We start from the raw sequence: 244,888 nt of genomic DNA, 5'->3' as shown, positions 1-244,888 counted from the left end.
TTCAGTCTCAGTTCGCGATTCTAAAAAATGTCTTGGCAGTCAATCAGGTCAGTTCACTACCTCCAGACTGACAGTTTGAACCGCAAAGATGAACTGACAACTGACTGATTGACTGATAGCAACTCTGATCCTGATATGGGGCGCTGGGACGCGAACATGCGTTGGTAGGCCTGTAAGTTGTCCGTGATCACACACTGAAGATTTACTGACGATTCATAGCTTGCTTTGACGCAAATTTACAAAGTGACTGCAGAGGTTTTGCACCGTTTTGACTTTGAGATGGCGCATGATCGGCCGTGGAAGACGCACAATGCTTCTTTCAACGTCCAGACTGGTGTCGAATGTAAGTTCAAGCGACGAAGTTCAATGGTAGTGTAGTCTGCTAGTTATTCTCGATCGCTATCATATCCGATAGGGCCAGAAGATTGCATCTCAAGAAAGATGTGTATTCATTCGCCACGATCCAACCAGAGCTCGTAAGCTTCTATATACTAGTCAAATCTATACATCGAGTGCTTTCAGAGATCTCTATTAGCAGTGCTGAATGCCTCAATACTCTCATTAGATCTGTCGCTACTGTTCCGCTTGATTCAAGGAGAACTGCAGGGTCCGCTGTTTTGCCCAATCGTAGATCATGATGACGTCAACCTATGTTCATGATCCGATGTGCGCCCTGGGAACTTCGTCATTCGAGATGCCGAAAACTATTTCTGACCAGCGGTTATAATCAGCGACTTTGGCGGGCTACTCTATCAAAGATACTCCCAGCAACGAAAGTTCAACCCCGCAACCAACTAGGAATTGAAGTCTCAAGTGCAGATCACCATCACCAAGACAACGACAACAAGACAAGATGGACTCGCTTCCCGTAAATAACAAGACAGCTGGTGAGCCAGAAAGTACATATAACAATACACTTGAAGCTGGTGCTGCCATGACTCAGGTAAGTCCATCAGCTCTTTCTGACAATAACTCTATTGATTCAACCAGAATTTCGCTCCAGTCAAGAGGATATGTGCGCATCTCAACGCGTTCCATGCATATGCCCATGACCCAAAGCGGGATGCAGTCGAAGCAAACCACTACTGTGCTCACCTGAACGATGAAGTCCGCCAATGTATCCTCTACGACTCCCCTGAAAAAGTCGCACGAATCATTGGTATCGGTAAGTCATCCACCTCTCGGACCGCGCAACTCACTTCTAAACCAGCTTGCAGAATACATGATCTCCCCCAAGCTTTACGAGACACTCGATGCCGAAGAGCAAAAGCTCTGGCATTCGCACGTCTTCGAAGTGAAATCCGGAATGCTAATCATGCCGCGACCAACAGGCGTCCCAGAGGCCGCGTGGGAAGTAGCTGAGAACAAAGAGATGGAAGAGGTTGTCGAGCTGTACGGCAAAATCTACCATCTCTGGCAGACTGACCGGGGCGACAAACTGCCATTGGGCCCACCCCAGTTGATGACGAGTTATACGGCGGCAGATCAGATGCCGGATTTCGAAAAGCGGGTAAAGGAAAGGGATCAGAGATTTGGCAGTGATTACCAGAGGAAGAAGGGAGTCAGAGAGTATATCGAGGTGCCCAAGATCCACGAGAATGCTGACGCGACGTGGGCAAAGGGGGGTATCGGACACTAAGTAGGGTGGTGGGAGAAGACAGTAGAGCGCGCGACAGCAGAGTATGGGCTGCTCTTGAATATCATCTCTTTATGACCCGGTCGTGTTCTGCACCACCTCAATACCCGCTGGATCTTTCTTCTCACGTCCCATTAATCTACCCAGCACATCCTTCTCCTTGTCGCCATCTTCGGCATCGCTCGCGCTGTCGTCGTCGCTGTTCGCATTCGGGTCTTTCTCCTCGAGCACGCCTAATCCAAGGTCCTAGACACTGTTAGAAGCGCCCCGCGACACGGCAGAAACAAGTACTCACCATCTCAATGTATGGCTCACCCTCCTCATGCGCCTCGACAGAGTCTAAACTCTTCAGTGTTCCAGCCTTCTTCTGCGCCTCCAACTCTTCATTTGCAGCCTTCAACTGCGGTAAAAAGTCTTTGAGGAAACCACGAATGTCGGGTCCAAGGTCTTCATCGCCCAGCTTCATGATGGGCTTCTTCCCCCTGTTCGCGCGTAGATTTACAATGCCGTCTTGTGATTTTGGCTCCTCAAGCTCCATCTCTGTGTCCTCGCCGTCGTCGTCCTCTTCTTCGTCGCTTGAAGTCTCGTCGCTGCTGGGTTCTTCGCTCGATTCGGACAGCTCGCTGTCGCTGTCTGAGGTACCCAAGTCGCTTGCGTTGGTCGTAGAGTCCTCTGCGGCGTTGGTGGACGCAAGGGCCGAGTCGGAGGACATCGAAGGCGGCGAAGATTCGGGTTCGTTGGAGAAGCGCACGCGTTTGCTGCGGTGCGCGACAGCCTCGTGAATGTATGGCGACGACATGTTGTCCGGTATTCTCCGATATTAGCACTCCTAGTAGGGACTGCTGGAGTTTGTCTACGCGTTTTGGAGTGGGTTACAAAAGTCTGGGGAAAAAGTTGGGTAAGATTCAGTTTGTGCAGATCTCTCGCGGAATGGTACCGACTGGGCGAAGACCATAGGGCTACGTCACCGCCGCCGCCAGCACATATGGCCTCAAGGCCAATACCGGGCCAGATATTCACATGCTACATGCTGAGGTGTGTAAACAAATATCGTGTACCCCGTAGGATGCTCCACAGACAACGCATGCGGCTCTAGATTGGCCTGAGGCCGAAGCGACTCGTTGGTGTCAACAGGGGTCGTGAAACGGCGTCTTGAAACGTAGTTAGAGCGGGCGCCTGCATGGCTGACTTGTGGTCTCCGAGGGGTTAAGCCTCTTAAAGGTCCAGCTGGCCTCGTACATATCTGACCTCACCTCTTCTTGTCAATCTTTACCGTCTCACTGTTGTGCTGTCCGCCTGCACCTGTTCTTCTGTCTCCTGTCTCTGTCCTTGCTAGAGTCGGTGTGTCGCTGCCCCACTTCCGACGGTCACAGGTCTTCACCAAGAGTATTGAATTAGGTGTCTTTACAAGAGATATCTAATATCGAGTTTAGGTATGTATTGATTCTCTCATAACCTCGTCTTTTCGGCGTCATTTGTTCTATGGCCTCGTATTCGTCCTGCCACTGCATCAAGATTCGTCCTTAACCTCCGACACACACCAATGTCAATACCGTCTCAATCCTGCATTCCATCACTTATGAGCTTTGCACATGAACTTGACGATCCTACGTCTCGTTTGTTTCTATGGAGCATCTATCATTATCATGGGCTTGCTGCTATCCTGTCAGCGCGCCCATGTGGTCTGATCTCGTCAAGCCCAACACTGGACGCTGGTTGGTCCATTCGCCTTCACCTTCACCACGATGCTGCTTCGCGCTCTTCGAACAGAGCTCCCAGTAGAACCGCCTGCTATTATCCGTCTTTACAAATTGGTGGCTTGGGATAGAAGCGTAAAAACTTCCCAATCGCCTGTCCTTGACTTGTTCTTGTCCATCACACTCCAGCTCTTCATCACCCTTCACAAATCTGCAAACCATCCTCTATCAGTTTTCTATACCTGTTCCAAGACTCCCAGTCATAGTCTCTTTTCTCTGCATCATTCTACTTTACACTACATTCACATCCGTCACCATGACTATGAACGAGACCATTCGTATCATCGGCATGCTCAGAGCTTCTGCCGCTCACAACGCTGACCACAACAAGATCAGCGAGCGTGAAGCGTTCTTCGCCTCAGCCAACGAATCCGGCAAAAAGCTTAGGACTGCCGCAGCTGCGCGCAAGCCCCTCTCGGTCTTACTCCTTGAAGGCCTCGTCCACGCGACCAAGCACGGTGTGCCTTACCCCAGCAATCCCCTGACATACGAGTCCAAGGTCGGAATTAATCGCATAATCGTCGCTCTCAACAGAGCCATTCCCCGTGACGCAGACATTGTCCCTCCCAACGTTCACTCCAAGGACACTACCCAGGACCTCGCCAACGACCTCGCTATCGAGAACAGCAAGCGCATTTTCACCGCGCGTTCCAACATCAAAGAACTCAAGCTCATTAGCAGCAATCTCGGCATCCCCGTCACATCTCCTACCATGGCTGGCCGCTTCCCGGTGCTCAGCACCTCGGACCTCCCCAAGGCGTCGGCTGAAGAGCAGTCCGCTACAGCATCACCTGCACGCGGCACCGCCATGCTCAACAACATCTTCAAGTCGGTGCGAGTTCCCGAGTTCCGCTTCAAGTGGATGTTTTGGGCAGAGAAGGGTCAGCAGGCCGCACCAAAGGACAAGGTGGCTTCAGAAGAGTACCTTACTCGGCCCAAGCCGCTTGGAGACCAGATTGTCTCCGTCAAGGAGTTCTACCAGCACTTCAACAACATACCGGTGGAGAACCTGAAGCTGAGAGACTCGATACACCTCTTCCACCTGGGCGTGAAGCCGGTATGGGAAGATCCACGAAACACGCGCGGCGGCGCATGGTATTTCAAGGTCAGCAAGGACCTGGCGGCCCAGTTTTGGCACGAGATGTGCCTGCTTGCCGTCGGTGACGTCTTGCAGGGGGCCGTCGAGACCAAGCGTGCTTGTGAGTCATCTTTCTTTAATCACTCTCACATGTCCTGGATACTGACTGTTCGACAGCTTTCAACGACGACATCTGCGGGATCTCGTACAGTGTTCGCTGGAATGCTGTACAGATTGCCGTGTGGAACCGGGACGCAGAGAACGAGGACGGCCGTCAGAAGCTTCTGGAGGTCATCCTCGATAAGCTGTCGGAAGAGCTCCGGCCGAAGAAGGAGGACAGCTATTGGTACAAGGCGCACAAGGAGCACAAGGGTTTCATTGAGCAGTAGTGAGTCGATCTTGTGTCTATAGTGGAGATGATGGGTGGGTGAGAGATTCGTACAAGGGCTTTGAGGCCTACACACATATATGCATAACCCGCACGGGAGTTTGTGGATGTTCCAATAGAGATATGGCAACTCGCCCACATGTTCTTGTGTATCTGTCGATGATGGTGGTGGTGTATGCGCCAATCACAGGCATGGTTCGCCGCAGAAGCACAGACCAGCCAACTTCGTAGAAGCATCATGCACTTGTCACGATTCTCCGCATCGTGCCTGCCGCCGCCTCACCACACCAACGCCTCACAACCCGCCCACCATGGCCGCGATACCTACCTCACTCTTCCGCTGGGTCGTTCCTGCTGCCATCGGCGCCAGCGTGGTGCAGAGCTCCCTCTACGACGTCAAAGGCGGAACCCGCGCCGTCATCTTCGACCGTCTGTCCGGAGTCAAGGAAAACGTCGTCAACGAGGGCACACATTTCTTGGTCCCATGGCTGCAACGGGCAATTGTCTTCGATGTCAGGACGAGGCCGAGGAATATCAGCACAACGACGGGATCCAAAGATTTGCAGATGGTCACACTTACGCTGAGGGTGTTGCATCGCCCGGAGGTCAAGCAGCTGCCTAAGATCTACCAAGTGCGTCTATCCCCTCACCCACGCGTGCAAGACAGAAGCTCCAGGGACCACGACTAACGTGTCTATAGAATCTCGGTCTCGACTACGACGAGCGTGTTCTCCCCTCCATCGGTAACGAAGTCCTGAAAGCCATCGTTGCACAGTTCGATGCCGCAGAACTCATCACTCAGCGAGAGGCCGTCTCCAACCGCATCCGGACCGATCTGCTCAAGCGCGCCAACGAGTTCAACATTGCCCTCGAAGACGTCTCCATCACACATATGACTTTCGGCAAAGAGTTTACCAAGGCCGTCGAAGAGAAGCAGATCGCACAACAAGAAGCCGAGCGCGCGCGCTTCATTGTAGAGAAGGCAGAGCAAGAGAGGCAAGCAAACGTTATCAGGGCCGAGGGTGAAGCCGAGGCTGCCGACACAATCTCAAAGGCAGTGGCAAAGAGTGGTGACGGTCTAGTGTTGATTAGGCGCATTGAGACCCAGAAGGATATTGCGCAGATGCTGGCGAGGAACCCCAACGTCAGCTATCTGCCTGGTGGTAACTCTGGTGGCAACGGTGGCGGTTCAAGTGGTGGTAGCTTCTTGTTGGGCCTGAGGTCATGATCACCCGAGGGTCGATGAGGCTGACAGAAGGGTGGATAGGAAAGAGCTGGGCAAAAGGCAAAAATGCATAACCAGCGTGGTTGCTGTACAATATACTGACATGAGCGATAACACTTCTCCACAAACCAAGGAACTGAGTCTCTTCTCATGTCTCTTTTCTCCATCTCTTCACACAACATGACTCCCCGTTACGCAGCGACCACATGTCAAAATGCTCAACCCTCATTACTCAGCATGCTTCGAGAACTGACAGCTTACACAACGCTCACGGAACAAACCATCGACAAATGGAGAGACGAGTGCGAGCTAGTTGCAGGAATTGTAATACTGCGCCCCGGCACGTGTTTGACACAATGCTCGCCTGAGGCCTCTCAGGTTTCGGTAGCTAACTCTCCGCCCAAAGATTCAAAACTTGTTCATGCAATGCCTGAAGGAAACAAGCTTCCGAAGCCGTTGAGGCCGCGCTTGGAGGTTCGCACACATGGTCTCCATTTGGACAACCGGACATCCGGACTTGAACTCGGTGCGAACATGTCGCGATGTTTCGGCATGGAGTTGTGGGAATGTTTCGTGTGACGCCGGGTTATATACTGGGATGCTGCCCGGGCGGAGTGTGTCAACTTGACCAACACCTATAGTTAGAGCTAGTAGATCACTGCATCCATCTGGGAGACGAAGCCCTGGAGGACAATGAGGGTATCGCATGTCCTATGCCTGAGCACTTTCTTCTTTCCACGCCACTATCATAACCACCCAATGCTATGATCTTTCTAGTTCCGCCCTCTCAATCCGAACATCACCCACAATCACATCCAGTGATGAGACATTACGCAGAATCCATGTTCCAGCTCGTTTCGGAAGGGTGCTGCACCATCATGGCGGGGGAGCCTCGTTACATCCTGGCCGCAGATCCCGCCGAATCGGATTACATACGTCAAGCGGTCAACGATACTTCCTAATGGTTTCTGAAAGTTCCGCATGAAGAAGACACCGGTTCTGGAAAAACACAGGCTTCTCTCAAGGCAGCGACAAAACTATGGCGGTCAAGCGACCTCAACACGGCACATTCGTAGGTGCCTACCTATAGAGCTCTCGTGCAGGACAGATAGAACGGCTGCGCCACACCACCGATACAATGCGTGACCTTGTCTTTCGCCAGGCTGAAGAAACGATAGGACGAGAGAGGTGGTCTCGGGTCTGGCGTTGATGCCCCAGACCAAGACGCGGCAGGCTGGCGTGGCTGTGCACTTCAACAAGCTGTCAACTGGCGAATCACGCAGGGTGTGGCCATACAGCGTGGCTTGACACTCCCCTTTCACGAAGGCAGGCTCACCGGCAGGCACTTTCCAGTCTGCTCCGCCCTTGGATGTTCCAAGTATACATACTAGCCATGAGCCTAAGCGGCGAAGGTTGCGTACACGTCTCTTCTTACGTCTTCGGACCGCCCGTCTCGCTTAGCAATGGCGATCCAACAACGCAGCAAGCAAACGAGCATCATCCTCACCTTTAGGATTCTACAATTTGTCAAACAGCTTCGTCGACGTGTCAAGCCGCGCGTGCTCGATGGCTCAATTGATGCGAACGCCCTTGGCAGCAGACTCTCGCCAAGCCTCCGAAGTATTGCCAACGGTCTATCGCGGATCGGCGTCCAGGATGCGAAGCAGTCGCGTCGTGTCGCCCATCGCATCTGCAAGAGTCAGCACAAGAATCCGGAGTTGAAGCGATCGTCGCGCAAGCTGCAGACGCCGGGTTCGGCTGCTCCCGCAAGTCGAAACCTAGGGGATGAGGTGCAACAGTACGTTCACGTAAACTTTTGTTTAGTTTCAACTACTAAACCTGCGGCTCTAGTATGCTTCGCTCGGTCGACGGCAAGCTCCATGCCGCAGGAAACACCTTCTCGTCTATTGCGGGTAGTAACAAACTCTTCGTCAAACACCATAATACGCCGATCTTTGAGGCTTGTTCCCTGAATGAGACGATACAGATCCTCGTGGCAGTACACGAAGCGATCAACGTGCTTGCGGAGTGTCGCCGGCAGTATGGTGACGACTGGCTCTTGGCCCAAGGGCTTGACGCTGGACTTATCCTTGACGAGAACTTCATTGCCAATTATGAACATTTGTTGCTGCGACTGCTGACAGACCTCATTGAAGCCTTGGCGCAGAAGGCGTTCAAGGAGTTGCTCGACGGCGATCATGACAAGAAGCAGCGCAAACTACTAGCATGGTTCACTGAATTCGCCGAGAAGCCGCAAGCTCTCAGCACCTTTCCATGGACCATCAAACCCTCGCTCGCTGTGCTATGGGGAGTGTGCTGGATGTTTTATGAGAAAACTCTGGACGAACAGACGAATCGCAACAAAGATCGCGTGCGATACGACGCAGTGCTACAAAACCTCAATCTTTCGTGGGATACAGGTGCATCGTCAGACTGTACGTGTTACATCTCTCCTCGCCCAATGAGGCTTCCTACTCAGGTGGACAAGTGGTTAAAGTTTGTGGCTGTCCAGTCAAGCGGTGCTAACGCATTACAGACCTCAGCCTCGGCCGTGAGCTGATTGGCGAACAACCGCAGCATGCGACGCATGCGACAAACGTGAATGTGGGCCATGATCTGTTCCAGGCACGAAACACGGAAACCTGGGAGCCCGATCTGAGTTCGGATGGTCTCACGAGCAGGCTGCCAGTCTTGAGGGTTAGTCAGGCTGGAGGAGCGGAGCCATCGCCGCGTCCAGGTAAGTGCCTAGTGTCCCGTGTTGGTTTGAGTTGAGTCACGAACGTCTACCTACCCAGGTTTCAGGCTGGAGTAATCCATACCTAGGTAGCGGCAGCTAACAGATCCAAATCCAGATACTTATTATCGCCCTGCCGCCCAAGACTATCAGGCAGTTTCGCCCGTTAATTTTTATTTGCCTCAAGATCCAGGCATTGCTGCGCCACCTCTAACGGCCTTTCCGCATCTGGGCTCCGACCACCATAATTCTTGGCACCCATATTCGTTGCCACCTCAAGACAGTCCGCGTCATCTGATCACATCTACTCAAGTTCCGAGAGTTAGAGTCACCGGAGCGGCGGAAAGCAATCTCTTTGCTCAGCCACAAACTGACTTCGCGTCTTCTGGTATATATCGACCAAATCGCCAACCTGAGGCCCAGCAACAGTGCTTTAACCCCCAATTCTTCAACATTTACGACCAGAACATCATGACTGAACTATCTCCAAATCCCACTCCTATGCAAGTTCCGCACGAGCACAAGCGGAATATCTCCATCAACTCACTTACCGACATGCCTACCCCCGTCAGCATGGTCGGCCCTCGGTCTCCTCTAACATCTCCAACTGCTGGCGAACGACCGATCATAACCACAAGCCCACCAAGAAGTCACAGCAGAGGGATTTCTGTGGATTCCTCACAAGATGGCGACGACGACGGATCACTACGGAAGAACCACAGCTACAAACGCGCCGAAGAACCGCCGCGCAATGAAGACGGCAAGATGGTATGCAAGTATCAAGAATGCCGGGGTACATCTTTCGACCGAAAATGCGAATGGAGGTGAGTAATTCCAAGTCCCACTCTAACAGCAATCTCTGACTAATTTTACCACAGCAAACACATGGACAAACATGACCGACCTTACAAGTGCAACGTCAAGGGTTGCGAGAAACTTCAAGGCTTCACTTACAGCGGCGGCCTTCTTCGCCACGAACGTGAAGTTCACAAGATGCACGGCGGTACCAAGAAGTCTCTCTTCTGCCCCTTCCACGACTGCAAACGCAGCTCAGGCGCCGGCTTCACGCGGAAGGAGAACCTGGCTGAGCATGTTCGCCGCGTACACCGGAGAACATCAATGTCAGCAGACATGCATGGCTTGATAATCCGCCGCGACATGGTCAGGCGTGAGATGGAAGGTTCACCTATCGCTGAGTCACGAGCCTCGGAGTCACCTTACAACCGACCCATGGAGTACCGCGAGGAGGAGGATCTGAGTCTCAAGCGCAAGCGAGTAGGCTCTGACTCTGGTATCTCGGACCGTGGCAACGATGAGATGCGCTCTGAAATCAAGCGTCTTCGACAGGAGAATGAGGAAAAGGACTCACGATTACGGCAACTAGAGCAAGCTGTCATGGCTCTGCAACAGAGTCACAGGCAATGATCAGCTGCTTTTGGGTCTCTTCGCACTGTTCATGTTGAGGTCATTAGGTGCATCTTTACGGCGCACTTTCGTTGCCTCATTCTCTGTTTCATAACTTGTCGCTCACTGTACATATTACTGGAGCGTTTTTCTGTATCACTCTAAACTGTAATGCTTCCTTTACTATATGCGCACTCTGAGCATGGCTGGTACATGCTCATCTACGAAAGCTATGATACCAAAGATTGCGATGGATCGGATAGGAGAAGGACATAGAGGAAGTTATGGATGATACCTCACTCAGATCGGAGAAGAGTAGATAGAATATGCCACTCATAATCAGAAAACGGACCATATACCTACTGCTTCCAGTTGTAGCATTCTACATGATCCCGTCTTTCATTGCGTGAAGTTGTTGTTGATTTTGGCTTTCCGCCCCCAATAACGATGTACACTCTAGCCTTGTTCGCAGCGCGTTCCCGTATGCCGTATCTAGTGAGGTTGCCTTAGCCGCGAACCTTGGTAACAAAAGGGCGCGTGCACTGGCTGCCTAGACAGACGTTCGCATATGCCCAGGCAACCGCGCCGCTATAATGCCCGTGATGGGCATGGTATCCGAGTACGAGATACGACTGTACATGGCGACATTATCTAGGTATAGTATGGCGTCATCGATACCCGTTGCAGACTTCTTCACCTCCTAATCCGCAGTGTCCGGCTTATTGTCTCGTCGGCATTTCTCATCATGTTGCCTTCTTCAATTGGTGATCCGACGGACTCCGAACGGAGCCAACGAAAATCACCCAATACCTGTTTGCCTTCTCGCCCACGTTCCGACCCAACAGAAATATTGTGGCCATGTCTCGCTGGAGCTTTCAGAGTCGGGAACGAAGAATGACTCCCACCCGACTGCCCAACAACGTCGTTGCCGTAGCTTGATTGGACGCCTGATGAAGCATGTGACAGCGTGTTAGCGCGTTCGGTGGGACATGTTACGCGTCTTGATGCCTGATGTGCCGTATTTTACCGCTGGTAGGCAGCTGAATGGGCGGAAGGGCGGAAGGATGGAGATGGGATGGTGTGGAAACCGGATGGAATATGACAAGAATAGCAGTGAGAGGTGTGGCGGTGCTGGCCTAGATCGTGGAAAGTGGCAAGGGTGCGATATCGTGGCGTTGGTGCCTAGCGGCGGCGATCATATGCGTTGGACCTGCATGCGCACGCGACACGCTCTGCGTGCATCGCGCCTACCCGACGTCATTGTCTTCGCATCGTCCATGGCGATGCATCTGGCATACTACGACAAAATCGCTGTGGTCCATGAAAATATGGTGTCGTGTCTAGGACGTTCGGTTTTAAGGTCCGACGTAATAATGCCAGTGGGTCGAGATGACGCCTCTCGGCTGTGCCGCAGTCGTCTTTTGCGTCGTTGACTATGGGTATACAACACGTGTCATCTTACACTGTCTCCCGTGCTCACACACTAGCTCTCAACATCAACTGTGCACTCAGACGAGTATGTCCATTCGGGTAACTGCATGGTATGACATCCACTACGTCACCAAACCAATTCGCACTCCGCACTCTACAAACCTTCGCCACACCGCGCCTACCACCACCACTTTACAGCTTTCCAAACATCGTCTTACATGACACTATGCCCGAGATCGTGAAGATAAGAGAAGGGGACATTAGTGCAAAGTGCTGGCCAAGCTCGAATATGTCCAACAGTCGCTGCTCGTTGCCAGAAACTTGCCTATACCGATTATATATCTGAAAGAACTCCCCATTCTTGCACATACGACCATAGGACACTGAAAATTAGGCTTCCCGTCCGCTCAGCCATATACAAGCAGTGTACCGGTGGATTAGTAGTTAGGTGGGTGACCACTAGCGAATCCCCGCTGTTGTATGTTTTGTTTCTTATTTTTGCACAATAAAATAAGCCAATGTCCATCTTTTTTTGCTACGTCCTCCAGCTGCTGTGGATGTAAACCTTTCCACGTCTTTCGCCGTACCGGATGTCTCCAGTCTGACGTTTCCTGACCGGATGCTAGCTTATACACAGTGAAATTAAACATACCTTGGGAACGCCAGTCAATATATCTGCAAAACAACCCAAATCACTAATTGCATCAACTCCGATTTGTCCATCTTCCACCGCCCTCTCTAGGTTTGACGCTAGCGTTCTTCTTGATACCTAAGAACCTTACCTTTTTCTCTACCTACCTCTTCTACCTTTGCTGTCTTCTTGCTGAGTAGGCGCGTAGAAACCTCTAAGCTTCTGCGTCTGCTAGGTTCTATTACTTCACAACTCTAACTACTAGTTTTATATCCTTTCTCTTGCTCTTTATAGCCTCGCGTGCCTCCTTTAACTAACCTTCTTCTTTCTTGATCTCTTTTTGTCTGTTATGTCGATACCCTCGATTGACTTGGGAGATCTTGAGTCCTGCTTGCCCGATATTGCTGTGGCTCAGTCCCAGGTGTCGTCTGAGTCGGATCATCTAGTCGTAATAGACCAATACGACGAACGTAATCAGCGTCAAGAACCAAACCTGTTCCTTCTATGCGTGAAGGGAGGAAGTCTATATTGGTGTTGTTTCTGAGTTGCAACCTGAAGTACCTGAGTGCAGGGCTGCGGCAGGGTAATACGAGAGACCTGACCCGAGGCCGAGGCAACTGCCTCTAAACATCAACGCCTTGAAATCAACACTTAATACCAAATCTCAGCATAGTTAGTACATGCATAGCGCATCAGGAAAGTTCCAAGCGCGTACGACTCCACTGTTCCGTCCGACAACTCAACTTTGTAAATAGTGAGACGTAAGATGCATATCGCATTTACTGAAATAGCTCATGAAATGAGCGTATTACGCGCCGAATTTCGTAAGCGATGATATTGAGCTAAAGAAGTGAATGTTGGTTACATGTTTTGCGTTCCGTAAGCTCTCTCAGTCACTACAGCTCTTCGTTCCGGTTGTCAGATAACCTTTAGATCATTACCTAGGTAAGCATTAGCCCGATTTCTATGGAAGGAGAAATTCTAGGTACCTCCAAAGACCGTATAGCTCGTATTAGCGTACGAAATCAATCTAGCAAGGTCCACCCTCGGCCTCTGGTGGACAGGTACAATATCCGATATCCACGTTGCAGTTCCCGCAGCGATTACCATAGCAATCAGTGTCTTTGATGCAGGTAATGTCAGTGCATGAGGCCTGCCTCTCGAAGATGCTTTTCTGTCAAGGTCTAAGATCAGCCTCGGACAATAGCAAAGCAATTAGATGGCAGCACTTACTGCGGTCTCAGCCAAGCTGGACTTTGTTGGCAGGGCGTTAATTAACGGCAGAAGGGTGACTAATGCTGTGAGAACGCTTGATACCTTCATGGTGATAGATATGTACGAAGTAGTTAAGTTGTGGCTGAAGTAGATTTTGCAATTGTAATGCTGGATAACAAGTCATAATTGAGTGCAGAGACCTCGGATTATATACCCTTCAGTGGCTCAGTATAGTTCGCCATGATGACGATTTGCTGTAAACCGGTGTCCACTACTGAAGCATCTTGGATCAATCGGCTGAATCGCGTTTGGAAGCTCATAGGATAGGAAGAACTATAACGTTGAAAGGACATGCCCAAAGGACAGGGCGTTGAGAGTGATATCATTAGTAATCTCGAAGGACATGCTGGACAATGCAGGTGAACATATGCGGTTGCACGGGAAAGGAACACCGTGTAAGGCAAAAGCGAAGTAGGGCGCAGAAGACCAAACACAGGTCATCAGACAGCGAGGGAATGCGCTAGAGCGAACAGAGCAATTCCAACATGTAGCGCGATATCTACACCCTGCTTCATATTTCTGATGACCCCAAAGCGTTACGACATTGAAAAATTGCACTGGTTGCAGGCCGAGCCGACAGTAGACGAATTGTAGATAACATGAACTAGGAGTTACTAAACAACTTATTTCTGCATCAAGTATGATAGACACCTCCATGGGACTGAAACTGAGTCAGAGTCAACTTCCATCAACAAGATGACTTAATATGTCTACCAGAAACTCCAATCGCTCACACTGGCCTAATGATGCAAACCTGCACATCACCCAAATACATCCGTTGCCCAGAACCAACGCTTACTCTATGTCAGTGGCTTTGTAGTGTCTTTGAGGCGAACACTCGTCAACTGGGTACTTGACGGCGCGTCGACTCTCTCAGATGACACCTTATTCCAGCCTTTGCACCTCCTTTTACGCACATGATTATCCCTGTTGCTTTTGCGCGTGAAGAGAGTGAAGCAGAAAGGGCATGTTGTCGCATCGGAGCGGCTGCGCTCTCGCATATGACGCCTGTAGTTTTCTGACGAAGAGAACCGTCGCCCTCCGCATCCATGTTCGTAACATCGGTAATCAACGCTGCTACTTGTCGCAGGCTTCCTGACACCAAGGGATGGCGGCCTGCTAGTCTCTATGACACTATAAGAGGGAGACGCCGGGATATCCAAGTAGTCTTCCTTGCGGCCAAGGTTCTCGCCATAAGGTACATGGTTGATCGCTGGGAATCGTGGAGATCTGAGCGAAGAATCTGTCAAATTTGGACAGTCTTGCCAAAGTTTGGTCGACCAAGAGTCCTCTATGTTCCATGGAAATTGTGCGGTTTGCGAGTCATCGTGTGCTGTGTCAAGATCCCCAAAGAGCACACTAGGTCGATAGGCCTCGAGTGCAGCTATGTCTTCAAGGCTTGATGCATCAGGTAGTAGTGTACTTGATGCCGGGATGATCTTGCAAGCACAAGAGATACATAGTTGGTCCATGCTGGATTATCCTGGAATTCGACGATCCGACCCGGTGATTCGATGATATTTCCTGTTCTAGTCTATGCAGAGAACAATCGTCTCGCTATATAGCAGAAGGGTCGGCCTACATAGGCATGTCTAGGTAGATCGTTGATAGACATTACTACGCAGAGATCTAAAAGTGATGTAGTATTGGTCGCAATATCATGAACGCAAGGCGTCCATCAGTCCGGTTGTATTATCAGCAACCTGCAGGCCCAGCAATACCCGATGCCGCCCGGGTGACATTCCGTGCTGTCCCACTTGTAGTGTATCGGATTCTGTCTAACTGGGTAGTCTTCTTCCGGTCAGGAAGTGTTGGTTCTCAGGCTCCCCGCCAAGCCTCTCTTGTCAAATGTCACGCAATATCCTTACCCGAATAGCACTCATTTTCGCCCCACAGAACGTCGAATCGTGTGAGTAGGCGAAGTGAATTAAGCGGAATAGCCTTGGCGATGCTTCGCATCAGCTTGTCCCCCTTTTGTTCTTGGTGCTGTTATACCCAAGTAAGCTGCTGTTTCTTGCAACTAGATATTACTGGTCAATGCTCCTTCTACGTCATCCTTTCTCAAGGGGCGCCCCGCTTTTCTCTAACCCATACTAGGTCTGACATTCCATCAGCAGGACAAAAGGCGTTCTGCAACATAATGTACGAGAACAGCAATCTTCACCAATACGAAGCTCCCTGTTATGCCGCTACCCGGTGCTTATGGCTATCGGCACGAGAAGACCCCCGCCCTTGCTACGGACGTTGCCGGTATCTGCAAGGCCTCCAGCGTGGTGTGCACGCCAGGGGCAGGATATTTGTACAACACCGTCACGGTCATTGGAAAGAGTAATCGCGATCAACCCGCGTGGAACTGCCACAAGCCTGTGGACGGATCGATGATCTCTGGTGTCGCTGTCGGTCGTATGAGCGCGACGTAGTTGGGCGTAAGTTCGCCTCAATCAGGATCGACCATCCTGCCATTGTTCTTCACGTTGCAACCTAGAGCACTCGCCAAGCTTAAGGCAATGATCGGGCAGCCCTCAGAGTCCGGCAAGTTCTTCTCGCCTAGTTTGAACCAGTGGGGGAAGCTCATGCCTATGGATGACGTTGTTGCCTTCGGTGTCGTTTACAAGGCTAAGGCTGTGATCAGTTGGTCGATCCGCATCTGCCATCTATCACTACCTAGATACTCACCTTTACGACGCTTTTAGACCTTCTCTACCCCATTCACGCCATCGTTCGGGTGAAGCTTTGCGACAATAATGACTGCAGAGTGGAAAGAGAGACAACTCCAGCAGCTCGCAATCTTCCACGAATTGCGTCAACGAAAGGTGGATGCCTCTGCGGAATTCGAGGAATTTCCTAAGCCTGCACCCTCCCAGCTGGCGTTGTTACAGATCTACACAGACGTATTGGACGAAAACGACACTGCAAGAACGGCAGCAAAGCGAATCAGCGACTGGGTGCTTTCAGTACCAGATCGTGATACCTGCTATGACATTTCCAGTGCCTATGGCGACGTACTCTCCGTTCTATTCGGAGCCGCACGGGAGCTTTCGTCTCAGAAGCATCTCGAGATTCTGGCAGATCTCACAGTCGAACTCGCCAATCTACCCGACGTTTATAACGATACAGGCAAACCGATGGTGTTTGAAGAGGGTTCTGTCGCTGTTCAACCTGGGGAGATAATCAAGCTGCACTCTCAACCCAGAGCAGAATTATGGTCTGGGTTGCCATATCTTACTTCTGGCATTGGGAACGATTTGCGTAGCGGGCCCCTTCAATTCCGCCAGGTCTCTGGCAATGGACACGATGATGACCAGGTACCATCTTGCCAATCCGAAGACATGTACACCAACGTCAACACATTCGCTGCTCTCATAGCGCGACGAGATCCGCCACAAACATCTCCACTGTGCAATTGTGTCGACTTTGCCTTTGCAACATTTGCTTTCCTGGAGCATGGTCCCGGTACGAACTACGATCGAGATGCACATCTTGCAGTTCGCGCAGCGGCTGCTTGGTTGGTGATCGCGGGCAAACAAGTAATAGCTGCAGGGTCGCCTTCCACCAAGTATAGTTACATTTCTGGCAGCCTATGGGAGGCTAAAGGCGGTACCAATACAGTGGATGTCAAACGGCTACAATTCTGGAGAAGCCAGTTTCAGAACTTCAGAGAAGCTGGGAGACTTTCGGACCAAAGGGCTATGGATGCTACAATCGAGGCTACAGCAGCTCTTGACGACTTGATCGCCGCGCAAGGTTGAGAAAGTTCCAACATGGACCTTTCTAGGGAGGTCTTACTAGAGTCGTGTCAAATGATGTTCTTAACGAAGTCTGTGCCTTGAAGAATCATTGATTGTCTCTTTCATCACTATTCCCTATCATTTCTCACCCAACACATGTGTATAGTCGTTCGCTCTCTCAATAATATATGGATAGGGTGTATGGTGAACCACAGACAGCAGAAGAATGAAAACGCTCAATGAATGCAAAACTTGTTCGCGCTGAAAACCACATTTCTTGGGCAGGGCGATTAAGCTCAAGGGTACCAAAATACAAACTCCGAGGACGAACATACAAGGTCCCGTTAAAATCGAAGTTACAAATGCAGAGAACTACCGTAAGACAGTTTGACTAATGCCCATCCGACGTATCGATCGGCTATGCACTTTCCGCCTGATATGGTAGGCAGTATGAAAGTCTAACACTTTCAGAGTGAAGCGATTGTAACCCATTGGTTGAGGATCGACTGAAGGACATCTGCCAAGCTCCGCGGGTAAGCTATAAGCCGAAGGACATCCATGGAATAAGAGACAGATTAAGACAAACGGAAATAGCAGTGGGTACTATTGAAGGACTGTGGGTACTATAGAAGGACATGTTGGATTGCTGTGAGCCCTGGACGACTTCACTTATTAAGGCACTGAACCGCTTGCTCGATTGAATGACCCCCAACACAAACTGAAAACATCAAGACTATCAATTGCAACCATGCAGATCATCGCTGTTCTTTTCGCTTCACTCGCCACGCTTGCGGCTGCAACCCCCCTGCCTCTGAACCCCGACGGCAACAAGGCGCTAGTTGCACGAGCGGACATTGTTTCGGTAAAGTGTCCTACGGTAAACAACGCTGCTGAAGCGACATATTCAGTGAAGGAGATCGAAGACGCTTACAATATTGCCGTCGGGCTTTTGCAACCACCACCTCACTATGCTACAGGTAAACCAAGTATGTGTCTGGATACATCATGAGATATCATGGCGCAAACACAATAGCTCACAGGAGATATATAGACAGTCAAGGAGTTCGCAAACAGTACCCGGCCTATTACGGCAACTACCAGAACATCCCGGTGCCAGCTGACTGCAACGTACCCGATCTCATAGAATGGAATGAGTTCCCCATCTTGCGTGGTAAAGTTCCATTCGGGGATGACTCCAACGCAGGACCAGATCGAGTAAGTACTACAATGCTCATCCTACCTATGTACTTCTTGGACTTATCATGCTGCAGGTCGTCTTCGCTCGTAGGAACAACAATCAGTTCACGTACTGCTTCACTGTGTACCACCAAGACAATGCAGACGGCCAAGGTGCTGGAGATTTCGCCCAGTGCACCTAGTTCTGAGTAGACTGCCTGATCCGAGGGGTTCAAACGTTTTCATTCGGGTCAGTCGAGCAAGACGTAGGAATATCTTTAGATACACTGAATACTATCGGACATGTAACATGTTTCGATGCGCCTGATCAGTAGTTGGGTGGATGACTACTATCGAACCCCTACAATTATATGTTTTTGCCATTCTTCTTGTCACTTCACCCGACGATCGCCTTTTTTCCGACGACTCAGATTTCAACATGCCTTCCAGATAAGCCTGGATGCAACAACCAAGAACGCCTTCTTCGAATAGTATCTTATTCTGAGGGTTTATTGCCATAATATACAAAGGAATCACAGCCGACGACCACATGTTCAGGCACCTTTGGCAACGGCTCTCAGCCAACCTACTAATCCTGTCTTTCCGTAAATCTTCCACCTGGTCCGTCCATCGCCTGTCCATCTACTTCATGAAGCGCATGAATTCCTGGTATCTCCCTCGTTGCACCTCCATCAAGCTCGCTTCGCGGATTTCCACCTAATTCGGGCCTTGAGCCAGCAGCTAATTCGTGCTTTGAGTACGTTTCAACCTCGGTCTCATATATCTTCACATCTTTGTTATGCAGCTCTGCAGTTCCAGACTCAGTCTCGGTGGCTTCGTCCGAAAGTGATCTCCGTTTCCTCTTAACAAGCCATACGGCGAGAGCGATGGTGGTGAGGATTCCGATAGTGATACCGACTCCGATTCCGGCTTTGCTGCCAGCCGAAAAGCCACTAGAGGACGCTCTCTGAATGCCTGAAACTGTTGCACTCGTTGAAAGAGGTGTGTATATCGTACTGTGGCTGTTCGTCGTAGCTGAGGGCACATTGAAACTACCTGTCGTAGAGCTCACCGTGGGACTCGAAATCATTCTACCGGTCTGTGCTGCTGTAGCCCGAGTGACATTGCCCGCAATACCTGTCGTCGAAAATGGATTTTCCACCGAACCAAGTTGCGCTCTTATAGTATAGCTCTCATCCTTCATCAAACAGCTTGTAACACCGTCTCGAAACCACTGCGGTAGCTGTGTCCAAACTTGGTTCGCGCATGCCGCCTGCTCGTCAAAACAAGGCAGATCGTTGGCATAGTAAGAGCATTCGCACGGCCCAGGCCAAATGGTGTTTGTGGTTACAGAATTGGTGCATTCGGTGCGGATACTATCCCAGCGCTGCGCGCATGAGCCCATCGTGGCTTCAACGGCGTTGCATGCTGCGTTGGTGTAAGTTTCTGCTACCACGATGGAGAGGCAGATAATGAAGCATAATGAGTGGAGGAGTATTGCTCGATGGCTGGAAATAACCATCGTGGGCCACTAATCATAACGTGTGCATAGAAGGATACGTTCGAAGAAGAAGGATGTGAAACGCTTTGGGGCTTCGTGAAGATATACCGACCACATCAAGATACGGTATTTGAACTTGTCATATGATAAGGGAGAAGGCTGTCATCTAGAGGCGCCTTTCGCCAATTCTTACTATCTCCGGCGAGCAACTACACTGCAGCTCTAGGTCGATCACGAATGAGAAGCCGATTCTCTAGGGCTAGCAAGCATTGGAGACCCAGAACCAATCGGCTCTACATAGGTCAGGAAGTCAGTAAGAATATTCCATTATGATACGACGAGCGATCGGAGCATGGCGTCCTTGGCGAGTTCAGCCTTGCTCGTCGATTTCGCTAGTAGCAAAAGCAATGCTACAGCCCCTATTCAGCTTTGTCGGTCTCCGTTACTATACTCACCTTTGTAGCAACGCGATGGTAAGAACGCAGAACATGCTGTCGAAAAGTTCTATCATGGCAAACATTCACATGTTTCCCATGGCGTCTTTCGGTAGTTGAGATATGACAGCTGCCCTGGCCAGAAGAACACACCATGTTGTACCTTCCGTGCCACTGTGATACCAGCATTTACCGAGAAGATATGGATTGTGAAGGTACAGTATATTAGGAGGTTGAATGGTACACTTCATTGAACTTTACATTCAACAGCTTACCCGTAGGCGCCAAAAGCGTACTTGAAAACTGCATTGAAAACAGCGTTCTGCACTGCACCTGTCTGGCTGTTTCTGCCGTACCAAAGACTTAATGAGCCTGGAGCGGCGTGTTCGCACACGATACCTATGCTTACTAGTGGAGTGTTGTCTGAAAATATAATGTTTCTGGGATTGCCTGTGAGCTGAGCCCAAAATAATGATTACAGCACTCTCACACAAACCGGTTCTCCCGATCCCACTTACGGCACTCTCACGTTGTGCCTTTGTACTCACCACAACCACTGGATCAAACCAAATCAGCTTGGTTGATGGCATAAATGCTATCTACCATTTCCCCGATATCGAAATTTGCACTTTATGCGTAGATCATCCATCGAGAAGAATCTCGTTCTTCCCATTTACTGCTTCCATGGCGGGAAGTGAGAACGTGCGGAAATACTCCATTGCGTACCGATGTCTTCGTGGAACAGGTGCGGAATAATGCCGAACTGCCGTCTCGCGTGATTTCGTCGGCATCTAATCGAGAAAGATGCCAAGTCGGCAAGTTTCGAAAAGGACATTACAAGATAACGATAGCGAACGAACAACCTAAAGCTCTAGCTCTAATGAAGCAGACAACGATTCGAAGAGGCGCAACTCCGCGGTCCGCATCTCAACATGACAAATGCTAGCAAGCCGATCGATCACAACGCTGTATTCGAGTAACTTCAAGCGTACCCCGCGCTTTGCAGCCTATCGTGGGAACCTATCTCTCCGACTATCTCGGAATCAGACCCGTCGTTACAACATTGTCCTCTCCCGAGATCTCCCCTATCGTACCTTGTTTGAGCTATTTTGAAAAGCGATCCACATGTGCATGTCTTCCCTCGTTCTTACTCTCACTATCGTCCTGATCCGCCCTTTCTTTTACCCCGCGTCAGCATGGATTCGTGTTAGTGTCTTCCATTTGACTATTTATGCAGGTCCCGATGCCGTGTAATCAGTTGCGCTGTCATATTTCTTGTGAATAACTTGAAGTCGTCCCCTCTATTCGTGTCGACTAAGCAGCTTCTAACCTCGACCGAACAGAAGAGATGTCGAAGTCTTCGATTGTCAAAGTCGCAGTCACGCAACATGAACCTGTGTGGTTCGATCTCACAGCTACGGTGGATAAGACTTGCAAATTGATCGCCGAGGCAGCAAGGGAAGATGCGAAATTAGTTGTTTTTCCTGAGGTTTGGATTCCAGGATATCCGGCCTGGATCTGGTGTGTATTCTTGTTTGCCTTCTCAGTTTTTGTCTTCTTCTGTCACATCCATGAGGTTGGATATGCTGGACAGCAGCAGCAACAGCGATGGCTCAAACACACATCAATACGTTTGCGGTTTACTAACATGAGGAAATAACACAGGCAGCGTCCCATGGATGTAGAGCTCGGGACCAAGTACGTCAAAAACTCCCTATCGTATGACTCCCCCGAGATGGCCAGGATTTGCACTGCAGCCCGCACAGCTCGTATCGCCGTAGTCCTCGGTTTCAGCGAAAACGACCACAACAGTCTATACATAGCGCAATGCATCATCAACGCCTCGGGTACCATCGTGATGAAGCGACGCAAAATCAAACCCACGCATATGGAGCGCACCGTGTATGGGGACGGCGACGGTACCAGTCTCAACAACGTGGTAGAGGTCGAGGGCATCGGACGAGTCGGTGGACTGAATTGTTGGGAGCACATGCAACCGCTTCTTAAGTATCACACGAATAGCCAGCATGAGGAGATCCATGTTGCGGCGTGGCCGCCTATGCATTTAGCGGAGAAAGGGGTTGAAAATAAGGTGGCCTGGGGTATGAGTACTGAAGGTATGTATGATAGCCTTGTTACCAACACACAAGCCGCTATTCCATTTTCTGGGTTCCAAGACTCTTTTCCCTTAGCCAATTTTTCCCTCTCTTACACCCTTCTCACTTGTCTCGTATGGAAGAACTAACCGATCTCCTCTTTCAAGGCGCTAGTGCTCTTTCTCGCGTCCACGCCATAGAAGCTTCGACTTTCGTCTTATGTTGCCATCCTACCATCTCGACTGCTGGCATTACCGCCCACCGTGTCGAAGGCAACCCGCTCTTCGGCCACATTGGCGGTGGCGATTCGGCTGTGTATGGGCCCGACGGGCGGAGGATGACGGAGCCTCTTGGTATGGATGTAGAGGGTTTCGTGTTTGCCGATTTAGACATGGATGAGTTGATTAGCATAAGACTGTTCGCGGACGCTGTGGGCCATTACTCCAGGCCCGACTTGCTTTGGCTGGGCGCGGATACTAGGGAAAAGAAGCATGTTAAGAGGGAGGGCGATGGTGGTAGTGCGGGTAGGGAGGAGAAGCTCGCGCTGGAGGAAGACAAGGGGGAAGTATGAGGTGTGGAGAAATGGGTTCGTGTGGAAAACAGGAAGATTTGAGGCAGGGTCCTGGATGGCAATGGTGAGGAAAAGTGTTTTCTCACGTTTATGCTCTATTGTCTATTAAAATTACCAGTGTTTATCTATCAGTAGCGCGCATCCCGGACTCTAATTAGACGTACAGAGGACCATACCCAGTTCCCTCGCCTCTCTCGACATCCGCCATCATCGGCTTCTCGAAAGGCACCCCATTTTCCGCCTCACCTTCTGTAATTGGTAGCGGCATCTGCCTCCAGATATCTTGAATTCTCTTCGCACTCTCCAAAAAGCGCTCTTGCAGCGCCGTGTACCCAGGTACGGTCAGCTGTCCGTCTCGCTTCTTGAACTTTCCATTGATCATGACATGCTTGATATCTCCCACGTTCGCATGTAGCATGATCGCAGCGATTGGGTCGGCCCAGCCAAGTACACTAGGAGCGCGGCCATTCCACACCAGAAGATCTGCTTTGGCTCCTGGCGCCAAAACACCAATGTCCGATCGTCGCAATGCGAGTGCTCCGTTACGAGTCGCTAGAAGGAAGGCCTGGTTGGCGGACATGGGGTTCTTGGCGGGAAGGCGGCGTCGATCAACAACTTCGCGGTAGAAGATCTTCCTAACGCTCTGGAGCCACAATCGTGCCTGCGTCAGGATATCTGATGAGAAGGTAAAATGCGTGTCGATACCCAAAGCCTCCTGGTCTAGGGTGAGATGGCTGTTGGGATGTAGGTGACCGTAATGCATCTCCGATTCTGGGGTGGTGGAGATGTAGTGGTTGTACTGACGCAGCAGTTGCGCATCTGTTGCGCTGTGATAGCTGGCATGTGCGAAGACGATGGGAATAGATTGATTGAGGAAGTCGAATCCGTCCAAGACCTCAGGAAAGTTTGGGGCGCCATAGACGCCGCCATTCGCATGGGTGGTGACTACGGAAACGTTCTTTTCACTATCACGAATCAGCCTTGTGTTTGTTTGTTATGGTCGTATACTAACATCGCCAAGTCAAGGATGGTGCGCGTTTGGTTCCTGTCAGAACTGGAGAAGCCATCGTAGGAGATGCCCAGCTCCGTAGGCGAGCTGTCGAAACGCGCGTCGTCGACTAGATCCCGGAAGAGATCAATCTGCCCATCGACTGTGAAGTTCGCATAGTCCTGGAAGTAGTATGCAAATTGAGTTCTGACACCACTTTCCAGCGTCGCATCTAGCGCGGCCATAGCGTGAGCCGCCGACCATGTGCAATGCGGGAAGTCCAGAATGGTGGTGACACCGCCGTTCAAGGCCTCATACAACCCGACGAGCTGGCCAATGTACACATCCTGGGGCGTAAGATGCGCATTAGCGGGCGAATCGGTGCCATAGCGCTCGAAGTATCGCATCAGTGTGACATTCGAGCCCAAAGTCTTAAAGGCCGTCTGCCAGCTATGGCGGTGGGTGTCGATAAAGCCCGTGGAGATGATGTCGTTGGCAGCGTCGACGACGTCCAGGTCGGCTGGTAGAGTTCCGTTGTACGATCCAGAGAAAACCGCTGTTATTGTGTCATTCTCAACTAACACAGAGCCATTCCGGATAACATCGAGGTAGTTGGCAGAGCGATCCCAGCCTATCACTGTCCCGCCTGTGAAGAGCGTTGCTGTTCTACCGAGCGAAACGCACGACGCAAGCACAAGAAGAGGAATTCGCAATGCACCGCCACAAAGCATCTTGTGTGAGATTTCCGGGACAAGATTTGCTCATCCTGTCTCAGTTGGACTGCACAACTTATACTCGATCATTTCCGCCATCTGATCCACCAAGTATTCGATCATATCGCACACGCCGACCCTTGGCCGACGTGCGAAAAACGTTTCCTGGAGACATCAGTCGTCGACAGTCGATGACGTCCGGCCAAGAACGAGCCAGGGAAAACTTTGGATGAGAATCTTCACGATAGATCCTTCGGCAGAAACGGAACAGAGTTGCTTAGGTAACCTGGACGCAGTGGAGATGCGGCCCCCTTGCAGCAATTTCCGCACCAGCCATACAACGGTCACCTACCCCTAGTGTACAAGTCACATGTACTCTGCACAGGCCCCTCTCCTATTTGCTTAAATACCGCCCTTCGCTCGAAAGTAATTCTGCATACTTACCTTCTTGCGATGACCCAGCTCAAAGATTGGGTTCATCTAACAGTCTCGTCTGCATTGCACAGCGCGGTATGGGACTGTTACGAGCTTCCTTCGGGGATCTCGGCGGGGCAATTTTTGCTGGTCTGCTTTCGAGCTTTTCATTGATTCCATCGCCCTGGCGGTGGATTGAGGAAGAGTGCATGTTGTGTTGCCGTTTCGCTTGCGGACGCAGTCAAGCTCACCAGGATTTTGAGCACAACATAAAGAGATCTTTTGTTCAATGTGTACTATCTGTGACAGCCGCATGATGCATGCTCTGTAATTCTGAGAGAGCCTCGTTCTAGCTATACGCGATTTCTGTAGTGTTTGATCACCTCGCGATTAGCAAACGCCGCGATGAGACTGCCGCAAGCCCTGAGGGGCGGCCTACACAATCCAGCCTCTTCATGTCGCGTAACTAAGGGCTTCGCTTCTCTACTGGCATCTCCAACACGAGCGCGATTCTCAGTGGCGCGCATACATTGTATAGCTTCATACCAGCGAGTTGCAGGTCGGTACAGCACCAGTGGCTACCCAAAGACGTGCGCAAATTCGTCTGGTAATGCTAGGGCGGCGCCGTTCTTCGGGGCTGCCACGTCAACATCCAAGCTTTACCATCTTCCTGTTGTCGACACAGCTTCAACGAATGCAGAAAAATCCCGCAATCACGCGTGGTGTTTGATGTTGATTGCAGTTAGGATAGACTGAGCATTCAGAACTCTATGAGAGCGACTTTCTGTGGCGCGCAGGCCCCAGTGCTCGTGGATGCCTCGGTTGAGCGCTAGTCACGCTAGTACCAAGGCGGCCGTCACGTTTTCCAAGGTTGTACAGAATACTCCACGCCTAGGCAGCCTGTACAAAGTACATCGTCATTCCTCGCCTCGTGCTTAGAACCCCCTCCAAAAAATTCAAGGCTACGGACTGATCTCAAGGTTTAGATAGAAGGCTTCGACGATCTTCCTTCGGAACATGCTGAAAACAAGGCGACAACACCATGAGGGGCAGTATCCGACATGACGCCGAATTCCAGTTATCCCCGCACGCCCGTTGGTCCATTGCACTGCCGGTGCCGCACATGATGTACCGGTATATAGGTGTACTAGAGGTACCATGTTGAGCCTTCGCTGTCGTGACATTGAACGCATAAAGCCTTTTTTCGAATTCGTACCATTGTAATAATCAATCATGCCTCTGTCCACTGAAGTCGTCCAGAATCTCAAAAAGTCCGTCGACACAGCCTGCGCGGATCCCAAGACATCTATCCCAGGAACTAGTGTTGTAGTTGTGGGAAAAGATGGCAAAGAACTCTTCGCGCACGCCGCTGGTAAGAGAGGAGCTGCAAGCAGCGAGAACATGACGCTTGACAACGTGTTCTGGATCGCATCTTGCACTAAGATGATCGCTGGGCTTGCTTGCATGCAGCTCGTTGAGCAAGGAAAGCTGCATTTAGATGATGGAGACGAGATGGAGACTTTGGTTCCGGAGTTGAAGGAAACCAAAGTGCTGCAGAAGGATGGTAGTCTGGCAGAGAAGAAAGGGAAGATTACGCTGAGGATGCTCCTGTCGCATACTGGTATGAGTGACTCCCACAAACTAGAGCGTCTTCTTGCTGACTATGGTGAACAGCTGGTTTCGGCTATACCTTCTTTAACGAACAACTGCGCGACTTTTCGTCGCCAGACAGCTTCCATAACGAATTCTCGGGCAGTGTTAAAGATATCCTCCAACCGCTGACCTTCCAACCGGGAGAGGGATGGCAATACGGTGTAAACATTGATTTCGCCGGTCTGGCTCTCGAGCGTAAGACTGGCCTGTCTCTGAACGATTACTGCCTCAAGAATATCTTCGAGCCGTTGGGATTGAAGAACATCACCATGTTTCCCACCGAAGACATGAAGAAGCGGCTAGCGCATATGCACCAGCGAAACCACGATGGCAGTCTGGTTGAGCGCGACCACCTCATGCTCAAGGTCTTGGGAGCTAAGACTGATGAGATAAGCGACATACTCAACAGTGGAGGCGCAGGTGCTTTCGCGATACCGTCGGACTATGCACGTAGGTTGCAAACATATCCCCTTAACATCACAGCGGGCTAACGGCGAATAGAAATCATCGCGACCTTGCTCAACGACGGCACATCACCAAAAACTGGCGTTCAGCTGCTGAAGAAAGAGACAGTCGACCTCATGTTCACGAATCAGATCCCACAATTCCCTGACTTCGGTCGCCAGGGAATTCCAGCAGCCAAGCCCGATCTCACAAACCCTATTTCCGACGTATATCCTGTCGAAGGAAATCCACCCCAGGGATGGGGCCTGACATTCATGTTATCTAACGGAGGTCCGACTGGCCGGTCCAAGAGTACTGGGTTCTGGGCTGGTCTGCCGAATTGCTGGTGGTGGTGTGATAGAGAGAAGGGAGTCGGCGGAATTGTATGCTGTCAGATCCTGCCGTTTGGCGATCCCAAGGTGCTTGGGTTGTGGTTCGACATTGAGACGCAGATCTACAAAGCCCTGGGAGCTTGATCAGATGTCATGTTGGGTGGCTTTGCAGCAATTGCTTATGCAATCGGCCCGTCTAGTTGTGTCGGATTCGGTCGGAGGGACATGATCGTCAGCGTTCTGATTTCCAAGCTCGCGTCAAGTTGCATGGTCATGGGCAATCGCTTTCCTTTCTCACTTGATATACTCTTGATGGAGCGTCGAAACCATAATGTTGGGTCTAGGGAAGCCTAAATTGGTTCGTGAGCATAGTGCGTATCGTACCCCCACATGTTGTTAGCGTCACTTGTCATCTACAGACTACCAGGTTGTCCGTGGGTTACAGATAAGCCACGAACGCGCACGATTAGAAAACGTGCAATGAAGCTGCAATTTGAGCTGATAATTGAATTGCTTTTTGTGGCGGTGAAAACGTTGAAACCATCCACAGCTTTGCATATGGGCCGATCCGATGCTCGTTTCACACAAGTTGCATTGGAGAAGGTTTCGGAACAGTCCGATCGTCAGACAAAGGGCCAATTATAACATGATAGGCTGCAAGCTGAGAGAAGTAGCGCCTAGGTCAGACCGAATGTCCGGTACAAACCATCCCGTGAGCTCACGGGATAACGTTACGATGGAATATTGAGGGCTGCTTTTGGTGAGAACTGTGCGGTCGTAAACAAGGAACACATGTTTGGAATGCATGCGATCGACGGAACCAGCCGTGAAGCATCCTCAATCGTCAATTGTGGGCAGGACTGAAGCTTGCGTTGAGCATCATAATTCCCTGCCACGCGTTAGCCTTCCCCGCATTTCTGTGTTGGGATGTGGGCCCTAGCCGGCAACGCGGGGTGTGCATATCAGTAACGCACTTGTCTCTTTGCATCAAGCATACCTCTCGTGTCTTTCCCTCTTTTTGCCGTACAATCCGAGCAGCAGCCATGAACTTCGTGGACGTGCAACCTAAGTCGTTCCTCGATTATGCCTGGACGTCGCCCTCTTCGGCGGCGATGGCGGCCACCAAACCTTCCAAGACAAGTCGGAAACAGAACAGGTGCTGCGATCAATGTCGTAAAGGAAAGAGGGCGTGCGATGCGGCTATCCTGGAGGACACTCTTTTAGAAACGAGTAAATCTGGAGCAACCCCTACAGTGTTCCATTATAGTGGTGAGCCACACCCCTTTTGATGGTAGCGCAGACGTCAGCTAACCTGTCAGACGTTTACGGGCCACTAGCTTCGTGCGGTAATTGTGAGAAGACGAAGAAGAGCTGCACTTTCGAGTGGCTGCGCTCACAGCGTGTATCGCAAGCTTCACAACCACCACAGACAGCTGCGCCGCCAGCAAAGAGGCGCCGTACGCGAAGCAATTCCACCAGCCGAGCACAGAAGCCAAATGTAGCTTGGCATTCTACCACAACGACCAAGTCAAAAGAGAGCCGACAGTTGAGCAACGATGAATTTCTCGCTCATACTCCACCCGTTGAACTAGGTGTAACTTTTGGAGATTTTCCGTGCGGTTCTTCTATGTTCACCGCCGATCCCACAATCGCCCTGTTTCATGAACCGTCGCAGACATTCGAGAAAGAAGGGACAAGAGATGAATCGGAGCTCGCTGGCGGGTTTGCCGAGGAAAACTGGACTCTGCTCGATTGCGACTCTGGTAGAGGCTCATCCTTGAAAACAACTTCAGAGATTAGCGATGACAAGCCCGAGCGCGACAGCCCTTCAGACTATCCAGACACGAGTAGCATAAGCATAAGCAAACCACCTTCTACCATATCGGAAGGGACTGTCGCACGTACCGGTCAAAAAAGGCGTCGCTCCAGCTCCTCGGCATCAATCTCAAACGGTGCGCATTCTTACCCAGTAATATCATATGCCAGCGATATTCTTTCATCGAGCAACAACGCGTATCTGACTGAAAGCTTGCTGAGGATCTATCATGATAGTTTCGAAAACGCACTTGCATGCTGGGTAACAGAAAGAACCTGTCCCTACAGTGCAAAATCGGATACTCTGCTAGCCACGAATGCTAGACCCGATTGGAATAGAATCTATCACCGAGTGGTTCGCCTCGATAGACTAGCATCTACCATCAGAGGACGCAAGCTTACCCAGACGGAAGACCGCGCTGCATCCAGGGCTTTGGACTTGGCGGTCTTCTCCTTCGCTTCACAGTGGGCGCAATCCAGTGCCAGAAGTAGAACGAAGTATCCGTTCCATAGCACTTCGATCGATGGTGGCAGCAGCGTGTTTGATAGCGAAGAGGACGAATGCACTCCGACCGGCTTGGACTTCGATCGTACGTTACAGATATCAGCATGGCATGAGGCCCGCAACGCACTACAAAAGGCTGGCGAGGTGGAGTCTTTCCGAGTGGTACTCGCACAAATCATCTTCGCTTTGACACAAAGACCGGTTGAGACAGTTGAAGAAACACAGGATGCGCCGAACTCTGTTTCGAAGACCGAACTGATGGAGACAGACGCTTGTGCGCAAGTATCGAGAGAAGGTACACCCTTGCTTGCAACCGATCAGGATATGGACGACTGTGCAGACTTGATGTCGAAATTGAATCTTGCAATCGAGGCTGATGGACCACCTGTCCATCTTGAATCAGGTCTCCGGCTCATTCATTCTTTGAGATCACGCATGACCATGTCTAGAGAAGCGCGACGCAGCAGCTCCGCACGGCAACGACGCTCGTCAGTTGTGCGGCTTGAAGATGCGGACCGTGCAACAGTAGACCTTCTGTTCTGGTTGGGCGTTATGTTCGACACCCTGTCAGCAGCAATGCACAAACGACCGTTGGTGGTATCGGATGAAGATAGCGATGTAGTGCTTAGCGAAAGCATGCAAATCGAGCACTCGGTCCAACAGGCAGTAACACCCTCCTCGACAGACGAAGGCGACGGACTCTGGGATGAGTATTTGTTCGCCCGACAACAACAACAGAACCCGGAGCATGTACCCATGAGATGGCCATGCTCATTCGATGAAGCGGCAACCGCGCTGTGTGATGCAGCCCCTGTCAAGGTGTTACTGTTCAGGAGGGTTTGCCGAATCCAGACGCTCCTTACAAGGAACGCGCGAGGCGCGAAGGTTGAAGAGGCTGTTAGTTCGGCGATGGACGTGTGCAACCACTGGGATGCGCTGTACGCTCCTTTCATACGGGACTGCATCCAGAACCACGACCGCCTCCCACCACGCGTCCAGTCGTGGTACGTTTGTGTTACCGGCCATTGGCACCTGGCAACGCTTCTGCTTGCAGACTTGATGGAAGTGGTAGACGAGTCAGAGCTTGGGCTTGAAGAAGCGACACAGCAACGGAATCTAACCGCTTTCATCGCAAAGTTCCGTGAGAACAACTGCCGGGTATTATCCGATCTGGCGAGCTGCGCATGCCCGCGAGAAGACGCATCGTTCCCACAGTCCCGCGAATTTCATTTTGCAGTGAACGAAGGCGCACTGTTGACGGAACCATGGACTGTAGTGTTGATTCGGGCATTCGCCAAGGCGGGTGTTTTGTTACTGGAGTCAGACACTTTATTACCGTCTGACCTGGATCGTGAGGATGCTTTCCAACGAGCTGATGCTTGTATCAAGGCGTTATGGTTTTTGGGCAGAAAATCTGACATGGCTCTTTCGGCGGCGAATATTTTGGGAGAGGCGTTGAAGCAGCGACGAAAAAGTGCGCAGGATAGGGTTAGCGATATGAGCGTCTTCTTAGAGAGTGAACTGTGGCATGATTTGGAAGGGGCGTTTGAGGTGGACTGTGAACTATAGCCAGCCACAATGTACTACTTCTGTGACATGACGCGCGATGTGACGACGTGAAGTGAAAATACTGGCGGACTACTGCCAAAAAATAAGTGAGTACTGAGATGGGTAAGGCGCTCGGACTGCAGATGCAAACCACGTGTTTTCGTGTTCGTCAGAATTCGGAAGGAGCGATAGGAGATTGTGCGACGGTCAATTGCAGCGTACCATGTTACCTCTACTGCTGTTGCGACCGGGCTAGCAAAACACATTAGTTGCGACTTGCCATATGACACAGTCCTCTTTCTTCTATTTCCAGCCGTTGGCCAACCCCCTTCCCGCGGTCACGCCAATCGCGCTAAGACGCGTGCAACGGCCGACTGTTCGAGCCTCGTCTTCCCCACACCCACGTCATGGGTCTCACAGCGTACGCGTCTAGACCGCGTCAGACCTGAGTCTCTACTGATATCAACATAGCTTGTGGGATACGATTAAGAAGCACGAAGGGAGCGTACCGGTTGCGCAGCTTGCCGAAGAGCACCACCGGCGTCATGGCAGGCCACTCCGCATTGCTGTCGACGAGGCCGATTGGCGCTTCAACAACCTCACGGTGCAGCAAGTGTATACCATACGGGAGAGTGAGTAGTACACGCAGCATCTTTTCCCCTCGCTGACACGGCTAGCCTCCAATGAGTATGCTTTCCAAGGCATCGAGAAAGCCATGTTCTACCGTATCTGCCGCCTTCTCACCCTGGATATCCAGCTCATATTCGTCTTCGATGGCCCCGGTCGACCCTGGAAGCGAGGCAAAAGAGGAGGAGGGCGGATCAACTTCGAAAAGCAGCGTCTGCTCAAGGAGATGCTTCAATACTTTGGGATCCCATACCATGAAGCGCCAGGAGAGGCAGAGGCAGAGTGCGCTCGTCTGCAGATTCTGGGCCTGGTTGACGCTGTTTGGTCACAAGACTCCGACTGCATCATGTTTGGCTGCACTCTCTGGCTACGCGACCATCGCATCGCGAAAGAAAAGGGCATCACGGACAGGTCCAAGGAGAACACCAAGAAGAATGGAAAATACGCCAACGTTGTACGAGCATCCGACTTGAAGGAGAAGTATGACCTAGACCGAGATGGACTAGTGTTGTTTGCAATGCTCGTCGGCGGCGATTACGACGTGAAAGGTTTACCCCAGTGTGTGCCATCTCTGGCTCTGCAGGCGGTCAAGCAAGGGCTTGGCCGACGACTGGTTGCATGTCGAGATCAGATGGAGTGCGGTCTTTGGGCTGTAGAGTTGGCCATGTTCCTTGAGAAAACTGCTCGCGGGCGCAGCATCGACATCCCACTAGGCTTTCCGGATTTCAGAACCTTGCAGAAGTACTACAACCCCAAGGTCACAAGCGACGAAGATCTGCTCAACAAGTCACGGCTCAGCCTTGACTGCGTTCGTCCGATCCAGGAACTGAAGTTGCTCACACTCACCAGCCAGCGCTTCAACATATGGGGACGTCTGTACATGAACTGGGTCGGACCTGTGCTGTTGACACGAAGCCTGACCACGAGAGATCCATCTTTACCTCTTGAGCCAATTCATCACATGAAATTCCCGAAACAACGAGTGAAGAAGACTGATGACGAGCCACCAATGCGTACTTTCGAACGCAAGCTGACCTTTTCCCCTTTTGGCGTCACTTCTCTGGGCCAAGCCGATTTTGAAGGCGCTCGATTGGGTCATTGGAACGGAGATAAAGAGACGTTATTCGACCCAGATTATCGTGTGGAATGTGAGTTTCCGGAGTACTGGCTGCGTAAAGTCCTTCCAGCAGACATACTATATCCGCCATCTCGAGCACAAAAGCCTACGTCTAAACGTAAGCGACCGACAGATGACACCGAGGAAGAATCCGGGGTGTCAAGCACAGCTAAGCGGAAACGTCAGAACAAAAGGGACGATATTTCCGCCGCTAGAGCCCCACGCAGTGCATCACCGAGGAAGTTAAAAGAACCAGCCTCTATTGCCAGGTCTCGCAATATGCCCCTGACGCCGACAGCGCAAAAGATTCTCGACTGCATCGAATTGTCCGAATCTGATGATGAAGATGGACTCTCCCTACCAGCCAAACCTCGCCCTCAAGAACTTGCACTGAATCAAGTGCATGTGTCTCATATCGTTGATCTTGATTCACCCGAGCCACCAGGTCAAGAGAGCAATATGTCCGTCTCCAATACACATCGAGCTCATATAGAAAACGCACAGCCGTTGGATATCTCAGACGAAGAAGATGAAGAGCTACAGCTGGCTTTGCGCCTAAGCATGCAAGACCAAGGCGTTATGATCCATCCAACAAAGAGTCCTTCTGGATTCCCATCTTCCAGTCGGGGTAAGTATGAAAGCATTTTCGCCATGAGGGAAGCAGGTAGGGATGTGTTAGGCACCTCTGTTCCGGCCTGGTCGCTCGACCAAACAGACAGCGACGCTCTACCATCTAGAGCTGCTCAAACTCTCCATAGACAATTAGAAAGCACTCCACCAGACGTTTCACGAACGGCAACAAGGGGTGTCCACGCAGGTCTTATAGGAAGAGGACCAGTTGATTTACCCGATTGGTCACGTTCTCTGCCGCCTGCTGCTCATCTACCGAAGCCTGCGACGTCGTCTTCCGGATCTGGCATCAAAGACCATGTCCAAGCAATCACGACACCTTCTGCCAATGAGATCCGCGCTGCTCGGCTTCGCCACTTCGAGACGTCGTCTCCTCGTCCCCTGCAGAACACAAACGATCAACCTCTTCTACCGCTTGCTCCAATGACAAACAAACGACCGGCAGCTGATTATCATGTACCCGTGGGCGTTGAGTGTATCGATTTGACAGATGACTGAGCGGCAGGTTATGGCTGCCGTCTAACATCGATATACACAGTATATCTACTACATCGATCGTATATCTACAAAGTTCAGTCAAAAATAGGCTCAATCCCTGACCTCTACCAAGATATTGTGGAACGCGTTCTCAACGTCGCTACACCTACGGAAGCGCTAAAAGACGAACCGATGTGCTTTGTCTGTCGTCAAGAATATCAAAGCGTCGGCTCAGGCATGGAGACTCATCTAGATTCCCTTAGCCAACTACCCGGCGCATATGGGACGACCTTTGTTGAGCAGACTTTCGAAGCCGTTCGAACACCATGTGGGCATGTGTTTTGCATCTCTTGCTTGAGCGCAGGGTTCAAGCGGACGACAGCATGTCCCTGTACTATGTGTCGTAGACCCATCGAGATTCCATTTCTCTCTGCACTAGAGAACACAGACGATGATCTACCCAAAGATGTTGCATATATGAAGCGACATAACCCGATTGGTCTCATAACCGCAGAGCCGCGGCTCAACGATGTTAAGGCTGTCGCGCGCTTCGACACACCACTTGCTAAGTACGAGGATGCTTTGAGGATGTACTAGTTCTTCTGCGACTGTATCAAAGATCTCGAGAGCAGCATGGGTGACGAACACGGTCGATGTAACAAGTGAGAGGGCCCAGTACGGACGTTGATGTGCAAGCTCGTTCAGGAAGAGATGCCTGTGGCTTACGGAGGTGTAAGCCAGAGAGAGGCGTTGGTGTGCGTATGTTGAGTGCATGATTAAGGCCGTGTTCGTGTGGCAAGCGTACTACTACCGCGCACGAGGACTGATGTTCCTGCGCATCGGGCAGATGGGCATTAGTGCAGTAGGAGTGGAGGAGGGTGTTCGGGGATACCGGACAGATTAGAGGGAGTCTGACAATGGTATTTGTGGACAATGCCAATAGACCACAGAGCTGCAATCACCGACCTGAAGAGGCTTTCACTGTGTACAGAGAAATAACATGCTCGCATCGATCCTTTGCCGGCTTCAACCACCATATACAAAATTCTTGATAGTAACACGTGATGATAGTTCTTGTAGTTACAAGTGCTCCAGACCATTAGCAAATTGCTTTACATTTTGAATCCCGGCACTATATGAATCTCGAATCTCTACGTGAACAAGTCTGGGTACCGCGCCTGTTCCGCACTAGGGTCTTCTGCGCGCAACAGCATGGCAAAAGCACCCGCGGTATTGGATGTGCGCGTACAGATGCCAATCAACGTAGCGTGGAAGAGCGATCGTTGTAGGCTGTGAAGCTAGCGCAATCGTCCAGATGTCAACGGCTATCACAGATCAGCCTGACAGCTCTAGCTAAATCACGGATACCACAGGACTCACTGCGCGTGTCCCATGTTCCCAAGCAGATGCAAAGTCCTGCGCTGATATCAACGTCCGAATCCGGTACGCTGTTTCCCCTCATCGCGGCAGTCCATTCCCAGCAGCACCGCTTCCGCCACTTCTAGAGCTCTCACTGCTCCCGTTGCCTACTCTAACACCCATCCTCGCACCCGGCTGCCTCGCCAGCGCCAGTCTAACTGGCTCTTCTCTTCCCTGTCCAACAATTCCACTACCACCAGCTGCGACCGCACTTCCGCTTCCACTCCCGCCTCCAATGCCCATGGGTCCCCGTCGCAACAGTTCTTCGAGCCCCAAGTCGCGCCATGTTGGTTCCTTCTTCGTCTGTGTTGCTCGCTGTATGCCGAATGCCGCGTGCTGGTCTGGTACAACGTCGTCCTCGTCCTCAGGGTTTACAGGTTGGAGGTGTGGGGGAACGTAAATATCTTCGGGCGTGAGTTGCGAAGAGGTGAGATTCGTGAACTGCTCGAGGAGGTCGGCGTGGTGCGACGAGTGCATGTGCAGGTAGGTTGCCGTAGAATCGCGCGTCTGCGGCCAGTTAGTCGGAATGCTGATTGCAAGGTGCGCAGATGCTCAGCTACCATTTTAGGGTATTGTGCAGTTTGATAATGCGTGCGTAGTATTGGTGTCAGGCTTTGTGGTTGTGTTGTTGTGTCATTGTGGTTGATGTTTGAGAGCGTGAACGCGGAATGACGCCGCGTTAGGACTGAATGGCGTGCTAGCTTGATGCGGATGCCATTGGGGATTAGACATCTGCTTTTTCAACCTCACTTCATCTCTTCCATATTTTCTGATCTCTGCGTCTCGCTGACTGTTGCTAGTCTCTGTATTTCCTAGAGCAGAATGTTGGGCTATGGATAGGCCGCCATATATCCCACAACCTCGTACGCCCACTGCGGATGGCTAGTGACAGCTCATTGCGCGGACCGAATCTCAACCCTTTTCAAGACCAATCACTACGAATCATGGCACGTGGAAGCCTCTTTTGCTGGACTGGCTGTGTAAGAATTCTAGTGGAGTTCCACAGGATATCGTATACCTCAAAAGGTCATTCGCCGTTAAAAGCCAGCCTCGTCGCGGGTATCGTCAACGCGTTCAAAGTCTCTCAGTGCAGAACATCACTCAAGAGACGACGAGGTGCCGGATAGCGATGGTCAATCCCACGACGCGACTTCTCGAATCAACTCGTATGATTAGTTTGCCGAGGTTCTTTAATGCTAGTCCGCTGTCTCCACAAACCCCACTGTGTATAACACGCGTCATAAATCCAGAGCAGTTTACTATTGCGGGCAGTGTAAGCTACATAGGTTCTCCTCATTTAAAGCTCCCCTCAGCAGCCTCTCATTCAAGTAAGATACCGCACCTTGCTGAACGCTTATTTCTCAACCGGAAGCCTGAGGAAGTAGAACCCTGAAGCAAACTATTCACAACCCTAAATCCATATTTTACTCATTCAGGATGACTGAGGGACGTTGCAACTGCGGAAGCATCAAGGTTTCCATTCCTGCTTTACCAGAGCAATCCGCTATCTGCTACTGGTAGGCGTCATTGTTCCAGTCTCCGCGCGTAGTCTCGGACTAACTCTCCAAGTGCCAACTGCCGGCGTGCCGGATCATGCGCTGGATCCATTATCTACATGTTCGACAAATCTGAGGTCACAGTCAATGACCCGAGCAACAATCTTAAGAATTACAAGGACAGCGACACAAAGAGTGGGAATTCGATTACCCGACAATTTTGCGGCAACTGCGGGTGGTGAGTTGCTTGTGCATATCGCATCAGGAGAGCATTGCTAACAAAACGATAGCCCCATTGCGTCTTTAGTGGGTGACGACTCGCCAAAAATGTTCTTGAAGGGTGGTCTGTTTGACAAGATTCCTGCTCCGGGCTTCAAATCATTTGAGCAGGAGGAGCCGAGCTGGCTGAAGATTGTTTAAAATGATTAAGAGGCACGTGTTGGGAAGTATCCAAGGTACAATACTACCGAATATGTGTATTGAATACATTCTGCCTCGAACCCTGCCGCCAATTCCCATTCACGTCATTCTGGATGTGCTCAGTCATGAAGTATAACATCTGATTTTGGAGAAGATAGAGTGCCGATCGTCTTTTCTCCGTTTGACCTAGGTAATGAAGAGAGGTGCAACCAAGGTGGTATTGCGTTGATCTGCCCTCGCCCCCGAGGCCGCCGTCTCTCAACACACAAGCATGGAGCCTCTCCTAAGGCGGACAATGAAGACGGCCATTGTGTCAAAGCGTCACTTCTACGCATCGCACTATCGACTCGTGCAACACGCAAGTTGTGTTGTCAGAGAGACTGCAAAGACGATGTTCTCACGTCCCACGCGCGCCATTCAACCGGCCCCGAAGCTAGCCTTCCCCACATCAACCATTCTTCCGGCTCATCGATTCATCAAATAACAGTAACAGCCCCAAACCTCACTGGCTTCCGTGCATCTCCAAGACAATCTAGATGCAGGCGCAATGCATCTGCCAAGCACCCAGCATGTTTCAGCAGCAGGGGTTTCGGAGATCCTTCCATCGTGAAACGTGGCTTCCAATTTCGCGCGAGTAATTCCTCCGACGTTGAAGATGTTGAAAGTCTGGCTTCCTCGATAGTTTCCTTTTATTCGGCATCGTCCATCATTCGAGGAGAAGGAACAATAAGATCAAGAGCTTGGAAGATGGTTACAGCAATATGGCCGCGGCGACGGCATCTACCTGCTTATGTTGCCCTCTCCACACTTCTATGCGCTTCAAATGCTAAAGCGGAATTATTCTACACAGCGCGCAGTCCGGCGATCCAAGACGGACTCATCAACAAACCTGCATCAATATGTCCGGTCGCACAGGATGGCGCCACGACTGACACATTTCCATGGACACATAATCCTACGTGTGTTGACGTCGTGATGCCAAATGAGGGAAATGAAGCCGTGGGAGCAAAGGGTCCTCAAACGTTCTGCGCGTACACTAATGCCGATTACAATAACGGTCGCGGAGTCAGCCTCGTAGTAACTCCAGAGGTCGCGGCTAGTGTTACAATGGAGACATTTGGTATGAGTATTGGTGGCATGGAGGGCGTGGTTGGTGAAAATATGGGCATGTGGGAAGTCAAATATGCGGGCGAGAAAGGAAAAGGCTTGTTTGCGAAGAAGGATATCGCTGGAATTTTCCCAGGCGAGAGTCTGATTGTGCAGACACCAGTGCTGTTTGTTGCTAGGCCGCTGGCAGAAACCGAGAACAGACCACAGCACGTGTTAAAGCAAGCAGTCGAGCAGTTGCCGGCAGAAACCAGGGAGATGGTCAAGGCGTTGGATGTCAACATAGATGGCAGCGTCGAGGACATTGTTCTGACAAACGGCGTTGGTGTAAAATGGCCGTGGGTTGATGAGCTTCCAGAGCTGTTGGCAGTCATTCCCGAGGCCGCTGTAAGTCATGACCGATAATTTGCCTGTTAGTGTTCTCTCTAACTCCAGCCCAGCGTATCAATCACGCGTGCCGGCCAAACACCTTGTGGCGCTTCGACGATTACACCCTCTCATTCGAAGTCTTCGCTCTAAGAGACATCAAGCCCGGTGAAGAGATCACACGAAGCTGTAAGTCAACACCAATTACACAATCAGCAAAGCAGTCACTAATTCTATGGCAGATGGCTACGAAAAACGTCCTCGCAGGCGCCGCGTCAAGACCCTTATGGCTAACTTTGGCTTCCAGTGCGCCTGCCCCCTATGCACCGCAGATGACGATGCAGTGATGGAATCCAACGACCGCCTCTCCGAGATCAAAGCCTTGAAATCTGTTCTTCCCACTGACGAGAAGGACTCGCCGCAGCTCCTCGGCCTCCTCCCCAAACTCATCGAGCAACTGGAACAAGAAGAACTCTTCGCTGAGCTACCACAGTATGAAGAGATTCTCGCATACACATGGAGTAGCTTCGGAATTGAAGATCGGGCGAGATACTGGGCGGAGAGGGCGCAGAAACATTGGGCTGTTGTGGCAGGCAAGGAGAGTTGGGAACAGAGGAGGTGTGGGGAGTTGGCGGAGAACGTTAGGGGACATAGTACTTGGATGACCTGGGAGGGTGATCCCTGGGAGGGCGTTGGACAGGGACATCCATGGGATGAGAAGGAGGGAGAAGGGCATGAACATGGACATGAGCATTGAGCAGGATTTGGAGCTGTTGTGAGAGAGATGAAGAAGAAGAATGGAGTATGTATATAACATTACCTACAAGTTATTCGGCGATTTTGAAACAGCCATCAGACGTAGTATACGATGATTGTCCAGCAAGCATGACCTCACTCATCGAAGAACTTTTCGTCTCCATGCGCACGATCCAGTCTCCAAACAAGCATCTCGATTTCCGTTGCGCCCCATTCCTCCTCTTCAGCAGCCTTCTTCGCACTACCGTTCAATGTCTTGATTAACTCTTCGCCAGGCAACTCTGCGAACTCGTGCATAGCGAGCCAAGTGGAAGGCTCAGGATGTGGCTCATCCGTGGTCGGTAACCCCTTTAGAGCACGAGACTGAGCATTAGTCCTCGCGTAGAGAAGTTTGAAGCGCACCGAGCGTATGTACTGTGGTGTTTGTTCGATGATACGTGTTTGCTATCGAATTATCAATTTCAATACAAGCATGTGCCAAATATGTCAACCAGAAGTAACGTTGGTGATGCATACCTTTTGAAAGAATTCGGCGATTTCTCCTTCTGCTATCTTCTTCTCTGGTCTAACTCCTAACGTGATGATAAATTTTTGTTCACCACCTGTAAACTCTCTTGTTCTCTTCGTTGCACCCATAAAACCCAGGTAACTGACATCCATATCTGCCAAATCATAAATGACGCCACTGCCCGGAAGCTTACTACTCCTGAAGCCAATCTTTTTGAACTCGTCACCCAACGTGAAAGCCAGATCCCCCATGGGGTAACAGGCTAAGAAAGGCTTCGGATTCTGTGAATCGCCAATGGGAGAAGATTTGTGAACATCGATGTAGCGCATTGCAGAATGGATGCTAGATGTAGAAACTACTTCTGGGATATGCTCGTCGTCGTACCAGGCTAGGAACACAGGTTCGGTGAGCAGGTCATTGGCCGAGGGAGAGATGCGGGAGCGGACAAACAGTATGCCTGGGCCATGAATCGTGGAAGTGGACATATTGCGGTATTTGGACGGATATAGGATAGTGAGAATATAGGAATATGAGGGGAAGCGGCCGAGTGTTTAAGATGGCGCGTTGAAAAGTGGCATGAAGTCGTGGAAGATTAGACAGAACAAGTTGGTCTTGAGTGTGAACGAGGTGAAGAAGCTTGGTATACAATGTTATGCCAACGTTGGGAAGGTCAAATGGAAAGAAAACAGTCAGGGACGTGCAGTATCGGAAATGTATTGCCGGACTGTAACTAAGCGTTACCCCGCCTGTCTTCGTTCGCTATCGTCGAATTGGTCCTGCACTGCGGGTCGCGATATCGTGTCTCGACGTTTGCTATGCTGGCAGGTAATATGGTGTTTCAAGGCTGCCGAATTTATTCCTTCACACTCGTTGCCCCCAGCAAGACTCCTATACAGTCAAACGACTGGTCCGTCTGGTCGCTCATGCAGCAGAAAACTGCTCCTATACAATTCTTCCGAAGAGCTTCTGGTATAACTACTCCAAGAATGATTGTTGCGACGTATACGCCACTAACGGCAAAGAACCTATAAGCTTCCAGATGCCTCAGAGCGAATGCGAATCTCGGCAACAGATTACGCCAAGGGCCATGATGAACATGGCTGATCAGATGCAGAGCTGGTTCTGCCCATTCCTGTCCCTTGGCCAAATGTCTTAGATAGCTATCATACCCAGTTGGCCGATGTTGTATTGCGCCACCACCGGTGACGTTGGAGTCGTGGTCGTATCTCACAGCTTCGACTTGTCCGTCAACAGTTTTTCCAGGCCAGACTTCAGCTGCTGACTCATGCCATCTTTTCCAGGCCGGCGGCTTTCACGGTCGACGAAGACGTGGATAAACTCGCCAACGGCCTTGACCTCGTCCTGGCCTTTTTCAAAGACGGCGATTTCGTATGTTACAGAACTCTTGCCAAGCTTGTTGACTCGTAGTGCGAGGTCTACGACGGCGGGAAAGCCGACTGGGGCGAGGTAATCACAATGCGAGTGTACGACGAGGCCGATCTGTGGCGAGGTAGGTGGGTGCAGTGAGCAGTGTTGGATGAGGTACGTGTTGACAACAGAGTCGAACCTAGTTGTCGTTAGGAAATGTAGCGTGGACAGGAGAGAGAGATATATATATACAGATAGTAGTAGACGCTGTTGTTCATGTGATGGTACATGTCATTGTCGCTCCTTCCTGTTGTTAGTACTGAACAGGGCGCAGAGGCAGGAGACGCACCATCTCGTCCTATACTCGAGCTGGAAGCTGTAGTCGCTTCGTCGACGCGATTTCAATGCCTGTAGTGCCATGGCGTAATTCTGGTGCCGTCGACGTCGAGGGAAGACGCGTCTCTCAAGACGGGCAACATGGCGGGCTAGGTTCCCTGCATCCCACGTCTGCCTCGGCTTGCGCAACATTTCTCCCACACGCACCCTCAACCCCTCGACCCCTCGGCCCCGCGATTCTGGCGCCCTCTCCGCGCATCCTCGCATACCTCGCCTCCAAGGGACGCTTGCCTGTGCCCAAGACACGCACAGGCTCACCCTCCATGGCCCTAGTGCCTTCACCCCCGCGCGACAAATACCCGCCCTTGCCCGACGACAAATTTCCCTGGAAAGAGCCTCCAGCCGTCGCAATCACGCCCTGCGACCCCTGGCCACCGCCATACTACCTCGAAGATGGCCTGCGCAAGGTGACGCCCTACCACTTCACATACAACACCTTCTGCAAGGAACGATGGCGGGGAAGGGAAATTCTCGACATCTTCTCTAGCGAGTTCCGCGACCGGCCCGCCGAGTACTACCAGAAAGCCATAGAAGAGGGCCGCGTCGTCCTCAATGGCCAGCCGGTGCCGAGCATCAAAACAATAGTCAAGAACGGCGACGTCATATCCCACACTCTCCACCGCCACGAGCCCCCGTGTACCGCGCAGCCCATCGGTATCGTCCACGAGGATGACAACATGATTGTCATCAACAAGCCTGCGGGCATGCCCGTACATCCTGCTGGTCGATACAACTTCAACTCCATCATCGAGATTATGAGGGCAGATCGTGGCTATGGCTGGAATCCATTGCCGTGCAACCGGCTCGACAGGTTGACTAGTGGCATCATGTTCATCGGCAAGCACAAGCAGGCGGCAGAGGAACTGAGTGCACAGATAAGAGGCAGGACGGTCAAGAAGGAGTACATCACGCGAGTTGTGGGCGAATTTCCAGAAGGAGAGATCCTCTGTGAGAAGCCCATCCTACAGATCAGCCCCAAGCTGGGCCTGAACCGCGTGCGTGCGAACGGCAAGGAGGCAAAGACGGTCTTCAAGAGGCTGGCATACTACCCACCAAAGGATGACGGAAATGCAAATCAAGCGGAACAAGGAGATGCAGGTCCCGATGGTCAGCCGTGGAAGAAGCTCCGCGGCTATTCTATTGTGCGTTGCATGCCAGTAACAGGCCGCACCCACCAACTGCGCGTCCACCTCCAATTCCTCGGCCATCCCATCTCAAACGACCCCATATACGCCAACCAGCGCGTCTTTGGCCCAGCCCTCGGCCGTGGTCAATCGGAAGACGAGGACGATGAAGATATCATGTCCCGCCTCTCACGCATGGGCAAAGAGGAAGTCGCCGATGCCGTCGCATACCACGATGAAATGGTCAATGCCTACAACAAGAAGAAAGCGGAACGCATGACAGGGGAAAAGTGCAAGGTATGCGACACCGATCTGTACAGCGACCCAGGTACACACGAATTGGGTATCTACCTGCATGCCCGGAGATACAGGTGTGAGGAAGGGAAGTGGGACTATGAGACTGGCCTGCCCGACTGGGCGTTGCCACCACCAGGATATGAAGGGCCTACTGAAAGTACAGAAGAGTCTGATCCCTTGGCTGTGGACCTGAAAAAACTGGGTTTGGAGGATGAACCGAATACAGTGGCACGAAAGAACAGCTCCAACAAGTCAAAGCCAGCAGAGCCTTCTTCAGAAGAACCGGCTGCTGCCAGTGCAACCGCTTGAGCGTCGAAGCATTGAATCTTGCTGTATAAAAGAGACTTTTAGAAGATAGAAATTTTGAGATACCCATCAATATATTCTTACTAGCAGTGTACTGGTTCTTATTACCAGTCGTGAGGGTTCGGGTGGTAACAGCCAATCTCATTACTCCCATACGAGCGGATTTCGTCTTCTGTGTCATCGCCTTCTCCCTCTTCCTCGCTCCCTTCAATTTCCCCTTCTTCGTCCTCATCATCACCATCAATACTACTCATTCCGGGTGTGCCTTCTCTCTCTCTCAATTGCGCTTTCAAGCCTTCCAGTATAGAGCTCAGCCTCGCCTTCAGGTCTGGGTTCCAAACCTTACTGATTTGACCTTCCATCTCTTGTATCTTGTTTCTCAGTTCCTCTGCCACTTCATCTTCCTCGCCGTCCTCGTCGTCGTCATCGCTGCTCGAAGCGCCGGGGCCGTCTTCGACCTGAATGCTGCCACCAAACGCTGCAGCAAAATCGCTAGCAATTTTACGATTGGGAATCGCAAAGATGACGTGTTCAATGGCCGGAAATGCCTCGATACCCACCGATGGCGACTTGCTATTCTTCTTTCCGGTGGACGCTGACGATGAAGAACCAACACCCAAAACCTTTGCAAAAGCCTTTGCGATATCTTTCACTGGATTTCCATAAGCTCCAATGCCCCAAGCTCCGAGCACCAACCCCTTCACTTCCTTCTGTTCCGCTATCCTCAGAACACCTCGTATCTTCGCTTCAACAACCTCTCTGTCCTTCTTACTTAGCCTCTTCTCTTCATCTTCTTCCCCCTCTAGTTCGGGGAAGCGCAGCATTCCCGCACTGATAACGTCAACGTACCAGCGCTCGGTGGGAGGCAGCTCACCGGCGTTGTCGCCGAGCGGAAGGGCAGATCGAAACACAAGTACGTCGTGTGTGTAGATGCCACCATATTCTGGAAGGCGGTAGAATGATTCCTTGAGTGAAGGGAGTAGTGTTGTACGCGCGCAAAGGGATTCTTCGGCGGAGGTGGCGCCCGTTAGGAGGCCGCCACCTGGGCGGAGGGGAGAGGCCATGTTTAGGATACATGTATTTGGTTGTTTCTTGGACAGCTGTTTCGGCGCGGAAGTGGCAGATTCGTTGTACAGAGATGGGTGAGAAAGCATATGTGCAGCTGTAAGGCTATCTGTGGCTACGATTCGTATACTGCGTTGTTTGCTCGGCAAAACAGGTGGTGGCGTAACAGCTGTCTTCGAGTTGAGGTATGAAATTTCTTCCTTGAGAGCATCATTCTGTTTCTTGCCTTTTGCTTTTCCCTTACCTTTACCAGCATCCTTCCCCATATCACCACTCTTTTCACCATTCCTGCCATCCGCCTCTTCTTCTTCAAGCCTCGCGCCTTTGGCCTTTCTTCTTCCTTGTCCCTTCCTCTTTACATATTCCGTCTCTTTGCCAACCTCAACACGTGCACTGTCCCTACTCCCTCTCTCCTGCCCCACTGTTCCAATCGGTCCAGGGTTCGTAATAAGCTCACTTCCGTCCGCACCTCTCCTGGCTCTTGTATTTGACGTCAAGATTGCTGGGACAACTTTGTTGACGATATGCCGCGCCTGTTTGGCTCGAATATCCTTGCGGATGGCGGGTGGCGCTAAACCCTGCGATTTTTCGGTGCGACCCATGACTTTGTGGCCACGTACGTATTTCTGATAGTCTGGCTCAAAGAGCGGAAACTCTTGTAATAAGGGATGGAGGAAATGATCAAGTGACTGAAAGAGTATTGTTGACCTCAATGTTACTGGCGAGTACTATGTTGGATGGTTTGGTCGGTTGAGACTATGACGTTTTGGGCGGGTCTGGCACGAGCAACAGCGGTTACCTTTCGCTTGGTGAGTGACTGGCTTCTTGCTTTCTCATCTACCACAATCGTCCATTATGGGTCACGTATCTTGAAATGCCACAAAACACGCTTCGCCTTGTCGCTTTGGTTGCTTCTCAAGCTGAGTGACGATATTGAACCCCGCTCGTATCGCTAGCTTGCAAGCCTTGGCTCAAGACCTTGAGTGGTTTTCGCGTATCTCCACGGTATTTGTGGTGCTGAAGGGACTCATCAGCTCTTTTGTTTGATTTATATGAGCTAACATGACACGTACATGGCCTCCATTAGGTTAAGTCAGAAGCTGTTACCACATTTGCAGCTCACTTAGAGCCATGTGCGCCTTCAATCGTCGAGTAACATCGTAAACAATCGAACGAAAGTCTCGATAGCAATGGTTCTGGGCATCTAGATCCACTTAGGGTCTCTGGAGGGTATACGATCCCCCGTCTCGAGCGTTGAGTAAGATCCAGTTTGAGCCATGGAGACCACAGTCGTTCAAGGATCCACTTGTTCCCATCCACAAAACGTTGTTCTTTGTCGCTCGACAGAGTGGTAGAGCTCAAAAGTTTGTGGATTCAGAATAATGAGGGTACAGCACTGATCTCTCTTGTTCCTTCCGAGGGAGCATCGCAACTTCGCAGTACGTATTAAGTGGGGACGGCGCAGAATGGCACTGGTAATGGAGCACAATGGCGTTGGTCTGGTACCACTTCCCGACCCCTAACAGTTTCCCCTGCCTCTCCTTCCAAACATATAAAACTATGCTACATCTCTCTTCTTTCAACATCCTTCATCGCCCACGCTAGTTCAACACCGATACATCTCGTATCGAGACAAGACGAGATGTTGTTCCTTTATATTTTCATCGAACTTGCGATGGTGTTTTCACACCTCGCAGCCTTTGGCTCAGCCCTTGCCCCGAGTCGCTCTCCTGTCCGGTCGTTTTGCGACTCTCTTCCCCTGGGACATGGTACCCCAATCTTGCCTGACACCCCAGAAGCTTTTCAAGCCTATGCTCCTTTCGCTGGCGCTGCATTGTCCGCCACTACGCCTGCTGGTTACATTCAATCGTACGCCAACCTGCTCACTACGTACGACACGGCATCACAGTTCGTTCATTACATATCGATGGACGAGTACAACGTCGAACAGTGTAAGTAGCACTTTGGGTCGAAGCTCATCATATCGACAAGCAGTATCTCCCTTGAACGGTCTTACTAACTGTCTTTAGGTGCTCATGCTTGCAATAGCGATGACAACTGCAATGCCTTCACCATCTTCTTCGAGCGTCAGCCTGTCGTTTCGCCTGCACCCGAACTGTGCCCAAATCCCCCTTCTACAACCATCATCAGTAAGTGTCCATGTACGAAGGTAATGTGAAACATGCACTGATGCTGTCTTCCCTTTCTTTGTAGAGTGTGATTTGTGGTCCAGCACCATCCTGCCCGACATCGCCATCAACCACGGGCAGCTCCGTGAGCAGTTCCACGTGGTTATGGCCGGCTCTAACGCCTATGTCAAGGACATCAACGGCACCACACCCTCGGTCTCTGATGACTACACAATCGAGAAGTATGACATGGGCGCTGCTATCGAAGCACCCCTCGACTGCAACGGTGAGGACACTTATATGGGACTGAAACACTGGTCCGATGGTCACTTCGACGCTCAAAGATGCATGGATGTATGCAAGGAGACCCACGATGCTTCGGGCCGCCAATGCCGCTTCGCCAATACGTACATGCAGCGTCGAAATAATGTCCCTACCGACCAGCACTGTGACTTGTTCTCCAAATATTGGCCAACTCAGTAAGCTAGTTCTGATCATACTAAACACATTGATTCCTCTAATGGCACTGCAGGTACGCTACCAACATTGGTCAGCGACGTGGTAGCTCCAACATCTCCATCTCCTCAACTGATTCCTACGGGTGAGCTTTCCAGCCTTCAAGCCCATTACTTTGCACGTTCAGCGATACTAAATCGCCAACAATAGTATCCGCGACATCACTGATGACTTCTCTGCCTGTCTTCCCGGTAATGACTCCGCTTCTGTCCCCTCCAGCACCCTCGGCGATCTGGAAGGCCAAAAAGCGACCACTTTGACGACCCGTACACGGCCTCAAGTCGTCTGGGCTACGCATCCTTCCTCCAAGTCCTTTACTTACCCTGTCATCGCCCCCGAGTCATTCAGCGACTGGGACCCCGTCAAGGAGACTACCACATACACCACTCCTGCCGCGTCTGCCTTCTCTTCTGATTTCACTTCCGCTGTTGTAGCTCCAGAGACCTTCTCAGACTGGGATCTCGTCCTTGAAACGGGTACTTACGTGAAGCGTCAGCTCGTTATTCCCACCGATGTCCCTGTAGTCACAGATGTACCGGATCTCTTAGAGGTGTTTTCTGATATCGCTACGAGACAATAGTAGGATCATCCATTGCAAGCACCACGGACGTTGTTGCAGAAAAAAAAACCTGTAGTTGTTTAATTCTGTACTACAGTGTAGAGTTCAATTAATTCATTTCGTAACTATCGACAAGAGTGAAAAGAAAGATGATTCCAGAGATATTATCCAAGTGTAATAATCTTCAATACTGACAGAGAGGCCCTTGAAAATCTTGATCATCTTGTCCCGTTTGAAGTGGAATTTCTATCAGTGTATCAAGTACCATTTTCCCTTCCTTCATCACTCCGCTCATCTGTCAGCCTACTAATCTGACTAATCGTGCTCATACGACCAAGCAGCTCTGGTCTCTCCTCGTCTCTCGCATTCCCAGCTGTTAATGCACTCTTATCGCGACTCGTCCAGAAAAGCCAGCTTTGACCGTTGTACACGGCGAGAGGGTTACGAGAACGCTGGGCTGCCTCGTCATCTGCTGCAGCAGTCGGTGGTTCCTTGAGAGGGGACGAGGCTTCAAAGTATGAAGTGCTTCGTAGAGATGTGGTAGTACGGTCTATAGATACGGATGTTTTTGGTGTATCAGTAGGCTTGGTGTCGAAGGTGTCGTTGGTTTTGGTAGGCTGAAGGACAGGAGACTCGTGTGGTGTTGAGTGAAAGCTCATGGCGGCTAGCGACTTTCGGGGTGAGGCGCTGCGACGAGGAAGGGAGTTAGTCGAGTCTAGACTACCGTGTGATATGCCTTGTCGCCATGTCATAATGCGGTCATTTGGTGGTTGTGTAGATACACTATCTCGCCGTGATCGACTAGTTCGCGAAATTATACTGCTGGGCCGTCCAATACCTGACGCTCTCTTCATGGAAGCAGTGTCCCATTGCTCGCTCATTCGTATGCGTTTTTGGTGAGCACAATCTTGTCTGAATACCTTGAGTGCACCCGTGTAGTCTGCTGTAACAATGATGTTGCCACCTCGATGTGCCGAGCGCTCAATATATGCTGGGCTTCCTGCAGCTTTTTTGAAATGGGTATCCGTAGGCGCAGGTGTTGGGTGTGTGGACCCCCCCTCCGTGGGTGCTCTCGACGAAATGACAGATTCAGCTTTCGATACTAGCGTGACTGGTGGTGGATTGCAGAGGTCGAAGATGGGATCTTCTGAGGCGCTAAGCAATTGCCTAGTGTGAACGGGAGCAATGACAGTGCACGTCGTGATCGAATTATGAGCTTCGAACATCTCCACCGGACGCTGGTTCCTTTTCTCGCCTTCAGCCGTGGCGGTAGTCGACCAGATGTATGTTTTCCGATCCTCGCTTCCACATATAATATGCCCACTACTATCGGCAAACGTAGCTCGAATCTGACTGCAGTTGTTTTCATGACCACGGAACTTCATTTCCAAGGCTTTGTCCTTCATGTTGTAAATGCGCAACCTCGAATCGTTGCTCGAAACCAGTAGCTTGATTTCACCACTTTCGCTGCCTGGAGGCCAATATGCTGCTTGTATTCCAGTGATTTTACTACCTTTTGCATTCTGTCCGCGGGTCGACTTTACGTGAAGTTGGGCCTGCCACTTTAATCCTTCAGTGTCGTAGAACATGCAAAGGCCCCCGAGGGTACCGGCTATACATGTTTTCCCATCAGGTGTGAACGCCACTGATGTAATCATATCCGGCACAGTGACCGAGAAAGCCACGCTCTTATCCGGAATGCTCCACAGTCGCAACTTTGCGTCAAGGGATCCTGCGAGGAAGAATCGGTCATCGGTAGGGTGAAATTGTATAGAAGGAACAAAATCGGAATGCTTGAATGTGCATAGATTCTCATCTCGGCTTACGTGCCATAGACGGACCGTCTTGTCCATGGATGAGGATAGCAAGAAATTGTTCTATGGTTGTCAGTCGATGCATGAAAATACTAAGCAATATCAACTTGCCTTGCTCCAGCTCAAATCTAAGATAGTTGAAGTATGTCCCTGGTACTCGCGAACGGGTTTCTGATGGAAGACTGGTGCACTCAGGTACTTTGCCTCTCCATTATCAGCGTTCTCATGCGCGCGGCGTCCTTCTGAGCTCTCAATCACCGCCCACACCCTGATAACCCTGTCTTGCCCACCGACAGCAAGATACCTCCCATCCTTGCTGAACTCGACCGCCCAGATAGGGTTCTGTGTAGCTGCCGACCCAGATTGAGGTGCAGGGTTTGATCCAGCCGCAGGCGGACTCTTCTTATCCGACCCAGAACGTAATTCCTGCGCCAGGAAAACACGATCGAATTCTTTCTCCTTCTTGAACTTCGTCCTCACTTTTATGTATGCTGGTGGATGAGGTACCTTCGGACTGAAGCTGAAATTGTCGACGTAAAGCTGGGCGTCCATACCCTCCAATCGAAGATCGTCTGCCTCAGAGCCATTCTCGCTTGCGCCATCGAGGGTACTGCTCTTCTTTTTGTTGCCTCCGATGAAGCGACTAAGAAATGATACCTTCCTAGATGTGAAGTCAGCCGTACTGTACTGCGCCCCAGGCTAATGTGGATATGTATGTTCAGGCCAACCAGAGGAACAAGCGCATACATGACCTCGATACGCAGGTCCGGAGGCCTTAATACGAGGTACGCGCTAATCCTTGGCTAGTAGCCCCGTGACATTCTGTATGCTCTTTGCGAAGAGCAGAGCAGAGGGACCTACTTTTTGTCTGCCTTGCCCCCGCTTGCATCGCGTGGCGTCTCTCCGCTTAGTTTCTTATCCGCATTTACATCGTTTGGCGAAGTCGGCGATTGGCTCGATAGGGGCTCGGTGTTTTGCGATCGTAGTTTCTGTACAGCCGGCGACGTATTCGTTCTCTGGAGGATTTGCTATACGGTGATGCGCGATTAGCGTCCGTCCCCGCATGTCGAACCTTATCTGTACATACTTGCGAGAGCGGGTCTATAGGCGTTTCGGACAGTCTTGTCCCATCGCCAACGTATCCGTTTTGCGAATCGGCGGTCGGTTGCGCGGAAGGTGAGGTGGGGCTTCGAAGCTTTGCGACGAGCTTCTTGTTGGACAACGGGCCTATGAACCCTGGAGTAAGCATCTTGGGGTTTTCGGTGTGACGAGCCAAAGCAATAGGTGTGATGTACGGCATACCATCTACTGTTGTTGACGATCCATTCTCCTGGATCTGAAAAGCGCCTCTGCCAGCGACGGACGGGTCTGTCACCTTAATCTTGGGAAGGGTGTCTGCCATGTTCACATGTCACGAAGCGACATGGATCTACCCCGTCGCCGCCTTGGTCGTACTTGACAGCGCTCGATGACTGTACAGATCTATATGCCGTGAATTCGTTCGGATGGTATTCACGTAATGTGCACACTGCACTCTAGCGATGAGAGTCGGATTTTGTTGCGGAGGGTCGCGGATGTTTACGAGCTAGCGTTTTGTTGTCTGGCGCACCAAGTCTGGACGTATATGCAGGGACAGTGCTATCAAGTTCCCCATATCGCGCAATTGGTCCGGGGTAAGTAACTCAGGCATGTGTAAGCTGAAAGAGGCGCACGACGGTCTGCAAGTAGCCAGCTCACTTGTCGTGATTTCGTAAGATGGCAACCTCGGATACGCCGCATGCATTGCTGACGTCATGGCTAGCGGTACCTGAAATCAATCCTTGCTCGTCTGGGCGGCGCGTAACATCTGCAGAGGGTGTCGAGCGCACGGGATTTATCCTGGGGACTGGTGCATGTTTCCTGCAGGACATAGATCATGTTAGGGTGGAAGTGGATAGGCTTCAGAAAAGCTTGATTGATCAAGCGCGCATACTGTCGCGTGGCGTGTCGGACCGAACACGCACGCGTTATGCACAAGCAGAACCATCACAAGGGCAACTTCAGAAGAGACATGTGTGTGTGAAATATGTGTATTCGTGATTATTCAAAGTGGTATGATATATAGGTCGTTGATCCCATCGCTGCCGCATGCCGTAGCTATCCTACCGCGTCACTCATCCAAGAGGCCTATCCCAGCTAACTAGCAACGCCATGACTCCAAAATGCGAAGAGTGGTTACTTCATCAATGCAAGGGGGTATGCGAACGAAGACATCCGGCACCCGTGCCAAACCCAAACGTTCAACGTGTTGTACAAAAACAAAATGGCAGATAATTTGAGAAAGAAGTGAAAGCGAAGCATCTAAAAGTCTTCATCGAAGCAGAAATCACCAGACTGGCCTTGCGGCTCAGGTGTGGGCGATGAACCCTCCTTCTGCTGCTCGTGCTTCTTTGTGCTGGCCATGACACCGGCCTTCTGGTAGTCGCCGACGCGCTTCTCGAAGAAGTTGGTCTTACCAGCCAGAGAAATGTTCTCCATGAAGTCGAAGGGGTTGGTGGCGTGGTAGACCTTGACGTTGCCGAGGGCCAACAGCAGACGGTCAGCGACGAACTCGATGTATTGGCACATGAGAGTAGCGTTCATGCCGAGCAGAGCGCATGGTAGTGCGTCGCTCAAGAACTCCTGCTCAATCTCGACGGCTTCAGTGATGATAGCTCTGACAGACTCTGGGCTGGGCTTGTTCTCGAGGAGAGAGAAGAGAAGGCAGGCGAAGTCGGTGTGCATGCCCTCGTCACGGGAGATGAGCTCGTTGGAGAATGTTAGACCGGGCATCAGACCGCGCTTCTTGAGCCAGAAGATGGAGGCGAAAGAACCGCTGAAGAAGATACCCTCAACAGCGGCGAATGCAACAAGGCGGTTGGCGAATGTGGAGTTCTTGTCGGAGATCCATCGCAGGGCCCAGTCGGCCTTCTTGCGGATGCAGGGGATGTTGTCGATGGCGTTGAAGAGGTACCTGCGCTGCTTGGGCTCGCTGATGTATGTGTCGATGAGCAGAGAGTAGGTCTCTGAGTGAACGTTCTCCATCATGATTTGGAAACCGTAGAAGCATCGTGCCTCGGGGATTTGTACTTCGCTAGAGAATCGCTCAACAAGGTTCTCGTTGACAATGCCATCGGAGGCTGCGAAGAAGGCGAGGACGTGGGAGATGAAGAAGCGCTCGTCATCGTTGAGACGCTTGTTCCAGTCGTGAAGGTCCTTGGAGAGGTCGATCTCCTCTGCGGTCCAGAAAGAAGCCTCGGCCTTCTTGTACATCTGCCAGACCTATAGTGGATATATAATTAGCAAGGGTGTTCATGAAAACGCGTTTGACGCGTCAAGCCACGCGTAAAGCACGTGAAAACATCAAAAGGGTAAGACTTACATCGTGGTACTTGATGGGGAACAGGACAAAGCGTCCAGGGTTCTCTTGGAGGATTGGCTCGATAGCCTCCTCCTCCTTGATCGTAGGCGCGACGGTAGGCTTGGCCTCCTCTAGGTCGTCCTCGAAGTCATCTGGGATACCGACGATGGGCTTGAAAGTGTTCTCCTTCTCGACCGGCGAGAAGTCAAGCTTCTTTGCGGGAGAGTCGTTCATCTTGAGTGAGTCAATGGCAGATGAAATCTATTTAACGCGTTAGTATCAACGCGTATGAGTACCGGATGTATCGCAACGTACCTGCTTGGAAGGCGTAGACTCAACGGCAGACATTGTGAGGTGAGAATTAAAATGTAGCGTTGTATGGTGTAGAGAGAGACGAGTGTGCAGTCAAGAATACTCGTGGAAACGCTGATGTGAAGATGGTGGTGGATGTGGTGTGCTGAGAGAAAGAGCAGACGCGACTTCACTATAAATCCGCGTCTCGACGCTAACACGTGACTGGGCGATCCGTTCTGCCAGCCACTAACGCGCCGTGCTCGCGAAAAGACGCTATGATCTCATCCATGCGCGCTTTGGATCATCACATCTATTCTGCTCTACGGGGACTCGATTCTATCCTCAATTTGCATGGGCTATATAATCGACTGCGCGCATTCCAACGATACCCATATCGCTGTCTTTCCATCTATTGTGTGGTGAGAATCTCCTCCAATGTCGCCCGTCGCGTTGCCCAGCCACGAGCTCTCACGAAAAAAACCGTCTGTGCCAGACGCGTCACAACGCGCTATGATTCGATTCTCCCCACCACAACACGCAAGGACCGTTTCCGTGACTAGTTAGTCCTGCATTTGTCGGCTGAACAAAGGCTTGGAAATGCATTTGAAACCCATACTGGCCCGCCTCGAGGCCAGACTCGACGCTTGCATTGGCTGCAAGCTGACCGTGCTCGTGCCGGCCTCGGATCAGATTAGATTTTCTCTGATAATGATCAGGCACTGATGGCTGGTTGGCTCCACCCAACTCGTCACACGCTGACCAGCCTATGTTTTGGCCCGAGAACGCGTCGTGAGACCGTGTTCGACGCGCCTGGAGCCGTCCTATCTCCCACTCTCGTCATCTTCCCCTGAGTTGGTCTCCTAATCCATACATACTTTGTACCGGTTTGAGATCTCGATGGCGTTACAATCCGAGTTCACCCCACTAGTTGACTGGACGACGCGTGCTCGGACGCGTCTGAGAGTAGTCGCACTAGGTGTGGGGAAGAGCATCTGGCTCACCATACTGACGAAGGTATGCATAAATCCAGGGTACACTAGATGCACACGCTGAAAGCAATTTGGGGGCGTTTCGCTAAGACCTTGAATGCACCGATCACTGATCGATATGATTGCATCATCCGCCATAGTATGCGGTAGTAACAGTAAGACGCTCGTACGTCCGCGACATATCCACCTTTGACCAGCAGGCCAGATCTAGCCCTTTCTGGAATCGCATCAAGTCAATCTATAGAATCAAACGCCGCTTTATGCCCATCTTATTCCCCCCTAACCCCCATTCCCCTCATTAATCCCACTAACTCTGGAATTCGGAACGGTTTACAGATCGCCTCATCCACGCCAGCCTCTTTCGCCATATCAATCTGTTCCTTCCTCGCATTCGCACTAACAGCGATAATCGGTACATGCCTGCTCAGTTCGCCATTCTTCTCCATGTCCCGTATCCGTCTCGTACACGTCAAGCCATCCATGACGGGCATCTCGACGTCCATTAGAACAACGGAGAGAGGCAGAGGTGGGGATTCGCTTGGGGAAGCAGAAAATACTGTGCGTGAGAGTTGGGAGAGGGCTTCGAAGCCGTGGTTTGCGACGTATGTCGTATGGCCCAATTTTTTTAGTTGGGCGGACAGGACGCGTTGGTTTATGAGGTTATCCTCTACGATGAGAATGTTGTATTTGCAGCTCTCTATTTCTTTTGCTCTTCCTTGCTCTTCCAGGGGTGTCGCAGCGAGTGGAACTACGTCGGGGTTCTTGCTGTCCTCTCCAATGATTTGAGCTTTGGTGCGAGTGGGCAGATTGCCAGTCGAATCAAGGACAGTTGCAGCGAGAGCACTTTCCGGAGCTTTTGCTCTCCTTGATTTGATATAAAACGTGAATGTTGATCCTACGTTATGGATGGAGGAAACGCCGATGCTGCCGCCTTGCATTTCGGTGAGCTCGCGCGAGATAAACAAACCTAAGCCCGAACCGCCATACTGAACATGTGTCTTTGGTGTTGCTTGCGAGAACCGTAGGAATAGTTTGGCTTTGTGCTCCGGAGAAAGACCACATCCGGTGTCTTTGACTGTGAAGTTGAGGTAAAATACCTCTCCAGCATGATCCCATTCAGCCTGTGTCAGAAAGTTTTTCCGCACGGCTTCCTGTGGCACATACTCAATATCGCGCATCTGTTCCACCTCTCGCGATGCGCCCATGACTACTTCGACTTTGCGGACTTCTTGGCTTTGAGTAAATTTGATGGCATTGGTGAGTAGGTTGATAAGGACCTGCAAGACTCGGCTCGGATCCAAAATCGCCCAGTCGATATTCAAATCCTCAATGGACGGATCGCATCTAACTTCTAGGCTGACTTTAGCTTTGTTCGCCTCGTCCTTGAACATCTTATAAGCGTCTTGCAGAAGCACCGAGGGTTGTAGTACCATGGGGCTAATGACCAAAAGCTTCGAGTCGAGCTTTGATAGTGTTAGAATATCGTCAACAATACGCTTTTGGTGTGTAGCACAAGCTTGTATCGTCTCTACCGCATCCAGACTATTGCTGATCAACTCTTTGAGCTGACTGTGAATAGTGGGTTGGAATGTCAGAGCTTCTTTACGTGCGAGAGCTTTCATATCGTTCAGCGACGAATAGATGGAGTCTGCACATTGCACCATTGCGCTCAAAGGGTTTCGCATCTCATGAGACGTCATGTCGATGAAGTTCTCCTGCTGTCTCTTTGACTCAAGAGCCTCTTCAACCCGATTCTTCTGGATAGCTTCCGCCCATGCCATCTGACTAACATCAGTCATTGTTCCCATGATGGTCCCGTCGGTGTAAGCAGTAGCGCTAACAAGAATCCAGGTCGGTGTCTGAATACCATCGGGCCCCGTCCACTTTTTCTTGAGATGTATTGTGAAAGTATGCGGCCCCTGCTTGCGTTTTGTAACCTCAACGTCATGATAGCAACGGCCTATCATATCCTCGTCGACTATGTTTCGCCAGTCCACTTGGTCTATCGGTACTTTGGGGTGGTCCGTGATGTGAAACCATTGGTCGTTGCAGTACTTCATCGTTAAATCTGGATTCAGGTGATATAGACCCACAGGCGCGAGTTCCGTAAAGCTGGCCAAACGTCGCTCTGCATCCGATCGCATTAGGACAGCTTTTGTCGCCTCCTTTTGAGCACTGATGTCTGTGTTGCATCCGAAGACACCTGTAACTGTTCCGTTTACGCCTTTGATCGGCACACAGGCTGACAATGTCCAAAGATAATTGTCGATAGTTTCTTCGCCATCACGGTGTTTTTCTGGCTGCTTCTTCCATCGAACCTCGAACGTCGCTGGTTCACCAGAGGCCAATATTTTCCATTGATTATCCATCATGGGTATATCTCCTTCGAAGACATACTCCTTGTAAGCGAACGGAGGCACTTTGAGGAGGTCTCTCTGTTGTCCGGTTTGAGTGAAGTACGTTTCCTGGTACATCGTCAGTCTTATTCGACATGATGGCTGCAATGCCCTCACATTAGCATGTAGTAGTATACCATTAATGTCGATCTCAAAGTACCCTAGACCGACTTCATCTGCGATATCGTGGAAGTTGCGAAGCTTCTCAGCTACGTGACTAGCTTCTTGTGTCAGGTTTGCAACTTCGGCATTAAGGGCCGCACGGTCTCTTTCGGCCTGAGCCTCTTGACGTTTGCGCTTCCGGATCTCTTCTTCATGAAGCGCTACTGAGGCCGCTGAAGCACCCAGCAGATTCGAGAACACTTTTATCCAAGCTTTGTATTCGTTGTCGTAGGGTCGTCGCGTATTCAAGCCGATTAGAAGGTATCCCACGATAGTTTCGTCATAAGTCCTAACTGGAGCAACAAGAAAACACCTCAATGAATCCCCAAACGCCCGCTGTTCAAGGTCATGGTATAAGGAATATGGCAACACGCCCTCCTCTTCCTGATACGACAGTGCAGTCCCACCTCTGGCGCTATCGCGCATGGCGCGAGCTAAGCCAAGATCACTGTCCAGGTCCAAATGCGGAGGTATGGCCGGATGATTAGGTTTGTAGCCTATAGACCATTCTAGCGTACATTCATTTAGTGGCCCTTTCGGTGGGGAGGCAGAGTCTATCGGATCGAGAAGCTCGCACTGAGAGTATAAAACGGCAGCTGGAAAGTCGTATTCGTAAGGCCTGATAGCGTCGGCCAAACTCTGCCAAAAGTGTTTGGTGTTTCTCGCTTTGCTAGTCATCTGACTAACTCTGAGTAGAGCATCAACGCGGCGTTCCAGCAATCTGCATACGTCATGTCAATGGTTTCACCATGTCAAATATCAGGCTCTCCTACCTTTGTTTCGTAATCTCAGTGACGATGGAATACATGCCGTCTATTTTAACACCAATAAGCGGCACAAGGCTCCATTTGAAGAACGCTTCCTCAACGAAGCCGAAACGTTCGACCATGAAATGATACTCCTCTTCGGGGGCGTCTGCAAACCGTGTGCTCTCCGAGCGAGCCATTGTAGCGTTTACAGGGTCCGCGAGTTCATGCCTGCAGCAAATTAGACGTTAAACTCCCATAGGTAGGCGTAAGAAGTTACCAGGCATCAATAATACTCTGACCGAGGATCGCAGGATGTCTCGAGCCGCTGACTGCGGCATACGCGAGATTGTATAAGATCGTGTGCTCGGGGCCAAGGAAGAGGGCTGTAGGGCGTGTCTCTAGCATTAAAGTGGTGACCAGAACATTGAGCTCATAGTTCCAAGAACTGATCGGGCCAAGCGATGTCTTAGACCAGTTGACGTTCCGTATATTCTCGACATGCTCGCGTAGCTCTGGCGACTGTATCTTGACAGTAAAGATATTGTCTCGCACTGGTTGCAGATGAGGCGACGACAATCTCCCTCGCGCCACCTGTGTAGGCTCTTGCAGACGACCAGGCTGCTCGTCGTTTGGTGCTGGTTGTTCGACGATGGTGACAATTAGCCAGCGCTTGCATGCAGTGAACTTGGCCCATCTATATCGTCCATGCAGGAACTCCTCTTGGTGGCAAGCTGCGACCCTACTTGTAGGATCCCACCAGTCTCTCAGCGACGAAGGCGAGTGCAGCGACGATGCAATATGTGGTATGGCAAGCAAGGCGGTATTGATATGACAGATAGTCGTCGTCTGAGCTTCGCAGTCGACGATGAAGGTTGGTCGTGGGTCGCTGTCGTATAGCTGTCGGATGTCCACTTCCATGGCGGATCTGCGTCGTCGATGCTGTGATTGGACGGCGCGTGGAGAAGGTAGGAATCAGCGCGGGAAAGGCGCCGAAAGCGCGCCGCGGAGAGTATAATGGTCCTGTTACATACAATAGCGGCGATGAGTCCGTACCCGTGATGATGCGCGAAGTTGCAGGCGTTGCAGCAGATGGCAGTTGCACGAGTTGGCCGGTCATGGGCAATTCGCTTTTCGCTGATTGCCACCATGGGATTCGTCGCCGAACGACTACCGTACGTACCAATGACCTAGGCCACTGGCGGCCCGCCCTGTTATCCCCACAGCACATCTGTTTGTCTAGAACTTGGGTATCCATGCCTAAATGGTCTTGCCGAGGCGAAAGAACCAAAGCGTGAAACTTAGCGAGATGCGGTCTACACTCACAACGCTAGCTTTTGCATGAATGTATGAATTTCGATCTTTGTCCTCGTGTTGTTCATTGGTAGCGGACCTGAAGACCGCTCTTGAAATATGCAACTATGAACCACGGACCTAAATTAATCCGTCTAGCGCCAATAGATGCATGTCATGAACGCCTATTTCTACCCCAATCTCAGCCGAGCATCTCGCCCCAGTTTGGCACCACGACGAATTTGCCCTTCACTCTACCAAGACTGATTGCTTCACCTGCGTCCTCCGGTGCAGCTCTCTCATTCTCGGGGCGCATATTAAGGCTAGCAACTTCCTGTAGGAAACTGGCCTTGTTGCCAGGCGTGAGTTCGTAGCTCGTACCGCCCCAGTCCAGCGTTGTGCGGCCAGATTCGTGTACCCGCAACTTTCCAACCAATCCACTCCCAAATCGAACACCTTCTTTGGGCCTAGCAGAGGGATCGGAAAAGCTGCCTTCCTCGACTTTGATCTTTGAATCCGTTTTAGCTGATGGCTGCGTAGGTAGGGACGCAGACTGAGGGTCTGGTGCTTCTTTCTTGATGGATGGTGGCTCTACTGCTGGCATAAGGGGCGGTATTTGGAACAGATAGACGTTGTTATCTCGCACTGTAGGCTTCTTCTCTGTGTTAGCTGCGTCTGTCATCGGTACATCGCCGGATCCATCGACTTGTGGTATCTCCTCTGGACCCAACTCGGCTCGGATATGGCGTAGGTTCGATTGAAAACGTGCCCATTCGGCGCGATCTTCGTCAGTCTGGAGCACTGGTTCTGCTATACTCTTCTTCTTAAGTTTTGGCTTCCGCTCGGCATTTGGTGACGACGGTTCTTGTTTTTCTGAGGACTGAGCAGGAGCATCGGACAGGCCTACCTGCTCAGCATCGACCATGTTCTCGTCTTCGCTCGTAGGCTCGGTTTTGACAACAACATCCGAGTCTTCTGAGTCGTGCCACACGCCCTTGAACTGTTTCCGCGAACCTGTGATTTCTACATCCTTTGACTTGTTCTTTGGTTTCCGGCTTGTTTGCTCAGACGCAACATTTTTTGGTGACTGGCCGCTCGATTCCGCTTGTTCCAGTATTTTTGCTGAAGTTTCCGAGCTTGCCTCTGTGTTGATACCGATAGTCCGCTCCTGGTGTTCTTTTCTGCCAATGCGAACGGGTAAAGCTGTTCGCGGCCCGCGTTGTGAAGGCGCACTTTTCGCTTTAGTCTCGTCTTCGTCTGAGGAGATTTCGATCAGATCGATATCCCTACGCGGTATGTCGGCCAGGTCTTCGTCATCAGATGACACAAGCCCACCATCTTCTCTCTTGATCGATGACCCTCCTCCGCTTCCTCCACCTCCACCTCCGCCTGACCGGGAACCAGACCCTCCGTAACTGCCGTCCTCGTTCTTGACGCGCTCTGCTCGAGAGCCAGATCCAGATCCGAAGCCAGAGAAGCCGCGATTTGAGCTGTTCTTCCTGTCTGTCGTGAAGGTCAGTACAGATAACCATAGCCAAACGAACTTGCTTACCTTCTTTAGAGCTGCCTAATGAGAAGGGTCCACTCGCGACTCCACTGAAACCACCTCTGGCATTTTTCAGCTTGCTGGCCTCTCGCCTTGCTGCCTTTGCCGCCTCCGCTTCCCTTCTCTTGTCCGCAGCAACCTGCTCTTTTGTCCTTTCTCGGTCGCGAGCTGCCAATTCTTTTGCAATAGCGTCTCGCTCTTCTTTGCTCCTTCTTCCTGTGAAGGCGGGGGTCTTGACGCCCCTCTTGCCTCGAGTTGTACCGCCGCGGCCGCGTACAGACGGTGATGCTGATCGTGAAGGAGGTACAGAGCCTTGAAGACTGCCGAGCCTTTGTACTGGAGCGCGAGCTGCTGGTTCTGCGTCAGGCTGAGGTGATGCGACAGCACTGTTGTATACGTATCAGTACCAGAGTCGAGGTAGATAGAGGAGTAAAGCATACGATACAGTCGCTGAAGGCGCCTCGGAAGCCTGTGGCTCTGCAGTCGCCAATGGGCCTTGACCAATAATGACTGGCTTCGCATCGCCATCTTCTTGCTTTGGTACTACGGGCTCAGTGGGAGCTTCCGAGGCGTCAGCGGGAGCTGTGCTTTGCGGGATCGCATCCGTGGATTCACTCGTGTCAGTGGTAGCTCGTCCTGCTGCGGCTCCTCCTCTTCCACTTCCGCGAGCGCGGGTGCTTCCCCGTCCTCTTGGTTTTGGCGGCATTGCTGTTGTTTGGATCGTGTGGAATGGTGGTGCGTGGTGACTCGCGCAAGTCGCAAATATTTTGGCTATCGATAAACTCGTTAGCTCCGACGCGACGTCACATGTCAAGGTGAGGGGTCTCGACTAAGCTCTTCCACAGATCGAGTGGGCATGGCTGTATGCTCTTGCTTCTCACTCTAGGATACATTCTGGGCAATAGTTTTAAAGACTCACTGATTAGTCAAGTACATCACTATCAAAGCGCCAATAAGATTCCGAACATCATTTGATTCATTTCCTGACCACGGAAACCTCCATCCAACTCTATCAATTACAAATTCGTCCGCGCTGAATGCTCGGAAAAGAGTAGTGGTAAGTTAAGTGCATGCCAATGTATGTGAAAGCCCGCTCCGCCAATGCTCGCTAGAGATACTGAGGATACTTGTGCCCCTGAACGCCAGCCTTCAAGATGCCCAAAAGCAGTGTAACGTAAACGCATTAACAGAAAACCGGAATATGGTGGGTACGAGCAAGAGAGTCAACACGATGAACAACCGATAAACAGGGTATAAAATGCGATCCAACGCTTTTCTATCCCTCGACGAGAGTCTTGGGGCTCTTTCCCAGCAGCTCAAGACATCTGCGTGCGAGGGTGACGACTTCGCCTTCGCCGTCCTCATTGTCTTCGTCATCTGACTCGATGTTGCGCTCAGCAATGTCGGTGACCATGTCGATGATCTCGTTCGACTTGCCAATGTGCTCCATGAGCTGTTGGTCTTCCGACTCGAGTAGCTGTAGCAGTGTCCAAATAGCGATATGCTGGAAAGTTGGGTCTCCGCTCGCCAAGAAGCGGCGGAGATAGCCGTGGATTCCGCCTGCGGGTTCTGTCCAGTTTTGGATGAATATCGAGTAATCGCCGACTAGATTCGTTAGTGAGGATGTTGAACAGACGAGCGACGAGTCAAACTTACCCTTGGACGACAGGTTTCCGAGAGCAGCCGCACTGTTACCTTGAACCTCGATGCTTTCCGACTCGGTAAGTGGGATGAGTACATCAAAGACTCCCAGGTTGAGCAGGTGAGGCTTGAGCTCTTCACTCAGAGCAAGAACGGCAATCGCAGCTGTCATCTCAGACTGCACTGGAAGTCGCACGTTGAGCACGAGCGACTTGCATTTCTGCACAGCACCCGCCTCCAAAACCAACTGCTTGTTCTTGTCTGAGCTTGCCGCAAGGTTACGCAGGGTGGAGATTGCGTGGCATTGGATTTCGTCGTTATCGGTGGAGCCGAGCAAATCGACTAACGGCTTAAGGAAGCCAGCCTCGATGATAGGCGACTCGTTGGCGGGGTGGATGGAGATGTTTCGTATACACGCGACGGCGGATAGAATCAGCGGTAGGTATGACGATTGCAGAAGGCGGAGGAGGGAAGGCAGACCACGAGCGCGTACAATCTCGAGCTGGTAGCGTTCGTCCGACGCAAGGTTACGAAGAGCAAGTGCGGCCTGGCACTGCACCTTGGGCGAGGACGACTCCATAAGGTGTACCAAAGAGCCAACCAGCCTGCCTTCAGTCTGTGCCAGCTTGGCGCGGTTGCTTGCATCGACAGCAATGTTGCTGAGGGCGGTGGTGCAGTAGTACTGGACATCGACATCAGATGAAGACAGTAGCTGAACAAGGACGGGGATAGCGCCAGCATTTACGAGCTGTTGACGGTTGTCGTCTGGTTCCATGTCAGCACAAACTATGTCGAGATAACGAACATCGTACCTGAGTGTGTCATGTTCAGCAGTGCGCCGGTTGCGTTTCTCTGCACGCGCATGTCCTTTGACTTGGCTAGCCGTGTGAGAGGCTGCAGTGCGCCGGACCGTGCAATCTTTGCCTTGTTGTCCTCGTGTGTAGCCAAGTTGGTGATGCACCCGACGGCGTTACATTGTACCTCGACATTAGGCGAGTTCATCTGCTTGATCAATGGCGCAAGACCACCGAGTGCGACGATGGCCACCTTGTTCTCGGCTGCGGGAGTCAGTGTTTGTCTCAAAGTTGTGCCGTGCGAACATACTGTTTACCGCCAAGTTGCCCAGGGCGGCGCTCGCTGCACGCTGCACTTCGATGTCGGGATTCTGGAGCAGGAACAGAATAGGCTCCAGGGTGTCTCGGTCGACCTCTCTGACATCTGTCCAAGGTTGTTAGAGGCTGCATGTGCTATGGTGTAGTGTCAGGTATGTACCTCGTTCTGTTATCTCGGCGAAGGTCAAGCTTGCCGATCGCTGCAAGTCGATGTTGTCCGAGTATACCAGAGTACTCAACGCGCGGAGGGGTTCGCCTGAGAAGAAGTCGGTTTCGGCTCGCTGCGCAAGTTAGCATGCGGGATGGCTGCGGAGAGGCGGTGGGAAGCAGTACGTTCTCGAGGAAGCCCAGCAGGTCGGCGACAGCTTCCCGTTCGCTGTCTGCCAACACTGGGTCATATATGCTGTCTCTTGAGCGGCCTGGAGATGATTCGTCAGTAAGCTCCAATGCCAGAGATTTGAGTCGACTGACCGCCGCAGCAGAAGAAACGGTAGCAGACGTCGGAGATGCCCATGGCTGGAGGCGCAGACGTTCGCGGTCCGGCCGATCAGTCTTGTTATCGGCTCTGCAGATTCAGAGTCGCAATGCAGTGGCGCAGCGAAGAATGCGGGCAGCGGGCAGAGGTTTAGGGTTGGGCCGGTGCGATGGGTGGATGAGCTTGGTGATGTTGTCACCCGCCCCAGGGTAGTGAAGAGAGCTTGGCAAAGGGAACTTGGAGGTGTGCTAGCTAGCAGTAGCGGGCGGCAGCGTCGCCCGAGCATGCAGTCAGTGCAACAAGCGCGAGGCTAGCAGCTTCACGTGAAAACGAGATTTGACATGCAGCATGCACAGCAACAAAGTACTTGGCCGCTCCACGAGCTTGGACGAGCTTGTCGCTGCATGCCGCGACGTGAACGCGACAGCAGACTTTGCGGTGCAGTATGCGCAGTCTGCCATCTCAGCCAGGTCTCAATGCTGCCGTGCCCGCAGCCTACAGAACCGCGTCACCCGTGTATCTCTGCCCCTTTCCACGCTTTCAGGCTTAGTATCGTCAAGGTTAGTATCATTAATCCACCACGCCGGAGCAACTTCAAAGGGTCCAGCTGCGAGGAACAGGGACCCTGGAACATGTCTCTTACTTGTCGCCGTCGTGAGCCAACCGCGTTGAGCTCCATCGCGGCGTCGACGTCATGTTTCGGCCGTTTGACGTGTACAACCAACAATGCGCCGGACAGCTCACAATTATGGTCCTCATGCTTCGCTATTCGCCTTTGCAACGCCCGGCGTCATGTACGGTCGAGCGGGCCGCTTTTCGGCCATGCAGCATCTGCCTGACGCGCCCCACGCCCGCTGCTGCCATCACCACGACTCTGCGAAGCCCTTCATCAGTACAATTATTATAAAGCATGCCTAGCAGTCTAGCACCTCCGCGCGGGGTAGCCCTACTCGTCTCCCTCCCTCGAGCGTCACTATCCGACGACGGCTGCTTGGCTATCTGCTTTACCATGGATCGTCCAGCACACCTACCACGTTAGACTGCCCAGAGCCTTCACCACGCACCCACTCGCTATGCTCAAAAGCAGCAGATTACCCTGGGAACGCGTCCTATAGGTGCAGACGTGTTGCATGGCTTGGTCCGGTCGCTCACGTGCCTCTGCGCCCGCGCCTCCGCTGACTGCCGCCTATTAACAAAGTGCGTGGGGGAGGCCGGAAATTGAGCAACGAGAAGCAATATTCAAACAAAGAACATTACACTCCTTCTCGCACTCGTCCCCCTCTCATCCCAATTCTTTGCACCCCAGATCCATCAAGTGATTGCCGCTGCGAGAAATCTTCCCAGGCATACCGCTGCTCGGCGCGCCTGCAATTTCAACGTTCCGCTAGCACTCCGCTGTCTCCAAGCCCGAACATAATCTTATTACTTTACTTCCCGGTTTCGCCCTTCGCCGCGCGACCCTCACCCCACGATCGCCGCACACATTAATACACCCGGTCGCCGCTGTAAGAAGAGGTTTGCACCACTGTGAACCGGTTTAATGGCCCCAATTTCAGAACCCTCACACACTTTCCAGAAGCTCAAACTCGACACTTCGACGCCCCACAAACCCGTCGCCTCGACCTTTGCATCTTTCGCGCCTCTAGCCCGTAAACAGTCCCCGCACAACCACCATGGCCAGTCCCAGCTAACCGCCGGATTTGCTGCTGCAGAACCGCTGAACATCTCGCGCGGTCCCTACAACAAACGTGACCACCATGGCGCCCACTCGCGCACTGAATCCGACGATGAGGGGTCCCTCGCAGTGGGCAGCAGCGGAAGCGACGAGGACTTCGTAGCCAAATTCAGGCAACGCAAGACGAGCATTAGTTTCAACAATGAGGTTCGGCTCGATACGGGAGAGGGCGTTGGCCTAGGGGTGCCCGTGCCCAAGTCTTCACGGCAGTCGCATTCACGCACGACCGAGAGCGGAAGCTACTCAGATGGCTCACAGCAAGACTACATGGAAATGCCCTACACCATGCGTAGAAACATGCAGTACCGCGTTGGAGAGCCCCGGTACCCCCTTGCCCAAACCACCGTCGACGACCTTGCCCACGACTCCGAGTACCGCGATCAGGTCGCATCCTTGACTTCTGATGCCACCGCTTCGCCGCCGTTAGACGAGGCCCAAACTCCCCTCGAGACGCCCTCCGAGTACATGCTTTCGCCAATGCCCGCCACGTCCCCTATGGAGTTCCCGCTATTCTCGCCCTCCCCTCGGCGCGTGGGCCCACCTCGGACCAAGAGCTGGAGATCGGAGATTGGCGAAGACGGCAGCCTCAAGAGGGCTAGTCGTCGATCCTCTGCCCGCTCTGGTCGGTCACTTTCGTCCATGTCGCCGGCTGCCTCCTTCCTGGCGCGCTACAAAGCCACCGAGGCCCCTATCAAAGCGCCTGAGCCAGATGATGAAGGCCAAGGCATCGGGTACGACAGCGAGTACATTATTGGAAAGCAGATTGGCTATGGCGGCTTTAGCGTTGTCAAGGAGGTCACAAGCATGGAGAATGGGAAGCCTGTCACCGATGCTGTAAAGATTGTGCGCAAGTTGCAACAGGACAAATCAGAACTTGAGAACGAACAGATTCAGACACAATTCGATCACGAGGTGGAGATCTGGCGCTTCCTGCGTCACCCTTATATTCTTCCTCTCCTGAGGGTTTACACCACCGACTACGCTACCTTCTGCATCACTAGATTGAACAAGGGTGGGACTCTTTTCGACTTGATCCGCGACACACGCCGCCTCAAGAAGAATGGTCTGCCAGCTCACTTGGTGAAGCGCTACGCGTACCAGCTAGCATCGGCTATGCGCTACCTGCACAACGACGTTCAGGTCGTACATCGCGACATCAAGCTCGAGAACTGCCTTCTTGATATGACGGTAGCTGATGCTGAGAGGGACGGCGGCGATCTTCTGCTTTGCGATTTCGGCATGGCAGACTTTATTGTTAGCGACCAGCGTGACGGCTCCGAGCCCCACTCGATTGGTGAGAATCAGAACATAGGCCCCGCAGAGACTAGCACGTCTATCGCCGGCAGTCTGCAATATGCGGCTCCTGAGCTGTTCAACGCACCTGGGCCAGTCTTCTCCCCTGCGGCGGACATTTGGGCGTTTGGTGTAGTTGTGTTCGCTCTACTTACCGCGACTCTACCTTTCAATGACGGTCTGGACATCAAGACGATTGAGAAGATCCGAAATTGCGAGTGGGATGCGGAGCTCGTCCGTAATGCAGAGGCAGCCCAAGTAAGCAACATCGACGACGCCCTCGCACTTGTCAGGGGCTGTCTCGAGGTCGATGTTGAAAAGCGCTGGAATGTCCATGACATTTTGGAGTGCGCGTGGCTGCGCGAATGCGAGCAACGCTTCGAGCATGTGGTTCGCCCTTGGGTCGCTGAGTCATGAAGCGATGATTATATTTTGTACGAGTAACGTTTGGTGTTGGTTGGGCCGGTTTGCGTTACATCCTTGGATACCCGGTTCACATTGCGTCTCTTTTCTTTGCTTATATTTCGCCCTTGGTTTTCTCTTATCATCGGGCATTTTGCGATTCGGTCACTTCCGTTGGCTTTTGGATACCCTACGCTGTTCTTCCACTCACGATCCTGCTTTTGCTGGCGTTCTTCTTCACGAGAGGTCAGCCAGTCTCACGATACATTGTACTCTATTTGGCCCCCTGATGCGCGTGGTCTTTACCATGGATCCTAGCATTTGTCATGCCTGTAGGCGACAACTAGCGGCTTATGCGACCTCATATTTTGATGAGCATCTACAATGAATTATCACTACTCATAAGCCATGTGTGCCCTCATGATCGTGTTGCTCACATGGGATTTGACACTTAATATAAACAACGTGGCAATGCTACCCAAAAATCTGTAGTCCTGGTTTTCGTGCTACCGATTTGCAGTGGGTGTGCTCCCAAAAACATAAGCTGCAAGCATGTCGATGGCACTTTCCGGATCTGCAAGCCTTCCCCGCAGTACGACACCCATCCGATCCGTCGTGTCCATACACTGGGCTCCAAGACAAACGGCTTTGTAGTATCTCGTCTATGTCTTCTCGGGTATCTGACGTCCACATGTGTCGCTGCGCCGCTAATGCTTTGGCTCCTTCCTCTTCCAAACAAATCCAACGCCAGCAGTGCGCTCGCGTGAGTAGCGCTTCTTCCAAGCCTGGAGTTCAACGTCACTTGTACCCTCGACTACTGGACACAAGTGCTTCGTCGCGCTTCAACACCGAGGCAGAAGCGTCACGAGGATCGTGAACTCTACCAACACCGTTCTACCTCGCCACCCATAGTTTTCGGGAAACAAACCGGCCTATAGCGCATACAGGTCCGCGCAGAGGATGCTCTGCCAAATTAGGCAAGGCTGCACCAAACGACTATGGGGTGATAGAAACGGTCGCCTGATTACGGCCGACTGATCTGCAGAAGGTTTGATATGATGTTTCGAGAGCCGGTCAGCCTCGTGCTCACGGACCTTTGCTAGTTAGTCTAGCATGGCCTCCACATGTAAGTCAGGCGTACTGCTGCAGTGACCACGATACAATACAAACGGGCAAGCCGCCTTCGATTGCGTACTAGATCAAGTTAGTGCTGATCCTAGAACTTAAGAAAGCTTCGACCTCCAGTGGTGGTAGTAACTCTTTCGATGCACTGATGCCTGCATCCGTGAAAACTAGCTGCAATGAGCACGAGGCGATAAAAACGAACGAGCAGCCATGCTTAGTGTATATAAATGATTCTTTTATCTCATGGCTCTCTAATGCTCTTCCCCACCCACTTCCCGACCATTTATTCATCCAATATGTTTCTCTTCTTTCTAGCCATACTAATCAACTTCTTCTTTACCATTGCTGCCCAGTCCGCCTCGAAGTTCACCCCGACGCGCCCACCGTCTTTGCCTCTGGCAGTAAAGAACCCATATCTGAGCGCATGGTTTCCTGCAGGCAGTAATGGCGGAAATGGAGGATATTTGCCCGGTCAATGGCCATCGTTCTGGACGTAAGTCGCCCTTGAACGGTACTTGCTTAGTACATACTAACAGAAAGCAGTGGACAGACGCTGGGGTGGACTGGTCTAGTTCGAGTCGATGGGAACACGTTCGTTTGGATGGGTGCGCCGGACGGCTACAACGATCTGGCTAATCAAACGTCATACGAGTATACGTCGGCCAGGAGTATCTTTACCCTTACTGCCGACGACAAGATTCAACTCAAGGTCACGTTCTTGTCGCCAATTACTCCCAACGACTACAAGCGTCAATCACTGATTTTCTCCTACATGGACGTCGAGGTTTCGTCCCTCGACAATTCCGAACATGATGTGCAGATCTACACTGACATCAGCGCTGGTGAGTATCTAGCTTATCCCTATGTATGTGTGTGCGCTAAACCGAGTTAGAATGGGTGTCTGGGGATCTCACTGCAGTAGCTGAATGGGGCTTTGGTACTACGTCGGATGGCGTCAACTACCACAAGGTCTGGAAGCAAGACCAACAAGTCTTCAACGAGCACAACGACCAAGCACAATGGGGTAACTGGTATTATTCCACTAAAGCAGTGGAAGGTCTTACACACAAGTCGGGCGCGGACTCTGAAGTCCGCGATGCCTTTGACAACGACGGAAGACTTGACAATGCGGAAGACCCAGAGTTCCGACCCATTAACACCGGCTGGCCTGTGTTTGGATACGCCCTAGCTATGGGTTCCGTTGGTTCAGACGTGAAGTCACAGTTATTCACGATTGGTCTATGTCAGGACGACGCCATTCAGTTTCTGGGTGCGGACGGCCTTGTGATTCTACCATCATTATGGAGGGATTATTTTGGAGATGATATCTCTGCGTTGTCTTTCTTCTACAACGATTACAACGAGTCTAGCGAACTCTCCACTGAACTCGATGATAAGATTTCGAAGGATTCCAAGACGATAGCAGGAGATGATTATGCCGTACTTACCACACTGGCTGCTCGCCAGGCATTCGGGGCTACTCAACTCGTTGGAACTGAGAAGAAGCACTACTTGTTCCTCAAGGAAATCTCGTCTAACGGCAATACTCAGACCATCGACGTCATATATCCCGCTTCTCCAATCTTCTTCTATACCAACCCCGAGTTGGTCAAGTTGATGCTCGATCCACACTTTGAGAACCAGGAAAGTGGGCACTACCCAAAGAAATCCGCTATCCACGATTTGGGAACGCACTATCCCAATGCTACTGGACATCCAGACGGTGCTGATGAGCCTATGCCACTAGAGGAATGCGGTAACAATGTGATCATGATGCTCGCGTACGTTCAGCTATCCGCCGATTCCGACTACATCAAGGAACACTACCCCATCCTCAAACAGTGGGCTCAATACCTCGTCGATGACAGTCTCTACCCAGCCCTGCAGCTGTCCACCGACGATTTCGCTGGTAATCTGCCTAATCAAACCAATCTCGCACTAAAAGGCATCATCGGACTCGAAGCTATGTCGCAACTATCGCGCATCGTCGGCGAAACCGATGACGCAGAAAATTATACCGCCGTAGCCCACGATTACATCACCAAATGGGTAGACCTGGGTATGAACAAGAACGCCACTCCTCCGCACGCCATCCTGAATTACGGCAACGAGGACACCCATGGCCTGTTGTACAACCTCTACAACGACCGCCTTCTGAATCTCACTCTCGTTCCCCAGGAGATCTACGACAGTCAATCAGCCTTCTACCCGACCATCAGCGAAAACTATGGCGTTCCCCTTGATACACGGCATGGCTACACCAAGTCTGACTGGGAGGTCTTCTGCGCTGCCATCGCGAGCCAAGAAACGCGCGACATGTTCATTGGGAAACTGGCGAAGTGGGTGCGCGAGACGACCAGTTCGCATGCTTTTAGCGATCTTTACGAGGCAGATGATGGAAAACAGCCGGATGGAATTGATTTCAAGGCTAGGCCGGTTATGGGTGGTATGTTTGCGTTGCTCTTGCTTGATTGGGAGGGGTATAGTCCAAGGCAGAAATTGTTGTAATAGTAGTGTTCTTACGACGTCAGATGACTGGCAAGTTCTATTTTGTTTGTTGTAGAACTTGCTGGTTCGGTAACAGTAATGAATTGTGCTAGTAGTTATGGTCGGCGCCATCTTCCTCTGCTTCCAATGACTACATTCTTCTCACTTCTTCCCTTTTCCCTTTCCCTTATTTCCACCATTCCCACCGCCTTCAGCCTGAGCATCATCATCTAGATCCTCCAGCGCCTTATCAGCATCGACATTGCCCTCATACTCCACATCCTCGACCCATTGTTTCGCCAAGAAAAAGTGCCATGTCGCTGCCCCCGCAAGCCCTGCTACCGCTAGAAGGGAGAGAAAAGTTCTCAATACCGACCAAAGCGTTATACCAGCAAAGTACCGCAACCAAGGCGTTATGATAGCTTGCCTTTCTTCCTGGTAGACATCAGTATCGAACGGAGTGTTACAAGCATCGTCAAGGTGTAAGCGAACCTCCAAATCTGGATTCACGCAATACAGAAGGACAACGAGCGCGATGAGGATAAGTCCCAGTAAGAAAACAGTCAAGACCTGAATAACAGCGAGTAGAATGGAGATGTCGCGTGTTGTACGAAGGACTTTGAAACCTGCGGCTACGAGGGGTGTAACTTGTTCGAAGGCGGCGTTGATTTGGCGGGAGTAGGGGATACCCATTTTATAGACTTGTAGTAGCGCGCGATGGTGTGGTTGTTGGAGCTGAATTTGGGTACTGTTCAAAAAGTAAAGAATACTGAATTACACATTAGGGTTTGAAACGGGAATATATCATGAACCAGAAAACTGGAAAATAGATGCATGACATAGCGGGGTTTCTATATGCTGCATGCGCAGACGGGAGAGGGCTGCAGATGGGGCCGCTGACGTCATTCTTACCGCCCATGGGGGACAGGGGTGAAGAGGATGAGTAGTGCGGTGGCTTTGGCGAGGAGAGATGTTGCGAGTAGAGCAACGGAGGGCTGACGCATAGGCTTACAAATTTTGTATACGCTTCTGATGTGAACAATGTGAATTCTCAAATACATGGTTGGCAGACCTTCAAGGGCGCTCCAGCAGGTTCCTTGTTGAGCTCCTTTAGGAATTCAACAACCAGCCCTACGAAATACCTAGCTACTCTTTCCTCGCTGAGCTCGTGGTCAGCGGTGGTAATAATCTGTGATTGCTCACTCGCCAAACCCTCTGGAATGGCTTTGACCCATTTCCCCAGCAACAACTCCTTATCCACCGTAAGCGGAACCATCTCATCCTTCTCAGACATCAAAATTAACATCGGTTTGTCCAGTCTGCCAAAGGTAAACTGAAGAGCTGAGGTCGGTAGATCAGACGAAAAGAAGTCGTCATCGCCGCCAACGGAGGCTAAGGAGTACCAGCGGTATGCTGTCACAGGCGAGGTGATGATAGATGGGATGAAGGAGGCTGGCATGATGGTCTTCTCCTTGCCTTTAGCAATAAGATCTCCAGCGTATTCGAGACTAGCGGAAAGCAGGTCCTGTGGCATGAGTAATCCTGCTGTTTCGCGATCTGAAGTTGGGGCTTGCATGATATAGCCGTCGACTGGAGGTGGCGCCGGCTCAGTACTGGCATAAGTCATGATAGCCTGACAGCCTTTGGGCATGTCAGCGGAGTTTGGTAATTTCAAGGGAAGAGAAAAGGAGGCTGGACATGAACCATCTTACCACTTGAGCTCCCCACCAGAACGATTTTCTCCACTCCGATTCCCTTGAGATGTCCCACCAGACTCGCAACATCTTCGCCATCCTCTTTAAGACTTCCATAGCCAAACGCGGTATAACTAGACCTCATTCTCAACTCCCACAGATTGTACTTGACGTTATCCGTGCTACTCTGACTAGCACATTCCAACATGGCATTCAAGGCGCCAAGGTAATGCGTCGTATGCGGACCACTACCTAGTCCACCGATGAAGACCACAGCATGCTTGCAGTCCGAGGAGTTGGAATGGCGGCGCTCATAGGCGCAGATTGTAGGGTGGTTTTGGGGGATGGGGTGAACGTAGACAGGGAAAGAGTGGGCTTGATCATAGTTTGACATTTTCGTAGAGGAGGAGATGTCTGTTGGTTCATGAGTGACCCAATTCCGGTTCTTGTAACAAGGTTTCTTATAGCAGTCTTGGTGTTAGGTCAGGCATACGATGGTCGCCAAGAATAGGCGACGCTTGGTGGATACGAGATGCGTACAGCGACGCGTGCCATTGGTGTGTTATTCATGTAGGATTGGATGGGGTTATTCGGACCTGGCTTGATGCGCGAGCATATTACTTGTCCTGGCTTACTTACGGTGGTGATGGCTTGGGTTGTATTATGTAAACTATGATCTGATGGTACCTCACAAAAAGGCAGCCGCAGCCGCAGCCGCCATGACGCCAAACTCAGCCGGAAGCCACTGTCCAGCAAGTGCAGTGGGCATGGCGGCTCCCTCAGAGCCCGTCGTGGAAGTAGGAGCCCTCGCGGCAATGACGCTCCTCACGATGCTGAACTGGTCGCTGACCTGCTGTTCCTTAAAGGACCTGGCCGCACTGGGCAGGGCTGTGTACCAATCTGGCCTTGAGAAGTATGTGGGCGTCTGCAGATGCAGAGATGCAAAGTCAGTCTATGTCTCACATGCATGTCGTGCCATGACAACGAACCTCGTCAGCCATGGTGACCTCGGCGGGGATGCTGTAATTTGTGGCGGTTCGGACGAAGGCGTCGATTTCGGAGCGGGCGGATGTGAGGGAGGATTGATAGGGCTCGCCGAGTGAGCCTGTGAAGCGGCCGTAAGCTATCTGCGCGTTGAGGAAGACGGAGGTTGTCCAGCTCGAGGCCTGCGTAGTTGTCAGTACGGCCGCGGTGGATGCCATGCATGGGCCCAGCATACATCGGATGGGTTCGCGAAGGTTGGAATGGCCGACGTTGGGATTGGCGGCTCTGTATAGACCATGAAGTCGCCCACGACGCCCGCCGCCGCCGTCAGCAGAAGGAGCCCAGTCTTTGCGAACATGTTTGCAGTATCGGATGCGCTGAGTAGTAGCGAAAGTACGTGCGACGAGGCTAAAGACCGGACGACACTGTTGTCGGGTTGGATAGCGAGTGCGACATGTTGAATCCAACGTCGGCCTCTGGTGGCACGCCCAAGATTTCAAACGTGGCCCAAGACTTCTTTCCTCGTATCAAACCGTTGCTGCTCCACATTTTGCTGATCGTGGTCGTAACGTCCTGGGCGTGAGAGGGCCCATTGGGCGACTGTGGCTATGCAATGCGAAGGATGACGGCGCGTGCACGCGGGTAGTCATGATGCCATGCACTGCGGAGCTCCACGGAACCTGATTGGACCCACCTTGGCTGACCACGACGAGCATCGCAGCATCTTCGCTCCTCAGAACTATGCACATGTTAGAAGACTACCATCTGCCATGTATAATGGAGACTACCGTCAGACCTGAATACAAAGCCCATAGAGACCTGTCTGGTTAGTTCCAGGTTTCTTCGTGCGAATGAAAAAGATTTCTCAATCCCTGATGAGCGCACATGGCTACAAGGCTTACAGAACGAAGGAAAAGAGTTGAGATGATAACAATTCTCGGTGCCAATGTCGGCCTATACGTATTTTTATACAAACGACATACAGCCGTACTGATAATGACGCAGCTTCTCCTTCCTACTCGAGACAGAAAGCAGGCTATCGGGCGATCTAAGGAGTACTTGGGACACATGTCAAACATCGAAAACTCCTGTGTTATAACCTGAAGTACTGGCACGGCTGTCAACTCAAGCTCAACGCTAGGAAGGCGAACGAAATGCCCGTACACGCGAAGTAGTAGCATCAGCTGATGCGCACAAAATCGCATGATACAGCCACTTGAAGCGCCTGGTACCTAAGCGTATTCCCTTGATCGACGAAGTGGAGCCACAGGACGCTGCTGACCAGCAAATCATGCTCAGGATTGTATCTATCTTGCTTTTGTCACGCGTCGACGAGAGAATACAGTAAAGGATCAGAGGGTGGCCGTTGTTGGAGTCAGATGATTCTCGCCTTGCATCTAGACTCTAGGCAAACGTCTCAGGCGCCTATTCTCAAGTCAACCAGAAGGAACACAAATGGGTGAACTATGTGAATCAGGATCGTCTACGCAGGACAACGCCATGATCAACCTGACATTTGACCAACCATAGTGTAAGCTGTTCCTGATCGCCACGACATGCGATAAACCATTACACCTTGAATAGGCGCTACCCAGCTGACTGGCTCTCTCTTTAGACGTCCTTACCAAGTGGCATAATTAGAGCAGCCACCGACTCGTGATGAGAATTCATTTAGCCTAATACCCCGGTGGCGAGGCTCAAACGCAATTGTATTGTTTCGTGGCGTGGCGCTTGTGGTGTTCAGACGGCGGCAAACGGGAAGAGGTATCGGGTAGAAGCTTCGGGGATCCTACGCTCGTGCATCCTCGAATTGTCATCCACTGACTTTTTCCCCATAAGAGAAGAAACGGCTGGACATGCCGATAATCATGACGGTCCGAGCGTGGGATCCCAATGTGTGGCTGCGACTGATCGGAGTCGGTATGCACTAAACCAGCATCCGTACAATACCTTGTCATGATTACTATAAACGGAGCTTCCAAGCTCTGGTGGCCCATCAGGTTGGATGCGAGACCGTAAAGGTCAGTGTTGGTGGTTGCTGTGGATACTCGGGCTGACTTTACGCTGTTTTGTTTGGGTCAGTCAAGCCAAAGTACCCTGCCCATCTCGCGATGCTGGTCAATCCGCAAGACGAAGCGATGCAGCTGCGCGACTATCAGGCGCCCTCAATGTAAACGACCCACAAATCTTGAGGGTGTGTTGGACGTGGCTTGCTTTGGAAGCCCTCAGACTCGACTTTTCGATAGGACAGAGTGCCAACACAGGCAAAGATTGCTTGGGTGTGGGCGGACACGGCATGCAGGAGGAGCCAGGCCTGCTGCATGCCTGTTCGGGATTGCGAACAAGCATTGGGGAAGCAATTGCCGCATCACCCGCGTATGCAGGCTTCCTGCAGGATCCAAAGGGGAGGGCACAGCGGCCAGAGCATCCAGCGTAGGAATCCATGGCATTCAGCGCTATGTTGAGCGGTTAGCATTGCACCCAACTGATTGTTACGATTTAGCCAGTGCAAAAAGGGCGACGGGATGCTTAGATCTCATCCGCCTATACATATTCCGCTGATCGAGAACTGGAGCGTGGTAGTCGAGAAATTAGCATGGGGAAAAGAACCAGCCACCCGTTGGAGGCTTGCAGACATCGACCAGGCGTCAGCGAGACCGCCCGTTTATACGGTGGCCGAATCACATCGACAGGACGCTAACCAAGGATCACCCTGCTGCAGCATATACTAACAAGCAATACGAGAGTAGGATGGGGTGGATGGATATGGTGAAGCATTTGCGACATGTTGTGTGAAGTCTCCTCGAGACGCTTGAGCTGTTGTTGATCTCTGGGGGAGATTCTCTGGGGAAATCTCTGGGGAACGGCTCAGGGCGCTGATGGCGCAACAAGAAAAGCGGGATATTGCGTTGCAGATGTGGAGTTTTCCGCGGTGGGAATAAAGCAAAATAATGGGTTAGTTTGCATGATCGATGAAGCTCTTTACCGTTAGGCGCTAGCCCATGCTTGTCTGCGTTCACGTGTTCGGGTGGCACCGAGTTAGCAAGCTGGGGAAGAGCGGCTCCTTGTTTCCGCCAACCACGCCTCATCACCTCGGCACCGCGTGCTCTGGCATATTCCCCAGACTAGCCCCAATCTTCATGGGAGACCCTGAAAAAGCGCTCGTCAGACCCACGTTCTCGGTCTCTGGAGTCGTGAGCTTTAGAGGCTGGTTAATCTATTCTACCGTAGCATGCGACGCTTTCGCAGCTGATCACAACCTTCGAGAAGGTTGTATGACCGAGCCTGAAGATAGCCAGCTTGGAAGGCTTGTCCTCGAGCCTCAGGAGGCATACCGGGCTGACGGGCCTTGTGGCACCGAATGTATGCCTCCGGGGCTGATTCAGCCAGAACCAACATTCTCATTACGAGATGGCTGTTGCTGAGAGAGCCTCAATGCTTAGACTTCTTGTTGTTCTTGACGGCTGGCCGTCCCGCACGCCGAGGCCGACTTGACACTGGTAGTAAGGCGACCCGTTCATGGTAAAGACGAAGCTTGTGGTCTGGGCATGCTACCCTTGACCCCACCGTTTTGGGCCATCTGCCGCCCACTCTACCCCATACAGCGGTTCATCCGCGTAGAGGGCCACACAATTCCCTAGACGCATTTAACCGGTCCGCTAGAACGCAGCTCTAGAGCCAAGAGCCTATGCGAGCATAGTACCTCGCAGGCTGGGAGGCATATATATGAAGCACCAACATGTTCAATCTATCCAGGCTCAGCTGCAATCAGCCCAACCCGACAAGTCAAGAGCTTATATACCCTGCTGCTCAGGACAGTGTACGGTTGTGCGTTTCAAGACCAACCTACACACACTCCTTCGTTGTTTCGATTCTACAAGCAGTCTCCGGACTAAGAGTTGGATATCATGGGTCTCTACCAGAAGTTCACACCCAAGATGGGTGCCGTTGCGAAGAGCAGGGCCGATGTCGAAGCCGCGCAGGCTGAGGCACCTCATCTGAAGCAGGTCAACTGGAGGTCCGATGCTGGTCTCCGCAAGCTCTACTTCTACGCCTTCTTCATCTGTATCGCTTCTGCGACTACCGGTTACGATGGGTAAGCCTATCTAGCAGCAACCCTCCTATAATTGAATGCTAATTCTTTTTTCAGTTCCATGTTGAACAACCTGCGTATCCTACCCCGATGGACCGACTACTTCAACGATCCGAAGGGAGACACTCTTGGTCTCTTGACTGCTCTTTATTCTATCGGTTCGATCGCTTCGCTTCCTGTCGCTCCCTTTGTTGCCGATCGTTTCGGACGTCGAGCATGCATTACTTTTGGATGTGTTATCATGATCGTTGCAGCTTGCATTCAGGCCGCTGCTAAGAACCTCGACTACTTCATGGGTGGACGCTTCCTCATGGGTTTTGGAAACTCATTGGCTCAGCTGTCTTCTCCTCTACTTCTCACCGAACTTTGCCACCCTCAACATCGTGCTCGTGTCACTGCGGTCTACAATTGCTTGTGGAACGTTGGTGCCATCGTTTGCACCTGGTTGACTTTTGGTACCAAGCGCATCGACAGTGACTGGTGCTGGCGCGTTCCCGCTCTTACTCAGGCTGCACCTTCCGTCATTCAGCTGGCCGCCATCTGGTTTATCCCCGAGTCTCCGCGTTGGTTGATCGCCAAGGAGAGGAACGAGGAGGCCCTTGCAATCCTTGCCAAGTACCACGCAAACGGTGATGCCAATAACGCTACAGTTCAGTTCGAATACGCCGAGATCAAAGAGACCCTCCGCCTCGAGTTCCAATACCAGAAAACTTCCAGCTATCTTGATTTCTTCAAGACCAAGGGTAACCGGTACAGACTTATGCTTCTCGCATCGCTTGGTCTCTTCTCTCAGTGGTCCGGCAACGGTCTTGTCTCCTACTACGCTACCGATGTTTACAACTCCATTGGTATCACAGACCCTGACACCCAGCTTGGAATCAATGGTGGACTTACTATCCTCTCTCTCATCGTCTCAGTCTCTTGTGCTCTACTCGTTGATCGTGTTGGTCGTCGCCCGCTCTTCATCTCCGCTACCGCAGCCATGTGCGTCACCTTCATCGTCTGGACGATTGCTTCGTCGCAGCAAGAGGCTACTAAGAGCAAGGCCGCTGGTCAGGCTGTCATTGCCATGATCTGGATCTTCTCTGTTGCTTACGCGTTGGCTTGGTCTGGTCTGCTTGTCGCCTACACAGTTGAGATCTTGCCCTTCAAGATCCGTGCGAAGGGTCTGATGATTATGAACTTGTTCATTCAAGTTGCTCTGACTATCAACCAATACGTCAACCCCTTGGGATTCGACCATCTTCACCCCACTTGGAAGCTCTACACTATCTACGCTGTAAGTTTTGCACCGACTGGTCTTCTAAATATCATTTACTAACAACAACTAGTGCTGGATCTTCCTCGAACTCGTCTTCGTCACTGTCTTCTACGTCGAGACCCGTGGTCCCACTCTTGAAGAGGTCGCCAAGATCTTCGATGGTGATGACGCTGAGGTTGCTCACGTCGACATTGAGGTGGTTGAGAAGAACGTCATGACTTCTGGTTACGAGAAGGATGATAACGTCCACGTTGAGCAAGTTCGCTCATCCTCTTAGATGTTTTGATCACTTGTGTCTAAATAATTAGTGCGTCCTGTTTGGGGAGTGAGAGTGGTAGTGGGTTGATTTGCGATACCCAAAGTACGCATATCCTTCGCTACTAGTAATGAACGTTATATGTTCTCTCTTTATATTGCCTCCGACTTATTACTCAACGTCACCGTCCGACAACGCCCTGTTCCATCTGACCCATCTCTCTAACCGCCTTCTTCCCCTCCTTCCTTTGCCTCCGTTTTTCCAACTTTGCCTTGATGGCAGCTTTGATTCCAGCGTAGCACATGAATGAAGAGAACAAGGCACTTCCCATCCACAGTAATGCGTTGATGAGGTCGCACCACACAGCTCTCTCCATGCGTCCTACATCCACATTCTCGTATCCTTGCTCAATATCGCTACGCAGATAAATTGTGTAGAAACGGCCGAAACAAGCGATCCATAGGATGGCCAAGATCCACTCCGGCACCCAGGTCATACGGTAGTTCCGTGCTGTTATGCTGTCTATGACCAAGACTATGAGGGTAAGACCAAACACAACTTGTGCGTATATGAAGTCTGAGCTCGCATCGCTGGTTGTATGGCGAAGTTCGATGGCATAGGATATGCCTGAGGCAAGGGCGAATACGAATTGGAAAATGCGGATGCTGAGACGGAAGAGAGATACGGCAGGCTTGTCGAGCTTTTCGTTTACGGCCGACTTGAAAGACGATGGAGAGATGAAGTGTGACTTGAAGTAGGGCGGTGGTGGCACGGATGGTATTGACTGTATCGAGGGTGGTGATGAAGATGAAACTGATGAAGATGGTTTGTTGTACACGGCTTCGATATCTTCTGGTCGACCCATGGTTTGTGTTGCGTCCGAATGGGTTTGGGGGCTTAGGGATTGAGGTCGCAAGGAGAGTGGTGTAGATGGGTTAGTGTGGATCAGAGCAGCGGGCCATGGTAGGGTTATATGTGCTCTCAAACCGCCGACGCGGCCTACCTAGGCAAGATTCGGCGCAATTCATAAATAGGAGCGCAGCATGTCATTCTCTGCAGATTTAGCCCTGCTAAGTGGAGCACGATAGGAGTGCACCAAACTTCTATACCTAGAAACTGCGTATTCTAAGAGAACACGAGCGATGCGATGGCTAGCGGCTTGGCAACACGATCGGGGAGAAGAGCCCGGGCCTATTCGCGTCGCATGAGGGGCGATCGACGCGCGACCTGAACACTCATTGCGAAGCTACAAGCGCAGAGGATGTTTGAAAAGGGAAAGAGAGTCGAGCGGGTTCGGCCAAGTTAGTGTTCGGAGAGGTCTTTCCCTGGAGATGTTTGCGATGCTGCGGCCAGCGACGCAATATGGAAGGACGCTAGAAGCGATGATGTAGGCCGCTAGCCGAAGCCTCTCTGGAGCCGTTGTCTCTCTTAAGATACGCGCTCCTCGCTCAGAATACGCCTTCCGATGCCTCAACATCTTCGACGCGACGGCACCATAAACATGCAGGAAGACTCGCCACTCACGGAGGCCACATCGGACTCGAGGGGAGCGTCCCTTCTAACTTCACGCGAGCCTTCTCCGTCCGACCACAGTGGAAGGGGCACGTCAAGACGATCGAAGATAACAAGGAAGTCTCATCGCAAGTCACGGGCTGGATGCGTAAATTGCAAGTCACGTCGCATCAAGGTACGTATATTACGTGTTGGCCGCAATCATTCGCGACACTCTTCTCGAGAAGCGAGAGAAATTCTAGAGCATGTATATAATATGGCGAACATGTATTGGATGTGGGGTTAAGTTGGACATCATGCTCAACGTGCTAACAACATGCTTAGTGCGACGAGGGCAAGCCATCTTGTGCCAACTGTAAACGAAGGCAAGTTCGCTGCGAATATCCCGCCAATCCCGCGACCTCCGCTGCCGCATCAGGACTTGTGGATCCAAGAGAGCCGGGTGACCTTCCGATATCTGAAATTGAACTCACATACCACTGGGCAACGACGACATGTCACTCATTCTCAGCATGGCCTGCTGGTGTGGCTCGTGTACAAGCTTTAACCGAAGAAGTCGCGATGAAGAACCAGCACGTATTACACCTCATATTTGCGTTTACGGCTCTTCATCTCGCCGTTTGTCGCCCAAACCGCAAAGAACACTACACCGCCACTGCAGATTACCACTACGAGCGCGCGCTCGCACTCGTTACTCCAGAGATAGCCAGCCTCAGTCCTGATAACTGTGACGCGGTCCTTCAATCTGTTCAGATGATCTGCTTTGTCAGCTGGGCAAGAGGACCGCAGGCTGGTGAGTACCTTGCTTTTGGCAAGCATGGAAGATCGGACTGGCTGGTCATGTTTCGTGGAATTCGTACAACATTGACTTCGCTCTCGAGAGACCATTTCTCTAAGACGCATGGGCCAAATACTCGTGGCAAAGGTCGACTTCTACCACCATCGGACGGGCCATTCGAGTACGAAAAGCAGTTAATGGAGCTGAAAGAGCATATTGAGTTCGTCTCCGAGCCCGCTGACCGTGATGACAACGTGGGTAGCGTTGAGGTCTTGCAGGAGATGTATTCCAATCGTTACGGTGGCAAAGATGGGGAATATCATGTCGCTTTTGGGTGGCTCTATCGCATGAGCGAGGACTTTCTCGACCGACTTCAACGATGCGACCCGCTGCCGCTCATCATCTACGCTCACTTTGTCGTCCTCATGCACGACTTGGAGAAATTCTGGTATATGAAAGGGTGGACACATCATGTTATGAGTGGCATCTACGAAGCGCTACCTATCGAACATAAAGCATACATAAGCTGGCCAATGGCGAGGGTTGGGTGGATAGCGCCTTGATTTGTTCGCTCTCTGCTCGTAGCAGGTTGCGCTAATTACCCAGGAGCCAACGCACACCTCCCTCATAAGATACGTTCTAGTCAGTTGGACCACGGATGGCCTTCGATTCCCAGCTTAGCACCAAGGAAAGCAAGCTTTAGGAGCTTCTGCTCGGTGATCTCCGACTTGTGTTTCTCCAGTTCGTCAAGATCCCAGTTCACACTGACGAAAGAGCCCTTCAAGTAATCTGCCTTAGGCTGGGCAAGATACAAGGACAATCCACCTGTCTGAATGCCCTTGTCAAGCGCGAAGGGCGTGAGCGAATCAACGATCATACCACGCTGCGTCTCTGTCGCGGCGACGATTCCTGGATGAACGGTAAAGACGCGGAGATTTGGTTTCTCTATCAGAGAGTCAGTGACGATATGATTTTCAGATCAATTGGATCTTACCAGTATCCAGATACTCAGCCAGCTTGAGCAACGCCATCTTACTTCCAGAGTACGAGCTCATACCAGCAAACGTGAACGATGCACCCAGCGTACCAACAAAGATAAGGGTACCAGCCGCTACAGCCTTGAGATAGTAGTGCGCAAGGACGTAAGAGCCTTTGACGTTGACCTCGTAGTCGCTGAACCAAGCATTGGGAGGCAAGTCGCCCACCGGTCCCCCGCCCATGCTCCCAGCGGCGTGTAGTACCACATCCACGGTACCAAATTGGCTTACAGCTTTGGTGAAAATCGCTTCGACATCAGCCTCGTTGGTCAAGTCGGCGGATAGGCAGAGCACCCGGGTAGAAGGGCTGAGCGATGCAATGGCCTCTGCCGGTTCCTTGAGGCCCTCTTGATTGCGACCTGTGAGCACGATGCCCTCTGCGCCGGCAATTGCCCAGGCTCGCGCAACTTCCTAGAGCATACTTTAGCGAGCATATGGGATAATGCTTTATGGTTTTAACATACACCACCCAGTCCACCTGTAGCACCTGTAATAAGAATGGTCTTGCCTTTGGCACTCAACTCGGGGTTCTTGGGGGCGATCGTCGGATAGATATCACGGCGAAGCGTCTTGGTGGCCTGAAAAGGTGCGGTAAAGGCGTTAGGATCCATGTCAATAATGTGCGTTGGCAGATGCGATTCAAATTGAACAAGCTTTGCAAGAAAAGATCTGAAAGGGTTGTAGTCGTTCTAGTCTTCGCTGTCTTCACAATTGGCTGATGATCAACACATCACCTGCATCCCGTCTTATATACATCGATACTTTACCCTCCCTACTCCGGTCTGCTATCGTCCAACACCAAATCCAGCATAGTCACATCTCGTACGCCACTTCTTCAGCTTTGAAGCATTGAAAAGCATTGAAAAGCAGCATTTCCAAGCATTATTTACAAACACCGAGTAGCATTTCAAAGTGCTTAGAAATAGAATATAAGGCCGCATCCCATATCGCGGGCGTCAAGGCTACAGGCGAGCTTTGTGGGGTGGTCTCTTGATTGCGCTCGTTTGGTTGGTCGAAGTCGGGTGGAGAACCGTGCGCTTGCGAGATCGAGGGGGCTAGTGCTGACAGCTACTACGAACATCAACTGGAAATTGTGGGTATATTATACTCGGTGCCGGCATGGATTGCATGCTTGTTCAGAATAAGCTTTCTTGTGGGATGTTGGTGAACCATAGTTTCATTTTGGTACGCTGATCTGATGTAATTTCTTTGTGTCACAACAATGCCATGTAGTAGTTTACTCAGGTATCGGAGCACTACATGTGTACATCACCTCTGAATTTGTAACACAAGAGAAGTATATCGAGGCATCCAAGATCAAAGACAATATTCGGTCGCAGCAGATATTCCAACGGCTGACCGAGCTATTTCAGAGGAAGGGATGTGCATCCGAGGGCAAGCTCAAGATTTTGCAGTTCTGGAACAGGATGTGTTGTCACAAAGGGAAACAACACCAGATGATGAGGCTTTACATACTGTTTGCTGCTAAGCCATCTTCAAAAATAGAGCACTCCCGCGCGTCATACATGTCAAGCTTTTCGTTTTGACTTGTCTTCTAGATGAGACATATCCAAGTGATCACTGATTTTGAAATAGCTAAAACGTGCGCATTCGTTTGAAGTGTATGATTTGAGTTGATTTTCTGAAGCTTGGCCTTGCTCGTCATCAAAAACCATGATGGGAGACCGTTTTGCATATATGCCAAAGCCATGGTAGCAGCCCGCGAGACTACAATACAGTATCCGACTCCGGACCAGAAATTATGTTCATGTTCAAATCCCTATCCATCCATCATACTGCCATCTTCAGGCATGCAAACGTCAGACTCAAGACCATTTCTTGAACGGCAAATGGGCGAAGGTTACATGTCCTCCTCATCGCACCCAATCGACGCGCATGCTCGGCCTGAAACCAAGTAAGACGGATATGGGCCTTGGTATAGTTTGACCTGGGTTCGTTAAAACGAGAGTTGCGCTTAGCAGCACCAGAGTAGCAATAGAAAAGGCTAGTATGCAGAGCGACAGGTATACCTGCCCGTGGCGCCCAGGTGGTACGACCTCTTGACGGGATACGAAATGTATGCGCCAGTTGGCAGGTTGTAGGCGATGCTATCTGCAAGCTGGGGCCGGACAAGTGCGGTCATTGCCTCTGGGATCGTGAACATAATATCTGTAGAAGTCGATGGCTCCCAAGTGTCATTGGCTGACCTTGCCGTTGTCCTCTCCTCTCTCGTCGCTTCTCTTTCTGCGTTCCAAACCCGTTGTTCAGGTTGTTCCCACTTTTGCGGGCGCTTACTAAAGCGGTGTGTAAGTACCAGTGGCTTTTGTGGTAAGGTCCATCTTTCTTCGCCTTCGTTCTGATCTATGGTTCTCTCTGGAAAGCGCTGTCCTGCCGATTTGGGATGCTCTGATTGCTCCTGCTCCAGCGTTGCCATCGTGTGAGCCAATGGCCGTGCAGATGCCATATGGGGAGGATTTAGAAAGCGTTCACGAGTGTTTCCAAGCGTCTTGCTACGCAGAGCGTACCTTGAGTGGCTTTGCTCCTCGGCTTGATGTTGAAGAGCTTTAGATCTCGATGAAAACGTAGGGAACCCCTCCTCCACCTCATCACTCAGTGTCAGATTAATGAATTGGGATATCTGGCCTGGAAAGGACTTGGCTCGCAAGGTCTCGGTAGGTTGCCGGATCTTTGGCTGGGTCCCCATGTATCGCACGTCGATCTGCGCAGTTGTGTTGTCCGCTGCTTCTTGCAACCCCGCGGTCTTGGATCGCGCTGCCCTCCTTCGCTTGGTATGGCGTCGCGATTTGGACTGAGATGCTTCTGAATCTGGTTGCGCGCGTTTTCCGTGACTTGCCATGACGGGGTGAGATGTGATACAGCTGTGAGCATTCGCGAGCGCAAAAATTGGAGAGTGTGGTACAAGAAAGTCGCAGTCAGACGAATCTGGGTATGCGGACAAAGAGGTGTTGCAGGGCGTTGGCCGCAAAGGTGAGTGAGGTGAGTCCCAAAATTGCCGCTTGGACCGCCGCATCAACAAACGCTCGTAGAAGGTGCGTCCAGGTCGTAGCTATTGTGCAGCTATTGTGCAATCAGACCCGGCCCCGTCTGCCAGTCTTTGCATTGAAATCCTCGATTGCTTGCTTGAATCCAGGCCAGGCATTTCTAACCAGCGGGTTATTCTCCAGCGTTCTTATGTAATTTTCTGGGACATCGTGGAGCCGCTTTCCTTCGTGAATGCCTTTTTTAAATCTCCACGTGTCTGACGCCGAAGGAGCTTGTGATTGAGATGGCTGTGACTGTGGCTGTGGCTGTGGCCGCGATGATTGCGCCTGGGTCCGTTGGGGTTGGATCTGCGGCTGGTCGGCCTGTGGTGGCTTAAGACGTGCTTGTCCCGGCCTGTGGTATTCGAATGCTTCCAGGAGACCCGCGTGCTTGTCCATGTACTTGTAGAGCTGACCGCCAATCGTCTTGACGTAGTTGTCAGGAACATCCGTGAAGCGCTTGCCGCTGTGCGCTCCAAATGTCCACACGTAGTCGCGTGCAGGGTTGTACTCGGGTGTTGGTGGTTCGTTCATAGAACCGTCGCTGGTGGCGCTGCTAATGCTCGATCGACGGGACAGTGGGGAGGGCGCGAAGGAGATGTATGCGCTCGAATCGGCAGAAGTGTCTTCCTGGTAGAGGAGGTAGCGCACTCGGGTCGTCGTCGTAGTCAGTGGGAAGTTGCGCAGATAGATCTGATCGTATACGGCAACGGCGGCTGCCTCGGTAAACATGATTTGTGCTCTTGGTTGTCTCCCTCTACTCGTCGTAGGCGGTGGCGCCTGTACATTGATGGCGATGTCTTGGGCGTCGTACATGTCCTCGTCAAGGAGCTCCTCCGAGTCGCTGCTGTCGCCATCCACTTCCAGATCGAAATCGTCGTCCCGCCTGCTGGACCGGTACAGCGCCTCGAAATTATTCCCACCAGAGGACAGAGGGATGAAATCTTGTTCCGAGTCGTTCCTGCCATTCTTCTGTGCAAAACGACCGCCACGACCGCCTGCTTGTCCGCCACGGCCTCGACCTCGCGCTCCGCCGCGCGCTCCGCCACGTCCTCCGCCGCGCCCGTGTCGAGCATTGTGTATCGCCTTTTGTCGTGCTTTGTGTCTGATGGGGGGAGGTCCTGTTGGCTTGGAGCCCCTGGATTTGCGATTCGCAGCCGCACTCGAGCGCCGTTGCTGGCAAGGGCGCGACATTGCAACGGCCGTGTTTGATCGTGAAGTAGGCGGGATGACGAATTGCACCTTGTTGTGTGCTCAACGTCAGAGTTCAGGACGCTCGGCCCCACGCCTACCGAATCGGCATCCCGAAATTGCCCTTTCCTGCCCCTGCGCACGTCCGGCCCAACTTCATGGACCCTTACGCTGACACCGTTGTGAAGACAACGCGCAGCCATGACACATGCAACAGCACAAACAGTCATCTTTTTTCGCTGTCAAGCTTCCTGGATATGCGCACAGATTGAACGTCTTCTGCCTTCCCTGACGATCGTGACCTCATCGCGTCGCTCCTAATTTCCCTCGCATCAACCCATACTGTACCGAGCCGACCTCACGTAAGTTTGCCCAGCACAAAGAAACCCGCGCCGCCCGCACATATCTAGTTTTGGACGTCTTCGCATTCCTTGCGGCTCAAGAATCCATCTCATTGCACAGTGTGGATGCTTGCCGCCCGGCTCCCGCTGAAGCACTCTATCCGACGCGTCTGCGCCGCAACCCCGCATCAGCCTTGCACCCAGCCGCCGCATGACCCCATCAGGTACTCAAGCGGGGCCCGCCGAGCAAGAATAGCAGTGATAAACGCGATAGACAGGGTGAAGGGCGGGTAGACCGCCGTAGTTGTTCTGAAACAATACCTCTCCACAGCCTGCAGTGAGGTACAAAGGTACCTTTGTTCAGCGCTACCACTATCTCCATTCACATTCACCTTCTGCGCATCTTACTTGAATCACACAGCTGGCCTTGGATCCGGCTATCCGTGTGTCATCTATCTCTTGACTGACTGTCATCAACTCTGCTTCTACAACTACAAACCCAATACACAACCACACAAAGCATTCGCAAGCAGGTCTTCACAATGCACGTCAATACTTTTGCCATCCTCTCATCGGTCCTCTTCCTCGCATTGTCGCCATGCGCAGCCCGCGTTGTACCTCCCCAACCTCCACGCATCCTCCCTCGCGATGACGCACAGTCATTATTATCGACATCCGCTACATCTCTAGCCGATAAATGCACCTTCACTCTTCTCCACAAGCAACTTATCACCGCTGCTAAACCAAAATCGGCAAGCAAGGGCAAGATCAACTACATCCAAATCGACAGTTTGGAGGATCATACCAATGGGCTTACCATCGACGTCGCCTCTTCAAGACCACGGGCTGAGCGCAACTCGTACACAAAAATCTCTGCGAAGCAAGTACTCACCATTGCGGGGTTGTTGGATGACACTAGCCTGACCATTCACGGTACTGATGGGGATGATGCGCTGATCTTCGAGTCTGATGGCGTGAGCTGGGCGACAGAGGGCGGAAGTAAGAGACTGAGGCCTGACGCCTGGTGCAACTCAGGCATGTGGGTCGAGAGTGGGAGGGGAAGTAGGGAAAGAACAATGGAGTGCGCGTTTCCCTGCGCCAGGATTGAAGAGGACGGAGAGGACGAGAGAGAAGAGCTGCGGTAGATGACGTAGACGTAACATCCCGGATCAAAGTGTGGGCTTCCGCGAGATTTCCTTTGTACATTATACATTCTCCAACCCCTTGATACCCATCAATAAGAACAGCAATCACAGCAGGCATCTGTGGAAAAACCGTAGGAACTTCATGACCTGAGCAAGTAATTGTTCGATTCTCTATTCAAAGCGCTCTATATTTGGACATCTACCAATAACGAAGTTACCACACAAATCACTCCACCTAAATGACCATTTCCGTGTCGCCGTCTATTCTTGACCCAACACTTTCCACCTTCTTTCTATCTGTTTCCAAAGGTCCAAGGATCTCTGGCCGCACCAAACCATGTCATGTCCCCACCCACCTTATTGCCACACTGACAACAGCCCCCTTCATTCTTTACTTCCTGCTCAATCGGCATCATCATCCTCGCCTCCAACCACCTCGCTAACCCCTCATCATCACAACCGGTAACCTTCGCAACCCCTACTCCTCTCACACCAGTGAACAGCCTCAAGTGCGAGTTATCAGCCCCGTCAAACATGCTCTGCCAAACCTTCACTTCTAAAAACTCAGCACCGGAGAATGCGGCCGTAGCTTGACTGCTAGTGAACCGGGGATCGATATCCAGACGTAGTTCAAGTTGCCAGCGATTGATCTTTGCGATGCCAGATTGAGACAAGATTGGCTTCTCTGGGCAGATCAGATGTGGCAGAGCGGTCAAGAGGGACCGGTGGGCGTGGAAGACATGTGTTGTGTAAAGAAGATCTTGGGCTTCTTCATGTACCTTGCGACATGTTTGAAGGATAGCTGGGTAAACAGCTGGTGGCTTCGATGGCGTAGAATACGTGGCTAGATTTTTGTGATGTGGTGTGTTGGGGCAGAGGAGCTCTTCGTAGATTTGATTGCGTAATTCCGCTGGAAGACGGAAAAAGATGGAAGTCGATTGGTTGTTTGTTCCATTATTTCTCATTGTTGTTGTTGTTGTTGTTCTTGTCGTTGTCGTCGCGAGTTGTGTTGACAGAGTAGGCTGGATCTGGGCTTCCGCTTGCCCGATCAGAACAGGCGATAGCGGCGACACATTGTAAAGCGTAGTGGCAGGGAACCAGGGCTCGTTCATTGCATGGTTTCCGGGCATGTTGAAGTGCGCTGCGAAGTAATATGCTGTTGCCATGTCTTTTGATTTCGCTACTTTGCGAGTCTTTTCGGAGGCTAAATCGAATGTGGTTGATTTGTAGCCGTGTTCGAGGAATTCCGTCGAGTTGATGTGTCTTTGAGTGTTGACCCTTAGCAGTGAATAACTCACGTAAGCTGATTCTTCTCGTGATTCAACTAGGGTAGATGTTTCTTGTCCTATAACGGTATGCTGTTCGCTGCTGACTGCTTGGTTCGTTGTCTTTCCTTATCGGGTGATGCACTCCGCTATCGGGTGGCTTTCGCTGATGTTAAACTGACTGATAGATTGTTGATTCGATTAGATGATGTGCAGAGACTCCATTTGAGGAATTGGATCTTTATACGAAGCAGGGCATCCGAAGTATTCAGCTCAATCACCTTATCAACAGTACTGCTGTTGACGTGCCGTCACGTTAAGCTCTCCAAAGTTCGGACCGAAACGGGACTGGATCGTCTGCAAGTAGCGTGAATGTCGCGCCACATTTCTAGGCGTCACTCCACCGCCCTTTGTTGAGCTGCGTTCCTTGCATTATCCAGACCCATCTGGATAGACATGCATTTTTCTGCACCCATGTTCCTAATGTAGCTGGCGTCTCAAGGGCTCCCTTGTAAGCAGAACACATTGCATCCTCACGTTGCTGATCTGTGTTGGCGCGCATCGGTAGGTCAATTACGCGCATCAACGGCCCGAGGCTGACATCACGTGTGCTGACCAACTCCTTTAGACCAGCGTAGAAGTAAAAGCTCTCATCTTTTCGCGCGTCACTTTTCACGATTGCAACCATCATCGGGTTGGTACTTTATAGAAAGTATGATTGCACATTGAAAGATATGGGAGATTATCTATGGTGGTGGAATTTGTTCCTACCCTACTCCTGAAACGACCCACATGCATCACCGCTCTACTTTCTATACACAGCGCACATACCATATTCTACATCTAGGAGGTGCTAGTGGAACCAACCCTTCAAAGAGTCAACAATAGGACTGCACTTGGCGTAAGGGATACTTACTCGCATGGCTCGCGGAACTGGACGTTCCAGGCGCTGACGCTGGACCATGCACCACCAGCAGCGCAAGCAGCGCCGTCCTTGTTTCGCTTAGCATTCATGCAGACATCTTCGCATCTCTCCTCGCCACCATAAGCACTCTGTAAAGGAGCAAGACTCCGGTCAGCTTTATCCTTAGTTCCTTAATGACTTCAAGTATCTTACGGTGCTGGCACAGCAGTGCGAACGGTCAGAGAACAAGCATTGGCAGGTATGAGAAGCTTGAACACCAAAGGCGAAAGCGAAGATGAACGCAGCGACGGAGGTAATGCGGACCATTATGACAGCTGAGAAGAGACGAGGGGTAGTTGAAATAGTGTTTTTAGAGTCGCGGAAGAGGTACCGATGATTTGGTTCATGTCCTTACCAGAGACGCGGAACCGCTGAGACTTTAACGTGTTGCTGTTGACTACACTCACTACGATCAACTTCGGAACTGGTGTTGTGCAATGGCCGAGAACCCGGATTGGGGTCGATGGGGCTGTTTTCGGACCTTTGGTGTACCTTTCTCGGACCTTCCAAGCCCTGCTTAACCAGGTACCAATCTCGGCATCCTTCCCTCATCGCGTTGAACACACCGCACATCGTGATCAATGGTGGTGATCCAAAGCCTCATCGGTAAGTATCTCGACGATATCTCGGTCACTCATGTGAGTACCCCTTGGAATAGCCCTCTTGTCTTAGGTGAGCTTCTCCTCTCAGCCAAGATCAAACAGACCCACCCAACACGTGGAGATGTTATACGAGGTATATTACGACTCTATGTGGTAAGCACACTGTTGATCGCATGGCTTCCTCTACTAGCGCACTCGTATTTTGCTCAACACTCGGGGTGTCAAGGAAACAATGGCGATTACCGCACTACTACACTTGGGTCGTGGAGTTTATGGACCGACATATTGACACAAGTGTCACCGAGGCTGAGCACGTTGTCATACTTTCACGTAGTCGTAACACTATAAAACACCTTGACAGCCCTGCCTCAGTGATTAGTTAAACCACAGTTCCTACATCCATTGGAACCAAGTCTATCATCATCTACCTTACTTTCTCAACCTACCGCCAACATGCGCTTCTCAGCTGTCATCGGGCTGCTTCTTACCATGGCCGTTGGTACCCAGGCCGGCTTGTACTGCCAGTGCTTGTACTCGGATGGTTCCCACTGCTGTATCGCGGTAAGCATCCTGAGACCTTTGAGGAGAAAGACAAAACTAACTAGAATTACAGGACAACAGAGGTGACTGCACTTCATCCTGCAAGGACGTTAAGCCGCTGTTCGAAGACAAGGGCTGCAACGCTGGTGGAAAGTTCTCTGACGTGAGCGCCTGGAACGCTCAGTGGCGCACTGCCTGCAACGACTAAGCTCCTTGCGAAGTCTTTGGAAACCCGAGGAGCAGTCAACAGTATCGTAAAGAATGATGGACAGAAGTGTGGGATCACGGCATGAGGCATACACAACACCAATTGCACATGGATGGTCAGAAAAACCTCTTCCATCACATTTCCGTCGACTCGACATTTCAACACAACCTCTCCCTTGGTCATTGCTCCTAGTTCTCGTTTTCATACCAAACGGTGATGTAGTGAAAGTACACTGGCAACTTCTGATATCAGCATCAGTAAAATTCTCGCAATGTTACTAAAAGTCGTCTACATTAACAATCGCCTACTTTTCTATGTTGCTTCCCATGCTCATAATCGTTATCATACTTCGTATAGTAAATATGTCTCGTTAATCGTTCGTGCTTCATATGTGACGATGCTGTATTTCCAGATCTGCGCTCCGTAGAGTAATATTGGGCTTCCACCCTTCCCCCTTAAGTGTTTGTGTTCATCCCATAATCTTATACGACTATTCCCGCCATGCCAACACCGACGACTGCAGCGAGACCCTTAGACCAACCTAATCCTGATGTAGGAGCAGAATTTACTACGACGGTTCGCGTTACACCGGTCCTACCAGTCAACGTGCCCATACCGATCACGCCTACTCCTGGGAGTGGAACATGCGTTTGTGCAGGCTCGAAGTCGAGGGATATGGTGTGTGGCCACCAGGTTGAATATGTTCCGCCGATCCATGTCTCAGCCCATACTACGGTGTAGAAGGGCACGTTGCTGAATGTACTAGTAGGTACCGCCAAGCGCGTGATATCTGCATCCGCTGTCCCAGCAACGTTGACGGACGGTACAGGAGCCGGAGGTACGGGAGCTGGCGGTGGTATAGGCTTGACAGTAGTGACAGGCTTTGCAGTTGCTGTTACAGTCACTATGATCGGGGCACGCGGTTGCTGATCAGGTGGTGTACCACGTACTTGAGCAATGCCCTGTGCCTGACGAAGTCTAAATCATGTCAGTAGCTGTTGTAGCGCATTAGTTTCTTACAGTGTGTGGTTACTCAATGCCTTTCGAATGGCCCGTGGGTGTCACAGCGGGCAGACTCGACGTAGGCAACGAAGCTGGGGTCGCGCTTGTCGTCGTGTCATCCTCAAAGTCTTGCAGGTACTCCGACTCGGCGAAGAGCCTACCGTTCACCATTACCGGTAGTATCAAAGCGAGGGGTGTCCGGAATCGCATCTTGTGGGAGGTTGGGGGATGGACGAAAGAGTGATCGACCACGAGTCGTTTCCGTTTGTGCGAGCTTGAAACCGAAATGCAGACTCGGTGTTAAGCAGACCAACAGGACGAGACAAAGTATACTAGAGGCGCAAGAGGCAGGCGGGAAAAGATCCACCGGCGGCACAGTCGCGTCGAGAATATTTGCAATGGTGGGATGTCACTTGAAAATGAAAATGTATCGTGATGTGCGGTAGAAAAAGCGATAGGTAGAAGGTAAACAAGCCAAAAGTCAAGGACCTAGAGACGCGCGAGAGCTGCTGAATCCAAAAGGAGGGTGGAACCAAACGAGTGTGTGGCTGAAAAGCTACAGTGTTGAAGTTCTGCTACGAGGATACAAACGCAACGACTGAACCCTGAGCCATGGAAGAAGGAGCGGCTCTCCTTGCGGGTAAGCAACAACTACCTCCAAATCTACCGCAACTTCTTGAAATAGCTGATGAAAAGTGTAGCTCTTGTACGATGGGCCACATTTCGATGAAGTGACACCCGAAGTCATGACTGATAGCCTGGTTACAGAGAATGAAGTGGAATAATGCCCCCTGCACCAGCTTCTGATTTCATCGCTTCTTGAGCACCAGAAGCCAAGATCAAACAAAAGTCTACCAATGGTTCAAGTACAAGATATCTGAATAGCTTACTCGCGAAGCAGCGTTCGAGCTCATGGCTGTGCATTGCACGTAGTGACCACGAAGGAGCTTCTTCGCATGTCCAGCTTCGGAGAGAGCCCCGGTCAAACAGAGTGCTAGTGTTCGTTTTGTGCTACTACATACCATAGTCTTTGAACGGATTGTAGTGTCGCCACGCAAGCTATCAATAAAGATCGTCGTGACAACACGGCCCCGTTCATAGTAGCATACCGGCAAGCTAAGAAATGCCAAATACAAACAAGCTTTTATTGCTTCCCCGGGAGAGGCAAGCCCGGCGCTAACAGAACGCTTGTTCTGCACGAAGGATGCAGGAGAACAATTGGAGGAAGGGGGTCGCGCACACACCTGAGCAGGCCTTCCCGAAGGCGCGTGGGCTTCGGGTCCCCTCCCGAACACTTGCAGACGAAGAAAGACAAAAAGACATAAGTTCCGCGGAACCACGGTCTCAGCAAGTCACATCAGAAAATAGCAAAACTCACATCGCGATTGTGTCTGCTCAGCAATATTTCAGTGGAATCAGAATATCTTCACGCCACTGCCTCCAATAGCCTCTGTACCCCACTAACACGGGAGTACCTGGACCGTCCTCAGGAACCGTCGCTCCACCAACATCAGAACTAGAAGTCAAAGCCCCGGAGTCCAACGGCGCCGACTTGCAAGGGCAGTTTTACGTCACTGGACTGACACTACCAACTTGCTGCTAACCCAAGTACCGAAACGCACCGGCAGACGCCACAGATGGATTTTGGCGCGGAGCCGGACTGCATTAAGCTGACCTAAGGAGTGTCTGGTAGTGTTTCCAGCCTCATGGCCTCGGCTTGTGTCGATGGTCTGGAAGTAAGCTGAGATGCTACGGCAGAAGGCGTCGGATAATGCGGTCTGGCTGGCTGGCTGGCTGGCTATACTCTCGGACATCGCGAAGTCGCCCTGTGGACATGCGCGTCGCGGGAATAACACCACAGACGCGTCCCGACAAACTGCACGAGATTCGATAGGCTTGTGTGGCGCGTCTGATTGGCGCTGTTGGCCGACCGCCTGAGGGACGCTGGAGGGTCCTCCGACACTTCCGGAGTGAGGCTCCGCTACTGTAGTCAACTCCACAGAACAGAAGTGAAATATTCTACCTCCGGTACTAGGTAAGTAGTAGTGCTTGCGCGAATGCAAGGTACGCATGTTGCAAACTAGGATCATTGCAAAAAGTTGAGATGCAAGGCTATATCCCTTGACAAAGACGTAGATCAGAATGTAGTACGAGATATAATTGTAATTTCTGTAACAGTAGCTTTGGTAGGCTAGGATATATTGACGCGTAATGGTCTAAGATGGTATCTTCCGATTCTTTTCTCTTTCCAATGCAAAAAAACAGGCGACGCGGTCGTATAGACAGCCGATGGTGAGATGGGGGTATGAGGACCGATAGGATGGTTGGGATAACACCCGACGGAATGCACTCCGATACAATAAAAATCTCTGCCACGATGGGCCGAGGTAGAGGAAAGGCCGTTGCCGGACTAGGGCAGAGGGCGTAGGCAAACGGGCTGACTGCGCAGAGTCCCGTGCAAAGGGTATATACAAGAAGTGAAGTGAAAAAAAAGGAAGACACTATAGGCGGTGCTGCGCCATGAGTATGTTGCCGAATCAAAGAAAAAGGTGGCCGAACACGGGCTCGGTGAGAGGTCGAAATGAAAGTGAAAATTGGACTGCAATAGTCGCATTACTCCAAGAACGCTGTAAATGTAGTCGTATGCTCGTAAAAGTTCTCAGTCGATGACTTCTGAGAACGAGGGCCTTGTGGCAAGAAGTGGGAGAAGTATTCCAAAGGAATTCATCACCCCAGTGTTAAGCTGAGTAGCGTGACGAGTAATGGGATTGCGAGCGATAACGACGGCGCGCTGAACATGCTGCTCGCGCTACCAGTAAATGTTGTTTGACCTGGTGTCATGTCGTCTCCGTCTGTTGAGAAGAAGTACGTCTTCGCTGCGTCTACGCCCTGACTCTGATCCGGCGGGCTCATCTGGTTGGGGATGGCGCAAACTTTCGCAGGGTCATATGTTGGGCAACGGTCCCTGTAGTCGTTTTGCGAGCGCTCGGTATCGGTAGAGTTGAAGTACGCCTTCATGTACGAGATGGTCATAACCGTGTCTTGATCGGGGGGTCCTGCAGACCAAGATGGGTCGCCGTTGCTCCAGTGGTTGAGGAAGATACCGCCGCTCTCCGTAGGGATATTTTCGGTCATCTCGTGAAGAAGTTTGCCATCAACGTAGAAGGCAACACGGTTGGGTGTCCAGTCAAAACGGTACTCGTGGAACATCTCATCCGGACGGAAAGGGAGAGCCATGACTTCGAAACCATTCGTTCCTTGAGCAGCGTAACCGTGCGTAACTGATTCCGGGCTTTGAAGAACGAGGTTTACGGCGCCTTGGGAGTTGTTGAACTGATGGGAAAGGAATTCCATGTCGATTTCTTGCGAGTTGTTGTGGTACTACGCTTGTTAGCCAACTCTGAAACGCGGTTCAACGTGGAGTAGGAACGTACAAAGAAGAAAGCGCCACAGGTTCCAGACGAATTCGAGAGCTTCATGCCGACACGGAAGCTTCCAAGGAGAGAGTCGTTGCGCATAGTGACGAGCTCAGCACCGCTCACGAGACCATCTTGGTGATCTCCTCGTACCCATAACTCGAGTCCCGCGTCTCCACCGTGGTCAGCCTCACCGGACCATCCTTTCTTGAATGGGTTTGTAACGATGTTGGTCAACTCCATACTCTTTCCAAATGGCCCTCTAGCATTTTTCGAGGTAACATTGTATTCCTGGGGCTGCCAGCCAACCTCTTTCAGATCGTCGGTCGATGTATGTAGAAAGTCATTCTCCATGAGCTCGGTGAAGACGGCATAGGAAGGGTCGGTTGTAGCATTAACCGAATAACCACACTCGCAAGCAGCGTTGGCTAATTGAAGATGACGGGTCAGCACGAGAGCCTGTTGAGGACTGGTTCTGCGGTCGCAAGCGAGGAGTCTACTTACAGAAGCGGGCCATGGCGAGTAATAACACCCAGGGCGAGGCCCCCCAAGTACCGCGAGAGAACATCGTGGGAATTAGTGTATTAAAGCGAGTGACTGTAAAGGGTGAAACCCTTCTGTTGAACAAATAAGAAAATAGCTGGAGAGCGTGCGAAGGCGAGCAGAGGGGTGGTTGTAATGAGGCCGGCCAAAAGTAAAAGAGGTCGGACGGCGAGATGGCAGGCAGCGCAAAGGCTGATGATGAACTGCTGGGCCTCTCTCGTGCAGAATGGCAAAGTCCGGCACGTCCGCCCAAAGCAGTGCAATTACGGACGCAGGAACCACCCACGTCGAGCTTGGGGCCTGGGCGCCTCCGCTATTTTCCTCAGGGATCGACCGTTAATGCCACCGAAATAACGTGTACGAGGTAACTTTGTGGGTCGCCAGAAGTGACCAAGTCCGGGCTAAGACGAGTAGCGCAGGCCCGGCGCCGCTACTCCAGGGCCAAATGTCAATAGCAGCGGCGTATTGTATGCAGGAACGAACTTTCATCAGCTGGACAGTACCGACTATGGCTGGGAGACGGTGGCTGAGTAGGAAGTATCTAGGGAGCTACTGGTACGACAAGGCTGGCGGCGGCTGGTGATAAGGACCCTCTCCACGAGACCTCACTCGTGTTTCCCTTTGTGCCCAGCTGTCTCCGCTCCTGTCACCCACGCTGAGAGGCGCGATAACACATGCACTATCCCTCGAACCCCTCAGAGGCTCGGAGCAGGAATGTGCATCGACTGGTCAGCGTCCACCACAGCCGTCGCACTACCTCGACCTCCTTGATTGGCTATTCCCTTGTCTCTACCCAGTCACGATCGAGATTGCGCCCAACACATCTCTTCATTATCCCAAGGCTTGCGCATATGGCTCCTCTCCTAAACCTGCCATGTTTGTCGCAAAATCTCCTGTTCCAGATGCCACATGCTAAATGCTGCGGGCGTCTTAGACGAGTAACAGCTCACGAGCGCCATGCATCCTCTGCATCCTTTGAAATCTTTTCCGCTCTTAGTGACATACCTCGGGAAATAGCGAACGTATCGCAGGGCGAAGAAAACGCCCCTACCGCACCGTTTCCGTGCACGCCTGATTACAGGGCAGCACGATGCCTGCATTGTGCAGCAAGAAATTACCCACCGCTATCAAGCGAACTTAGCGAGTAGCAGGGGGTACGAGGCCTTGTTCGCATCACTGATGACATTTCCAACGGTTCCGCGCGAGGAGTCGTGGGACAAAGAGCATGTGTCTATCAATTTTATGACGACTATCTTGCGGTATAGATCGACAAATGTGCTTCTGGTCTTGTTTGCTGTTGATCAACCACCCACTACCGGCGCACAAGCAACCACGACACCCCTATTCCCCGTTCCGGCAGACCTCGGATCCCACAACACCAAGGCCCAGCGAAAGCAACAACCCGCCCAAGCTCTCTCTTACCAACTTCATGCGTGGATCCAAGTCCCGACGAGCATTGTCACCCCCTCGGCATTATGTCATAAGCACCGTCGGTTGCACACCGCACCGTGCGCGCGTGTCTTCTGACAGGCAAGAAACATGAAAAGCTGGGGTATGCTACTACTAATTGCGCAACGGCTGTCGTTCATTTGGCGATTTTCCCTTGTGGGTAATTTCCTTCAGGTTTCATAGGAGGGTGATCCTCGACCGGCGGCGGTCGGCATCGACAAATCGGGTCATTCATAAGACGGCCTGCTCTTGCCGAACTAGCACAGCAAATGCGGATGCCATGGAAGGATAGAAGTCTGGGGCATGTCTTCCATAAGGCCGCCGGTCACTGGGCTGGGTGCTTTGATGATCGTTGCGGAGGCGAAGTCGGGGTTTGCATGCAACCTCAGGATGTGTACCATGTTCCATGTTACTGTAAGCTGCCATGGTCTGTGAGCGCGCATTAGCAAGCACCGTTTCTTAGTCTGCTAGTTCAAGGTCACGATGCTCACGTCGGGTGGATATTCTTCCTGCCCCAAATTGAAATTGCCGCAAAGGATGATCCGCCGAGGAGGAAACACGAGAGCAACAATCCGCCAGCACCAAAGTAGTCTGACATATTTATACTCGGGTACGAAGCGCTCCGCGATGTTTTGGATACGCATTCCAACCCACAGTGACTGAGCGTGTCAAGTTGCACTCTGCAGCGAGAGTCACACGAGCAAGCAGCCACCTTCAGTGGTTTAGGGGACAAGCGCAGAAATCTAGGTGATGATCGTGAACTATATGTGCTCGACTACTTGTTTAAACACCGGGAGAAAATAAACTTAGTCTTAACTTTCGGGTACGAGTGGTCATGACAACTTGAAAGTGCGCAACCCCCCAGTCTTAACACGCACAAATATCAGTATACCGACTTCCACCCGCAGCACAAGCGACGATCTCAACTCACAAAACTATCGTGAACATGTGTTTTCCTCACCGTCACTTCAAGACCCAGAATCGCTCCGTTAGATCGGCACCCTAGTCGCAGAGTCAGGGGATTGTCGGCGATACGAGGTAGAATAGAAGCGCCGAGCATCTCTTCGCCGCTCGCCCAATAGTCAAACACGAGCCCCAGTCTAGCCACGAGCTTACAACACGAGGACCGCGTCTAGAAATACATACCGTATGGATCCAGGGTCTAAAACGTGAACAACGAACGCCACAGTGATTGATTAAACGGAGTGACATGTCACTACAGGGTGTAGAATTGCTATAAACCTGCGGATACATCATCGACAACAGATGCCGTTCCGCTGCCTATAACGAGTAAAGATTTTCCCAACCGCAATCGCCCATCGTAATGTGCCGTGAAAGACGGAGCTTACCGGTTCTGCAGACCGGAGAGGTAAATTATACGCATCCGCTCGAAGCGCTCTACGCCAGTACCGAAGAGAGCAAAAACCAAAGTTCCACGAAGATCCAACTCTTTTCATTCCATCGTTAGGGTAAATCAATATAGCAAACGCCCTTGAATAATTCAAGTACTCCAAAATCCTTTGAGCCAACAATGCTAGTGTTTCGTGTGGGGTATCATCGTCATTTGTCACAGTCTCATCACAAGAATCCACTCTCGGAGAGAAGCCTAAAACGCCGTTAGCCCCATCTTCTCTCCAAAAGACGCATTCATATCCGCTTGTTTATCGTATGCTCCTCGCGTGGCGGGTTGATATCTTTTGCTATCCTTCAAGTCCAGTCTTTGTACGATCAAAGGAGAAATAGGTAGTGTACCTTGCAATCTTTTCATCCTCGCGTTCCCTTGGCTCGACGCTTAAACTCATTTCATACATCTCGTGCACATCGCCTGCAGACTGCATGTTGGTGAGGATGTAGTCTTGCAGCTCGGGAACCGGTTGTAGTGGGTAGGGCACGTTCTGATATTGCTGGATGTCGCGAATGACTTCGGCTGTCTTGGCGCGCTTTGCGAAGTTGATAAGGTTTGTACGTTTAATCAGAGAGGGAATACCATCTTCAATAAAGGTCAGATCAGTGAGATAAACACCTAGTTAGACGGGTTAGCTAGTTGATGCAAAAGTTTTGGTCGAAAGCTACATACCAAAGAAGGGTATACAGGGTGGATTCGCCCGATGTAGCGTGTCTCGGTATTCTGCGAAGTTTTTGGTACTACCCATGAGCTTACGCATGCTCTCCAAGGTTGCCATGGAGCGTTGGTTAACAGCGCTCCAGGTCCTGTTCAAGCGATGAATGGGTGCAGTTCCTAGTGCTGAGATGATAGAGGTTAGTGTGGAGAAGTTGTTCAATTGGCGACATTTCTGGACTGTGTTAGACACTACTTTCAAACAAATCCGTTAGTTGCCTTACATCTGCCACATTGACAAAGTGCTTGATGACAATAACTCTGCGCTTGACGTCTTGCTGCGTGAGAATCATCTGTGCAACCCAGTTCGTCAACTGGTTGGAGTGTAGAATAAGCGCTTTGACGTTTGCGGCTGGGTCAGGCTCGCCTGGAGCAAGTTTCTTCTGCCATGTCTTGTTCAAGCACTCTGTCGGACGAATCTTGCCGTACAATCTAGATTCGATGATAGTGAGTTGTCGAGCGAATTCCGTTGCGTCAATGTCCAAGAACTTCAGCTTCTTCATGTGTTTCGGTAGAATAGGCTGCGGTGTTTGAGCGCTCAAGGTGAGAACTAAGCGTTTTGTAGGCATGTCTGGCCCTCGAGATCGTTGCTCAACAGATGTCATCAGGGGTGCCGCTCCTGGGGTGCTAGTGGTCGCAACGTGGTCCTTTGCAAAGTTGTACACCCGTTGAATGAGGATCCGTGCCTCCTCATCGTTGCCCTCCATCCAGTAGTTATCGAACCAACTCTTGAGAATGTTTACAACTCGGAATCGAATCGGCTTCTGCTTTTTGTCTACCCAGTGTTGATAGTCTTCCTTGGCCAATCCATGAGGTGGTTGTATACTCCATCGCTTGACCAACATCTCGAACAGCTCAGAAGCGGTGGTAAACGATCGGTACGTGAGTAAGAAGGTGTTGTTGAATGCTGGGTCGAGGCGGTCATGACGTGTCAGTTGCTCAACGAGACCAGCCAGAGTACCACCCTTAAGTTGGGGTGGTGTAGACTTGTGATCATAGGATATTTCGCCCTCATGGTCGAGCTTCAAATACTCTGGTGTTTCTTCAATTGCCTGTTGGGGGATCACTGGAACTTCACCAAAGAAGTCTTTGAGTTTCTTGTTGCTATTTGCAGATCGGACCGGCTCAACCTTTCCTTCGTCGAGAGGTGTGCCTGCACTGTATGTGTCTGCCTTGGGGATGTTGCCAAGTAATGGTCTCTCAGGTCCGGACGGGCCCCGGGTGTGGTTTGGCAGCTCGCTATCGGTATTTCTTCTTGGGTCTGTACGGCTTACGATGTCGGCGAGAGGGACAGTGTCCGACAATTGTTGCAACAAGTTGTATTGTTGGACGCACGTCGCTTCCAGATCTCGGGCAATCGCTCGCACAGCATTGATACGGTCCTCAAGTGAATCTCCACGTAGTTCAGCCCACTCGTCTCCCAGTGGTGCTGCTACTCCTTGACATGCAATCACAAGTTCAGATACGACATCGTAGGCCTTCTGTTTTTGGACGCTGAATTCGCTTAGTTGTTGCCCTTGGGCGTCCGCGTCCAGAGACGCGAGGTTGATTTGTTCGATGGTGGATATCCAGGGCCGACAAGCCTCTAGAACCTTTCCTGCAGCACTGCATACGTGGTCGCCTATCGCCTGGTGTTTCCGATGTGAAATGACTGTATCCCGAAGCACTAATTGCTCATCCAACCGCCGGAGACTGGAAACGATTAATCTCTTGACATCTTGCAGTCTTTCCAGTATGCGTGAGTCAAGCTTAAGGGTTGGTTCGATGGAAGGCTCATAGTCGTCCTGGTCAGAGTACATTGAGGTGTTGGCATCACGCGAGTCAGTACCGTTGTTTTGCCAGCTGCCTCCAGTGTTGTTGCCCACTACAAAGCCAGGCACAAGGCGCGGGATTTCCTCTCCACGCTGCTGACGTGCTACCTCGACAAAACCAAAGACACCGTTTAGAACGCCTTCTGCTTCCTTCAGGCACTTGGAGTAGGAATCGGGAGGAGGGAAGTCAGACGCAGCGATATGCGAAGACAGCACTAGTTTTGAGAATCGCGACATTGTTTCGCGGAAATGAGGATACAAGGCCTTGTTTGTAGATATGATGGAGGGGTTACCAGAGTGGTTGTCCGTCGTCCCCGAGCCAGCCGCGAGCAGCAGCCGCAAGTGATCCGAAATGTCCTCGGCGCGCTTCACGAATTCCGACCTGTCGCTGTTGTTGATGGCTTGCTTGTAGCGCTCTATTGCGCGTCGCATGTCCTCCACCATCCTGTTCCAGGTAAGAGGAACAGGGCTGACGTCGTCGTAGAACTTGCGCGAATGCGTCGAGGCGCTACCTAGGGCTGGGCTGTTTGCGAAGGAAGTCGCCGTGGTGCCAGTGGGAGGCATGGCAGCAGAAGCTGCAAAGCTCATACCACTTTGATCGTAGGACCTGCCCTGGTAGCCACCGTTCATCGACTCCATCGAGGTGGCCGACGAGAGACCATCGGACAAGCGGTGCCTGTGCTGTGGTGCCATGTCAGTATTCGCTCCACGTATAGGAGCGCAAAACTTACGCGCGAGCGGTAGGAGCCCTTCTTTCCTGGGCCTTCCAAGTCGGACGCTGACGTTTCGTCATCTGTGTCCTCCATGTTGTAGCCAGAGCCCGATGCTAGTAGCTCAGCTGGCGGTCGCGACGCATCGGGCACGAAGACATCAGTACGGTTGCGCGGACCGCTCTCGTTGGCAGAGGGCGATTCCAAAGGAAGCTCCATTGTGCTGACGCCGGTTAGGGTGTTGAAGTAGAAGAGCATGCCGTCTGGTGTCGCCTGGGGTATCCAGAAGGCGGCTTCCTCTTCCTTGTTGTGCGGTGCATTGTTGCGCTCGAGGGGCAGTATGGTGTCGTTTCCACCGCTCAGGGACTCGCCGTCTGAGGTGTCGAATTCAGCGCCGCCTGCCGACCTCGTCTCATGGTCGTCGTCGGCATCGATGCCGTCTCTGTCGCTCTCAATGTCCTCGCTGGGGCGCTGTACAACGGCGCAGTAGTTGCTCGGGAACCAGCCGCGCACCCCGTGGATGACTCCGTCCCACCAGCCGCTCTCGAGCTGGGTGATGACCTGTATTATGTCGCCCGTCCGGAAGCTCAGACTGGTGCGGTCGTCGGCCTGGTAGTCGTATAGCGCCTTGACGTACATGCCGCCAGCGTCGGTCGTGCCATTAAAGCCGTTCATGGTGGTGATTCTCACGGTGCCTCAAGGCGCAACCGGCGGCGTGTGGGGGGGACGGGGAAGAAGGCAACAATCTTCAGCCTCGCAGGCGCGACCCCTCTGCTGCGACCCTGGACTAGAGTAGAAGCGGTCGCAATGTGGGCCGACTGATCTTACGACGCGGTCGTTTTCGAGGATCTGATATGACCGCGTGTTATGGCCGGGGTGGATGAGGGCATGCAATTGGGCTAGAGGCGGCCGGCATGCGAATGGGGAGCGCGCCTAGCTGAGCGACGCAGCGAATAGAGCCTCACAGCGAGCACGCTGGTATGAATATGGTTGAGAAGAAGAACGGTTTCGAGCGAAAGAAACTGCAACACCAGGGCGGGTCGTTAGCAGCCGTCGTGAGCGGTGGAGGGCCCAGCGTCCCCACTGGCTTGTGCTGTGCGATACCTAGGAAATCACGTGTCTGGCTGGGCTACCTACCTATGGATAAAAGCAGCTAACAATGTGTCAAGTTCCGGGCCCGTCCTTCAATAGGGCAATTCTCGGAACCCGCCAGCCTGCCTACACATTGCAACTCATGCACGTCTATATGCCCTGCCTGCCTGCAGCCGATGTTGTGCATCGCAATATAGCCAGACGGTGGGTAAGCGACCGACACTGAGCCGGCCACATCAACTTTGTCTACGCCGCAGCTGTCAAAATCAAAGAAGCTGTCTACACCGACCATGCATGGTATACATCTGCAATTGATAATACGGCCCCACCAAGCTCTCGATGTGGTATGCAGGAGCTTTTGATGCCGAAGAGCCTGGTGGTAGAGCGGGGACATCAGGCTTTCCATAAGCTGTCAGCTCATCTAGAACACCGTCTGACTCGTTACATATTTTGGGGTCTTTGCGCTATGAAACGTGGTCCTCAAGGATAACCAGGACTTCCCTCCCGTTGCGGGCGGATGCCGGCGCATCGAGGATTGTGCGACCATGTATCTTGTACCACCATCCAGACTTGAACTTCTGACGTTCTGCGTTTGTCGTCCCTACACTTTGCGTTTGCACGGAACGCTACCTAAGTGCTTGCTGCCCCGCAGTGCAACCGATGATTTTCACTTGGATTTGGTGCTGACCCTTAAACAACTGCAGGTGTCGAGGATATCAGTAAATGGTTGAGGCCGACAGCAGAACACTGTGATAGTACAAAAGCATGCCTATAGCACTCAAGTAACAGTCCGCGGTCGTCTTGCCCATCTCATTGAGAGCGGTGACTGACACGCGTATCTCACCGTGGAAGGTGTGATGGAAGCTCGGGATGATTATAGCGGATCCTAGTGGCCGATGCCAGTCTCAAACTTGCTTGGTTTATCGCGTGGAAGCGGAAATGGCATTTCCTGGGTTCTGCGACACTGGGCCGGAGGGTGGGTGGGTCAGCCATCGATTGATCAAGATCTTTTGCTGCCCCCGAGACGACAGTATTGTTGAGAAGCGACGAAGCGTCGTTGTAGGAGACATGTCAAACGGAGAGCTGGATGCGATAGGTGCCGTGTCGCATGTGGGGGTTACAGCAACTACCCGTTCAGATATCATCATCCTCAATAGTAGGTTGGCTGTAATGCAGGGCCGAAAAGGCGTACCTTTCATATGCGATTTGGCTGTGGACGGTGTTGGGCATGACACCATGTCATTACACTGCCCTGGTCAGCTTTCAACCACCATTCGTCTTCACTGGGATGAGCTAGTTGGTTGCCTCTATCATAGTGAAATTAACTGACGGCGTAGACGGATGAGTACCGGCCCTGCCGCGTCCGTGTTACGAGGACAGACCATCCAATGCCACTTGAAACCACCACCACAACCCGCCTTGCTTCTAAAGCATTACGAGAAACGTGCTAGCGCGGGGGGGGGGGGGGGGGTTTCATTGAAAAGCAATGCCCCTCGCTGACACAATGGTCACTGAGGGGCCGTTAGAGGACTTGTAGGAGGCATGTGTAGCGACTGCTGGCTTGGATGGAGTAACGGTGAGAACAATTAGGTGTCATGGCAGCAAGAGCGTTTGCTAGGCCGCGGCCAACGCTATAAGCTCTAGGATCATACGCGCATCCCCGATTCAAGGTAGACAAGCGGGGCATGTTTTTAGCGGACTCTGCCACCTTGCTGCTGACGGGAGGCTCTGTCACTCGGAACGCAGGTGTCCTTTTCAAGCCGAAAAGACCTCGGCCAGACGGCTCGGTGGTAATGTGATGTCTACCGACATGCGCAAGAAGCATCGTGTTCGCGGCGTTGCAATGTTCATGTGAGCCCTCTGCAAGCCGTCGCGTCTACTGCATATGTGGGCCGGACTAACATGAGATGGTGGGTCCGGGGAACCGCGTTTCTGGCCCGAATTTCTGGATAGAGTTCCAGGAACGAGCGCAGCCGACGATCGTCTCGCAATTACTCGTGCCACAACATTTGATGGTGGAAGTTGGAGAGGCATCCTGGCGTCATGGTGTGTGTGTGTGAAGACGAGGGGCAACCCCTTTTCCCGCGCCCTTCGTCATCGCGCGACACAGACCACGGAGGGGCGATGTGTGGGTGTTTTGTGAGTATTGGAAGCTGTTGTAAGTAACGATGGCGCAGGCGTAGCTACCTGCGTAGGGAAGTGAGGCGGTGAGCCACCATGTGCATGGCCTGCATCTGATAAATGGTGCCCCAGTTACTAGACTACTCCTCCAAGAGTAAAAGCATGAGGTACTTACCGCCACTTTGAGGTTTGAACTGTCGTGCCACATTGTCACTGGTGGATGGAGAGTCGACTCCGCTGACGGCGGGTGGATGGAGAGACCATGCTCGTTGAGGCTCTTGCGAGGAGAACCATTGGACAGGCGGTCGCCATGTTGCACATTGGTCCAGAAGCCTGTGGTTAGGGATGTCCCGGGTTGTAAAAGAGGTGCCTGTATGCGAGGGCGTTTCCAGAGTGCAAGTTTCGTTGGTTTGATAGCTACATAGACAAAGTGAGATAGTTGTGGAAGTCGCAGTGTCAAGCGGAGCAAAGGGCGACTGACCCAACATGTCGCCTGCCTCTTCTAATATGGCAACTGCAGACAGGACAGCCAGCGAGCCAGCCAGCAAAAGCAGACTTGGTAATTAATAGATAGGTCGCGTTAGAAGCGCTAGCGTTGTAATGAGTCCAAGACCACCTGGGCAGGGGATGGTGAGGCTGGCAGCTGGGCTGCCCGTGCGCCATGCCCCCCCGAGTTGATTTTGGACCTTGGACCCCCCTCATTCAACACTCGCAATCCGTCTCAACGCCCACGTCGATTATCATTCCATCATTGCGCACGCTGCCAGACGGCGCTGACGCCTGTATATCACCTTTTCCCACCGGCCATTCCGGTGCTGCACCATTGTTTATAGCAATTTTACGGGATGAACGAGGAGTACAGCTGTTCCACCACACCCATCAACGAACTTTGACGAGACGCGTCCTCTGGCCATTGCGCAGCATCTCCCATCATCGGCCATACACCGCTACGATTCCATACCATACGCCGCATCCATTGAGATGGCGTCCAACTCGTCGCCCGCCGTCCGCAAGACGGGCGCGCCCGAGAAGAAGGTAAGCTGTGCCTGTCCGAAATGCGTGTGAGACATGCACTGACTTCGGAAAAGTACAAATGCCAGTTCTGCAACAGAGCCTTCTCGAGGTCAGAGCATCGTTCGAGACACGAAAGATCGCGTTCGTATTACCCTATTTCATTCTCTGTATTCGCGATCGAGATGCGCTTGTTTTGGGCGGGGTGGCTGTTTGTTGATGCGGGACATGCGCGACGTGGATGCGCGCTGCGGGGAAGACAAGAGAAAGAAGATCGCTAACTTGCCCCTCACCACAGATACCAAAGAGAGACCCTTCAAGTAAGCAGACGCCCTTGTACGAGCTAAATGGCGAGAAATGTACTGACTTCGCATCAGGTGCTTAAAATGCAGATCCACGTTTGTCCGTCGTGATCTCCTCCTGCGCCACGACCGCACCGTCCACGCAAAGGATGGCGGGGCGCCCCTCCCCAGCGAACAGAAGCGACGAACAAACACCAAGGCGGCCGACCAAGGGCCTTCAAAAGCCGCGCCCGTCGAGAGTGCGACGACGCTCGAGCGCATCGAGGCTGACAACGATGCGATGCACGAGGACGAAGACCTCAACGCCGCTGCCATGCTGATGACCGACTTCCATCACAAAGCAATGGCGAGTCAGGAACCCGAGATGATTCCCGAGCACAACGAGCCCGTCATATCGCCCACAGGTCCATCCATGATGGAGCCTGTCATCCCATACACCGCTCCAGGCCAGAACATGCTGCCTCAGATGCCGTGGCGAGACTCAATGGTTCCCCAGTCAGAGCCCAAGTCCTCGCCGAACACGCACTCAGCCTTCAACAGCGCCAGCGCACTCGGCTCGCACCCTCATCAGTTGCCACCACTAATGGAGCGCACCATGTCTGGTAGTGATAGTCTCGCCCCTACTTTTTCAGCAATGAACGGCGGCAACGGGCTGGGCACCCCCGGTGCTCTCTCGCCCTATCCCTCCATGATGGGACCTGTGTCGCCCGTTGACTACCGCAAGTCGCCCGGCCCCAACCAGGCTCTGATGATGACCCGCGCCCCTCAGCTAGACTCGGAGGAGCAGTGCGCAAGGATATATGAGAACATCAAGCAGTATGACAGTGAAAACGCGCTCTTGGAGACGTTCCACCTGCCTAGTCTGAACACGCTGAACCGCCTGTTGAAGACGTACTTTGATCTGTTCCATCACCATCTGCCGTTCTTGCATCCCGCCACCTTCAACCCGACTGAGGTGTCTGCCCCGCTGCTACTTGCCGTGCTATCGATAGGTGCCTTGTACATCTTTGATCAGGATCAGGCCTACATGCTGCACATTGGATCAAAGGTCCTAGTCAACCAATTCCTTCAGAACAAGGAGAACTTCAGCTCCCGCAAATGTCCTTTGTGGACTATGCAGAGTACCCTGCTTAACATGATCTTCAGCAGCTGGAGTGGTGATCCAAAAGGACTCGAGTGGGCTTGTTCAATCAAGAGTCTGCTCGCCAACGTACGTTTTTACCTGCCCTGCTCATCACAGCCACTAACAAACCGCAGATGGTTGCAGGAAACCGATATGAACTCAAGCTTCGCTCCGACGCCCGTGATGGTGCTCAACCAAACCATGAAGAATGGGTCGTCGATGAGCAATGCCGCAGAACTTACTATGCAGTCTACATTTTCTTTGGTCTGCTAACTCTCACCTACAACCACACGCCAGCAATGGGTTTCAACGAGTTCGACACCCTAGAGCTGCCCTCTTCGGAGTCGCTCTGGACCATGGAGGTATCTGACGATGAAGCATGGCGCGAAAGCCTGAGTGCTTCCAAGATTATCACGTTCCGTCAAGCACATGACAATCTATTCCAAGGCGAGACTGCGCGCTACAGTGCCTTCGCCACACGCGTCATGATCAATGCACTATTCCTCGAAGTATGGTACCACAAGCGCAGCCCTGAAGCTCTTCAGGACGTAGTCACCGAGTACAAGCTGCGTCTGGCCCTGGAGACTTGGGAGAAATCGCTCGAATTATGCGAGCCGGAGACGGTCGTTGTTCAACTGAGCGCTCCACACAAGGGTCACCCACTCATCTTTAACGCCATGGCATTGTACAGGAACACCAGAGCCCGACTAGTGGTCGACCTCAAGTCCATTCAGGAAGCCCTCCGCTACCACGACTCGTACGAAGTAGCTGCTGCTATGACGAATGCCCGCGACAAGGTTCAGCGCTCTCCGGAAATGATCAAGGTCATTCAAGAATGCTTCGACTGTATCGAGGTTGCTGCTGTGCAAGGCATCCGTTGGGTCGCACGGACTTCTGCTACCAACTGGAGCATCGAGCATCCACTTACTGGTATGGATCTGATGGTCATCCTAACGCTGTGGCTTTACCGCCTTGAGCACGACGAAGAGCCAGCTACCGAAGAGGAGCTAGCAATGTACAACAAATTGCGCAACCTATTCGATGACGACTCGGTAGATGTCTACGGTGCAAAGCTGAGCTCCACAGTGGCGCGACTCTGGGGAAGCATGATCGATGAGGTCGTTGTTTGGGGGTATGTAAACTAGTATCTATGTTTCGGACTTGTCACTAACAAAACACAGTATCACTAAACTCATGGGCGAGGCCTTCAAACTACATTCACAAGCCCTTGTTGGCTACGAAGATGCCATGTCGTCTCGATCCGGGTCTGCTACGCCATCGATGGCTGCTGGCGGCGTCCAGGTCCTTGAGATGCAAATGGCCTATTAAGCGCGAGCTATCGCTTGCGCTGCCCTTGGTCTTTCGCGATCTTGTTTCGATCTCTCTTTTCTTTTCACAGAATGTGGGCTTTTCTTCAGCCTGTCGTCGTCGTCTCCTCGCACCTGGGAGCATGGCAAGGAGTTTGGCGCATTCAGCATCAGTCTATTCCTATCTCATTTCACTTTTCAAGATTGGGGTAATTCGGCGCACAGGGCGGTCTGGTCCAGATCCTACACACTCGAGCTCATGCTCTCCTCGTTTGGTATTCTTCTAATATCTTTCCCTCGCTCATACCCATCGGCATTTCTGGACTATCGAAGGCTGGCCCTAGGCGCGTTACTACTTTACTTCGGTCCTGCTACTAGCGTTGCCTTTGACGCGTTTCTGCTAATACCTGTTTGTTGTCTGCCTCCACTTCGGTAATGCCTTTTGTTTCTGGTGGCATCAGGTTCTTTCTCTATATATACCACAGTATTTCATGGGTTGACTTCGCGGCGACGGAGATGGCGGATATTCCGGTAGTAGACATGAAGTGAAAATGCAATTTGATCTCAATCAGTACTACATGAATACATCTCACTTAGACGACTTGGAATGCAATCTGTCTGTGATGTCTGCATGTGCTCCGCTGTGCTGTGCCATGGTTGCGAAGGCACTAAAATTGATGGATGGTCCGTGCCACACTGCAGCACTAGCGCGTTGAGCTTCAGTCTGAACTTTTCCAAAATTTCGCGAATAGAGCTCCGCGACCAGCCCGACCACAGCACGACGCATTACCAGCCACCACCACACATCCACATTTCTAACTCCTACCGATAAACTACAGTCGCTTAACTACACAATGTCGAAAGATATCGAGGAGAAGAGGCTGAAGAAGGAGAAGAAGGACAAGAAGGAAAAGAAGGAAAAGCGCGCGGAGACCGATGGCGTGTCCAAGAGCAAGAAGGACAAGAAGGAGAAGAAGGTCAAGGGCGATGTCGAGATGGTAGACGCGCTCGAGGCCGAGCTTGAGAAAGAGCCAGAAGTCTCCATGGTCAACGTCGTTGACGGCAGCGATGAGCCGCGCGGCGCACTCGTTCCCTTTGCATTCCCTCTTGCAGACAATGACAAGGAGGTCAAGAAGATCCTCAAGACTGTCAAGAAGTGTATGTTCTTCCTATTTTGTCTTCCTGCCATCTGGCGCAACCAGGAAAAACTAACATTTCTTCCACTACAGCCGCCAAATCCAAGACCCTCCGTCGTGGTGTAAAGGAAGTCGTAAAGGCGCTGCGCAAATCCGCCGCCTCAAGCGCAGGTACTTCCAGCGACCCCAGCGCCATTGTCGTTATCGCTGCCGATATCTCGCCCATGGACGTCATTGCGCATATCCCCGTTCTTTGCGAAGACCACAACGTACCGTACATCTACATCAAGAGCCGCGCGCAGCTTGGTGAGGCTAGCGCAACAAAGAGGCCCACCAGCGTGGTCATGATTGGCAAGGAGAGGATGGGTAAGAAGGCAGGCGAGGGCGACGAGGAGTTCACCGAGGCGTACGGTGAGCTCGTCAAGGTTGTTGGCAAGGCCGCCAAGACGGTCAGGAAGTAAAGAGAGCAATGCGCATGCGGCGAGTTTGGGCGAGAAGCTGTTCGATCATGTATCGAGTGTATTGTTCAAAACGGGAATGAGGAGTCTGGCGTTTTTCACCCCAATGGTTGGCTAACTAGTCCTCCTACTGTTATTGCTTTAGTTCTAGGGACTATGCTAGGCTTGCAATATACCTCTACAAAACTTCAAGACTCTGTTCATCCGTTCAGGCCACTTCTTGACTGATCTCGACTCTGTAGGCACCGTAAAGACAGATGCCTGTAGAGGCTGCTGGTCTTGCACAATTATCTGTCAGGACCACATCCCAAACATCATCTCATCGCCCTAACAATCGCTCATCTTTGTAGCAATAAGAATTCGATTGAAGGGAGCACAGTTCTTGTACGTGAAAGCTCTTGATATTTTCTAAGTTGTCCCCAACTTCAAACCGCACCCAGGGCGTTTGTGTAACTTTGTTGAGACACTCACATATTGATAAATGATATATATGCCTCTGGGACATTTTTTCAGCGTTAGGTACAACTAAAAAAACAAGAACTTTCCCGTGTACAGGACAGCCAGCATGGGTAAAGGTTAGACTATAGAAACGATTGTTAGGTCTACGTAACTACCAAGAGGACCAAGTATAAACACGAAGAGAAGTCAGCACACATCGTCTACCATGAACATCACCAATCCGCGTCTCAGAGCTCTCCAATCCTGTTTGTTTCCAACACAGTGTTTGGACACCATGACTTAGTTAGCGGCAGTCCACAGAGCCGGACCAGGGAAGGTGTAAGTGGTGGGGTTGGTGTATATGTTGAACACAATGCCAGGCATGTCTTTTGTGTACAAGCTAGTACCTGGAACACCAGCAGACGGCTTAACGGAACCGCTACCTCCAACCTTGAGGTTCAAGCCTAGATCGATCATGAGCATCTTCTAAGTGCTGAGCAGTGGAAAAACTTACACTGAGGGTACAGTTGCGCGCCATTAACGTTCTGACCGCCGTGGAGTGCAATGATCTCGTGGCGGATGACATAGTTGCCAGGTGCAAGTTTGGCTGGAAGAACAGTAGAGACCTTGAACTTGTCCGTAATGAGCTTATCTGTGACCCAGGTTCCGGGGCTGATGATAGCCGACTGAGAAATCTTTGACCAGCGAAGAGCACCTGGTGTCAAAGTGGTGCAATCACCGTTGCAAGGTGCAATGTAGTTGATGATCGGGCCCTTGTGGCTGTCGGGCCAAGTGCTCCATTCAAATTCGATAGTGTCACCGGCATTGACATTGGCATAGAGACGTCCAGCTGTGGCGCTCTTGTGGCAATTCACGTCTGCAGTGCCGACGGAGTTCGGCTCGACGAAACCGATGTCTTGGTTCAGGGCATCCCAGCCTGCAGTTTGAGGACGAGCATCCTTGGCATAGTAGTACCAAACTGGGTCAGAGCCGTTGGTAAAGGTTCCCTTCACGTTGACACCCTTGACGAAGCCATGGGCGGATGCGGTGTCGAGGAAGACGGCAAGAGCGCCGAGAAAGAGCGCGGAGGTGTACATGATAGAGACTGTAAGAGAGAAGATCTGTGAAGCTTCAGATAGCGAGTGTCGTTGCTTTGATGGAGATATGCTGTGTTCGAATCTTCTCTTATATGTCTTCCACAGTTTGAGATGGTGTTACTGACTTCTCATGTTCTCCTCGATAAGGAACGGAGCGCAATGACCGACTACATCTGGTAAGTCAAGCATCGTATAGTGTCTTTAAATGACCACGAGCCCCTTGCCTACGGCCTTGTAGCAGCAATGGGCATGGTCACCAAGGCGAGACATAGCTTGTGTTGCTTTCCATCCACACACGACATCCACCATATGACTTCCAAGATCTTCCATCGCTCAGAATCCGATCACAGGCGCACAAGCTGATATTATCGCGATATTGTACCTACCCCAGAGTGTGGTTGTGGCGTGCAGCGGCGTGCTTCGCGACGGAGGCGAGCCTGGTTTTCGTGCGCCTAACCAATCTATTTTCCCCGGAAAGTTCAGGTGAAGTGCCGTTAGCGACCAATTTAAACGCTGAGAGGGCAGCGAATGGAGTCCAAACGGTATAAATACCAAGTCGCACTTGTCACACGGGCATTTTGTGCGGGTGTGGAGTCGTTGATAGAATTCTTCCGATGTCGTTAGCGGGGTTTGTTCTCTATCTATGTACCTACATACTGTCACAGTGGAGGGTGGGCGGATGTGGGCACCACATCCAGGACAAGACCAAGCTTTTTTTTTTTCGTTAACAGGAAGAGTACGCCATCTGATTCTGGTCTTGAGCCTGTTAGCAGCATCATGATATATGCCGATGCTGCTCCTCTCTCCGCTGCTTCTTATGCTCAACACCTACTGCATTATCGAGCGCATAGACAGCCTCGAAATGATCGTTGCCACTGACTCTCGCAACAACCCTCTGTTCCTCTTTGCTGTCCACGGACAGGCTCGCTTGAACTGTCCCTTCGCTCTCAGTACTAATGATCACGAACTCCTTCTGACCCATTGCCCCAAAGTCCTTTTCATGGAGCACGCGGCCTAAACACTCATCAGAATACGGGCAAGTCACCGGGACTGGTAGAATATCGACTTACCAACGGCCCTCCTTGCTACTTTCATCATACAAGCCATAGCTAGCGCCTCCCGCTTGTCCGGCATCCTCTCACCGTTTTGCTGCGCTAGATTCTGTATATCACGCGCCTTCTCTTTTCCTTCCCATCCCCTTTCTCTCTCTTCTTCGCATTTATTCTGAACCGCACACAGAGACCGCGATTGGGGTCGGTGGAGTTCCATTGCAGGTTTTCGTATTTCCAGTCGTTTATTGCGGTGCTAATGGAACGGTGTACGCGAGCAAGAGGTACTTCCGTAGCATTGTCGATGGCACGGATGTGTGTGAAGTAAAAGCTATAAGAGGAAGGATCTGTGACTTTGACGACGATATGATAAGTTGGAGCTATCAAGGTGGCGCCATGGAGCTTTGCAATACTAGTTGGCAGAGGCATATCAGTGTCTTTGGTGTATGATGTATAGAAGAGATATGGTCTTTGGGTCTGTGTGAGTTTGTTCAAACCTGATAAATGTGCGTTGGTGTTAATCTGTAGGAACTCCGCGCCACGGCATTTTATACGACCTGCACTCCGTGAATGGTCGCGATACTGAATGGAAGGTGAAGTATCGCGAGTGCTATGCGGATGCGACTTTGATATCTGACACTCCTCCTCTGTCAGTTACATACTAGCGCTGTAAGAGTCATGATTAACTGGCAGAGGCCGCATCACACCACTAGCGATCAACGTCAAAAAATTGCTGACATGTGACAGATCACGCGCGATGAGACGTGATACTTGTATCCACGTAAAAGAATGAAGAGAAATCATTAGACTTTCATTGAGACCTTCCTTACCGAAAAGTTATGAAGCTTGCTCAACTCTCGCCGATGAAGGAAAATCGTAATGGCATGATGGCATGAGGCCGTTCAATACTAGCAATGATTCCCAGATCTTGAGGATTATTCAAATCCCATACCGTGCCCTCATCTGACTCAGAATCCAGACCGTCGGATTTTGATACATGGATCCACTCCTAGTACCTGCCACCTGGCGGCGGTTGGCCGTACTGTTGTTGACCTGGATATCCGCCGGGACCACCTTGAGGCGGTCGTTGCTGACCGTACTGACCTGGTGGGGGTGGCTGTTGGCCGTAGCCTTGTGGAGGAGCACCATAGCCTTGAGGGGGTTGCTGACCAGGTGGAGCACCGTAACCCTGTGGTGGCTGTTGGCCATAGCCTTGCGGTGGCTGCTGACCGTAGCCTTGCGGAGGCGCGCCATATTGACCAGGTGGTGCACCGTAGCCTCCGGGCGCTGGGTTGGTCTTCTCGTCCTTGGAATCGTAGCTTCGGTCAATAGCACCAAGAAGAAGCTTGATGATCCAAAGATCCGGTGTGAGATCGACAGGTGGGTTGGCACGCATCATCTCTTCCTGTTCGTTTTCAAAGTCTAAATTCGTGTTAGCACGAATTCGATCCGTAAATAGGGAAACTTACTGGATGTGCAGTCAACCATAGGGCCAACCTCAGGGTCCTCATCGAGTTTACCGAGGAATGCCCTGGCAGTCGTATCATTTCCAACCTGGGCGAACTCAAAGGCGACAGCGCCACGGCCATAGGGCGTTGACTGGAGTTGTCTGTATGTTCCTTTGATGACATCAAAGATTTTGTTCGGCTGTTCACCTGCCGGTTGTCCATCAGTTATAGCGATGACGAGTACTGGCTTCTGCATCTGTCCGGATCGTGCCTTTTGGAGTACTATCTCATTGATGACCTTTGTCTCCATAGAGCTGCCCATGGGCGTGAGGCCCTTGAAGTTCACACCACGCATGATCTCTTCGATCTGAGCCTCAGTGGCGACGCCATCTTGGAGAGGTCGACCCTGTTGGTTACGAGCATTAGAGAGGTCGGTGTTCATGCACCGGACTGAGATTCCGTCGTTGTCAAAGAGCGTAGCAGCAAAGGAGACTCGTTCCAGAATAAGGCGCAAGTCTTTGATACGGCTGCCTTCCTCTTCAAACTGCATGGAACCACTGTCGTCTGGAAGGTGTCAGCTTGATCAGCAGCTTAGTTCTTTGCGACCTACCGATGTATAGAACGATGTCGTATAGTGCCAGCTTGACAATGTCATTGGCGATCTCCTTTTGGATACGCCAGCGCTGGATGACTTGGTTGATCTTTGAGGGTGCATCTTGGGCGATCCGGTCGAGGTTCTGGCAGATTGGGAAGTTCTGAAGACCCTTTTCTTGGATACAAGCTTGCAGCAACTGTTTGTAGCCTGCAACTTCAGCTGGCCCAGCTTGAACCTGTTGAGGAGGAGGGGGGCCGCCATAGCCTCCCTGTGGTGGAGGTGCGCCATACTGGCCCTGCGGAGGCTGTCCTGGAGGACCACCCTGACATTATGTTAGTATGTATATAACTTTGAACAAATATCACTAGCTCTGCGTCTCTGCTCGTACGTATTGAAAATTCAAGGGTGGAGACAAAAAATCGAGAAAGTCTAGATTAGTACGAACATTTGGCTGATAAGGGGGCTGTTGGCCGTAAGGTTGGCTATACTGCTGCGGCGGCTGTCCGTAAGTGGGTTGTTGTGGTTGGCCCCATTGGTTTTGCTGCTGGTACTGTTGAGGAGGTGGTTGTCCATAGGGCGGTGGAACCTGGGGTTGATTCCACTGCGCTGGAGGCGCCTGATTTGACTGTGGCGACTGGGGAAATGGTGATTGAGGATACGGAGACTGCGCCTGGGGATATGGAGATTGAGGCTGTTGTCCTGGTGGTGGCGGAGGAGGCCTGCTATACCCCGACTGTCCTTGAGGATACGGTGAAGATGTGCCATAGGAATTTGGAGCTGTTGGTTGCGCAAATGGTGACTGTGGCGGCGCGTACGAACCAGGACGCGGGGGCATAGGAGGTGCAGGCTGTTGCTGCTGCGCATAAGGATTTGGCGCCTGCCCGGCGTTGGGCTGATAGGCGCTGTAGCTAGAGGCCATTTTGCTTGATAGAGGCATGTGTGGCTAGGTCCAGGAGCAAAGTGTGGCGCGTCAAGTCCAGAGTGGATTTGTTCCAGGCGGGCGCGGGGTTTATTGCAGTTGGGAGCCAAAAACAGAGTGGAGACTAGGTAAAAGGTTTGCGAATGCCTAGTCTTAGGTGGCGGGTAGGGAATGGGCGATGACGACGCAGAGCAAGTGACAAGAGAAAGAAGGAGCTTTTTGGGCTTACCTCGGGAGCACCGGCACCTTGGGCACCTGGATATGCTTGATACTGTGGCTGGCCAGGCTACGTTGCATTAGTGAATCATCACCAGCATCGACATTCCACTTGGAAACTTACGTAGCCACCAGAAGCAGCGTTCATCGCTTGCATTTTCGATGCGAGCTATTTCAGACATGTCAGCCCAATTATGACGCAGCGGGGCATGGAGGGGCAGCCAAGGAGCTGGCCGCAACGTACACCCATCTTACTGTTTGTGTGTGGAGGTTGTAGTAGTAGATCGATTATTCAAGAAAACGGACAAGGCTGATTCTTGAGATAGAGTTGGAGTGTAGAGAAAGGGCCGGTCAGATGGGTTTAATGTATGCCTTGCGCTGTTCGTTGGAACAAGGAGCTCCCGAAAGATGACAAGTAAGCTGTGAAGCTCAGCCCAGCCCCGCTGCACCGCCTGATGACCTTATCGCGTCCCCATTGGTCCAAGCCACCTAGCTATGATTCATTTGCGTACCGCGTGTTTGTTATGAATTGTGGAAACGCTCGTGGCTGTGTTCAGCGTGTCGTCGCAAAACCGGTAATGCGTTCTGCGTTTGCAGGGTATAGCGCCACGAACGAGCGGGGCACAACCAGGCAACCATATAGGTACTGACCAAGTATCTTCAAGGTATGTGAATTGCCGGTCAACGATTCTACTGCGCCACAATCGAGCCAGATAACAGTAAGAATCGCATGTGCATTCTTACCACGCCCGCAGTCGACTAGTCAATCCATGCGCGTGATGGCTTGAGTCGTACAATCTGCCTACTGTAGGCCTAGATATCGACATCATCTCTCTCAACAAGATATACCAAGCTACTTGAGTAACACAAGTGATAATCCCAGGTAGGCAACTTGTTTGATTGACCAAGCTGAGTTGTGGTGATAGGAAGACGAAGAACCTGGGAATTTCTTGATTCTAGACAAGGCGTTACTGCCTTGTACGTGAACTGTAATGTTGTCAGCATTTGTTATTCCATTTGCGAGTCCCTGGTGTGGCCTTTCGATGTCCTGATGCACTTACAAATCGTAGGTAGAACGTATGGGGATTTGCGCGCAGTATCCTCAAGCTTCAAACCTTTGTTCTTGAACACGTCCACGAAAAGGGAGGTGTTTTCCGTTGTCTGGTCGATTATGATACCAAGATTGCTCAGATCAAGATGCGATGATGGTCCCAAAGCGCGATTGGTCAGATCAGATGACAAAGGTTGAATGGGCTGGACGGCACTCTTCAACCTCTTGGCTCGTAGTCCTTTCTCATCCTTGGAGGTGGGTTTTTGCTTTGCTTTGTTAGCAGGCCGGCCTGGATTTTTGTCGCCAGTGTCCGTCGACGGAGCCGGAGTCTAAACCGCCTTCGGTGGCATATTGTTGGTGATCGCGCTCTGAAACAGTCAACTTGCTGCTGGTATACGCAGAGAGACAGAGTCGATGTTCGGAGCGGAGAGTTCTATTAGCAGAGTTGGTGTAATCCGCGGATGTTTGCAGTGACTACCTAGGTAAGTTTGCTTGGCGCGGTGTTCCTTCCAAACACTGGACTGCAATCAGGCACATATATATACATTGCGTCATTATACAAAACTAGCAGTAGTAAAGGTAGCAAAGGGTTAGCAGGCGGCAATGTCGACGCCCAAATTGAGAACGCCCAATGGTCGGAAATGAGACAGGACTGAGGTGAAGGAGAATTCAGTGGACGAAGAGACCTCACGTATAACGATTAAACTTGATAAATCAAGGAAACATGCCTCATTATATAACAGTAAAAGCATGATTGCTATCGTAGTGATGTGCAAATGCTGTTGGATGCATGCGATACATCTAGATGTTTCATGCCGCACAAGTGAGCAAACGCGTTAGATTTGTCTATTGGGTGAGGATCGCCTTGTGACGTATGCTAACCGTCTGACTGGCCCACCATAAATACAATGTCGATTGTCACGGAATGACATACACACTGAAGAATCCATTGCGCATTTGTTTGTCACGTGCAGCTAGAGATTCCGGTATCCGTGGATCGCTACGCTACCCAACACTTCGCAAGCCTCCGAAACGGTCTCTCACACACCCCCACATCAAGCTCCATGAACAAGAAGAATTCGATGATTGTGTTGAGGCATTGCGCGAATTACTCGCCGAATACGCTATCTCTAGATACCACCGCATAAGATACCTCACAATGCTTGCATACACTCTAGAAGACTGGCATGCGGGATAATCCTGTAACATCAAGGTTGAAGCCATCTGGCGTGTTACGAAGCAATGGCATTGTGACGAAACAGACCCGGCTACAAACAAGGCGCTAGATCTTCGTGAGGGTTTGCAAGAAGTAGAGTGAGTACCTGGGTATGCTCTATTCATTTTGAAGAAAAGAACTAAATTGCACACGTTTAGGATAGCCTGGTTCGAAGACAACATACGACCTAAGGACGCCCCAAATCCTGAGGCATATGTGCTTCATGCGATAGCAGTATACACCTCCTGGTTGGGAGAGGATCGCGAGATCGTGGAGGCAGAGGGAGAGACGTGGTCAGAGATATGTGCTGACCGTTGTGATGATTAGATCCAGATATCCAATATGGCCTGTCCTAATCCATTTATATTTGATTACGCACTTCTGCATACAAAATTCACTTCACGTACGAACATGATTTTCGATACCCTAATCTATCGTCTCGTCAAGAAATCACTTATCCTTTATATCACCTAGGCAGCATCTATTAGTCCAGTAGCGGACATCCTCGCGCTTGACTTCGCGATAGTCGGTTTCATGTATCTGCTTGAACAAGTTCAAATGAATGGCCTAGATGTTGACCCACTAGCATCCCATTGTGGCACGTAGTTCTCAACTATCGGACTGCATATCGTGGAAGACTTTTACTTACGGTTGCGTCCTTTGAATTCGATAAACTCAATGGACATGCAGAAAAAAAAACGAAGTAGAGAAGAGCAAGAACGCTCGCTAAACATCGATGCCCAACGTGGTGTTAGGACGCACGTCCTGAGATATCCGGCAGGCCTTGCAAACTCCCAAAGTCCTTACTAAATATGTTTCATGGAGCAGTAATACGTGAAAGTATCAACTCGAAAGCGATATATCAATCAAGCACGATAGGAGGGCTTTGCTTCTCAAATTGGATGTTGATCTCATGTCCGTCTATGTCCTATAGCAAGACCACTTGTCCCATCCGCCTTGGCAATAAGCATACACATTGTTGCCATACTGCCTCTTACATGCTGCAGGAGTATCGACAGGATAGTATAAATCACCAAAATTCGTGTTATATAATATGCACTGCCAGTCGTTGCATGAACTTCCAATCGTGCCAGCGGGGTAACCCATGCCATACTGGTCGCGGCAGGCCCGGTTCATGTCTATACCGCCGAGTCTTGCGCCAGCTGCCGCTGGGACAGATGCTGGCGCGAGGGCTGCTGGTGCGCCAAGTACTGGTACTGCGAGGACGCCGGAGCCGATGATTGCGCCGAGAATCGTGGAGTAGATGACCATGGTGTTGACTGTATACAACGAGTGGAAGTCAGCGATCGGAGAGGTGAGTAGATGTATTTGTATATCTCAGTTTGGACTAAAGGAAACATTTCAGTACTGTTACATACTTGATGAGGACTGATAGGAGCAAGTAGCTTGTGTCAGGTACTTCGGATTGATGAAAGAGTCGTTATGTGCTCGGACGGTGAGTGAGTATGGAGTAGAGCTATTGAAGGTGAAGAAGAGCTGTTTTCATAGTAATTTGATCCTCTTTGAACATATCCTTTCATGTAGGTCGCCCAGGTATATTGATTGCTAGCCACGTCACAGCCATCTATCAGATCATATTACCTGCAGGCTAAACTTTGGAAGGGAGGGGGAGGCAGTATGTGTAATGTCGTTTATGCTACTATGCGGCGCAGCTTGATGGAGGCGAATTAGTGGCAAGCAGCCACAACCCCATGTGGCAAGCCTGTTGGAGCGAGGTAGACATTGTGATAGATGGTCTCGAATTTGGATTGTCTAGTTGCCTACGTTGAGTTTTGGCGTTGACAGAGAGATCTAGGGATGGAAGGTCTGCGATTATAGAATTATCTCGAAGCCGAGCGTACAGGGATGTTGACATTAACCGTAGTCTTGCATCTTTACGATCGGCTATGCATCCAATAGTTAACGGTTGACGAAGCCTATTAAAGGATGCTCCTTACAACATCGTTTAGTGGTTGTTGTTATAAAGCGCGTCACTTAGAGGGGCAGAGCCCGCCAATCGTACCTTGGGCTTCCACATTACAGCAAAGCTCTGAAAATGTATGCGTGTCATGGATTAGAAGTAGATCGAAGTTTTGGACATGTCATTAGGTTAAAATGACTATCTCGTAGAGATACAGAACAAACATGGTTTCAGTACAACTTGTAGCAGACGAGACAGTGACTTGCCGTCCAGAGTGGATTGTCTGCCAAAGAAGCAGATACCAATGTCTTCAGCTTAAGGTCGACCAATCCATTTGATGTACTACTCAAATTGATTTCGGCTAGGATCAGGCGCAGCATAACCTCTTCGGAAGAGGAAGTTCTGTAGCCTGTCTTCAACTCTCGCAAACTGTGATTTCGTTAGCCTCAAATGTTTCACATGCGATTCTGTGAAGCCACTCTCCACGATGTTCTCTCCGAGCGGAAGCACTTACAAATCCCCGTCCCTGCACTCCATCTCTGATCCACAATCCATATCCACCCATCATGTTTGCCATCATGATGTCCGTGGACAAGCGATCACCTACAATAGCGATTTGGTCCGGCCTAGTTACGCCAGAGTCTGGATGTGCCCTGAAGTAAGCCATGACCTCTTCCTCACAGCCAGGCTTCTTGGTGGAGTGTCGCAAAACTTTGACCCCGGTATTGGCCTCCAAGACAGCAGCTTGAGCATAGTCCTTATCTGAAGACGTTCCAGCCGTGTTGGAGACTATTAGAAGTTTCGTACCCGGATAAGCGCGTCGAAGGCGCTGGAAATGGTCCTATGAAGGTGGTCAACGAAGTTCTGAGCGAGGTGATACGTGTATCAGTACTTCATATGGTTTGTGAATCTCATCGGTATGTGGCACAGCAAAGCAGTTGTCTTTGTCAAGTACTACAGCTTGAATGTCTACCTCTTTCTGCCCAGCAACCCCATCTTTTCTGAAAGCTTTGGACAAAGGAATTGGGAGATGATTAAATGTTGAGACAGTATGTTGAGGCAGGCACAGAGTTGGATCTCTCAGTAGTCGGAAGACGTTTAGGGTACCCGAGATATTCATTGGGAATGTTAGTCGACGTGGTTGCAGGGGCGGGATTGAGTGGTGACGCGTTTGTGGCGCGACGCTTTTCGAAAGATGTTCTTTCCGATGATTCCGATCTTATTCCGAACTTTGCGACACGCCAACAACAGAGACCGAGCATCCGTAGACTTTGGCTGTTACCTGCATGTGCTTCAAGTGGATTTATAAACCACAATCTTCTCACATCGGAAATGCTCATGGGTTTCGCTGACATAACATAATATCGCAGTGATGTACATTGAGATGAACGCAACGTGTGGCATGAGCAACATCCATGCACACTTTCGTATAGAAGTTAACAAATGCTATTGTGAGAAGGGTTCAGTGACGCCTAGATGTTGGTCGTGATTCTGGTGATCAAAGGTAAGGGAACATTGAGTATAGTATGGGAGACAGGGCATGATGACTAAGATTTGGTCCGAGCTCAACCTCAACTTTCTGTAGACAGTGATATTAGCATCGCGCACGCGCTTCGCAACCACGACGCCCAACTTTGCGCTCTTTTCTGTTGTTGTCGACAACCACTACGTAACGAACACAGGCAAATAACTCTTTGGAGCAGATCCGCGCAACGAGTGCGATTTGCGCCTACGGCACGAAGCCCTATTTCTCGCAACCTACACGAACGTCCCACCGCGAGACCGAGCTAGACATACTCGACATATTGGTTCAGAGTCTACACAGAAAAAATGACGAGCACTATCGGTATCCCTATCAAGCTCCTCAACGAGGCAGCAGTACGTTCACCGCTGGATACTGGTCTCTAAACCTGCGCTAATAGAACGCAGGGTCACATTGTCACGCTTGAGATCACATCGGGTGAAGTCTACCGTGGCAAGCTAATCGAAGGTACGCACTGTACTCGTCTCCCAGCCCCTTGCATTCGTGCTAACAGACAGTAGCCGAGGACAACATGAACGTACAGCTGAAGGACATCACTGTCACCGCTCGCGACGGTCGCGTCTCACATCTCGAACAAGTGTACATCAGGGGAAGCCACGTGCGGTACTTCATTGTTCCCGACATGTTGAGGTATGATGCGTTATACCCGTCGAACAAGAAAGGCGCTAACAGAATATAGGAACGCCCCCATGTTCCGATCGAGAGGCACAAGGGGTCGCGGTGTCGGTCTTGCGCGTGGTCGGGCAACAGTCAACAGGGCAAGGGCTAGCACTCGTGGCGGCGGTGGTCGTTGAACGAGTTGAGAAATGGCAGCGGAAAGACGACATAAGCAGAGAGCAAGTTACGAGAAGCGCGACACCAGCGAGGACGCGCGCCCTCGGCTGCGGGAAATAGACAATGGAGGCAAGGACAGGTATGCAACCAGATCGCATTTTGCTGGACATACGCTGAGAACTGGGATAGCTCCAAAATTGATGATACCTTTGAATGGGATGAATGCACAATTTTTTACATTGTCGAAGATACCTTGTGTTATCTAAACTTGCTCGGCGGCATACGAAGGACCACAATACAGCCAGGCGTAGTCGCGAACGTTCTTGATATTCGCAGGCATCTACCCCACGTTGAATGGCGAGACCCCCGAGAACTCCGCAACTAGACACTTTTTCCACCGACACAACATGGACATCAAGAACCCACGGCGTATTCTTGCCATCGGCGCGCCCGAGGCAGGTGTACTTCCACTGCTGAAAGGTAACTCTTGTTTTCCCACATGGCGCGCATTCACTGACTCTGCCTAGAGCTCACCGGTTCCGCCCCCGAACCAACGTCCGAAACCACTGCCGGCCTTACGCACGAATGGCGTCTAGAAACCAAATACTACACTGCAACCCTTCCTATTTGGATCGATGAGCTCGCCAACGTCGCGGAATGGCGCACCGAATTCACCAAGCCCGAAGCTCGCGAAGTCGTCACCGCGCTCGGTGCATGGATATACTGCTTCAAGAAGCCAGTCGAAACAAAGGATCTAGATATGATCAAAGAGACCATGCAGGCCGTATCCGATGTCATCGAGCGTGCATGTGGCTACGGCGGCGACATGGTGTGTCTGGCTGTTGCGATGCCGCAATCCATCACGCCCTACCTTGAGAAGAGTCATGAAGAATGGGAAGAGCTCGCCATGGACTATGGTTTTGAATACGTCGACTCTGAGAAGAAGGGGAAAAACGAGTTTGGGGAGGCGACAGGGGTACACCGAGTTCGGGAAGCGCTCGAGGCTGGGGAATGGGAGAGCATGGCAGATCTGGACATGGGCGGCGACGAAGACGGCTTCGAAGGCAGTTTTGCAGCAGAAGAGGCGGAGATGAACATGGAGCTGTTTGGCATGAAAGGTGCGCTGGCTGGGTTTGACGACGATGAAGGTCAGGAATCAGGGGACAAAGAGGTTGAAGAGCTGGAGGTGATGATGCAGAAAATGGTTGCTATCAAGGAGATGGGCGAGGGCATGGAAGAGGCCGAGCGAAAACGTTTCGCTGCGAAAGCAGTGAACGATCTGCTAAAAGATTATTGATTGCCGCTACTCCGAATCATTCGCAGACGCCACAGAACACTATTCGTGAACGTCTACATACGACCGAGTATTTCAGCTCTTTACGCCGAAACACAGCAAAAACGGGAAATCCATCTCTCTTACAGGCTTCCCGTCCTCAGCATCAACTTCTTTTCGCAGAACGAAGGCTTCGTCGACCCTAATCTCATTGAACCCTGTCCCTAATAACAAATCCTCCATCTCGCTCTTCTTGATTCCGTGTCTCTCGACTCCTGGCCTCTTACTCACCGGGTGAAATGGCACAGCTTCCGGCCCAAAGTCTTCATAATCTGTCAACGCAACAACACCCCCTGGCTTCAAACATTTCTTCATCGTCTCTAGAATCTCCGCCATCGAAGGAATGTGATGCAGGGTCAAATGAGAAACCACGAGATCAAATCGGTACGAGTAGGGCGGTGATGTGGCTTCCCCTCGATGCGTGGCAAGGAGTGCTGCTGCGCTTTGCAATTCATGCGAGTCTGGGTTCGTTAGGAAGTGGTTTATTGAACACAGGTTCGGGTGATCTGTTGGAAGATCCGCCAGCTTAGTGTTGAAGGCACTTATCATGCCGTCTGCTGTGTCGACGCCGATAAGGCTGCGTACGTGCGGAGCTAGCATAAAGGATAGCAGGCCAGTGCCGCAACCGATTTCTAGCACGTCGAGTTCTGTGGTGCTTGTTAGTCCTCGACTAGTGGTAGATGGGCTGTTTATACCTTTGTTACGACCATCTTTGAACGCAGGTACGTAGCGCTTGATGGCTTCAAGTGCTTTCGAAGTCGATTCCACATGCTTCTGGTTTGAATCCCATTCCAGAGCCTCCTTACTGAAACGCGCATTGTTGATCTCTTGACTGGTGGCCATGGTGTTTGAAAAGTGTATAGTGAGGTTTGAGTGCTTTTGAAGTGGATCGATTGATGCTAACAATTATACACGAAAGACTTATACATCGATTGTTCTAAGACAAGACCAATGTGCGTTATTCGCGATCAGTCTCGGTATATACATACGTGGATGCTGTGCGGGGTTGCGGGGCACTTCCGTGTTTAATGCCAGTAACGGCTTCTTTCCTGGCGTGCGATACAGTCGCAAGCCATTTACATGCGTATGCTGTCTTATTCTACCCGCATTCTCTCTATACGCTCCCAATTGCCGATAACCCGTGGAGTCAAGCACGAGCATGCATCTGACAGGCCTGAAAGCTCAGCCACCGCCCAGGATGTGTTGTGTGACGACACCTTCTTCAGGAAAACCAACCAGCGAGTTGTTAGCCCAACCTACCAGTGTGTCCACTCTCATCTCACAGATATCCTGTCTCTCCGATATGTACGTCCTCTGAAGTCGACAGCCCTATCGAACTTGAGTTTCCATCGCGAAGCGATGATCAGCAACGAAACTGCAGGTTAAGTACTATTCCACGGCACTCTCGCACAAGAGATCATGGAGTAGTATGGCGCCCTTGAGCTACAGGCAGCTAGATTACACCAGAAAGAGTATTTGACTTCTCACTGCAATCTCTGGCGATCCAGATGATCCAATTCGATACGAGCTCATAGCGGTGGGGGAGGCAGTAGTGAGCGAGGGGTCTATTCAACGATCGATAGTATACATGAGCATAGGCAGCAGGGTTATGTATATCATAGGACTAAAGGCAATAGATATCAGTTGTACGAATAATCTGGTCCAGGTCTCATCGCTGGCTTTGGAGAAGGCGCAGTTAGTCGGAACTTGACAGCAAACTTCAGTCGAGCAAAAACGAGTGCTTGATGAGAACAAAATGGATAGACCAAATATGTGGACATGTCGTAGATGCAATGTTCGCGGTCTCAGAAGGATATGCTAAAACTCAATCGGCATTGTAGTACATCACATTAACATCAACACCCTAGCCTTCCTCCGACAAGCGTCTATCATCAGTCTACTCATACCTATAGTCCTCTACAAACCCATGCCCACGTCGCCCAAAAAGCGCTTCAATCGCAGCGCTAGCCTGCAACTGCGCATGCGTCTCTTTAACCTTCTCTTTTTCCATTTCCAACCTCCCCAGCTTCTCTTTCTCCCTCTCCAGCTCGCGCTCCTTCTCTCGACGCAACTTCCTAAGTTGATCACGCTCGATGTCACTGTACTTGGCTCGCTCATAATCTCTCAACTTCTCTTCTCGTTCACGGTCGCGAGCTTTCTCACGCTCCAAGTTACGCAGGCGCTCGATATCCAGCGAGGAAAGTTGGTCTGTGAGGTCGTGGACGCTGGACCAGGGGACTGAAGTAGACGAGCGATAACCAAGTGCCAGTGGATGATTCAGGTAGCTCGTAGAACGGTTGGTGAGGAGCCTAGGCGCGTCATGAGGCAGAAGTGATGACCAGTTGTACCAACCAGCAGCTTTGAGCTCAGCACGAGCTTTGTTGACATCGTTCTCTAATGCTCCACTTGCGTCAACGGCGCCGAGAAAGCGTGCGCGGTGCGAGCTCTGTTCACTCTCGAGCTTGATAAGATTCGGTGGCTCTACGGTGGTGACACTAATCGCTGTAGTGCAGCACTCTGGATTTGAAGTACTTGGTGCTCTGACGAGGAACTTGCGTGCCCAATCCTTGAGGTCCGAATCAGGCTCATACCCCTGGTAGATCTCTTTAAGGATGGCGACAGGATCTTCGTTGAGTATGCCATAGGCGTTCATCCTATCCAACGCATAGCTCTTGCAGTCGTCGAAGCCCATCAATGTGCCAAGCTTGGCAAATTGCACATCGACAAGGACACAAGCGTCAGTAGTGGCTGATTGAGGTTTGATGATCGGTGACCCTCGACGCGCGATACCTAACCCGGCAGCAGCAGCGGTGAATGGGCGTGGGTCAGGACGGTAGGAGCCGGTATGAAGAAACTCCAATAAGCGGACGAAAGTGTCCTCCGATACCTCCTTGTGTATCGTGAGAAAGCGGCTACCTACTCTGTCAAAAGCTCGTGCAACACTTAGAAAGCCTTCCAACTTGTCTGCATCGACGAGGACAGGCCTGTCTTTGAACACGAACTCGACCGACTTAGCAGTCGGTCTGAGACGTGCGCGGCGTCTGGTCTCGAGCTCGTGGCACCGATCGTTATATGTCTGAACTCCTAGCTCTCGCGCACACTTAGGTTGGTTGAACAAAGGCTTGCAAACCTTCCCGTACCACTTATGCACTTCGCTTTCGGACGGCCCCTGCATATCGCTATGGCAGTGACTGCAATTCCACTGCTCTCGATCTTCACGCTCAATTGCTTCTTTTCTTCGTGGACTGTGATACTCATCCTCGACGTAGCGGACGTTGAACAAGCTGTGCCCATAGTTCAGTGGCGACAACTCTCTACCGTGTACAGCTGAGAGCTTCTTGACAGTGAGCATAATCTTTCCGAAATGCACGTCGTGATTCAACCGTCCGTAGTCCACCTCATCTTCTTTCTGTCCACCACAAGCAACGAGGAAGTATGCGTGTATCATGTGGTGAATCAGAATCGCAATAGTGTCTTTCGCGTCGGCGTACTCGAGCGCGTCAACGTTTAGGACGATTGAGATGCGCTTGACATCAGGATTCGGTCCCAGTCTGTGGGCGTAGGTAGCTCCCGAGACATCAGAGCCCAGGCTTCCGATATCGAGAAAGACAGCGTTCTTCAAATGGCCGGCAAAGAATACTTCGTCCAGCTTGTTGAAGATACGATATGGGATCTCCTGGATTAGTCCGTCTCTCTCGAGACTTGCAGCCCGTATCCTGATGCTCTTGAATTGATCAGCTGTATCAGCCCAGCTCTGTTCCAGTCGGTCAACGACGAAAGCAACTGCCCAGTCGATGTTCCATCCAAGATCTCTCTCGCACCTCAGGAAGGGATCCTGAAGTCGCACAGCAACGCTCGATAGCGGACGCCGGTAGTCATAAGACTCGAAGGGGACGTAAAGATCTGGCTCTGAATCAGAGGGGTAAGATCTGGATCGAGCAAGCCCTGCTCCACCGAAGAGGCGATCACCGTATGGTAACAACGCAAGTTGATCAGCAGAATCGAGAGTCATGATTGACCAGAATGGGTTACGTGTATGGCTGATGGTCTTGACAGAGCGTCAAAAGCGTCATGAGTTAGTGGACCTCTGCGCCAGGTTGAATCCGTCCTTCTCTTATAGTTGAGTAAGGCGGGAGCACCGCAGCTGGTATGTGGCGTGGCATAGTCGTTCACAGCATCTTCATTCGGAGTCTTTGTATTCAGCACGAATGATCACCGACCCTAGCGTAACACATGCGCTATCACGTATTGTTTGTCGTGGACAATCCGCGAGCATGGGCCCGCGGTTCATCGGCATAATCCTATTGGGGCAACATTAGATCAACACTAAACACTTCAGAGTCCTTCTTTGGCACAACGACTCTGTACCACGTCCGTAGGGTCAACTTCGCGTGGTACTAGGTAGGCGAATGTAATACATGGCTGCACAGCGCGAATGCTGGGACAGAAGTTGAGGTTCTGATAGGCGGACGGCTTCCAACGCCGCCTCTTCGCTCAGCCTAACGAATGTCAGTACCAACGGAGACGTGTTTTTGTATGGGTTAGACGTGATGGCGACATAATACAGGTGGGAGCGGTCGAATAGTAGGTGGAAGTAATAGTGTATATTTGGTGGTAACCGCAACGAACGCCAGTCGCGGTTCCAGTGATTTAACAGAAAAACAGATGGGATATACAAAGCACGTAAAGGGGACCGAACATGAAAGCGCACTAGATGGTGAAGCGCCTGACTGGTAGCCGAATCTCGTTCCCCGAGTTTGTCGTAACACATGAGCAAAGACGGGTGATGCCTCATTCTGACCGTTGGGGTTCCTACGGTCGATCGGTATATAACAGCGAACAGGACTCCGGACAATCGCGCTGTCATTACCAGGCCTGTCATTTAGTAGCGTGGGCGGTCGTCGGGACGGCCATACTCGTCGACAGGCCTTCCACTGACGGAGCCGGGACGCGAGCCAGGGCGCGAACTAGGGCGCGAACCCGGACCCTGACTCCTGCCGCTGCCGTCACCGTAGTGCTTTCGCCTGAGAGCAGCTAACCTCTTCTTCTTGGTATGCGCGTTGATGTATGTGCCGATGATGAAACCGACAATGTTGAAGAAGGGCACCCAGGTGGTCTCAGGCAGGAACTGCTGAGCGAATGCCAAAGAGATGGGCGAGACGATCCAGCTGACCTTCATGACAGGCCAGAAACCAGCCTTGACCGTCGCCTTGACTTGGTGGAAGGTACGAGCGCCTGCGATGAGGGCCATGGAGACGAGGTACACACTGTTCTGGATGGGCGAGATCTGCATTCGTTAGCGACGCGCTGACGTATAACGGCCAACCGCGCTTGGACTTACAAGCAAGTTGCTGAAGAGAATCTGCAAGATCTTTGCCTTCAAGCTCTTGCGCCCCTGGAAGACCTTCTGGAGGGCGCTAATCAAGACGTGTCCAAGGGGCGCGCTGATCAAGGCACCGTAGATAGCCATCTTGGGGACACGCGAGGTGAAGTAATGACCCGACTTGCTCCTGTCGTGGGCGATCCACGAGGCCAGGAACTCTTGGAGACCAGACAGAGTACCCGAAGTTAGCATCTTGGTGCGCAACGGGTTGCTCTGCAGCTGCTTGAGGTATGCCTGACGCGCCCACAGTCAGTGAATTGGCTCATCACATGTTTGAATCGCACCACACTCACAGCGAGGTATCCATTGGGACCGCCGCCTTTGGTCAGAGCCTGCCCGAGATTGTGCATCACTCCATCCTTTCCTTCCAGAGCGTCGGCAACAGCGGCTGTCGTCTTGGTCGTCGTCTCCTTCTCGAATTTGACCGACATGGCGCCTCAATGCGATGCGACAGCAGCAAACGGCAGATGGGCGCGTGTAGAAGATGATGCTGCAGTCGACGAGATGTTTGTGGGGGAGTGCGGGTGTCGACGAGCTGGACGGCGACGGATGGCTGGGGAGGTAAACACCTCGGGTCCAAGCTTTAGCGCCGACAAGACGCGGAAGCAGGTGTCGTGATCTGACAACAACAACGACCTCGGTTGGATGATTAAACCTCTTGCTGTCCAGCCTGCTGTCTCTACAGACTCTTTGCGTACGGTGGTGCTATGCGAGACACCTGAGCTGCATTGGAAACTGCGTACCTGTTCGCCCTGATGCTTTTTGCCAGCGGATAAGAGCGCGTCGGGACTCGCCGCCTGTGGTTGCTTGCACCGAGCCACCTTGAGACTCGCTCCAGCGCTCACACGGCCCATTACCGGCTCTTTCCCCAACCAAGATTGTGATTCTCGTGGGCGATGGCGAGTACAGTCATGCACAAGGTTGATAGCGTCGTCATGGCAGGGTATCCTTACTCTGGCAAGCGCGATCCTGAAGTCACTTCCATCGACCTCTTATCGCCTGGTGATCTTGACATCGTCTCACGCCGACTACATCCTCAGCCTCTCCGATACGTATGGACTTGCATTGACTATGCACCGCTTCAACGAGACATCAAACAATCTCTCAATGGTACTGATATTATGATAATCATTCGTCTGCTCACTGCGACAGCTTGACGTGTCACAGGATGGAGTTGGACACATTTGTGTGTACTACTTCAACTTCCTCACCACATGCAACTACACGCAATCGTCCCCCTATACATGGTACACTTCCATCTTGCTGTTTACGTCGGCTTGAAATTGCCTCGCATGTCATTTCCTCATTCTGTCTGTTTTTCCTTTGTCTTGTTCCAAAGCGTCGTCAAAGCGTTCTTGTTCATTTCGTCGTTTGTATCCCAAGACAACAACAAACAGTCGAGACATGTGCAGAGACCGTCAGAAGGCCTCGAGTACTGGTAATTTTTTAATCACGCGGCCAGACCAAACTCGCAACGTGCAAAGCTGCCAGAATCCGCATTGCCCGACAGGTGACAGACCCTTTTTGTAGACTGACCCTCCTCGAGGTCTTAATTGGGTCCGACTTCTCTTTCCCCTCGCCTCTACTCGTGAATCTCTCGTTTGTTGGAGACATACCGAAACTCACTAGAGTACTCGTCTTGCCACTGCCTCGAGTTTCTACGTTGTTCCTTCCACGCCTTCACTTGCTCTCACAGGCTAAGCGTGTGTGCACTTGCCTACCTAGGTGCCGTCATTGTCGTTGTCTCAGAACAGCAACATCAACCCTGCACCACGCCCTTACACTCTTACACCTTTCGCTCTCTTCCTCCTTCTAGATTCTTTGTCGCGTGCTCGCCCTGTCCTAGCAACAGTCGATCCCAGTACCCTTGGGCCTGCTGGAAATACCAAACACCACGCCGCCATGGGGAAACGCATGCGAGTTCCAAACTGTACCCACCTAGATATGGATAGCGTCTTCGGCCACGATCAGCACTGCAGCATTTGTGGGCGCTCACCTTCCATCGGGTTCCTCTACGAATGCAGACAGGATCATAAAATCACAACGCTTCGCACCATACTATCAAAAGAGCATGGAAGAATCGAGCCGGTCAAGTCGGCACTGCGACAGGAGCTGGAGAGGATTGGGTTGAGCGAGAGCATCATTCGTAATGCGGAGAGCGGCCACTACACGGCCACGCAACTGAAGAAGCTCAAGGAACTCAAGCTAGAGCTGAAGCAGGTCATATCGGACACGCGTCAGGCTACCGAAGCCAGTGATGTCGTGGCTAGGCTTACGGCTCTGGCGGGAGCGACGTACAGCATCGATGGAACTTTCAGTAGCCTGCCCGTCACAGATTCAGTGAGTATCCTCCGAATAGTGAAAGCAGCAGGCCCCCACTAGGCGATGCTAATGACACGAAGAATTCTCGAGCATGCGCTCTCAGAGCCTGTCATAGCTGCCGCCCGTACTATCGAGAACGTCTGTACATCGCGTTTCAAGCAGTTGTCAATGGGGACTTCTCGCCCTTGACAGAAGATGATGTAGAAGAACTCCCGGTCAAATCTGCACAGATTATGCGTACCATTGGCACCAGGGTTCAGTCCTCCATGACCCTAAACACCACCCCCTCGACGCTGCCCACTTCAGATTCCTTTGCTACGTCTACAGGCATTCCGCACACAGCGTCATCCAACACTACCGATTCCAGTGAAATCACATTCAAGACCACGCAAACCGACATAGATGAGATCTCTGCACAGCGCCGCCCTCGTCGTAGATTTTACAGAATGGGACGCCGTTCTTCCATCGACATAGCCCGTTCTCTTTCTCGTGCACCCAGCCTCCTTACACCCCAAGGTCTCAAGTCAGCAGTTCAGGGCATCTTCCGGCCAGGCCGGGAACCCAGCTCTGAAGGATCCAACATTACCCTTCCACTCCCGCGAACCGGTACAGTTCGTGACAACACCAGTTCTCCAACCGTCGGCGAATTCGATCTCGGTGCCTTGCGCCGCGTTAGAAAAGAAAAAGAGCGCAATGAACTTAGAAACGGGACGTATGCAGGTGGATTCGAAGATGTCGCTGCAAATACCACAGCGATCGACGATGGATCAGCAGGAAACAGCAACGGCACCGATTCTGATTTCTCAGCATCCTCTTTCACAACCGATGAGAACGAGAACATCAAAATCGAGGGGGTCGCTATTACAGAGCAAGCAGTCGAGACGCACACAGCTGACATTGTCGCTCTCAGTGTTCCGGCTACACAGAAGATGGGGGCTATGGTCAAAACCGCAGAGGTGAAAGAGCATGCGGACATTGGATTGCAAAGCATCATGGCACAGGTGTGAGGATCACGGGTCGGAAGACTCTGGACAGAACATATGCAAGGGCGACGAACCACAAGATGGATGAGACGCGTTTTCATGACTTGATGATAGCAGACGAACTATGCCCGTTCAAAGAGGATCACGATTTGGTGACGAAGATTGGGAGCAAGAGAGTAATGGCATCTGTACGTGGTAGCTCTTCTTTTGATACCCGCATCCTGTCCGATGCATTCAAAGATGGTTAGGATAGTATCCTTAGCTGAAATGGGGAGCTCTTCCCGGACATGGTAATGGAGTATCTTGAGTAAGGGGCTCGTACGCTACGGACACTTATCTTTGGTCCACTAATACATAATCATGATATTTCATCATTTCTTTCCCAGCCCTATAATACATAAGCTACATTTACAATCACGTCACCAGCGAACGGCTCAGAGGGGTTGCAATTTCCTATCTGCGACCAAGCTTCCACCTAGCGATGCGGGTCTGAATATCATCCCAGGTAAACTCCTTCCTTTTGAGGCCTTCCTGTTCACCCTCTTGCAGCACAACAGTCGGGGCTCCAGATCCACCTCCAACATTCTTGACTTGTCCACCAAAGACGTGACGAGCTACTCTCCTCAGGTCTTTGACGGAAACGTCTTCGATCTTTTTGCACATTTCCTTGACGCCGACTTTACGGCCGTGAACCTGGACTTGTCTGCCGAGATCTTCTAGTTCTACCATTCGGCTTTCGAGGTTCATGAGGAGCGAGGAGCGGAGTTGGTTCTTTGCGCGCTGGACTTCAACCTCGTTGAGCGCGGCGTATCCGGTTTCGTCTCCTAGCGATTTGAGTTCGCGGCACATGACCTCGAGCATTTGGGCGACGTGCGAGGGGGCGCATGATGACGCGATGCCAAAGAGGCCGCTATCGGTGTAACTGTGGTTGAATGCAACGCAAGATTCTACCCATCCGTGCTGATTTAGTACGTTGGTGTATAACCGCGAGTACATTCCCTTTCCAGGCCCACCTGCACTGAAGGAACCGCCTCCACCGAGGAGTGTTTGCAGAGTTGCGAGGGCGTAGATGTCGGGCGATGAGATGGGGAGGGCTTCGAAGGCGAGGTGGATGTGCGATAGGCGGGGGAGCATAGGGTTTGCCGGTGGCGGTATCGGAGGTAAGGTGAGGAAGCCACCGGTATATTGCGACGGTAGTGATGTGTCGATCGGTGGGAAGTTCAAGTCGAGTGATGTATTGACGGAAGCGTTGGAAGTAGCGGATGTGGAGATGTTCTTGAAGAAGGGTATCTTGGAAAGGAGTTTCGAGGATTGCGGCGGTGCGCCGGTGGGTGTGGGGTGGTCGGCTGTGAAGACCTGTTGTTGGGGTGCAGAGTTGGAAGCTGTGCTTTCTGATTCTAGACCGATGAGCGATGGACCGGTGCCCTTCTCCATGTCGCCAAAGTATTGTTCTGTCAAGCGGACGGCTTCGTTGTGGTTTACGCCAGCAAAGGCTACCACTATCCTGTCGGGCTTGTAGAACTCCTTTCGGTATGCCTCAACGACGGCGCGGTTGATGAATGGTAGGCGCTCCTTGGGACATAGCAGTGGGTTGCCTAGAGTGTTGTCTTTGAAAGCTGCCATGTGTACTAGTTCGGGCAGGATTAATTCTGGCTTGCTCCAGATCTCGCCAATCTCATAGTCAGCTGTCTCAAGCTGTTGCTGTATCTCCTCTTCGGTGACTAGTGGATCGCGGATTGTTTCTGCAAGGACACCGACGGTGGTGGGCACGGCGGAGTTGAAGGTGGCAGACTGGTACATGAGCGACTCTCGGCTGGAGGCGCACTGTATGTTGCCGCCCAGTGTTTCTATCTTCTCCATCATCTGGTCGCCGGTGGTGGAGCGTGTGGACTTGAAGGCGAGACGGTCGATGATGTGACTGACTCCGCGCAGTGCATCGTTCTCATATCGTGAGCCGGCGTCGACATAGACTCCGATACCCGAGAAGTGGCCCGGCAGGGCTTCGGTAGCGACGCGGATGCCATTGGGGAGGGTGGTGATCTGGTCGAGTTCGGTGGGGTCCTGGATGGCAGTTTAGAAAGGCTTCGGCGTGCTACGTGAACTCAGTGCTAACCCTCTCTTCTGCAACTGCCGTGGCGAGATTCCTTCTACCTGCGCATGCTGCTGATCGTGTGAGCGACGCAGACGTCTTGGACAGTCCCCGGGACAATGGTCGGTACGTGTGTGGTCTTAACATTTCTGGTGGTGTATGCTGCCGTGACGGCGTTCGGAAAAATTCCATTGGCAATCATGGCCCTGACATAATATTGCGTCACGTGGGCGTTCCCACGAGGTCGGGAACAAGAGCGGCCCCACCCCGCGATCAGCGCATGAGCGCATCAGCATGAGCTCTGAACTGTCATGTTGGTTTCAATGCTTTGATATATCTGTGGGGAACTATATTTAGTACGACGACTGCGGTGGTGATGCAGACATGGGGGTTAGGAGAGTGCGGTGGGCCATCATGTCATGGATCTCTGGCAGCTGTCGACGGCCTTGTCCGAGGGTAGGTATCAAACCGGACCGTTCCACATGACCTTTGAATCTTGGTCGAGAGGCCCAACAAGACATGACTTCATTATCGCGACTCTAGAACCCTATTACCCGTATACGTTAACGGCCCGCGGTCTTGGAAGACCCCATCGCAAGTCTAGAGGTGGCTTACTCCTCACAGAGCTCGTTCTGGTTGCTTGGCCCCCCGGCCCTGGCCCCGTTCGTGCGCCATTTGCATTGCATTTGCATTTGCTGCATTTGCCTCAGTGCCTCAGTGCCTCACACACCCACCCGTGTGAGCTCTTGTAAACGGGTTTCCCGTGTCGTCTGTCAAACGCTGTCGAAACTCGCGCATTCACACTTTCCCGCATACCATACCCCAGCTGAACGCTTATACCCTCGCCCTGCGCCGCTAGGCGATGTTCACCACAACAACCACGCCAGTTCTCCCAACTGCGACTGCTGTATCCCCCAATTCCACCTCCCCACGGCCCACGGGCGTTCACAGAGGCATCAGCTTCCTGCGCAATCTACACCTGCACTCAAACAGCCAAGGCGACCCTCCACGTGAGGATTCCCGAACGGGAACACGACCACGCGCCTCAACACACACTCCACCTGCCTCGCCTGCCTTTGCCTCCTCGTCCTCCCACCCCACTGTCCCCCGTCGAGAGTTGCTATCGAGGAGCCAGACAGCCGACAGTCAACTGCCGCCGACCGACTCCCCACCCGCCTCTCCGAAACCGACCATGACGAGAACCCGTTCAGAGACGGCCCAACCTCAGCTCCAGGTGCGCAACAACACGGGGCCAACGCCGACCTCAACGCCAGGACCCAACAGCGCACAACCAATGGAAGGCGCCTCCGATAGCACAGGCGCGGCCAAGCACCTGCCGTCGATTCGCTTTATCCCGCACCAGGATCCCCGAGCCGGAAGACCTTCGTTGATCTTCCCCACCATCAACCGTACGCTGCCCGACGAGAGTGCAATCCTTCGCGTAGGAAGGTATTCGGAGCGCGACAACATACCCGAAGTCCAGACCAACGCCCCATCGGCTGCCGCCATCGGATTCAAGTCCAAGGTCGTCAGTCGGAAGCACTGCGAACTGTGGTGCAAGGACGGAAGCTGGTATATCAAGGACGTCAAGAGCTCATCGGGCACCTTTTTGAATCACATTCGTCTAAGTCAGCCCAACGTCGAGTCAAAACCATTCCGGATAAAGGATGGCGATATCATCCAACTGGGCATCGATTTCCGTGGGGGAGAGGAGATGATCTTCAGATGTGTCAAGATTCGTGTTGAGTGCAATCGTGGCTGGCAACAGGGGCTGAACACATTCAAGTAAGCTTGTCTACTCGTGCTATAAGCTTGCCACTGACTCTCACAGTAAACAAACCCATCAGCGACTACGAGCACTTGCCAAGAGCAAGAAGGAAGTCACAGGAGATGCTTCATCTACGCATACGTCCGAGTGTGCCATCTGTTTGATGTCAATAGCGGTAGGTCTTGCCTGATTTCACAGCCGACTTGTACTGATCAGTATACAGCCTTGTCAGTCGCTATTCGTAGCACCCTGCTCCCACGTCTGGCACTACAAGTGCATTCGTCCCATCTTAAACGGTCCCACTTGGCCCAACTTCCTCTGCCCGAACTGTAGGGCGGTAGCGGACCTTGAAGAAGACGTAGAAGATATGGGCGAGTTCGAAGACTGGGAAGGCGATGAGGAAGTAGTCAATGGTGCCACAATTCCTGATGCCAGCGCAGAGCAGGGAGACCGCCACGTCACACCTCGTGCCTCTGTTGCCCCTCTCAACGGTGCCGATTCTGATGGCGGTGTTGATCTTACGGATCTACATCACCAAATCACAAACATTGAGAACCAATCGGCATTGGAGACTCCCGATCGCCAGCTTACACCTCCAACATCGTCCGTCACACAACCGGTCTCTATCAACGTCAATGGAGCGAACGACTATATGGGACTGTCGCCTCTGCATCCTCCTCACGGCAGTGGCCTAACGCCTGATCGCGTACAGGATGGTCCCATGACTCCAAGGAATGATGCTGGGCCGTTTGTTCTCGATGGTAGCGCTGGACGTGCAGCGGGCAGTCGAATGCGCGACACATCTCCGTCCGACTCCGATAGCAGTGGAGCGCGAAGCAATAACGGTGCACCGACTCTACCTCCTGTACGCTTCGACTAGTCAATCGCTAAGTGGGCGAGGTGCCTTGACCAACTCTTTCTCTTATTCCCTCGTTTCGGGGTCTTTTTGCATCTTTTCGGGAGTTCTGGCGTGATCAAAGCGAATGTTATGATGGAATGGTGGATCATGTTGCAATGCGATATACTTCAAGAGTAAGCAAGATATACAGGTGGTGGAAGACCGGTAACTAATGTATTGTACCAAAGTCAACTAAACATCTGTGTCTCTGTCCGTGTCCGCGTGAAACATGCAATCTTCTGGTAGTTGTGCTATTGGGTATCTACGCTATAAGACTGCAGATCATAACTCACAAAAGGCCAATAACGATCATTACGTATGTACACATGGGTTCAACGTCTTAACATCACACATTACCTGTTCCAATATTCCCAGTCATCATATCATCACTCACACTCGAACATACCCCCCATAGCCCTCCCCTCATGGCTCGCCCTCCACTCCTCCAACAGCACCATAACCTCCTGTCTCGTATCTTCGATGATGCCGTCCATCTTGATGTCATTCTTATCATATCCAAATGGATCCTCCAGTTGCACGCCAATTCCCTCAATACCGTAGAGTGTGAAGGCGATGATAGCCACAATAGGTACACTCCACCACCTGTAGTCATCTACAATGGCAAACGGCAGAACACAAGCATAGAGTGCCAGGACCTGCTTTTGGTGGATTAGATGCGCGACGGGAATGGGCGTGCTGTGAATAGTTTCCATGGTGCCATACGCGGAGACAAGAGTGTTCAGCTGAACGGTCATTTGAGAGGAGAGGGGCGCGTGGAACCAGCCTCTGTCGTGGCCTCGGCGGATGTAACCTTCCAAGAGGATTGTAAGTTGTAAGGGTAAACCGAGACCTTGGTCTTCGTAGCCCATCAGGCCTTCTGGAAGGAGTGATACATATTCATCTTTCTTCATGGGGGTCGTACCATCGCCGTTTTCTAGCGTGGCGGTGGATGACCCGAGCAGAGGTGTGGTACTTGTGCTGTTTACGAGAGTAGGCGGGAACGAAACCGTGCCGAAATTGGAACCTGTGCGGTCGATGTAGCTGGGGCGCCTGGATACGGGGCGGGAGCGTTGCGGGTAGACGCTTGGTTGTGGAGGCAAAGAAGCGAGACTCGCAGGTGGGATATTGAATTCTGCGCGCAGGTTGTGCTTGATGGAGTAGAGAACTGCTACGAGGACCCGTACTATCTTCTCTGTGTCTCTCCTCTCCTCTTCTGTGGAATGTCCGTCTTTGTCTCGCGAGTTCACCAGACAGATTCGAGCAAGGTTTCGTACGGAGGTTCCGATTGTCGTGAGGCAGTTTCTTCCGGTCCAGAATCGGTCGTAGCCTGTGCTGTTTCTGAAGACCAGCATTAGACCAACCACGATGGAGAGCGACGGTATAATGGTAGCAGGGATGGATATGCTGTCTACATAGCGCGTGTCGATGTAGACGATCAAGGCGGTGAAGAGCGAATGAAGCAGTACTGGCATTAAGATTATGTTGTGTATAGCGCCCTTCGAGAAGCGGAGAACGAGAGGCAGACGTCGAGGTTTACGGCGGAAAGCATGAGCGAGAGGGTAAGTGGGTCGGCGCGTAGGGAGGGTAGGCGACGACATGGTTGATGGTGTCGGCTTGAAGCTGGGAGCTAGAGAAACAGTGTTTTGCGCGCTCAGGACGAATTGATATAGGTGAAAAGAGAGCCCGCTCTCGTATCTCCCCACGATAGAGGTGAGGCGGTAAGTGTGGGGACGATATGGGGAAGACGTAAAGATGGCAGGGATGCGCGCCGTGGACCGAGTCGAAGCTTTCTATACGAAACTCAAACGATGGCATGCGTCGGCGCGCATAGCTTCTGGTGTCCAGCACAGATGCGCTAAGGCTGTCCACGAGACGCAATGGATAATTTGAAGCGAGTGTTGATTTCTCAGGGTCTATCATCACATGCTGCATGTGAGGACGGGTTGACAGCGTGAGACCCACGTGCGGGCCGATGACGCGATAAGCATTTCCCGAGCACACCTCGGCCAAACGCGTGTGTGACTTATTTTCTACAGCTCAATACCAACACCATGCAGCCTCGATAGCACCGACTGTCCTTCCCACACGCTTCCAAGCCTCCTCTAAGTGTCTTACCACACATTTATATCCTTAAAATGGAAGACCCACACCCAAATACCACCACAATTCCTGCCTCCACCGCTGCGAGCCAACCGACTCCACAACCCGATGCGATACCTTCACCCTCACCACCCTCACAGCCTACATTCCTGCGAAGATTGCAGTTTCTTCTCCTAAAATACCTCGCCAAGACCGCCGGCACCACAGACCGCACGCTCGTCCGCCTCGCAAAACTCCTCTCTACCCCAAACGGCACCGACGTCCTTCTCTGCACAACATCCTATACCTTGACTCTCGTACATGCCATCCTCTCCCGCGTCCTTGAACGACGTCTCGCGTCTATAGCCACAGAGATAGCCGAGAAAGCAGAGGGTGTCTTGCTCCCTGGCGAAACTCTTATAGCCACCCTCCCAGCACCCACCAGCACAAAAGTCATCGCCCAGGTCGTCGGAAGTTCGAAAGCTCTTTCCGATGTTATATCAGACTTCAGGATATTTGTGAGGCTGTGGGGAGTGCTGGGACTGTATACCTGGGCCCGAGACACCTATCGGGACCCATTACCACAAGGTGCCAGCAGGAAAGAGAAGATACTGAGGGTGTTGACGTGGTCGGCTATAACATCGTGTGTTGGTTTCCAAGTCCTAGAAAACGGCGCATATCTTAGCTCAAAAGGAGCTTTGACGACAGCGAGCTGGACGGGAGATGTGGGTAAAGCACGAGAGAACACATGGTGGCTGTGGAGTTCGAGGTTCTGGGCCGCATATGTCGGCGTTGAGCTTGTGCGTCTGGGTGTCCAACGGTATTACTCTTCGTCATCGCCATCAATACTAGCGAGTCAGGGTGACGGGGAGAAAGAGGATAAGATCCAGGCGGAAGAGCGGATGAGAGCGCAGAAACTGGAGAACTGGCTTTGGTGGAAAGACCTCGCATCCAACCTGGCATATGCGCCCATGACTGTCCACTGGTCGATGGAAAAAGGACTGTTGAGTGACTGGGGTGTTGGGGCTTGTGGCATGGTTGCTGGTGGAGCAAACTTGGCTGATGCATGGAGGAGGAGTGCGTGAGTATTGCATCTGGCCATGAGAAGTCGTGTATAATCTGTGGCTGCATTTTTAGGAGAGAGATGGCTCCGCGTCTGACCCTGTGGCCGCCGGAGCTTCGACTTTCGAAAGGTTTAAGCGAAGCAAAGGATAGGAGGACATAAAGACGAAAGTAGTCGGTTCTGGCTATCTTACTCGAACGCTCACGACTTCGTCTTCCTCAAATCTACGCATCTTTCCTCACGAGTCATCATTTGAGTAACGTTGTCTAGCAAATGTCTGGCCATCCAGCTCATTGTAAACGCGTTTGATAAAGTTGATCTGATTGTTTAAGGTACGCCTCTATCTCGTGTTGAACAGACAGCAAGACATACTGAATCCAACTCATTCAGCGGGTCAAGCAGAGTACTACCAAAGAAGCAGTAATGACTGTCCATGTTCCCACGTCGTTGCCAGCTCTATCTACTCTTTTTCTATTACCATCCCCCACTGATACAACGAAAGCGAGAGTCTAGCAGGTGATTTTGTGGCTCACTTTTCCAGTAACAGGTTGACATGGGGTGCTGCCCAGTATGAACTTGTAGGAGGTAAGATCTTTTGTGCACTGCAGACCTGAGAACGTTTTGACTGCGCATGTGTCAGCATGATGGCAAGATACCTGACTCAGCCTTTACTGCGTCTGGGTGTAAGTCAAAAATCCTGCAGGTGCTTACCTTTACATTTAGAATTGCCCACGTAGTTGACCGTAATGCTCCCGAAAACTTATGTCTGGTAGGTCCTTACATCCACTGGAGGATTCATCTTGGTAACAGTGCGTAGTTTCATTTGGCTGCGTTACATTATAAAGGAATGATATAGTTGTAGATGAATTGCGGGTTTCACGCATCTCACGCGTCTTCTTTGATAGGAAGACGGCGGATCATGTAGAATCGCTTGCTACCAAGATAGTACGAAATTGAGATGGCGTGATTTTGATACGTACTACCACGTGAAAAGACACCATCTGGGCAAATCTTCTGTTCCAGGCGTTCCGACTTCGACTGATCACTGTGCTGGAAGAAACCGCAAGACTTGTTCAAACGTTTCATAAATATATACATGAACAAACTACTTCCATGACCACAAATTTCACTCTGGGATGGAGAGTCTCGTAGGACACATCGATCTCTCGTTACAACTCGCCCACCGACAGCATATTGAAGCCATGGCGAGCCCTTCGCCCATGGGCTTCACCACAATTCATTTCGAAATCCCTATTGAGATGTTTCAAAAACACATCTACCACCCAGAGCAAGCAACGAAGGCGTTGCCACTTGCACCAGTGTGAGTGATCTCTCCCGCACGCTGTCCAGCAGTGTTGAAGATAACGCGGTCAGCACCTGGAGAGCCTGAAGATATGGTCAGCATATGTTATGTGATAAACTTGATGACCAACTTACCACCAGTGTAAGCACCAGAAGTCCTCAGCGGGAACTCTTGGTAGGGTCCAGAAACGAGGAAGTCAAAGCCCTCATAGTTGTTGTACGTGTGTGGGTAGGTGGAGCTACCAGCCTCATCACCTTGACGGTAGTAGTTGTAACCCGCGTTGCGTGCGGTAGTAACTTGGGCGGAGGTGTAGCATGTTGAGCCGCAACGGACGTAGCAAGATTGTCTGGCCTCGACGGCGGCAATCTCAACTGCCTCCTCAGTGGGTGCTGAAGTAGGGAGAGCGAGGGCGACGGGCGCGATCAAGAGGAGGGCGTTAATGAGGAACTTCATGGTGGCGGGTGGAGAGAATGAGACGACGAGCGAGTGTCTTGTCTGAAGCTGTGTAACGAGGGATCGACGGGGGCTGTTGGACCTGCCTTTCAAATGAATGGTACAAGATGTTACCTTTATACCCTCATTCTGCTTGTCACAAAAGTAGTCCAGTGGTAGTCCAGCGGTCGCCTCCGAACCATCACGACCCTAAAAAGGAAGATCATAACTCGAAATTAATTAACTCCGGACGCAGACGTCGTTGGCATCCTTCCGAAAGGAACAGTTGCTCCGCGACAACGGGCAATGGGCGTCTCTTAAGCTGGGGTACAACGGCCTATCACAGACTACCACTTCCGGCGTGGCACTTACGACACCATACTAAGCATAGACCCTCGGTCCTTCCATACATCAACCACCCTCTCACGTTGCTCATTCTCATTCGTCCTGATAGTAACATCTTGCATGAAGAGCCGCTACCAATATGACCGGACCGTCGACATCCCTCGCGCCATCCCATGCTCCAAGACATGCGACTTCCGCAGATCAGGAAGGTACGGACAACCATTCGCCGGTTATCTCCCGGGACTAAGATGATGTGTTTCAAGCTGCTTATCGCCGGAAATCTCGTGGTCGGGCACATGTGGGTGTACGATAGGCTGAGTGCGGCTAGGGATCGACAGGGAAACTCGGCAACTAGTGCTGAATCTGGAAGGTGGGCCTGGGCATTGGGTGTGGGAGGGATAGACTAGGAGATCGACTACAACGACGGTAAGGGCGGATAGAAGGTGGTGAGTAGAGCGAAGCCGGCCGCTAGCTATCGAGGGAAAGTCGATTGCTGGACTCAGTGCGCTGGTTGCGGTCTTGACTGTTCTCTAGTACTAATGACCACGCAACTCACCCAACATGCTTCGAGTGAGCAAGGTGTGCATAAAGATAAGATCGTGATATATTCGTGGTCGAATGCGAGCCCCGATAACAACAGCGGTATTGTACACTGAATTCCTGTTTATACAAAGATGCCTCGCATATCTTGAGATCCAAAGCCGCTGGCAATATAAAGAGCTTAAGCGATATAAGCATACAATCCGTCGTCCTCTCTTTCCAAAAATTCCTTCTCGATCAAGCGATCGATGTTCCTCTTGATGCCGCTGACTTCCAGTGTTCCCCTGTTCTTGGTTGCCGATATGGTCTCACTGACCAGTTCGGCATGGCTGATTCTTTTCCTCGCCTTGAGGATCCTGACAATGGCAGCTTGTGTCTCGTAGTTACGGTCAGCAGCAACGCGTTCGTGTGTCTCCTTGTTCTCGGCTGCCGTTTCCTTGAGTTGAACGGTGTTGACCTTGATGCGGTACTTAGGATCCGTGAATGAGGCGTTGAGTGTGAAAGTGTCGGTTTCGTTGATCTCTCGACCCTTGGGGTGCTTGGTTAGAGGCCGGACCTTTGCGCACGCGAGGGACTGCAGAGTGCGGTTAAGCTCGGCCGTTGCTGTCAGGTGTTAGTAATACTAATAAGTTGAATCGATCGCATGACTTACGCAGTCCAGTGGCTTGCTTGAGGTAGTCGTAGTCGATGTGCTCATCCTCTTTACGGCCATTGAACAGTAAGAGGACGATAGCCTGGAAGGAGGACACAACCAACTCCTTGAGTCCCTTGGGAAACCTGGCTTTGATTTGACAATGGGCAAGTGCGTGTTTGAACTCCAGCTTACGACCAGAATGCTTGATCTTGTAGTGTGCTTCAAACTTGTTGATCGCAGACTGAATTTCTGGGGGCAAAATTACAGGGACGGTGGGGTACGTAGGCCAAGCTGACGCAGAGAGGACGTTGACATTAAGGTCGAGACTGAGCTTCTCGTTGCGCTCCTCGCTAATATTCTTGTACGAACTCATCTCTTCTCGCGAGAGTTCGATGTCGCGGAACATTTGCTCGAGGTTGGCAGTAAAGCCAGCACCGCATTCTGTAGGATGTTAGTATCTCAGCAGATAACCATTGCATGGATACATACCGATCTTCAACCTCGACAGCATACTTCTCTCAGCGTCTGCGCTCGCACTTCTGCCCATCAAGAGCCGTCTAGCCAAGTCTTTCTTGTAGAAAGCTTCGAACACAGCCTTGCCGTGCAAGAAGCGGAACAGATCGAGAACTTGATCAAGCTGATTGTTGACTTCTGTATCTTCATCAAAAACACCTTCTTCATTATCTTCCTCGACCTCTACAGCAGCGGGCTTGTCGGCCTTACGACTCAGCTGAGCTGGTATTGCTTTTGCACCCCCCCTCAGCAGCATGTCGACATACTTGGCAATCATCTCGCCTGTCTTTGAGTTATCTGTGCCCCAGCTTGCAGACGTCTTCTTTGTCTTGTTCATGAATTTGTCGAATGACTCTCGAAGACCATGGCCCAGCTCCTCGTCTCGGTGGAAAGAAGCCTTCCATAGGGTGTCTAGTTGACGCTTCAGCGTAAGTAATTGTATGATCATGTTTTCTTGCTCTTTATCGTTGAATACAATAGCTGTGCCTTCGTCCTCGATCCACTTGGTGAAACCTGGTCGCAACTTTGCGCCCAGCTTCCTACGTTCAAGTAATGAGTACAGTAGCTCGAGATCTTCGACGGCGTTGGTCTCAAGGAGATCGGCAAGCTCGTCTTGGTTAGTTAATCGGGTCTCCTTGTTCGATATCAAATGGTCCTCTAGTAATGTGAGAAGCTCTCGCTTAGTAGTGTTGGGAAGGCTGAACATGTCGACTCTCTTCATCTCACGATCCATCAGCGCTCTTGCACTGCGGACGTACTCGGGTAACGATTTTTCAGTACTCTCCGCATCAGCCCATTTGAACACGTACTCCTGGCTGACCTCCATTAAGCGCGGCTCGAAAGCATGTGTGTAGACTTGCATGTCGTGGAACATGTTGACCGTCTTGGAGAACATCTCGCTGTCAAGGTCTCGACCCGTTCGGTCAGCAGTGACGAGATCGCAAGCGCCATCCACAATGCGGGAATTTAGTTTTGCGTGTTCGAAGATGACGGAGCGGAAGAGGTTTATCGAGATTTCGCGGAGAGACTCATGTCGTGGGAGCAGGTAGGCGCGGTCGAGATAGCAAAAGATCCAATCGAGGTATTTCTATACTTTGTCAGTATGCCAGCGTCCTCCTCAGCATGAACTTGACTGACCATTTGACTGTTCCAAATCCCCCAGGCATGCAATGCCGCTCGTAGTATGTCAACGTTTGGCCTGCCCAGACTCTCCTTGACCTTTGCCTTCAGACTTCCGCCCACGTAGTCCTTGCATTTTGTGATCAAACGCTCCTTGATGTCCTTTGCCATATTTTGCCGACAGACATTCTCTACACCTCTGTACAGCTCTTCGAGGCTGAAGTCGACATCGCCTTGGCGGAAGATAGTATCCAGGGCCTTGTCGATCTTCTGCCATGTTTGATCCAGGAACACCCTGGGGTCTACTCTCCTTGTGGGCTTGAAGTTCTTGACGACCAATCGCTTGGGGCCGCTGTTGGCGTGCATATTGGGCGCTGCTTTGCGCATGCCATTTCGCTGGCCGTTTGCTTTGGCAGGACTGTTGTCGGGGCTTGACGTGATGTCAACAACATCGGCGTTGCTCGATACGCCCGCCTTCTTGCTCGGGAAATGATACATGTCGGCTGTGCTCATCTTGGCCATCGGGGCTGGAGGTGTGGCGACCTCGGTGCTAGCTATCGGAGAGCTGTCTCGTCGTGTGCGTTTGCTGGAGGGCGATAGCGGCGCTGCAGGGGCGAGCTTCGGCTTGGTTTGTGTGGTGAAGAGCTCCTTGATGGTCTTGCCCGAGTGCTTCCGTTTGAGTGCACCTGGATTGGCTGACATTGGGCGGACGTGGGGAAAGACCCGGAAGTGGTGAGTTGCGGAGCTGGATATGTTAAAGCCGCGGCGATGGCAGTGACGCGCTCGACCTTTCCCCTTCGGGCTCACTAATGACGATATCGATAGCGATGGCAGTCGGGAGGACACACCTAGACGTTGACAAGTCTCTAACAATCCAAAGCTGCACATCGACACATGCGAACCTTTTGTCTCACCATGCTTCTGCGCGACGTTGAGGCTCTTGGGTACGACTGTATGGTTGACGAGGTATTGTGCGTCGTGCCGCACATCTGTCATCAGCCATTGACATATGCCACACGTGCATTGCTAACGTCGCAGACTTATTATCTGTATTCGACAAATCCTGACTCCACACCAGTGCTCTAAACTGTGCCGCAAATGCCTGAGCGGTTGGCTAAGTGCGTGAGACCGCGGGAAATCGCTATATGTCTTCCCTGCTTCTAGAGCCTGTACGCCTGTACTGCACCATCACCGACAACAGTTATCTAAGATCATTTCCACCCGTCATGTCTCCACGCACACTTGTCAGCATGTGATTGTAGCATCACTTATCGCTTCCGCCGCCGCCGGCTGGTCTGTGTTAGCAATCGCAGCAGGTTTCCATCCATTACTCCAACCCTACTCAACAGCTATGTGCGGCCGCTGGTTGCCATCGGGCTCATTCTATAATCAGATATCTGTCCCTAGCGCGTACCTGACTGATGTAAATTCCGGCTAAAATACTCTAGGCTGACACCCATCACAAGGATTTGGGGCTGAAACCTTAGGGTCAGCCTTCTGCACACCTTTTGGCCGCTCCTTCGTCGAACACTCGCCGATTCCTTCGCTGGAATCATATCCTCTATTCCTATCACGCGCCCCCTATCTTTTTCATTACGTTTACACGGCCAAATAATTCCTGCGTTATCTATTTGCCAGCTACAATTTGGCAGGCAGCACGCACATTGAGTTGCCAATGTAGCGACACAATGTAATCAACGTTGACCTGTGCCCCCACGCAACGCTTGTGGGGTATCCGCTTCTCCAGGACGGTTACCGTTTGTGGAGACCCGTACGCACGCGAGCTCTGATCAGGAGCATCGTCATAACCCCCCACATACAACGAGACACTGTTCTCGTACCGTACCCGCCATCGCGGAACATACCTCGTGTAGCGATTGTGCATTGCGGTGGATCTTCAACGCTGCCAATAATAGTCTCTTTGTTACTATTGTAGTGTCACAAGCATCGACGCCGAAAGGCTGAAGAGCGCCCAAGTCTAGCCTTTTACAGAATGCGTGCATCACTTGCAACATCACACTCCTGCCCCTGGTAAGGCGCAATACAGGTTTGGCTTACCAGCTCTCCTTTTCTGTGCTCATTTCTGGTCGAGCTTCCAGATTTTGCAAGTTTCGTCACGTAAGAGTCGACTTGACAGTAAGTTTTTTCGCCTACTACTGACAGCCGCGAGGCCAAGATCACAAGGACTTCTCGCAAGACTCAAATTTCTAAAACATGATTGAAACCCCCTACGAGAGTTCTTGGGAACTACAAACAGACCTCTACTCGGGATTGCTACTCTTTCCCGGGCGAGAATGAGCATACAACCCACGTGGGATACCCCAAACGTCGCCGGATGAGCCATGCTGCTGGTGCTGGACCAAAGAGCTGGGTTATATCATCATGCCCGTGCGTCGATATCACGCGGGCCAAGCGTCTAAGGAAACCAAGCAGGAGAAGTTATCGGTCAAGCCACGCCGTTCTGAAGAGGGGGCCTGAAATCAAACAACCCAGCGTCGATCATTGAGCCTTGCCCACTTAGTGTAGCAGTCTCAAGTGCGCACGCTTCGAAAAGATGGGATGCCAAATTTGGAAAACACCATGGTTACATGGTTGTCGCCATGTCAGCCTATTCCTTAAGTGGAAAGTGCTGGTATGACCGCCTTTGGATACCATTACGAATTGGCCGTCGCCCCAGATATCCTTCAAATCCAGTTGGAACGAGGTTCGATTCTCTTGTCCACCGTTCACTTCTCAGCCAACACGACCAACGAGAGGCCGCGGCCACATTACCTTCACTTGATGGTTTTACGCTTCCTCGTCGTCTGCTTACTTGGACCCCATTGGCTTCTCAACGTCGTGATATCAGATACCGCTTCCTCACTGGCCATGCGAGCTTCCCACCACAACAGCTTGCTATCAAGGCGCACTGCTTAAGCATTGACTAGTTTACTACTTCTAAACCGCCGATCGTGGCTTGCTTCGCAGCTTTTGCAACCCCACGTTTCCGCATGCTGTTATGTATATCAATCGCCTCGTAGATCGAGTGTCATCCTGAGACTACCTTTATCCGTCACAACAACAACACCACCCCAATTGCATGCAGTTCTCCACTATTGTGATAATACTGCCTCACTGCGAACTTCTTAAAGCTTCCATCAATTAAGACACCGCCACATTATCTATCACGAATTATGACTCGAGCTCCACGGCGCTCGACCAAGATCAACCGACTAGGTCCTGTTGCAGTTGCCGTTAACAATGGTATGCCTTCTCTATCAATCAAGGACACGTTGATGCTAACTGTTCAGCACATACTACACCGAATCGCCCACCTGTATTATCATGCTCCTACCATCATTCGATACTTCAACTAAAGGCCACGCCAAACACACTCGCAAATATGGATCCCATGGATCGCTTCCTCGCTGCGCCTTCGTCACATCATCCTGTCGCGTTCACAGAAACCTTTGTTGTAGGCACTGCTGTTTCGGACGGATGTGCATGCGTCTCGAACTCACCTAGCATATTGGGACCATTGTCACGAAAAACTATCATGGAGGATAACACTTTCGCGAGTTAACAATAGTGACTGAACAGTGGAAGACGTTGTACGTTGGTTACAAGAAACATATTTGGTAGCGGAATATTAGGAACCAGAACACACAAGCGTAGATTCTCTGATTGCGTGTTGCTGTCGATCAGCTATAATACTCAAACTTCATTACGCATGTTAGCTTATTGGGTCGCGTCATGCTGAGGTATTTACGAGTACCAATCTCTTGTCCAAGTAGATTCAGTCCCTATTATTTGAGATAGATTCCACGTGAAAATGCGTGGCGTGGAAAGGCGCGACTAAGAGCCAAGCGAAGTCTGCTGCCGGGTACTGTCACATGTCGCCCCACTTTCACTTCCTGATCCTTGGCTTCGCGACTTTTTGCTTTTGCAAAATCTGCCATCATCCACGGCTTTCACATCACCTACCACAATGGGAAGTGTGATATCACGTGAGATGCCCGCCCAGCCTAGCCACTCAGGGTTCGCGAAAATCAGCTGTCAAGCAAATTGCTGCATTCGACGGCTGTGTACAACCTACCCGATTGGGTTCCAGCGAGATACCGCTGTGCTATCCACGACACCATTGCTTTCACTGCTCGCCGTGTTCTACGGATATTCAGACCTACCGTAATAGGCAATGTCAATGTTTCTTGTAGCATTCGAAGAGTCGCTCCTAATGGATTTCCTGGTATTGCTAGAACAGGAAATACACTCTGTGATTGTAACAAAATATTTTCACAATTTGCTGCAATCGATGATTGGCTTTTTGCATTACCACATTAGGGGTTTCAAGACAAGCATGCTCTCGATCATGGTAAGGTTCAAGCAAAGAGTTGGTTAGTGTTTGGTGAAGAAACACAGCTGTACTTGCAGGTAGGGGTAGGAGGCATAGTGAATCGAGAGTTGCTACGACCAACAAAGCTACTGATTTGCCTGTGTAGGAGGACGCCAAAGCATCAAGCCTCAGATGTTTGGCGTGAAAGTGGTGGAGAAAATGATGTTTGCTGGTTAGGGGAGATATTCGATATCCAAAGCATGACGTGGTTCATTTACGTATCTAGGGTATCTCGAGCTCAACCGAAATGCACCAACTAAGCATGCGTTTCTTTCTTCGCAGCCATCATCTGACGATATGTGTCGATCATCTTTTGACGCTCCTCGCCCAGTGCCTCTCTCTTACTCAAACTACCGGCTGATTTGGGCACGTTTCCAACCTTGGCACCCGCTCCGTTCTTGACCTTGAAAATCTCCCTCGGTACTTTGTCAAACGTTGGTGGCGCATGCACAATATCGTGTAGGCCCTTGCGTTCCTCTCTCTTCTTCTTAAGAGCTTCCCACTCGTCTTCGCTGCCATGGTCTACCTCACCCGCTAGCAATTTGCGCTTGTTCTTCTTTGCTTTCTTCTTCTTGCCGTTCACCGTTCTTGTAGTTTCTATGTCGGCTGTCTTATCCTCCCACATAGCATCCAGCTCGTCTTGCTCCTCTTCAGCCAGTTCCCTAGCCTCCTGCTCCTTTTCCCGTATTCTGGCTTCTTCTTCCCTCCATCCCTTCTGTAGACGCTTGAGATGCCGCTCGTGCTTGGTAACCCTGTGATCGCTGAGACCTGCAATCTTCTTGCCGTTCTTGTTTATACCTGACAAGGGCAACGCTGCGTCGACTCGAGCGCGGAACTCTTGCATTGACTCTCCGGGTTGTATCTTCAGCACATCCTTTGATTGGGTCTGCTCCTCACTCTTGTTATTCGCTTCGTCCTTTTCCAAGTTTTCGGCTGCCTCTTGTTTCTTCTGTTTCTTGGTCTTCACCATGCCATCGTCGAGACCGGAGCGCTTCTTTGCTCCGCCCTTGGAGAACGCCATGAGCCGTTGGAAGGCTTTGGGTGTGTCGTCCGCGCCATATCCATCGATCTGGTTCACCTTGCGCTTCTTGCCTTTGGGTGCTGTGCTGAAGGTGCGCGCTTTGCCGACAGGGAGAGGAGCGGCGTGAACATCGGGCGGAAGATTGAACCTGTTGGCAATAGGTCAGATTACAGTCCATGCTTGGTTAGGCTTGCGAGAATACGTGGTGACGTACTGCGAATCGTCCTTTTCTATGGCTCTGTGTTTGTGAGGCATGATGGATATTGGCTGTAGTGTCGCATGCGACAGGGAATCCAAGCGGCGATGCGTCGATGTCGATGTCGCAAAAAAGTTACGGAGACGCGACAGGGATAATCGGAGAGGTGGGGCTCGGATATCTTGGCACCGCGCGCACGTGGAACCAGGCTTCACCCCACCATTTTTGCGTGTGGAGTTGCTGTGCGAGATGCTGTAGGATGAGGCATAGCATACCGAACCGGTGCTTGACGTTGCTTAAAACGTCCGGATTACCGCCTCATGTGCAAGCCACAGACTATGGCGCAGGTTCCGACTAGAGTGCTCGAAATTGCCGCACCATGGTGGAAACTGGAACGCAATAAGCTCCGAAGGAGACGCGCAACACGCAGACTATCACTTCTAGGAATACGACGACGCTATGAAAACCAGACGCAGTGTTTCGCAACAATGGCAATATTTGGGCCCCATTGAGACTGCTTCGGACCGATATCATGACAACCGCACGTCCAGGGAGGTGCAACGTGGGAAGGCTCTATCGATACCAGTCCACCGTCACTCACTCAAATACACCACTCAGTGCGCAAGTTCGACAACGTGCTCTTTGGAATCATCGCCCTTTTTGATCACCCGCTACCACCTTCACCTGCTACTTTGCTAGCCTCTCCTCCTCCTGCAGCCAATCATCGCCGCAGGTTGTGTTGCGTGCCCGAACTCGCTCACCAGGCCGTGCACCAGTTCTCGAACGCAGCTGGGCGCTGGGACTGTCTCAAAGGCTTGCATGTCGATAGCCCGCACTCTATCTTCGCGGTTTGCAGCTCGTTTCGCAGGTGGACTGGCCGGCCACACTTCGTCTCGCAATAAATAGCGTCGGATCCCAATTGATCTTGACTGCTCCAAAGTCTCACTCCCTCTACCAAGCATTATCTGGAACTTGCAGACGTTCACCCAAGAAACTGGACCCTGCGTTTGCGCGACTTTGTGCACTGAACCGCGGAGGTGCATCGCGCCAGTCTAGCCTCCCCCGAACTCGAGGACGGGACAATAGCCACTTGGGCAGTCTGGATCGCCAGTCAACAACTCGTGGCGTCTGGGAGCGACAGTCGAAGAGGAAGGTGTCTTAAGGCAGCGTGCGCCTTGGTTTCGAGGTGCAAACTCCAGCGAAGACCTTTGAACGTCTTAACCTTCCGTCGCAACCTCTGACAACAAGTGCACCGCACATATCGATATCGCTTGCACTTGCCCCACCTCTTAGGATCTAGGATCGCGGCCGTGCCAAATCTCCGCCTGCAATTGGCTCGTGCCTGAGAATGGCCGCCGAAACACCCATCTCCCCCACCATTCAACCTCTCCTACGTATCTCTCTCGACTTGGAGGCTTCCTTCGATCCAAAATCATCACATGTCTCCTTGCGCCAGCTAGAAGATGGTGACATCTCGATCTTCGGTTCCGATGATGAGGAGTTAGGTGCGCGGCCCGGGTTCTGGCGACGGCTAAAAATGAGCATTCGAAGGCGGAATGGGAAGTCGGGGATTGACGAGGATTTCGGGCGTGTGAGGCTACCGGATGAAAAGACGCAATCGAAGAAATATCGATTGAAGAAGAAACATGCCGCTAGAGCCTGTGTTATAATACCACTGCTGGTGCTCATCTTCTTGTAAGTGCCTGTCAGACATTAGCTTCCGCCGGTTCCGGTGCGAGATATCCTGTCAGCCTCTCATTCGACAGCCACTCGGCATTTGTGCAGCTGTCATCCTGTCATGTTCTCCAGGAAGAAGCATCGGTATGCTGACTATCTTAGTGGTGTCCTACACATTGTTAATGTGTTCCTGGGCTATGTGCCTACCTTCTTGGATGATCACATAGTCTCTACGTTTGACTGGAGCCAACACGACAAGTCGGATCTGTTGGACGTCACGCGCGACGTTACTCCGGTCCAATGCCACTCGCATAATGACTACTGGCGCAGAGTTCCGCTATACGACGCCCTACGTTGGGGTTGCACAGGCGTAGAAGCCGATGTCTGGCTATTCGACGAGGAGCTGTACGTCGGTCACAACACTAACGCCTTGACGCGTGATGGCACCTTCACGTCGATGTATGTCGATCCTCTGGTAAAGATGCTGGACCACAGAAACGAGTTCGGAGACTTTGCGACCACGTCCAGCGTCAAAAATGGCGTGTTCATCACTGAGCCTGCACAGACCTTAGTCCTGCTCGTGGATTTTAAGAACAACGGCCATGACATCTTCCCTGTAGTGTCGCAGCAGCTCACCGCGCTACGTGAGAAGGGCTACCTGACCTACTTCGATGGAAACACCACCATCGAGGGCGCCATCACCGTCGTTGCAACTGGTAATGCGCCTTTTGATCTCATCACTGCGAACTCTACCTACCGCGACATTTTCTTCGACGCCCCTCTAGACAAGCTCGAGGAAGGCACTTCCGTTGGCCAGCGCGGCGGTCAAGGTACGGTCGGCACAACCCCTAGCTCGCACTTCGACAGCACGAACTCCTACTACGCCTCTGTCAACTTTGGTAAATCGATCGGTACGTTGTGGTTCGGTCGCATCACGGAGGCCCAGGTCCTCAAAATCCGAGCGCAAATCAAGAGTGCAAAAGAGAGGGGCTTACAGGCGAGGTACTGGAGCGCGCCCAAGTTTCCGATTGGACTTCGGAACAGAGTATGGAAGCTGCTTGTTGAAGAGGGTGTCGGATATCTGAATGGAGATGACCTGCAGGGTATGACAAGGTTAGATTGGGGTGTCAAGCGACACTGGGGCTTGATTGTTTGATTGACAGTGTCGTGAAAGAAGAAGATGGGACGAGAGTGGAGATGATGACATGATTTATGTGGCATGTACGGCGTTACAAGGGAATCCTTTTTATGTTTGCAACATCGTAGCTCTTGATGGAATATGCTGAAGATACCCGATAGATGAGACAACAATACCATCTTTCTTATACATCGGATAATCATACGTGTGTGTTTATTTGACCGAATGATGAGAGCGTAATCAAGGAGTCATATATACGTATCCAACAAAAACCAACAGAGTAGCGAAGTCGTCAACATCAACAAGGAAGCTGCTTTTTTCGCTTCACAGCAACGCCAATAGCGCCATACAGTCTATACCCAGCAAGAAGTCTCGCCACTCCGTCATTTCTGGCATCTAAAACATACTCCAGCCCTTCTTCCTTCGCTCATCCCTCTCATATCTGTCATCTCGGCCGCGTCCCATCATGCGCTTCTCTCTTTGTTCTAGTTGACGCAGACCCTCCATCTCCTTGAGCACATGTTCGAGGAGATCCTTGCGACGCACCACATCAAGATGACGCTTGATCTTGGGATCTTCCTTGGCGAAACGGTCGATTTCTTCTTGGGAGAGGCCGCGACCTAGACGGGCATCGAGTTCACGTGGGAACTATAATATCGTTAACAATGGTTGTGTGAGCAAGGGCTAAGATTATTGCTTACAATGTAGTAGAACTTGCTTAAGAGCTCAGCGTCGAGGAAAAGGTCAGCAGTCGTCGTGAGCTTATCAGCGACAGCATCGAGGAAGACTTCTGGGCAGTGGTATTTGTTCTTCTTGGTGGCGCATTGCTTGCTCTTGATAGCCATGAGGCGCAGTTTGAGCACGTCGATACGATCGCGGAGGAAGACTGCTTCTCGACCTGTGATTTTGTCAGTTTCGAATACAAACAAGCTATTGCTACAGATAAAATAGACATACCCTTGGCAAGAAGTGCGGAGCTGAAGCCACCAGCACCACCGACTCCGTCGCCTTCCAGGACAACTTGTCCGCTGCGTACGCGATCGATAAATGACATTACGTCCCGGACCCTCTTGCGGCCACCGACCTGTTCTTCGAGCTGCTTAACGGCGGCTTCAACAGTCTTTAGTTCATCCTTGAGCACGGCAGTGACGTTCTCCCGGCCCTTTGCCCACTCATTGTCCTCAACTTCAATGCGATATTTGTAGGGCTTGATGCAGATTTCCAACTCATCAGAGATGTCGTAGGAAAGATCTTTAAGGATGGAGGTTGAAGCATCAGTGATGGCTTGTCGGGCGAATGGATGAGCTGCGAAGCGAGAGTTCGTGATGAGGCGATCGATGTGTGCCTGGAGTGCGCTTGCGACAACGTTCGTTGCCAGGCGTCCAACACCGGCCTTGGTGAGCGCAGCGCTCGAGCTATCGAGCTTGATTTGCCAAATTTGGTCTTCCCCATCAATATCGGCTTTGGCCAAATTTGTAAGAGGATCAGTCTCGGGGAAGGGAACGCTGAGATCATCGAAAGGCCTGTTCCAGTAGCGTTGTGCAAGCAAATTAAGCACTTGCTGGTCAAGCTCATGCTTCAGCAGATCGCGGACTTGCTGGCGACCGAACTGCTCAGTAAAACCACGGAAAGAGTGCTTGAAAGCATCTAATGATTCTGCCAGGTATGACTCTGCGCTGATAGGTCGCTCGTTGTACTGAACCTTGAACTCGTAACGTGCATCTTCGAGCTCCCTCTGGATAGCCTCGCTTGTTGTCTTGAGGCTGCCAGCCATTGTCTGCTCGAGCACGTGCATGAGCTTCTTCTTAAGGTTCTGAGTGCCAACGGCGAGCTCTGATCCTTCCGAGAACTCGGGATGCGAGCCGAAGTATGCCTTTTCGTTCTTCGTAATCGCGTTCGTAATGTTGCCGTTGCCGCGACTGAAGAGCTTGGAACCACCAGCGCCGGCTGGCACTCGGCAAACAACACCGACGTATCCTAAACGCAAAGCATACTTTTGATCGCTGAGCAGACTGGCACCACGTTCAGCATCTACAAGGTCCATCTTTGTAATGACACCAATGGTCCTCTCGCCCCGGGGGTCCATCCTGCGAGACGCTCGCAGTGCGGTGCTGTTGGCCAAATCCACGTCAGCTGCCGAGATGGCGAGAATGACGTTGGGTGCCTTGATGTATTTCTCGCACAGCTGCGAGATCTTCTCCTTCAGCTGTGGGGGCTGGTCTCGACCAACGACTTGGATGTAGCCGGGCAGATCGATCAGGGAGAGATCAGGAACGTTGGGAGAGTAGACTCGTAATTGGATAGGGTCGTCAGACACACAGTCGCTCGCCGGCACAGCCAGGTTCAGGTCTGTCAGTGTCTTCTGTACCTGACTGAAGTCTGTGACCTTTCCAAGACCGAGGGCAGGGAATTCGCAGTACTCAGCGTGCGCCTCTGGCGTATTGACAAGTGTGAGCTCGATAGGTCGTCGTGTGACCATGTTGTGTCCCTTTGGCAAAAACTCGTGGCCGACGATGGCTTCCAAGACCGAACTCTTTCCAGACGACTGTGATCCGATAACGACGATAGACGGCAGTGTGAGGGAGTCGGACTGTCCTACCGTCTGTAGAAGCCCGCGGATCTCGATCATCTTCTTAGTGAGCATCATCATCTGGTCGTCTCTTGCGATCTTCTCCGCCTGCGGCCTGTCCTCGTCGTCTTCCTGAGAATAGCCAAACGCTGCTGCTGTTGACGTACCGGCAGCAGCAGTCCCAGCACCACCTTGCTTGGGGTTCTCTGGGCCTCTGCCACCGCCGTTACCGTTGTCGCCTCCTGCACCACCAGATTCGTCCTTGGCAAGCAATCGCTGTAGCCATTCTGGTGCCTTTACGCCCTCAAATTCATCCTTGGTCGACTTGAAGCCCTTTTCTAGCTGGTCGAAGAAGCCGTTTGCCGTGCTGAGGGCGCCGCCAGCAAATTCGGTCGCGCCGTCTTTGGTTCGGTGGAAGAGATCGAGTGCGAATGTTCCCGCCTCTGTTTGATGTCAGCTTTCCGATGCAGATGGTTCTTCCTGTATACGTACGGCCGGCTTGGTACTGGATGTAGGAAACCCCTGCGACGACAGCCCCTCCAGCAGCCGCACCCACGGTCGCGAACTTGCCCACCAGCTTTGGTATCACCCTGGCAAAAGAGATGGACCGTGTGGCGGGGATGTTGTGCAGCGCGTAGCTACCGAGCGGCCATGGTCGTCGCTTCACCAGCCGCAGGCCGGCTTCATTGCGGAGGAGTCCACCGGCGGGGAGGGAATGCGTCGTGTAGAAGCGTGGAGTGAGCAGCGGTGAACGGCGTGCGATGGTGGAAAGGCGGCCCGCGACGAGCCTGCCGCTCATATTGACGACAAAAAGACCACGTGAGGTCTTTGGTATAGCATAGGATCAGACAGGCTAGGTGGTTGCGAAGGTTATACGAGCGTTCGAGGTGCGGCTATGCACGTCACACATCGACTTTTGGTACGCGGTTGGCGGCCATGGCCCAAGCACCTCGGCGTGGGGCTGCAAGTACATGGACAACACATGCAACACGACAGCATCGAGACACGACATGTGACAAATTTTCTCGTCGACAGATCTACCTGGACCCGGGTATCAATGCTCCATAGCCTCACTTTAGACACAGAATCGCCCTTTCCCCAAATGCATCTAGCAGGGATCCTTCTTCCTTGATCATATCCCTTAACCAGTTCCGTGATCCTTCCACTTCCCTGCTTGCGAACTTGACCAGAACAAAACCCCTCACGTTTGCAGCACTCCATACCAGGCCATCACTCCCCTCTCGCTGTTGCCTCTCGTATCGCCTCTGCTCGTGTGCTTGAAGCTCAGGCTGCACGACGTCGCCCCAGTTTCTTCCTCCAATACGCGGTAGTGCCTCGAACTCGTCCAGAAAGAATTTGGCTACTGACGAGAAGATTGGACCGCGAATGATCAAAGTCCCAAAAACGGAGTAGTTATCCATACGAGAGGCGAGTGGCATTCCGGTCTTGCCATGCTTGTTCAGAATGAGATTGTCTCGTAGAAGTAGTCTTTTCTTCCCTGCATCACCTACAGTCCACACCTCGTTCCGACTCTTATATTCATATATATCCCAATTTTCTCCTCGTGCTGAACGGCCACTCGTCACCCAATCGCAAACGCACAAGTTACCCTGCTCTTTCTCCAAGTGATAGACTTGAGACTGGGAGAACGCTGTGTGTGCAAAAGGTTGCACAGGATCCGGGAGATAGACCAACGCAGAATCCTGCTTGAGGTATGTGTTCATATGCTGTCGGGAGACTAGGTCTGGACTTGGGGTTTTGAAGATCTTAGTCGAACCTTGGGTCAACAGTATCAGCCGTGTACTACTGTCTAGTTTGACGTCCAAATCTATGCTATCTCCAGCAACAATTCCTCCACCATAAGTCAACAGGAAGACTGTGTGAATGAGGCAAGGTACTCCTGTTGTTGTATTGCGGTCCACTTCTCTGTCATAGTTGGGTGGTGCTAACGGATCTGGCGCAACTAGCTTAAGGGGATACTGGTAGGATACAGTTCGAAGGACAGGTTTATCCGGAGGAAGTATCTCGAGGACGATGGATCCATGGCCGGGTTTCGATGTTGATGTGCCGAAGGGAGAGACGAAGGACATGACGGAGTGTTATCGGAGCTTGAAAATGTTCATCTTCTACAATTTCTGGCTCTGAACATATACAGTGGTCTACCAAGACAGCGATGTTATGAATGCGGCGGAGCCATAGGTAGCGCGGACATAGATGCGCTTCACTGAACAGCAGTTCTCTTCGTTGAAGACGTGGACGACAGCTATCAGATAAGTGCACTTACCATATCAATTAGCGTGAGCGCGGGCCGCGTTGCCAAGACCCGACGCGGGGCAAGATTCTTTCTCTCTTAGGCGCCTTTTTGCAGCTCCCAACCCCGCTAAGCAGCCAGAGTATCGACCGATTCGACAGCAATCTTTTTTTGCACGCGTTCGAAACCCGCCATCAACAGCTTGCATCATCTACCGCAAGAGCGCGTTAGAATTTTTGCTACATTCGATACCAACTTTCGCGATCCAAGGCATTCCCAGTACCAGCTGCAGCCACTCACATCTCGATCTCACCCTAGCATCTTCCACAGTGCACGTTCGAATCGCCGCCTCGCCACTTTTTGACATGCCTTAAGCGCGTTTCCTTGTATTCGCATCACGCTGCCCGAGTTGAAAGGGGACGGGTGAGAGCACCATGGCGACGGGCTACGACAAGCTGCTGGAATTTCTGCTGTCAGAAATTGCACTCCGAGGCGTACAAGGTATGCATGACTCGTTGCACGTGTAGTTGTTGCTTCCATCCGCGCACTGGCCCTTTCGAGCTACTCGACATTGTCAATTTCCATGAGCTACAACGTAATTTGGCTGGGAAGTGAGATTGTTGCGCTCCCGTCATCTTGGCCGTTGCGCTGCTCATAGCGTCGCTTTTTCGAAATCAATCTACCACTTCTTGGGTACTAACGCGTCTTCAGGTGCTAGCAGCGCAGACTTTCGTCACTTTATTGATGTCTTCTACAAACAGGCCGTCGACAATGATGAGCCTGCAACCAGCAGGAATGGCCAAAGGGATGCTCCATCAACCGGGCTTGGCCGCGCGTTCTATGAGCGCCTATGGCAATGGCTCACTAATCATTCCGATATTCGCATAGTCTACCAGCAGGAGGTTCGTCAGTTCACTCTTTCCGAATTCGAAGCGGCTGAGCTACATGAGACCGGTACGATCGGAGAGACGCATTCAACAAACCTGAACCAGTCGCCCACCAATACAATCAAGGGGATAGTGCGGCCTTCTAAAGCGCTATGTGGTCTAAAAGACTCTCTACGCCAACGCATCCTCGAAGACGGATACGACCAGAAAGAACTTGTGACTCTGCCGTCTGATACTCTAGCTCACATGCCCATATCAAGACCAATTCGCAACCTACCAAGCGAAGCGTCTCGCACCACGGAAGCCTTCGATGAACCCGACTCTAGTATCACTGCCCCTCGCTTGTATGCCAGCCAAAGCAGAGTTTGGCAGGCGCTTACAGGCCACGGTATTGATTTGAAGAAGGTTCCCAGCATGGAATTCGTATTGCTTTCTCTCATTGCTGCTCGTGGAGCGGCTGGTATCACACAACCTGAATTGATCAACATCAGCGGGCAAGACAAGAGGTCTGTCCCTAAACGAACAGACGAGTTGGCTCGCAAGAACTACATCGCCAAGATTTCCGTTCAGTCAAACAAGATGCGCACTAGTCTCTGCATCCATGCCAAGTTTGTTTCTCAGAACACCTTTATCAAGTCTAGTGCCATGGAAGACGTGTATCAAGAGGACGGTACATTTGTGGTTAGGAACTTCGCTCAACTGTTGTATAACGTTGTTGGTCAAGGTGGTATTGTACCCACGCGGTCAATCAGGGAAAAGCTCGTAAGTCTGTTGCCCTTATGCAATGGTGTAGCTTCTAACATTGAGTAGGAGGTACCCATGTCTCGATGGAACAAACGAGCTACGCAGGGCGCACTCATCCGACTCGATCAAAGCGGAATGATTAAGCGACGTAGAGTTCTCAAGAAGGCATCTTCCGACAAGTGGATTACTTGCATTCAGGTGCTGCGCGAACCCCAGGAGGAGGACCTCAAGAACCTTGGTTTTCGACGCGTAGCTGACCTTCCGAATGACTCGGTCGACGAGCTTCCAGATGAAGATATTAATGGCGAGTCGCTGTTGAAGGATCTCGATGCAGATATGCCAGACGACGCAGACGCCAATGTGGACAACCATGTCAATGCTAAGCCGGTTGCCAATAATGCTGATAGCGTTCCTCCTCAGTGGATACCCGACCGCTTTCTTCCTAACATCATCTTCAATGCCACGGCTCTGGGCGGTGCTCAGGGTTGGGACGCTGAGGCTCTGCGCAATCGGATCGTTGGCCCTTTCTGGAGGCGCCCGATCGAGTCATATTTAGTTCGTGTGACATGCGACTGGGAGAAGACACAACCTATTCATCTACGACACCTAGCAGTTATTCGAGATGCGGGTACTACCAAGCCCAAAAAGTATATTCATTACCTCTACCGCACATACGAAAATTTTCAAAAAGCTGTCGAGGCGAAGATAGCTGTCTGGGAGGGTGTTATGGTGCCTCAAGAACCTGGTCAGAGTTCGGATAACGAGCTTGTCCTGGATGCGTGGGGGTTTCCAACTGTCAGTGCGGAAGATTTGGTTCGGGAGACCGGTTCGGCAACACTATCTGAGGCGGGTTCAGCCATCGTGAAACCGCGGAAGAATGGTCCACGATGGGATAACGCAGTGGCGGAGGAGGCCGGCTACAAGAAACTTGCAACGTCCGTTCTGAAAGTCAAAACACCAGGCCGAATCAAGAAACAGAAAGTCACCAAAGAGAAGCCCGTTCGGACGTCGAAAGCCCCCAAAGCTTCTAGGAAACGCCCGACTATCATGCTAACACCTGAGGAGAAGACATCGCTAGGGCTTGATGGTGATGCCCGGTTGAGCAAAAGCGTCCAGGCCCAAATCCTCGCCCATCGTCAGAAAACAGGTGACCCGTTTTCTCTGCCTGATGCGATTGTGGATAATCGAGCAAAGCGTCAACTACCTCAGCCACTGCTGACAACAGAGGAGCGGTTGGCACTAGGATTGGCAGCCAAAGGGCGCTTGGGTATCGCGACAGAGAACGAAATTCGGGCAAAACGTGGACTACCCCAGCTGGTGAAAAAGGAGAAGAAGCAAGTGACAAAAGCCACGAGCGAACCTACTGTCCTCAGCAAGTCGCAGAGGATAGCTCTGGGCTGGACAGATCATGGTCGGTTACCGCAAGCGATCATAGAAGGCTTACGCCAAGAGCGCGAAGATGGTATCTCCGTGAAAGATTCAAAAGTCATTGCGAGCTGGGACACAGAAATGAAGCGCAGGAAAGAGGAAAGTGACAAGAAAAAGGGCGCTAAACCCATCCCGAAGCAGACCACCCTAACAGAGGATCACGATGTGTCTATGGAGAATCCGGACGCCGAATATACGCCTAATCCTGCCGCTGTGGAACCCGAGGCTGAGATTCTGTCGTCCAATATCATCACAGGGAAGCGAAGGGCGGAAGACTCTGTCATCACTCCAAAGACGTCAAAGAGGCGACGTAACAGAGACACTGTACCATACAGGTCAACCTCAAGATCTATGACATCAATGTCTCCCTCGCCCACTGATGCAACAAGTCCACTGGAAGACGGTACTTCAGTGGCCTGTCCAGATGAAAGCCGTACCGATGATACAAGCCAATCGACTTCGGCGCAAGCCATTCAACCTGTCCTGGCAACACCTTCGCCAGTAAGAGATTTTATCTTCCCAAGCGTAGAAGCCAAACAGTCTCCAAAACATGTAACGACGAGGATATATGTTCAACCCGATACCTCGAAATTGGATGCCCATGCTCGAATAGCCTTCGACCAGTACGAGAAACGACGCGGCCCAGGTCTCTTTCTCAATCCTTATATGAAGCAGAAGGTTGCTCGAGGCCGACCACGCAAGGCTCTAATGGCCACCTTCAAGCTACCGCGTCTAGCAGACTTTGAATGGTTTACATTGGAGTCGGTTCAGGAGCAGGCCGTAGACCGAATTGACCCTACTGCTACTCCTGAAGCTGGGTGCATCGTCATTGATCAGCAGAATGATAACGTGGTCGAACCGCATCGAGAACCTCCAGTCGGGATATCACCCGAGGCACACACGCAGGTGCATTCACTGGTCAACTCGGAGGTTTCTGGTTCACGACAAACGCCTTTCGCTGAAAGAAGGTCACGATCCTCAGTGCAACCCCAGTCACCGAGTGTCATAGAGTCACAGGAGATTGTTGTGGATCACAAAGTGTCATCTCTCCCTACCAAAAGCTCAACTTTGTCGGAATGTGGAGCATCGCAAGTCGGCAACGAGGTTAGCAGGGCAGAAGCATTATCGTCCGTACCCGAATCCACTATTGCTGAAGACAGGGACGCCAAGCCGGCAACAACTGCAACCGACACGATCGTTGAAGAGCAGGTCAACGCTGTTTCTGAAGTTGCACCGAGGCGGTCACCACCGAAAGTCTCACCAACACCACGCATAGTAGGCGGCTGGGCTCCCATCAATGCGACTGAGCGCTCCCGCACGACACCTTATCAGAGCCCTTATGCTGCCATTGTAGGCTCAGAAGCTCGTCCATCACCAGATACTCCGACTAGTACCCAGATTGGTGAAGAACCCACCCTCAGCATCGCCGAACCGCCACTTCCTACTCCTGGGACCGAAACCGGCACTTCCCCTCCCGATGCCATTCATAGCTTCATTGTAGAGACTCCAGCACCTAGTGTTCCAGGCACCAAGCCCAGGAAAGCTCAAACCGGTGGTATAACAGGCACTCAGCGCGCGCTGAGGCAAAAGCTTATCGAGAAGATCATCGACACATGCCATGGTGTTTTCCCTGGTGGTGGTGAGATGTCAAGACCATTTCTTACGCTTTGGAAAAAAACGTACCCAAATATCGCAGAGCCTTCAATTAGCACTATTACCGAGACACTGAGGAATATGTCTGCAGACCCGCGATTCAGGCTGAAGCATTGGACTTTTGCTTCGCAGCACAAGAACATGCCAGGTACTGCGACCAGAAGGATGTACACACGGGCACATCTGAACGAGAGAAGTCCTGAGGTCCTCAAGTTGGCGCACAACATGGCGCAATACTCCCAGCAAAAAGAAAACGTTCACCGTGTGTCAGAGAAGTCACTTTTGTATTACCCAGAGGAGATCCGCGATCTGATCGGCGAGGTTGTATCATACCAACCAATCCAAGCTGCTCCCAAGGATGAGAGCATCATTCTCAATCAGCTAAATCCTGAGCTAGAAAAGCAAATCACTGAAGCCAAGCTTCGAAAGCGCAGCATATGGCAGAAACAGAAAAGGCTGGAGGCCAAGGCTCGCAAGGCCCAGAACGCTCAGGTCGAACAAGTATCTTCTAAGCAGATTCGAGACAGTAGCGGTGGGCCGCATACAAAGCGGGCGCGACTTGCTAGTTTAAATGATAAGAGCAAGAAGCTACGTCGTGCTCCTCTGTATGCTGCCAGCATGGGAGCTTTTGACGAAGACTCCGACGACGTGGCAGATGATGAACCTGCCGCCAAATCTGGACAGATCTCGCTCATCTGGACTCGACCCATCGTCGCGCCTGTTCCGGAACGCGAGCAACTTTCCGATGATGAGCCGCCTGAAGACGATGAGAGCGATGAAGAAGTAACTGACTGGGTCGCGCAACAGGCGCAAAGCAACGCTGTAGATGAACAGATCCCGCTGGATGTAACTCAGTCCATCGTCGAAGAATCTTCCAACAATGTGACTGCTGCGGAGCCTGATTCTGCCAATGTTGAAAACTCTGGTCCCCTGGCCTCTGATGGGAAGTCTGCGGACGAATCTGCTGCCGTAGAGAAGGGCAAGAAGCGAGTACGGATCATAGCTCCGCGCGACCAGTCATCCAGGAAGAGAACCCGTACCACCCCAGCAACATCTACAACAACGCAAGATGTGGAATCTACCTATCACCCTGGTATGGATGATGATGCACGATCTGCTTCGGAGATAGACGACGAGTCTGAGGGCAGCGACAACGCTGTACATTCCAACACGAAGAAGCGAAGGATGAGAAACTTCCATGGACGGCAACGAGGCAAGCCGGGTCCTCCTCCAACCTTATTGGAACGCCTCACTGGTCTAACTGGTGATCCAAACGATCCAATATACCAGCCCCCGCAGCGTGTACCTAGACCTGAAAAATCACCTCGGTCATGGAGCGAGCGGAAGAGGATACGCATTAACAGGTTCAAGAAGGAACGGCAGTATGCTCAGGCTACGGACTCGTTGGATGATTTCAAAAAGCTCTTCTATACTTTCATCGTTGTTTCTTCTCTATCCGGAGAGGACGGGCAGATTGACTGGAGACTTTTCAAGAGGATATACGACAGTAACAGATTCTTCGATTTGGCGAAGACCAAGAAGCTTTGGGACTGGATGCAGAAGCACATGTCTGAGCAGGTTTTTGAGCTTACCACTACCTTCCAGTCGCTTTATCTTGAAGCTTACGAAACTGGCAAAGTCGCAGCTATTGAGAATCCTGAGACGCACGATTGGACGGGTCTGGTACGATGGGCCATGCGAAAGTGTGCCTACCCAGATCTTCCTCTCCCCGTCTTGAGGCAAGCACTGCAACAGTTCACTGTTGATGAGTCAAAATACGAGATATTAGATCGTGTGCTATGGTACAAAGCTGCGACAGCAGATCGAACGAGGACAATGCTTCAGCTACAACAATCCTTTACTGCTCCACTCCATCGATCGCGTGAGGCGATCTGGTCACCTGACGATAAGCTTCTCAAGGCACGATCATGGATTCGTGCGAACACAGCTACACCGCAGGCGCTTTATGATGCGAACCTGGCACACGAGAAGTTTAAAGACATTGGTGAGACTGTATTGGTCAATGTTGTGGGTGATCTCGTGGACAAGCAGCATCTCAGGATGCGCAAGCTCAAGCGCCTCCTACCCGGCCGCAACTATAATTTCACGCAAGCCTTGGCGAAGAAGTACACACGTTTGTTCCAGCTCGACGACTTCATGAACGCCGTCAAGATCAAGAAAAAGATGGACGCTGCGTTTGCAGACGATGATCCAGGGCAGAGATTTTACAACATGTCACGCTGCGAAGAGGATGGCGCTTTTGCAGCAATCATGACCATGGTAAACGAGGGGACAGTTAAGCTAGCTCCTCAGCTACCGCCTGTCAACAACGAATTCGACGCCTCGCTCCCAAAGCTGTCCGTTTGGGGCTTTTGCGAAGGCGGCTACAACCACCGAGCTATAGACAGAAGCCGTTTGTTCTGGGACATTCATGTCGTGCCGACAGCAGACTACAAGTTTGGTAACCCACTGCAGCCGTTGTCCACTCCGCTCTCGCCTATGCAGGATGAGCCTGCGGTCTGGCGGGCTCTACCTGAGCCGCCTCTTCCTGGCAAACACGATGCTGGCGCACTGCTACCCATTTGGAGCAGTATTGACGGCCAATCCGTTACATGGCCGTGGTGGTACCGGGTTCTGAACTTGGTGCTACAGCCCTTAATCTTCTTAGCTGGCGCGACTGTTACCGATATTCACTCCCATTGTCCTGAGCATACCACCGAGCTGTTTGAGATTCAGCTTGTCTTAGACTGGCTTGAGTCCATCAAGGTAGTCACCAAGACGGTTGGCGGCGGTTACATTACCCTTCCCGGATTTTGGGCTGCATTCGGCGACCAGCTGCGTGATACGGAAGACGACTGGTTTGGCGAGCATGTCAAGCGTAAAGCGAAGAACCACGAGAAGCAGCGTTGGCGCGTCGATTACAACTTGAGGCACTCAACGTTACAAGCGCGTAAGGTAACAGGCGCTGACGCTGCCCCCGTCGAGGAAGAAGGCGATGCGAATGATCCGGAGGTTGGCGCCGTGGAGACGAGCACGAGTCGCGAGATTCTCAAGAACCCGAAACAACAGTACAGGATCATACACCAAGCCCTCAACTCTGAGCAATCTCAGGCAGAGGAGAACTGGTCAGAAACCATACCCCCTTCCGGCTCTGCGACTCCACAAACCGAGCAAGTACCAACTCCAGACCCGACAGTAAGCAAATCTCACACCCCCGAGGCCACGGGTGTGCCCATTGATAACGTGGAGATGGCGGACGCGGACGTGGAGGAGGACATTGATGCCGAAGGCGAGATCGACGATGACATATATTGAGCAGGTGCGTACCGCACGCGTGATGGGTGATGCGCACGGTGCGGTATGGCGAATAATGGTGAGGTTGTTTGTTTTCCCAAAAGTTTGTCTCTTTACATGCATAGCGAGGCGCGTATTGTGGAATGATACCACGATCTGAGAAAAGGCTGCAATGCCAAAGATCCTGTACAATAGTCAGACAAGTACGAGTAATGCGTAAAGCGGTGCTATCGATGGGGGGTCTTTTAGAGGCGTAGTCTGAATGTGCAAGGTGATGACGTGCACGCAATACGTTCGATGGATATGCGACATTTCTACTCAGCAGCGGATCGCATATGTTACTAACATAGAGGGTAGCTGTAGACGTTATTGTACATATCCGCATGCAAATGTGAGCCTATGATCGAAGAGCCAAACACCATCAGGACTTGGGAGAATTCCGAACAAGAGCCAATGCGATGCTATATAGTGCTGTTCTCCTTCGTCTTCTTCTTTCGCCCATCAAACGCTTCGCAGATAAGTTCGTTCCTGTTCAGACTTGACCCAACACGTCAACAGACATGAGCTTCTTAGCATGTATATGATCCTCTTCTCTTATCAACGTATACCTATTACCAAACCTACCAGGTGGTCCAAAAGCCCATGGCATGAAACATAATGATGCCTGGTGCCACCATTTCGACATTGACTACGGAAGGACCTCACAAGACACCCTGCTATACTGCTCTGCAATGCACATGCTGGACCTAAAGTCTAGAAATACAAATTACTGGAACACACCACTTCTACTCACGGTGGCGATGATAGAGATCACGACGACCTGAGGCACGTATCAGGCGACCTTGCTATTGCTGTATAACTGATCAAATTCAGGGTACGAACGTGTAACATGAATGAGCAGCATGCTCAAAACCTCCGTCAAATCAACCTCTTTTCTTAATGATATCCGCTGCCTTCTCGCCAACAGCATACATAGTTGCCTGGATGTGCTGAGAAGGAATGAGAGGGAGGATGGAAGCATCGATAATAGACAGTTTTTTGACGCCATAGAAGAGAAGCTTCTCAGACACGCAACCACCCATGTCTTCAGGCAACATCGCACAGCTGCAAGATGGGTGTGAAAGAGTTGGCCAAACGCTTCCCAGCTCAACGGACTTGTTGATGATCTCGTCATCAGTCTTGTACTGGGCTCCCGGCGTCGTCTCGACCGGGGTATACTTTGCCAGCTCAGGGCCTGCCCAGACCTTACGGAGATGGCGGACACATGCAGCAAGCACAGATTTGTCAACTGGGTTACTAAGCGCGTTGTAGAATATTCTTGGCGGTCCTTGAGGGTTGGTAGGGTTGATCATGATGGTTCCACGAGAAACTGGCTTCTCCAAACCGACGAGAACGTAGCCGCCTGATGACGGAATACCGTATTCCACAACAGCTGCCTTTTCGTTCTCGAAAATCTCGGTGATTACTTTGCGCTGTGCCTTGACACCCTTAAGCAGCTTCGCATTGTTCTTGTAGATCGATGGCAGATACTCGTCGTTCTTGAGGCCACGGATTCGGTTTGCGATACTGCGGTAGTTTTCAGGATCCACTACAGGAAGTGGCATCATGGCTAGACTGTTGCCACGGGCCTGAGTCAGCGGTCCCGTCTTGTTGACACGGTACTCCTCCCATGCAGAAGCGTTGTATGCTGGGTCTGTAGTCAAAGACATCGCGTTCGGGCTGCTGACGTTGGAGACGTTGAACCCAACACCAGTGTATGGATGATCCTGGAAGTTCGCACCTACGCCGTCGTGCTCAAGCTTCACAGAGATGCCAGCAGCTTCAAGTACAGCTCTTGGTCCGACACCGCTGTTCTGGAGAAGTTTTGGTGTATTTACAGCACCCTAAAAGTGGAAGCAAGGTCAGTATATGTTCACTCTGCAAGGAAAAGAGACAAGTATGTCAGGATAAACGTACAGCGGCCAAGATGACCTCTTTCTTCGCATAGTAAGTTGTCGACGAGCCAGTAGTCTTGTCAGTGACCTTCACGCCCTTTGCTGTGAGCTTCTTGTCACCGTCAAACACGAGCTCAGTTGCCAACGTCTGTAGCACGACCTTCAGGTTCGAACGACTCATCACAGGGTCGTAGTATGAGTTACGAGCGTGCGATCTTTCACCAGTTTTGGGATTCATCGTATTGGGGTACCATGAGGTGCCGTATGCCTCTCCATTGTTACCGTCGCGAGCCGCATATGCGCCACCAGTGCCTTCGAAGGCTGCGAAGTAGTCAACAATATCGGAGTATTGTGTGTCGGTGATGCCAAGCTTCAATGGACCCTTTCCGTATCTACAAGTCACTGACGTTAGAAGTAGCTCAGATCTACTAAGTGTTTTGCTGACTTACGCCTCGGGATCCCAAGTAATTTCGACTTGTTCGACTGTTTCCGCGGGAGGTGGGGTGAATTCCGTTCCCTTCTTGAAGTATGGATACATCCCTTCCCATCCCCAACCCTTGTTGCCCAACGCCTCCCAAGCATTGTAGTCCGCCGCTGATCCGCGATCATAAAGCATCCCATTAACACAAGAACCACCGCCGAGGATTTGCGCGACACGAGTGTTCCATGTCTTGTTACCAAGATATGGTTCTGGCTGTGATACATAGTCTGACCACAGAAGAGAGGTGTTGAGGGAATACGTGGCGCCATAAGGCATACGAATATTTGGGTTGTCGTCTGCTCTTCCGGCTTCGATGACGAGTACAGATTCTGCGAGACCATACTGTTAGCTTCGTACACATCTGAATCGGTTACATTGGCCTACTTTTCTTGTCTTCGGTCAGGCGATTGGCTACAACAAGGCCAGTGACTCCACCCCCAACAATAACATAGTCGTACGTGTCTTGGGCGACTGAGAGTCCCACCAGAATAACGATGGCTAAATTCCGGGGAGAAAACATATCGACGAACGGCTTCTGAGCGAAACCACAACCAGGGTGAACAAGTGATTCAGACCAAGGGGAGATGCACCTGTAGAGAAAGAAGGGATCTCATGCGCTCTTAAACATCTTCGTGAATATCAGTACTACGTCCTAGCCTTCCTTCGGTACTTGAGCGTGCATGAGTTGTATGTATACATGAGTAGACGCACCGGTATGGCAAACATCGGTCGCAAAGGCCCGACACGTTTGGCAGGTAAGCTGAGAATCTGGCCCACATGTTCTAAAGCCCGGCGGTACATTAATTCCTTGCAAGTGCATGGCTCGGGACAGGACATTGTTGGAAATAGCATGGCTCCGAGATTAGGCGATCTTGGCCTGACGGCTCGGCACTCTGCCGGATCTAGAAAGTCCTCTCTAACTACACCACCCCCCTGCATGATCAACAATCTCTCGAAACTGCAGAATACGCTCTATATGAGGATGACACGAGAAACCATTGCTACTAACTTTCGGTACTCTTGTCGTTCCCAACTGTTTGGAAGCATGGGTTTTCTCCTCGCAGACTCTTTACGTCTTGAAGAGACCTCATGTCACATAATGCCAAGGACGGCAGTCGCTGGGGTATATATGGGTATCATCCCATCTTAGCTTAGCTCGGTAGATCTGATACATACGATTATCCCTATCCACACTCTACACCTCGGCTTTCGAGCGACAATCGCACTACTTGAACTGAGAGAGGCGTGGGGAAATCTCCGCACGACACGCTTCATTGGTACGATCGGCTATGACTATTCACGTTTTTCGGCATCTTCTGAATGCCTATCGAGTCGTATCAGAGCACGAAAGATTGTAGGATTGCAGCGTGGTTCATAGGATTATATTGCGGCGTTGCTGTCGCTAAGCTCGAGGACCCACCGTAGCAGACCACAGGTTCTGCGACTCTGTTCTTTGCCAATGGTCCCACAGTAGTTCTCGTCTCAAACGGTCTTTTGGTAATTCTCAATAGCTATCAGTACACTTCTTTAGCCGGTTACTCTACGCAGATCTTGAAGCCACTTTCGTGTCAGCATCAGCGCGGGATGGGACGGGACGGCGGGAGCTTAACTGGCTAACCAGCCGACAATCCGAGCCCCGCTTGCGAAATTTGCGATGCAGGGCGACGGAGCGTGTAGAAGCCTCCAGCGGGTCTGGATGTTGAAGCAAATAGCAAGCATTGGTTGGGGAAACGGTTGAAGCAGGTCAATGCGGAGCGGAAGCATGCTCCCGCATACTACTACAAGCATTAGGATCAAGCTACAGGAGAAAGAGGTACGTACTAATTCATTCACAGGGTTGAGGCTGGATTTCTAAAATTTCAAACGTTGGTCGGGAACAAGTAGAAAATACTCGGCATACCTAGGTAGTTTCAGCCTGCGCGGTTATCACATGTGTCCGCCTCCTGCTCCTCGAAGGATTGTGGGAAGATTGACCAACCAGTACATGTTACGACTATGGCACCATGTTCGTGGGCTGTTGAGTAACAGAGTTTGCATTCAGGCTCATGATGGACGACCTGAAGCCATTTCCAAACAGGCGACTTCGAGTATGTTGCTGCTCACTTCACCTTCTAGATGGTCGACACAGGCATCCTGACGACAATGTGAAGAGGTCTTGTCACCATCATCATAAATTTAAGCCTGGTTCTATCACGTAAACTGTGGAACGGGAGCTGCCACGCCGCACTAGTACATGAATAGTAGAGCCCTTGCAGCATCTCGGTGCAAACCCGGAAACCGCAAAAATGTCTGGGGTGAACCGTATGCCCAGCGCTAGGATACCCTACCACTGATGGGAACGAATCCCTATGCTCGCATGAGCATTTGCCAAGAGGTCTTTGATCGACTACCATGGTATATGAGCGGTTTAGCGAACCTTTCGGGTTTTCGGGACACTGGATGACTTGTCTGGGATCAGAGGCTGGAATAAAGCGTGCCTCTCGACGCATATTCTACGACCGACATCACTTCTCTTCCTTCGCGTTCGCATCTCGTCTACTATATCTCGACACTTGCCATGGCGTTCGCTGAGCAACAAGACTGGCCAGACCGAACTCTTAACATTCTTGTTCCTACCACCATCTTGTGCGTATTAAGTACCGCAGTGTTTATATGGCGACTTGTCTACGGTATCAAGGCTAAGCGGAAGCTTGTACTATGCGATTATCTCCTCATAATCGCTACGGTTCGTCACCTGCAGCAGCTCTTTTACAAAAGATAAGGCTTCCTAACAAGTTTGACTATAGATGCTGAACATCGTGACAACGGGCCTTCGTTACCGAACCTGTTACCATGGTCAGGGCCGTCATATGGCAGATCCCAGTATCAAAAAACCCTACGATGTTTTGAAGTATATGTACTTTCTCTGGATTGGACAAATATTGAACATTCTCGCTGTGGGGTTGTTGAAGTATTCCATATGTGCCCTCCTCCTGTCACTAAAGTTCTCACGCATATACCTCACGGTGATATGGGCTTCGATTCTGATGGTAACTGCATTTAACATGATGCTGCCTCTCATGGGATGCTTCTGTACCACGCCATTTGAGGCGAACTGGAACAAGACTTTGAAAGGAAAGTGCTTCATGAAATTTGGAACAGGTCTCACGTACAGTCAGGTTCGTTCACCAAGCGAATTGCATTGCATATGGCCCATTGACAAGGAACCAGGGAGTTGCTAACTGTATCACTGATGTGATATACGTCGTTGCACCCATCATATACCTATCAAGTATCCAACTACCAAAGCGTACCCAGTGGGGTCTTCGCATCGTCTTCTTACTGGGATTAGCGTAAGCATCTTTCTTCGACACCTTGACTCATATCAATTGACCCAAACGATAGCGCAACGGCCTGTTCAATTGCAAAGACCGTTGAGCTTTCCGCCCTGATGAAGACGCGGGATCCAATGTGGGACGGTACCTACCTCTCCATCTGGTCTGCAACCGAGCTCTCAGTCGGCGTGCTTATCGCATCTTTGCCTCCACTACGAAAGCAGTTCGACGCATTCTTCCGACATGTTCTCTCTTCGATGGTGACCAGATCCAAGGCGCAAGCCAGTGGTAACGACATACCGCTATACAACGCCAGCCAACAGTTTACGATTGGCAGTGGACCAAAGAATGGTCGCTCACGATTCCAGCGGGACGATATTGATGACGGAGATAGCGAGAAGTACATATTGGATGACTCTGTGCAGCCTGGCAAGGGTGAGATTACGAAGACGATTGTGAATGAGGTGCGTAGTGACGACAGGAATAGCGTGCAGGTGCCAGACAGAGCGTATAACGCGTATTGCTAGCTGTGGCAGTTCATTGATGCCTGCGCTCCGATGATTATTATTATTATTATTATTCGTGTCTTTCATGTTGTTTGGAGAAAAGGTCATCATAAACAGGCACAAGACACAAACTAGGTACTTTACTATCGTCACTTTTACTCTGTCTAGTAAAAAAAACCGACTATCTTCTTGGTAGGCCTGTGGTACGATCAGCTAGCCACCAATGCGTGCGCGTATTCCTCTTAGTACGAGGATAGGTCTAGATCTTCACAGTAAGAAAACAGAATGTTGAGATATCATAGAAAGAGAGTATATCGTGTTGCACACATTACCCGAGGGTACTATGTGGTCTAGGTTATCTCTACGCTCCTGACGTCATCGACGTCGACACCGACACCTTCTTTTTCTATCTTTGCCCGCAAATGGGGACCCGGAAATTTAGAATGCCGACTAAAGGTAGACGTATTATTCATCATCTGTTCGTATTTAGCGCACACGACTAGTCACTTGGTCTTGTCGCAGTTGTCATTGGTATACCGGGTCACCGAGATACCGTACAGCAGGCCGCGGACGCCGACACGGCACGCCTAACAGTATGCCTCCAAGGTAACATAAAGTAACTCAACATCGGCTATGATAATGCGACAACTTTTCATATCGTATCAAGTCACTCGAAAGACCACCGCTCAACCCCCATAACCTGTCATGACTTCTCCAGTTCTCGTTTTCGGCCCCACTGGAGGGGTGGGTGGCGCTGCTGCCATTGAAGCACATAGGCGCGGTGCCACAGTCTATCTCGGTATGCGGGACACGAAGAAAGAATTGAAGGGAATTGAAGGAGACGGAAACAACTACGTCCGCGTTCAAGCTGATTTAGCCAAGCCCGAGACGATCAAACACGCCGTCGAGACGTCCGGTGCAAAGACAGCCTTTGTGTATGTCGTACATGAGATCAAGGACGGCATGCGACGCAGCTTCGAAGCGCTGAAGGAGTCCGGTATAACATATGTTGTACTCTTGTCTTCGTTCAAGGTCAAAGATCCCCTAACCTCGGATACCAACAAGAAGGACAAGATAGCCGCTTTCCACGCCGCGGCTGAAGGCGCACTGAGAGAGACGGGCATCACATACACGGCCGTACGACCTGCGTGGTTCAACACCAACATATTTTGGAATCTTGGGGACATTAAAAAGGGCGAAGTCGAGCTCCTCTATCCCAACGTAGTGTATGACTACCTCGCCCCTTCAGACATCGGCACGGTGTGTGGTGCACTTCTCACAGTGCCACGTTTTGAGAAAGAAGCGGGACAGTCAATCTATTTGTGCGGTCCAAAGATTATGAACCAACGTGAAGGCTTTGGTGTTGTTAGCAAAGCATTGGGGAAAGAGATCAAGATCAAAGAGATTGACGAGGAGAGGTATTTCGAGAAGTTTGGCTACATTCCCAGGCCGATACTCGACACACTGGTGCAGGGGATGAGAGAAAGCAACGCGGGAAGCGACGCTTATAGTGAGATCTATGAGAAAGCCGCGGAGAATGTGAGGAGGTACACGGAACGGGAGCCGACACAGTTTGAAGAGTGGGTGAAGGAGAACAAGGCGTCATTTGCGTAGCTTGGATGTTAGTATCAGTCGACAGGAATACTCAATGACGTGCATGGCCATGAACAGGGCTAAAAGCAAAGTGATGGGCGCGGGTGTCAGCTATTAGTCAGTCCGAAAATAGTATCGCGCGCGTGCCCTGCATGACCTTCCCGAGGCGAGTTGACGCAGGGATCTGAGATCATCACTTGACTGCTGAAACCTAACAAGCGCCAGCTAAACTCCGTCATTCACTGCCACGACACAAACCCCACAGTCTCCCTGTTCTTCTTGCTCAAACCACCGAGACCTGTCAACTGAGAAATCGAAACATTACTATCGCAACGTCCAAACCCACCGGACCGGCGTCATGGCAGCGACAGTCGAAGTATCGCCGCCAGCGCCTCCACTACCGACGAAACACGTGCCAAACGATGCGCATACGCCGACTTGTCCTTCGTGTGGCAGCAGTATAGCCATGACAGAGCTCCAAGACGCGAGGCAAAGGATAGACGAGCTCGAGGCACAAATGGAGCGCTTAAAGGAGAAAGCAACCGCAGCTGGTATGCTCCCGTGGGCGCTAGCCGTCACCAGGCCAAACTAACAACCCACAGTGGACAGGTGCGCCGACTACGAAGACCAGATACGCAGCCTCCAAGCAACCCCCCACAACGCCCCTAGGCTGCCCCGTACCCAAACCTCGCAATCCGACATCGTCAACGCAACGTCTCGCCCCTCCGTCGACGCCGATCCCCCACGTCCCACAACGTCAAGCTCCACAAAGGCCTCCCGTTTCTCTTTCATCACAAGCCGCTTCCCGTCGCCCGCCAATGCGACATCTATGCCTCCGCCTCCGCCACCCAAAGAAGCATCCAGCGCTCCGCCCGTCGACTATACACTACTGAATGAGCTGGAGCGCGAGCGTGCCCTACGCGCCAAGGCCGAAGCACGCGTACAGACGGTGGATTCGGAGATTGAAGAGCTGAGCGTTCAGCTTTTCAGTCAGGCAAACGAAATGGTTGCCGAAGAGAGACGGGCGAGAGCCAAGTTGGAAGAGAGGGTTGAGACTCTGGAACGCAGGGACAGGGAGAAGATGGGGAGGCTGGATCGTCTGGAGAAGGCTGTGAGCAGGGTGGAGAGAGTCAAGGCGCTGCTGGGCGACAAGGAAGACATGAAGAGACAGACGATTGACAGCGGGTTGCTATCACCGCCGGCTAGGAGGTAAAGACATGCGCCTTTGGTGGTGGTGCCAGTGGTGTCGTTATTGTTGTTGTTGCTGTTATTGTTGTTCTTCCGTGTCATTTGCCATGATACCCATTTAGTTTTATCCTCTGCAGTTTAGCATAGCGTTCGGCGTGGCTGCTATCATCCATGGTCTATTTTAGCGTCTGGCGTTGGTATCGGTATCTGGATAGGAGGAAGATTCTCTGACTCATGACCAATAATATCAGCTTGTTCTGGTTGTGGCATTAACCACTATAAGCCTAATATGATTTCGATGGGCTCCGGTTCAGGACGTTGTAGTTTGGTCCACATGCTCTTGGTTCATATGAACATCACATCTCTGGTCCGCCATACCTAGATTACTCGCAGCCTGAAACATGACATTGATTGGCAAACCTCTTTGGCTGACGTTGGACAGCATGCCTAGTTTGTTGTAGCTTGCTACTATAGTTCTCATGATGTATACTGTGTCGCGTCTTAAAATGCCGACAACGACGCGCTGAACATGATTATGAGGACGTGAAAAGCGCAAGACTGAACAGTTCCGGGCGAGGCAGTATCATAATACCACGTTCAATAATCTGTTTGGGGTGCTATATGAGTTTATTGGGTACACACGATGCGTATTGGTGAACCAGCATCGAGGTCTTCGCTACCTAGGTATGCTCCCTCTGGCGTTTTTAGTGCGGATTGAGTAATGAGAAATGTTCTTACTTGCTGAGGTATACGGTTCTGGTTTTGCGCTTCAAGCCGACTGAGAAAGGTGGGGTTTTGGCTATTTGTTTTCCCTTTTGCTACACCCGCACCTTGGTAGTCATGATTATGCGGTGGTTCGTCGCGTCGTAGGCCCCGTTTGTTCCTAAGTTTGTTATCATCATGTTGAGAAGACTCATCAAGTGTTGTAGAGACCTACGGGGGCTTTCGTCGTATAAATTGAACCAGGTTCCCTCCTTTCCTTCTCTTTCCTTTCTTCAGTAACTACCAATCTTACTCACACCAAGTCTAATATTGAAATTTCTTTGATACACCACCGAAAGCACCAACACAACGACAACAACAACAACAACAACAACAACAACCACTACACATTCTCCATCACAAACACGAGAATAAAGTCAAGCACTTTACGTTCCGCCTTCAAGTAAGCTATACTAAGCCACTCGCAAACATCAAGCACATCCTGGTAGCCATCAAAATGGTTGCCAGATACCAAAAGATCAAGTATCCCAATCCCGGAGAAAGACAACATGGAGAATCTATGGCTGCACAACGTGAGCTTCAAATTCGCAAGAAGAAGGACGAGGCCTACTCAAACCTGATCTGGGATTTTTGGCCAAACCAGCCCCCTGTTGGGGTCTACCGCAACCTTCGTGGAGACTTGCTGAAGATCGTCCAAATCGATACTGGTTCCATGCGTGAAGATTCGCCTGATCTCCAGGAGAAGCTGGAACCTGGCTACCTTTGGATGCCAGTGGTAGTCTCTGGGCTCCCTGGAACGCAGTTTAACGAGGAGAGGGAATATTTCTTCGATGAGTTCAAATATATCTTGGTGGAGCCTTTGGAAATTGGCTTTAACAAGGTAGCGATGAATGGTGTGGTAGTGTACCAGCGTAAGCAGATACGCGTCGCTATGAACACCAAAAAAAAGACCGTCTGGGAAGCCGTTGAGACGGATCAATTTGATCCGTCTCAAAAGTGTTTCTTCGGGGCGCCAGATGGAGACCCCCAGGTAAATCCTACTTCGACTCTCCGGCCAAGTCGTACACCGAGTTCCGATTCTGCTGTCGGTCTACCCGTCACTCCTCCGTAGCAGCTTGATACCGTCAGGATGGTATCACCCTCTTTGTGTCACCTTCCTGACCACCCTGCCTTAAGCGCTTCCGTCAGTGATAGCGTCAAGTCCTCGTTCGACAACGATATCGCTGCCCCTAGCTTCAACGACGGCTTCCAGCATAAGCTTCACGACGACAAGTCCCACGACATGCCTGCCTACGCGGACAATAGTCCGTACAACAACTACGTACCTGTTCAGGGTTGTGGGCCGAATTGAGTTTTAGCAGCGAGGGTTGTCAGGCATAGGTTTCCTGTTCGCATGGATTCTACTAGTCAGGTTTCTTTTAGGCAATGTTCTTCGACTTGTATGCTACTTCTTAATAAATATATCATCCCAAATATAGTCAGCTTGTTCCACGCGTAATCTTTGGTGTGTTTACTTATCCTTGGAGTCTGACTACCTGTTGCGGGCGACTAATATCTCCAAAGACACAGTAGCCGATCATAGAAGCTCGTAGATATGAACGTCCGTTGGCCTTGACTGTTGAGATCTGGTTGAGAGTCGCTACCGTAGTTCATGCTCTCATGCTCCTCGAACTTGGCCAGCACTTCAATTTGCCAATCCTTGGAAGCGCTCTTGGTAAGCCTTACAATCCTGGTGCCAGCATGCATACAACTGACAAGCAGTAGGATAGCTTCTGGCGGTGGCTCTGATCTCCACTTCTCTACGCCGTGATGCGCTGGCAGCTTGGGGTTTCGGTCCAACAGCTTTAGCCGCCATACGCCACCACCGAGATTGGCTTCCACAAGAACCTGACGACGGCCAGAGATGGGTACATGAAGAAGCCGGATATGATCATCGTAGCTGCCGGTCACTATCAAGCCACCCTCACTATCAAGATGCACTGGGAGGATAGCAGTGACGCCAGCATCATGTATCTTCCCATCCATCCAAGGTACGCTTCCTCCAGAGCCGTCCGACAGCTCAGCAAAACGAAGGGCGCTGTCGTCTCCGCCAGACAGCAGGCCCGAGCCATCCGGTAGGAAAGCGAGAGTCCAGGCTTCCAGGTCATGTGAAGCGACCTCCATCTTCGTCGGCGCATCAGATTCGTCTTCCGTATCTATTACGCCGAGACACACCTGCCCATTCGAAAGCGTCATACCGACCATGAAGGATTCCGGGTGCCAGGTAAAAGCGGTGATGAGAATATTTTCTGGAAAGTACTGGATGGTCTTGATGTGGGCGATCTTGGGGTCTCGCTGCCATGACTGGAGCTCATAGATGGCAAAAGCCCCCGTGGATGTCGCAACACCAAAGTTGGAGCTAGTAACATGTGTCAAGAAATGGATGTCCAGGATAGCTGATGGCGTAGATAGGGTTTGGATGATGTTACTGCTCGACGTCAGTACCGAGTTTGACCGCGTCCAAGCTGCTACATTGAACTTGCAGGCTGTCTCACGTACACGATGTCACCATCAACTTGTACCAATATCAGACTGCCATTACGCTGCTGATTTTTGGCGCTCACTTTTCCATCGTGCGGAGCACTACCCGCAGATTCCTTCTCATCCTCTTTTTCGAGGTTGTACGTGCCGACTATCGCATATTGAGGATTTAGCGGGAAGAACTCAATACAACTAGGAGGCAGGTCAAGCTTGAAAGACGTAAGCGATTTTATCGAAGACATGTTGCTGAGGATGGTGTGCGATAATTTGCCCGCCTCTCGTTTCGGTTAGTGGGCCCAATGACTAAGCCCGGTGACGCAACCTTGGGACATTCTCAACTTGCACTTTCTCTCCTAAACGCTCAACGCTGCATTCCACACATCGTCATGGTTTCGGGCGCATACGAATTTGATAAGCTGCCCACGAATCATGCTCAAAATCTGTTGAAGATATCGACGCCGTCAGGTTGATGCCTTGCTAACCCTGGCTTCGCCGTATCGTTGCCTAAGCTAATCCCAAAGCGTACAACAGCTGACCACGCGACATTCATCGCTGAGATCTATTAAAGAAGGCCAAACACGCGTCTTGTCGTGTCTCATTACTACCATACGCGTTCTGTTCCCTTCCAAAACTTCAAAATTCCGACTCAAGTGCAATTGACTTAAGAACGATCCACAATGACCGATATCAACGCCCCAGTAGAGACATTTGCGTCTGGACGCTACTCGAAGCGCAAGAGAACCCAGGTCACATACCATCTCGATGATCTAGACTATTCAGAATCCGAATCCGACTTTGATACACCACAGGCAAAGGTTCGATGTACTTCTGTGTGGACGGGAAGTGGGAAGACTGACGAGCGTCCATCAGAAGCGAACAACCAAGGCAAGCTCCAGACCACTTCCCAAACGCAAAATCTTCCCCTTCATGGAGCTTCCTGCAGAGATCAGGAACATAATCTATGAGTACACTCTTACCGATCCTGCTGGTATCAACCTTGTCGGCACGTTCAAGCACAAGCGCCGTACTGTCGAACGCATCTCAGCCAAGTGCCAGGCGAGCATATCACACGACGGACCTTGGTCAGGCGCACTTCCTATAAACGACAATATTAGAAGTCAACACGAACAACCGGCCGCTCTTGTCCCGTCGCTCCTTGCTGTGAGCAAGCAAATCCACCAAGAGTGTATCGATATTCTGTACGGCAAGAACGAATTCGTCTTCACCAACAGCTTCGCCTTGTACAGCTTCTTGATCAACCTTGGTCCTAGAGGCGCCAAACATCTTAAGACTCTCCGCATTCGAGGTTGGCTTTATGGTCGTGCAATGAAAGGATACAATCACTCCTGTTAGTACTTTTCTCGTGTCCACTGCATGTGGGATACATGCTGACCTCGTACTCCAATATCTAGGTTTCGCGGCCCTGGTCTGGGCTACCAATATCACCGCCTTCCATATTGATGCGAGCATCGGTTGGTATCGAGCGTCCAAGTATGGAGCTGAGCAACTCTACCGGGACGCATTCCCATGGATGGAAGCTATTGGTTTAGCACAAGGCAAAGTCGATGCTGTAGTCGATATCATAAAGTTCAGCGAGGATCATTTCGACGTCCTTCAAAGTTCTTATCGTCATTCATCTAGCGCAATGTCCAACGAACAGAAGCATCAAGAATTTAGGGTAGCATTGAGGAAGTCTCTTGGTGCGCAACAGAAGCGGATTATGGCGCCTACGGTCAAGAAGATCAAAGCCGCCAAAAAAGCGGTGGCAGACGAGCAGTGAGTTTTTAGGAAGAGATGATGATGGAGCATGCCTGACGACTTCATGAAGATCAGGAATGATATCGGACAATTGGTGGGACAATTGGTGGGACAATTGGTGGGACAATTGGTGGGGTAAGGGGACAGGTAGGGGCAGACGGAGACGGCGCAGAGCTTAATAGGTTCTATCATGAGCTTGTAGTTAGACATGTATCTGGCACATGCTTGAAGTTCTCACTATCACGTTTACCAAGTGATGAATGAGTAGGAGCACGAACATGGAGTCAAGTCTCGTTGAATTATAGGAAGCCCTCCCAATCCAACTCACCAGCTCTTACAAATCACATCTCATTATTATGTACACAAACCAGCGGTACATTGGGTATTAAGGCGTCTACCACCAGACATGTACACATTCCCATCGTTCAACGTAAGCCTCGTAAAGCCATGACATGCCGACATTAAATCCACCAGTCATCATGGTATCCAATGAGCGCTGAAATGCAGAGCGTGACAAACGTCCTTCATTTCAACACCAACCTCGCCAGCATAACCCTCAACGCCTCCGCGCCCTCTCTCCCCTCCTGTCCCAGCTCTCTCTCAATAACCCTAACATGCTCATCCGTCTTACTCCTCAGCTCCTCAATAACACCCTTGCTATACTCGAAGCTCCCTTTACTCTCCATATACCTCAACGCGTACCGCTTGACCTCCTCGTCTGTAGTTTTCTGCTTGAGGATATTGATGAGGATCTGGTTGCTTGGATCGGCGCGTATGGCATGGATGACAGGGAAGCTGAATTTGCCTTCTGTGAGGTCTTCGCAGAGGCCCTTGAGAGTTGTGTAGCCGGATGTGGGGGAGAGGTTTAGATGATCGTCTAGGATTTGGAAGAGGAGGCCTATCGTTGATACGAGGGGTGTGCAGTCACTAAAAGATGGGTTAGTTGAGGTGTGGATTGGATTGGGAAAGGACAAGGTACATGTCTGTTTTCGACTCGGCTTGCATGAGCTTAATTGCTAATCGGAATAAGCCGCCAGTCTTGTTTCCGACCATCTCTAGGTAATCTGCCTCACTTGGACAGGTCAGGCTATCTCTCCAGTATAGGTCCATACCCTGTCCGCGGTGCAGGTTCAAAAGCTCTTCGGTGAATATCTCGATGAGTTTCGGGTTGTTCATGGAGAGCAGAAGGGACAGGGCGCGGAAGTAGACGTAATTTGCCGAGTTGATTGTTTGTGGGGTTCCGAAGATGGAGTGAGCGACCGGGATACCGCGGCGGAGGAGAGAGGAGTCTTCTACATCGTCGACACTAGGCAACGTTAGTTGGGGTGGGGTGAGCGTAGAGGATGTATGCCTACAGTAAACTCGCGGTATGTAGCATGCCCACTACTTTTGTGATGATCTCCAGTCTTTCTGATGGCACTTTCAGCCACAGGTTGAAGGCCGCAATACACTGACTCCGTATATCCTTGCCGGGATGCCCATACAGGTAGTCGTACGGCCCCAGTAATATGCGCTCCTTGGCTTCTGTCCACGCGACGCCATTCCCGTAGATGAGCTCCTCGCCTATGTCCTTTGCGTGTTCTGATGGTGGAGAGAGTGGCGTCGGGTAGTTTGTGGTGGCTTCGAGGCTGACGGCTGCTTGGGCATTGTCCATGGGCGAATCCATGTCTGTGTGCTCGGTGCGGGGAGGCGAGTTCAGCTGCGAGGCCATGGTCTGGGGCCAGGGATGTTGTAACGACTGTGGTTGGAAAGGCGCATTCAAAGGGTCTGCAGAGTGGCTCGTCTTGCTTTTCTTGCTCTGGCCCAACCAATCAATCTCGCTCAGGGGACGCAGGACGCTGGTTCTGGAAGGTTGCTTGGCGGCACCCGTGTTCGCGTTCAAGTTGAGGATGCCCGTGGAGCTTGTGCGGGGCGGGATGGCGTTGGGCGAGGCGAAAGGGTGGTTTGGGGAAGTGGCCGGCATGGTGGAGGGAAGCGCGGAGGTGCCGGGCAGTGTTTATAGAAGGCGCACACCGATGCGCAGGCCTCCTCTTTCTTGGTTGACGTGCCTGGCGGGCACACGGCGCCGAGGCTCGTGACAATGCAATGACGGCTGCTGTGAACAGAATGGGTTACCCTCGCAGTGATTACTTCGAGGCTGCAGGATGCGCTGCGAGACGGGGCGGAAAACCGGCGCAGCAAGGTGTCACTTGCTCTGGGATGCCCAGATGCGGAGTCCTCGGGGCGCGTTCTCTTGTCGTCGCTGCTTATGGCGTGGAGCTAAGAGCGAGGTTGAGGGCGACTCTCGGGTAGCAGCTAGAGGCATGCTTGCGGCCCCAAGGCCCTTTTTGCACCTCATCATTATCATACCGAGCTCTCTATCGAATGCACATGTCGAATGCATGGGAATGCATGTATGACGGCAGGCGTCGCTTAACCCCTGCGGATCTGAGCCGCTAACTTGTTACGGCCGAGAGCACCCCATGCGCGACTGTGCACAGCTCAGGGCGAGATCTGACGCCAGCCATCTTGCCCAACACTTTGGATAAATCCATCACAATCGCTGCCACATTATCCTTCTTTGAGCCGGAGATTTAATGCGCCCCTCTCGTTCACCTGCATTTGGAACGGGCGCCACCTAATACAAGCAAAAACGACAGGCACACAGTCCAATAACAGGCACGTAGTCCAATTGTGTTACTGATCTCTATATCTTGCAGTCCGCCTTTCATTGCAATCCGTCCACACTCCAGAAACAGCAAAACTGAGCTGCCTCCAGTGCAGCATTAGATATTATACACAACAACCATGTGTGTTACATGAAGAAGAGAATGAAAGAGCTCCAAGCCTGCCAGATGGCCTCCCCAAACACGATGGGTATGAAAGGAAAATGGGCAAACTAGACAAAATTTAATCGAAAGGATGCAAGGAGAGAGATACAACCCCAGTTTAAAACCATTTTGTATCCAACACAACAAGGGAAAGGTGATGCCTGATGCTGTAGTCGTACGTCGTAACAAAGAAAATTCGAGAGAGGGAAAGGAGAGTGTTGATGCCGTCGAGGCCTAGGGTTGGAGATTGACGTGATAGCGACCGATTACAGCGCTTGGTTGTACGCAAGCCAGGCATCATGTGCCTCCCGGAGGACTAGACAATAGTTAGCACCTGACACAAGGAATTGGAGGACAAAGACCTACTTTGTAGAACCTGAGCTTGCGCCATGTATGTCTCGCATGCGCACTGCAAGGTTCGTCCGTCCATGAAGTCGAGGACTACACTATTGGGAAGTTCTTGTCGATCCTGATCAGGTGGGTATGGCGTGCGGAAGTCGCTGAGGTGAAAGCGCTTCACAATGCCCTTCTCATTGTGTTTCGAAGGACTGAGCACGAGGTTACCTAGGGCGTCAATCTCGACCCATCGGCGTTTCCAGAGCTGCACCAGGTTAGCATGTCTTCGAAAGTTACTATTTATAAATATACTCACCAGAGTGTCCGGGAATTGGATGTTCAGATCGCCAACATGCACAGGTGGCGGCGGCTCCCGCAGTGATGCCAAAGAAGTAGAGCGCATGTCGTTCTCGGGAAGTGTCAAGTTGCTGCTCGAGTTCTTGAAGGACATGGCAGCCATCGAAGAAGACATGCGTTTGAACATCTTGCTGGTGCGAGAATCCTTCTTGTCTTTCTTCTCTTTCTTGTCATCCTTTTTGTCTTCGCCATCATGGCTGTGTACCGACTTGGACTCGCTCATGCGGCGACCGAAGCTCCTCCATGTACTCTCTGACGATGCACGTGAGGGCGCATTGCTAGGCTCGCGTGAGTGTGACGAAGAGGGCGGAGGAGATGCAGGCTCAGGTCTTCCACGAGTAGGGCTCTTGGGGGTGATGGTTGCCTTTTGGTGGTCGATGATGAGTGGGCTTTGGTGGAGATCAAGGGGCGTGCCCTCAGTTGGCATCGCAAGTGTTGGCTTCATGGTTCGCTCATCCCGGACGATGCGGGCAGTGACCTGCACAGACTCTGGCTTTTCGGCTCCTCGCTGTACGTTGTATACTGTCGACTTGATCGGAGCCGATTGTTTCTTTTTGTCAGGCGTCGTTGAAGCAGATGAACTCAAGAACGCAGGACTTCCAAGACGCGTGCTAGACCTCCCGTTGGGTGAGGTCTCGACAGGTGTTGTTGCAAAGAATGAGGATTTACGCTGGGCGAGGGTAGAGCTCTTTGTGCTCAAAGCAGAGCTAGCAAGGCTTACTTGTGAAGCCGACTCTCTGTTAGTCTTGTCTGCAAGCGCTTTGATTCTTTGCGAGATGCCAGAGGAAACGTTGATCTTCGTACGCGCGCTCGTGTCGGATTTTGGCGCAGGAGGCCAACCGCCTGAAACCTTACGGGTGCTCTCTCCAGGTGATAAGCGACTGATACCGTGGTAATTCGAAGAGGCTGATCTGGGAGGTGTTGACAGGTCTGTTGCAGAGGACTTGCGCGGGAAGAAGGGCGTAATCGGAGACTTGGACACCGACATGGGTTTGGCTTGGTGTACTGTAGCGCTTTGGAGCTCTTCCATGAAGGAGTCGTCCGAGAGGTACTCGGTCTCGGAATTGTCGGCGCTGACTTGCAGTGGATCCAATACTGCACGTCGCTTTCCCTTGGTTTCGTACCAACTCTGGTGCTGGGATGAGGGCATAAGCATGGACTCCCTGTTTCGCTTCTTGACCTGGCCATCGTCTTGCTCGAACGCTTCGCTCGAAGGCATGTAAATTGTGGACTCCCGATTCGAGCGGTGCTGCGATGGAGCATCGTTCTCACTTGGCCGCAGGGTATCTCTTTTACTTCCATCCTCATCAAAAGACGGTGCTCGTTCGGTGATGACCGGGGCTTGTGTATGCTCAGGGTGGAGTTCTGCAGATGGTACAGGAGTAGTACTCTCAGGGACTACAGTCGGTGCGCTGTCGATCGATTGCTCTTCATCCAAGGAATCCGGACTGTGTGATTCTTCGTTTTCCTCGGACTTTTGCGACTCTTCCATACCTGCCTCGTCTTCTGAGATGGATGATGGTCGTGTTGAAGGTGCGCCAGAAGAACCATGAGTTTGTGCAGATATTGGTGACGACACCGAAGCAGTGGAGTTCAAGTCGTCTGTCTCGTTCTGACCATCCGCAAACGCCATGCCGGAGTTGCTTGGACGGTTTGAAGGCAGATCATCACCAAGCAGTGTCTCTTTGTCGGCTTCGGGTTCGTCATCTGTCTGTACCGTGGGAGTGCTCTCCTCAGACTCAGTCGCAGGAACGGCAGATTTTGCCGGGTTCTCGTCACCAGCTTCAGTCACAACTTCGGTGTCCTCAGCCTGCGCTTCAGGTTCCAACGCAGCAGCTTCGGCGGCCTTTTCTTTCTTTAGCTGTTGAGCCTGTTGTTGTTTCTTGCGCATCTCGACAGCCTTCATAAGCCTTGTCCTTTCCTGTGTCGTTCCTCCAGACCGAAGGTGACTCTTGTACGCGGACACGGGCATGGACTTGGTGCTGGCTGGGGCTCTCGTTGAGTACATGGACGAAGCAGGAGACAGTGGCATGTCAGGCATCGGAGGGACGTCATGTTGTGGAGGAATAGCAATGGTGGGGAGGGTGCTAGAGGAGTTTGTCTTGGACTCTTTCTTATTAGCAGTCTTTCGTGTTGCAGAGCGCAAGCCTGCGGGAAGCGACGAAACAGGCCTTGCCAGATCTGACGGTGCGCTGCCAGAGGTAGATGGTCTTCGGCCTTCGAGCGATGGTCGCGGTCGTGGTCCGAGTTTGACCTTGGGCTTGGTGTACTGCTCATAGTAGTGCTGGTAAAGCTCGTCGTAGTTTGGCCTGGTGGTTTGTGATGAGCCTCGCGGTTCTGGTCCGTTCTCAAAGAGCGAATCATAGCTCTTGAGCGTGTCCTGGAGGTCGGATAGATCAGTGTCGTCGGGCGTCGTCGGCCCTTCGGTTACCGTCTCCATGGTGACGTGCGAGATCTGTGGTGACAACTTGTGCTCGACAGCCTTCTCTTCCAACATCAACGGGACCGTCTCTGCTTGCGACGCAACTGATCCGCTTCTAATAGGCTCGTCTTCGCTGCCCGTGGCAGGCTCCAGAATGGTGGGGATGTTGGACTTTGCTGTGCCCGGTCGTGCTGCATTGCCTTCTCCGTCGGGCTGGTTTCCCTCCTCTGCGGCCTCTTGTATCCAGCTGAGCTTCTGCTGTCGCGACGATCCGCTAGACGAGGAGCTCGATGGGGCGGCAGTGTGCAGACTGCAGGCGGCGGTAAGGGCGGCATCGCTGAGCTCTTCTGGCGTGGAAATGGACAGGACGATGTCGTGGGGCGCAAACTTCTCGGTGATGTTGATGAAGTGGACACTAACGCGGGCTGTCGAGGGTTAGTGGTGAGGGTGACGGGATTGACGCTTCAACTCACCCTGCAGTAGTCGCGATGTCCCCTCAGGCACGTATTTGACCAGGACCTTGCGCCGACGGTACAGCAGGAGCCCGTACAGCGGAGACTTTTCCTCGTACTGGGCGACGGCAGCGCGCGCCTCACCGGCTCCCCCAGTTCCCCGTGTCAGGACTTGAACGCCATCCCTTGACGTGTACCTGAGCAGGAACCTTTACCCCAAGCATTAGCACGTGGTCCGCGATGGAAGAAGAAATTGGGCATGTCTTACCAACCACCAGCCTCGGCGAGCGCACCCTGGTACGCCTGTGTTACCTCGACATTGTCCAGGCCGTTCAGCGACATGATGGTGCAAGTCGGCCAGGAAGAGACGCTTCGCGGTGCAGACTCTCAAAGCCGTGCGTGTCGTCGTCTGCGAGGAGACGGCGTTGTCGTCGCGGGTGCAGTCGACGAGCGTGATTCCAGGAGGTCAAAGCGAAGTAGGGGTCATGAATTCAAATCAGGGATCCGTCGAGTATCAGAGGCGGATAACCGGCCATTGGGGCAGCGCTGTGCGTCGAGGCAAATGGACGCTTCAGGAACATGTACCGTTGCAATCCGCCTAGCACCCTCAAAAGCTTAAGCTGAGAGGGAGGATGGGTGAAGGCGACTGACGAAGAGCGTGGAGACCTGAAACACGAAGCGACGGCAACCCCTGTTAACTACAGTACGCGCAGCCCGGGAGCTGGCCAGGGCTATATCTCCGCACCAGCACAGAGCGCCTGATTCACCGACATAAACGGCTCCCGCACTCATCATATGACATCCCACAAGAATGCGTTTGCGTTTTTCTTTTTCTTCAGCAACACGTCGTCGTACAGGCGCGTACTTGGGCTCCACGGGTGCTGTCACCAGAGCCATGCGGCAGTCCACGCATTGATGTCTAGGCAGTCCACGCATTAACGCAGGCACAATGCACCAGGCCGCCGATAGTCCTGAGGCGTCCCAGGTCACAGCCAGTGCGATGAGATCAATCCCATGGACGCACCCGCTATGACAGCCATCCATTGCTTCTGCCGCCGGTAACCCGCCGACAACAAGGCGGGGGAAAAAGAAGCAAACAGTTGTTCAGGTGCAACTTTGCTGAACCCAGCAGCAGATCGCACTCTTCTGTCGGCATCCCCCTGGCTAAATACGAACGCGATGGCATCTCGCAGCTATTTTAGTCACTCCAGATTCTTGCAACAAGCCATCCCAGTATACACACGCTTACCTCGCACCACCATCACTTGTTGGGGCCGGTGGGAACTTGCCGGAACTTGTTAAAAGACACAAGACTCATGCATACAGTATAAACAAGCTTCGTCCGTTGTTTACTTCAAAACATGGTACGCGTCGGGACTAAGAAAAAAGCTAGAAATGGTCCGTCGGACAGCTCGACTACTACTGTCCGACTGCCCCGCTATCCCCTTGCAGCTTGCAGCAACACCATGCAGGTTGTTGGTCATGGCCACCGAGCCTGCACTGCATCGCTGATCGGTCGGTAGCGGCCGCAGCAAGAAAGAGTTTGAATAGCAAGCAAATGTTCTACAAGTCTTCCGCTTCTCCATCAACACTCGACCAACGTCAACTTTTCGAATAGTTTCAGTACCCAGCTAGCCCGAAGATTCCGGTTCCAAACTAAACGCATCGCGAAAAGCAATTAACGGCTCTCCCGAACACACGCTAAATCCGACTCGTCACTTTGCCTCAACCTCGACAATGACATCACTCCCAGCTGCTAGCACACTCCCCCATGCCTCCGAATCCGAACTCACAAGCGTTCTAGACCTACTCTTTGAGCCATCGCCTCCCCTCCGCGAGATCACTTTCCCCGTGCTGAGGTCTGCCACTTTCCCCAGTTATGACATCTTGATTACCGCTGTCAATGCGCAACTCGCTGCGCTGGCCAAGTCAACTGATGAAAGCGATGTGAAGAAGCTTTCTGAGATACTCTGCTCGCATCCGAGGTTGGGCGAGAAGAAAGTAGACAGCGAGCAGAGCCGGAAAGAACAGGCGCAATTGCAGGCAGGTGCAGAGGAAGAGAAAGAGAAATTGGCAAGTCTGAACAAGGAATACGAAGAGAAGTTTCCGGGTTTGAGATATGTGTATGTGAAATCTCCCTTGAGCTCACGGTTGATAATTTACTGACGGTTATGTAGTGTCTTCGTCAATGGCCGTCCGCGACCTGAAATCATGGAGAATATTCGCTCTCGTATCGACCGTGGCGATATCAGAGCTGAGCGTCAAGAGGCCATTCAGGCCATGTGTGATATAGCTCTTGACCGAGCATCGAAGCTGCAGAAAGCGTAGATTGTACTCTTCGAGAAGAGGAACGGATTTTGCTATGATGACTCTAACCAAGCTCCGGTTTAAGTTGAGGTAGCACTATAAAGGTGCATCGATCACGTTCAGAGCTTCTGCAGCAGTATTGAACTACAATGTTGATCTTTCATTGAAAGACGTGTTTTAACTATATGCCACATGGTACATGCTTCTTCCTGAATTGTTTTACAAAGCGAGATTGGACGTGTACATTTCGACGCGATAAATGCAAAATATTGCTACGAGAATACACCCATACGCCAAAATGCTCGTTTATAAAACCGTACCGAATGCCGATCGTTCCCAGTGTGGTGGTACAGAGAACCGCTCCTTCCTTTTTTTGCCTGTCCTTTTTGCGTTCCTGATACTCCGCGCTTTTGATTGTTAATCGTACAAGTACATACTGATGGCAGTAAGACCACATGGGTCATTTTCGTTCCAGATATCCATTGAGGATGAGCTTCCTTTTCTCAAAACCGATTGCATGTGGGTTTTGTGAGACTTTCTGTTGTCATGATATACGACACATCTAGTAGATACACAAAATGGCCATAGCACCACTCATGATCCGAAACGCATGAACATCAAGTTCCTCTGCCGTCTGCGCTCTTGTTCCACATCGTTGGTATGGACAGATCCGCCTGCTTCTGTCGAATGTGTGTCCGGGTGGTTCCATGCTGATGGGTTTTGTGCTGTCATGGATGCGTCGAGTGCACTAAGATTCGGCGACTTCGGTATCGGTGGGAAATTTGGTGAGGCTGGAGCAGCTAATGATGAGAAATTCGGGGATATCGATGCCGTCGCGGTCGACGAGGCGAAGTTTGGTGACGTCGATGCAAGAGAGAAATTTGGTGACATTGGTACTGTTGTTGGTATGAAATTAGGAGAAGCCGGCATGGTTGGTGATGCAGACGTGAAATTCGGAGAAGTGGCCGCTGTAGTGGTCACCGCAAGCATCTCTGGGGACACAGATTTAGTCAGCTTGCGTGGACGGTGATCAGGCGACATGGCAAACGAATCCGTTCTTTTGGGTGCAACCAAGCATGTTGCAAACAAGGCAGAGACGTCTGGCGATGTTGACATAAGTGTAGGACTTGGGCTACCCGGTGTAGATACCCTCGGCCATATGGCATCCGCGCCGTCGTCTACCTGGTCGTAATCTCCGAATACTGATTCTGAGTGATCCAACCCGATAAGATCGGAAAACATGGTTGCATTCGTAGTGCCGGTGTGTGAAGTGGTAGACGAGCCGGCGGTGACGACAGATGGCGAGAAAGGCACGTCATCATCATTATCGTCGTCGTAAGGGTTTGGTATTGGCTCGTCTTCGTCGTCGAGATGAGCATACGGGTCGAACGAATCTCCATCGCCATCAAAAGCATCATAATTCGAGATTCCAAGTGGCGATGGCGGCATAGGTAGGTAGTCTCGGCGTGATGTCGTATCTCTCGCGGAGTGAGACCATGCTTCATTTGGCGAGCGGAAGACGGCAGCCTCATCAGGGGAGTCCCTTGTTGTTGGTGAAGACGAGGTAGGCGAAGGACTTCTTGATGAGGGCGGAGAGTTTGTAGGCGATCCAGAGACTACAAAGTGGCCCCCAGTCCTCACAGCAGCACTGGGTGGTACTGACGGATCTCGCGACAATACTGGTCTGGTGTAAGTGTCAACACTGCCATGGTTGAACTCCAGCCTCGCTAATTCAAGTTGTGCTTGTTCTCTCTCTTGCTCGACTGGTACACGACCACATCCGCTCTGTGCTTCTTTGGTCAGAATCAATCGTCTGCGTACCCCATTCAGGATGGCGGCCTTCCTGAGCAGGTTCCGCCCAAGTGCCTTCTGCTTGGCCCATACTGCAATCTTGGAGCTGCCGCGATCCACAATGTTGGTTGCTGGAAAAGAGAATTGTGGCGATAACCGAGAAGTGATAAGGAATAATCGAAGTCGTCGTTTCTTCTTCTGTACACACGAATGTTCGCCGTCGATATCAGCCACCGCTCGGGTGCGCTTCTTGGATCCACGTAGTGGTTGGCGAGGCAGAAAGGTGAGGTTCATAGTGGACCGTGAAAGGATATTGAAGTGCAAAGTTGATCCTTCAATAGGAAGTAAATTCTCGAATCGTCGAGTGTGTGGCGTGGGATACTCAGCAGCGCCAGGCATCATCCTCCGTTGCCCAACCTCATGCACTGTCTTCGGAAGATGGAGCTGATGATGCGAACCGGCATTCTCGCACACCAGTATTGATCTAGCAGTGGCGAGGTTTGGTGATGCTAGTCCAAACTGTCGAGGAGGTGATTTGCCGTGCGGATGCAGCGCAACATTCACATATGGATGTGGATCCAGCGACACTGTGCTAGGGAAGGGCGGATCTTAGCTTGGGTGCAAAGCGTCCAATATCGAGGTCGGGACCTGTCACGAGACACCGCTGAGAGCCCAAGACGATATCGGATATGGCATACGCGTGACACACGTTGCGATGTTGACTGTAATATCGAACGAAGAAATGACTCGCCAGCGAGGCGCTGTCGATGTCAGGGAAAGTAAGCAGTCGGCGACAATGGAAATGGTATTCTGTCTGGTGCAGAGAGGGGCTAATAATATCGCTAGAGAGACTGCAGGAAAGAGCGGATGACCCAGCGCTATGGGCAAGATGCGGAGAACCCCAGTAGCCATCTGCCACACTACCGCTAGTGGAATCACCACTTCGATATCTTACTGGACAACGTGAGAAGGCATTCGCAAGCCACTGGGTCCAGACACGCACTCTATGGATTGACCACATAAGATTCTGCCTCGACATCGGTCAAGGTTGTGTTCGTGAGGCTGCAGCATTGAACTCGGAGGCGAAAGCGGACATTTTTTCGTGTTTGAGAGAAGAGGCGCACACGAGCAGACGAGGAGGAGATGGGCGCTGATCGGAGAAGGTCTCCAGAGATGCTTTCATCATGGCCAAACTTGATTCGAAGTGAGGCTTCAAGCTTCAGGGGTTCCCGTCTCCAGAACCCTGTCGCTCTTCCTCAAGAGACGCAGATCAGCCCAGGCCACAAATCCTTCACTGCAGCCAACGACAGCAACACCATGCTTTTGCCATCGAGGATGAAGAGCTTGCAAACATGTCATCATTCTCAGCACGAAGAGTCAGGCTGACCCTGTCAAACGCAAGCAGATGACAGCGCCCCGCGGGTACAGCAAACGCAACCACCAAATGATGACAGTTCTGATCTCCAAATCATAGCCTGACAGGGTCTAGAGCACCGACGATCCAAGAACCCTGAGGTTGTGCTACCAGTCGGCTCCCCTCGACCTCAAGCTGCACGACATAGGCGTAAGATCGCCCAATAGCGGGGCACATTGCTTCATTCTCTCCATCACGAATATGTCTGGATCTCTGAGCGACATTTTCAAACAGCACCCCGTAAAACCCGATCCTCGGCGGTAACAACGTCTGCAACAGACGGGCTGTGTGTCGCTTCCCTCAAAGTCGATCGCCGTTCTGCAAACATCTAAATCGCCTCCAAGACACGTACCTTGATCCGCGGAGAAGACATTTCGCCTTTGCGGACCACGGCGCACTGCGGACGACAGCGCAATACTTGCTGTCGTGCTCACACTCTGCTCGTCTGTTTGTGTAACAAACTTACGTTTCCTGCTCTCCAATCCCGCACTCCAACCATGCACTCCAGCTTACGCTGCATTTGCTGCAGCATCTCCTGCACTCCGCACTGTTGCGCAACCACGCATCCTCACCTCATTCGCTCAGCATCATCGTCAAACTGCAAGTAGTCACGAGCCCTAACCTCGTCAGAATCAAAATCTACTCTCCAACTCGCGCATCGGCGGCTTCCACACTCGCCTTGTCGTTTACGAGAAAGGCAGGCGCCGGCTTTGTGTGCGTAAACAGGGGCACTCAACTCGGCTCCTCGTCCGAAAATTGACGCAACGCATGACGACCCAACTGCATTCGTAGCGCCATGCATGAGGATGAGGCTCAGTGTGCGTTGGAAAAAAACTCATTCTTTACCGACAAAAAGCAATACGATGAATCAAATGAGCGCCACGTACACAGTCATGTCACGACTGCAAACTTGGTTTGTGTCAGGCACCGATGACAAGCTCTTTGACATCACATTCCTTTAGATTATGATTCGTCGGAGAAGTTTTCCAATACAGTTGGCGAGTGGGTCAAGATCTTAGTATACGATCACGCTCATGGCCCGAGAGGGCATTCCCGTCCCGCTCTTGGCAGCTATCCAGGTATCTCCTGAACGGTGAAGAATACAGCCCAAAAAAGGTAATTCGGGCGAAGAAGATATGTTGTGTTCGTAAAGAGGATAACGGAAAAGAACTCCAACACGCTACTCATTCCTACGAGGATGGACCGATTTGCATACCAAGATTTCATCTGACTACAAGTCAGCCGACCGATTCGTGTCACGAACAATTGGCCAATGGCTTTTACTTGTCGATTGGCTACCAAGTCAGCATCAGCCATATCTGCTCCTTCAACTGCTTCTCTCCCAAGATGACCAACTGTCGCGGAAGAATGCAAATCGGAAGAGTTGGTGATGCGAGGGATATTCTCATATTCAAAATATACAGTGGTCACCTGCTAGCTGGTATTGGTGTCAGTATCTATCCAACTCTTCTTCTCAACAGTCTCGACTTTTGTACAAAGTGTTCCGCCATCATCTCGCGGTTAGTCCTACGAGTCGCATTGAACCATGTTGTCTCGTAAAGTCTCATACGCCGTATCTGACGCCGGGCATGTATAGGCAATGTGTGCGTCTAGCCTACAGCCGCCAAGCAGTCTCTACTCACATGTTCGCTTTGGTCTCTGCGGGCAGTATCCGGTCTTCTACCAAACGCATGAGCTTGATGGTTTGTTCAGCGAGTGTAAGAGTCAGGATCTACTCGATGGTTAGCAATAGTTCGCTTGTCTTGTCTAGTTGTGCCATCATACCGTATGTGGCAGAATACGCGCCAGATGGGCAAAGTAGCCCTTGTACAGAGCGAAAATACCCTCTGTCTTGACTGTTCGGCTCAAGCAGTCGAATGCCGATGTGTATAGGTTGCCGGTCTGGTTGTACATTCGCGACATGATTGTGTCTGGAGGATGCATGACACAGCATACGACGAAGCCGCTCGCGGTACTGCTAGCAATATGCAGCGGCATTCCCTCTTCCATACCCAGATGTTTTACCAGCCTCCTCTTGGCGAAGAAGTATGTGGGAAGTTGTACAGAGCTGCCGAAACCTGTGCGGACCATGGCTGGCCCTACACCTCTGTACAGGCCCTTGATGCCCTCGGCGCTGTATATTTGTCGCATACCGTCGATGGCGTTTTTGTATTTATGTTGTGTGCCGACGGGCAGGAAGGGTGAGTAAGATTGTAGGCGCGTCTTTACGAGGAAGAATGGAGAGCCGGCTGCTGCACCCAGAATGCCAGATGAAGCACCTGCAAAGAGGTTGATGCCAAAGGATTGTACGGCCGCGTCGCTGTAGACGACGTTGGTGAGGGTCTTGCGAATGGGTTCGTAGAAGCCTAATCGGCAGCCGTTCAAGGTCATCTGGTAGATGTAGGCACACCCAAGCCCCCGTAGCAATCCTCTTGGTCCTTCATTCTTCAAGATGACGTTCACACCGTGGAAGACACCTCTGTATAACCGCGGCGCGTCGGTCTTCGCTTTAAGCTCGCCTTGTAGTTGTAAACTGGGCGATCGTCAACGAATTGGTTGCGCAGGCGTTTCGAGAGAGAAAGCGCACCGGATTTTGACGGTCTCGAAGCCGTGGGTTACTGTGACTGCACCGCATGCTGCTATGCCGCCGGCGATGAAGGAGCTGTTCGGGAGGCATTAGTATACAGCATATGGTGTGGGGACCTGGAGATGAGCACCTACCCAAGAGTTGTAGACATTGTGAAGCTCTATGCGACTACGGCGCGAGCTGGTCGGAAAAGTGCCCGGGTACGGGAGATGTATTCGACTGTGACTATGACGTGTGTGACGGCGCAACCATGGATTGAAGAAGACTGGGGTATGTAGGGATTAGGAGCACAGGTGAAAGCAGGCGCACTCTGGCCTGGTAGACGGATTGCGGTCAAATTGGCAATGCTGGGGAATGGTGAAAGTGAATAATCGAGGACCCGTTCCGGTTTCGGATCGGGATCAGCAGCTACGTAAGACGGCCTGGACCCACTTCTTTCCATTTGTTGCAACTCTTCAGCGCATTCCGCCGGCTCTAGTTGTCCCACGTCGCGTCGCGTGTAGTCCATTTGCACCCGCGCTGATTCGCTCACTGGGCAGGTGGAGATGAATGCACTTGTTGCAGCACACGACTAGGAGACCAACACTGCCATGGCTGGGTCAGCGACGCCCGGCGGAGGCCCTCCTCCACCGCCTGCAGGGCCGCCGACACAGAAAGTCAGCGACGTCATAACAAGCTTCCGGCCTCAGAGGGTGAGACCAAGACACAGGTGCACATGTCCGCAGTATACTGACACTTGCCAGCGCTTCAAATCTGGCGGCCAGGGCACCGCCGTCACCTCGCTCGACTTTGACGACTCGGGCGAGCTAGCCATTGTCGCACGCGACGACGACACGCTCCAGATCTACAATTGCAAAGAAGGCAAGCACGCCAAGGAGCTCAAGAGCCAGAAGTACGGCGTGCATCTGGCGCGCTTCAGTCACCATGCGCAGAGCATAATCTATGCCAGTACAAAGGTCGACGACACCATCCGCTTCCTCTCCACACACGACAACTCGTACATCCGCTACTTCAAGGGCCACAGCGACACCGTCACCTCCATCGCCCTGTGTCCGTCCAAGGACGATTTCATAAGCTGCTCAAAGGACAACACGGTGCGCCTGTGGAATCTGCAATCGCCAAACTATGTAGGTCTGCTTAACCTCCATGGACCCTACCTTGCTGCCTACGATCCTTCTGCCACCGTCATTGCCATCGCCTCACCACCTACACAAAACGTCCTCCTCTACGATATGCGCAACTACGACAAGCCGCCCTTTGCAACATTCGACATCCTCGACATGGAGCAGCGCTTCATGGGAGGCCAGAAGGTCGACTGGACCAAGATTGAGTTCACCAATGACGGCAAGAGTTTGATCATTGCGACAAACGGAAGCGGCCACTTCGTCCTCGACGCCTTCTCAGGTGACTTGACACATTTCTGCTACCGCAAAACTGGCTCCTCGGGGCGTCTCCCACCCAGCGCCTCCACTACAAATACCACGGGCGCCAAGCCCGATGGTCATACTCCGGCAAATGGACAGGGCGATGTGTGCCTTACGCCAGATGGCAAGTTCCTGATTGGAGGCAGTGGAGAAGATGGCCTCCTAGTCTGGGACATTTCCAAGCCACCAACGCCAAATAATATGCTTGAGCCTATGGAGAAGCTTCCAGGACAGGGCAAGAGCGCTGTTGTCGGTTACAATCCGAGGACCAACCTGCTGGCGACTGCGGATAAGGATCTATATCTTTGGCAGCCGGATCCCGATCTCATGATCTGAAAGAAAAAAGGGTCCCAGTTCGTTATAAAGAATGAAGCATGGCTGGATATAAGCTTGGGCAACAAGAGAAGCAAGGATAGGATAGGCACGTTGCCTGACCAAGGAGCAAAACATGAGACACCCATGCGCCCCTCCGCCCATTTCTCGCCTAAGAAAATCGAGAGAGCAAACATGTGTACTCAAACATGTGTAGTCTGCAAGTCGACTACAATGTACAATAAACCGGGGGAGATACTGAAATGCGAACGGGTGACCGAAAGAGTAAACTTGGTCACAGACAATGATTGTGTAGCGAACATGGTCGAACAATCTACGTTTTACCCAAAGACGGGTACTCTTCTTACTACGTCTGCCCAAATCATGTACCAATCGAGTATTTGCATCATAGTGACAGAATGCCCTATTACTTTTAGGTCGATCCCTTCATTCATCGTCCTCCCAACCCTGAGGCAACCATCCGATAGGCTTGGGTTTCCACATGCCCAGCATCTTGGTTGGCCCCTTGACCTTCTTCTTGACCACATCCTCTTTGCCTTCATTTTCTCTAACCGGTAAGGCCCGCTCAATGCTCTCGACTTGAGCATCGACATCCATCTTCTCACCAGTTCCATCCGCCCTAGCAGCATCAAGCACTGCTCGCCATGATTTCTCATTCGATACACTTCCCTCCTCCAGTAACTTGTCAGCCAGTTTCAAATTCCAAAATGTAGGATCCGAGAAACAGTGACTAAGAGTCAGTGCCACAACATCATTCTTCGCGGTTTGTCTCAAGGCTGCCCAGTCCTTTGACGTGAGGAGATGTAGTGCCCATTCATGCAGACCCTCCCGAACAGGATCCATCTCCGGGTGCACCATTTCTCTTGACGGAGCATTCATGAAACCTGTAAGATGCGCAGCCAGTCCCGCAAAGTTCAAGACGCTGTTGCAGAAAGCGCGTAACAAAGGTGTCCAGATGATAAATGCGCCAGACATGGTACTGCCCAACTTTTTATCCGTGGGTAATATCATCTTTCCTTGCACTAGTAGCTCTAGTAGCGCGCGTTGCGTGTGCGAAGAAGGTGTCGTCGTAGCATTAGGAGCAAAACGAAGATTGTATGTGGACAGAGCTGTTTCGGCAGCTTTGGTGTCGTCTTTCTTCCTATTCTTGATCTCACTTTTCCGCTCTTTGACATATGCTTTGAGGATACTCTGGAGTTTCTCTCGCACCGCTTCCCTGCTCTGGACACCGAGTTCTTCATCTTCTTCTGCCGCGACGAGTGCACTGCCGGTCTTGAATGCATGGTCCAGTTGGATCCAGTACCACTCCCAGAGCCACTCGAGCGACTCGGTAGCAGCCCGCTTTAGCTCTGCGAGGGAAGGGAGGTGCCGGTGGACGATGCGGTGGCGGGTTTCCAGGAGGGTAATGGGGAGTTGAAGGGATTTCCCTGGGGGAAACCATGAGGGGCGGTCGCGGGTCAAGTCGATTTGCGTATCTGCTATGCCGGTTACGAACCTATTGGGAGTTAGAAAGAAGGTGTGAACAGTGCTTCATAAGACAGAAGTGATAATGGGATTGACATGGACTTGACAAAAACGTAGAGAGAAGAGATGATTCGAAAATCGGACGAATTGGAGAGAAGAACAGAATACATGCAGAATCTAGAGACACATTGAACACGCCCATATCCAGGACAGAGAGACAGTTGGGGAGTGGGATGTTCTTTAGATCACAACATTCGACAAACCTACCTTGATATCGCAGTAGCATACAGCAGCCGCAGTGCGTTGTGTTGCAAACCGCCCCGTGCATCTTGAAGCACTACATCCACAATGTCTGCTGTCGAGTCTAGCAGCAGTGGCAATCCATCAGGTTTCCGTAGTCGCCAAGCAAACACCTACCTCTCATCAGCACACTGTGGCTGTGGACCTCAGAAAAAGTACTCCCTGTAGGTCGTGTGATTCCATCTTAGCTTGCCTTGTTAACTGCTTTCTCTTTCCTACTAGTTTCTGGACTGTACAGGTCCTGGCGCAGCTGAAGCAGCTCCTGACTATCGCGCCACGCCGTGACAGCAAATCGTGTATGCGGTTCCATATTTAGCACTCGAGTAGTCGCGCAGCTGGACGCGTTTGTGCAGTCGACAGCTTCAAAGTCTGCGATTGGCTAGCCGATACGTTGCAGATGGAGGCACGTGAACGCGTGTTGGCCATCACTAAAAGGAAATTTGCTCAGTCTTCCAGGTGTGCATATCGATAAGCGCTACGAGTTTGACCACCACTTTTCGAATCGAGCCAATGACGCAAGGACCACCCGGCAAAACCATGGAAGTCCTTTTTCTTTTCAAGGCTGAGAACTCAATCTCGCAACCCCATCTTCTGGAACCTTTCTCGTCTGAAATCTTAATCCGCGCTACTTGCTTAGTCTCCGGTGAGAGCCTTGACGGGATGGAAACATGAGCGTGGCAGCCAACAATTCGGTTAGCTGGTAAACTTCGGCCCTAGCGGGTGAATGTGCTCTGATGTTCGGTCAGGGCAACTGAAGCGGGTCTGGCCGATGTTGAGCGGTGCTGAGCGAGGTGGAGGACGATTCTGCAGCTTCCACAACCTGCCGCACAGGGCTGCGTGGCTCGCTCCGGGTGACGGCTTAAAGATCGGTCGGACCGCAGAGTGTCAGCGTCGCTTCGCTTTGACGTGGTGGGTGCGTGTTTTGCACCATCATGCCACTTCGTGAGGCTGCTGAATTATTTTACAGTCTTCGGTCCTTTACCGGGCGATGTGACACAATTGCGCGTTGACCGATCTGCATCACACTAGGACCTAAAGGACGGGCCCGGAGGACGGCGGCATGTCGCCGACGTGTGATTTGCTGTGTCTTGTACTGGCCGCCTTACACACTGCAGAGTACGTGGGTTCGGTACACTAAGGGCTGGTACATGGCGGCTTGCGCCGAGACAAATGTACGTTGGGACCATGGTTATACGAGAAGGCTAGAAGCGTTGAAGAAGCTTGTGGGCTGTGGAGGTCGAGGATTGACGTTGTCACGGCGAAATGCGAATACTGGGGCAGCTTGAAGCAGGAAGCACCTTCCCTTCTCGTCGATGGTGGACCTCGGATGCTGCCCAGGCCTATGTACCATTCGATGACTCATGGAGCCAAGGTAATCAAAGTCGGCACAGTAGGGTAAGGAATCGAAGTTTGATGTAATGTGGTTGATCTGGTTGATGCTACTATCTGACTACATCATGTTCATCTGACCTCATAGTGAGCGATGCAAAGCCTCACTCTACTGCCACTAAAGGCTGGGTATCTCTAAAGTCTTTTCCGGTTCCAAGCGGAACCATGCAAAACGCCTCGCTGTGCTAAAAGAATTCGCCTCAAAAAATATGCTGGTGCTCCTGTATCGTAGTCGCACGTTTGAAACAAAGATCCGGCTCATAGCCATCCATATCCCAGCCCGGCGTCCCGCACCGGCATGGTGGGCTGCTTCATCTGTTGAAACCACCATTCCTTGGTAACCGACTCGTCCTCGTCAAAGAAGAAGCTCTGTCCCTCCATGTTGCCAGGTGTTTGAGCCTTGACGTGGACAGGAAGGTGCTGGCTCTGCTGCACTGCCGGCAAAGGTGGAGATGGCTCTTCGACACTGGCCTCTGAGCTGGCGTCATCATCCTCCTCTTCGCCCTCCTCTTCCTCCGGTGGTTGCCAAGTCTCCTCAAGCTTGAGACCTTTTCCTGTTCCTTCAGTGAGAGAGCCCCAACTCAGTGATGGCTCAGGTGCGTCGTACAGGCCCAATGCAACAAGCTTCTCACCATCGTCGTCTTCCATATCTTGATCTTGCTGAGCAGGATGTTGAATAGGCAGGAAGTTGGAAGATGCCTGTGCTTGGTTCTTTTGGGCCCATTGCTGCAGATACCAGGGCAAAGCTTCGGTAGAAGGAGTGTTGAGCGAAGAATGAACGTAGCCGGGTGTGTGTTGGGACCATCCACATTCTGACTGGGTGTTGGCATAAGTCGAAGCACCAGTCATAGGCTCGAACATGGAGTTGCGTGTAGACAGGGAGTAGAAATCAGAACCGTGGTGAGAGTCACGGTCTGATGGGGAATAATGTTGTGACCATTGCTGATGGGGCATAGGTTCGAAGTAATTCGTTTGCTGTGAAGCCTGGAAATGTGACGACGACGGGTGCCAGCTAACTGGTCTGTTCTGTTGTGGCCGCTCTTCCTCCTCCTCCTGTGACACGCCAAACATCATCCTGTAGTGGTCGTCTAGAGTAGCATAAAGCTTGGTCTCCGTCGTAGTCTTCCTCCTCTCCATGGCTTTTGGACTGTTGTGGTGGCTTTTTGTCTTCTCAACGCGTGATGATCTGCATGGTGCTTGGCTTCCAGAGCTGCGAGAGGTACGTCGGTGAAGCTGTGAGGTTTGCATGTGGCCGGACATGTTGGCGAGGTGGTATGGTGGGAGGGCAGTGATCATACACAGTCGAAGGGGAGATGTCTCGAGTGGTTTGTATATGTGTGTGCTAGTAGGCGGTTGTGTCGGGTGCAATCACTCTTGTCTGACTTGGAAGCGTGACTGGCTTGGGGGCATCTGCATAGGTATATGGACTGCCAAGAGATATAGACACATCAGGAAGGGTGGATGGGGAAATTGAGGTAGCGTAACCTCGCGGCAAGAGTCATGGTACAAGGCATGCCAGGGCTAGGCTAGCGAAACTCAAGAACAGCTAATAGTGGAATAGATGCAGACAAGGAACGGGAGTGTATTGACTACACGGAGCCACCAAGGGATGGCTCGGTGAGGGAGCGCTGTGACGACTAGGGCCAGTGGCACGGCTGGAACGATCAACGAAAGGCATAGTGCAGAAAGCGAAAAGGAACGCTTGGAATGACCAAATCACAAGACAGGGAAGGCAGACGAGGGAGGCGTACCATGTATCATGGCGCAACGCGCAACGGAGCATCCGTGCAGCTAGACGACGGCCGGCTCATGGAGAGCAGACAAGGGAACCACAACGCCCGCCACGATGATGGCAGAATGCGGTAGTGCGACTAGGCCCTGTACAGACGTGCAGTGCGACTCAGCTGGGCTCCGCACCGGGGTTGAGTGTCGTGTGCATGGGGCGGTGGCCCTCAAGGCGGTCAACTAGCCCTAGGGTTGTTGTACGTACGGAGCCTGAAGGACGCTCGCACTCGGCAGCGTCATGTTTTAGCCGCGTCTGAGGGTAGCATGATTAGTGGAAGAGGACCGGCGATACTCCAGGGCGACATGGGCGTTGGTGTGGGAGGCATGCATGTTCATGGTGCATATCAAGCAGAGATCCGTGTCGGCGCCAGCAGCATCGCGAGATCAGGGGCGGATGGGGCTTCAAACTTTGGTTGGCGCAGTAGTTTCGGAAAGGGTTGGAAAGCGAGGTTGGGTCCTGCTGCGCTACTTCTCCTTCACAGCAGTCGACACGCTAGTGGGCGCAGCCAATCACTGCCACCCGCGAGAGTGAATCGGTCCACTATACCCGCTCCCAGCACCTCCTGCTTGGTCGCGCGTGCAGCCGGCAAACCACACTGCTGGCCCACGGTATCCAAGCGCGATCTGGGGTGGGCGCTGCTCCGATGCCTTCATTGGCCTCCTCCTAGCCGAGCGTCTTCCAGAAATCGACATGCAGCTAGTCAACCCCTGCCGCCTGCAACGGGGACGGGCGAGTCGATGACATGGGACTTTGCAGATGGGTGCACCGATGCAGTATCAGACACATGCATCACTGGCTGAGGTCACACAGCCAACGGCGGGCCACTCGCGGAGATTGGAGCAATCAGCGTAGAGCCCTCGCCTAGCACAGGCATGTCATCAGCCTTGCATACTGACTACGCTGCAAACGCCTGAGCAGTATGAGCACACCGGACGCAAGAAGCCGCCTGTCCATCGGTCGACCCCCCGGCGTGGGTACATGTGCCGCCACGACGGGTTACGCCTAAAGTACGCCCACCCCCCGTACTTGTGGTTGTGTCGAGTCTGACACCCTTGTTGGACTTAGGCAGCGCCGAGGAAAAGCACTTTAACCTTTGGCCAGCGCCGGGCTCCACCTAGGCACGCCTTGAAACCATGTGCACGCTGCCAACGTCGAACATCGGGCTTGGACAATCGAGTGACCGGCTGGTTGATCCAAACACAGACGCTGTGACCCAAGTCAACACTGAACCGCTGCATCACGCCCGGCAGTCTTGACCACCGGGCACAGTGCGGCCGACATGGCGATACGCGCGTTCACATGGTGGCATGTCATTCTCCTTGCGAGATCGTCTAGCACTGCAAATAGTCTGCCTATACACTAGGTTAAAACCTATTATAGGACGCCGGTACTTCGTTCAACGTCGCGGTGGGTGGAGTGGATCCGTTCATTACGATAAATGTTGGCTGCAACTAATACGAAGCACAAAGTCTGGCTGCGCCGCGGTGACAAAGCAGCGAGCTTGCGTGGTGAGGATCCATCTCAAGAAGTCTGCCGCTACCATCTACCGTTATTGGCAGCACGGCTGTCTCAACCAAGATGACAAGCGGGTTGATATGATCCATTCCAACGACAAGGCCTTCACACCTCCCTGAGCGACCCCACGGTGACCAGGCCCAAAGTGGTAATGCCGTTCGACAACCAGAAATGAGAAAATCCCCGCGTGGCTGATGAGATGCAGCCGAAGCGCCGAGAGACCAACCCTGGCCTCGTCCCGCCTGAATGATCGACAGCGGTCCAACGCGGCGCAAGGATGTTTTTGGCGGTTCAAACGAACAGGATCATGTCAGGGGGCTTGCATCTTGTCGCCAAAAAGAGCATATGAAAGCTGCACTTGGGTCCTTGCATGGGGTGTCATTCATGGATGCACGCAAAAATGCATCGTCAACGTTTACTTGGCTGCAGCCAAGTGACATTAAAAATATGGCATACATTTTTACCACATGAAACCCAATCACGAAGCGGCTTTTCATGGCAACACTCGTGCAGGCGCCAGCACGCAGGATCTTTATTGTGCCAAAGAAGAAGTAACTAATATCACAGGTCCGTCATCAGCAAAGTGCACCGAATGTGAGCGTCAGTGAACGATATTGCAACTAGCGCGAGCCACAGGGAACGAATCAATGCACCGTGTCCCGTAATTCAGCACATCCCGCGTATCACACCCAGCCAGTATGACTCTGCAGCACACGGCCTCGGTCATTTTGATCCTCGAAAAATTACGGCGTAGCTGTGCCACTTGTGCATCACGAGACGGATACGTTAACAGGAAAAGTAAGCACCGAGCTGTCACCGGAACCTGTTCTGCACAGCGTCGCTTGATCGTGTTCACACAATCTGCGAACCGTCGAATCGAGGTGCTGAATGCTGACCCGCATTTTCCCATGGTCTTGTCTTGAGCTCATCCGTGGGAGGTGATAGGTCACGCAGCAGCACTGGGCACAACAGCGTCGGCAGACATTACACCATCTGGAAACCCGTGCCTACTAGCCGTGCTGCGCGTTACTGGTCTCATCAATCGAGATTGTGAACGCTGTAGTTTCAAGAAGGCTTTCTCCGGCATTATTCTGGCGAAATCGCTTGAATTGACGCGGCACGGGTACTAGACTCTTCAAAGTGTGTCAAGGCCAAGCGCTGCCCATCTCTGACAGCCCCAGTCCGGCAATCTGCAACACGGGAAGAAAAGCCCTTTAATGACGTATCAGCGGGTGGCCCACGAGTCGAGTGGGTCTCAAACGTGGCGCTGCATCGTCTCAAAGACTGTTGACAGAACAAAAATTGCGGTATGAGCGGCATCGCCTACACTATGCGAGCGAGCCACCCAGAAAGTCTTTTATGGCTCGCCCTACCCTGTCGATAACATGATAATCTTGACACGAGATTGCCTTTCTCAAGAATGTCTATCGCACTGCCATCGTCCTGGGCCTTTCAGAAGACCACTCATTAGATTTGAATCGGCTACGTGTTAATTCTCGGTCACGCAGCCCTAACCAAGCGTCAGGTGAAGCACGCTGTGGACAAGTTGCATGAGGAAGAATTCGTGGGCTCGGTAGCTGCATTACTTGTGGATGACGACGATCCTTAGCAAGGTGTTGGCTTGTCTTTGTGATGCGTGTTCTAGACTCCTTGTCGGCCCATGCGAACGTGAAATTCTCTCTTGCGGGCGCGGCGGCACTTTATCCTTACCCTTGGTGCGAGCATTAGCCTCACTAGGCGGCTCGAGAGCCCACTTGCTCAACGTCGACCACTCCCTGTCCAATCGCCGTGCTCCGTTGAAGCCTCCTGGGTGCTTCGATCAGCAGCCACACTAGCTCGTCGGTGAGCCTCCTTGCTGCTGCAAGTTGTGCTGGACGCAACCTTGACTATTTGCCGGCTCATAGTCCTACTGCACAACTCAAACAGGCACCAGCGGTACGACCTCCTACCGCATCTCATCTCGACATGTGCGTGTGACGCACGTCTAGAGAACCGGACACCGATGCCCCACTGAAAATAGCTAAAGGCTCACAACCATGGGGCAAGATGGCATTCCACATATACGATATGCGCTGGTGGCCGGGGTACGGGTCTGTCCAGTCAGACCGCCACTATGCCAACACCACCGCCGCCTACTCGCTTGTATGTGCAAGTTGCAGGTACATCAACATGGACAAGCCATGACGGTGCGGGCGAGCTTCCACATCACTTTTACCTAGCTAAGACGGCCGCACGAGCACGACCAACCGTGGGTATCATGTACACGTCTGTACCTTCGCTTCACCCGAGCGCTGCAACTGATGAAACTTACCTGTCGGGCGATCCCATGCTAAATGTCTTACGACGCAGCAGCTGAAGCCAGCCTGCATCTCCGCAAAATCATCTCCACTTTACCAGGGCCCGGCGGTGACTCGGTTTCACGCGCAGTACGAGCGTTTGTTTTCCTTCTGCCGCTTCGCCGTGACCCTTCTGCTTGTCGCACCTCTTTAGGTCCAGTCTCTGCTTGCATCCGCCTCGAGGCCAATAGCTCTGATCCTTCAATGCAGCGACAATGCACCAGAAGGAGCCGTGGATCCGGCCATCATCATGAATCAGGGTGGTATTGAGGCGCTTGCTGCTGCAACCTGTGTCGGTATCGCAACTAATATAGAGCAAAGTTTCTCGATCAGCACTCTGCCACATTTGAGTATCCGAGGTCGGGCCACTCCAAGCATCATGCTTACCTTTTACAGTTACCACCACCGATCTGAGTCTTGTAATACTACGCACCAATACGGAAATCGTACTCCGCTTTAATATTCCAGCAGCACACCCCTAGTCGGAACCCTATACAGCAGTCGCTATTCGTTTGTAGCACATAGCTTGGTGTCCGCCAGTCATGCATCCGGCCGCCGTTACATCAGGCGATGTGTCAAATGCGATCCCAAGTTCGGTGCTACTGCGCGCATCACAGCTGACAAGGGCGGTCCTTTGCGTGAAGGTGACAATCCTTGAGTTGACAACTGAGACTCGCTTACGGAAGCTCCTATGCAAGTAGTTCCTCGTCAGGTGTATGACGGTGCAAACGGGTCCACGGATGCCATGCATGCGCCATGAATTTTTCCACCTCACCAGATCGGCGAATCGCCTATCTTTTCACTCTGGACATGCTCTAGGCTAAATTGTGCTTACGCGGCGATCTCAAAAGGCCGCTTCCACCACTGAGCGACGACCCGAAGTACCTTCTTTATTCGCCTGCGATTATGCGCAGAAGCGGTCACACTTGCATGGTCCTGATTTGCGGGCCCTCAGTAAATTGAACGCCTATTTTTGGGCGCCCACGACAAAGATCTGATCGCTGCGTAAAGTATACGCAAGTCGCTTATTGCCCGACTTGCCGCATTCCCACCTGTCTGATGACCATGCCAGCCCGGCTTGCTCCTTCTTTGACATACCGATATTCTCACGGCGATGCGGCTAGTAGGCGCTTCATCAGCGCCCGCAACACTACCCCTCCTCGACCAGCATTAACAGCAATCCACAGTCTAGGATGTCCTGGAACTGCTCCAAACAGACTGCCCAAGGACAGCCTGCACGACAAAACCAGGTGGCTTAACTTCCGGACTGTGTTTCATCAACTTTTCTTTGCTTCCGTTTTTTCCGATCGTTCTCGCTCTCCAATACTGGCTGCCTAACTGCCCAACACTGAGTTGTCAGCCGCAGGCGGGTCGCATGTATGCACACCAAGTGGCACTATTTGCCCTCATAGTTACCCACCCATCATACGGTCAAATTTAATGGGGACATGCAGGTGCTGCACACAGTCATACTGGTGGTTTGGACCATTTACGCGAAGGATACATTTTCTCCGTTGATCAACAAGTACCACGATGACCCATGAACAACTCAAGATCTAGCTGCCGAAGTGCTACATCAGTTGCTTACGTCGTGTACGGATTTCCGGCCTCCTAACTGTTTTTTACACCGCGCGCTTCTACATCGCTAGTCCTTTCGGCAGATGCAGCATTGATGCATCTTGCAACAGGCGCCCTAATTATGCCACCCAAAATACTCCGGGGCATCATGTACCGTTTGCTCTACTGTGCCGCCTACATGAGGGAGCTAGGTTACCGTTCGGGATCAAGAAGCTCCGGATCATCGCTACACGGATGCAACACTGACAATCGTGCCTTCAAGTGGAAGCTGGGAGCTCACAAAGTACCCAACACGTCGCGTTCCGTCTTCCTACCTATATCCATGTTCTTTCGTTACAAAATCCAGTCGTTGCATAGTCTAGCCTTGGAGGAGCTGCTGCCCATGGAGAGTGCCGGATACATAGAATCATACAGCCCAACAATCAGCTGATATCAGACGGTGCTATACAAGAGTAAGCGATAGACGACCTCGGGACGATGCCTAAGGGAGATCGTCAACATGTTGATCGCAGGCACGATCATCGCTGATGAGCAAATGCTCTACGTTGACATCATATATTTTCTCTTGCTCGTAATTCGCTTCAAACTCCACCACACATTTGAGGTTACTCAACAAAACTTTTACTGATTGCAGCCCTACCGATCGTCTTTATCGACCGATCAGGTGTATACACCTTTGTGTACATTGCGGGCCGATTTACGCATTATATCGCCACCGTCAAGCATGGCATAGCATAGCCCCAATCGCAAAAGCAGCGCCTCGCCACACATGTCACACACGCATCCATCCAACAACGGTCCGGCGAAAAACATGTCCCCACCCAAGCATTTCGCATTCAACATCCGGAGCCGCTTGCGCTTGTTCGCTACGCCACGGGAGGGTGTCATCAGACGGAGTTCGGTAGGCTGCCTATGCAGGACTGCCGATCGATGACGAAGACGTTGGGGTAGATGGAGTAGTGCGGGGCTTGTTCTTGCGCGAACATGTTGACATAAGCACAGTGTAAGTGTAAGTGTAAGGTTCAACTTTGAGCGGTGAGTAAGTTGGGATGTATAGAACCATCACTATCTATGTGTGGGTGTGCACATGTGTGAGCGTTGTCGCGGAAGCGGGAAGTCTTGGTCGAAAAGAAAATACGGCACACCTTGGCGGAATAACTCGCTATGCTTGCTGTTGCCTTGAGAAAAAGATAAGTACGCCTTTATGCAACCAGATATATGGGATACGAAAAAGCCTATACATCATATGTGCAATATAGTTGGGCTTATGAGCCGTATAGCGTAAACACTATGGTTGAAGCTTTCGACTTGGCTCATACTATGGTATCGCTACGCCCATGTCACCTGTTTTCCTTTCACGATAAGTGCCCCAAACCACGAACCTTGAACCTTTTCGCTTTTTCATATGCGGTTCTTTTTTCCCTGGTAACACCATGACCAATAAGGGACGAATCGGCGTGAAGGATCTCGAGCTGAGCAGTACCTCCAGACGTCCTGATGTCACTTAAATATGGTCCGCTTGATTCTCTTACTAGCCTGCACTGCACTCATGTCTACAAAACCCGTGTCAAGTTCCGAAGGTTTGCATCTTCCGTGCACTAGTCGCAGTGCAAGCACGTGAAGTACCGAACTAGAATAGCGTCATTAGTTGGGACAACGACCGTGACCGACCATAGATGGATAGATCCTTTAGTCGCCCACCGTAAATCGGCAGAGAGACTTTGAAGCGTTGAACGACTTGGACCGGGGTATACAAACTTTGCTCGTAGTGCAGTGAACATGACATGCTGAGAGGTATATGCTCAACCCATTTTCGGCAGCACGCAGTGATCAAGTATTAGGTAAAACAGTTGGGTTTTGTGAATGATTTAGCATTGGCCTCATCTTGAATCTCAGGGAGGGCATCGCGCATGCGTCCTTGACTACAAAAAATATTGATAGTGTATGGATGGAGCTCAGTCAGGCCAGAGTCATCTTGGATGCAAGAGTAATGGGTTTTGTTTTGCAGTACAATATAAAGTCACTTCCTGGTCGGGTACAGCATCAAGATAGCTCCTGAGATCTTGTCCGCACTGTGTATCACGCGTTTTGCGCAACCGCTTTCTTCGATGCTCTCGGAGTGAAGCCTATCTATTAAATTCGATGCAGCCCACAACAAGTATTGACAAGATGAGAGGGTTCGGGCAGAACACGGCTTAGGTCTCTCAATCTATCAACCACAACTTGTGCTGATGGTCGAGTAAGGGTAGTGAAGTCACAACATACCGGCTGCCTTCTTGTACACGAGAAACATTATGCTTACTGACTGTTTCTTTTAGGCTATACCTACACTGAAAGAAAATACGGTACGTGTACTGTGACGTATCTACCACTATGACCAATAAGACTCCATATACTATATTGCTCCTCGAATGGAGAAGGCTGACCTCTCCAGGCACGAGGATCTCAAGCCTCAGAATGTTCTCATACATTGCAATGACATATTACTCACCGACTTCGGGTTCAGGTAAATTCCTGCTTCGGCGTCGACATGCCAACGTTAATAATACACAGCCTAGACTTCTCCGATGACTCAGCTTCAACGACTACCGGGCGGCCGTCAGCGTAGACTGGGTGATACTCAGCGCTAGGAGTCTTGGAGTTTGAGCCCCGGAACCGAGCTAATGACATCTTCTCTCTTGGGTGTGTTCTGGTCGAGATGGTCTCAGGACTTTACGGGCACAGTCTGTCTGAAGTCAAGGATCATTGGAGGAGGACTAGTAATTGGCAGTCCAGTTTTGCGCGAAACCCAAAGGCGACATCCTCATAGCTTGCGTCACTGTCAGATCATCCTGTAAGCGACAGGCTCAACCCAATTGTGGACTTCCTACCAGCACTGCTAGTCACGAAACGGCTCGATCGAGGCTCGATTTCATAGAAGGGTAGGCAAGCATCTACTTACAACCTATCACAAAGGCAATCAATCCTCTTATAGAGGATGTTCTATTCCCGGTCACCAATAGGCTTGTCCAAAAAGGCAGCCATATCCATATCAGCCACAGGCGTCGATAAAATGTTGACCGACTCGCTGTCGGTATAGCTCCCAAGAAAGCGAACGCAATGGCGATGGTCGACTTGACGCATGACTCTAATCTCTCGAATGAAAGCAGTCATGATACTTTGGTGCAGCTTGAGCGGTTTTGGCCTTGCGATCTTTTTTCTTGCACACACTATGGGCGGTTCACAGGATCGTATTGTCACTTCTTCGACAACGCCGACCATTCCATCACCAAGGTGACGGTTCACCTCGAACACGTCTTCGTCGCCCTCAAACTCGCAGTGGTTGAACAAAATGTCGAGCATGCGATCTGGCAAGGAAGCCTGTGCCCACCGCATAAGCAATACGTCCTGATGATCATCTTATGATCTTAGGAATTCTAATATATGGTGGGTGTCTCTTAGTGAGCGTGGAAGCAGGGTCTCTCTTTGCTCAGGTTCGTAGAACACTCGTGTTCTGTCTCGGTGGTGCTTGTCAGTTCTGCCACGCGATTTGATATCCAGCCCATCCCGGAATTCTTCACTAAACTCGACCCACTCGTTTGGGTTGTTGGCACTGTTTGGCGATAGAGAACGATGGGGGGTTTCGCCTGAACTCCATACTGGAGCAGGTGTCGTCGGCTGGAGGTGAGGTAGGCCTGGCGCTGCCCCGCCTTCAGCCTGATAGTCAGGGCGCGGCTGAGCTTGGTCGTTGGTACAATCGGTTTTGGACCGTCTTAAGCCAAGTGGTGGGCCAGAAAGTCGAGCGGCCCGTCTCAGTCTATGTTTGGAGGTCTCCATGCTGGTTAGGACGCGTTACTATACTGGTCCAAGGCATCGAGGCTGGGCATTGATCACTGAAAGCCGGCATCGTAACAGGCTAAGGCCGTGTAACAATGCCAAGACAGCTGACGGTAGGATTGGTGAGGAGGGTTAGTATGCACCTGCTCAGATAAGACAAGACCCTCATTACACGTGACTGTCGCTTAGACCTTCCCAATCGTATCGTCTATCCACATCTTGGATGCGACAAGCTATCGCAACCCTCCCCGCACCCATCATGGCTGGTTTTCAACGCTTGCTAGTTTTTAAACTGGCACATGTCACTTCGTTTCTGCTAGTACCGTGATACAGGAACGGATTGGGTCTTGCCAAACACCTCAGCACGATGCCTATCCAAGTAACGCGCATGAAAGAGGCCGATATAGACGGCGCAATCGATACCATACAACAAGCCTTCGCAAATGATCCCTACAACAATTGGGTATTTCCAGACCGCGAAAAGGTAACTCCCTCAACGCCCGTCTTCATGCATCTTACTAACAGCTATATTTCAGGTCTCCCTAGCGCGTAACCGCGTTTCTCTCACGCTACGATGCCGCTGGGGTATCGAGCATGGCCTCTTCCACGTCGCACGCGATACCGCAAATCCCTCTAAGATCCTAGGCTGCGCAATGTGGCTTCCACCCCGGCCAACTTCAGAACCCGAGTCCTGGTCACTATACCTTTCCTACTGGTATCTCTGGGCCAACCAAATACGCATGAATTTGTGGTACGGACGCGGCGGCCTCAGTACCACGCGATACTGGATATGGAAAGCGCGGCAGGCGGAAGCGCAGTCTGAGTTGTGGAAGGATCCAAAAGGGTACTACTTCTGCAACATCGTTACTGTGTTGCCAGAGTGTCAGGGTCAGGGCGTAGGGAGAGCCTTAATGGAAGAGGTTCTGAGTATGGCTGATAAAGAGGGGAGAAGTTGCTATCTGGAGAGTAGCAGGAGCGAGCCAAATATTGCCATTTATGAGAAGTTTGGATTTCGGCTGGCGAGGGAGATGGAGTGTAGGGATGGAGATGGAGAGAAGGACGCTATCAAGCTGTATTGCATGTTGAGGCAGCCAAGAGGCGGGCAGAGCCAGGAAACACTAGGGGGAGGAAACAAGAGTGCCGCTGCAGAAACAGCGGGTACTACACCAGAGATAGGGCAATGAGAACGTTGCAGTGAACTGGTGCGTGATAGTTCTGAAATACCATGTCCAGACTGATATGCTTAGTTCCTGTACATCAAGACCCGCAGCATTAGAACCCAAGGAACATTCAAATCACCCAAGTCCTCAAAAGTCCAGACTCCCATTCCTCATCTCTACCAGGTCGGTCCTCCCAACTGACGCCAGGCCAATCCTCAAACACACTCTTCGCTGCCGCCTCATCCCCTTCCCTCATCAACACATCGACAATCCTCTGCGCACCCTCAAAAACCCCTTCCACAAATCCATCATCCCTAGACGACCGTGCTCTAATCTCCCGTCCAAGAATCTTAATAATCTTTCGCCCTCTACCCCCAACCCAGAAGCCCTTGGGCACAAACTCGGCCAGGGTAAAGAACCATGCCACCAGCACCAAAGCACGAGGTTCTCTTTGGCGCACCAGCTGGAGAAACTCCGGCATGAGGAACGACGTGAAACAAAAGATGCGGACGTAGAGATCAGGGTTCAGGTGGTAGTAGTACAAGGACAGGAATATGGGGGATAGAGCGTGGAACACTGGAAGTAGCGTTGGTCTATGCCAGTCAACTGATCCAGATTCTTTGCCACGGACAATGCTGCCGAGGAGCTGCATCAAAGGTGGAGGTAGGAACAGGCGGGTCTGTGTGGGGAACTGTGTCGGTGGGTACGTTGGTGCTGGATTGGGATTGTTAGGTGTTGTTCCTAGGGGCCCGATAGGAGCATCTACACCTGCGACATCAACGATAGGTGGTGGTGGCAAAGTGCGTAGTTCTCGTCGCACCAAGGGGTAAACGGAGAGTTTCTCCATGCCTTGTGCCCATCGGAGTGAAGCAAGGATACGAAGTCCTTCGCTTAGTTTCAGTAGTGTTATCATCCATTCTAGGTACTCATCGTCATTGTTGGTAGACGGTGGTGGGACTAGAGCGAGGAAAAGACCTCCTGTGACGAGGACTGCTTCGTAATTCTCTGCGGTGATGTCTTTGAGTGCTTCCTTGTAAGAAGAGAAAGCCTTTTGGCGATATAGTAGTGCTTGTTTCTCAACGGTCTTGTTTGGCATAAGCTCGTTGCTGTGGTTGGCGGCGATACTGAGCATAGCGTAGAGAAGGAAAGGATGAGAGATGCCTAGTCGGGGGACAACATTCTCGTGCAAGTTGTTCAAGACGGTGTCGTCGCGCACTACAAATTCGCGCCAGACACGTGCTTTATAGTATTGCAATAACTGGTGGTCGAGGTGTGCAAAGGAGCCTATAGATGTTGGAGAGGCTGGAACGAGCCACGGCGCCAATTGGAAGGAAAGATCATTGAAATCTGCCTCATTGTTGTAGGCTGATGATCGGAATTCGTGACCAGGCGATGGTCCTGAAGACGGTGTCCTCGACGTCGATTGGAAGTCCTGTGCGTATTCGCAATTCAGGTCTCTCACACTGCAGTAACGACAGATAGGTTGTGCTTCATCGCACTATACTACATTAACTCTCTGTCCACACATGGAAAGCCTGAAAATCAAACACACCTTGACTTTCTTTCTCTTGCAGGTCAAGCATCCGCCTCTCGACTTGCGATGCGGCTTCTTAGGCACGAAACCCGTACTTCGGCGCGCCATCTAAACTACGTCTACGCGGAGCTAGTATGGTTTGGATGGATTGGCATCCCGGGGAGGCACAAGGTGGTGGGATGTAAGGCGTCCAATAGTGCCTGGGTCGTGCGCGTGGCTAAGTGCCGCTTAGTGGGGGGCCTAAGGTCTGTCTGGGTAGTCATACCATCATGGCAAAGGTAGGTGGGCTTTCGTATATGATATGCCTTTGGTCACGCAACATTGGATAGTATATGGGGCGCATATGCAGTCTTGTGAGGTTACAGGGTATGCGCGACCACAGCCGTGCGTTACGCTCGTTTTTATCAGCTCACAGTACATCTGCGCCCAGGCGACAACCATATCACATGCTGATTGAAGGAATTAACATGGAAATCATATTGGAGATTGGGATATATAAAGAAGTACAGGACAGCCGCTCAACGCACGCTAAAACTACAGATCAAGCACACTGAAGAACCCTCATTTTCTCTCTATGACAGCCGTCTCACCATCGCTGTCCGCTTGTGCCATCCTCAGGTTCCCTTCAACATATCGACTTGGCTGCAAAACCAGCAGCATCACCAGGACTAGGACCATTGGCACAGCGTCGAAGCAATACAGCGTCCACTCGTGAGCGATCAAGTAAGCAGCGTTACCCATCGCATACTCGATGAGTCTGAATGTACAGCGGAAGAGAATCAATGCGCTGACACTATAAAGTATGTAAAGCATCTTCTTCCAGTCTGCAGATGCATGATCGGCTTTCTTGTTCATACGGATTTGGAAATCGAATGAGGCGATGAGGAAGACAACAAAGGTAGCGACTTGGAGTGCGAGACCGGCAATTACGATTTTTTCTCCAGCGAGGGCGAGGGCGAGTTGCATCGTACCCATGATGCTGGCACCTATTTCCTGTTAGTCCGAGTTTCTTCAATCTACTTTGTATGCGGAGACGACGTACCTAGGCCCTGAATGATCAAGGTCGTGACGTCCGCGGTGACGAAGATCCTTGTGTACCACCTCGCTGGGATCAGACTCACATCTTCTCCACCAGCAAGTCTGATCGTACGGCCAAGCATCATGTATATGGTTGCAGCAAACCATAGAGGACCGACGAGTGTCAGTACACCTTGGGTGATGTACTGGGGCCAGGCATCGTTGTCGAAGTGCGATGCGATACGCGCGCCATAGCCACCCACCTCGCCTGTTACATTCTGTTAGGTACAGCTCCAGACGGTGTACATGTGTAATAAGTTGGCAGACTAGAAGCAACAGAGAGGACATACAGAGCGCGCCGATAACCACGAAGATGATGATCCTATTCCTAGACCTGAGGTACTGATACAAGTGCAGAAAAGCCATTACGAGAAAGACAACGAGGCATACGATGGCTCCAGCTAGAGAAGGAACATAACGGTACATCTCCCAATCAAAGTTTGGTCCTTTAGGTGGGTTTTGCCGTTTCCATTCTGAAGGAGGGAGTGGAATACCGAGTGGGCTTGCCATGTTCGATCTCATGTCTGAATACGGGTAAAACAACTGAGTATGACGATTGAAGCTCTTGAAAGGAAGTAAGATGGATAGTAAGAAGCAGGTCAGATTCCTTGATGGTGATGATGCTTCACTTCAAGCAGCGGCAGAGCCGTCTTATGTAGTAGCTGCAGCTGCGAATGTATCGCGCCATCGCCAGTTTCGCATCCGCAGTTGTTGTCGCATTCGCTTATCTTCCACATCATGCATGTTGAACATACTCCAGAGTTCACAGATGACGATGTTTTTAGGCCGCTATGCCCAGACTTTCGCATCGTAAGCGTAGAACGCCACATTTCGCATTCGCTAAACTGGCCAATGCAACGCCTCAGATTCATCGTTCATCCAGGGACGCGGGCTTTCGAACCGGGTTGTGGTGTGGCTATGGGTGTACTTCGATACTCGAGTGCAGGCTACGAGCAGGGAGAAAGCGACTGAAGCTGAATTAGTAGAGCTCAAACGTCCACTGCGCACTGGACCCGTGAGTCCTATCAGGGCCCAGACATCGAGCATCTTTCGCACATAGTAGTCATACTGAAACACATTAAGGGTTAACAATGATGCATTACAGAAGGACTGGCATCTGTGATAGCCTAGCCAGGCGCCACGCTACAGTACGTCAAGTGATGCCCAGTACCTTTGCGAACTTTTGTTTCGTAGATCATATGTTACAATGTGCGGCGAAGCGCACCAGCCTCAACCCATCCTCCATCCAAATCAATAAAAGTGAGATCCCTATTGGACTAATCTAGCCCATGACCATGCCCTTAAGACCGGCCATATCGCCCTCCTTGGCGGCGATTTCGAAGTATCCGTAAATGATAGTTACGGCAAGGAGAATACCAGTACCGCTACCGAGAGCGCCGAGAAGATCGCTACCGACAGACAGAGCTCCAATGCAGGCACCACCGAAGGCGGCAGCGGTGGGGATGACGCGCTTAAGCTCCTTGTACATGGACTCCTCACGGTGACCAGCCATGACCAGACCCTGCTCCTTGAGCTGCTTGGCAACGTCGCGGGGGGATGAACCAGAAACCTCGATCCAGGTCTTGGAGAAGACAGCGCAGGCGACGAGCATGTAGACGATGAAGATGGCAGTCTTCAGGGGGTCGGAGAGAGCCTCGGTGATGCTGAGAGGGGGGGACCTGGAAATAATTAGCGGCTGAAATTGTGGTACAGTCAGGAATCGACATACATGTAGTAGGCAACACCAGAGGTAGCGAAAAGCTGGGCGGAACCCTCCTTGGGCTCCCAGACACCGAGAAGCTTGACGAGGAGGTTGTCAGAGAAGCGGTTGTAGAGCATCTGGCTGATCAAGAAGACGTTGGAGGAAAGAGCAGACTGCAGCATGATGGGCATGTTGGAGGTGTAGAACAGACGGACGGGGTACGAGCCACGAACACCACGCTGGCGGGCGGACTTGACAGGAATCTCAACGCGGAAACCCTGGAGGTAGATGACAGCACCGAAGACAATGACTGTGGAAATCAGGTTCATGACGTTGGGGAGGTTCTGGCGGTAGAAAGCCTCCTTGAGCGCAACAGTCTTGTTGGGCCAGGTGAAGAGCAAGTGGACAAGGGCAATGAGAGCACCCTCGAACTCAGGACCACGACCGGTGTTGATGGTGGTGGGGGAGAAGGCCTTCCACATGATGGACTCGCAGATGTTGGTGGCAATGAAGAGCGAGATACCGCTGCCGAGACCGTAGCCCTTCTGGAGGAGCTCGTCGAGGAGGATAACGATCAGACCAGCGATCATCAGCTGGATAACGAGGAGAACGCAGATACCGGCACCGAGGTCAGAGGGCTGTCCGTAGAGACCGGAGATGACATAGACGACGGCCTGACCGAAAGACAGGAGAATAGCGAGGAGCTTCTGGGCAGTCTGGTAGAGCTCGCGGTCAGACTTGAGGTCGAGGTTGACGTCGATGAGGTGGGTTCCGGCAAGAAGCTGGAAGACCATGCCCGAGGTGATGATGGGGGTGATACCCAGTTCCATCAGTGTTCCTCTGTTACTCGCCATCATCATTCGCAGCCAGTATAGCGGGTCGGAGGTATCAGACGACACAATTCCGTAGAGCGGCATCTGGCTCATGACCAGGAAGACGAGGAGAGTAAGGCCGGTCCATACGAGGCGGTTGTTGAAAGGAACCTTGCTCTCTGGCAGCTGAATTTCAGGCACCAGAGGCACAAAAGGCTTGACGAGATCGAGGAACCGTACTACGTGGAACTATTAGCTGTGCTGCTCTGTGCCGTAATTCCTCGCAGGCATTGCGCGCACACGCCTCGCGCGGCCATTGAAAGGTGAGGTCGTGACTTACGGCCGCTCATGATTGCGATCTATGGCCCAGAGACAAGAAGAAGACAAAGAGAGGTGGGAAAGGGTGGTTGCGAACAGCCAGTTGATGGAAGATGGAGAGGGGGTTGTGCTTCTGTAGCTTTCGCAACGTGTCGCTGGGGAAATTATCCGTGCGCACGCTAGCCCGTAGCTCCGTCCCTGAGCTATCGCGAATCTCCCACCCGCAACTCCCAAGAGGCCACGCTGTTCTGACCTTTCACCCATTACCAACTCTTGGAACATTCACGAAGCAGCTTGTTTCACCTCTGAGTCAGGAACTGGTTACTACTCTACATCCTCTTCCCCCTCTTCGCCTCCCGGACTGTGAACTCTGTAGCAGGCTGTGCCTTTTTTATTTCAACCTCGAGTCTCTTCAACGTCTTCGTTAATTCCTCATTTTCGGCCTTCAGTAACTCGTCCTCTGCGTTCATATTCTCTACCTCGCTTTTCAGTTTAACAATCTTCGTCTCGCTCTTGACGCATAGCCTGGTCAACTTCTCTTCTGCTGTTTCTTCTTCCAGCTGCCTCAGCTGCTCACGTAAAGCGGCTATTTCATCTTGGTGTTTCTTGTTTTCAAGGATGAGGAGCTGGCTGAGTTCCGCGCAGTCTAGGCATGCCTGTAAATCTGTTCGAGCTCGACAGCAATTGAGAGCGCGACCTACGGATTTGCAGAACTGGCAGTCGATTTTGGTCTTACTCTCTGTCAGCTCAAGCTTAAGTTCGATTATTCAGGACTTTACCTTGATGCTGGGGCTGCTCCGTGTGTCGCTGACTGGAAAGACGGCGGACGCAGGAATGGAATTGTAATGAGTAATCCCATTGTGCTCCTGACCATTCAGAGGGCGAATTATGTCGCTACGGGTACTTAGCGGCGTAAAAGCTGCTGCTGTGGCTCGTAGACGATCGACCATGTTACTGCCTCGATTTTGAGGACCGAGAGAAACATGTGGTGAGCACCAATAGTGACAGCAGCGAACGATCCGAGAAGCAGCGTGGTGAGAGGAAACTTGTGCTAGTGACGTAGATATTCATGGAGTAAAGCACGTTGGTTCACCTGTGATACGCGTCTTTGGTCCCACTTATCCGTTTGCAGGTATTGTTTCTCCTCGTGCATACTCGGAAGACTAAAATCTTCATCTTGTACAGTTTGACTGATGATCTGGCACCCAACATCACTCGTATGGTATCTTCGCTAACAGTAACCTTAGGCGACCGCGTCCTTCAACCCAGCATACCATCAAGGGCGCCCACCTCACCACTTCTGAAGTCTCGCCGCGCTATGAGAACACCCGGTCTTGAGTATCAGTAACCTTCAACATTCAATGTGAAGAGCTTACCGACGCCACGGATTATCAGTAGGCCCTTCGCGAGTTGCAACGGGAAACATGGACATATCGCAAGAGGCTCAGCCATGCAGATCTTTTGCAGAGTGCATGTCGGCCTTTGAGGATTTGGAACAAAAGACGGAGAGAATTTTCACTATCGAGCTCAGCGGCCTGGAAAGTCTACTCAACACAATACGTGCCACACTCGATGAGGCAGCGACAAAGAAAGCGGCTGTCTGGCTCCAGCAATGGACCCACATATGTACTAGCCCATCATACTTCGAGCAAAACGTTGAAGGCAATGAATCCTTGTCTCAAGCGGAAGCACATCTCTTACCAGACGACCTGCCTCCGTGTACATGCCATCACGCGTCGGACCTGATAATTGATGATCTGCAAGACAGAATCGCAGATCAGCTGCTGTCTATGATGGAAGCATTTTGGAAGAACAGGCCATCCGACATCGAAGAGTTGAAACTGGTGAGGGAGAAGCTGGACCAAGAGATAATTTGTTTCAACAAACTAAGTGCAAATCATGCAAAGATTTCACGCGCGCTTGAAGACGCGGAGCGAAGAGCAGAAGATCTAGAGATTAGATTAGCAGCTTTCGAGAGGGACGCCACGGACAAAGAGAGACTTGTGAGCGACAGGTACCGCGAGCTTGAGAGAAGCTACTACAACAAGGTCCAGAAATTGGTTGAAAGCCGGGTGCGCGATGAGAGAGCCAGGCTTGTTGATCGGCTTGAGGATCTGGAAGCGAAAGCCTTGCGCTATGCTAAACTTCTCGACGAAAACGAGCTATTGAAGGCCAAGATCTTACAGGGGGATCGAGAACAGGTACTGCTCAAGCGAGTGAAGCTGGAAATGGAAAAGAAGTATCAGGACCGGGATGAGGAGGCTAAGGCTTTCAAAGAAGGTTACGATCAAATCAGCAACGACATCCAAATGCTCCAAATCGAGAGGGCGGTACTCCAGGCGGACTACGATACACTAAAAAAAAGAACAAGAAGGATGGTCTAAACAACAAACGTCGAGCTCTGAGCTACATCGTGTTGACCAGCCTGCAGTCCTAAACCAACCCATCTCAGCTAGGCCAGCGGTTGTTCGGCAAACCGCCGAGCTTCAGCATCTAGCCGGCCTTATAATCACCTGACAAGCCACGCTACACAATGTGACTGTTGAGAGGAATGGCTCAACTGAGCGGAAAGAATTTCTCGAGGGAAAAATCCGAGAAGCCGAACAGCAACTAAAGAAGTTGAAGCCTGCTCATCCATCGAAGCCTCATCGTGGTTCGGACACCCAAAGCACACCAAAGAACCCACACACGCGGAAGCAAGTCGTTATGAGCGGTATGGCGGACGGTCAGGAGGTATTGCCGTCTCCCGTCAGCACTCTTGCAACACGCCAAAAGCCTCGTGTTGCAGTGGAAGCTTTTCCTGCACTGAGCGCTTCAGCAGTAAAGACTACTACATCGAACACCAGGAAGAGCCTCCGTCTGGTCGAAATACTTAAGGAACAGAAATTGGACGCACATAAGAGGCCTGGTTAGACACTAGAGTGATAATGGGTATCGCAGAGTACTTGAACATCGTTGGTGGTGGGAAACGTGATAGGAGCGCATTGAGGGTGAGCGCATGTTCATGGAGAAATCATAGCCATCGATAGCTCGGTGCACCAGAAGTCTGGTAGAAACCAAGGATATGATGCTTCTTTGAATGTGCAGTGTTATGCATATATGCCGAATTTGCTGCTGTCGTGAGATTGTTCCGGTGCTGAGTACTTGCGAGCCTCGGGATGCAGCAAGCGACATCAAAGGTATCCGACCTAATCTAATCTTGACCTAGCGTCCCTTGACCCCTGCTCACTCTTCCAAGTCGACTTCAGGAACAGCTACCGCGTCCGAACGCGTCAGTCGCCAACCTTTCTCGCAGCCCCCAATATCTGACTCAAGATTAGATTGAGCTAAACAAAGTTTCGGGAACCATGGAGGCCTCAGAAGATCACGTAACAGAGAAGGTGCAGTCGCTGAGCGATCTGGAGCTTGCTGTTCTCATCTGTTTAGTCGCGGATCAACATTGCATCATCGAAGCGGAAAGGGAATTAACCCGTGATGTGGTAGAGGAGTTGAAGCTTGTGGGTAGCTCTCGGAGTATGGTTGCTGATGTACTGACCTTTCCAGGTCGCTACAAATGTCTTCGGATTAACGTGGGCTGTACTGGAATGCAACGAAGATACTACGCTGGATGATTTCGGAAGCGGAATCCTTGTCAAGGGGGAAGAGAGCGATTACTTTGGGAGCACAAATGAGCGAGATAGAGGAGACGTAGCTCATGCTCCCGGTCACTTTTCACCCATCTCAAAATCACCAGGGAAATCAGACCGACGCACGTCGAAATCACCCAGACCTTTTAGTCCGCTGGACAGCAAACGTATCGCGAACATTGTTGTTGCAAGGAACCTCAACAGGGCGAACCCGCAGGTTCAGATTCAGGCTTTAGAGGTCCATCGTCCGCCTTTTCTGCTCGAGCATAACTAACGACAGACAGCTGATCCGAGGCAAGCGGAACTTCACAAGAACAGCCGTACACGCGGCGCCGAGACCGTTTTTGTTCATCGCTTTGAACGCTTCAGACACACCACGCTTGACCATGCATCTGGTAGGTTGAATCAGGAACCTCGATGCATTAGCTGACTGGGTTGTAGAATGACCAGTTTTTCATCTCACACAAACATCAAATGGATGATGGACTGCCAAACATTGAAGAGCTACAGGAGAAGCAGCATGTGTCAGATGACGGTGCTTCCATGTCTTCTGTAGTACGCACGCCACCATTTCAACCAGGAAAGTACAAGCCGCAGACAGCGCTATTCTCTTCTGAGGTATGTGGATTGTGATCGTCTTGAAGCAAGCTGACCGTTGCAGGATCTTGTAAGCTTGACGAAGCAGGTGTCAGAAGTGAAGATCAGTTCTGAAGTACGAGCCTATCTGCACAACATTATCGTCTTCATGAGGCTGCACCGAGCAGTCGCAGGAGGCATCTCTGCGTTGGCCACGAGGCACTTCAATACGCTAGCACAGTACGTGGTCTGCTACCACAGGAGGTTCATACTGATAGTAGCAGCGCGCTTGCTCCACTGCATGGTCTTGAATACATCTCACCATCCATGGTGGCCTTGGCAGCCCGCAAGATATACCCACATCGTATCGTCATCACGGCTCCAGAGAACGAGCGCAGCATGCAATGGGGCAGCTCGCTCGAAGCAGTAAAGGCTGTCCTTGAAGGTGTCACGGTTGAGGACGTTATCGAGGAAGTGCTGGAATCGGTAGAGGTGCCACTCTAGCAGCCTCAGTCAGCAAAAAAGACGACTGCGAAAATGATGGTGGTTGGAGATTGGGGTATGAGTAAGGACGCCGGTGGCTGATCTCATCGGCGTTGGGCGGACGTGATTGGACCCGGGCGGGGCCTGGTCTGGCTGCCCCTCGGAAAGTGGGCCGAGGCGGCGCCCATTATTGCACCCTCGACATTACGCACCGCGCTACAGAAGGGCTACAAAAGGGCAACGGTACCTTTTGACCCCTCCAATCGCCGGCTTGTTTGTACGCTTCAGTCATGTCGGCGAGCTATTTCGATCAACTGAGTCCGGGTGTGCAGGAAGCGATCGAGGTACCTAGCGCACTCCCAAACGTCATAACGATGCCATCAGGCTAACTTCCTCATGGAGAGCGAGCTTGGAGACCAAGATACCAAGGAGATTACCCAAGTGAATAGCCACGACGATGCCCTAGAGGTACATAATTCACCATTCTTGTTCTTGACACGTTGACCAACCAACACAGGTCGTCTTCGAAGGCGGATATAACGGCCATCGTCGCAAAGCCTCCCTTGCTCCTCACCCCTCTGGCAAGATGACGTCCCGCCCCGAAAATGGTCGCCGCACCACCGCGTGTATTGTCCACTCCCTACTCGAGAAGCACGATGGCTTGCCCGTAAAAGACCACTCCCAGTCACACGAAGGTCTCGCGCAGGAAAGGCGTGTGGACAAGGACCCAAGCTCTACGCGTGCCGAGCAGACACAGCACTCGCGGTTGTTGACCAAGAAGGAGCTGTCAGACATGGCATTTGGCATACGGGAACTGTCCAAGAAGCTCTCGCAGATCAGGCTTAAGCTACACGTGAAGAATATCTTCATTCTGGGCAAGGCGCATGACGAGGCTCTGATCAAGAACTCGCGCGAGGTCACCGACTGGCTTCTTCAGAAGAACCCGGAGTACAAGGTGTATGTGGCGGCATTGCCAATCAAGGGACATGGTTAACGAGACATAGCTACGTCGAGCAAACGCTGGAGGACAACAAGATCTTCGACGCTGCAGGGCTGCTGAAGAATGAGTCGTACCAAGGACGTCTTAAATTTTGGACAAACGAGATGTGCGCTCAAAAGCCGCAGACCTTTGACATCGTTCTGGCGGTAAGAAGTATCGTTCTGTACCTTGTTCAAAAGCTAACAGCAACACAGCTCGGTGGTGACGGCACAGTCTTATATGCGTCGTGGCTGTTCCAGCGCATCGTTCCCCCAACCATCGCCTTTTCGCTAGGCTCTCTCGGTTTCCTCACCAAATTCGATTTCGAGCTATACCCACAATCCTTATCCACTGCCTTCGCAGATGGCATCACAGTCAGCCTCCGTCTCCGCTTCGAAGCCACGGTCATGCGGTCACAAAAACGAGACGGCGAGGGTCGGGATTTGGTTGAAGAGCTCATCGGAGAGGAAATTGATGACCACCATACACACTATTCAGATGGCACACACAACATCTTGAACGAGGTTGTTGTAGACCGAGGGCCAAACCCTACCATGTCATCTATTGAGCTGTTCGGAGACGACGAGCATTTTACTACCGTTCAGGCTGATGGTATTTGTGTTTCTACACCCACTGGCTCGACTGCATACAACCTTGCAGCAGGCGGATCGCTCTGCCATCCCGACAACCCCGTGGTCCTTGTCACCGCCATCTGCGCGCATACGCTTTCGTTCCGACCTATCATCCTACCCGATACCATCGTGCTCCGCTGCGGTGTACCTTACGACGCGAGAACGAGCTCATGGGCTAGTTTCGATGGCAGGGAAAGGGTCGAACTCAAGCCTGGCGACTACGTCACGATTAGTGCAAGTCGCTTCCCGTTCCCGAGTGTGCTGCCGCTGAACAAGAGGAGAACGGATTGGATCGAAAGTATTTCCAGGACCTTGCAATGGAATAGCAGGCAAAAGCAGAAGGCGTTCAAAGAGTGGGATTCGTAGAGAGACGGCTAGGTCTCAGTAGATTTCTCGTCATAGAATATTACTACTCCTAACGACGCAGCGCGAGTTGTTGCCACCACATGCTGGGATCCTGAACACGTCTAGCCTGTGTCCTCCAATCAAGTCGTGAGCTACTTCTATCCTTCTTTCTGCCCTTTGCTTGTATTACTAACATCTGGGCTATGACATGCAGCTATCCAAGCGACTGCTATAATTTTGATTCAGCAAATATTGTCGCGGTCCAACTGATTGCTATGTAGGTCAGCATAGGTGCAGACCCTCGCTGCCTATTCGCGATCACTTGATTCAAGAAAGTGGAGCTCCGAACAAACACAAACGCGACCGGCTCACTACATGTTGCACCTACAATCTGTACGTTTCCTCATCCCCTACGAACACATCAGAAACACAACCGCTAGGTCTCTAACCAGCAAATATTCAGCCGTGAATTCTTCAGGATGGCCGTGTAAGTAACCCCTTGTATGCCTTTTCCCACTGACAATGAGTAGGTCTTGTGAGCGCTGCGACCGTTGCTATCGGACTTCTCATGCACTCCATCAGCATATCCGCGACTCACCAAGCCATCACGAATGTCCTGGATGCGACTTCGACGGCGCTACCTGGGAGGACCTACTCGACCACTTTCGTGAAGAAGGCTGCCGTACTGCTTGTCAGGGCTGCAATGATGGAAGTGGATCATACTGGGTTCCTCAATCTGAAGAGTACTTGGACCATGTGAAGGACTTCAACGTCTGCACTAAGTGTGAGAGGCACTTCGCTTCACAGAGTCATCTCCATCAGGTAAGGCGTGAGAACTGTCAGTCAAATGAGTGTGGAGTTGAAATTTTGTAGCACTGCTTGTCTCATCGCAAACCGACATACGAGTGTTACCTATGTACCAGAACATTCAAGACCTACGGCGGCATGGCACGTATCTTAGATGCATCATACTCTGGTCTGTTCGCTCACCGTGGCAGATCATTCACCTCGAACGCGGCACCTGTAGTAACATCAATTACATCCATCTCAACAAGCTTGCAGCCGAGTGCTACAAGTGGCCCTACTTCATTTTTGAAGATTACCGGGACGAGCTGCTCGACGACGGCGATACGGAATACGATTGTAAGCCATTCAGTTGTCCGACTTGTGATACTGCACTGTCAAAGCTTTCCAGTTTGTTCCAGCATGCCGAATCAAATGCTTGTGCACAGACGTTGGATGATACAGTCTTGGGACAACTGAGGAGGTTTCTGGCTAGTCGGCTGAGTTGAGTGGACAGGGTAACGAAATAATGGCAATAAAAGTTCGTTTCACTCTACTCTTCTAGCGAGAGACTCTGATCCCAGCGTGATGAGGAATTCGCTGGAGATATATGCCGGTGCATATTCAGCATCATGACTGATAGAGGAAGATTGTATAAAAGGCTTTCAATTGAGAGGCATGAGCTAGCTAACCGCCAGTATCCATATACCATCTGCATCGCCACAAATCTCCAAACCTCCAACTTCCGCTCGGCTATGTCCTTGCTCGAAGAAGGGAATAACAAGACCTCAACAGAGAGAATGTACAAAAGAACGCAAGGCAAAGAAGGAAAGTAAACCCACATGAGACTGTGTATGTTGTCCACCCGGAGTATTCAGGGCCTGTACGAAAATTGTTAGAAAGATGTTTGAACCAGATTATTAATACAACAACATGAGTACACACGTTAACAATCCATCGTGCCCCTAAGAAGAGACGTCCGGATAACTCGGTTGGTCGAACTGAGAAAGAAATGTTCAAGTCGTTGTCGCGAATTTCGTTCTTCCTCATCTCCCACTCACGTCCTGTTCTCTGCGCAAATCTCGAAGGCAATACCCTTGTCGATGGTGGAACTACCGACCGGTGCACCGGGCAAGTAGCCAAACTCAGGTACAATGTAGGCATTCTGAGCACATGGTTCATTTGCCACGCACTCGTAGACGGGTCCATTGGGGGCGGCAGCCTGTATACCCTTCTCGTGTCCCACGCAGGCGCTGAAGTCAAAGACATCGTCAGTCTTGACTTGGCAGTCCAAGTAGGAGATATCGTAGGACATGGTGGTGCTGTCAGGCCAGACAGTATATTCGAACTGCATCGGCTGGGCCATTGACTCCGTCTTTGAGACCTTGAGGGAGATTCCAGAGTCGCCGCAGCTGCGGATGGGTTCGGAGTAGGTGGTGTTAGCGGGAACAAGCTCGCAAATCTTTCCGGGGCCACAGGTAGTGACGTCGCCGATTGAAGATACGTAGACGCCATAGTCGCAGGAGTTGACAATGATGGCAGTATGCGGTTCGTAGCTCAAAGGCGCATAGAGGTTGCCGGTAGATGATGGAGTCTTAGGTGGTAAATCAGATGATGGCGCAGCAGAGAACGATGCGGCAGAAGACGACGCAGACCTGGACGCGATATCGGATGGCCCCTTCTCCGGGAAGTTGAAAGTAATGGACGGTGGAGCCGCAGTCGAGGTGCTGACGGCGGCACAGCTAGAAGATTGTGGTGAGGTCGAGATGGGCTCTGCAGTCAGCGTAAGATATACCGTCTCGGTGACAACGACGACATCAGTTTTGACCGCGCGGCGATGAACGTCGGCATGATCATGACTGTGGCGATGGCCCAGGTGCGCGCCCGCAGCGATGAGCGGCAGCGCAAAGGCAACGGCGAAGTATGCGCGCATTGCTGAGTTGTTCTGAGTTAGATTCTTGAAGTGATTGTGTGAGCAGATTGCGGTTCGAGTGATAATCTCGTGGTAGTTGACTGTCGCGTGATGTGGGTTGGAGGAAGTAAAGGTAAGAAGTGTGGGAGCTAGAGCCGATGAAGGGATTGTTATTGTTATTATTCTACATCACCTAAAGTTCCGTAAGTACAAGTGAGCGTGCGTTATATGCTACGCTGGAAAAGCGTTGGCCCGCTTGGCAGTTGGTGAATGACAAACGCAGGCCAATGAGAAGCCTACTGATGATAAGTTAATAGATGAGTACAAACAGTGCCGCAACGCGCCCCCGCATGTTTTCTCTTACGACCCGGTGGGGGTTCACCCAGTGTTGCTCACATTGCGGTGAGAGGCCGCCCCTGGGCCAAAGACTTCCACAGAGTGCAATTGGACCCCCGACGTGGCACAGATGAGTACAAAGTGGGGTTAACAAACAATAAATGCTGGAAATTGAACCCAAAAATAGAAGGATTGACTTGATGTCTATACGATAGCATGAGAAAGAAGATGGCTGTGATGAAATGCATACGTGATCGCGCGTCTAACCGCGACCGTACAGGTCGACTGCTGGCATGAAGTACGCATTTAGTCGTAAACTCAAAATATCTATCTGACAGGTCCAAGTGGGACAGAAGGTAGTGGTGTCTGTTGAGTTTGCGCATAGCTGCAAAGGTGAAGATATAGGGTCAGTATATGTCTCGTATATATCTCGTACAGGCAGAACTTACCATGAATACATTGGACTGCCACAATTAGCTTTTGTTCATGAAATATGGGTTCTTGCACTTACTCATCATATCCTGTCCAACCCACACACTTCCAACAATTGAATAGACCGGTAGGATCATAGTGCCTCTTGATTGCCAGTAGCCTATCGTAGTGCTCACCGAAGAACGTTTGCTGCCAGTCTTCCTCAGTCCAATCGCCCTCATTAGAATAGCACCCACCACCTGGTGTCACGGTCTTCAAGTGCTCAATAGTAGCGGAAACGGTCTTTTGGATCTGCGATCGCACAGCTGGTGGTGTGGCTGTCGTCCAGAACTGGCCCATCACTATCTCCCATAGTGAGTCTCTCCATAGTGGGTTCACACTAGTCTTACCATTATCGGGAGTGTTGTCAGGTCCAGTAGCGTAAAACTGAGCGCCTCCACCGCCATGGTTGGTGCGAGAGAAGTGCATTGCAGTTACAACTGCATCCACTAGTCGTTCGATATTATCAGTCGAATTGAAGAGATCCTTGGGGATGAAGCGTCCTCCGCCATTGAAGCCTAGACCGACCGGCCCATTGCGAGATATCTCGGGTCTCTCTGTAAATTCATTGTACTGCGAAAATCTCTTGAAGGAGTGATACTCATTCTCGGTGATATTTAGACCAGGATAATTGGTAAGAAAATCATGCCATTGGGAAGTGATAGCCTTGATCTCTGAAGTGTCGCTAGAGGGCAATACTTGAAGAAACACGACATGATCTGGGAGTACAAAATTGTATCCGGCAACTCCATGCTTGGAAAACGAGGGCTGATTGGAGGCAAGCCCGGTGATGATGTCGCGATGGATCTTCGACTTGGCGATGTCTTTTGGCTCCGGAAAGTGAGCTTGAAAGCTGTACACATTGATAGGCTCAGCCGGATGCAGCTGAAACTTGTAGGATGTGAGCACAGCGTAGCTGCCACCTCCGCCTCCACGCATTGCCCAGAAGAGATCCGGGTCGCTGCATTCATTGATAGTGCGTTGCTTGCCATCAGCAGTGACGACGTCGAACTCAACTGCTTGATCGATCATGAGTCCATACTTGGGCCCCAGCGGTCCATGGCCACCTCCCTGACCGTAGCCCCCTGCGATGCCAACGGAAGCTACTGCGCCAACTGTGACGAGCATGCCATGAGGCTCGAAGGCCTCCCACGCCTCCTGAGCTTGGATGCCAGCACCAATCTCCCCGATGTTCTCATAGCGGGTTTTGCAACCTGTGGGCTGGAAGGATTTATGAAACTTAGTATCTTTCATGTTATGAGTCCAGATAGCCAACGAATTCGACGCTGTTGACCGCGCATAATAATCGTGCCCAGTATTCTTGATCGAGACACGAATCCCATGTTTGCGAACGAAATCCAACGTCTGGCTGATATCGCGCCCAGTCTCAGCCCTTACATGGTATGCGGATAGCCTTCCTAGCGCGCAGGTACCAGAGACGGGCGCTGAAGTGTTGAAAGAGTTGAGTGCGCATTGGGATTGACCACACCTTTCCCAGTCGAGAAACTCCATGGATCCGTATTGTTTGGTACGTGAGACACCATCACCGTAGTTCTTTGCAACCTCTTGGCACTGTTTGCTCGAAGGATCAGAGTAGCAGGGTGCGGCCCAGGGTACCGTCAGTCGGAGATTGCCGTTGATGCTTTGGTTGAAAGCATTCCACTCGTTTATGGTTGGCCAACAAGTCTGGCCTGGCAGACATGTGTAATTGAATGAAGTCGAGCCTTCGTGTGCTGGCACTAGCCATGCAGTTTTCTGGAAAATGTGTTGCCTGCAAAGAGTATACGATCCATAAACTGCGAGGCCGCAAACGAGGGGTAGTATAACGACATGACGCAGTATATCGCTCAGACTTCGCTCCGCCGGTCTCATCCAGTTTTGCGAATGTTCATCCTCGTTCTGCAGTCCATGTGTGGGAGCAATCTTCTCATCTAACAACGGTTGCTGCTCGGCGGAAGCCATCTGACCAGCCAGTCAAGTCGTCTTCTGTCGAATGCTGTATATGGTTATCTCCAGTCCGTGATTCTCGTGAATGTACCTCCTGTGGAATATCCAAGTGATGTTGTATGGAAAAAGGTGAAGTTGTGGTAAGCCAGTAAACATAGCAAAGCCTGGTTATAAGGCAGTAGATGTACAGCCACAAGCTGAACTTTTGGACATATCGATGTCCCACAAATGCATCAAAAGCCGTCCTGCCGTAGCCTACATTTGGCAAATGGCTGACCGCGTCTCAGCCTTAGATCTTACTTCAACGGCTAGATCGGCCAATCAAGTCTCAGAAACAACGCGCGAACCGCATGGTCTAACCAGTGGCTGAGCAGGTGTCAAACACCGCTCGAAAAAGGAAACAGGCAGAAGTATTTGCATGTACATGGGGTTGAAGGCTGATGTGGAGTGGTTCGGGATGGGCGAGCGTGCGGTGTGGATGGCGCGATATTTGCCGTGTGCCTCCCACGCGTTCCCGAAAATGGTTCCTGGCGCGTAACGCCTTATCTACCTATCCCCGGGGCCGCCTTGGCTGTGCTCTGCAGGTGATGCAGGGCACTACATCCAGTTGCGCGACCGCTGGGGCGAATAGACGGAAGTTTGGCGATGAGGCTGCGCCGTTGACGCGCGATGTTTGTGGAGTGGTGGCCTGACTGACACCTGGAACGATGACGCATGCAAAGAAGAAGGCTGAAGTGCTAGGCAGAACACTGTGCGCAGGCATCAAAGACGAACCTTACGGTAGTACAAACAGTTTGTCCGCTACCAGTGGTTGTTGTAGGATTTCCAATGTCACAAGGCACATTTTATGCGACAGGAGCTTGAGGTCCCGTGGTGCTTCCCTCGGTTTACAACTATGGTGTCCTGACAACAGCGCTCATTAATACGGTGCTCATCATGTCCAGGTAAGCCATGGTTGCGCTCCTTTACATATCTTCGCATGTCAGCACATCCATCTGAAAGGCCTCTTCACACTTCATAATTGTTGTTAGACACACGGATATCCGTCTCGATAAAGATCGTGTAAGACCTTGATAGTTGCAATGGACTAGAAGTCATCAGATACAATTTTTTGATTCTTATTCATAGAAACGTGCTACCGCACCACATAAGAAGACCAAGCGGGGAATCAAAACACTTGCAAAGGCCGAGCTCAAGTTCACTACATTCGTGGTACCGGTAGATGTAAGTATTTTAGCCCGCAGACATCTCAATTAGAGACTCCTTGATATCGTGATTTAGCTCTCCGTTCGCTCGTCCCATCGTGAGATAGCTGTTGTTCATTCGTTCATTTCATCCGCACTTGATTGTGGGATGCAGGTACACCCTGTTTTCAGGCAGCGACCAGTGTTGACGCAGTCTATGCGCCCAGGCTGGGGAAGGCGCTGGAATCGGTGATGTTGATGCTGGACGGGGCACCACCGCGGCCTCCACGACCACGGCCTTCGCCACGTCCACGTCCCTCACCACCACGTCCACGTCCGCGGAATTCGCCACGACCTTCGCCGCGACCACGTCCCTCGCCACGGGACTCACCACCGCGGCCACGACCCTCGCCGCGGAACTCGCCACGGCCACGGCCGCGTCCTCCACGGGCACCGCCCTCGCGGGGAGGGGGAGCAAGCATACGGTCACCGTCGAGCTCAACGTGGACCTTCTCCTTGCGGGCGCGCTCGCGCTTGGCCTTGCCCTGGGAACCGGCCATGAAGTCTTCTTGCTCCTCACGGGCGAGGGCAGTGCCCTCAGGGAACTTCTTGCTGCTGCCCTCGTTGGCCTTGCGGACGTTCTGGGCGGCAAGAGAGAGCTTCCTCTCCGCCAACTCGGCGAGGTAGGCGGTGTAGGACTTGCTCTTGTCCTCAGGCTCGGCCTCGGCGGCGTCCTCAGCGTCCTCCTTGATGGCGTCCTTCTCTTCGGCCTGGGCAATGGCCTCGCCAGCCTGCTCGTCAGCGAGCTCAGCGTTGCCGTCGTTTCCGCCCCAGCCGTGTGCGGCCTGCTTGTCGTGGTCGCTGAAAATTGTTAGATGGTATCAAGATATAGTGTGGGGTCGTTCATACGCGATGCCAGTCCTGCTATGACGGTCACCCTCGGCACGAGCAGCACCACCGCGGCCTCCTGCGCGTCCACCGCGACCACGGCCGCGGCCGCGAGTTGAAGCACCAGTAGGCTCTATAACAAATCAGTACATGTGCGTGCGAACCAATGGTATTCCACTCACCGCCAGATCCCCTTCCACGGTTCTTGTCAGAGCCGACGCCGCGATCCCGGAAAGCTGTGTTTCGTTAGCCAGTGTTCATGGAGTTCCCCTTGTGAAGCCGGAGCATGTTAAACGCCCTTTTGTTCAACGTACCGTTCTCGTTGGCGTTGTCGGTCTGCTTGGCACGGTTCTGGTGGCTCAGCCTCTCGGGCATGGGCTTGGGAGCGTCGGGTCCATCGCGCTTGCCATGCCTCATGACGGGCTTCTCAATTGCCCTCGTCGGTGGGTCAGCCGGCCTGTCGGGGTCGAGCTCGGGGTCATTGCCTGCGGGGTCGTGAGTGAATGTTCCGGTACTGTGCAGTGCGTCTGCGACATACCCAGCAGCTCGTAAATGTTCTGTACTTATAATTAGCATCTTGAAGCTCTACAACAGACTGCAGCCACTCTTGCAGCCCTCAATGGGAGGGCGCGACGCTGGACCTGATGGCGGGGTGAGTTGGAGCTTACCTTGGAAGCAATTTGCGACATCTTGACGAATTGGAGCGCCTTTCGCGCTTTGCCCTTCTAGATGCACAATCTGCCGGGAGAGAAAAAGGATGCGAGAGCTTGCCCTACGAAATTTAGGGACGTGGCTCTCAGAATGTGACTCGCGAACGGGGTGATAGGCGCGATGTTGCGGGCAAGAGGTTTTGGTGATTCGAAATTGGGCGTGGGTTGCTTCCGTAAGCGAGTGATGTGGGGCTAGGACTATTGGAGGCACAGAAGCAACAACAACGCTGCAGTCGCTGCCGCATACAGCGCTTCAGTCGATTCCTGTGTAATGCTAGCCAGAAATGATACCTAGGGGAAGGGATCATCGAACAGAAGCTAGGCTTTCGATTGGACACTTCTGCGACACCGGTGTGAGGCTGGTGTGAATCAAGTGTGGCTTCAGGTGCACGTCATTCCGAGGCTCAAATCACACCAGGTATGCATCGCTCCAATACTAAGCATCTGAGGCAGGTACAGATGCTTGTAATGCAGACTCAAAATAATGTTGCCAGTTGGTTATATAACGAAATTGACGTCATCCGTTTGCTCCCTCTGGCAAGGAGCAATAGGCATTGTCAAGAAACTTCATGAGGCGAGATTGGGGGTGCGACTTCCATTGACAGTTGCGGTCGACTTGGATTACAATATGTACATGGCACCATCCCGTCTTCCGAACGGGCTGCAATGCCAGAGTGAAACGTATGGATGAGAAGCATTCATTGCTGTCCACAACAATAACCCCAAGCAATTTCCATCACAATATACACGTCGTATGACCTGTTTCAGGCCAAATAATAACTTTTTGAGAATTCCCCCCATAGCAAGACTCTGGGTCTGCTGTTGAACGCCGTCGTACTGTCGTGACACGTGGTCGATTGGGTAAAAGCAGTTGTTACGCCCGCTAAACAACGTCATTAAAAAGTATCAGTCGGCGGGCGACGATCCGGTTGGTCCCTGATTAACTTCCAATATAGCCTCCTCTTCCCATGAATCCTCCTCATATCATCATCTACTCTCATACATCGTGGGGAAGTGCATGCTGGCCGAAAGTCCGAAGGGGTCGGCGTCGAGCATCGGGTCGTACGGGTCGAAAAGGTGGTTGTTGCCCATGCCATTGAAGTTGTGGCCCCCGTCGTTGGGGGCTAAAGCTGCTGGGCTCGTAAAGGGAGGGTTCTGCGACGGCGGCATCGGCGGTGGCATGTTGTTCGAAGGGGGGAAGCTCTGCTGCGGGAACGGGCCGGGGCCAGCAGAGTGGTCGCTCGGGTCGTCATGGTCGTTGTAGGAGTCGGCTTGTTCCTCGTACTCCTGCTCTATAACACGAAATCAGCCTAGGATTACAAAGCCCTATACCTAAGAGGGGAAAGGAAACGGGTCAGCTTGCCGAGTTGACTCATATGGTCTGTGAATTGAGTCTGGTAGAAAGACGAAGGACCACTGCTCTGAGTTATGCCGTTTCCGTTGCTGCCAACGGTAGACGCGCTTGTCATGCCATTCGAGACAGGCTGGTTTGTTACAAGCGGAGAAGGTCGCTGAGCATTCATCATAGGAGTGAAGTTTGATCTAGGTGGTTGTGGCCGCAGCGGCTGTTGCTGCTGTTGATGCTGCTGCTGCTGCTGTGGAGGAATGGGCCCAAAGTTGGGAGACACTGATTGACCGTGAGGTATGAAGCTCGGCGAGCGCGTTGCTGATTGAGCAGGCGACGACATATGTGAACCAGGAGTGGGTTGCGACAGTGGTGAACGCTGAATCGGCCCATCCGGCTGTATCATGGGCAAGCCATTTAGACTATCAACCTTGGGCGGGCCTTGCAGCGACCGCCTCTGTTGTTGTCTGTTCAATATAGCACGTTGTTGGAGAGGCGCCTGGTTTGGCGAGGTATGTGCAGAGGCTGGGGCTCTGGTCGGCCCCAGGTTTGGACTGCCAGTCTTCGCGCGCAGCTCGGCCTGGACGTCGATACCTGGTGGAGCAAGGGGTTAGCGTGTGTACGCTGATAGATAGACATGTTGATAAGATCGGGGCTACCTTTCTCTAGCAGAATCCTCTCGAGTAGAGAATTCTTATACCGGAGCATAAGGCACTCGTCGGCGGCGTTGCGGTGACTGTTCTGCAGGTTCTGCAGGGTATCCTCATGGTGCTTTATGGTGCTCTCGAGCTGCTTGATATACTCTGTCCGTCGCTCACGAAAGGCGGCTTGCGCCTGTCTATTGCGCTGCTTGCGCTCTTCTGAGGTGGCATAAATCTTACGACGCTTGGTTAGTCCTATCTTCGACATGGTAATCGGCGCTTCAATTGCTGCAGCCATGGCAGGCAACTGGTATCAGGAAGGCTCACAGGTTTACGGCCACCTTTGCGCTTCTGCTGCTGGGGCTCTTCCTGGGTATATGTCTCCGCCAGACCAGGTTCGGGCGACGATCCGATAGAGGAGGTCGAACCATCGCGCGAAGCCTCTGCCTTGCCCACGGGAGCCGTCATATCTGTTACGAGACTATCTCCCATCTGCGGCCACCGTACCCCTCGGTGCAGATAGAGGGGCACAGAGGCGCCAAGAGATGCGAGAGATGCGACAAAGGCAGGTCGAAGGAGATAGCAGGAGGCTCTGGTCGCTTAGACGCGCTTGTGCTGGGCAGCCGCAGCGCCGGGTCGAAAATCGATACGGTTTGTATGGGGTTTTGATAATGTATGATAAGAAGAAGGCGTTCGGGCCTGTGTGTGGTCGCGCAGTAGTTGTGAGGTAAGCTCTTGGGTAATGGAAACAGAGATGGGCTCGAACGGAGGGGCGGAGTGCTGGACTTGAAAAGGCGGGCGGACCACTCTCTGCTGCCCAGATCACCTCCTCCCGTGTGGTTAAAGCTCGACACTCGACTCGCCTCCAGGAAGATGTGCCCTCTGGCGCGCAACGAATCGCAGCCGCGCGAACGCTGCTGGGCACTTCTAACGCGCAATGACGGCCAAGCGTGCGGGAGCGCGGTTGGCCGACAGCTCAGAATTTTCTCGCGGGGTGCTCACGCTGCATCACGGCTCTGGCAGGCAGGCTTCGTGCAAGACGCCTTGGTGGAGGACGCCGAACATGGCTGCCCCAGCCGAGCTGGATCGCGATACTGCATACGGCGTAGCTGCGTGTTTAGTTCCCGCGCCACTAGAAACTTTTACACGCTTTCTCCGGTTCTCCATGGACGCGCAGTGCAGACTGCGAGCCTTGGGGTGTTATCTAGCAGGCGTCTCCCATCCAAGGGCGATCGACCGCGACATCTATGCATCTGTCTGATTTCATCTGCGCAGCCATGAAGTGTTCCTGTGAAAAGCAAGCAACTCGTCGTCGCATCGACACCAGCCCACCGACGTCGGAGCGCGCTGCCCCTGCACCGAGGCCACGCACCTCGTCCGTATGAAGCCATCCTACTCGCAGGCGGCATATGTAAGGCTGACGAGCATGTTCCATCTGATATGACGAGGGGTGCAGCTCGCGATAACGATCGATACGAAGACCAGCCAGTCCATCCGACATGCCTCACCGATGAACCTTCGACGTCTTCTCAGCCGTGACCAGGACAACGCCAGTAGCTGAAGCGCAACGGAATTCCGATCACGCTCTTTCGCTCGTCACGTGGCTTGACTCTCCCGCTAGTCTGGGGACGGAATTTTGCGAACAGCGAGCAAGGAGCCAAGCCGGCCTCAAAGCCTGACGCATGCACAGCACACCACTACCACACATCTGGTACTCTAGACAATTCTCTCCGCCAACGCTGCATCCAGCTTCCGAACCGCTACCGAAGTCTAACCTAGGGATCACCGGAGGTCGTTGCTTTATGCACCACATGAGTCCTATTCGCCCGAAGCAGCCATAGCGTCACCACGCTTTTTCTCGGCTCTGCGAGCAGGTGACCTTTGACGCGGTCGAGACTTTCGTACGAGGAAATTGGCTGCGCCTTGTCACATCGTGACATTGACATCCAGCCGTGTCGAATAGTCGAGACGTGTCAAATCGGCATCGTCGCGGCATCACACAGTCGGAATTGCCTGCTAGATGCGGCTTCCTCGGATTGCTCTACATGAGCCCCGGAACATGCAATCTTGAGATCATAATTCATGTATAACAATGCGCACTATGAATTCCAGAGAAGTCTAGGAAGTAGCAGCATGCCTGTGAGTGCCGTGCCGTGTCGTCTTGCCTTCAAGTGGCCCAGCGACTAGCGAGGCACTACTGCCAGTATGAACGTAAGAGTAGTCAAGCAGTGTAGACTCTCAGTGCAACGATTTTGGTTGCATGTTCATCAGCGACAATTGTTTGCTCCGGACACTGTTGATCGCTCATGCTAACTTCAATCGCCACGTGTGGCATCATCATGGAAAGGGCGAGTACCGCACAGGTTCATTCCTCACCTCTAGAGGCAATGAGACGAGACATTGGGGCATTCAGTCTCCAACACGCAACCCTCAAGCGACAGTTCTCACCTCTACCAGGATATCCAAGCATCGACATAGTCTCATATGACTTTCATCCTGTTTTCAGCAGTATCAGATCCCGCATCAATCACTCGGTCAGCTCCTAGTCGCTAGTCGCCAGCTTCGCGCGCAGTCTATCGTTTACGAGGGTGCTCCGCACGATATAAATTCCCAAAGCATCGCGCTGACGGTAGGCAGCAATGACATTTTCCGAGATAGCGGGACGGCTGCTGAAAGGGTCAGGACACTCGCAGCCACCGCTGGTCAAAGAGCAGCTACCTAACGCCCGTCTTTCACCAGATCGGACCAGTATCTCGTCTCTGCTCGCTTCGCCAGAGTCAGACAACGGCAATATCATAGCTGGTGAAGGCATGCTTGGCAGCCATCTTGGTGAACAAAGAGGACACTCCGTCGCCTCTTCATGGGCTAAAACCCGGCCCTTGTCAGACATTCGCGAAGTCACCGAATCAAGCTTAGCTGATACTATACCTCGAAACGCCCTATCTAATTACTTTCCCCGTAGCATCTCGCGCACGGAGATGTCGCGTCGGCCCTCTGCTGCTACAGGACGCCGTCCAAGCAACGACAACCGACATGGCGAAAACATAGAACCTGACCGGAAGAATAGCATCGAAAGTAACGGTATAAGATCCACCTGCAGAGGTCGGGCTTCTAGAACACCATCTCCGTCAAGTCCTGCAGATAACGTCAGCATATGCAGTATATACAGCGTTCCAGCAGGCAACGTTCCGCCACGATCCTCTTCACGCCCTCGTGCACCTAGCACCTCACGAACCCGACAGCCGCAACAGATACCACCTATACACATAACGCAGGCGACAGCGACAAACACAATTAGTGCAATACCTACTATACCTCTCCAGCCTCCTAATAACAGTTCCAACACTATCCTTCGACACGGTCAATCACAGTCTCCTCTACGCCACATCGTTGCTCGCCTCGATCCTAAATCTCAAGACATTAACCGACGCATACCCTCCAGGACGTTTGTTCGTGATCCACTATCAAAAGAGTTGCTAGAGTTTCCATTACACCGACATCCACGAATTGAGCTTGGCTTGGACTTATCCGCAGGCATATTCGTAGGCGGAAGCTCTATCGAAGGGACTGTTCAGATAAACGTCGACGATGCAGAGCGAATACGTCATAGAAGGACTCTGGACATTGCTCGGATATCTATCGATCTTCTTGGGACGGAGGAGATAAGCGGTAACAGACGAGCTGTCTTTCTCAACCTAGCCACAGAGCTTATTGACGAGCAAAATCCGCCGCCTCAGAATATGGTAGATACCCAAGAGCCAATAAGTTCAGCAGATATATTCTGGCATCTGATGCCTTCTACGACGAACCTTGCTTTCAACCTAAGTTTACCTCTCAACGTCGGGCCTCCGCCCTTCCAATCGAAGAATGCAAGGATCCGCTACATACTTTGTGTGTCTCTTCTTGTTCGCGACCAAGGAAGACAGTACATTGTCAGAACTTCTCAAGACGTTATAGTGCTCTCAGTGTACGATCGTATGAAATGTTTCGGTTTCGGTTTTGTGGTTACATGCTAACACAAGGTAGCTGAGAAGGCACTTGTGTCGCTTCCCAGCCCCTTGACTGCATCAGATGAGTGGATCAAGCCCCGAGAAAACACTGTCGAGGTCGTTCGGGTCACAGCAGGTCTACATCGTCAAGTCTGGGTCAGCGGTACTAGCCTTTACGTCGATGTCCATATTGCCAATAACAGTCGCAAGACAGTAAAGAAGATCGAGCTTCAATTGGAAAGGGACATACTATGCTACAAACACGTCTGTTATGAGTGCATATTCTACGATCACACAATGATGCTAATGGGAGTACTTTGCAGGCTGCTGCCGCTACGATGGAGAAGTCTGCTGGTCAGGCTCGCATTTTTGACAGCAACGAGCGGTCTATTCTCAGCAAATCCATCGTGAGGAATGGCTGCGCTGGCTGGAGCGGCGTTTCTGCACACCAAACTCACATCAGAACTTGTGATCTTGAGGTACCTCGAGGCCATGGTACGGTGAAGTGTGGTAGGTGCTTCATCATGGCGTAACATGAGCCGCCTTTCTGACTGAAGTAGGCAAATATTTCGAAGTCAGGTACTTCCTGAATGTCATCATCGCGAGTGCACATACGTAAGTATCCGCATGATTCTCCCCGATGAAGCTGACCTTGTTCAGAAAGCTCGTTACCGTTCAGTTACCAATCGTACTCATCCACATGGTACGTCTCATGACCAACCCCTCTCTCGCACCCGCTGATCATCACATCTCAGAACTCTCTGGACGTAGTCCCCAACTCTGTCGCCCAAGTGGCCATGGCTATCGAAGAGAAGCGCACAGCCCGCCACTCACCACCCCGCCTTGGTCGCCGTCCATCCGAATCGGTTCAAGGCCGCGCATTCGCAGCACCGCGCATGCAATCTCTGGAACGCATGCGCGCACGTGAGGAAGCCATCCAAGAACTCGGTCAAGCCCTCGAGCAGAGTCCTCGCAAATATGGTCTCCGCCGCGCAAATTCCAATTTTGATTACCATACCCCACCTTCCAATCGCAAAGGCAGAATCGTAGGCGATGGCGAAGCAGCAGACCTCCAGGACCGTTTAAGGCGCGTGAGATCCAACGAGACGATCGGATCCAGACCTCCTACCCTCCACAGGGTCAATTCGACACGGTCGAGACGTGGCGCAGGATCGGCGTTTGGGTTTCGCGAAGCGGAGGTTCGGGAGGACATCGAGCTGGGTGGCTTGGGTGCGTCAGGGGATGGGCTGCTAAACGAGAGACTAGCCAGGAGCAGTGATCGGCAATATCGGTTTAGCAAAAAGAAGAGCGTGGAAAGGTGGAAGGGTGTAGCAAATGTGGGTGTTGGGTGGTTGAAGGGGAATGGGGTCAAGGATGAGAGAGAGCGAGAGGGATGGATATGATCTCGCACTGCTTATTATGAGCCCTGTACCTTGGATAGCGCGTCAGCATGTGCGACGCATTGACTGGCGACGTTGTCTTTCTCTTCTTGGTTCTGGATACGCAACACGTTGTTAGATAATGGCATTGCTACGTGGAGACCTCACGTACACTACGAGCAGCGATAAATTAATGTTGTTTGAATTGTACTATCATATACATGATAGTCTAAAACCCTCGATATATAATACAGTCATGTCGTGATATAGTCGTTAACCTTCTTTGGAACCCTTGCCATGCAATATGATACAGTTTTGTACACAGTACGCCAAGACAGTCGTAGCAGTAGAAGCTCTCTCATAAGGCTATGCTTATGACCTGCTCTTGGCAAGCTCAGATTGAGCGGTCGAAGTGGGACCTCCCTTTACGCGCTCTCCACCAGTGACCTTCTTCTCACCCTCGGTGATGTCGTGTAGAGCCTCGCTAGTGATGGGCTCCTTAGCATGGCTCTGCGCCTGCGCAGTAGGGCCTCCGGCTACCGGTTGTGCCTTGCCAGTGAGCTTCTTCTCAGCTTCAGTGATCTTGCTCAATGTTTCTGAGTCCAGCTTTCCTGAAGCAGAGGAGTTGTTGGCATTGTTGGTGGATGTCGATGAGCCAGATGTAAGAGCGGACTGGGCGATGGACGTTGGGCCTCCTTGCATAACCTCAGCCTTGCCGGTAAGCAGCTTCTCGCCCTCGGTGATGTCGTGAATGACTTGTGCTGTCAGGTTCTGGCCAGCGTGCTGTTGAGCTTTTGCGGTTGGGCCCCCCTTCGCTGGCTCATCCTTGCCGGTGATAAGCTTCTCTGCCGCAGTGATCTGCGAGATGAAGTTGGAGTCAACTTGGACGGACATCATCTGTGTTGTTGTAAAAAAGCGGTGGTTGCTGAGGTCGTTGATGTTGTTTCTGAACGGTGGTCTTTGAGAGGCAATGCGAGCTGCCGGTCGTGCTGCGAGGAAAACGTTGCGGTTGATACGAAGCATTCTGGAGGCCATTGTTGCGGATTGTTTATATGCCTATTGAATGGGAAGGTGCAATGGTGCGAGCTGTGTGTCCGATTTTGTAGTGTGATGGATTACTGATGTAATGCGAAAATGAAATCGTCTGAGGGTGTGCTTGGTGTGACGTTAATATGGGGAAAGATGGATTCAGATGGCTATTGGCAACTTCTCGATTTAAATGTTCGACCGTGCACAGCAAATCTCTGCATCACTGGCGACGACATCACGCTTGATGACCCTGAGATGCAGGTACCATATCACCGATTGCCGCAGCGACTTCTCGATGCGTGCCCATGATGTGGTGGAGCTATGATGTCAGCATCCTGGGGAACGAGAGCGACGACGATTCGGGTGCACTAGCGGTGAGCTAGCATCACGATCCGATCTAAGGGTCCAGACGCAAACTTCACAACCTCATTCACGATGACGATCCTATGCGAATCGGATAGCACAAGAAGAACCCACTGTAATGATTGACAAGTCGCTTTGGCGATTTGCGTTCGGTCATAGACCCAGAATGAACAACTCATGTCAGATCGTCAGAATGACACACTGGCCACCAACACCCTATGCAATTGTAGCGACGTAACGGCGAGTACTAAGATATGGCGGATTTATCTTGTATTTTTTAACTACGGATGCTGCTCCATCAGGCGAACGCACCCGGGCGGAAAACGCTCCCTCCGAACAGATCGCAAGTACACGTGCTGATCAAGCCATCGAACCGTTCCTGTCGCGCAGTGCTTGTGTACTTCTTTCACTGATAGCATCCTGCTCGATACTGATCCGTATCTCTGTAGTCATCACCACGTTTCCCATTGGCAACGCAGTTGTTCCATCCTCGTCCATACGCGCATACGTCGAGGGGCCAAATCGTGAACCGCGCGCGTTTTCTCCTAAACCATCCTTCGTAATCCCACGCCCGTCGCTTATTCCAGAGATATGACGCGAACCGGCCTGCGCGTTAAAGCCCTGCGTCGTGAAGTCGACAAGTTGATTGAGGATGTCGAACTCGAGTTTCAGCTTGATGGCGTAGGCGAGTGTTTTCCAGCTTGTCTGAACCTCATAAAGACCAGCATATTGGAAAGCGAGGATAGTAACGTCGAGCGCGATGACAACCGAATTCACGGCGATAAGATGATTGAAGAGGCGCTTCGCATCTGGGCCTCTGAACACAGCCGAGCTGCGCATGAGTATGAAGGTGCGATAGATGTACAGCCCGCTGATGACACACTCTTGAAAGACAAACCACGTAACCTGGAATATTTCCCACTTCTCGTAGATCTGGAGCCACTTTCCAGGTTTCGCCAGACTGGATCCAGTCATAAGCGTAGTTGCTCCTCCTTGCACGACAATGCAGTCCGCGATGATCATGTATAGCAACCATTTGTCCGTCTTCCCTGAGCTGATGAGATGCAGCCGCGACCAGAGTACGATAGATTGGCCAGTAATCATGAGTATGCCCCCGCCGCACGCCATGGTGATCTCCAGTGGAATTGAGTCGCATACATTATAGTTGCGGATGAAGTAGCCGAAGGCGTGTATAATGATACCGAGAGACGCTGCGATCAGCGCGTAGAAGTAGACCCCGCGATATGAGCGGAATCGACGGAAGATTCTGACGAAGACCTCAAGAGAATGAGAGACGGCGAGTGCGAGGAAGACGATGACGATGAGAGAGGTCCTGTAACTCAACGTGGGATTTGAGCCCATACCTTCAGCTCGATCAACCAGTCGGAAAGCCATTGTTGGTGTGACTGTTACCGAAATCACTTCCTACAAGATCGTGAGATGCAAAGACCAAGATGAGCTTGGTGCAGTTGCGATTGTAAAGTTCATCTGGATAGCTGGGGAAAGGCCGCGGGGATCAAGACCCGATCGTGGACCGCCTTCTCCTACTCAAAAGACTTGCAACGATTCCTATTCACACCACACTTGACGCGCACGCTGAGATTCGTTGGCCTCATTCTGTACTCGTTCGATCCAGACTGACCGCCACCAAACTTTGAATCCTTCGATCCGTGCCCCACACCCTGGTTCCTGGCTGAACGTCGATCATCACTGGCTCGCATGCATCATCCGCGGCCCGCCTGCAAGGAACATATGTTCGAGGGCATGTCATCACGACGCAGATGAAGGGGCTGATGCGAAGCCTTGCTTTTGAAACGCGGATGTGAGTAAGGAGGGCTGCTAGCAATGTTGGGGCGGGGAAGATGTCCACCAATAGAATGAAAGGGGGGACACTCTGATCGCTGCTTGTATCCTTGTCAATCAATTTTAACGGCAACGTTGTGCCGCTTGCATCAGGCCAGTATTGCTTCACACCACGCGGCAACCAGTTAGTGTTCGCGTATAAGTCCTAGTGAGTATGCGTTTTGGTAGCGGATCGTTTCGACGATGCTATTTCACGCTACGCTAATAATCCACAAGACAAGACACACGCAAAAAAAAAGAGGCATGGATCAACGTTGAGTCTGGTACAGAACAGGTATTGTTTGACTAGAGCTCGCCGGGTTGTGGTCACTATGGCTCACGCATTGTCAACGGTTGCTGATTGCCCACCGAATCATAGACTGGCACAGAATTTTGTTTCTTCGATGTAGGGTTATTGACTAAGATGCTAGACCAACATGCGTACTTCTAAGCCACGATCGGAAGCATTTCTCCAGCTATAGATCAGACAGTTTCCTGGAACCAGGCAGCCAAGACTATCCAACGGATA

General features: G+C 51.7%; 92 protein-coding genes across 92 annotated transcripts; 41 read left to right on the top strand and 51 right to left on the bottom strand.

Annotated features, from left to right (window-relative positions):
- Positions 1 to 853: 853 nt before the first annotated feature.
- Positions 854 to 1,639, top strand: J4E82_003760 (uncharacterized protein; the record flags this gene model as incomplete). The annotated part of the gene is made up of 3 exons (XM_051730044.1): positions 854 to 943; positions 991 to 1,165; positions 1,218 to 1,639. The coding sequence occupies 3 exons, from the start codon at positions 854 to 856 to the stop codon at positions 1,637 to 1,639; spliced, it is 687 nt and encodes a 228-aa protein (XP_051590368.1).
- A 69-nt stretch (positions 1,640 to 1,708) lies between these two features.
- On the bottom strand, positions 1,709 to 2,348 carry J4E82_003759 (uncharacterized protein; the record flags this gene model as incomplete). Its single annotated transcript, XM_051730043.1, has 2 exons — positions 1,709 to 1,882; positions 1,932 to 2,348. 2 exons carry the CDS (start codon positions 2,346 to 2,348, stop codon positions 1,709 to 1,711), a joined length of 591 nt encoding a protein of 196 aa, XP_051590367.1.
- A 1,301-nt stretch (positions 2,349 to 3,649) lies between these two features.
- Positions 3,650 to 4,860, top strand: J4E82_003758 (uncharacterized protein; the record flags this gene model as incomplete). The annotated part of the gene is made up of 2 exons (XM_051730042.1): positions 3,650 to 4,592; positions 4,649 to 4,860. The coding sequence occupies 2 exons, from the start codon at positions 3,650 to 3,652 to the stop codon at positions 4,858 to 4,860; spliced, it is 1,155 nt and encodes a 384-aa protein (XP_051590366.1).
- Positions 4,861 to 5,170: 310 nt separating this feature from the next.
- On the top strand, positions 5,171 to 6,087 carry PHB1 (Prohibitin-1, subunit of the prohibitin complex (Phb1p-Phb2p); the record flags this gene model as incomplete). Its single annotated transcript, XM_051730041.1, has 2 exons — positions 5,171 to 5,491; positions 5,560 to 6,087. 2 exons carry the CDS (start codon positions 5,171 to 5,173, stop codon positions 6,085 to 6,087), a joined length of 849 nt encoding a protein of 282 aa, XP_051590365.1.
- Positions 6,088 to 7,547: 1,460 nt separating this feature from the next.
- Positions 7,548 to 10,243, top strand: J4E82_003756 (uncharacterized protein; the record flags this gene model as incomplete). Its single annotated transcript, XM_051730040.1, has 5 exons — positions 7,548 to 7,882; positions 7,936 to 8,519; positions 8,621 to 8,821; positions 8,937 to 9,642; positions 9,697 to 10,243. The coding sequence occupies 5 exons, from the start codon at positions 7,548 to 7,550 to the stop codon at positions 10,241 to 10,243; spliced, it is 2,373 nt and encodes a 790-aa protein (XP_051590364.1).
- A 5,499-nt stretch (positions 10,244 to 15,742) lies between these two features.
- Positions 15,743 to 17,308, top strand: J4E82_003755 (uncharacterized protein; the record flags this gene model as incomplete). Its single annotated transcript, XM_051730039.1, has 3 exons — positions 15,743 to 15,975; positions 16,045 to 16,190; positions 16,314 to 17,308. 3 exons carry the CDS (start codon positions 15,743 to 15,745, stop codon positions 17,306 to 17,308), a joined length of 1,374 nt encoding a protein of 457 aa, XP_051590363.1.
- Positions 17,309 to 18,255: 947 nt separating this feature from the next.
- On the top strand, positions 18,256 to 18,666 carry J4E82_003754 (uncharacterized protein; the record flags this gene model as incomplete). Its single annotated transcript, XM_051730038.1, has 3 exons — positions 18,256 to 18,264; positions 18,362 to 18,502; positions 18,559 to 18,666. The coding sequence occupies 3 exons, from the start codon at positions 18,256 to 18,258 to the stop codon at positions 18,664 to 18,666; spliced, it is 258 nt and encodes an 85-aa protein (XP_051590362.1).
- A 3,080-nt stretch (positions 18,667 to 21,746) lies between these two features.
- Positions 21,747 to 23,065, top strand: J4E82_003753 (uncharacterized protein; the record flags this gene model as incomplete). Its single annotated transcript, XM_051730037.1, has 3 exons — positions 21,747 to 21,919; positions 22,064 to 22,515; positions 22,662 to 23,065. The coding sequence occupies 3 exons, from the start codon at positions 21,747 to 21,749 to the stop codon at positions 23,063 to 23,065; spliced, it is 1,029 nt and encodes a 342-aa protein (XP_051590361.1).
- Positions 23,066 to 23,219: 154 nt separating this feature from the next.
- Positions 23,220 to 24,784, bottom strand: J4E82_003752 (uncharacterized protein; the record flags this gene model as incomplete). The annotated part of the gene is made up of 2 exons (XM_051730036.1): positions 23,220 to 24,030; positions 24,078 to 24,784. 2 exons carry the CDS (start codon positions 24,782 to 24,784, stop codon positions 23,220 to 23,222), a joined length of 1,518 nt encoding a protein of 505 aa, XP_051590360.1.
- A 1,629-nt stretch (positions 24,785 to 26,413) lies between these two features.
- Positions 26,414 to 27,753, top strand: J4E82_003751 (uncharacterized protein; the record flags this gene model as incomplete). Its single annotated transcript, XM_051730035.1, has 3 exons — positions 26,414 to 26,801; positions 26,855 to 27,283; positions 27,335 to 27,753. 3 exons carry the CDS (start codon positions 26,414 to 26,416, stop codon positions 27,751 to 27,753), a joined length of 1,236 nt encoding a protein of 411 aa, XP_051590359.1.
- A 1,483-nt stretch (positions 27,754 to 29,236) lies between these two features.
- Positions 29,237 to 31,498, top strand: J4E82_003750 (uncharacterized protein; the record flags this gene model as incomplete). The annotated part of the gene is made up of 1 exon (XM_051730034.1): positions 29,237 to 31,498. One exon carries the CDS (start codon positions 29,237 to 29,239, stop codon positions 31,496 to 31,498), a length of 2,262 nt encoding a protein of 753 aa, XP_051590358.1.
- Positions 31,499 to 31,884: 386 nt separating this feature from the next.
- On the top strand, positions 31,885 to 34,925 carry J4E82_003749 (uncharacterized protein; the record flags this gene model as incomplete). Its single annotated transcript, XM_051730033.1, has 4 exons — positions 31,885 to 31,898; positions 31,949 to 32,109; positions 32,155 to 34,216; positions 34,736 to 34,925. The coding sequence occupies 4 exons, from the start codon at positions 31,885 to 31,887 to the stop codon at positions 34,923 to 34,925; spliced, it is 2,427 nt and encodes an 808-aa protein (XP_051590357.1).
- A 2,259-nt stretch (positions 34,926 to 37,184) lies between these two features.
- Positions 37,185 to 37,663, top strand: J4E82_003748 (uncharacterized protein; the record flags this gene model as incomplete). Its single annotated transcript, XM_051730032.1, has 3 exons — positions 37,185 to 37,264; positions 37,317 to 37,481; positions 37,534 to 37,663. The coding sequence occupies 3 exons, from the start codon at positions 37,185 to 37,187 to the stop codon at positions 37,661 to 37,663; spliced, it is 375 nt and encodes a 124-aa protein (XP_051590356.1).
- A 747-nt stretch (positions 37,664 to 38,410) lies between these two features.
- Positions 38,411 to 39,893, top strand: J4E82_003747 (uncharacterized protein; the record flags this gene model as incomplete). The annotated part of the gene is made up of 3 exons (XM_051730031.1): positions 38,411 to 39,157; positions 39,211 to 39,325; positions 39,379 to 39,893. The coding sequence occupies 3 exons, from the start codon at positions 38,411 to 38,413 to the stop codon at positions 39,891 to 39,893; spliced, it is 1,377 nt and encodes a 458-aa protein (XP_051590355.1).
- Positions 39,894 to 40,027: 134 nt separating this feature from the next.
- On the bottom strand, positions 40,028 to 40,885 carry J4E82_003746 (uncharacterized protein; the record flags this gene model as incomplete). Its single annotated transcript, XM_051730030.1, has 2 exons — positions 40,028 to 40,336; positions 40,409 to 40,885. 2 exons carry the CDS (start codon positions 40,883 to 40,885, stop codon positions 40,028 to 40,030), a joined length of 786 nt encoding a protein of 261 aa, XP_051590354.1.
- A 742-nt stretch (positions 40,886 to 41,627) lies between these two features.
- Positions 41,628 to 42,188, bottom strand: J4E82_003745 (uncharacterized protein; the record flags this gene model as incomplete). The annotated part of the gene is made up of 3 exons (XM_051730029.1): positions 41,628 to 41,967; positions 42,021 to 42,071; positions 42,118 to 42,188. 3 exons carry the CDS (start codon positions 42,186 to 42,188, stop codon positions 41,628 to 41,630), a joined length of 462 nt encoding a protein of 153 aa, XP_051590353.1.
- A 239-nt stretch (positions 42,189 to 42,427) lies between these two features.
- On the top strand, positions 42,428 to 43,894 carry J4E82_003744 (uncharacterized protein; the record flags this gene model as incomplete). The annotated part of the gene is made up of 1 exon (XM_051730028.1): positions 42,428 to 43,894. One exon carries the CDS (start codon positions 42,428 to 42,430, stop codon positions 43,892 to 43,894), a length of 1,467 nt encoding a protein of 488 aa, XP_051590352.1.
- Positions 43,895 to 43,995: 101 nt separating this feature from the next.
- Positions 43,996 to 45,558, bottom strand: J4E82_003743 (uncharacterized protein; the record flags this gene model as incomplete). Its single annotated transcript, XM_051730027.1, has 1 exon — positions 43,996 to 45,558. The coding sequence occupies one exon, from the start codon at positions 45,556 to 45,558 to the stop codon at positions 43,996 to 43,998; it is 1,563 nt and encodes a 520-aa protein (XP_051590351.1).
- A 1,040-nt stretch (positions 45,559 to 46,598) lies between these two features.
- Positions 46,599 to 48,181, top strand: J4E82_003742 (uncharacterized protein; the record flags this gene model as incomplete). The annotated part of the gene is made up of 5 exons (XM_051730026.1): positions 46,599 to 46,908; positions 46,987 to 47,106; positions 47,171 to 47,564; positions 47,618 to 47,686; positions 47,752 to 48,181. The coding sequence occupies 5 exons, from the start codon at positions 46,599 to 46,601 to the stop codon at positions 48,179 to 48,181; spliced, it is 1,323 nt and encodes a 440-aa protein (XP_051590350.1).
- Positions 48,182 to 48,417: 236 nt separating this feature from the next.
- On the bottom strand, positions 48,418 to 51,376 carry J4E82_003741 (uncharacterized protein; the record flags this gene model as incomplete). The annotated part of the gene is made up of 5 exons (XM_051730025.1): positions 48,418 to 50,037; positions 50,086 to 50,635; positions 50,836 to 51,002; positions 51,062 to 51,201; positions 51,277 to 51,376. The coding sequence occupies 5 exons, from the start codon at positions 51,374 to 51,376 to the stop codon at positions 48,418 to 48,420; spliced, it is 2,577 nt and encodes an 858-aa protein (XP_051590349.1).
- Positions 51,377 to 52,314: 938 nt separating this feature from the next.
- RNR2 (Ribonucleotide-diphosphate reductase (RNR), small subunit) lies at positions 52,315 to 53,701 on the bottom strand (the record flags this gene model as incomplete). The annotated part of the gene is made up of 3 exons (XM_051730024.1): positions 52,315 to 53,274; positions 53,375 to 53,614; positions 53,669 to 53,701. The coding sequence occupies 3 exons, from the start codon at positions 53,699 to 53,701 to the stop codon at positions 52,315 to 52,317; spliced, it is 1,233 nt and encodes a 410-aa protein (XP_051590348.1).
- A 1,204-nt stretch (positions 53,702 to 54,905) lies between these two features.
- On the bottom strand, positions 54,906 to 58,861 carry J4E82_003739 (uncharacterized protein; the record flags this gene model as incomplete). Its single annotated transcript, XM_051730023.1, has 3 exons — positions 54,906 to 57,915; positions 57,968 to 58,171; positions 58,221 to 58,861. 3 exons carry the CDS (start codon positions 58,859 to 58,861, stop codon positions 54,906 to 54,908), a joined length of 3,855 nt encoding a protein of 1,284 aa, XP_051590347.1.
- A 574-nt stretch (positions 58,862 to 59,435) lies between these two features.
- J4E82_003738 (uncharacterized protein) lies at positions 59,436 to 61,485 on the bottom strand (the record flags this gene model as incomplete). Its single annotated transcript, XM_051730022.1, has 3 exons — positions 59,436 to 60,736; positions 60,786 to 61,165; positions 61,220 to 61,485. 3 exons carry the CDS (start codon positions 61,483 to 61,485, stop codon positions 59,436 to 59,438), a joined length of 1,947 nt encoding a protein of 648 aa, XP_051590346.1.
- Positions 61,486 to 62,055: 570 nt separating this feature from the next.
- VAC8 (Vacuolar protein 8) lies at positions 62,056 to 64,046 on the bottom strand (the record flags this gene model as incomplete). Its single annotated transcript, XM_051730021.1, has 7 exons — positions 62,056 to 62,384; positions 62,436 to 63,185; positions 63,233 to 63,478; positions 63,525 to 63,638; positions 63,693 to 63,813; positions 63,866 to 63,951; positions 64,004 to 64,046. 7 exons carry the CDS (start codon positions 64,044 to 64,046, stop codon positions 62,056 to 62,058), a joined length of 1,689 nt encoding a protein of 562 aa, XP_051590345.1.
- A 1,501-nt stretch (positions 64,047 to 65,547) lies between these two features.
- Positions 65,548 to 67,452, top strand: J4E82_003736 (uncharacterized protein; the record flags this gene model as incomplete). Its single annotated transcript, XM_051730020.1, has 1 exon — positions 65,548 to 67,452. One exon carries the CDS (start codon positions 65,548 to 65,550, stop codon positions 67,450 to 67,452), a length of 1,905 nt encoding a protein of 634 aa, XP_051590344.1.
- Positions 67,453 to 69,015: 1,563 nt separating this feature from the next.
- Positions 69,016 to 71,070, top strand: J4E82_003735 (uncharacterized protein; the record flags this gene model as incomplete). Its single annotated transcript, XM_051730019.1, has 3 exons — positions 69,016 to 69,055; positions 69,099 to 69,404; positions 69,455 to 71,070. The coding sequence occupies 3 exons, from the start codon at positions 69,016 to 69,018 to the stop codon at positions 71,068 to 71,070; spliced, it is 1,962 nt and encodes a 653-aa protein (XP_051590343.1).
- Positions 71,071 to 71,211: 141 nt separating this feature from the next.
- Positions 71,212 to 72,700, bottom strand: J4E82_003734 (uncharacterized protein; the record flags this gene model as incomplete). The annotated part of the gene is made up of 2 exons (XM_051730018.1): positions 71,212 to 71,784; positions 72,122 to 72,700. The coding sequence occupies 2 exons, from the start codon at positions 72,698 to 72,700 to the stop codon at positions 71,212 to 71,214; spliced, it is 1,152 nt and encodes a 383-aa protein (XP_051590342.1).
- Positions 72,701 to 73,431: 731 nt separating this feature from the next.
- On the bottom strand, positions 73,432 to 74,085 carry J4E82_003733 (uncharacterized protein; the record flags this gene model as incomplete). Its single annotated transcript, XM_051730017.1, has 3 exons — positions 73,432 to 73,668; positions 73,733 to 73,909; positions 73,963 to 74,085. 3 exons carry the CDS (start codon positions 74,083 to 74,085, stop codon positions 73,432 to 73,434), a joined length of 537 nt encoding a protein of 178 aa, XP_051590341.1.
- Positions 74,086 to 77,635: 3,550 nt separating this feature from the next.
- On the top strand, positions 77,636 to 79,358 carry J4E82_003732 (uncharacterized protein; the record flags this gene model as incomplete). Its single annotated transcript, XM_051730016.1, has 3 exons — positions 77,636 to 77,823; positions 77,878 to 79,099; positions 79,152 to 79,358. The coding sequence occupies 3 exons, from the start codon at positions 77,636 to 77,638 to the stop codon at positions 79,356 to 79,358; spliced, it is 1,617 nt and encodes a 538-aa protein (XP_051590340.1).
- A 160-nt stretch (positions 79,359 to 79,518) lies between these two features.
- J4E82_003731 (uncharacterized protein) lies at positions 79,519 to 80,202 on the bottom strand (the record flags this gene model as incomplete). The annotated part of the gene is made up of 1 exon (XM_051730015.1): positions 79,519 to 80,202. One exon carries the CDS (start codon positions 80,200 to 80,202, stop codon positions 79,519 to 79,521), a length of 684 nt encoding a protein of 227 aa, XP_051590339.1.
- A 600-nt stretch (positions 80,203 to 80,802) lies between these two features.
- On the top strand, positions 80,803 to 82,190 carry J4E82_003730 (uncharacterized protein; the record flags this gene model as incomplete). Its single annotated transcript, XM_051730014.1, has 2 exons — positions 80,803 to 81,024; positions 81,174 to 82,190. 2 exons carry the CDS (start codon positions 80,803 to 80,805, stop codon positions 82,188 to 82,190), a joined length of 1,239 nt encoding a protein of 412 aa, XP_051590338.1.
- An 80-nt stretch (positions 82,191 to 82,270) lies between these two features.
- Positions 82,271 to 83,275, bottom strand: J4E82_003729 (uncharacterized protein; the record flags this gene model as incomplete). The annotated part of the gene is made up of 3 exons (XM_051730013.1): positions 82,271 to 82,572; positions 82,622 to 83,075; positions 83,129 to 83,275. The coding sequence occupies 3 exons, from the start codon at positions 83,273 to 83,275 to the stop codon at positions 82,271 to 82,273; spliced, it is 903 nt and encodes a 300-aa protein (XP_051590337.1).
- A 1,394-nt stretch (positions 83,276 to 84,669) lies between these two features.
- On the bottom strand, positions 84,670 to 85,521 carry J4E82_003728 (uncharacterized protein; the record flags this gene model as incomplete). The annotated part of the gene is made up of 1 exon (XM_051730012.1): positions 84,670 to 85,521. The coding sequence occupies one exon, from the start codon at positions 85,519 to 85,521 to the stop codon at positions 84,670 to 84,672; it is 852 nt and encodes a 283-aa protein (XP_051590336.1).
- Positions 85,522 to 85,753: 232 nt separating this feature from the next.
- On the bottom strand, positions 85,754 to 86,899 carry J4E82_003727 (uncharacterized protein; the record flags this gene model as incomplete). The annotated part of the gene is made up of 1 exon (XM_051730011.1): positions 85,754 to 86,899. The coding sequence occupies one exon, from the start codon at positions 86,897 to 86,899 to the stop codon at positions 85,754 to 85,756; it is 1,146 nt and encodes a 381-aa protein (XP_051590335.1).
- Positions 86,900 to 87,779: 880 nt separating this feature from the next.
- On the top strand, positions 87,780 to 88,382 carry J4E82_003726 (uncharacterized protein; the record flags this gene model as incomplete). The annotated part of the gene is made up of 1 exon (XM_051730010.1): positions 87,780 to 88,382. The coding sequence occupies one exon, from the start codon at positions 87,780 to 87,782 to the stop codon at positions 88,380 to 88,382; it is 603 nt and encodes a 200-aa protein (XP_051590334.1).
- Positions 88,383 to 90,490: 2,108 nt separating this feature from the next.
- Positions 90,491 to 90,878, bottom strand: J4E82_003725 (uncharacterized protein; the record flags this gene model as incomplete). The annotated part of the gene is made up of 3 exons (XM_051730009.1): positions 90,491 to 90,515; positions 90,564 to 90,700; positions 90,765 to 90,878. 3 exons carry the CDS (start codon positions 90,876 to 90,878, stop codon positions 90,491 to 90,493), a joined length of 276 nt encoding a protein of 91 aa, XP_051590333.1.
- A 788-nt stretch (positions 90,879 to 91,666) lies between these two features.
- On the top strand, positions 91,667 to 91,961 carry J4E82_003724 (uncharacterized protein; the record flags this gene model as incomplete). Its single annotated transcript, XM_051730008.1, has 2 exons — positions 91,667 to 91,774; positions 91,827 to 91,961. 2 exons carry the CDS (start codon positions 91,667 to 91,669, stop codon positions 91,959 to 91,961), a joined length of 243 nt encoding a protein of 80 aa, XP_051590332.1.
- A 482-nt stretch (positions 91,962 to 92,443) lies between these two features.
- On the bottom strand, positions 92,444 to 93,173 carry J4E82_003723 (uncharacterized protein; the record flags this gene model as incomplete). The annotated part of the gene is made up of 2 exons (XM_051730007.1): positions 92,444 to 92,939; positions 92,995 to 93,173. 2 exons carry the CDS (start codon positions 93,171 to 93,173, stop codon positions 92,444 to 92,446), a joined length of 675 nt encoding a protein of 224 aa, XP_051590331.1.
- A 2,517-nt stretch (positions 93,174 to 95,690) lies between these two features.
- Positions 95,691 to 96,947, bottom strand: J4E82_003722 (uncharacterized protein; the record flags this gene model as incomplete). Its single annotated transcript, XM_051730006.1, has 3 exons — positions 95,691 to 96,344; positions 96,398 to 96,807; positions 96,884 to 96,947. The coding sequence occupies 3 exons, from the start codon at positions 96,945 to 96,947 to the stop codon at positions 95,691 to 95,693; spliced, it is 1,128 nt and encodes a 375-aa protein (XP_051590330.1).
- Positions 96,948 to 99,949: 3,002 nt separating this feature from the next.
- Positions 99,950 to 103,686, bottom strand: J4E82_003721 (uncharacterized protein; the record flags this gene model as incomplete). The annotated part of the gene is made up of 5 exons (XM_051730005.1): positions 99,950 to 99,977; positions 100,124 to 100,394; positions 100,449 to 100,665; positions 100,715 to 102,982; positions 103,033 to 103,686. 5 exons carry the CDS (start codon positions 103,684 to 103,686, stop codon positions 99,950 to 99,952), a joined length of 3,438 nt encoding a protein of 1,145 aa, XP_051590329.1.
- Positions 103,687 to 107,454: 3,768 nt separating this feature from the next.
- On the top strand, positions 107,455 to 109,989 carry J4E82_003720 (uncharacterized protein; the record flags this gene model as incomplete). Its single annotated transcript, XM_051730004.1, has 4 exons — positions 107,455 to 107,555; positions 107,613 to 108,747; positions 108,795 to 109,792; positions 109,842 to 109,989. 4 exons carry the CDS (start codon positions 107,455 to 107,457, stop codon positions 109,987 to 109,989), a joined length of 2,382 nt encoding a protein of 793 aa, XP_051590328.1.
- An 832-nt stretch (positions 109,990 to 110,821) lies between these two features.
- Positions 110,822 to 111,564, top strand: J4E82_003719 (uncharacterized protein; the record flags this gene model as incomplete). The annotated part of the gene is made up of 2 exons (XM_051730003.1): positions 110,822 to 111,125; positions 111,197 to 111,564. The coding sequence occupies 2 exons, from the start codon at positions 110,822 to 110,824 to the stop codon at positions 111,562 to 111,564; spliced, it is 672 nt and encodes a 223-aa protein (XP_051590327.1).
- A 735-nt stretch (positions 111,565 to 112,299) lies between these two features.
- J4E82_003718 (uncharacterized protein) lies at positions 112,300 to 113,096 on the bottom strand (the record flags this gene model as incomplete). Its single annotated transcript, XM_051730002.1, has 2 exons — positions 112,300 to 112,463; positions 112,514 to 113,096. The coding sequence occupies 2 exons, from the start codon at positions 113,094 to 113,096 to the stop codon at positions 112,300 to 112,302; spliced, it is 747 nt and encodes a 248-aa protein (XP_051590326.1).
- Positions 113,097 to 113,871: 775 nt separating this feature from the next.
- J4E82_003717 (uncharacterized protein) lies at positions 113,872 to 114,203 on the bottom strand (the record flags this gene model as incomplete). The annotated part of the gene is made up of 2 exons (XM_051730001.1): positions 113,872 to 114,110; positions 114,197 to 114,203. The coding sequence occupies 2 exons, from the start codon at positions 114,201 to 114,203 to the stop codon at positions 113,872 to 113,874; spliced, it is 246 nt and encodes an 81-aa protein (XP_051590325.1).
- Positions 114,204 to 115,154: 951 nt separating this feature from the next.
- On the bottom strand, positions 115,155 to 117,471 carry J4E82_003716 (uncharacterized protein; the record flags this gene model as incomplete). The annotated part of the gene is made up of 6 exons (XM_051730000.1): positions 115,155 to 115,567; positions 115,615 to 116,157; positions 116,204 to 116,510; positions 116,634 to 117,096; positions 117,337 to 117,362; positions 117,448 to 117,471. 6 exons carry the CDS (start codon positions 117,469 to 117,471, stop codon positions 115,155 to 115,157), a joined length of 1,776 nt encoding a protein of 591 aa, XP_051590324.1.
- A 4,382-nt stretch (positions 117,472 to 121,853) lies between these two features.
- J4E82_003715 (uncharacterized protein) lies at positions 121,854 to 122,631 on the bottom strand (the record flags this gene model as incomplete). The annotated part of the gene is made up of 3 exons (XM_051729999.1): positions 121,854 to 121,940; positions 122,026 to 122,352; positions 122,404 to 122,631. 3 exons carry the CDS (start codon positions 122,629 to 122,631, stop codon positions 121,854 to 121,856), a joined length of 642 nt encoding a protein of 213 aa, XP_051590323.1.
- Positions 122,632 to 123,341: 710 nt separating this feature from the next.
- On the top strand, positions 123,342 to 123,848 carry SMD3 (small nuclear ribonucleoprotein Sm D3; the record flags this gene model as incomplete). The annotated part of the gene is made up of 4 exons (XM_051729998.1): positions 123,342 to 123,389; positions 123,441 to 123,501; positions 123,555 to 123,684; positions 123,734 to 123,848. The coding sequence occupies 4 exons, from the start codon at positions 123,342 to 123,344 to the stop codon at positions 123,846 to 123,848; spliced, it is 354 nt and encodes a 117-aa protein (XP_051590322.1).
- Positions 123,849 to 124,235: 387 nt separating this feature from the next.
- J4E82_003713 (uncharacterized protein) lies at positions 124,236 to 125,125 on the top strand (the record flags this gene model as incomplete). Its single annotated transcript, XM_051729997.1, has 2 exons — positions 124,236 to 124,308; positions 124,356 to 125,125. 2 exons carry the CDS (start codon positions 124,236 to 124,238, stop codon positions 125,123 to 125,125), a joined length of 843 nt encoding a protein of 280 aa, XP_051590321.1.
- Positions 125,126 to 125,197: 72 nt separating this feature from the next.
- J4E82_003712 (uncharacterized protein) lies at positions 125,198 to 126,004 on the bottom strand (the record flags this gene model as incomplete). The annotated part of the gene is made up of 2 exons (XM_051729996.1): positions 125,198 to 125,808; positions 125,857 to 126,004. The coding sequence occupies 2 exons, from the start codon at positions 126,002 to 126,004 to the stop codon at positions 125,198 to 125,200; spliced, it is 759 nt and encodes a 252-aa protein (XP_051590320.1).
- Positions 126,005 to 127,058: 1,054 nt separating this feature from the next.
- J4E82_003711 (uncharacterized protein) lies at positions 127,059 to 129,173 on the bottom strand (the record flags this gene model as incomplete). Its single annotated transcript, XM_051729995.1, has 1 exon — positions 127,059 to 129,173. One exon carries the CDS (start codon positions 129,171 to 129,173, stop codon positions 127,059 to 127,061), a length of 2,115 nt encoding a protein of 704 aa, XP_051590319.1.
- Positions 129,174 to 130,043: 870 nt separating this feature from the next.
- On the bottom strand, positions 130,044 to 130,975 carry J4E82_003710 (uncharacterized protein; the record flags this gene model as incomplete). The annotated part of the gene is made up of 3 exons (XM_051729994.1): positions 130,044 to 130,448; positions 130,503 to 130,778; positions 130,838 to 130,975. The coding sequence occupies 3 exons, from the start codon at positions 130,973 to 130,975 to the stop codon at positions 130,044 to 130,046; spliced, it is 819 nt and encodes a 272-aa protein (XP_051590318.1).
- A 1,471-nt stretch (positions 130,976 to 132,446) lies between these two features.
- On the top strand, positions 132,447 to 133,873 carry J4E82_003709 (uncharacterized protein; the record flags this gene model as incomplete). The annotated part of the gene is made up of 2 exons (XM_051729993.1): positions 132,447 to 132,884; positions 132,947 to 133,873. The coding sequence occupies 2 exons, from the start codon at positions 132,447 to 132,449 to the stop codon at positions 133,871 to 133,873; spliced, it is 1,365 nt and encodes a 454-aa protein (XP_051590317.1).
- A 429-nt stretch (positions 133,874 to 134,302) lies between these two features.
- J4E82_003708 (uncharacterized protein) lies at positions 134,303 to 136,085 on the bottom strand (the record flags this gene model as incomplete). The annotated part of the gene is made up of 2 exons (XM_051729992.1): positions 134,303 to 135,910; positions 135,963 to 136,085. 2 exons carry the CDS (start codon positions 136,083 to 136,085, stop codon positions 134,303 to 134,305), a joined length of 1,731 nt encoding a protein of 576 aa, XP_051590316.1.
- Positions 136,086 to 136,800: 715 nt separating this feature from the next.
- J4E82_003707 (uncharacterized protein) lies at positions 136,801 to 138,586 on the top strand (the record flags this gene model as incomplete). Its single annotated transcript, XM_051729991.1, has 3 exons — positions 136,801 to 137,723; positions 137,770 to 137,881; positions 137,930 to 138,586. The coding sequence occupies 3 exons, from the start codon at positions 136,801 to 136,803 to the stop codon at positions 138,584 to 138,586; spliced, it is 1,692 nt and encodes a 563-aa protein (XP_051590315.1).
- Positions 138,587 to 138,990: 404 nt separating this feature from the next.
- On the bottom strand, positions 138,991 to 140,076 carry J4E82_003706 (uncharacterized protein; the record flags this gene model as incomplete). The annotated part of the gene is made up of 1 exon (XM_051729990.1): positions 138,991 to 140,076. One exon carries the CDS (start codon positions 140,074 to 140,076, stop codon positions 138,991 to 138,993), a length of 1,086 nt encoding a protein of 361 aa, XP_051590314.1.
- Positions 140,077 to 140,739: 663 nt separating this feature from the next.
- J4E82_003705 (uncharacterized protein) lies at positions 140,740 to 141,768 on the top strand (the record flags this gene model as incomplete). Its single annotated transcript, XM_051729989.1, has 2 exons — positions 140,740 to 141,474; positions 141,544 to 141,768. The coding sequence occupies 2 exons, from the start codon at positions 140,740 to 140,742 to the stop codon at positions 141,766 to 141,768; spliced, it is 960 nt and encodes a 319-aa protein (XP_051590313.1).
- Positions 141,769 to 143,022: 1,254 nt separating this feature from the next.
- On the bottom strand, positions 143,023 to 143,502 carry J4E82_003704 (uncharacterized protein; the record flags this gene model as incomplete). The annotated part of the gene is made up of 2 exons (XM_051729988.1): positions 143,023 to 143,132; positions 143,184 to 143,502. 2 exons carry the CDS (start codon positions 143,500 to 143,502, stop codon positions 143,023 to 143,025), a joined length of 429 nt encoding a protein of 142 aa, XP_051590312.1.
- Positions 143,503 to 144,547: 1,045 nt separating this feature from the next.
- J4E82_003703 (uncharacterized protein) lies at positions 144,548 to 147,334 on the bottom strand (the record flags this gene model as incomplete). The annotated part of the gene is made up of 4 exons (XM_051729987.1): positions 144,548 to 144,969; positions 145,019 to 145,441; positions 145,490 to 146,600; positions 146,651 to 147,334. The coding sequence occupies 4 exons, from the start codon at positions 147,332 to 147,334 to the stop codon at positions 144,548 to 144,550; spliced, it is 2,640 nt and encodes an 879-aa protein (XP_051590311.1).
- Positions 147,335 to 151,260: 3,926 nt separating this feature from the next.
- Positions 151,261 to 152,280, bottom strand: J4E82_003702 (uncharacterized protein; the record flags this gene model as incomplete). The annotated part of the gene is made up of 2 exons (XM_051729986.1): positions 151,261 to 152,173; positions 152,240 to 152,280. 2 exons carry the CDS (start codon positions 152,278 to 152,280, stop codon positions 151,261 to 151,263), a joined length of 954 nt encoding a protein of 317 aa, XP_051590310.1.
- A 1,739-nt stretch (positions 152,281 to 154,019) lies between these two features.
- On the top strand, positions 154,020 to 155,054 carry J4E82_003701 (uncharacterized protein; the record flags this gene model as incomplete). Its single annotated transcript, XM_051729985.1, has 1 exon — positions 154,020 to 155,054. The coding sequence occupies one exon, from the start codon at positions 154,020 to 154,022 to the stop codon at positions 155,052 to 155,054; it is 1,035 nt and encodes a 344-aa protein (XP_051590309.1).
- A 378-nt stretch (positions 155,055 to 155,432) lies between these two features.
- On the bottom strand, positions 155,433 to 158,404 carry J4E82_003700 (uncharacterized protein; the record flags this gene model as incomplete). Its single annotated transcript, XM_051729984.1, has 4 exons — positions 155,433 to 155,684; positions 155,738 to 155,934; positions 155,994 to 158,048; positions 158,098 to 158,404. 4 exons carry the CDS (start codon positions 158,402 to 158,404, stop codon positions 155,433 to 155,435), a joined length of 2,811 nt encoding a protein of 936 aa, XP_051590308.1.
- Positions 158,405 to 158,675: 271 nt separating this feature from the next.
- J4E82_003699 (uncharacterized protein) lies at positions 158,676 to 159,695 on the bottom strand (the record flags this gene model as incomplete). The annotated part of the gene is made up of 1 exon (XM_051729983.1): positions 158,676 to 159,695. The coding sequence occupies one exon, from the start codon at positions 159,693 to 159,695 to the stop codon at positions 158,676 to 158,678; it is 1,020 nt and encodes a 339-aa protein (XP_051590307.1).
- Positions 159,696 to 160,290: 595 nt separating this feature from the next.
- On the top strand, positions 160,291 to 167,883 carry J4E82_003698 (uncharacterized protein; the record flags this gene model as incomplete). The annotated part of the gene is made up of 3 exons (XM_051729982.1): positions 160,291 to 160,357; positions 160,568 to 161,505; positions 161,554 to 167,883. 3 exons carry the CDS (start codon positions 160,291 to 160,293, stop codon positions 167,881 to 167,883), a joined length of 7,335 nt encoding a protein of 2,444 aa, XP_051590306.1.
- A 902-nt stretch (positions 167,884 to 168,785) lies between these two features.
- J4E82_003697 (uncharacterized protein) lies at positions 168,786 to 170,797 on the bottom strand (the record flags this gene model as incomplete). The annotated part of the gene is made up of 4 exons (XM_051729981.1): positions 168,786 to 169,745; positions 169,819 to 170,188; positions 170,246 to 170,606; positions 170,662 to 170,797. The coding sequence occupies 4 exons, from the start codon at positions 170,795 to 170,797 to the stop codon at positions 168,786 to 168,788; spliced, it is 1,827 nt and encodes a 608-aa protein (XP_051590305.1).
- A 2,037-nt stretch (positions 170,798 to 172,834) lies between these two features.
- J4E82_003696 (uncharacterized protein) lies at positions 172,835 to 174,118 on the top strand (the record flags this gene model as incomplete). Its single annotated transcript, XM_051729980.1, has 4 exons — positions 172,835 to 173,002; positions 173,064 to 173,435; positions 173,488 to 173,609; positions 173,662 to 174,118. 4 exons carry the CDS (start codon positions 172,835 to 172,837, stop codon positions 174,116 to 174,118), a joined length of 1,119 nt encoding a protein of 372 aa, XP_051590304.1.
- A 684-nt stretch (positions 174,119 to 174,802) lies between these two features.
- Positions 174,803 to 175,711, top strand: J4E82_003695 (uncharacterized protein; the record flags this gene model as incomplete). Its single annotated transcript, XM_051729979.1, has 1 exon — positions 174,803 to 175,711. One exon carries the CDS (start codon positions 174,803 to 174,805, stop codon positions 175,709 to 175,711), a length of 909 nt encoding a protein of 302 aa, XP_051590303.1.
- A 337-nt stretch (positions 175,712 to 176,048) lies between these two features.
- On the top strand, positions 176,049 to 176,903 carry J4E82_003694 (putative secondary metabolism biosynthetic enzyme; the record flags this gene model as incomplete). Its single annotated transcript, XM_051729978.1, has 2 exons — positions 176,049 to 176,241; positions 176,293 to 176,903. 2 exons carry the CDS (start codon positions 176,049 to 176,051, stop codon positions 176,901 to 176,903), a joined length of 804 nt encoding a protein of 267 aa, XP_051590302.1.
- Positions 176,904 to 178,097: 1,194 nt separating this feature from the next.
- J4E82_003693 (uncharacterized protein) lies at positions 178,098 to 178,712 on the top strand (the record flags this gene model as incomplete). The annotated part of the gene is made up of 1 exon (XM_051729977.1): positions 178,098 to 178,712. The coding sequence occupies one exon, from the start codon at positions 178,098 to 178,100 to the stop codon at positions 178,710 to 178,712; it is 615 nt and encodes a 204-aa protein (XP_051590301.1).
- Positions 178,713 to 179,149: 437 nt separating this feature from the next.
- J4E82_003692 (uncharacterized protein) lies at positions 179,150 to 180,363 on the bottom strand (the record flags this gene model as incomplete). The annotated part of the gene is made up of 2 exons (XM_051729976.1): positions 179,150 to 180,068; positions 180,140 to 180,363. The coding sequence occupies 2 exons, from the start codon at positions 180,361 to 180,363 to the stop codon at positions 179,150 to 179,152; spliced, it is 1,143 nt and encodes a 380-aa protein (XP_051590300.1).
- Positions 180,364 to 180,798: 435 nt separating this feature from the next.
- On the top strand, positions 180,799 to 181,901 carry J4E82_003691 (uncharacterized protein; the record flags this gene model as incomplete). The annotated part of the gene is made up of 3 exons (XM_051729975.1): positions 180,799 to 180,936; positions 180,992 to 181,469; positions 181,534 to 181,901. The coding sequence occupies 3 exons, from the start codon at positions 180,799 to 180,801 to the stop codon at positions 181,899 to 181,901; spliced, it is 984 nt and encodes a 327-aa protein (XP_051590299.1).
- A 502-nt stretch (positions 181,902 to 182,403) lies between these two features.
- On the bottom strand, positions 182,404 to 183,842 carry J4E82_003690 (uncharacterized protein; the record flags this gene model as incomplete). Its single annotated transcript, XM_051729974.1, has 3 exons — positions 182,404 to 182,806; positions 182,859 to 183,185; positions 183,235 to 183,842. 3 exons carry the CDS (start codon positions 183,840 to 183,842, stop codon positions 182,404 to 182,406), a joined length of 1,338 nt encoding a protein of 445 aa, XP_051590298.1.
- A 1,113-nt stretch (positions 183,843 to 184,955) lies between these two features.
- On the bottom strand, positions 184,956 to 188,598 carry J4E82_003689 (uncharacterized protein; the record flags this gene model as incomplete). Its single annotated transcript, XM_051729973.1, has 5 exons — positions 184,956 to 185,005; positions 185,056 to 185,290; positions 185,342 to 188,229; positions 188,278 to 188,465; positions 188,525 to 188,598. 5 exons carry the CDS (start codon positions 188,596 to 188,598, stop codon positions 184,956 to 184,958), a joined length of 3,435 nt encoding a protein of 1,144 aa, XP_051590297.1.
- A 1,395-nt stretch (positions 188,599 to 189,993) lies between these two features.
- Positions 189,994 to 190,584, top strand: J4E82_003688 (uncharacterized protein; the record flags this gene model as incomplete). The annotated part of the gene is made up of 2 exons (XM_051729972.1): positions 189,994 to 190,379; positions 190,434 to 190,584. 2 exons carry the CDS (start codon positions 189,994 to 189,996, stop codon positions 190,582 to 190,584), a joined length of 537 nt encoding a protein of 178 aa, XP_051590296.1.
- Positions 190,585 to 191,157: 573 nt separating this feature from the next.
- J4E82_003687 (uncharacterized protein) lies at positions 191,158 to 192,648 on the bottom strand (the record flags this gene model as incomplete). Its single annotated transcript, XM_051729971.1, has 1 exon — positions 191,158 to 192,648. One exon carries the CDS (start codon positions 192,646 to 192,648, stop codon positions 191,158 to 191,160), a length of 1,491 nt encoding a protein of 496 aa, XP_051590295.1.
- Positions 192,649 to 195,407: 2,759 nt separating this feature from the next.
- J4E82_003686 (uncharacterized protein) lies at positions 195,408 to 196,506 on the bottom strand (the record flags this gene model as incomplete). Its single annotated transcript, XM_051729970.1, has 4 exons — positions 195,408 to 195,500; positions 195,554 to 196,301; positions 196,356 to 196,430; positions 196,490 to 196,506. The coding sequence occupies 4 exons, from the start codon at positions 196,504 to 196,506 to the stop codon at positions 195,408 to 195,410; spliced, it is 933 nt and encodes a 310-aa protein (XP_051590294.1).
- A 439-nt stretch (positions 196,507 to 196,945) lies between these two features.
- J4E82_003685 (uncharacterized protein) lies at positions 196,946 to 198,115 on the top strand (the record flags this gene model as incomplete). Its single annotated transcript, XM_051729969.1, has 2 exons — positions 196,946 to 197,047; positions 197,099 to 198,115. 2 exons carry the CDS (start codon positions 196,946 to 196,948, stop codon positions 198,113 to 198,115), a joined length of 1,119 nt encoding a protein of 372 aa, XP_051590293.1.
- Positions 198,116 to 198,538: 423 nt separating this feature from the next.
- J4E82_003684 (uncharacterized protein) lies at positions 198,539 to 200,186 on the bottom strand (the record flags this gene model as incomplete). The annotated part of the gene is made up of 3 exons (XM_051729968.1): positions 198,539 to 199,607; positions 199,844 to 199,989; positions 200,070 to 200,186. The coding sequence occupies 3 exons, from the start codon at positions 200,184 to 200,186 to the stop codon at positions 198,539 to 198,541; spliced, it is 1,332 nt and encodes a 443-aa protein (XP_051590292.1).
- Positions 200,187 to 201,523: 1,337 nt separating this feature from the next.
- On the bottom strand, positions 201,524 to 202,561 carry J4E82_003683 (uncharacterized protein; the record flags this gene model as incomplete). The annotated part of the gene is made up of 1 exon (XM_051729967.1): positions 201,524 to 202,561. The coding sequence occupies one exon, from the start codon at positions 202,559 to 202,561 to the stop codon at positions 201,524 to 201,526; it is 1,038 nt and encodes a 345-aa protein (XP_051590291.1).
- Positions 202,562 to 212,663: 10,102 nt separating this feature from the next.
- J4E82_003682 (uncharacterized protein) lies at positions 212,664 to 213,480 on the top strand (the record flags this gene model as incomplete). Its single annotated transcript, XM_051729966.1, has 2 exons — positions 212,664 to 212,780; positions 212,833 to 213,480. 2 exons carry the CDS (start codon positions 212,664 to 212,666, stop codon positions 213,478 to 213,480), a joined length of 765 nt encoding a protein of 254 aa, XP_051590290.1.
- Positions 213,481 to 213,586: 106 nt separating this feature from the next.
- J4E82_003681 (uncharacterized protein) lies at positions 213,587 to 215,098 on the bottom strand (the record flags this gene model as incomplete). The annotated part of the gene is made up of 2 exons (XM_051729965.1): positions 213,587 to 214,954; positions 215,009 to 215,098. 2 exons carry the CDS (start codon positions 215,096 to 215,098, stop codon positions 213,587 to 213,589), a joined length of 1,458 nt encoding a protein of 485 aa, XP_051590289.1.
- A 453-nt stretch (positions 215,099 to 215,551) lies between these two features.
- J4E82_003680 (uncharacterized protein) lies at positions 215,552 to 216,577 on the bottom strand (the record flags this gene model as incomplete). Its single annotated transcript, XM_051729964.1, has 3 exons — positions 215,552 to 215,976; positions 216,033 to 216,275; positions 216,358 to 216,577. 3 exons carry the CDS (start codon positions 216,575 to 216,577, stop codon positions 215,552 to 215,554), a joined length of 888 nt encoding a protein of 295 aa, XP_051590288.1.
- Positions 216,578 to 217,349: 772 nt separating this feature from the next.
- Positions 217,350 to 218,931, bottom strand: SEC61 (translocon subunit; the record flags this gene model as incomplete). Its single annotated transcript, XM_051729963.1, has 3 exons — positions 217,350 to 217,746; positions 217,797 to 218,820; positions 218,922 to 218,931. 3 exons carry the CDS (start codon positions 218,929 to 218,931, stop codon positions 217,350 to 217,352), a joined length of 1,431 nt encoding a protein of 476 aa, XP_051590287.1.
- A 297-nt stretch (positions 218,932 to 219,228) lies between these two features.
- Positions 219,229 to 219,849, bottom strand: J4E82_003678 (uncharacterized protein; the record flags this gene model as incomplete). Its single annotated transcript, XM_051729962.1, has 2 exons — positions 219,229 to 219,630; positions 219,679 to 219,849. 2 exons carry the CDS (start codon positions 219,847 to 219,849, stop codon positions 219,229 to 219,231), a joined length of 573 nt encoding a protein of 190 aa, XP_051590286.1.
- A 474-nt stretch (positions 219,850 to 220,323) lies between these two features.
- J4E82_003677 (uncharacterized protein) lies at positions 220,324 to 221,283 on the top strand (the record flags this gene model as incomplete). Its single annotated transcript, XM_051729961.1, has 1 exon — positions 220,324 to 221,283. The coding sequence occupies one exon, from the start codon at positions 220,324 to 220,326 to the stop codon at positions 221,281 to 221,283; it is 960 nt and encodes a 319-aa protein (XP_051590285.1).
- Positions 221,284 to 222,246: 963 nt separating this feature from the next.
- On the top strand, positions 222,247 to 223,605 carry J4E82_003676 (uncharacterized protein; the record flags this gene model as incomplete). The annotated part of the gene is made up of 6 exons (XM_051729960.1): positions 222,247 to 222,396; positions 222,443 to 222,763; positions 222,810 to 222,920; positions 222,967 to 223,143; positions 223,187 to 223,341; positions 223,386 to 223,605. 6 exons carry the CDS (start codon positions 222,247 to 222,249, stop codon positions 223,603 to 223,605), a joined length of 1,134 nt encoding a protein of 377 aa, XP_051590284.1.
- A 269-nt stretch (positions 223,606 to 223,874) lies between these two features.
- Positions 223,875 to 225,561, top strand: J4E82_003675 (uncharacterized protein; the record flags this gene model as incomplete). The annotated part of the gene is made up of 5 exons (XM_051729959.1): positions 223,875 to 223,928; positions 223,969 to 224,052; positions 224,102 to 224,541; positions 224,589 to 224,730; positions 224,779 to 225,561. The coding sequence occupies 5 exons, from the start codon at positions 223,875 to 223,877 to the stop codon at positions 225,559 to 225,561; spliced, it is 1,503 nt and encodes a 500-aa protein (XP_051590283.1).
- A 1,819-nt stretch (positions 225,562 to 227,380) lies between these two features.
- On the bottom strand, positions 227,381 to 230,296 carry J4E82_003674 (uncharacterized protein; the record flags this gene model as incomplete). Its single annotated transcript, XM_051729958.1, has 5 exons — positions 227,381 to 228,384; positions 228,822 to 228,859; positions 229,021 to 229,035; positions 229,083 to 229,344; positions 229,393 to 230,296. The coding sequence occupies 5 exons, from the start codon at positions 230,294 to 230,296 to the stop codon at positions 227,381 to 227,383; spliced, it is 2,223 nt and encodes a 740-aa protein (XP_051590282.1).
- A 2,092-nt stretch (positions 230,297 to 232,388) lies between these two features.
- Positions 232,389 to 233,750, bottom strand: J4E82_003673 (uncharacterized protein; the record flags this gene model as incomplete). Its single annotated transcript, XM_051729957.1, has 6 exons — positions 232,389 to 233,034; positions 233,083 to 233,194; positions 233,244 to 233,297; positions 233,376 to 233,546; positions 233,600 to 233,618; positions 233,730 to 233,750. The coding sequence occupies 6 exons, from the start codon at positions 233,748 to 233,750 to the stop codon at positions 232,389 to 232,391; spliced, it is 1,023 nt and encodes a 340-aa protein (XP_051590281.1).
- A 1,008-nt stretch (positions 233,751 to 234,758) lies between these two features.
- J4E82_003672 (uncharacterized protein) lies at positions 234,759 to 236,055 on the bottom strand (the record flags this gene model as incomplete). Its single annotated transcript, XM_051729956.1, has 3 exons — positions 234,759 to 235,063; positions 235,123 to 235,710; positions 235,776 to 236,055. The coding sequence occupies 3 exons, from the start codon at positions 236,053 to 236,055 to the stop codon at positions 234,759 to 234,761; spliced, it is 1,173 nt and encodes a 390-aa protein (XP_051590280.1).
- Positions 236,056 to 239,548: 3,493 nt separating this feature from the next.
- Positions 239,549 to 241,149, top strand: J4E82_003671 (uncharacterized protein; the record flags this gene model as incomplete). Its single annotated transcript, XM_051729955.1, has 6 exons — positions 239,549 to 239,732; positions 239,784 to 240,010; positions 240,070 to 240,256; positions 240,304 to 240,361; positions 240,407 to 240,449; positions 240,502 to 241,149. The coding sequence occupies 6 exons, from the start codon at positions 239,549 to 239,551 to the stop codon at positions 241,147 to 241,149; spliced, it is 1,347 nt and encodes a 448-aa protein (XP_051590279.1).
- Positions 241,150 to 241,497: 348 nt separating this feature from the next.
- Positions 241,498 to 242,160, bottom strand: J4E82_003670 (uncharacterized protein; the record flags this gene model as incomplete). Its single annotated transcript, XM_051729954.1, has 1 exon — positions 241,498 to 242,160. The coding sequence occupies one exon, from the start codon at positions 242,158 to 242,160 to the stop codon at positions 241,498 to 241,500; it is 663 nt and encodes a 220-aa protein (XP_051590278.1).
- A 717-nt stretch (positions 242,161 to 242,877) lies between these two features.
- J4E82_003669 (uncharacterized protein) lies at positions 242,878 to 243,912 on the bottom strand (the record flags this gene model as incomplete). Its single annotated transcript, XM_051729953.1, has 1 exon — positions 242,878 to 243,912. The coding sequence occupies one exon, from the start codon at positions 243,910 to 243,912 to the stop codon at positions 242,878 to 242,880; it is 1,035 nt and encodes a 344-aa protein (XP_051590277.1).
- Positions 243,913 to 244,888: the final 976 nt, after the last annotated feature.

The sequence above is a fragment of the Alternaria postmessia genome, assembly GCF_024291825.1.
Source record: "Alternaria postmessia strain BMP 2775 chromosome Unknown scaffold_16, whole genome shotgun sequence".
NCBI lineage: Eukaryota > Fungi > Ascomycota > Dothideomycetes > Pleosporales > Pleosporaceae > Alternaria > Alternaria postmessia.
This window is presented reverse-complemented; position numbering and strand designations above follow the sequence as displayed.